The 288,358-nt window shown below is 38.4% G+C and overlaps 14 protein-coding genes, 1 long non-coding RNA gene and 1 other non-coding gene across 22 annotated transcripts in view; 7 read left to right on the top strand and 9 right to left on the bottom strand.

Annotated features, from left to right (window-relative positions):
- Nucleotides 1–8,459: 8,459 nt before the first annotated feature.
- Nucleotides 8,460–14,007, bottom strand: LOC128740332 (histone deacetylase 8-like). The gene is made up of 7 exons (XM_053835870.1): nt 13,927–14,007; nt 9,967–10,156; nt 9,773–9,911; nt 9,612–9,718; nt 9,191–9,556; nt 8,939–9,139; nt 8,460–8,550 (listed from the first exon to the last, which is right to left on the bottom strand). The coding sequence occupies exons 1-7, from the start codon at nt 14,005–14,007 to the stop codon at nt 8,507–8,509; spliced, it is 1,128 nt and encodes a 375-aa protein (XP_053691845.1). The 3' UTR covers nt 8,460–8,506.
- Nucleotides 14,008–16,750: 2,743 nt separating this feature from the next.
- On the top strand, nt 16,751–28,495 carry LOC128744448 (intersectin-1). 2 transcript variants are annotated; one of them, XM_053841473.1, is made up of 13 exons: nt 16,751–17,393; nt 24,043–24,804; nt 24,876–25,291; nt 25,363–25,460; nt 25,524–25,699; nt 25,777–26,161; nt 26,236–26,409; nt 26,485–26,703; nt 26,772–26,992; nt 27,057–27,381; nt 27,448–27,795; nt 27,865–27,994; nt 28,056–28,495. In XM_053841473.1, the coding sequence occupies exons 1-13, from the start codon at nt 17,233–17,235 to the stop codon at nt 28,256–28,258; spliced, it is 3,618 nt and encodes a 1,205-aa protein (XP_053697448.1). In that variant the 5' UTR covers nt 16,751–17,232; the 3' UTR covers nt 28,259–28,495. The 2 variants fall into 2 exon arrangements, with proteins under 2 accessions (XP_053697448.1, XP_053697449.1); XM_053841474.1 differs by having other exon boundaries at nt 27,057–27,324.
- Nucleotides 28,496–44,746: 16,251 nt separating this feature from the next.
- Nucleotides 44,747–130,887, bottom strand: LOC128743240 (sodium/hydrogen exchanger 3). 4 transcript variants are annotated; one of them, XM_053839784.1, is made up of 23 exons: nt 130,357–130,887; nt 123,349–123,380; nt 103,704–104,647; nt 93,476–93,518; nt 93,179–93,394; nt 78,280–78,543; nt 78,003–78,196; nt 77,635–77,755; nt 77,430–77,568; nt 77,091–77,308; nt 76,930–77,013; nt 76,655–76,863; nt 76,460–76,585; nt 76,242–76,396; nt 75,678–75,813; nt 64,892–64,948; nt 64,747–64,827; nt 64,607–64,679; nt 63,452–63,562; nt 59,877–59,942; nt 59,655–59,816; nt 57,291–57,621; nt 44,747–50,681 (listed from the first exon to the last, which is right to left on the bottom strand). In XM_053839784.1, the coding sequence occupies exons 3-23, from the start codon at nt 104,256–104,258 to the stop codon at nt 50,453–50,455; spliced, it is 3,570 nt and encodes a 1,189-aa protein (XP_053695759.1). In that variant the 5' UTR covers nt 104,259–104,647; nt 123,349–123,380; nt 130,357–130,887; the 3' UTR covers nt 44,747–50,452. The 4 variants fall into 4 exon arrangements, with proteins under 4 accessions (XP_053695759.1, XP_053695758.1, XP_053695757.1 ...); XM_053839783.1 differs by having other exon boundaries at nt 59,655–59,813; nt 93,179–93,518; nt 130,357–130,886; XM_053839782.1 differs by having other exon boundaries at nt 93,179–93,518; nt 130,357–130,886.
- Nucleotides 130,888–145,658: 14,771 nt separating this feature from the next.
- Nucleotides 145,659–145,768, top strand: LOC128744861 (U6 spliceosomal RNA). Its single transcript, XR_008412478.1, has one exon. It is a non-coding gene; the product is annotated as a U6 spliceosomal RNA (small nuclear RNA).
- Nucleotides 145,769–151,940: 6,172 nt separating this feature from the next.
- Nucleotides 151,941–176,523, top strand: LOC128741855 (uncharacterized). The gene is made up of 11 exons (XM_053837956.1): nt 151,941–152,375; nt 166,063–166,257; nt 166,324–166,548; nt 166,682–166,833; nt 173,454–173,594; nt 173,693–173,768; nt 173,852–174,184; nt 174,245–174,436; nt 174,494–174,846; nt 174,910–174,967; nt 175,031–176,523. The coding sequence occupies exons 1-11, from the start codon at nt 152,187–152,189 to the stop codon at nt 175,316–175,318; spliced, it is 2,202 nt and encodes a 733-aa protein (XP_053693931.1). The 5' UTR covers nt 151,941–152,186; the 3' UTR covers nt 175,319–176,523.
- On the bottom strand, nt 175,091–176,149 carry LOC128741856 (lysozyme-like). Its single transcript, XM_053837957.1, has 2 exons — nt 175,970–176,149; nt 175,091–175,887 (listed from the first exon to the last, which is right to left on the bottom strand). Exons 1-2 carry the CDS (start codon nt 176,111–176,113, stop codon nt 175,555–175,557), a joined length of 477 nt encoding a protein of 158 aa, XP_053693932.1. The 5' UTR covers nt 176,114–176,149; the 3' UTR covers nt 175,091–175,554.
- Nucleotides 176,524–178,507: 1,984 nt separating the features above from the next.
- LOC128740333 (uncharacterized) lies at nt 178,508–179,335 on the top strand. Its single transcript, XM_053835871.1, has one exon. It carries the CDS (start codon nt 178,508–178,510, stop codon nt 179,333–179,335), a length of 828 nt encoding a protein of 275 aa, XP_053691846.1.
- Nucleotides 179,336–187,303: 7,968 nt separating this feature from the next.
- LOC128740334 (uncharacterized) lies at nt 187,304–188,026 on the bottom strand. Its single transcript, XM_053835872.1, has 2 exons — nt 187,425–188,026; nt 187,304–187,364 (listed from the first exon to the last, which is right to left on the bottom strand). The coding sequence occupies exons 1-2, from the start codon at nt 188,024–188,026 to the stop codon at nt 187,304–187,306; spliced, it is 663 nt and encodes a 220-aa protein (XP_053691847.1).
- A 16,515-nt stretch (nt 188,027–204,541) lies between these two features.
- Nucleotides 204,542–205,699, bottom strand: LOC128743880 (uncharacterized). Its single transcript, XM_053840568.1, has one exon. It carries the CDS (start codon nt 205,697–205,699, stop codon nt 204,542–204,544), a length of 1,158 nt encoding a protein of 385 aa, XP_053696543.1.
- Nucleotides 205,700–216,818: 11,119 nt separating this feature from the next.
- Nucleotides 216,819–225,564, bottom strand: LOC128742465 (ethanolaminephosphotransferase 1). The gene is made up of 6 exons (XM_053838836.1): nt 225,148–225,564; nt 222,932–223,000; nt 219,220–219,672; nt 218,823–219,158; nt 218,591–218,767; nt 216,819–218,048 (listed from the first exon to the last, which is right to left on the bottom strand). Exons 1-6 carry the CDS (start codon nt 225,226–225,228, stop codon nt 217,977–217,979), a joined length of 1,188 nt encoding a protein of 395 aa, XP_053694811.1. The 5' UTR covers nt 225,229–225,564; the 3' UTR covers nt 216,819–217,976.
- Nucleotides 225,565–226,075: 511 nt separating this feature from the next.
- LOC128743239 (uncharacterized) lies at nt 226,076–235,378 on the bottom strand. The gene is made up of 6 exons (XR_008412291.1): nt 235,279–235,378; nt 234,837–235,203; nt 234,319–234,765; nt 227,554–227,647; nt 226,795–227,501; nt 226,076–226,612 (listed from the first exon to the last, which is right to left on the bottom strand). It is a non-coding gene; the product is annotated as an uncharacterized LOC128743239 (long non-coding RNA).
- Nucleotides 235,379–240,328: 4,950 nt separating this feature from the next.
- On the top strand, nt 240,329–242,615 carry LOC128742771 (U3 small nucleolar ribonucleoprotein protein MPP10). Its single transcript, XM_053839222.1, has 4 exons — nt 240,329–240,537; nt 240,597–241,131; nt 241,196–241,916; nt 242,008–242,615. Exons 1-4 carry the CDS (start codon nt 240,437–240,439, stop codon nt 242,589–242,591), a joined length of 1,941 nt encoding a protein of 646 aa, XP_053695197.1. The 5' UTR covers nt 240,329–240,436; the 3' UTR covers nt 242,592–242,615.
- Nucleotides 242,616–243,149: 534 nt separating this feature from the next.
- LOC128743136 (anamorsin homolog) lies at nt 243,150–244,465 on the bottom strand. Its single transcript, XM_053839659.1, has 5 exons — nt 244,121–244,465; nt 243,858–244,055; nt 243,601–243,783; nt 243,406–243,530; nt 243,150–243,347 (listed from the first exon to the last, which is right to left on the bottom strand). Exons 1-5 carry the CDS (start codon nt 244,260–244,262, stop codon nt 243,234–243,236), a joined length of 762 nt encoding a protein of 253 aa, XP_053695634.1. The 5' UTR covers nt 244,263–244,465; the 3' UTR covers nt 243,150–243,233.
- Nucleotides 244,466–245,243: 778 nt separating this feature from the next.
- LOC128742445 (protoheme IX farnesyltransferase, mitochondrial) lies at nt 245,244–247,799 on the top strand. The gene is made up of 4 exons (XM_053838812.1): nt 245,244–245,480; nt 245,569–245,872; nt 245,928–246,123; nt 246,185–247,799. The coding sequence occupies exons 1-4, from the start codon at nt 245,367–245,369 to the stop codon at nt 247,029–247,031; spliced, it is 1,461 nt and encodes a 486-aa protein (XP_053694787.1). The 5' UTR covers nt 245,244–245,366; the 3' UTR covers nt 247,032–247,799.
- An 8,067-nt stretch (nt 247,800–255,866) lies between these two features.
- Nucleotides 255,867–273,777, bottom strand: LOC128742073 (exportin-1). Of its 3 annotated transcripts, XM_053838281.1 has the most exons (9): nt 273,579–273,777; nt 264,747–265,100; nt 262,963–264,585; nt 262,603–262,892; nt 262,441–262,542; nt 262,003–262,380; nt 261,585–261,917; nt 257,527–257,892; nt 255,867–257,459 (listed from the first exon to the last, which is right to left on the bottom strand). In XM_053838281.1, exons 3-9 carry the CDS (start codon nt 264,503–264,505, stop codon nt 257,310–257,312), a joined length of 3,162 nt encoding a protein of 1,053 aa, XP_053694256.1. In that variant the 5' UTR covers nt 264,506–264,585; nt 264,747–265,100; nt 273,579–273,777; the 3' UTR covers nt 255,867–257,309. The 3 variants fall into 3 exon arrangements, with proteins under 3 accessions (XP_053694256.1, XP_053694255.1, XP_053694254.1); XM_053838280.1 differs by having other exon boundaries at nt 262,963–265,100; nt 273,621–273,777; XM_053838279.1 differs by having other exon boundaries at nt 262,963–265,100.
- Nucleotides 273,778–287,537: 13,760 nt separating this feature from the next.
- Nucleotides 287,538–288,358, top strand: part of LOC128740335 (jerky protein homolog-like) — a 969-nt gene continuing 148 nt past the window's right edge. The window contains exon 1 of the mRNA XM_053835873.1: nt 287,538–288,358. This exon is cut by the window's right edge and continues 148 nt beyond it. Within this exon, the coding sequence (XP_053691848.1) occupies nt 287,538–288,358 (821 nt within the window).

A 288,358-nucleotide genomic window follows, 5' to 3' on the forward strand; every position in this document is an offset into this window, starting at 1 on the left:
TTCGTTCGACGTATCAGCCATCGAAGGATATGACAGCAGCAAGAAGGGGCCATTGTGTAGCAAGTTGTTGCAAAAGTGTTTTTACTGTAGGGAGAAAAGTAAACAAAAGACTTCTAAGAGGATCCGAAATATTGAATGTTTTTCAAGGGTACGTCGCTGAGAACAATCCATTCACTTTACTCTTGGCGATTTTGTTCAGTCTGTGCTTTACTGTGCCATCGAGGAGGTGATCGTGTGTTTGCTTGTGTTTGTCAAACTTGCCTTCAAATTGTTTTGACAGTTGAAAATTTCTTGTTACTAGCAACTCTGGTTTTGAAATATTTATATATTAAATATTTGAAATATAAACTGTTCTTGACAAAGTTTCTAACAGAATATTGGTTTAAAAAATTCGTGCAGGAGAATGTACTGATCGGAAAGATTTGTTTTCTGACCTGCTAAAACTGTTCCGTAAGCAAACGGGCAAGTGCTATAAGGTTTTATATTGTTTGTTTACATTCGTCGGAAAACGGTGCTGCTGACTCATTAACAGTAAAAATTCATAATCGAACATTTAGTTTCTGTTAATCGGTTTATTAGTGCTGTCTGAAAGTAAATTCTCGTAGTCTGGATTTGTAGTTGACTATAGTCAACTCCACCTTGTCCGAAAAGTAAACCTTTAACTTAAAAAAAATACTGTTTTATCCGGCTTTAGTTTATTAAATAAATTACTAACCTCGTGAATTATAGTTAATTTTAAATTATTTATTATAAATCTTCCAAGCCGTTGTGCGTGACGAAACAAAGAAAATCGAATTTCAACAATAACAAACAAACGCAGGGCTGCGAGTTTCTAGCATTTTAAAATTGAATTGTCAAAAAAGGTGCCACAGTGTGTAACAAACTGTAAAATGAATTGCAATCAATGAGATGAGCTGTTCCCAAAATAGAGCCTGCAACAATGTTCTCAGCGACTTACCCTTGATGTTTTTAGTATCCAGTCCACGATATCCGAGAATTTCAAGAATCCTGAGTTATTCTCTAGCTGAAAATGAGGTGCACTTGCGGTTCTTGGTGCTCTAGGAAGCGGTGGGTATTCCTGATTTGACCTAAAATTTTGCAAACCAGGAGGTACCTGCTTCGGATTTTGTAAACCGCTTCCTTTTTGTGGTTTTGTGCTATATGTTGTCCCGCCTGGGGGTATCTTGCGTCCCTTGCGAGAAGGACTAGGAGAGTTACTCTTTCTTCTCTTTCTAGATCTATCTTGCAAGGTACAAGAAGTTCCTGCGACGGGATCATCAGATGTACCCTCATCAGATGGCAAAAGGTTAAAGATGTTTTCTGGTACAGGTGGTGTAGCTCTCTTTAGCATCTCTGCAAAAGATCGCTTTGAGCGTTCTTTAAGAGAACGCTTTAATTTTTCCCAGCGTTGTTTGTACGTGGGACATGCCAAAAGATCATGAAGAAATTCCCCACAGTAAAGACACTTTACGGTCTCTTCACTGCAGGTACTCTCTTCATGATTTCCGCCACATTTGATGCAGCGTGCCTTATTGCAACAGAAGGCGGCTGTATGGCCTAGCTGCTTGCAGTTCTGGCAGTTCATGACCCGCGGTACATACAGGCGTACAGGTAGACGAACCCTATCCAAGAGAATGTAGTTCGGTAGAACAGATCCAGCGAAAGTCACACGAAAGGAATCCGATGGGGAGAATTTCTTCTTCCCTTCTTCGATTGATACTGACTGCAATTGCTTGCAGTCCAGTATCTTTACCTTCGGCATTATAGGGTTCTTAAAACAGCCAACTCCACAACGCAGAAGATCTTCGACAGTGAGATTCCCTTCGGTGACTACACCGTCAACTTCTACATCCTTGGCAGGGATGTACACGCGATACTCTCTCGTAAAGAACTCAGAGCTAGCAATCTCGTTTGCTTGCTTCAAGCTCCTCACGACAACTCGCAATTTATTCGGTCTCACCTTCGTAATGTCGGTTACGTCCGAAAAATGTTTTGCCAGGTCCTTGCCGATTTGAATAATGTTCAATGGTTTACTTATGGGCCGGAAGTAGACAACAAACGGTCCTTTTGAGCCATCTGGGTAAGCTTTCTTCCTTTGGTTTATAGGGGGTTGCGATGGTGTGGGAGTATGTACAGGAGGTTGTGAAGGGCCGGGAGTTGGGAATCCTAGGAACTCCTCTTCCATTTCCTCACCGTTAGAATCAACATTGTTGATCAAACCAACATTCGAGTCTTTCATTTTGAGCGGGAGCAATAAGCTCTCCGCAGAATACAGAAGTGAATTCGTATGCAAGGGGGAGTCAATAAGCAGTGGTCAATAAAAAAAAAATAATCAAAAAAAAAAAATAGGTAAATAAAATCAGAAGACTAAACTTAAAAAAAGAAAAAATTATATATGGTACTTCTACGTTGAATACTTCACCAATATTTGGTTTCCAGCGTGCCGCGGCGCCTCATCAAACTTTGGCGTCCAGGGTGGCGCGATCCTCGCTCTGTGTCTCGTGCGACCTTTGTTGCTGCTTCGTTCGGTTTCTTTGCAGACAATAGGTACTTACTTGAGTACACTGCTACTGAGGAAGCCAATTGTGGATACTATGTATACGTATGAATATTCCTTTTTCTGGCTACTGATAGCCAAATGTAAACGTTCCGTATTTCTCACTTTTTGACGAAGCGGAAAATAATAAATTTCGCGAAGTAAAATACCGGTACGAGCGCAAAAACGTTGCCGTACAATATTCGCCACTACGAACGAGCAGATATGCGTCTCGTGCCGTTCGCAGCTGAAGAGCGACTGCATCATCCATTTTTTAAATATTGTCAATTGCAAGGAAAATTGTACCATCCAAAGTGCGATATCGCTCATAAAAGTGCCATTTTAGCGCAAATCGTTTCGGTCTCTTCGGCGCACTTATTGCTTGGAAGATAACGAAAAAGTGCCGCCGAAGATACCGAAACGATTAAGCTAAAATAGCACTTTTATGAGCGATATCGCACTTTGGATGGTACAATTTTCCTTGTAATTGACAATATTAAACTGTTCACCGGTAAGACCATTTCTCCATCAAATTTTGCAGATGTATTCAGAGGATTACACTCAAAATAATCTGCACATAACTAATGGAAAATTTCCATATGAAAATCCTCATGATTATTATGTGCCACATATAAACACAATCCGCCCAAAAGTGCACATGAAAATTATATGCATATGAATAGTATGTGCAAGTTTTAAAGGTAAATTTTAAAAACACATAAATGGTAACTGTTTGGCACATAAAGTTCATTTACTGGGCACATGGGAAAATCTATATGTGAAACACATAGAAACTATCCAGCTTTTTACGCGCTATAATGGCGGACGCTATAAATTGTGTTCGTAATATGCGAACAATCTTTTTGACAACTCTGCATACGTCAAAACTGGGCACTCTTCTCCTGTACGGCAGTGTTGCTCTTTCTTTCGTTTACGCAAAAGGAGGAGAGCAATAGTTTTGTTTACATTTCGCACATTTCTGCTCTCCTTCTTTAGCGTGAACGAAAGAAAAAAACGGTAGTGTTGCAAGAGAAGAGTGACAGATTTGATGTATGCAGAGTTGTCAAAAAGATTGTTCGCATAATACGAAAACATTTTATAGCGTCCGACATTATAGCGCGTAAAAAGCTGGATACGAAAAGTTTTCTCGGTGTAAGACCTTTCATTTGATACTAAAGTTAATAAAATCCACGTGATAGAATTCAATGAATTTTCTGGTTGAAATCGTTATAAATAATTGAAAATTTCAACGTGTTATCCAGCTTTTTACGAGCCATAATGGCGAACGTGTTCGTAATATTTGAACAGCATTTTTGACATTTCCGTAATACATCGCACATTTTCCTTCCGAACATTCCTTTAGTTTTAAGCGGGGTACGCTGCTGAAAAGTAATGGGTAAAAATCAGAGAGGTTGTGTACAAGACACGACCGCATATATAGGTGACGCAGGACTACGTAAGTCTCTTCGTAGTGATAGTAGCATGTATTCATGCTTGTAATCATTCGATTCTTCATGTATACATGCTATATGCAACATATATACATGCTACATGCGTTGTATGTAACATTTATCAAAGTAGTAACATTGCATACGTTCAATTCTCAAAAGATTGAGCATTTGAAAACAATTTAACAAAATCTAGAACACAAACTATTGCTTTCCTGCTACCTTACTGAAATTAAAGATTGTTTTTATTATCCATGGTTTCCCACGTTGAAGGGATTTTACCAATTCAATCCTATTTTATCAACAGCACATTTTTTCACTACACTTCTAATGAAACGGCAAGCATGCATATTCATACAGAGTCGTAGTATAACCGAACACTACAGCTGTAGCACATTTTTCTAACACAGATATCAAATTCGCCGAGGTTTAATCGTCTCGCAGTAAAGAATTTGCCATCTGTTGGGACAACGAACTTGTGTCATTTTTTCTGGCACATTTTCCTAACACAGACATCAAATTGGACTAGGTTTAATCGCGTTCGTAAGAAATCTGTTGGTACGAGGGGGCTTTATCACTCTTTCTGGCGTACTTCCCAAGCAAGGACATCAAAATGGTCTAGGTTTAACCGCGGTGTTAAGAAATCTTGTTGAAATGAGGGAACTTGGTCACTTGTTTTGGCTTGCTTCCCAAGCACAGATATCAAATTGGTATAGGTTTAGATCATCGTAAAGAATCTTCCAACCAATCACGAAGCGAGAATTCTGGTAAAACATAGGTTCATTATTTCTAATTTTTCAATAGTTCAACATCAAGAATTCATATTTTTCTTCATTTGGGTCAATTCTTAGATGATTTTCTGATCGATTGGTGCAAGAATATTGAAAATCGATCGGAAACCCGCTGAACTATTAGCGCTCAAAACCTTTCATTTTTCGTGACGCTCGCATTTTTAGATTTTTTGGAATGACACCCTATCTCAAAACTTGCCGTAAGACGTAGTCCTACGTCAAAAGATAGGACAAGAAATGCTCAAGAAATTGATTTCTTTTACGATTTCTTAAGCAGTACGCACCTCATAAGAAATATTATTTCACGTCCAGATGACGTTGGTTTACACGCAAGTGAATTAAAACGTCACTTTTCCGTACGGAATAATATCCGGCGCAATTATTACCACAAGAAAAAATGACAGGTGGTTCCTTGCATTGGAGTTGTCAAAATTTCTTCGGTAAATAACAAGATTTTTTCTTGAGCTGTTTTCTTTTCAGCAGCGTACCCCGCTTTACCATGAACACGCGGAAAGAAAATGTGCGATGTATTATAGGGAAATGTCATAAATGCTGTTTAAATATTACGAACACGTCCGCCATTATGGATCGTAAAAAGATGGTGTCGCTGCTAGAGCGGAATGATTAAAAATAAACAACTTAGCTGGAGGCATTATCGCTTCTAGAGGTAGAGCAAACAAGCGGCTTAGCTAGACGCGCCAACGATGTAATCAAATGAACACGCCAGCAGCACGATCCATCTGATCGGGAGTAGAAAAATCAGAATATGAAAAGGAATCAGAAAAACTATCTCGCGCATGGATTATGTACTGATTAGACTATTTATTTAAGGCATGAAAGATAAAGTCACTCCCATTTGTTGCATCTAGAATTTCTTTCTCTTTTTGTCATTAGGACGCAATAAGGAGTGTGCAAAACATTACAGTGTTTTGGAATAAGCGCCCGTTGGACTCCAGAAGGAAAATAAATGAAGATTATGGATATTTGAAGAAAAGTCTAGTATCTAAAGGGACATAATATATAATTTTTCTGGGATGCTTTACATAAGTATCCATCGATTATTCAACGCGTAGCTTTAAGACGACAATTGTAACTTTTGACGTAGGACTATGTCTTTGTTTACTATACTGGAACTGAGTAGCACTTTGTGAAAACGAAAATAGAAGTGTAACGTTTGAATGAAAGATTTCAAATGCTATTAACTACAGAACTACTGAATGAAACTAAACAATTTAGATGTCGTTAGACAGATAAAACGACCAGCAATTTTATGGGGAGTAAGAGAGCAATTTTAAGGATGGCGTAAGAGGGGGGCTCCTATACAAATGAAACACACATTTCCTCGAAACTCGAGAACTAATCAAGCAAATGGAACCAAATTTGGCACGTGGAGGTTTCAGAAGGCAAGATTTTTTTCTTTTGTGGATTATGACCCCTTTCTATAGGAACCCCCCCCCCCCCCCTCCCATACAAATAATATACAAATTTCCTCATAACTCAAGAACTAATGAAGCAAAAGGAACCAAATTTGGCATGTGAGGGTTTTTAAAGGTAAGAATTTTTTCTATGGTGTACTGAGACCCCTTCCCCTTCTAAGAGCGGGGGGGGAGGCTCCTATACAAATGAAATACAAATTTCCTCATAATTTTAGAACTAATCAAGCAAATGAAACCAAATTTGGCATGTGGAAGTTTTAGAAGGCAAGAATTTTTTCTATGATTCCTCCCCTGTTTAGGAGGGGCTTCCATACAAATGAAATGCAAATTTCTTCATAACTCGAGAACTAATCAAGCAAATGAAACCAAATTTGGCATGTGGGGGTTTTTGGAGGCATGAATTTATTTTACGATGGTTTGAGACCCCTCACCCTTGTGGTAGGAGGATAAGGACTCTTACAAATAAAACAGAAATTTTTGCGTAAGTGCCTTATTTTCTGCTATGTAACAAGCGGTAAGGTGTGAAAGTAAACTAGTAAAACCTTCTCGGAGCAAAAGATAGTGAATCAACGCCGCTAACTTATGTGCCTGTTGCCATTCATTTCAAAAGAGAAGGATATTCGAATGGCACATCATATTTGCGATGAACGTGCTTTGGCTTTAATGTTATTTGTAACCAATAGCTCTTTTAAAGGTCACAAGGGGGTTAAAGTAACACTGTTGAAACATGTCAAGCTACGCATAATCATATTTAATACCATAATCTGTGGGCTGGTCATTCATTACTATTTCAACCTTTATGATGCACACAAGTGATTTTTAAAAGAAATCTCTATATCTCAATGGTTGCAAGCATTGTACTTATTAACCCCCGTCCACGTCTTTTCAAAGTCACCATTGCATTCAATGAAGAACTGAATCTGAATTTTTCACTTTTTCTCTTAATGGCACTCACAGATTCTTATAGACATACGTATGCCAGAAATGCAGTTTACATTAGCCTTTGATCTAATTATCTGATATAGAGCTTTCCAGTTATGGGTGTATTGATGCTTGAAAATGAGGCAAACAACAACAGTAAACAAAAGAGATGCATTCCTTTGTCACCAAGGTACAGAATGAATTTCGTCTTCCGCTGGCTTAAATACCAGCAAATTTTCAAAATGAGCTTGAATTTGGAACAGGATGGAAAATTTTACCGAAATTTGTGCTCTGCAGTGTGGCAAACGAAGAAACACAACTAGTAATCGCTATTTTTCGGTTTGTTCCTCCAGCATCAGCTGTTCCCCAAAATGAGGTAAACATCATGTATATACACGCGTATTTCGTGTTTGCTAGTGTGGGTGCTTGAGCTGTCAGAAAGCTCTATAGTCCTACGTCACCCTTTCGTACGACCCTTAGGGCTGTATACCTTGTAGTTTCTCTAATAAAGTTAAGTTTTGCTGGGAACAGTTTCCCGCATATCTGTAGTGAAGTCAATTAAAGTGAGTGAATATCATTTCCAATTTCCAAGTACGACCTAGTCGGAAAACGGGCTTTGGGCCACAACAAATACCAGCGGCTATGACCATCTCTAACCAAAATAAATGTTGCTTGCGACAACAGCTGGATTGAAAACATTAACTAGTTGCTCTCGAAAAACATGAACTGGTACATTGAAGTCAAATAACTCAAACACTCCATAGAAACGTTGACACATAATTCTGACAGGTTCATGAGCTCCAAATTGGCCGTTTCGCGGCTCTAGGTACAGAAAATTCCATTGACGTAACTGCCTAACAGGCGCATATATGTTAAACTGCTCCAGTAGCGAAGTCCACGTGATTGGATAGAAGCTTCGCAGCGAAAACAGCTTGGGCAATTCGTCGTCTCAACTCCAAAGGCTGAATACCAAGAAGTCGGCAGCGATCTTCGTACGATGGCAGATGGCAGGTTCAGCGGGTCACTCTACAGAGACTGTATAGATTACAGAGGCGCCGAAACACTCAAAAACCGCTAAATTTTTAACGAAAGCGGAGAGTTACCTTTATTTATGACCGCGAACACAACGTATATTCGCAGTGAGTCAGGTAACACTGTAGCGGCTTCTAACTATTGAAATTAGGAGCTCGTTTTTGCCCATTGTGCACCGGGGGTATAGAGATCAATCCGCAAAAATATCCAAATTCCAATTGATTGCAACTTACTTTGAACTGAGTTGATTTTTCTTGTATGCCAAAATAATATTGGGTTAAAAGGCCCCTGTGACAGTCTTAATAATTATCTTTTGAGTTGCGTCTTAGCTTCAATTTTCTCTCACTTTTTGTTTGCTGCGGAGGTAACATACCTGTCCAAGTTTCCTACAAAGACCATGACAACGATTATTACTTTATACAGAAAATTAAATGTAGTATCTTATGGGAGCACTGAGCAGTAACTGTTTCCGAATAACGAACATCTGAATTTGGGGGAAGTCCTGTATATGGCCAGACAGGCCTCTGACCAAAGGAATGATAAAATTATTTGGAAAGAATAGGACAATAGTACTAAAGTACTATTGCTCCATTCTTTCCAAATAATTTTATCATTTTTTTGTTTTTGAGAAATCGCCAATGTCCGGGCATAGAGGCCTGTCCGGTTATACAGGACTTCCCCCAATAATTTAATGAAGGAACAGTTACTCCTCGCATAAAACATTAAAAACAGCTTGACTGAAGTCACCAAAAAGCACAAATGAAATATATTTACCTTTTATGATTGATATATTTTTAGACAATTCATGAACGTTGTTTCTGTCAACTGCTTGTGTTGGATATATATTTAGAACAAAGTCTGGTCCGTAGTTCAAGAAAAAATCGTTGTCTGGAATGTCATTATCGAGCTTCTCATTACAAATTACAGCCGTTAATTCAGTCCAATATTTTGCCGTATTGACAGCGTTATATCCACCTAAAAGACGCTGATAATCAATAATGCAGCATTACGAAAGTTCAACTTTACCTCCTCCCAAGAACATTGCAGGAATTTTCCAGTTCATGATAGTTCTAACACATTTTTTTCCATCATCCGGCAACAAATTGGCTCCACCTAGACGGTCACCAGCAATAACATCTCCTCCACATTGTACAACACATGCATGCGGTTGAAATGCATCGTATGCTAAAGAAGCTATTTTGTTAAAATAAAACTGATACATTGAGCCGGAAATATTCCTAGAATACGGAGCATTCACAGTATATCCTTTGCCTTTGCCGTATCCTATATCCGATACCAAACCCGTTCCAGGAAAGAAACCTGGTTCATGTTGATGAAAAGAAACCGTCATGATATACTCACTAAAACAAAATGCACTTTCAACACCGTCACCTTGAACAGAATATATTTTTTGATTTCGTTGGCACTATGTAAAAATCTATACTACCATGATGTATATCCAAATCAATATACAATATTTTTTGGAACTTAGTTCTTAGACGCTGAATTGCAATCACGATATCATTTACGTAACAAAACCCAGATGCACTGCTTCTAATGAAACAAAATATGTATAAAGATTACCCTATACTATTGTTTTTAACATACCTCTCAGCGTGATGCCAACCGCCATGCCAATTTATTGCTAAGCGTGCCCCATCTAAAATCGAATTTGCAGCTGCTAAACTAGTTCCAGCTATCGTTCGCATAAAGTCAAATATGTTTTCAATAAGAGGACAATCGTATGCTGCAATACAATGTAACTTTTAGACATTTCATTGTTAAAAAAAGGATTTTCGTACCAATGCCATACTCCTGCAGCTCTTCGGGGATTTCACAGTCTTGATCAGCATCATTGTATCGTTTTAGACAATCGACATAATCAGAGCTGTGGAATGTTAACAAATCTTCATGGGAGCACTTGCTAGCATCTATCACTTGGAAATGTCGCAGGAGCTTATAGCTATCCACCAATTTATCAACTATCTCGTTCTGTATATAGGGAAAGTGTTTAAATAAAAAACTACCATAACGAACCACAAATCTGGTTTAATGTTTGCTATTCAAATGCGTAAACCACCAATAGAACAATAAAAAATAGACATCGAATCTGAAATCGTATACTGTCAATGAAATTATTAGCACTTATTAGTTTCACGAAAGTACTAATGAAGACTATAAGTAATGATCGAATACTCGTACTGATGAATACTAAAGAACAGGGAGAGTTCGATCACTTTGACTTAATTTTGATTCAGTTGACAGTACCGTCTCAGTGGAGCAAAATTTGACAAAGTTATATATGGGACATTTGTCGAGTTTTTATCTACTACTTTGCTGAATAAAGTTTTGCTGTAATTTGAATTTATAACTTTGTTAAATGAGATCCTGATTTTACTTTCCAAATGAATGCATCTTCTGTATCAGTATCAGTGTATCAGTTTCTTCTAATTTGTAGTACTATAAAGAATTAAACCAGCAAGTCACAATCACACATCACGCATGGTGATTGGCGGTGATATACCACATGTTGTAGATTTTTGAGTGGCTTGTATTGTACCTTGCAGCAATTTTACGAGTCCTACGCAAATTAGTTTTTTGATAATTACTATCCTGTACTTACTAAATATACTGAAACTATGCTTGTCAAGCAAGGAGGGGGGCAGTGGGGAGGCAATGACGAAAAACTGATGGTTCAAATTGCTAAATTGCAAACATGTGTGCTAAACGCAGAAAATAACCACGCAAATAATTTTCGCGTGGGACTCTAAATAGGTGGAAACTCCGCAATAGCACCAGGTAACTTCAGATAACTGACTGGAAACTACACTCCAATTGACAAATGACATACGTGTATTGGCTTAAAAAACTTATTCAAAGCATAAAATATTTGTCATTAAACGCAAAACTTTTGGCTAAACAGTAAATAATTATCAATTGGTCTGGTTTATTCCTGGAATATTCCGTCACGTTGTTATACAAGACTTCAGTTAAGAATATATTTTTTAGTATATCGATGTAATCGGTTGAGAATGAGAGTTAGGTGCGTTCTTTTCTTCAACGGTTTACTTTCAGGACATCAATTTTGTATAAATTTAATGTTCAAATGATAAGATCGATCGAAGGATAGGGATAATTGAAAGGATAGTTTTACACTTTTGCAAACTTGTTTACTTTCAGGACATCGAATTCGTTTATGTTCAATGTTTAAATAATAATATCGATTAAAGAGCGAGGGTAGTTTCGAATTTTTACAAGATTGTTTACCTTCAGAACTTCAATTTGTTCCAGGTTCACTGGTAATGAATAATTCCCGTCCTGTTGGAAAGCCTAAGGCTCCGTACAGAGTAAACGTGACACGACTTCGCTCACATTCGTTTAAATACGCAGCCCTGCTTCCGACGAAGAAGAGTTGCGTACAAGGGTGAGTCGCTGCGTGAACATTCCGTTTACCGGATGATTGACGATATTAGTAGCGAAAAATCAGAAAACGACGTCAAACTACAAAAACATACCGCGTCGGACAATGGTTTTGACGTAGAACTACGTCTTTGTTTACTATACTGGGTAGGGTAGCACTTTGTGAAAATGAAAATAGAAGTGTAACGTTTGAATGAAAGATTTCAAATGCTTATAACTTCTATACTACTGAACGAAACATAACTGTTAATATGTCGTTGGAAAGATAAAATGTCCAGCAATTTTATAGTAACATACTTATAATAATCTATCACACGCCTAATAGTGAAAATGTATGTAAAAACAAGGTCAAATTTCATTAACAAGGACGGCTAGCGGTAAGTACGAATGACAAGCGGGAGCAAACTACCAAGCTACAACGCTGTAAAATTCCCTAAAACAACTTTTGCTGTTGCTGATACATCGAAGAGTTATTTTCAGCTGAAAGAAAATTCAAATTTATCTTCAATTATTACTTGATGCTGAAGGCTAAAAAGGCTGATTGATGGATGATATTCACATTTATCATGAAACATTTACTAGGAGCTCGAATGTCATGATAATTATGTGCCTTTCGTGACGGAATTTTGGCTGGGATTTCCTTGCTCTAATGATCTGGCATGAAGGAATACTTCATCGAGTTAAACATGTTATCAAAATACATATTACAATATAATGTTAACATAGGTCTACGTCACCCTTTCGTACAACCCTTAGGGCTGTATACCTTGTAGTTTTTTTTTTAGAGTTTGACGTCACGCTTCATCGTGATTGGTCGATTTACGATTCCAGCCACACCATGATGAAATTACTTCATTGCACTAACACCACTTAACTAACATTGCCACACGTGTATATCACATTGGGTGCAGTTGGCTGCGGATCAGCTGTGTTTATGTTTTCAAGCTCTGCTTTTTGACATATATTACCAATACTAATGTAACATTCAAATAAACGTTTAGGTTTTTAACGAACACATGAGATGTACTCTACCACAAAAATACCCAACGCTACGTAAAAAATAACGGACAAATAATAAAGTTGGATGTTTACATCGTTTGGTTGAATTTTACTTAAACAGTTGGTTAAAAACCGTACGCACACTATGCCGCGTATACGTACACGCTGCTGTTGGTTTTTCCATGACGTTTTTCAAACTGGAGCAAAACAAACCACCAACACAACCGCAATTTAGCAAGCTCTATACGTAAATAATTTTACGTAAAAACTTCTTCGCGACTGTTGATATTGATATTATTGATTCCATGCAATCAATTTACCGCTGGTACTCAAAAGTAGGTAATTCGCAAGGGTACGCCGCTGAGAACATTCCGTTCACCTCATTCATAGAAATTTTGTTCAGTCTGTGCCTTACTGTGCCGCTGAGGTGCTGGTCGTGTGAAACCTGCCAAACTCGCCTGCACCCAGCCAGACTGTTTTGATCGTTTTGACAATAACAAACATTGGCAGGGCTGCCAATTTCTAACATTTCTAAATTTAAATGTCAAAAAGGTGGGCCACAGTGTGCCATGAACTGTGAAATGAATGTACCGCAATTGTAATCAATGAGGTAAGCTGTTCCTTAAAATGAGCCTGCAACAATGTTCTAAGCGACTTACCCTTGGTAATTCGCTTTTACCTAAAATTAACTTCCCGCACTGAAGTCCCATTTGAATCAAAAGTATAAGGGCATCATCTACGGTGGCCTATATTTAGATCAGAGTTATACAACATTTACACCAGCGAAATTGAAAATAGAACTGGCGAAATGGTTCAATTCAGATTAAATATTTCCTGTTACAACTTTACAACAGTTACAACTTTGCTCCGGTATAAAATTAGTTTTACAACACCGCACCGGTGCGGAAACGTTTTTCTGTTTGGTCTAAAAATTTGGACCAAACTAAGGATTTGGATCAAAGTAGAAGATGCCATAAGTAAGCATATTTGGGTTTAATTATTTTTCTGTGTACAGTATAGTGTTTGTCGCTAGTGATGTCCGAAATTTTCAATTAATCGATTACCGATTAATCGGTGAGCATTTTCTGCACTAATCGATTAATTCAACTATTCGTGCTGGCAGTTTTCGATTAAAATTTTTATTATTCGAATACTCTTTGTGTTATTCGATTAGTTGAATTAATCGAACGATTAACGGACATCTCTATTTGTCCCTCTAATACAATAACGTTAGCCACTTTTGGTTTCTCCTTAAATGATTTTGCAGGTGGGACTGATATACGATTATAGGTAGTAACATCAGGTTTGAATAGCAGTTTGTTTTCCCGCGTATTTCAGCTTACCCGTTTTCCTATTACACTTATCTTTTCCAATTCCTTATGAATAGTTTTGCCAGTTATATAAACTTTTTCGTTGGTAGACATTATTATTGAACACCTAAAACATGCTATTGAAAAAGAAGGCCAGTGAAACCAAACAAACTTTATACTTTACTGAACGTTCTGCATTCCATGAAAATAAAAAAATAATTAAAAATATACAAACTGTCTTTACACAGTAAAATAATAAAACCCAATTTTACGCGATTTTCACTCAAACTCGATAGAAGGTGATTCAAGGGGTTTCCAGTAAGGCGTATAAGTGCGTAGTAATCAGAGGTTACTGTTGTAATCATTTACGAATTAATTAGGTAATCAATGGTAATCATTAGAGTAATCAATGATAATCTTAAGTAATCATTGGTAATCATGATTAATTTATAGTAACCACAAGAGATTGATTACTGGTAATCAGTAAAGTAATCAAAAGTAACTTTTTTCAAAGGTGCGTAGGAATCATTGCTGTTGGAAACCCCTTGAGGTGATTGTATCACCAACTTGACCAAGGGGTTTCCAACAGCAATGATTACTATGCACCACCCCATCGGCAGACAACCATGATGTTTTCGCCACCAACATCTCGTGTGTGCGAAAGTGAAATAGCACCACAGAGAACAGATTAACAGGCTCGAAGGAAGTAATCGATTTTTTGTGTGTAAAATCTGTCGGTAGCGCCCTCCAGAAATAGTTTGCCAAACGCATAAAAAAATATTCATGTACCTTTATCAATATTTCTTTGTGCTGGAGTTACATAGCAGCGACGGCAGCGACATCAAGATTTAGTTTGCCACTTACTGCTCGAGGGGTGCTCTATTGAAGGATTACTCGTAGATTACATGAAAACCTTTTACACACTTTTTGTTAATTATTGCCCTTTGCATTGAAAGTTGGATTTTGAGCACACTTGTTCAGTCACACATTTTGTAGGTGAGAAAAGTTGCCAAAATTTCGTGGTAAAAACCCATGAATCTTGGTTGATTCCTATTTGAATTCTAATGCTTAAGTAGAGTTGTTATCGACGCTACGAATAATATAAAAATAGTTTCTAAATACATAATTCCGCGCATAATTCATAATTTTAACAAATATGCAGCATATATGAAATAAATGAAAAATTAAATACTATTTGCTTTTCCTACAACTGGTACTGGCGCCACTGCTAAATCAAATGTCACCTCAGATGGGAGAGTTGTAATGATGGGAAATGCCGATCAAAATCTTTAACAATTCTGGCTTTAGTTTTCAGAAGGTCGCATAATCAACCTTTTTGCATGCATTATGCGACCTTTTGAAAACTAAAGCCAGAATTATGGATCAAGTTTTCTTATCGTTAATAATTAATAACGATAATATGACAGTATAAGCAAAAATACGTAAGAAATAGAACAAAAATGTTAAAATAATAACAAGCCAAGAAGAAGATTTCACTTTAAACCCTCCAATTTTCGATACTCTTCCGTGACGATAAAATTTGATGGTATTATCGATATAAGATTACTAGCGATATTATCAGTAGCACACTTTTCATCACAGTTTTGAAGGTTGCACTTTATAACTGTGCAGTCCAATTGAGTGCGAAGAGCGCAATACCTGGTAGTCTGTTCTCTGTGCTAAAAGGTGGATATAAATTTTGGTTTTGTTAAATATTTTTTCCTATGTGTACTCGTTCCCTCGTCTGCAAAACACTTTAACTGGCATCTCTGTTTAATGTGAAACATGGGGAAGGAAAAATTCATCAAGAATAAATTCTCGCGTCACTTTTGATTTCGTCCAATGTAACAATTCCACCATATTGAGAAAAACGAGATCGAAGTTCTTCGAATTGAACTTTAAATTGTTTCAAAATGAAATAATTTTCAGTCATTCACTCAACGTGGTTGATGAATAATAACATTCAATATTTAACGGAGATTTTAAAAATCCAATTAAAACTAAGCAATTTTGGTTTATTATGGAAAAAGTTACATTGGACTGTTTACCATCTCATGCTGTACTTTGGACGGTTTTATTTTTCCAGGCTATTGCACATAAATTAAGCGAGATCACCGTAAAATACGTGCGTTGCCGTGCTACGCTATTTTCGAGGTTATTTTTCGATATTAGACCGCTTGTTTCACTTAAAATGCATAAATAATGCGAAAAAAAACTTTCACTTGCTAAACGTCCAATGTACAGATTGGGTTTGTTTTGATTTTTTTTGCACTTTGGACATCAGATGAGAACGACCGAAGTAACAGTCAGTCATTCGTAATTCGAATGTGCACATTGGACATTTTGATAATGCTAATTTTTTCACCTCAAAATAATTCTATTTGGGCAGGTGTTTTTGTATAACATAGAGTTTAAAAAGAGCAATAATTTGTTGTGATAAACCGGATTTGTTTACAATTGTTACATTGGACGAAATGAAAAGTGACGCGAGAATTCATCTTGCGAAGTGACGTTTTGTATACCTTCCAGTGTACATAGATGCCAGTAGATTGGGAACGGAATAATTTACTTATAACACCCATAAAACCTTAAACTGATATCTTAAAACGAATTGTTATTCGGTCATGAAATCTGCACAAAATTATTATTATTTATAATAGTGAAGTTAACAAAAAAAAAAAATTAAAAATCTGCATGATCGGTATTATCTATTTTATTTATCAATACACTTCCTAATTTTTATGTCTGCACATCTGGCATGCCTGTATCGCACTGCCTGCCACTGCACTGACAGGAAGAGATAAATTTCTACTGGAAGAAGAAAGAGTCGAAGACAGAAGACCCAGAAGACCGTCACGATCATGATAGGAATGTTCATTCGAAGTCAAGTTTAATTCATAGTGATTTGTGAATCTTATTTTTCGCAAAGTGAAGTAAAAATTAAACTGCTTAATCGCACTTCCAAAGCCATCTCCTGTGCCATGAATGCGTTTACTTACACTTTGTTCGTGTATTTGAATGCAGGATAAAACATCGGAACGCAAGTAGGAGATGCGAAAATTACTGATAAAGGATAGGCAAAATTTGTGCTTACTGGAAAAAAATAATCGATAATTGTGTTATGTGTGACCTATTCTCCTAGAACTTCAGTGAAAAGTGTTTCTTTTCAAGCAACTTAGCAGTTTATCGTAACGCAGGAGCTAAAATACTTGAGATTCAGTTCAGTTTTGAGAAAATTCGAAAAAGAAAACACCCACTTTACGACGGGCGGAGCACCAGCACATAACACACTGATAGCAATTTGTTTAATAACCCAGAACTTAATCGTCTAAAAGAATCATGAATGCTGCCGACCCATTTGTGATAACTTCACGTGAGAGGTTCAAGTATGACGAACAGTTTAAAAGTTTGCAGCCAATCGGCGGAGTAGTAACCGGAGCGCAGGCCAAGGGATTCTTCCTGCAGAGTCAGCTTCCGCCGATGGTTTTGGGACAAATTTGGTGAGTCATTTGGATTTGTTTTCCCGTGAGGGTTTAGGTGATTGATAAATTATTTCGAATGAAAAAGTCATTCTAATATGCTTGGCAAACTTTTTTTCTCATAATGTTATTGACAATCTTAATTGACCAATGCCAAGCTATCATTTTAGTCTACAAATATCAAAGAATATAACTGTAATAACTTATATTTGATGTTCTACACTTAAAATCGGCTAAGTTAAGAAGTCTCATAAAACCATTTAAAATATATACTATAGAAAAAATAAGTTAGCGAATATGCAAACACCAAATTTAAATCGTATCTGCCAAATATGAATAGTTTGACTGATTCATGATAGGCTATAATTTAAAGAGCCCAATATCGAAATCGATTTATTGAATCAAGGAATAAAAACTAAATAAGAGGGTAGCACATGAAAAAGGTCTGAAGTTTTGGAAATTGCTAGAAAATGGGGAATTTGTAAATTGAACTGTTGTGTTTTATCACGTGGAAATGCGTGAAAGAGGTGCTCAGGTCAGGTAATAAAACAATAGCATCAGCCACCTGATGTAAGAACATTCAGCGACATTTCCCTACCTGTATCCATTGCGGCTCACATTCACGTACCTTACCTTTTCATTTAGGTACAAACAAAGTTTATTTAAATAAAATAAATGGTTTCATTTTTTAACCTTCGCTTTCCACAATGAACACAATGAAGGTACTAACACGTGGATTAATACCTTTGATGATGCTCTTGAAGCAATGTGTTAGAGAACATAATACATTAGCAGTGATATAGCCATTTAACCTTTTTAAGTAATGCAAATGACGCTTTTCGGTTACGTAATGATACAATTTTATTCGCCAATTCTGACAGCAATGCGTCCTACTGATCAATAAGCCACAAGTTCCTATTGATCTTTAGAGTTTTTTCTTATATCGATACTTTGGATTTCCTGTTTCGCTTGGGCCACGTAACCAGCATGTCCTCAAACGGTACGCGAGTTCAGTGAACAACAGTGATCGCACCACCTACCTCGGTGGATGCAGATCAATTTTTCCCACCAACAACAACTCCTTCTTGTGACACTTGTGGATGATGAGAGGATTCCTCGGTTTCTAGTAGCAGCAAATTTTGGACTAACATTCCTTCTCTTCCAAATTGATCTGCATTGGACTTGGTCAGCTATTATATCGATCATCACAAAGAATTTGATTACTAGAAAATACACACTGCGTATGATCTGCTATTCCCAAGCATCATTCTGATGGTTCTTTTTGCAATTTCAGCTGATCAAATAATTTTGCATTTGTAACAGTTTCAACCAGATAATTCATCAGTTTTCAATTATTTTAGTAATAAGGCCAAGCCAGCACACTAGAGAGAGAAAAAAGACGAAGCAAAATTTTCAATGAGAGTGCACTTTTTCTAGATGGTTTTGATTACTCAACTGTAGGGATATATCGTATCAGGTACGGGTTTTACACGCAATGGTGTATTCGAAAAACTATGTTGTAGCGTTATTTAAGAAATATTTAAGATTTTCAAAATGCTACCTTTCTCGATCGCACCAACGCTGTTTGATGCTTGCGCTGCTTTGGCCTTAAACGAGAGACCTTAACGCTCTGAACATATCTGACGGATTTCACGCCAACTCGTCTATGGGGTTGGCAGCACCCTGCCAGATTTCAATGAAACTTTTTGTGTGTAAAGAGTTCATCGCAACATTACTGTATATGAAAGACTTGTAGGCCATATAATAACAGTAATGTTCCGATTTTGTCAGCCCCATGTTGAATTTTGGCCCTCCCATGGGTAGGTGGTTTGACGCGTACTTCGGCCAAACGACCTAAAAATTCTTAGTTCCGCATGTAGAATGTTTATAGTTTAAGTTGGATATATGTGTAGTATGTAGTATTGCATAATTTAGCTTTATGTGTAGCATGTGTCTCGTAAAGCGGAATGGAGCGAAATCGAACGGATTTGATTTTAAATTCAATCCGTTTGGGCCGAAGCACCGGGAGGGCTTAATCGGTTCCCTAGATGAATTGCTGGTATGCACAGAAATTTCTCTAGAAAACTGAAACCAAATCCTACCCACCATTCATGAGATTTTGACTTACTCATGAAAATTAAAATGTATCGCTAGTTAGAACGAACGAGTGTTCAAAAATGATGTGATGTCTTTATTTGCGTAATCGAGACATTTTCTATGAGATTGCCATAGAATTTGTGGCTGTTATGCGATTATGGACAGCACAGCACTGAAAAATATACACACACGTACATGTATACATGTGTATGCATGTATGAGTGTGCATGGGTGTATAGGTACGAATGAATATATGTTTGAGTGTTCTATGATGAGTCGGAAATTCTTCTTATACCTATGCTGCCACATTACAATTATTAATGGGCAGGAAGTTATAGTCAGTAGATGTGTTTCCTGTATCAGTTTCCTATGCTATTACTATTATTACTAATATTGCTATCGTTGCTGTTACTGTCACCTCTATTGTATTGTTTTGGATGTAATTATAATTTTTTTTTTTTTTTTCTTATTTCCCTCCTTTATTAGAATGATTTGCATGTCTTGTGACTAACCGCGTTAACGGTATTCAACTAACAACATAAAATGATCATGTATGACGCTGATTGTCTCCCAAGGGCCTTCCTAATGCTGATGAGCCTCTGTCGGAGAGTCCATCAAGTCGAACGGTGGCAACTCACCGGCGGCCTGCTCCTCTCCATTCTTGCGGCTGTCGTCGCGGTCGGACTTAGTGGATCACTCGAAAAGATTTATAGCCTCGATATATATCTTGTTCTGTCCATTGCCCAATGCTGGCAGACTTCAACTGAAATTCCATTTCTAACTAAATCTTTTTAGAGTCAAAACTTCTTCAAGTAAAAACAGGTATTCGATTCTCTGGCTGGTTCAAGCGATAGCGAAGGGCTGTCCTCAATCATTTCCACTTCCTAAAATGGGGTCATAGTACATAATATATGGCCGTGGTTTGAGGATTTATTTTTCGATTCAATACCATCCTCACAGAATTATCAACGTTGTTAACATCTTATTAAGTCTTGCTTATACGGCATATATACATATCTCCAAGTGAAGTTCTTTTTGATCCACCTCATCCCTTCTTAGTTACAGAATCATTTCAATTGACCACGGTCTGAAGAGCATACCGACAAATCGGTTGACTACCGCTACAAATATGCAATTAATGCCACCGGGAATAATACGAGCGAGTACCAGTCCCCATTACATCGCATCTGCTCTATTTTTCGGAAGTTCAAGTAGTTTTTCGATAGTTCTGAGCGATAATATTGCTCTTGAATAATATTCCGCACAAAATATTCGAAAATTTACGCCATCAGCTACAATACTGCAAAGATGGTAGATAAAGAGGCGGCTGTGGTTTTTAATGAGCATAGGTTGTGGAACAGCGCTGGGTCAATCGTGATGACATGGGTATTTGGGAGATGAGTAGCGTCCAGCCTAGCGAGTAGTTAGTCGGTAGTAGCATAGGTGATGGACAGACATAGAATTCTCGTGATATTACTAACTTGAAAATTGCAATCAACATGTTGACTAAAAAATTCCTCTTTTCTTTTCTTTTCTTTTCTTTTCTTTTCTGCCTGATCTCTATCGCTTCTTCTCACGGCAACAATAATGTTGCCGTGAGGGGAGGCAAGAGACCAGCCACAGATGACCACACTGGTGACAACGATGGAGAGGACGGCCGGCGTGGAGCCTGCTTCAGGTTTAAGATTGACTACGAACAAGATGAGGAAACAAACAAAGGAAGGAGAAAACAAGATAAGTACAAGCCATCTTATGCTATATTAACCAAGCACACAATTATATCAAGCCAAGTTCTGTCACTCTTCTTCCGCCCATTAATCCATAATCACCAATACATTATGGAGCTAGAGTAATCCGCACGGATTCTTTTAACATTATCACAACCACCTTATCTCAGCCCTGGACAGACTTGGCTCTAACTGCCCCACCTTGTGCTGCAAACAGAAACAGAAACAGATTTTGTCAGCCCCATGTTGAATTTTGGGCTGACAAAATCGGAACACTGACAAAATTGGCAAATTTTTTTTTCGAACATTTTTTCAAAATTCAAGACTTAAGACCTTGTAATATCGAAGACTTCTACTAAAAATTAAATTTTAACCCTCAATTGATCAACCGATTGCTCAACGCAATCTAATCAACCGGGGCACAGCACACTGGTCCAGATCATTTTTGGGCATTAGTGCTGTGATACGGAAAACTGGGTTTTAGGTTTATGGAACCTTCGGAAGAGTTTCTTAAAATCAAAAGTTCTATTGTCCAGCGGAATTCAAATTTTGATTGATTCCCCTAAAAGTGCAATAAAAAATTTATTTTTCTTCAGTTTGAATATAACACATTGATGTGTTCGGCGAAGTTTTATAGCATAATATTACAAAAAATTTTGCTGAAGGCAATAACCTTCTATCTCTTCAGCAAAGAGAGAAAAATCCTATTTCTCATATAAGAAAAATCGTTAAAATCAGTTTTTCTATTTTAGCTGTTTTTGTAGTTGTATGGCTATTTCATGTTTTCAAAGTTGTACAAATAATAAAAATACACATCATTGCTGAATATAGTATACCTCTATCTTCGCTTATTTAGGAACTGTAGAACTTTTAATATAAAAATACACGGAAGTCGCTTTTTACGTGACCATTTTTACGCGAATTTTGGAATTTACGCGTTTTTTTACGCGATTTTCGGAATTTACGCGGTTTTTATGCGTTTTTCGAAATTTACGCGGTTTTTACGCAAATTTCGGAATTTACGCGGTTTTTTTACGCGGGACGTATAGTTCGCGTAAAAAGCGACTTGAGTGTACCCTAATTTTGACCCCGAATTACTCGCAAGAATACATAATTTTATTCAAAAACTCTCCCTTGGGAATCAGAATAGCTTCAAGCAGACTGAAAAGTCTTATAGATCATGTTTAAAAGCACAAAAGTTAAACAAAATATATAGGGTGACCAAATCAGGATAAAAAGTTGTTAAAATCGGGGGAGCTGACAAAATCGGAACATTACTGTATCTACCTTCGAAAAAAATTTCATCAATTTCCGAGACGAGATTTTTTGGAAAATCGAATTTTAGTTTTGAAAATGTTTTTTTAGTGTAGAAATGATTTTTAATTTTTCAGTATTTTTTTATGAAAATACAGAAAATTTTTAAAAAGTTACTCTCAGATCATTTTTTGTAGGTGCTATAATTTTCGAAAATACTTAAATACCTTTTGTCCGGAAAGGACTCAAAAAAGTTTTTGTAAGAAAAACTTGCAACGGTTTCCCGTTATATATACTGCGCACTCGAGGGTTGGAAAGCGGATGCGACTTTATAGTTTAAAGCTTCTGTCGACTACCGCGAACGCCCATGTCTCGCTGCCCTCAATTTTCCTACCTTGGGACAGTGCATAAATGTCTGGGGGATGGAAGAGGAAATATGTTCCATGGGTTGAGCCCTGATAAGTTGATAACCACTGATGGTCCGAGATGTGTTTTCCTATTGATTCATTTGTGGTTGTTGGTGTTGAAAAATTGATGGTGGGTGCGCGATTGAGGATAACGAGTGTCAGATGGGGCTGACGACATCTCCACTTCTTCACCATACTACAATTTACAATTCAAGTAGGACCAAATGTCCAGATTAAAGCACATTTCCAAATTCGATCTATCTATCATTTTTCCTCTCATCATTATCATCATCATATTTAAAATATGACATTCCGGCCTTTGGCACAGAGCTCTTGCTCTCCTGGAGTCCGCGCATGGTTGAAACGCGCATGGTTAGTGGACGACATTGCCTGTCTTGTGAAGTAGAAGTGGCGTTTGAGGTTCCCTGATACGCTAATGTTGATAACACAACGATATCCTCTCGCAGCATATTGACTCAACAACACTTTTATCAAACCTGAACTTTTATAAACCTACTCGGCAACTTCGTAATCGAAATTTATTTGCCATAAGCCATTATCGCACAAACTATGCAAAATTCGGTCTATTAAATCGTATGATGGCCTCGTACAATCAATACTGCGAAACCATTAACTTTACATTGTCTCGGCATAGACTTAAACATTACTTTCAGTCAATACGTAATCGTAATGCGTAGCAAACGATAAAAAAGAATAAGTACACTTTTTAATCTTCACTTAATTATACGACTTTTATATGAGAAAATTATATATATATATATATATATATATATATATATATATATATATATATATATATATATATATATATATATATATATATATATATATATATATATATATATATATATTATACTAGTCTAGATCGGTTGACGAAATAAATAAATAAATAAATAAACAAAAGGGGCCGGCATAGAGTTTTATACGCTCGAAATCAAGCATAGAAGGAAAACATACTTGAGCGAACGAAAGCTTAGACAACCAATCAATTTCAAAGCTCAGTAAAGTTAATTGGCTTTTTCGAGGGTTCACTATAATATTAGTATGTTAATTTTAGTAATAAATCGAATAAACTGTACTGTATTATATAGCATAATACTAACAATATTTTGCAATTACAATTTGATGTCAAACACCAACTAACTGACGTTCTTTCTCTTTCAGGGCCCTAGCGGACACAGATGCCGACGGAAAAATGACATTGGGTGAATTCAGCATCGCGTGCAAATTAATTAATTTGAAGCTTCGTGGATTCGAGCTGCCAAAAACATTACCACCCAGCTTGATAGCATCGTTAACCGCCGTTGGTGGTACACCCACTCTGACCCCCACTTCCGGACTCAGTCCGCTGGATCCATTAAAATCCCTTGGCAATTCGATTTCAACCATGCCGCCCCCCATTCCTCAGCAGCCGGCAATTGTTCCGCATGCTGTTCCACATGCCATCGTGCCCCCTATGATGAACAATCAGATGCCTGCCATGGTCCAGCAGCCATTGATTTCCGGTGCTCCAGCACGGCCAGCCATTCCTCCACAGCCATTAATAGCAGCCGCTCAACCTCCGTTGATTCCGATGCAACCTCTGATTCCAGCTACTGGTGCGATCCCACCGATGATGCCTGCACAACCTCAGCAACCTCTAATTGGAGGTATAGGAGCCCCAAGCATTGCTCAGTCAGCTGGTGTAGGAATCGTTAAACCATTGATTGATCCGATTGGCGGCGTCACGAGTCCGCCATTAATAGCTGGTGTACAACCAAATATGCAGATTCAGCCGGGAATGGCAGGGATCGTTCCTGGATTAGTACATCAACCGGTAGTTGCACCAGCCGCAGTTCCGGCTCCACCCACTCCTCCGCACTCAGGGGGTGGAACACCACAACGCACAATGTCCATTTCAGAGCGAGCACCATCTATTGAATCTCCGTTAGTTTACATCATAATACATTTAATAATATACTCATGCGATAAGTAACATTTTGTGTCTTTTCTTACAGGCAATCCGAGTGGGCCATCAAAGGACCAGTCAAGCTGAAATACACTCAACTCTTCAACACCACAGATCGCAATCGCTCAGGCTATCTAACTGGGCCGCAAGCTCGTAATATAATGGTTCAAACCAAACTACCACAAGGGATTCTAGCCCAGATTTGGGCCCTTTCCGACATTGACGCTGATGGCCGACTTGGCTGCGAGGAGTTTGTTCTCGCCATGTATCTTTGCGATCAAGCTTTGCAGGGTGAAAAGATTGCTCCCACGCTTCCTCCCGAGTTGATTCCACCATCTTTCCGAAAAACTAGCTCGCGACATGGTTCCGTTGTTGGCTCCAGGCATGGTTCAGTATCCTCGCAGGGAGGAACACCAGCGCATGGGGCGCCTGTCGAAGCTGATCCTCTTTCCGGGTTACCTCAGTGTAAGTAGTGACAAAGTGCCTGTTTTTGTGGAGAAAACTGCATCATTATTATTGTTTTCTGTTTTCTGCAGCATCATTCGAGGATAAACGCAAGGAAAACTTTGACAAAGGTCAAGCTGAACTTGAGAGACGACGCAAAGCATTGATGGATATTCAGAAAAAAGAACAAGTAAGTACCTATATAATTTTTGATGGTCAATCGTTTATCAATTCAATAATTTCTCACCGAAAGGAGGAACGTGAGCGAAAAGAGCGCGAGGAACAAGAGAAGATCCGCAAAGCCAAGATGGAAGCCGAACTAAAAAAGCAGCAAGAGTTAGCAAAAGAGCAACAGCGACAGCAGGAATTGGAGCAAGAACGTGAGGAACAGCGCAAACGAGAACTTGAGAAGAAAGAACTGGCAAGGAAGTAGGTTCTATTTTCTTACTATTATGTTTGTGACTTTTATCTCGATTATTCTGATAACGCATATTTCATATATTTAGGGAAATGGAGAAACAACGCCAGCAGGAATGGGAGGCACAAAAGATTTCGGAGATGCAATTACAGCGCCAGCGTGAGCAAGAAAACGTGCTCAAATTGAAAGCTCAAAACCAATCGTTGGGCGTCGAGTTGAGCACCTTCAACGAAAAAATCAAGGAACTTTCCCAAAAAATATGCGATACGCGTGTTGGAGTTACAAATGTAAAAAGCACCATCGATGGAATGCGCACGACCAGAGATACGCAAATGAGTGACATGGCCCAGCTAAAGGCTAAAGTTAAAGACCAAAACCAACGACTGGTTCAACTTAGTCAAGAAAAGGCGAAGATGGATGCCAAAAATAAAACTGGTGAAACTGAAAGTCAACTACAGTTCTCGAACAAGCAGGTAAGTGAAATAAAGACTTAACTTAATTACAGAAGTACCTACATATAATTGATCGGATTATTTTCACTCGCCAGATTATTATACAGCAATTGAAAGATAAATTAGAAAATACGAAGCAACAAATTGAGAATAAGACTACTGACATAAAAATCAATAGTGAACAACTTAAAGAGCTGAAATCTCAGTTAACCGACTTGATTGACTCATGTGAGAAATTATATCTGGAATATGACGTGCAGCGGATTCAGGTTGGTTTGCTTTTAGTTAAGAAAGAAATGATATTAAAAATGTTTCTTTTTACGTTCCCTTGCGATTTACAACAGATTCTTGAAATGAAGAATAATCGTAAAAACGAATCTTATACTAGCGCTTGGGATACTAGTAACTCCTGGCCGGTGGATACAGTTCCTGCAGCAGCGGAACCGGTATTAACGAACGAAGCTGTCATAACTCCTCCCGGTTACGTTAAGTATCGTGCTATCTACGAGTTCAGTGCACGAAATGCCGATGAGATTTCATTCCAACCGGGTGACATCGTAATGGTAAATATAGAACATTAGTTTAGTACTCTAGTACTATCATTTTGTAATTCGTTTCCTATGTTCTACAGGTACCTCTGGAACAAAATGCAGAGCCTGGGTGGTTGGCAGGGGAGATAAATGGCCACACTGGATGGTTTCCCGAGTCGTACGTAGAGAAGGTTGATACCAATCTGAACACTGTAGTAGCACCGGCTGTCGCACCGGTGGCGGAAACAATTGCCTACACCGAACCGGTCGCTGCTACACCAACTACCACCACCACTACCTACACAGCCCCCAGCGAAGTAGAGTAAGTAATGGAGAATAAACCTGATGGTCTCTGAGATAATTTCAATTTTTTACTAATTTTACAGAGGTACGTCAGTAGCGGAAATGAACAATGAATACGTTAGTAGTAGCACTGGAAATAATAATACTGATGAACAATTTGCAGCGACTTACAATGGCGATGTCGAATACTATGTTGCCTGCTACGCTTACCAATCGGCGGAGGCGGACGACCTGGTATTCGATGCCGGTGAGGTCATAGCTGTCAGCAAGAAGGATGGTGATTGGTGGACGGGTAATATTGGCAATCGCACTGGTCTTTTCCCCTCGAATTATGTACAAAAGCAGGAATCTGTAAGTAGTGCAATAGAAAGCAGTAGTAGCGCTAGTGTTGTAGCAAACGAAAACAAAGTAAATACAAACTTACACTATATTTGAGACTCTATGAAAAAGCAAAATCTTTTTAACAAATTTCAGGAGGTAATAAACGGTAATCAGACTTACAATCAACAGCCAACACAAGCCGAATCAAAGCGAAAGGAATCAACTAGCCAAGATGCCGAGGAAGCCAGAAATCAGGCTGAAGCGGACTCGGAGGTGTCGCAAATCAATACTCAACCTGCTCCACCTCCAGCAGCGAACGAAGAAAACATTCGCTACTCGTCAATGTCGTCGGCCACACCCAGCTTGCGGAAGAAAGGCGAAGTTGCACAAGTTATTGCACCATACGAGGCAACCAGCTCAGAACAACTGTCCCTTACACGTGGTCAGCTTATTATGATCAGAAAGAAGACTGATTCCGGCTGGTGGGAGGGCGAGCTACAGGTATGCATATATGACATGTTTCTAGATGATGTTTGCCCTGACCGGGCTTGCTACTTTTTTTTTCTTTAGGCCAAAGGAAGGCGTCGACAAATCGGTTGGTTCCCTGCGACTTATGTTAAAATTTTGCAAGGAGGACGTAACAGTGGCCGTAACACTCCAGTATCAGCAAGCAAAGTGGAACTCACTGAAACAATTCTCGGTAATATCTGCAGAATCCGTTATTCGCATCACATTAACATTTGCTCTCATTTTATTTTCAGATAAAGTAATAGCTTTATATCCATACAAAGCACTGAATGACGATGAGCTATCATTTGAAAAAGATGACATTATTAGTGTACTCGGTAGGGATGAACCAGAATGGTGGCGCGGTGAGTTGAACGGCACCACTGGACTCTTTCCCAGCAACTACGTGGGTCCGTTCGTAACGTCAGGTAAGAAATCTTCCGGTATCGGTAGTTAACAACGAGTGACCGGCGCACCGTAAATGCTTGGTATCCGACGACTGATTTAGAGCCAGAATACGCAACAGAGCTGTAGTAGATTGCATTTTTGCCTGATTTGCTTCCCACTTCTATATTCTATATGAGCAGAACTTTTTTCTGCCAGTAATTGTTTATAATTTAATGTGACTGTATTATGTTCTACAACCGTTTATGTTTGATGTATAGTACCAGCTCTTTCGGTATAAAACACGTATATTGCTGTGTTTATTTGTATATTTAGAAATTTTATGTAAATTTATGCTTTATCAGTTATTATAAATTTATCCTTATTTAATTCTGTGTATTATTTGTTATGGAAAGGAACTAAAAAGAAAAAAAAAACATGTAAATCTTCTGTTCGTTTTCTTACAATTATATAATGTTTGCTAAAACTTCATACCATTTATGCCATTTATGCTAGTAAGGCTAGAACCGAAGTAGCGCCAACACAGGCGTTACGCACACTCTATTTTGGATATTTACGGCTAAATCAAATAAAAGTGTCCAAAATGAAGTACACGTAACGTCTTTCCAAAATAGATTAATCACCCTAACTGCCATAATTTTATTTTGATATCAATTACCAATTGTTCATATTCTGCGAATTATTTATGTTAATATCCAAAATAGATTAATTACTCGTAATTACTCCGTATTCGAAAAAAATGGAATATTTTTCTTTTTCCAGTAAAATATAAAACACCAGCTGCCGGTAGAAGAAAGTACTGAAACGTAGATGTTTTGCAGTATCGTCAGAGAAGGACAAGACTTGAATGGGAAAAAGTTAAAAATTAGATAAGGAGAGAAGAGAAGCATCAGCGTTTACTAGGTTCGCAGTTCTTTCCTTTTTGCCAGACTGGGAGAACCGTGGATTCAACCAAGCTAAAACGGGAACCAATTATAATCGGATTCAAACTCAAGTGTTATTTTCAGGCTCCGTGATTTTCTTATTGCGTAGCGCTTGAACCACTGGTCTGATAAAAAAAAAATTTTAACTGTTATATAAGTGTGCGACACTTGTTTAGACTCTACAATCGCTGGCGCAACTAAAATATTTTTAGAGACAGTGTCATTCCTCGTATATCGTACTCAACTACCGACCGAGAAGTTTAAACTGGTTTTTCTAATCGCGACGCCGTAAGCGTACTGTCGCTTAAGGTCAATCGTGATCCTATGTGGCAACGTAAAACTCCAGCATCCAAACCACTGCTTTGTGTTTGCCTTGATGTAGGCCTCGTCGTTCATCACGACCTACCTGTTTCGTTTTTTTGTTTCTAATTTTTTTCAAACGTAGAACATATTTGCTTTTTCTAATGGTGGATTGTAATATCTGCTGGCTTCTTGCTGTATGAAAGATTCCAATTGATCTATTGACAAATATGTATGGAATTCTGGAAGAAAATCTGGTCGACGAACTGAATTGATAAATTTCGATGGCTCTGACTGATAATCGAACGAGGAATTTGGTAAATCACGGGAATTCGAATTCGTTGTTATTAACGAAGAATAGTCAGTACTTACTACTTACTTATGTGACCATGTCCACCGGTCCGGCAGAACAAACGGATGAAATCAGAGATCTCCACTGCCGACAGTTATCTGTCATGGCTTTCACCTGTCGCCAGGACACGTTCACGTCTACAGCCCGAAAAAAACCCGTTGTACAAAACCTTACTCCTCTACGCGTAAGTGCGACCCCGAGTGGTTTCAAGGTTGAGTTGGTCAAACGCTTTCGTAGTCTACGAACACCAGCAAAAGAGAGTCCTGGAATTCGATGACCTGCTCCAATATAACGCGGAGCGTTGTGATATGGTCTACATATGATCGCCCAGCAGGGAATCCAGCTTGCTGCCGCCGGAGAATAGCGTCGATATTCTCCGGGATCCGGTTGACGATAAGCTTACAAAGTACTTTCAAAGTAATACAGTGCAAAGTGTTACCACACAAGTTACCGCATTCAGTTAGGTCTCCTTTTTAAGGGCTTGGACCAACTTGCCCAGCATCCAGTCTACCGATAAAGTTGCGGTTTCCCATATATTGCTGAAAAGTTGATGCATCATTTGGGCTGACAGAAATGGGTCAGCTTTAAGAATCTCGGCTGAAATACAGTCTATCCCTGGCGCTCTATTGGATTTCATACTCTTGATGTCTGCTTCAATTTCATCCAGTGACGGCACCTCCGAGTTGACGCGATTAATGCGACGAACTGTTAGCATCATATACGTCTTACGTTGCTGGTTTTGTTGGTCTCTGACATTTGAAATTCGGAAAAGTTTTTCAACATGTTCAGTCCATCGCTTAAGCTGTTCTGAACGGTCAGTCAGCAGCTGACCAGCTCTGTCTTTTAGCGACATCTTATCTTTTTATTCATTCTGGCACCACTGAGGCGACGAGAAAGCATGACAGCATGAATAGTCGGTAGCTGCTAAAGAGGAGCCAGCTGAGATTGTTTTTGTACACCGAACTGTCAGCGCGAACCGGTTATAGCTTGATTAAATGAAACAAAGAATTATTGCTTGATAGAATTTCAAATCCGAGCATGCTAACTTGATTTAAATGGCACTATTCGAATTTTCTGCATGAAAAATAAGAAAAAGAAAATGAAAACAATCAATCTGTTACTGAGCTGGCTTCTCTCTCAGGGCGGTAACTGTTTCGTTATAAGCTGGAATCACACTGACCATCAGCGAACATCAACGGCAACGTATCGCAACGATCGTAACGAAACGTCAGTGATGGTCGCATGCATTTTCAATGTGCGCATTCACCTTCTGCCTTGTCTTATCCATCATTTTCGAAAGAAATTAATCTAAATGTAATGCTTGACTATGGAAACTATGTAAATAATTGCCAGCAACTAACTGATGCAAAGCAGCAAATGACACGTTCAAGACTATTTTTGGATAAGAGAGTCGCTGATTTTCCTCGCCTTGAGAATTCTGCGTTACATCACATGAACAAATGCAAGACAACAGTTTCGAACAAATTCTTGCAGTCTGGCAAAAGGAAAGGATGACCGCTCACCTTTCTATCACGTTTCATCTTCAGGACATCAATTTGGACAAATTTCAATCTTAAATGTTAAAGGCGGTTGGAGAAAAGGGGTGGTTTTCTACTTTAAGAAAGTTGCTTACCTTCACCTATCACATTGGACTAGGTTTAATGCTAAAACGATAACATCGGTTAAAGAAGAGGGGTGGTTTTGCACTCTGAGGTACTTCCCAAACACAGATAGGGTTTATTTCTAATTCCCGTCGTAGTAAGTAAAGCCATTCTAATTTTCATCATTTGTTAGATGGATTTAATGAATACTCCAAAGGTTATTGTGCTGAGTTGACTAAAACACACTTACCTTCCGATCCGTGAGCTTTGAAATCACTTAAAAGCGATAATTAAAGCATGTTATTAAAATTACGCAACTGATTTTATTTCTTAAATTCATCGTACTGTTTTAAAATCCGTCCAATAAAATTTCTCATCGTCCGAACTAAAAATCACAACAATGTTTACGAAGCTAACGCGCATATATTTGTGTAGGACGGCATGACAAATGTTATTCTGCAAAATTTCTGCAGGTCAGGCAAGTTTTCCTGGCTGTAGAATAATTACAATACCTTGCGTGAGTTGTTTTCATTTATGAATGACAGAAATTAAAACGATTAGTTGACATTTTCTTCTTCGTCGCACGGAAAAACGTAGGAAATTTGCCTGGTAGGACTTCTTTAATGATAAAAAAGCATTTAAATAGATCTCAGCTCACTTTGATTGATCACGTATGATAGACAACAAACTAAAATATTGGGGAATAACTAGTTTTGCATTGTGTGTCATAAAAATGCTGATATTTGTAATAATTTGTGTTGGATAGGACGGAAATAGGCAATAACGACGAAGCAGCAACATACCCTATCAAATTGGTATAGGTTTAAGGGCCGTAAAGAATTTTCGACCTATTGGGACGAGGAGTTTCTGTCAGGAGGTTCTGTTTTGCAAAAACACGTGCAAACCGTGATGGCGTCTTTTCTTCGACCAATCTGGATGCAAGGATTTCTAGTTAGACAATGCTTCATTATTTTCAGTTTTTCAATAGTGTACACTTACGAAATAATAGTGTTCTTCATTGGAGTCAATTCTTAGAAGATGTTCCGATCGATTGGTGCAAAAATATTGAAAATCGATCGGGAAACCGCTAAGCTATTAGCGTTCAAATCCTGACCACTTTTCGAAAGATTTTTTGGAATGACACCCTACCCAGCCAAGCCTTGCCGTAAGACGTAGTCCTACGTCAAAAAATACGCATTTCCGCAAACCAGGTCCGTAAGGTTTGCTCGCAAGAACATTGGGGATATATTCTCCAGTAAAATATCCTCCCGTACCCCATTTTAAATAGCGTTCAGGCCGAATGAAGACTTCCCACATCGTCGTAGTCAGCAGCCTTGAGCCAAAGTGGCACGTGCTGTTTCAAGCAGTCGTCTCCATTCAAATCAATCTGAGGCCAATCGTCGCCGATTTCCCAGTCATCTCAGAAGTCGCAAATCACTTTGGACCTGGTAGAGTCATTTTGCACGATGAAACCCGGTGGGGTTGTTCAAGAGAACTGTTTTCGTCTCTAAGATGTGACCGGCCCACCATAGCCTGCCGACTTTCGCCAGACTTTCACCAAATAGTGCATGTAGTTCGTGATTCATACGCCTCCGCCACTCTCTGCTTTAGTTTGTATTCCGCCAAATATCGTCCGCAGTACCTTCTGCTCGAACACGGCAAGTGCGCGTATGACCTTCGTCACGGCTTCAAAACGATAAAGAACTACCGTTCTAATAAGGGTTCTGTAGGTTGTTCGCTTCATACAGCGACGTATTCTTCTTCATCGTAGCGTTTTGCGAAGGGCAAAGTAGGACAGATGTCTCGCTTGAATGCGCCGCTGGTTTTCCTTAATCGTGTTGTCCGTGGTCACCAGTGATCCCAAATACACGACCCCTTCTACCACTTCTAGTTCGTCTCTATATAGTGAAAATTAACAAAAAGTTTCAAGGGCACATTTCCCCATACATTTTCTTCATCATTGCCTTGCTTCGACAGTTAAATACACAATTAGTTTATTGTTATTTCGACATCTTTATCACATCTTTATTGATTTCAAAGCAACATACGATACAGTCGATCGAGACCAGCTATGGCAGATAATACATGAATATATACACGGTTTTCCGGGTAAGCTGATGTAACTGATCAGAGCTACATTAGATCGAGTGATGTGTTTCGTGTGCATCTCAGGGACACTTTCGAGTTCCTTTGAGACAAAGTGACGGCTTATTTTGCATGCTATTCAACATCGCACTTAAGGGGGTGATCCGACGAAAGTGGAGTCTAGGAGGAGTGGGCTGAACATAAATGTGTCGAAGATCAAATGCGTGAGAAAAAGAGACTTAAAAAAACAAACGAGTGCCTCCCGCGGACGGTAACTGTTGACGACGACGAACTAGAAGTGGCAGTTGAGTTCGTGTATTTGAGATCGCTGGTGACCACAGACAACAACGGCGCATTTAAGCGGGAAGCGAGTTCTTTATGGACTTGAAGCCGTGACACTGCTCACGGAGAGGACATACGCGTCCTTGCCATGTTCGAGCGGAAGGTACCGCGGACGATATTTGGCGGAGTACAAACTGAAAGCGGAGAGTAGGGGAGACCTATGAATTATGCAGCTATAAGCACTGTTTGGAGAGATTGCCATGGTGACAACTACGCATATGCGATGTGTTGTTAAAAATAAAATATCTACGCAACGGCAACATATACACTGTAGTTGTTTTCGGTTTTTAAATTCCCATAGGGAAATTTTTTGGAGGGGGTCTGGTAACCCAGGCACCCCCTCTAGCTACGCCAATGTATTTCGATTACATTCCTTTTCGAATAAAAGCGACAAAGTTTCCTCGTCTCAGCAGGTAGAAGATAGACCAACCTTGTGTTTTAGTCTTGACCTTGAAAATGCGGTCAGGCATATAAATTAATATTTTTTTGAAACGGTAGTTCTTTTACAATTGGTGAAGCGATGGTAGAAGAAAATAATGAGTCTAACCAAGCTATAATCTGAGATTATAGACGGATTCGAACCCACAACATCCGTCAGAGCATGTGGCTCGCTGGTAATAATGTACCTTTGAACCATGCGTTGGACAAAAGGAGACTGCACAACCCCCTTATTAAACGAGGGACGTATCTTCCAAACTCCACCATCTGGTGGGTTGGGTTATTTATAGACACAAATTGTACCTCTTCCTCAATTTATTGTAATCGAACCATTGAATTGAGAAGTTTAATCTAATTCGTTTCTACTAACCGGGACGACGAAACTGTACAGGCACTTGTGACTTACAAGGCACTGCACGTGACGTTGTTCGTCCGTTAGCGTGTTAGCCGCGATTCTCAACGCGGATCTTCGGTTTTTTTTTACGAACAGCGATTAAATTTAAGCATTATTCTCACAGTCCCTCACTCACCTCACTTCACTCACGGGCTCTATTCTTACAGTCACCCTCACCTCACCTTACAGGCCCCATTTGATTTGTGCAGTCATCCAGGAGAAGTCACCTAGGTGACTCTCAGATTTACAAATTGTGCTCCCACCAGAAAAATTTAGGAAGACTTGGTTGACCAACGTTACTAATTTTGGTTTTAATGATGGCGTTTTGGTCATCGGGTTACTAGTAAACTAGTTTATTTGCTGTCTAGGCCAACGTTTCAAGGATTTATTTCCTCTTCATCAGGGCAAAAACATATTAAACTAATTAAACTAAAACTGTCAAGTTTGTTTGGGTGGATTTTTTCTTCTATTGTTTGTTTGTTTATTTGGATAGTAGCGTAAAGGAAATCCTTTACAATTTGCTACCAACGATTTTGTCATGGATATTTACAACATATTTCTTATGAACTACATACACAAAATTCTAAATTAGTTACGATTCCAATATTCGAAATAGCCCCTCTTGAAAACTACTTCCGGCGTTCCCAGAGTAGTGCCCCCCCTTAAAACTTACGTTGAATGGCCCTACGTCATCCCGGTGGTAGTGTCTCAGACGCACCCAACTTTTTGTTTCGGTTTTCAACCATTTGGCTTCAATAAGAAAGTAGACAGTAATTCGTAAACAGTCTTCATCTACCACTGGTTGAAAGCCCCAATAAAAAAAAGTTAATAAACAAAATAAACATTCTTCATCTGATTTTTCAACAGGCAATGTATAACGAGAATTTCGGACAACTCTTGAGTCACATGGTGTTCGCAGCCCGACCGCAATCAGTTCCACTGAAGATGACATCATCAATAATAATATTAATAATAATAAAAATAATCATAAAAATAATAATAATACAAATATCAATAACAACTATAACAACAATTACAACACTAGCAACAGTAACAATGAGAACAACAATTATCACGCGATGTTATTGACCCAAGTATCGACACGAAGTTTCAACTAAAATGTATATGCATGTGTATTAAACTATCGGAAATCATTCATTACAGCAACCAACCGAGAGGATAGTAGGTAAAAGTTGCTCTTTTATTGCAATGGTATAGTATTTTAGAAGTAAATACCAGCTGGTTATAAACCATATGTTGCAAAATGCGATACAGTTTATCTTTAATAATCTTGGATAATGGAGAGCGAATCAATGAAACATTTTTTTCTATTTTGAACTGATTTTTCGATTATTAGAGAAATTAGGTTCTTGGGTTATTACGGTTTGTCATGCAATAAGATCAATAGTATTACCGTATTACTAAAATTATTGGTATACACAGCTTTTAATGGAGAATACGAAGCGTCTTCTCATGTTTGCATCTGATTTTAGAAACAATCACATTGCTTCCATGTAAAAATAACATCTCAAAATTTTCGAAAAATCAGTTAAATATCAGAATTTCATTTCAACTCCCAACTATCCCACTTTTATCATGAGTATGTAAGCAAAAAAAAAAGACATTCATTGTTAGTTTGTGGATTATTCTAATTAAAACATGTATATCTAAATTGAACGCAATCACGAGGCATGCATCGCATCGGCTTCCAATGATATCGATTCGCATAGTTGTTTCGTTCATCTATCATATCGAAGTAGCACATATTGGCAAATATGAAATTATTTAATTGTTAATGGTAGTATGTTAAGTATTTACACTTTAATTATGCTAGACGATTCAGTAACTAGTACCGTTGTCTTAGCTGCAGACTGCAAACATAAGTATAATCGGACGACCAAAAAGCGCATTTGCTAGTTGCTAATCCACAAAGAAGAAAAAGAAGACATGTATGTTACCTTAATTACGATTTCTCGATCACCTAGTACTTGTATGTTTCCTGTTGAAATGAAACAATCGAATTTTCACTCTAAAGCATGCTTTGACTAAGCTTTCCGGTTTCCAGACAATAGGGAGTTACACACAATTAGCTAGATGCGTGTTTAAAAGCTTAACAAAAATTGAAAAGATATTATCCATAATTGGTAATTCTGTGTTGCGAAATAGTCTCAAATTGTAACTCTGGAATATGCTGTCTGAATTGTACATATTCAACGTAAATAGTTTAAGTTCATCAACAATTATTTGAAAATGTTTTATTTTCATTACCGTTATTACTGTTTATTGAAGCCATCACAGCAATGCCCTATGGGATAGTTTTAATGTCAAACCGTTAGTAATTGTTTAAACACCTGCAGGTATTACAAATATTACAATACAGGCGCAAACTACAGGCATTCATCAATGTGTTATTGACTAAAAACAAAATATATATAAATCAGTATAGTTGTATTCACACGTGGCATATGTATAATACGAATGAAAGTTAGTTTAACGCATTAAACAAATGAGTACATATATATAAATGAAAATAAAAACAAAGTTGATTCTGCAGAGTACATAACAATATGAGTGTTTTTATCAATAGTTTTTTTCTCAGTATGTTCATTTAGACTCACCGTCGTATTTTTTGTGTTGACTTATAATAAAGTCAGTCATTATTCGAATAATTTTTATGACGGTGTAATCTTTCCAATAGTCAAAGAAAAGTAATGAAATTCGTTTCTTCACATCTTGTCCCGCCCTATGGATGCTATAATAGATCTTTGGTCGCGCGCGGTAGAAAACCCTTTGTGACTTTTATTTGCTCCTTGTTTGCTCCGTGTTTCTGTCAACACTTGGCAACTGCAGTAGGTAATTAAGGCCTAGAAATTTAAGCGCACTAAAACACTGGAGACACACACACTAAAATTTTTTTACCGAATACCACAATTTTTTGACGAAATTAGAACTGCTGAATGTTCGGTAAAAATTCTGGTGATGCCAAACGTTACTAAACTTCCGAAAACGTTGATATCCATCACCGAAATTTTTACCGAACGTTCAGCAGTTCTAATTTCGTCAACAAATTGCGGTGTTCGGTAAAAATTTTCAAGTGTGCAGGTTTTTCTTTTGGCTAGATCAGGGGTGACATTGCGTTTCTCGTTTCGAGTGATTTTGGTTCGTTTCGACCACGTTAAATGAATGGGCGAAACGAACCAAAACGATCGCAGTGTCACCCCAGGTTAGCTTAATTATAACTTAACGAATGTTAGCGTAAATAACTTTACGTATATTTAGCTAAGATCAGCGGTTCCCAATTTTTTTGCGAGCCCCCGGATTATATTTCCATTTCGCTGTAGTAATCCATTTTGTTGAAAAATGTTGAGCAAAATAGACAAGCTGGAACTCCTTCTTTAAAACCCGCTATTCTTACACATAATTTTGACCCATCCAGCGTTACACGAATGCAGCGTAACTAGTTTCGTTGGAAAACCATGTTACTGCATTGAAAGCCACAGCTCATTTCGTTTAACTGAATCGTATGCCGCCTTAAAATCCACAAAAAGATTATAAGCTTGCAAGTTGTACTCCCGGAAATTACCCAGTAACTGACGCAGGGTAAACATCTGATCTGCCGTGGAGCACGCACGAAAACCAGCTTGGTACTCGCCGACGAAGGACTCCGCTAACGGTCTCATTCAACAGAACAGGATACGGGAGAGCACCTTATAGGTAGAATTGAGCAATGTCATGCCTCGATCACTCGAGTTGATGTCTTTTTTATTCAAATTAGTGCAAATGAGGCCATCTAAACAGTTCTTCGGCATTTTTTCTTTCTCCTACATCCTAACAATGATCCGACGGATTGCTTCGTATAGTACAACTGTTCTCTCTCCGCTTTTAGAAGTTCAACCGGGGTATCGTTCACCCCAGTAACCTTCCCGTTTTTGGGTGACTGATTGCCTTCTTAATCTCCTCCTGTGTTGACGGCTGTGTAGCCGCCGTGAATTTGAAAGTAACACTTTTATTTAAGCTGCTCATATATATTGAACTGATCCTAACCTAACATGTATTAAATCAGCTGATCAGCTTAAAATCTATAGTTATGTAAATGAACGATAGATGAGACGCTACATTGGCGTCAATGATGCGCAGTGGCTCTCATCAGAACGTGGAAAGGCGCAGACGAAGAAAATGCTGTGAATCCAAAGCTTGCGGGAGAAAGCGCTGCCTGGACGAGCAAAGCATGCGGAATTTTGGCAGCTGTAGAGGTGGGTCGGCTCTCTTGCGTGAGCAGTTCTGAACCGCTGCTGCAAACCAATTCAAATGATGTTCACGGTTCGTTTGTCCGCCAAGCTGGCGGTTCGCTAAATTATGATTCACAAAACTTCGTGCCATCTTCGGGTAAGTTTGAAGAACCGTGGTTTTTTTTGAGCAGCCGTTCATTTGAACGCTCTTTCTTGTAAACCGGTTCATTTGAACGGCTCGTGAGCAGTTCGTCAATTCTTAGGCAGCTGCATCGTATTCAGGAAACGCAAAAGTTCTACCAGAACATCAACGTACCCCGCAAAGGATTTATGCCGCGAGCCAAAATGTGTGAGGATAAGAATAGCAATATCTTGAGGGACGATTGTGAGGTGACCGAGAGGTGAAAATAGCGTGGAGGCTGGTCAATTGTCTACACCAGCTATGGATATGAATGAAGGATCAAATACGCTGCGACAGATCCTCCAAAAAGTCCATGAATGCAGAGTATTAGCACACAATTATTTCTTTGATTTCAAAGCTGCGTATGATACCGTTCACCGTAAAAAGCTATAGAAAATCATGGCTGACAACTGCTTTTCCGGAAATCTGATCAAACCAATTAGGCTACGTTGAATGGTACACAGTGCCGTGTGCGGATGTCGGGTGGAGTTCATTATAACCTCGCAAGGGACTTTGTCAACGTGATGGTCGTTCATGCTTGCTGTTGAACATGCCGCTATAGGGTGTTCAAAACCGAGCAACACAAAGGCACAGTATTCAGCAAATCTAATTAATTCGTCTGCTTTGCCGATACCATGGATATTTTTGATAGGACAACATCTATTGCTGACGGCTGACAAACTAAATCCCAAAGTAGAGCAGATTAGATTGAAGCAAAATGCGTCCAAACTAAAGTACCGTGAACCCCCGCTAATATAAAGGACATGCTAATATGAAGGACCCTATGACTATGAATTAGTTGTTTGAAAATTTGCATGGAGAAAGTTCAAAGTGCATTGTTTATACTGTGTGAGTCTTTTTATCAGGTGCGCAAAGATATGAAAAATGCCGTTGAAAGAACAGCTCGTTTGCGAAAAGATTCTGCACAAATATATTGAAAATCAGAATCTGTCACATCGTGCCATCGGTAAAAAGTCGGGAATCCCAAATTCTACCTACTGCAAAGGATAAGTTTGACGTTTTAGTGAGAATCTCCGAAAACAGAAAATGTCGAACTTTCCCAAGTAGCACACGTTGTCACAATTGAGTCGCAGCGGCTGATATGCGACAAATTTAAATGTAAAACTTCGGTTACAGTAACCTAAAATATAACAGTTGTGTAACCGAAATAGCGCAACTTATGTAACTAAATCTGGTTGCATTAACAGTTACTCAATAACCAATATGTAACATGTATAGTTACAAAATGGTTACTATTGAAGTTACACATAAACTGTAAATTGACTTTCAATTGGTGGCAAATTAGTTATCTTGTAACTTTTATTGCATAGCGAAAATGTAGCAGGTTTATTATTTCAATCTATGGCTGTCAACGTCAAGCAGTAAATTTAACTGTTGAATATAGAAGAGTGTATAAATTATTATTTCAACACAAATTTTAATGCAGTTTCAAATTTATGGTGAAATGCATGATTCTAGCTTTGAAAAATTCACGCGCTCTTATTTAATATAGCTTTTCGTTACTTACTTCTTTGAAAAATTGATGTTTTGTAAATCAAATACCTATAAAAATTTTAATTTTAATTTTTTGATTTTTTAAATTTATTCTTAGCAATAATGAATTAGTGGAGCATTCACCTAGAAACCATTAAAAATCAAGTTGTTTTCGCTATCACTTCTATCACAGTAAAATTCATAGCCATTTTGCCTTTGGTTCTAACTACTACACCATCGTCCTTGAAGTTTTGTATCGTTTTCGGCATATTGCATGAAATGATTTTAAGCAGCCATTGTTCATTGTTCACATTGTTGATATCGGGAAGAGGTATTTTTTAGTGATTGTTGTGAAAAGAAAGTGTTAATTTAATATCAAAGAATAGTTTCAGTTTGAATAAAACAGTTACCACCAGTGTTAATCATAGAAGGTTACATTTCAGTTACATTCTAGTTGTACGTAACCTTAGCCTTCGACCTGGTTACGGTATCGGTTATACGGTAACCAATATTAAATCTGTTGTAGTCACTTATTTCTTATGTCGTCATTTCTAAGTTACACTGTAACCTATTTTCATTGCCGGTTTCGTTTCGATGTAACTTGATCGTTTTGACGTTTGAGAATAATCATCATTTGTTTACTTAATACCAATGTCTGGGCGGAGAAGATTCCAAGTACCATCAATTAAGTAAATAAACGCATTTACAAGAGCATTTCACAACCCGTGTACCAATTGTTTATCTTTACCATTAGCAATATTCTTCAGGTCTAGTTTTTCCTTAATCCGTTGTGTTTACAAGGAACAGTGAACAAATTGTTGCGAAAATGTTACTAGCCGACTTTTTTTGACTTCGTAACTGCTCGTAACGGAAAATTAACTGTTTTGCGACCAGCAAGTTGATGACAGTTCGAAAAAAAGGTTTCAATTTGGTCATTTGGTAACTACCTGGTAACTTTTTGAGATTTTTGTCACTAGAAAACTAAAAAGTAACTATTTTTAATTTTATGTAACCTAACTCGTTACAAGTATCCTAAATGTAACTGCTGTGCAACCTTTTTATATTTTTTTATTTTTATGATTAGTTACAAGTGCTACTTGGGTTGCCAGGAAATTCTTGATTTGGCAAACAATTTGTTCATGTGGAAAGCGGAGTATACCTTTCGCGACCCCAGGTACCATAAACATAAACAGGTGTGTTTGAAAGAGTGTCTCCAAAAGCGATTTCATCCACTTCTGAAGTTTCACAACTGTCCTACGTGTTATCTTCTGGTAGGATTTGACTTCATCATGCCATTGTGTAAAGGCCGTGCTGGAGTGGCATAAGGCAAATAATTTCGATTTCGTGCCGAAAGATCATGTAACCCCTCAAATACACCGGTGCTGCGGCCAATCGAGAAATACTAGGCTATTATGAAGCAGAATCTTCTAAAACATCCAAAAGTAATCAAAACAGTTGAAGAAATGAAGAAAGTAGGGGTAAATATGCAAACCATGTCGATTTTGAGGTTGTACAAAATCTTATGGATGGGGTTAAGGCCAAAATACGGACATTCTGATACAGAGGCAAAATTTGATCAAATAAAAACTAAATAGTTTTAGACTAAGTTTAATTGTTTCATTTGATGCCCTGAAAGTTTGATGACAATTGGATAAAAACTCGAATTTTGCGAATTAATTTTGTGTGTTGCAATTTTACTGCGGACACCCTTTACTCCGTTCATCGTTTTAATATGCACATTTACACTTCACGCAGCTCCTCTGCAGGTTCTGGTATCTTGACAGGTATCATTGGCCACTCCTCTTCACCCTGCCAAAGAAATTCAGGTGCCTTGAACCATTTGCTGTCACCCGTTAATGATAGACAACAGTGCCATTGGGTACCCTTTTCCGCAACGTTCCACTTTGTTGGAACCCATATCCATTCAGTAACGTTTGTCAAGTCCAGGATATCACTGACCCTTGCGGCTGAACTTGCGGTGATCCGCGCGTATCCAGGAGAGTACATTTCTGGAGTGGGACCAGTAGACACGCTAGGAGATCGCTATGGATAATCCCTGATAAAGCGGCATCTTCCTCTTCTGAAGCCTCACAACTGTCCTACGATGTTCTAGACGAATTTGGCTAATAAATAATGTCGATTTGGAGCCGCAAGATCTTAACTCTTCAAATCCACCAGAGCTGCGGCCAATCGAGAAATTTTGGGCTATTATGAAGTAGAATCGTCTGAAATGTCTTAAAGGAGTCAAAACAGTTGAAGAAATGAATAAAGCATGAGTAAATATGCAAAAATATGTCCATTTTGAGATCATACAAAACCTTATGGGTGGGGTTAAGGCCAAAGAACGGGATATTCGGATATGGAGGCGAAATAAAATAAAATACAGATGACTAAATCAGGTTTAACTGTTTTATAGCGATCGGATAAAAACTCGAATTTTGTGTTATGGTTTTATCGATGACACCATTTATCGCCACCATTTTCCTGATGTGATGCCCTGCCAGGCTAAAAGATATGACACAACATTTCGTGACGTTATGTAATTTAGAGTGAAGTTTTTGGAGCATCTTAGTAGAATACGAAACCTAAAATTAAAAAAGAAGAACTTATCCAATTTAATTCTATTATGTATGTATATTTTATTCACGAGGTTCGAAAACAGACAGTGAGGAAGCCTGCAAGTCGTAGGCGAAATACGTATCTGTCGTGAATAAAATATACATAGTAGAATTAAATTGGATAAGTTTTCTTCTTTTTTAATTTTAGGTCATTTAGAGTACCTAACGGGTGGCAACTTTTGACGCCATTTTGAGCAAAATTTAGCAAGCATAAACAAAACAAAAAATACTGGCAGAAGAGGAGAATGAGAGCCATCACATACACGCGTTCATTTCGCTCTGAGCTCGTTTGTTGTTGTGCATAAAGGCACCGAAAAAAATCCAAAATTTTAGTTGCCACCCGTTATATTGTGAAAGAGTATCAATATCGCTTCGAGAGAATACGACAGTTAAATTTGCAGTTAAGCTTAAAGTAGCTCAAAAGACTACCCAGCAAAAAAGCAAAGTTTTTGGTTATAAACATCTCTAAGATTTGACCCTTCTCCATCGACAAGCTTCACAGCCGATTATTAGAATACAAAGCTAATAGGTAGAAGTCGGTTTCGGTAAAAGCGGCAAGGCATCCCTACCCGGGATGGCTACCCTGGGGCACGCCAGTTGATATCTCGAAACAAGGCGAATTAATACCTTTGATACTGACAAATGCGGAGCGTAGTACGCGTAACGCAATGATAATAAAGCACAGGTTAGGCAGATCGTACACGCGTATTGGTACCTCGCCTGTATCATACAGTAAAGCAAGCGAACCGCTCGGGAACTGCGTCACAACGTTTGCTCTGTTGTTGTAGATTGCATTGAAATTTTTCACCACATGGTATAGTTGCCATGAACACATAGTTTGATATATCAGTTTGTTGACTAATATAATCAAACACGTCTTTCCTCCTAACCTGTCTATTTATTATCATTGCGCATAACGCACTGTCTAAAATAGATTAATCACCCTAATACAAGTAACAAGTTACAAACTAGAGAAATGTTTATATTGTTACCATTTAAAAACAAAACAACTGCCATGCTTGAAAAAGCCTTAAAGCCATGATTTTACAATAAGCAATTGACGATAGTATTTATAACTAAGACGACCACAATTTAAGTGTGATAAAATTCATGGAAGTCGAAGGAATTGCGACACGAGCATTTCCGATAAAATGGCTTCTATTTATTACAATCAAATTTTGTTACAGTATGGATTGTCATTATATTTATCAAAACAATTGACATCTACTCAATCTATAAATAATTTTTTTAAACAAAATGAGAGGAAACTCATTTCAAATAACTTTAGACAAAGTTCAGAAATATAGAGGAAATTTTTTCTTGTGTTGGTAATTAGGCAAAATGTCGTCCTATGTTATGTTTACCTGTATTTTTTTTAAATTTAACTGTATTTTTAATAGTGACTGAAAAATGGAATACATACCTGGTTTGAGATCGCTTCGGAAATGGATTTAATACTGCCAGCCTTAGAGTTCTCTAAATTTTGATTAACTGTTTATTATGATTATTTGTTCGGATCGTATGTAGTATTTCAGGTTCAAAATAAAAATTCGATCTTATTAAACTTTTTAAAGCTTTATTAAAAACATTTTTCCGCACCATCATCCCAATTTTTAGCAACAAATTTTATCCTATTAGGAGTAATCTAGTAAACTTTATTCTGTTATTTTATCTTACAGTTCAAATTTATTATAATCTCAAGTTGGGTTTAACGTTGCGTTCTTACTCTCCTTGTTCAGCATTTCATTATACTTATTTGCTGTTCTCATTATGAAATCACATCAGCATAAACTTTTATTAATCAGATTTTTCTTTAGATATCTCTCATAAAAAAGAAACTTTGAATTTTGATTGAAGAATATACACATATTTTTAGCCAATTGGATCATAAGTCATAACCTACACTGTAAAAAACAGTCATCCATTGTAAGTTGCGCAACCGCACATCATTCACTCAGTTCGCCGCTCTCCCGTTGCTGGAAAAATATAGTGAATTTTTTTAAAACCATTTGGTTTAGGTTTTTATTTTCCTCTCTTATTAACTACCAGTCGATTTCAAGTTGCATGTTCATAGTTTTCGTGTTTAATTTCTTCACATCAGCTCAGTTTTATAACTTCTAAGGCTCAACAAGATGGACGTTTCGCAGCAGGTGTTCTTCCAGATGGCCGTCCATTGGTTTCGATTCGTTTCGTATGCACATCGGCACACCGGTTTGTCTTGTTTCAGTTTTGGCTGTTCTTTTCGCTTCAAAGTAACTGGAAACCACTTGCTGAGTCCATCATTTGTCATCAGACACAGATTTGCTTTCAACTGATTAACGTGTGATAGGAGAATCGTTTCAGTTGCCCCTGAATGATCAGTTCTACTGTCGATACGTTCACCAGACTTTACGGGAAATTTATGCTCAGAGCACAATTCTACTAGGAGTCTTCAAGTTTCCCGCGATTTGGGCATGTGTATGTGGCTATAGGTTTTTTGCTACGCAAAACAAAACGAAACTCATAATTATTTTCTGCTTCAAAAAAGGAAAAGAAATAAAAAAATACTTACCAATCAAATTATCACAATCAAAAATAAAAACAAAATAATGTTTTAGGAAAATTTTACTAAATAAAATACATACATAGTAAGTCATAGTTAAGCTACTAAAATAAGTTGCAGCTCATATAAAAATTACTAAAATAGTGATATGGTCTTATCGGCGAAATTGTGACTGTTTGACAATGAAACGCTACCATTAAAAATTGTAATCTTACACTTCATCTTCTCTAGTGCTAAGTATATGCCATTTTGACTACTTATTTCCACTATTTTGCTGTTTTTCATTTGAATAATAATACCGCTGGTTGTCTTAGGTAACAACAGAAAGAAGTGCGTAAAGTTTTGCGCTGTGGCTTAAATGTACGTTAATTTGCAACTGTAATGAATTCGTTACGTTCGTTACACTTCACTAACTAAGAATGTCTTTGGGAATAGCAGGTAAACACTATACCGTTTTAGGAAGTCAGAGACAGTCGATTCAACTACGCTCACTAGCTAGCTATATAATAAATGCGTTTGGCTTTCAGTTGATTCCTACTAAATCATGTCAAATGAAGTGATGCAGTTGTACCTTGTTCTATTTCCTTTTTATTTCTTGCTGATGATTTGAGAAAAGTTAAATTTAAGCCTACTTAGGTCTACTAACGAGTGTCAAACTGAAATGTGATGCACAAAATTTGGAGTTGTTATTTATTTACACGTCAGCAATGCTCAGTTTTCTAATCCTTGTGTGGGCGACGATTTTTGCCTTTTTTGACTTGGCAAATATTTCGTTCGAGTTGTTTTTTCATATGAAGATCTTTTGTTCGAACCGCTGTTTTTTCGAACGAAATGTCAGTTTCGATCGAAACATAAACTCGTTCGAAATACAGAATAGGGGTGGTAGAAGGGCGACGGGGTATCCGTGTACCCATGTTTATTATGACGTTTAAACAACAAGATAGAACCAAGTAATGTTCAGCAAAGTTGTAGATTTGGACAAAATCTAAAAGGCAGCGTGCATGAATTTACGGATCGTCCTTAGGTTATTCCGAGAACGGCTGCCGGAAGGCACAAGGAAAAGGGACAATCCGTGATTTTAACAAAAACTGGTCATGCGGCATATCAAAATTTCCAGAATTTTATGGACATGTCAAAAATGAATTCACTACAAATGTTCACTTGGATGAGACTTAAAATTTATAATTTGTCAAGCATTTTCATTAAACTGTAAAAATTCAATAACTTCTAAATGAAATATTCATTCGCTAGAACTTAAACCACGTACTAAAAGAGTCTTATTTCGTCTGTAACCAAAACCAGGTCTCTGATAGGACGTCATATTTTCGTGGTAAGTATCGTAGCTCTCTCCCTACGCGCCCCTACCCTACCCTCATCTCCGATTCGCTCTCAATTAGACACGATGCGACGCACGCGAGCTGCAGCTAGTAATATATAACTATTCATACGTTTCTGTTTCTATTCCAGTAAAGTTTTCTCAACCAATTTCATCAAGGTTTAAGTACATAAGTCATTTAGCTGCATGGCGAATTTCTGTCTAATTTAGAAGAAATATTAGCGTCAATTGTAAAACTCTTTCGAACAAAAAAACGGAACTAAAAGCGCAAAAATCGATTTGGCCATCTCTGAGAAACAGACGACTAACTGATCTAAATTGACTAACTTTTAAGCCACTATTCATTTCTATTAAAAGTTTGCTAAACTTCGGCAAAAGCAAATGGTTTTGTTTGATACTGAAATCGGTTTAGAAGTTCCGGAGATAATATTTTCCCTCGCAACTGCCAAACGGATCAACCAATCAAGAAAAGAGTCGCTTGTGATCTACCAGGTAATAACCATTTTAAAACGAGAGTAATGTAGCACGAATCGTTTCAACTGTTTTCATAAAACAGGCAGCTAACAGTAAACTTGGCCCTGATCGAAGCATTTTCAACTAGAATAACTAATATTCCTTTGTTAAACATCTTACTGGAACCTGCAAACTATTCTTTTTAATTGTACTACATGCTTATTATTCTAACCGATAGATATTTCGCTTCCGATCAGCAGGCATTTTAAGTGTTTATGCCTGCTACACCAAATAGCTTGGCAAAAGTTTCGGTTGATTTAAACTGGAGGGACAAAAGTAAATATGAAACTATCCAATATAAGGGTGCGGAGGTAGTTTAATTGCAAAAACACCTGTCATTGAACGAACCAATATATTTTTGGCCCCGCATCAAAATTTTCCCAGTTTCATCTAGTTTATCATTCTTCGCACCTAAACTCCTTGACTTTTCAAAAAAATTTATGCCATAGCGCGGCAGAGTCCTATAAAACCTATAAAACAGAAAAAAAATCTTTCTGTATGTCATCTATAGATTTAAAAATTACTAAATTGATCATCATGAGTTCGTCTTCTGTTCTGAAATATTGTTTTCAGCGAGGTGTTTTTTACTGATTGCTACACTTTTAAGTCCTGCTAACGCTATCGTTATTGTTACACTCATTTATCACGTAGAAGGCATGTGATTTTTAGAGTGTATGAAACTTTTTCCACACTTTTGAATGAGTTTTCCTGTAAATAGGTTGGATTTACCAAAATTTTATTTTTTTATTTTTTTTGTTTAGATCACTTTAACAGCTTGGGTCATTCGTGACTTCTGCGGGGCTGAAATTTGAACCCGGGTCCTCGGCATGAGAGGCATGAAAGCTAACCACTACGCCGGGACTGACCCAAAATTTTATTTGAAACTACTCAAATTGCCCCTAAAGTGTGCAAATTCAGATTTTGAATAGAAAATCTAATCAATATTGGGTACTGTGACATATAACACGGGTTTACATTCCTACTACCAACTTTTTGGTTGAGAAACTACTCATAATCTGAGTTCGTCACTTTAGTAGCATTTTGAGTAGTTTTAATCACGCTTTAGCTAAATCCAACCTATTTACAAGCTAACTCTATTAATAGCAGGAGAACAGAGCAGAGCAGGCATTATTCTGCTATGAACAATATTATGAAACATAGAATTGCGAATCTATTTTTGCTGATGAACTTGATCCGACAGTAATTCTATCATATAAAATACTGTTTACAGTGAATTTTATTAATAATTAATCTTGAATCAGTGAATAAGTGAATCTTATTTTTATATTTTCGTTGCTTTACGACCGTTAATTCAAAGCGAAAATAATTGTTCAAATTCATGTTCAAATATTTAGGTTGGCATTACTCTATATCTACGCTCTTCGTCCATTGCCTTGGTTACGTGTATAACATAAACAACTGTCGTGGATTTGCGTTTGCAGTCGAAACGAATTAAAAATTTTGATGAACACTTTAGGCATCATTATAATCATATAATCATTATAATATCTCTCTATGGTGGTAATATCTCGGGCGGTAAGTCAAAGTTCTATGTGCCTCAAAGTAATAAGTAACGTAAAGTAACGATCACGAGTGATTCGACGAGTTGTAGAGTCGAAAAAAATTATTAAAAAATCGTCGGCGAAAAAGTGAAAATTTAGTTGTGAATTTTAATTGTGAATAAATCTCAATATTTAGTGTAACTTATGACCCAAACAGTAATAGAACCTGTAGTTACAAATTGGTTTCAAAATCTTTTTACGGCAAGCAGGTTAGTTAAAACAATTTTATTTTTTTGTGATGGTTTCCTGAAGCATGTTGGTAAGTGGAAGAAGGGAAGGAAGAGGAAGGGAGCTCCTGGGTGCCATACTGAATGACAAAATTTACTCTGACGACCTTGTCGTTAAACTGGCTGCCCGGACGCACCAGAAAGATTCGCACAGAATCTCTGGGATTCCTCGCATTGGAATCGTGTGGTGGAGTTCTGCGTAAGATTCGTACAGAATGCCGTCCTTATAGAACCAGGACTCTTGTTTGAGAATCCAACAGGCGAATCCTCAGGATCCTACGACTCAGAAAAAAACCCTTTGCTATGAAATTGTAACCCTCGGGATTTTGAAATTTTTGCTTTCCTATGTTACTTAGTAGTGGTGGGCAGCCTTGTTGTAAGAAAATCTTGGCCCTGGACAAATGTCGGTCAAAAGAACCTAAAAACTAAATTGACCTTTGACGCACTCTGTTATTCTTTTGTATTTAAAAAATTGAGCACAGCTGACGATAACAATATGCCATGAGATATCGGACCGAATATCTTGTGATTCAATAAAACAACATATATTAAGTACGAGTTATGCTTGTCCTATCACAATAATTGTTACAATTTTTTTCTAGTTATTGTTCCCGCGTTTAAGTTTACATCCCTAAAACTTTTCTGTGTGACTTCCTAAAATCTTGTACACTATTTTCTTTGATAAATAAGTATATTGTTAGTCATTTACACTAGTATAAGAAACTGTTTACCCTATCGGCTCTAGTCAGCCCATTGGGCGTTTCGGTAAAATCAACGAAACTTTCAAAAATACATAACCTAAAGATAACTTTACCGAGTATACTGATTACTGCTGCAGTTCTCTGTGTGGAGACAAAGTGTGGTCGCCACATTTATTCACTCCACCACCAAACTCACCGTAGGAGGAAGCGCTTGGAAAAAAAGTACACCGAAGACGACTCCCCGACTGTTGCTGCTGATCGGCCGGAGAAGCTGTCCGTGGTAATCTATTTCTGTGTTCGATTTAAGTACATTTACGTCGACTAAGGCAAAGGCTTGTATAGGCGGCGGGGGATTGCAGCGGAGGCTTTAACCGCGGGAGGAGTAAAGACTACCTAGATGAATATTTCTCAAATGGGATGCTGTTCGTCACCGCAGTCCTCATCTTCGTCTTCGTCCTCTTCGGAATCGGTCGAACTGGATGACAGAAGGGCGGTTGTCTGCGGATTGTTCGACTTGTGATTGCTGCCGGCCGATCTGGGCGTTCCCGAGGCTTTGATTAGAGTTGGTCCTCTGCGGGCTCCGTATCTGTCTCGTTCGGGCAGAGATTTGGTGTAGTTTTCTTCTGGGATCGCCTCGCTGGAAATGATTTTTGATTCGATTGACGGCCGACGGCGTTGCAGCAGCAAGATGTTTCGAGTTCCCGAATGCCAATGAGAAAACGGAGGGGGAAATATGTTTTCAAATTTTGTATTTAGTTGTTGATTAAGTGTTTTTTGTGTGAAAGTGGCGGAAGTTTACTATGTGTGGAACTAGTTGCACTTTGGTCGGCAACGGGTGATTGACTGCCTACGGATGCCTAGGGTTTCACTACGGAGAGAATTGGCTACCGGGGTGGTTGTATGAGGTAGAAAAGGCTAAATGTTTTGGCGTGAAAAGGAGATAAGAGAAAAAAGACACCAAACTACATTGATAGCAAAGAGACTACCCGATAGATGGTCAACTGAAGCTAATGATAATAATGGAGAAGTTTGAATACTTCAAAAATTGAGTTGTTGAAATTTTACGAAATAATAACCACTTGGTTTACAATAAAAGAGGTAAAATGATTCATATAAAGATTGGATAAGAAAATTAAATGAAAAATATGGATAACTCATTATAGCCAAATGCACAGATTGAAATAACCATAAAATATAAAAATGAAGATTGTTAGTATTGAAAATCTAGATTTTTACACTTATTAATTAATTTTTCACAGACATATTAGATGAATCAATAGCTTCAGTTGGTTTAATACACTGCACTAGATACTATAACTACTAGACCACATCCATAAGAATTAAGCCCGCTTTAGTTGAATTTCCTTCGTGCATCACAGTTGATATGTGTACATGTTGTTTACTATGTGTAGTAATATTGTATTGTAAGTAATTCATGTATACCAATTGTTAGCGTAAATCTTCAGAAGTAAATAAAGAAAATAAAGCATAGCTTCAACCATTTATTAACCATCAACGAATACTACAGAATGTAAATAAATATGTATGCCTCATTAAGCTATCATAGTTCTACCGCTACTAGTTAATATCTACAACCAAACAGTCACAAAAGTATATTAATATCATTTAGTGTTTGTTAGTGGTTCAATCGTTGGGAGGAATGTAGTTTTATCGTTGTCCAATACAAATATTAATATACTTTACAGTGTATAAAACATAATCGTACGTCTACCAAATAGGAAATTATAACAAAACAAAGGGACACATATTAAATCACCAACTGTGGTTGTCCGGGAGCAGTTTGACCCCGGAAAAACCACTGCTAAGCCTTTCTCTAGCAGAAGTATTTTTACGTACAACCAACATCAGCCAGAGGGGGGGACATGTTACCAGGAATGCTTTGCTATCTTCTTATACAACTTTGTAAGGATAAAGCGTTTAAAGGTGGACCTTGAATGCATGCTCGGCAAGCGCTAGTAGCCTCTTATTATACAATTACGTTTTTTTACTCGCACTAAACCTAAACTCATGATCCAATTTTAACCCGAAGGAAAAACTTTAGGCAAAAATGTGGCGATCTAAAAGTAACTATGGCATTACGGTATGATATTCACGTTGTTTGTTTACAATGAGAATCGATAAAATGGATTAGCTAAGATATCTCACGCGTGGGGTACTTCCGTTTGACTTCAGATTATGTATTTGCTAGATAACCGATAGGTACAACTAATGGATAACAGCCTAATTGTGCCGTTGTACCCCATTCCGGTGAGGGAGATTTATGTGAGTGGAATGCGTGGTTAAACTGTACTTTTTTGTTTCACTAGTATCTCTCTAGAATGCTTTGTTTTGCGAGGGGAAACGGTTTTCCAATCGGAGAGGAGAAAGTGATGAGGAGTTGTGGTTATTGAATTAGTTAGCAAAAAGTACCAGCATTTCATCGACAAACGACGATGCGAGACAATAGTAAAATCGACAAAATCGGATGTGTTGTACCTGTTACGGGAAAATATATAAGCGATATAAACGGTTAGCTTCATCGGTGGTTAAAATAAGGCCGTTAGTCCCTGTACTTGGAAAAGGTCGATTACGAATAAATACACTTGGTTGGTTTGTACAAATTACTTACTACAAGTCTGATAAGTGGAGGTTAGCAATTTGTTAGTGGAATAATATATCTTCTGCTATACTACACCTAAAACTTGAAATATAAAATTAATTGTAAGTACCACTTTTACAATAGTTGCATGCAGTAACAAATTTTGCGTTAATACTGAAGCCAATTAATATACAACATAAAATTCTCTCGTTTTATGATACTACTAGTGGTCCCAAATGCATAGTTCCCATTCGTTTTATAACACGTGGTTAGTCTGGTACACCTTTGCTTAAGGTTATTTTTAAAAATTATCGACTTCATGCATAATACTAGTTTGGCAACCGAACTGACAGTATTCTACATCTTTCTCACGACCGAATTTACTTCGAAATAGCCAACTACCCGTGCGAAATCACCCAAAGACTGTATTCTACGGAAATGAACACTCACTTGTAGCTTTTTACCATGTGAGTAAAAATGACAATTTTGACTAAAAGTAGTTAATAGTGTATTGTTTACATCGACAGGGTTTGATCAAAATCGAATGAGTGGTTACTGTAATGACTTCTGAACAAGAAAAACTGCACAAAAGGTTTCGGCACTTTGAAAACCAATTCAAGTGCCAATCCAATATTTCGATTCGAGTTGTGGCAAAAAAGGCGAAAGCTTCTGTTTATTTTGTGCAAGAAACAATGACACGCACCGAGCTACACGTGTACTACATTCAGAAGGCACCGAACCGGAATGACAAACAAAATACGGCGGCCAAAACTCACAAAAGAAATCTGTGCAGAAAGTGGTTTGCAAATCCGTTCTGACGTTCTCTATTGTGATGGATTATGTAACCCATATCAAGGGCACCTACAACCAGTCCAACATGTCCAATTATTTTTGAATACAGTCTTTAGATAATTATCTGATTCAATTCATACGTACAAAATAAAAAGCAAAAGGACTATCTAACGTTTTCCATGATCAGTTCGAATGCCAAACAAGCCTACACTAGGAAAGTTCTCAGCCTACTGAGGACCATCATCGACGCATCAACTGTTGTCCTCCTATTTCAACTAAAGTCGTGTTCGGTCCCAATCCCAACTGAAACTGGTTTAGCATCGCGTACCGGGAGTACTGCCGCGCTCACACTGATTCGCGCACGCACAATTCCCATTGGATTCATTGGTTTCGTTGTTGGGCTGGTTTCGTGGTCGGATTCGTGTTCAGGATGTATACTGGATTGCTGGAGTACGGAGGTCTCGCAGGACTAGTGGAAGGAATGTGGGGCTGAGTGAACTAAACTATTTGCTTGTGCCCTCGGCCTTTTCATCGTCTACCTCGAGCGGTGGAGCAGGGAAGGGTTCCAACGAGAAACGGCTGGGTCTCCGTCCGGTCACTAGTAGTCTGCGGATGAACAACATGGGTTTTGTTGGAACAGCAACTGACAACTGACTAGCCTAGCAGAGTAGTTCGGTGGGTTCTGGTTTGCGATGAGTAATCGTTTGTCGTGTTGAGAGTTTTTTGAAGCTCACCTCTAAGCGGGCAGCAAATATTTCTCGTGTATTGTTTGAGTGCTGTCTTGTAGTAAATTTTGGCTGGATGAATATTTTAACCTGACTGAGGATTGCTAGACTACAATTTTCGTGACCTTTCACTGTTTCCACGTTCAATTATCTAATTCCCAATATGCTAACAGTTCCTAAAATAATTGTATATTTTTATATATTTGATACAATTGCAAAAAATACTAAACGCGAGTCGAAAAAAGCAAAAAAAAATGTGACGTAAATGGCCGAATAGATCAATAAAATAGGAGAATTGAAAGAAGAAGGAGAAGAAAGTGTATTTAAGCCTAGTGATTGATTCGTGTTTGTTACAAAGAGAATTTATTCTACTAAGCAAATTGAATCGATTGAAAAAATTACCCCAGAAAACTGTTTGCTGAGGCCATATTATCTAAGGATGAGGAAAAGAAAAAAATACACGCGAATATAATGAGAAGTATAGTAGAAACAGTAGAGCATTTGAAGGTCAGTTCCAGGATCTAGCCGGTTTAACCGATCTAAAAGTTAAATGAAATTGGTAAAATATGTTCGGTTGTGCTCAAAACGTATGTCTTTTAATATCTTTATTATTGCCGCTCTCATAATCGAGTTACTACTGTTCCTTCCAAAGTGTTTATTTACTATAAACGCTGTGATTAAAAAAGATTGTATTATTTCATTTTATTGGCTTTCCGATTACATAAGTAACATAACTCTTCCAATTCGCTGTCGCTCTCCAGCTCTTTGGATACCGTGCATAGCAAAGCCGGTTTTTATTCGACAAACTTCGCTGTCAGCTGTTAAGAGTACAGAACACCGGACACGCGCTGCTAAATGTCGCTCTACCTGGTCTAATAATCTGGCGCGCTGTGCTCCTTGCCATCATACCTCAAAACAAATTAGGGTACTTACTAATGATAAACAGTAAAGAGATGGCCTCCATGCGACTCCCCGGAAATTTTCATATGAGTTCAGATATTTTAATTTACCCATGAATTTCCATAGCTCTTTGTTGGTGATAGTATCATACGCAGCTTTGAAATCTATGAGTACGGGAATTCTGTTTTCAAGGTATCTTTTGAGGATCTGCAGCAACGTTCTATAGCAATTCTATAGCTGTCGTGTCAATCAACGATGCCTGCCTGATAGCTTCCCAAAAATTTGTTCGCAATTCTATATCTGTTCTGTATCCTAAATTCTCACAATCAGCTAGAGTAGACAAGTGGTCGTATTAACAAAGATAATTTTTATAGTTATTTAACTGATTGCGTATTTGGGCTGGCATCTCTTGCTCGACCTGCTTTCTTCTCCGCCATGGTTTTCTACTTGGGTACCAGTCACGTGTTCGTCGAAGTGCTACTTCTATCATTCATCACATTCATTCATCACCTCACGATCGTCCTTCAAGATTTTATAGGTAACATTTTTCAATGTCAAGATTAATCATTGTTACCTATATTGTCTATTATGAAGATTCTTATTTCGATATATTTCGACCACGACACAAAACCTTGGTGAGAAGCGTTGAGATTCCGATAGACTCTTCGCAATTCACGATAACGATGCAGATTTTCTAATTCTATAAAACTCCAGGCAACGCTTTTGCTCTGGGAAATTGGACTTCCAACCAATTTTGTCGCCCGCGCAGCTCATCCTTCTTAGTCTTATTCTTCTTAGTCTAGCAGCATAGCGGTTGGGTGGCTCTTGCCGTATCAAGAATTTCTTTTCATTGTACTTGGTCCTGCGCTACTCATCGCCAAATCATTGAGAGTCTCGACACACGCAAATCGACTTTTTGGTCGAACCATCTAGCACGTTGGGCCACTCTATTGCTGGTGTAGGCAAAGTTCTTGAAACGGACGGATTCCACTGCACAGTCGTTCAGCATCCTAGCGAGGTGTCCGACCCACCGTTAGTTTCCCAACTTTCGCCAGGAATACAGTGGTAATCTCTCCAAGCAGTGCCTACAGCTCGTGGTTCATACGCTTACGCCACTCTCCGCTATCCGTTTGTGCTCCGTCATCTTGGCTGTACTTGGTGAGGCACCGGATTTTGTGAGCTGCTCTTTCAATAAGTACCTAAGAATGTATGTTTTGCAAATGTGAACATCATTAATTCAGCATTCTTTATAAACATTCAGTCAATGAGATGCCTGAATTTCAACCAGTTCCTATTCAAATGCAAGCCAAGAAGCATTTAAGTAGCATTAAATGCTACTTAAAAGCTGTTTTGGCGAAATATAATGCTACATTACTGCTCTTATAATGCTGACAATGCTTATTTGCGGCTGATTACCGACAAGAAGAATTCGAATAGAATTTTGAATACCAAATTAATGCGAATAAGCTGTCAAAAAGCTAATAAACAACACTGTGCAGTATAAAATGCCAGATATGCTAAAAGCAGCTGATTTACTGCTTATGTTAATGCTTATTGGTCACTTGTGACTTAAGTATTTCATTGTTTTGAGCACATCCCGTACATATTGGCCTGTGAACTAGAATATATGCTGATAAGAAAACTGATTGAAAAAAATGTCTTAAATATACAAATAATCTCCTAAAATATAATAGAAAATATTGAGTATTATCCTACTAAACGTGATTTCGTCTGAGCGTGTCTACGGGCGGTCTGAATCTGAACAGTGTCGTGTGTTGTCCTGAGCAAAAGTATAATTAGAAGACTTCCATATGTACATCAATGTATAAAATACTAGCCACGCGAAAGTATTTTTAGTATCACCGTGTGCATTAGTCTTAACTTTAGTTTTGTAACATCTTAAACAACAAACCATAATATCTAATACACCACAAAACACACCCACATAAAATTTAAAGACAAAACTTGAGCCCGATTCTACTACCCGCATGCAAAAAACAACGATATCTATTTAAACTTATAATTAATTTTTGGATGTAAATCAAAGTCATTCTTCTATAATCTAGAATCAAAAGTTTCAATGACTTACGGGTAGAAGAATGACCTTGATATAAAATAAATCGATCAGAATCTACCTTGAGCCAATAATGAGATAATTCACACATATTCGAAAATAGAACACTAGGGAAGGAGAGGAAATCCGCGGACCTTTCGACAACAGTGTACTTACCCGCTCAGCTCCAGCATCGAGCCACGTCTATTGTTACGCCTGTGGCTAGCGGTTACCGGGAAAGCATTCGCATGCGGAACGGCGGTGGCAGCCTTGGAAACCCCCAGCGGATCGCCGTTGGCGTCCCCGGAGCTGCCGTCGAACGTGATGTAGCCAGCGATCGAGGCCGATCGTTTATCCTTCTTGACGCGTCCGATCGGCGTCGTCGCCATGACCGGGGTCGATGTCTCGGAATCCGTTACCCCGCCGATCACGATACCGCCAGAGCCGGAACTCTCCCGCCGGAATAGACCTATTACGGACTTAGCCTGTTTAGGTTGTGTTAGGCCACCTACATGAAAAATTGACGGGGTGACGGGGGACAGTCGCGGATAATGGATAAAAATGCGGTTAGGTGCGAGCTAATGCGGCGAATGCAAATTAATCAAATCAAAGGTGGTTTCGGAAAGACTCATGGGTGATAAGGGAGTGTTGACTCAGCAGGCAGAAACAGTGAGGAAAAGTAAGGGATAGCCACGTACCAATGCGGCTATTCGGGATTGATCGATGGTTAAACTTGGTCAATATTAGAACTGCTTGAAATAGGACAGAATTCACGGCTATAATACCGAAAAAATTGCTTAAAAATCAAGCGTCATCGTGAGCTTATCCGTAAAAGTAGTAGTTCCACCGAATTAGTGTTAATAACTTTGAAGATGTGAAGGATAATAATTTATTTCTCTTTATCTAGAAAAACGTAATTTTGCTCTAAGGAAAAACCGAAAGTTTATGGCGAATTCGTAAATTATCCTGTGCTAGTGCTAACTCTAACCCAAAATAAATGATTATATGCAAAGTATAACAGATCGACCTGTACACCATAATGCGTAACGGTTCAAAACTATGTTTCAAAATAAATATTTTCGAATTAACCTGAACAAACTCTTGGTTAATTTATGAATGCTTTGACAGCAGTTGAAATAATAGTTTGGTTATCGTTTTGAGCCATGTTATGACATGAATTCGCGGTTAGCCTTGGCAAAGGACATTTCGTTTTAAAATCCGTGGTCATTTCTAATAGATGCTTTTATATTTTCAAGCATGAAACAATAAATTGTATATGCGGTGAAAATAAATGAATTTCAAAGAATATTAACATCGTGTACCTACATTTATACATAGACTGAACAAGCTATTTTTTCATACATTTCACTTGAATTGGTTTTGTGATGTTTTAACCTTCAACCATCGATCAAACCATACTGGGTAATAAGTTTTTCGAAAACTACACACATCATTAAATTCTCGGAGAGGAATTCTGCACTGTCACCAAATAGCATCATCGTTCGGTTTCAAAACCATGCACAAATTCTATGACGAAAAAGGGTTTGTCATTAAGAGGGTTGTACAATTCAAATCAAAACTTTCAAAAAGGGTTTCAATCCTGCACAGCTGAAAGACAAACCGCATTTTTGGCAGCGATTGGGATGACACCCCGCCTGTGCAAATTTTCAGTCCTGATGAAAGGTGAGCAGTTCTTCATGGGCCCAAAACATGTTGAGTGTTTTTTCGACGCATTAGTTTGAGACATTGAAACGACAGAGATAGTTAAGTAGACAACAAAAGTTTGCAAGTGGAGAAAAAAAGCATAAGCTAGCTTCTCTAAATTTTGAGGTTCGGTTAAATTTGGATTATCTTGCATCGAGTTAATGCAGCATATTCGTACACAGTGTTGCATATTGGTGATCATCATGCATGCAGTTGCTAGTAATACGATATTGGATCAAACAACTTAACTATTGAATGGGATACGGTGCATTTGTTCACAGGTGCTTAGTTTTCATATTCACATGGAGCTGTAGTTGAGATAATTGATGAAATAAATGGCAGGCAGGCACTAATAGCAACCCTTCTGTCTTGAGGTTTAAGTATGCACCGTGTATAATTGTATTCCATTTGTCGTGTGTTCGGAAAGTCTTTATGTTTGAGAACTTTTGAATCGTGTGAGTCAAATAAAATAATCAAACGTAAGATTCATGATTGAAATTATTCATATTGAGGAATATCGTTTAGAGAGCTTGCAAAATCGAGAATACATGCTTCAAAATAAATAAAGATTTAACATCGCTACATAGTTGATAGATTGATTGAATCGATAAAGTCATAGGCACGCCAATAGTTGGGAAAGATCAGATCGAATAGCTTCGTTGCATGAAAATTACATGAGTATGAATTGGATAGGCTTTTAAAATGATTGATTTCTTTTTCTGACGGTCAACGAATAGTAGATTTCTCTACTAGATGCGTCAAATCATTTTTTCCGGAACATATTGAATCAAAACACACCCGTAAACGGGGTGAAAAGGCACGAAAGCCAATACTTACCTAAAAATGTTGCACTTGGTGAATTATATGCTAGATATTCCTTGTTTGAAGCCCAAGAGGGAAATTCGTTCTGTTTGATAGCACCACTTTCATCGTCTTCGACGTCCCGCTTCCAGGGCAGCACTGCTTCTATGGCGGTGGGTGTTGTAACGCGATTCTCTACTAAAGAAAAGTTTTAGTCTTTCAGTTTGAAGATACGCTATACGGTACTTTTGTACTCACCTTCTGCATCCTTCATATCTTTCGATAAACGTTTATCAACTTTGGATGGTTCAGAGCTTTCGTCAACTAATATAAAAGGAAATAATATAAAACAACGAATGTTAGTTTTATAGATATTGGTATAAGTAACAAATCAGTTTAACCAACAATTATTACACAGCTACAGATTATCAAAAAGAAACAATTCTGAGGAGCTGTACCGGTTAAGCATGCAAACTCTACTTTAGTGCAACACAAAAACATCAGATTTAAGTTTGTGAGCACTACAATAACTGAGTCCTATTGATATCGGAGGTTTCGAGTGAAAAAATGGCGAATCAAAAAGATTAAATACAGACGAATCAAACGATTAAACACACATTTGTAACATTTTACTTTCACTTAATTTCAACGGCTGTGATTTGCATACATTATGCTTACATAATGTGTGCTCGGTTGTGAACATCATGCAGAAAACGGTGATCTATAACAGCAGTCTAGGAAACCGAATCGATCGAGAACAAAGTTGCAACTATAAATCAGTCTGAAAACAGTTCTAAAGAATTATAACGAACGAAAGCTTTGAGAAACGTTCCACTTTGGGATCTAAAAAATACAATTAGAAATCAAGGAAAAACTACAGTTCAACTGCGAGGTCACGTACCGAAACTCTGATAGGACTTGTCCCTCCGCCAGGGAAGGAATGTTTCGGCCGCTGTCGGAATAAGTCGATCCGGACGCTCAAGCGGTCGGACGGAAGCGGCGGTAAAAGCAACGTCCATACTAGTACTGCTGTTACCGCCGCTGATGCTGTTATTATTATTATTGTTGTAGTTGTTGTTGATGGTATTGTTCGAAGAGGAAGAAGTGAACTTGCTAGTAACGTGCTTGACAATGCGTGCCTTGGTTGGATCGAAACCTGGTAGGCTAGTGATTTGTGCGATCAACGAGTTATTCTTGCTACTAGTGGAACAGGCGGCTTCAGCGTTGTTCGACAGGCCATCACCGCCGCTGGAGCCGCACTCACCGGTTGCCTTGGTAAGAGTGGCCGCACTGGTACTTTTTTGTCGCAAACTAGCCGGCGATTCGGCTGAGCATCGGAAGTGGAAGAGCCCGAAGTGGCCAAGAGTGGAAGAGAGATTCGCCGAAAGATAAGAGTACACATTTTCAGAATGGTGGTACAAAGTTGGGGAAAATGAATTTTTGTGAAATGTTTAGAATGACAAATTATGACACGATCATAAGCGCGAAAAAATGAGTTGAGTGTATGTGGAAGATTTCTACTAATGGAAATATGAAAGCCTAATAGATAATAGACAGTTGCATAATAGTGGCAAATTTGACAGAAAAAAGGTTTTTCAGATAAACTCACACCAAACAATTTTAGACAAGTTCAAAGAATACCTTATAGGAGCTATTATGGGATTCAATTATAACCGGAATCGAGTCTATTTGATTTGGTTTGATATGATCACGGATGTCGTAGCTTGATAAAGAGAAACGAACTATGACCCTAGTAAGTGTTGCTTCAACGACCCTTCCCTTATTCTATTTTGCACTTTTTCTCCTTTACGTCTTATCTTGCCCCTGCGGATACTATAAAACACCCCTTTTTGTCTCCCTGCCACTAGAACATCTGTTTTCCACTTGTAGATCTATTGTGAAATCATCCAGGTGCATTTTTCTGTATTCCGCACTTTGTTCTTTTTTCAGTAGCGCTATAGATTGAACAAACTGCTTGTTATCCATGCATGAATGTCGGTAATTTCACTCATTTTTTCTCCATGTTCTTACTGTTTGTCAACCATTCTCGCACTCTAGAACCAGGAAGTGCGGAGACTAGTTATAATTTTCCCCTAGGCCTAGGCAACAGGCTTCATTGGTAACTCGAGCCAGTACCATTCTTATAACTAACCTTCATCGTCGGTAAAGCAAAATTCAGCACAAAGGGAGGGTATGCATGTGTTTTTGTCCTACTACAATGTCACCAATCTCGTTCCTAGAACCAAGCATTGGCGGAACTAGGGGGGGGGGGCTTCCTAGGAAAGATATAGCCCCGCCTAAAAATGGACCTGGCCGACCAAATAAAATGGTATGATAGCCCTTCCCAGAAATGAGCAGTAGTTTCGCCAATGGAATCAAGTAGCGGAAGAAGTTGCAATTTGCCCATGGAAGCTTTATTACGCACTCGAGGTAATATCACTCTTACAAATTTGCCCCGGCAAGAAAGAGGTTTCATTAATGGTAAATGCGGAATTCAATATGAAGGAGGGATGTGGGCTGCGCTTTAAGCGGCACTTCTCGCTTTGACGAAACTGCTTCCAGATGCTGTGGGATTTTATAGAAATTCGGCAGAGCTCAGAGTCTGATTTCACCACATCCTAATTCCAAGTTCCCCAGGTGGATAAACCCCCAACGCCTAAGTGCTGAAGCGCATAGAATGCCTGCGGATGTTTATACTGACAATATTTATACTGACAATGTTCCTACTGACAAATCATTCCGGGGATGATTTCGACATTTCAAGGATGGTGACTTTAGAGTTGAAAATAAATCTCACTCTGACCAAAAAAAATGTGAAGACGTATACTTGGATTTTTACTCGAAGAAGATACCAGTCAAACACAAGCTTGCTGAATCATTAGAAGCGCGGCAACGAGCTTTTTTCTGTGCGGTGGACATCCATGAAAAGGATTTAAAAGCAAGACAATTGCAAAGCAAAGCAAGACAATTAATACGCGAAAATACACAATAAAATTATTCTGCTTCATGACAATTCTCGTTCTTATGTCACAAAATTCGTGAAAGTATTCTACGGAAATTGCATTATTTAATTATTGGTTATTCTGACGGATAAGCCGGGCTAGCAGGTCACCAGTTCACTTCTTTCGAAGAGATCGAAAATTTGGAAGAAACATAGATCACCTCAAAAGACGAGACATATTTTCTGGACGGAATTTAAAAGTTGCCTAATGTCAGAAAGCAAGCGATGTACATTGCTTTGATCATTCTGAGGATTCATTTTGATTTTGAAATTAATGAATCCTGAGTCCGAGATAATAGTCCGAGAGTAGGAATGACGTTATATTGTAATTCTAAAATCTATCAGTAAGTAAAATTGATGGTATGATATGTATATTACAACTCAAAAATAACGATAACAACTGTAACTAATTTTGGATGTTAAATAATGTTGCTATTTAGTATTTCACAAGTCTAACCAGAGATTTATTAAGATTCATATACGAGTAAAAATGCTTGTATACAGTCGCCAATGTCTATGCCGATTTAGAGGTCGTTTCAATTTTGTAATCGTGAAGTAATACGTCGTATATAAATCATGGGCTACCAATACATGAAACAACAATAAAGTTTGAACGACAACGAGAGTGGACGTGGAAATTGACACGCTTCTGGTTACGAGTTCTGAACATATGTAGAGAGAGTATTCAATAGCTCACAATGAGTTAGGTAATGTAATTTTGACGAGCGGCGATGTAAATCGGAGGACAGTAAATGTTGGGTCAAAGAAAAAATATGTATGAAAAGTACACTCAACACTGTTTGACTCTAACTATTATCCAAACAATACTTACGCGATGATTTCGCGGTAAAGGTTAAACCGCCACCGTCCCAGTCGTCGCCTCCAGCAGTTGCAATTTTATCGTCGTCCTCGTTATCCTCGTGCAGAACTTCGTTGATGTAATCTGTAACATTGAAAGGGCAAATTAATGGTAACCATTTCTGGCAGTTTACATCCGCCGTCGCTTTATAGCGTTTTAATAGTTACAGATTTTTTTATCGGTTTGAGACGGTTAAAAGATTTGTTTACACTCAACAATTTGTTCTCATTTTGGAGCAGCAAGATTGATGACGAAACAGACGACGTACGTACGAGCTGGACGTGAAGTAGATTGGATCACAAAAAAAGTAAACGAAAAATGTTTATAGATTGTCTCGGCAGTTGCTGTGATATAAACATAGTAAGAGCGTGGTGCAATACAAATCATTATTACATATACCGAGGGGGACGGTTTGAAAATTCGGAGCAATGTCGCGAAGCTGTAGAAAACTAAAATAAACTTACAAGGGAAACGGTGCCGATCTGAATGAAAACAAATTTGAGTTGTGAATTTTTGCGGTTCTAACCTGAAACACGAATTCTAAAGAGCCTATAATTTACAGAGGAGAATCTTGTTAGCCTATACTATACAAATAGATTGAGTAAAGTAGATATTGTTTCAAATAAATAAATTAAATCATGACTACATGGAAGGGAATGCAGCTACGAGTTTTGTTAAATTAACATAACTTTAAAATTTGACAGAAGAATATTGATTTCGACATGGGCATGCAACGTTCAATTGAGAATTTAGGTTTTTTAAATTTTTGTCGGACGTTAATTATGGTAATTATTCGATAAAAAGGAGAAACACCGAGAACTACTACTGACAAAGTGAATAAGCGCTTGGCAAAGGTTACGAAAAATACTGGACTAATAATAAAACATTATAGACCTAGTGGGAAAAAGCAAGTTCTTGTGACTGAGATAGTAGAGGGCAAATAGTAGAAGAACATAAATAAATATTCTGACGATTCATTACCTATTTCTAATCTACGATATTTGCTAAGATTCTGAGAATATTTTCTTTTACTTTTTTTGCGATTGTAATTGTTAGATGGTGGTTGTGGTGGTGGATGGTGGTTAGTAATCGTAATTGTATCATTAGTCATAACGATATCATTCGTACCGTTCGCAAACTGTTTGGCTGATCCGTTCTGCGCGAATTCCGGGAATGAGACGTGGTTCTGCTGTTTGCCGTCCTAGTGAAGAATAGATAAATGTTAATGAACATGTAACTTGACGGTTTGGCTATACAGAGCAGGTCACCTTGACTCGCTTGCTCCGCTTGTGGTGTTTTTTCTCACTAATCATGCGTCTGATGTTCATCTGCATTTTATAGTTCACTTGCTAGAAAGAGGTAGAAAATATTGTCATAAAGTAACGAGAATCATGAATGTAGCAAGTATACTACCTGTGTGGATAGATCCCGGTCATCCACTGCATGGCGACTATAACTAAGTCTTCGATGCTGGAACGATAATAACACTAATTAGATTCTAATACTAGGATTATTAGATGTTAAAGCAAAACGGTTACAAAAAGCTATGGCTGGTTTGATAATGGCCATTCAACCATCAAATAGACTAATGTTTTCGAAATTATCTGACAACAACTAAAGGTTTTATGTAGATTAAAAACATGAAACATATTTTTAAATTTGACAAATAATCTGATAGGTATAGGTAACAACTAATTGTTATAATAATTTTTTTTTTGCTGAATCATCTCACGACATTTTAAACTAAGTCTAAGTTTACCAAGGTTTAATGTAAGATTATACTTCCTAATATTATATAATGTTTGAATCAAAACTCAATCAATAAAAATTCAAAATAAATCAATACCCAAGAACAGCGGTAACGTAGTACCGATTCGAAACGACTCTTTACACTATCTAGTCGAGGAAATTCACGAGAGGAATAGGTTAGACAAGATAATAAAATAGAGGCAAAATTGATAACCCGATAATTATATGGAAGCACCTGAAGAGGCTCATGTCAAATCCTGGTCCTTGAAAAAGTAATTACATGTCATTCCGCATTACCAATGCTCGGTGACGATGATTGTACCATACGATAACGGTATAGGACCATTCACCAGAGAATGTGATCATAACTAATGAAAATGAACATTTTGAAAATTGTTTACGTTTCTATGAATAGATTTTCATTAGTTTAGGAGCAAAGATAATCATTTGGACAGCCTGTTTTGGGATAATTTTTCTGCAGCGTTATATTGATCTGCAGCGTTAATCACTACAATGAAGAACTGTTAAATTGTAAAACAAATCAAGTGTTTTTTAAATATTTTGCAATTATACATAGACAGGGATGATTCGATCTAGGGATGCTATACCGGTTTTACCGAAACCGGTTTTACCGGTATTACCGGGCTATTTTCCACTACCGAATTACCGGTTTTTCCACGATCAAAAACCGGTATTTTCGGTATTTCTTTTTTGCATGATCAAATAATAACTCAAGAAGCCTGAATCGCTGGTAAAACTTTTGAAGCATAGAGTAAACTTAATTTCATGATTGAACCAGACTGTCTAGTGTTTTTCAAGCAGCCGTCTCCATTCAACCCGTTCCACTCGTCGCCAATTTCCCATTTGTCTCGGAAGTCGCAAATTTGATCGAGCCATCTTGCACGTTGAGCCTCTTTGTTCCTGGTGCCGATGGGGTCGTTGAAGAGAGCTGTCTTCCGGCGTCTTCGACGTGTCCATCCCACCGTAGCCTACCGACTTTCGTCAGCTGTACGATGAATCTCTCCGAGCAATGCTTTTAGTTCGTGATTTATGCGTTTCTGCTACTCTCTGCTTCCAGTTTGTACTCCACCAAATATCATCTGTAGCATCTGCCGGTCAAACACGACAAGGGCGTGTATTTCCACCGTCAGCGATGTCACAGCTTCAAGTCTGTAAAGCACTACCGGTTAAATAAGGGTTTTGTACATTGTCTGCTTCGTACGGCGGCGTATGCTTCTTGATCGTAGCATTTTGCGAAGAGCAAAGTAAGTCCAATTTCTTTCTTGTATGCGCCAAATAATTAAGAATATTGCGTAATAGAATAAATGTGCGATATCAGTGAAGCTATTCAGAAAATCTTCAGTTGCTAGGACAAACTGGAATAGAAATAACTTTATGTTTAGTTAGAATAACCTGTTGGCAGGGCTGAGACAATTCTGCGGGCTTCAATTATCGCTTCGATCGTTTCTGTCCGATCTGAGAAGCAACGATTCGCTTTACTTATGCGATGAGGAATTCATGAAGAAAGAAGATCTTGTCGCAGTGCTAGAACCAGTCTGCTGCTGTCGAATTGCTGTACCGAAAAAATTGCAAACTTTACGAACTACGAACTCTAAAACTACTCTCGGAACACCTTTCAGGTACCGGACAACTGCTGTTCGAGTTACTGTATCGGTAGAATTTCAGAGAGAGCTCGTATATTTAACTTTATTCGTTTTATAATTAACCGCACTATTCGGGATGACTTTGTAATATTCTTCAAGGCTACAAGGATGTTTTGAAAACAAAATTCTGCAAGGTTTTATTATTTTAAAAGTCAATGGAATAAATCCAGAAACCGAGTAGGCAGAGGAACCAAATCAACTGAACTTCCAGTTATAATTTATCATAAATGTCAGTATTCAGTAAACTCTTGAACAAGGGTTTTCCTAGATACATTTCTAATTTACCACTAGGAATTGTTCTTTCTTTCTCTGTGGACACCGAATGAAGATGCCTCCGGAAGATTTTCATTAAAATTTGTTCTCGTTTAAAAGATGACACGGTAAACACTCTTCGCATTGTTAAATATTATTATTTTAATGAACTAGCTTAATTAAAAAAATTGAGTAAAGATTCTCTTCACATCATATAATTTTTAAATGCAGTTTTCAACTGTTAACTTTTACCGGTTTTTTACCGGTTTTACCGGTATTGCATTTATCAATACCGAAAAACCGGTTTTCAAAATACCCCCCGGTATTGGCATCTCTAATTCGATCACTTTGACTCAATTTTGATTCATTTGACAGTAGCGTCGTAACTAAGTAAAATTTGGCAAATTGATATATGGGACATTTGTAGATAATAACTAGATCTTCAATTTTGCTTAATAAAGTGTTGCTGTATCTTTTGTAGTAACGGTGCTACAATGCTAGTACCGCATTAGTAACTAAATGAACGTTCATTTAGTTACTAAAGAGGTACTAGCATTGTAGCGCCGTAACTATAAAAGTTACAGCAACACTTTATTCTGCAAAATTATAAACAATAACGAGTTCTACAAATGTCTCATACATAACTTTGTCAAAATTTGCTCGGTTGAGACGGTAGTGTCAAATGAATCAAAATTGAGTCAAAGTGATCGAACCATCCCTGTACATAGATAATTGAAATGAATACCTAACATATTAAGTATTGAAGAAGTTAACGGAGATTGGAAATGTAATCAATAATTATACAGTACTATGTAAATAATGTGATTTTAACTTTAAACCGAAAATTCAAAAACTCGGAAAAAAAATATAATATGTAAGGTACAGGTTCAGAATAAGTACAACCTTCAGCCGAGGTAGGCTTATTAAATTTGCTACGATTTTCTTTTTTACAGAGTCGATTATTAATGTGCACTGCTCTAATAATAATAAAGGAAAATAAATTGGGTCACTAATTGGAATACGCTAGAATGCCAACTGTCTTAATAAAACCGTTTCTAATAAATATAGAAGTTTCATCTATCTAAAACCAAATAAGAAACGTATTTGTCAAAACAATTGAAAGCAAAATTTGCATGAAACGATCATCAACTTCTAGCTCTAGCAGCTCTACTCACTCCTGTCTTCAACGGATTCTGCTGTCATATTGTACCAAGATGTGCATTTGGGAGTTTAAGAAAGTGAAAATGTTTATTGTGACATCTTGTGACATTTCATGAATAGGTGGAAGCAATACAACTTGGTAAGCTTCACCGTAGCGGTTGAAAAAATGTGTGGACAAGCTGATAATGAACGTGTGATTTAAAATCAAAACAATTGAGCATTGAAAACAATTAAGCAAAAGAATGCAGTTTTGGTACAGCATGAAAAGATGCACCAATTTGTTTGTTCAATTAAATTTAGCCGAATCACTTAACATCACTTTCTAGTTTATTCGGGAATTTTCCTAAGGCATTCGAAGGGAATTTATAATAATCCTTTTGTGGCCTCAATACATGTTCTATAAATCAATTCAACTGTTCCATCAGTTCCATTTTTTATATTAATAATTTAAAATATCTTACTAATAACATATTGATAAAATCTCAACAACTCGAAATATTATATTAAACATTTTTTGTACAAATAAATTTGAATGTATAAAAGATAGAAAAAAGAATGAAGTTCCATTTCATACGTTAATGCATTGAGCAAAAAAGATAAAATGAATAGTGCATTCAAATATGATTAATCAGAACATAACATCTTTGTAGATATATATTACAAACGTAGATGATAAGGGGGTAATGTATTAGCAATAGATTCAATAATTTTGAGCAAATGCAATTTGTAGTTGATGGTTCTTTACTTTTTTCAAGTGACACTATGATTATGCATAGTTGATATATTATTTTTCACAGGAATGCTCGATAATTTGCATGAAAAATGGTATAAGCGACAGGTGCACATTGAAGCATGCTATAAATGATTTTTGGTAAGGATGCATATTCCTAGATAGCGACTGGACAACAGCCATAAATATGAGCGGCAAAAAGGTCATTTTTTGTAAATTTCCTGAACATACAAAATATGTGTCATTCACCGAAAATATATCTATCGGCATTTGATTTCATCATGATCATGAATGATATGGTGGTAAACATCACATTGGCAAACATAAACACGTTGGACCGAGTGGTAGGGTAGTTGATCCAAAAGTTGTGGTAATACCAATAGTTGCGCTACTATTCATTATTAATGCATATTTTCGTCACTGTAGCATTTTAGATAAAACAATTACATTCATTATATAAAACAGGTTTTTAGAAGTATTGGTAGTTAGACTACACCATTTAAAATTAAAGCATTATTTGCTAAAATGCCAATTTTCCAAAATCTAACGCGCAGTTGGAGCGCACAACTATAGGCGCTCATCTATAGTTTTGCTACGATGTTTTTTCACTTAGCAACCTAGCAATGTATGTGGAATAACACAATTAAAGGAACATCAAACTTAATTAAGGAAACATTAGCGCAACTGTTGGTACAATATAATTGAATCGGAATATTCATTTTTTCTTTATAAAGCTTCTCGTACAACGAAAGCAATTGTCTTGCCTTGTGACAAATACCTTGTCTTTGATAAATTTATATCCCACAAGTATTAATTGAAGCATATACCTCAATAAACAAGCAAAATGAAGTTATATTGTGCTTTTTTTTCTTTTTTTTTCCTTTTTTGGGTACATTTTCCACTGCGACCAGTTATTTGATCTATTGTGGCAGGCCCCAGTTTATTGTACGCCACATCAGGGTGTCGTATCACTATTAGTATGAGTGATTTCCACTTGCTGATCGACGGCATTGTCCCAATAAGGTATTATACAACGAATAAAGTTTATTGCCTTATTGGGAGAATTCATCCATACATCCGAGGGTTGTATTAAAATCATGTCAAAGAAAGTTTTTCTTTTATGAAGTAGTGCCACGCAATAACATAGTAGATGTTCCGCATTTTCACTTTCTAGCTTACAGAAGCGACACGTGTCATCTTCTAATTTTCCCAGTTGTTTTAAGTAATATTTACTTACGCAGTGGCCTGTTACGAGGCCACAGTAAGTACGTAAGTCCTTTTTAGACAGGCTAAGAAGTTTCTGGGTTACTGTTTTATTAGGAGATATAAATTTCTTTGATTGTCGAGCTGTCAGATTTTTTTTCCAGACATCATCAATCATTGATTATTGTGCTTAGTGGCGCAACTAATGGATCATCTACCCTATTGAATTTTGAATCAGACAGACTGTCGATTGGAAACCTGAATTATGAAACTTTCAATTTTCTAGGAAACTGGAAGGAATCTGTGGTACATTGCTATAGGAGTGGTTACACCGTTTACACGGAGTAGCAACAATACACACGAGCTGTATTGGTACGGCCTTTATCGTGATGGTTAGAAGAGTGTGATTGGATGATGGTCAACCAACAATCCGTTGAGGATTAGTGACCGTTTCTTCAACGTGCAAAGCTGACATCTAGGAAACGATGATGAAATTGAGCAAGGTTTTAATGCGCAACTGGAGCGTAAATATGGCAACTGCCTACAACATAACGTCAAAATGGTATCAGAGATTGGCCAGGAGCAGGAATTCGGGCCGGTTATTGGAAAGTTTGGCGTACACCGGCTTACAAACGAAAGCGGCCTTCGACTCATCGACTTCGCAATTTTCAAAAATATGACTATCACTGGCGTACCGCATCTTCTCTTTAAAATCTACTATAAAACAAAATAATTTTTATAATCCTGAAGTCCACAGTTTTTAATTTAATCTGCCATTATTTTTACGAAAAGTAGCTTAAATGTATATAAATAGTTCCAGTGTCAACTCCAGTTATGAATTTAGCCCAATTTATTTTAACACTGATTTCAAGTTCAATATTAAGTCTACTTTAAATTCATATTCAAGTCTAATTTTATGTCCATTGCCAAATCTAATTTCAACTTTGATTTCAAATTCAGCTTCAAGTCCAAGAACATTTTATATTCATCTTAAATTTTGAGTCCAATCGTAAGTTAAGCGATGGAAAACTCCAAAAAAAGTTGAAAAAATACAAACAATTTCTTATGAAAATGTAAGTAGATTTTTTCAGCATATTCACAGATGGATTACTGATGAATCTAGAGACAGTCTGTCTCTTGCTGCTTCTGGAGAAAAAATGGAAAAGAGCACGGGAGGAAACCGTGACAAAAACAGGACAAAAAAGTCGCGCGCGCGCGAGAGAGAGAGAGAGAGAAACTGGCATGGAAAAATGAAAAACGAAGAATTATCATACCACAATGGAAACCATAAAAAAATGAGAACAAGCTGGACAGAAAAGGAGAGAAATGGAACAAAAAAGGAAAAAGCTGGCTAGAAAAAGAAGAAAAAAAAGGAAAAAAATACGGAAGCAGGAAAATTGAGAAACATGAAAAAAATGATGAGAAAAAAAAACCAAAACGGAACATAAATGGGATACAACGAATAACACAACGTGATAGAAAGGGAGGAAAAGCAGGACAGGACAAGAGGAAGAGAGGGAAACTAAAAAATAGGGAAAAGTTAACGGGACAGAAAACAAAAAACGAGACAGGAAAAGCCGAAAAGGGCTTGTGGAAAACAAGTAGGGTAGAGGATCCATATTTCGCCAGCTTGGTGAATCCAAAGCCTTTTTGCATATTTTTAGTAGACTTAAAGAAAATAATTTGACGAATCAATTTTGACATCAATTTTACCAATACGTCAAATAATTTCTTTTAAGTCTACCAAAAATATGCAAAAAGGCTTTGAATTCATCAAACTGGCGAAATATGGCTCCTGGCGAAATATGGATCCTCTACCTTAACAAGAAAACGAGAGAGAATATGAAGAAATAAGAGAGGAAAGACGGAACCGAAAAAGAAAACAAAACAAGAGTAATCATAAGGGAGAAGAATAAGAAGAAAAATATGAGAGAGAGAGAGAGAGAGAGAGAGAGAGAGAGAGAGAGAGAGAGAGAGAGAGAGACGATAGAAGAAACTAGGAAAACGGTAAGAAGAGGTCAAACGGGATATAAAAGAAGAACGATGGGACAAAATGCGATACGAAACAGATACAGAAAAAAAGAAAATGGTGAAACTGGAGAGAGAAGGACGAAAAACGGGTGATAAAAAACCGGAAAGCAAAAGTAAAGAAGGAATCTAACAAAAAAAGAAATAACGGGACACCTAGACGAACAGAAAAAGGGAACAGACGAAAACGAAAAACGAGAATGACGAGAAAGAGACGACAATTGAAAAAGTTAAACATGAAAATGGAAAGAGAGAATGCAGAAAACGGATATATTACAAAAAATGAGTAATAAACAAGAGAAAAAATAGTACTGAAAATTCAAAAATGGGACAGTAAACGAAGAAAAATGGGACATTGAAAGAGAACACACGGGACAGAAGAGAAGAAAAAACAAGAGAAGAAGAGGAAAACCGGAAGGAAAAAGGAGAAAAGTGAGGGCAAAAATCAAAGAAACTGTACATAAAAGGAGAAAAAGTGCTAAAGCGGGACTACAAAAGAGAAAAAAAAACAGAAAAGAGGTAACATATGTGAGAAAGTAAGACCAAATATGGCTCGTTCCATTTCAAGTGTGCACACCGGTTGCAATCGACCATCAGCGATTTTTAGCTAGGTTGGCATAACTGTTCATTCCGACCCCACAACCAATTTCCCAAAGTTTTTTTGCAGATTAATCTATTCCCCTAGCAGTGGCGCTACTTCCTTTTTTCTAAATTTTCTACATTTAAAAAAATTAATTTGCAGTTTGATGTAGAGACATGTAAAATTGTCTGGCGAACATTTTAAGCATATTAATTCGAAAATCAAATTTGTGTGTTTTGACGCATTTTACGTTTAAAATTACCAAAAAATATCTGATGACGACAAATTAGATAAAAATTATTAGCATAATTCGATTGTGCGAAAAATGTGGATTTAAAGTTTGAACGCCATTGGTTTGCGCGACGTGCAAATTAAAAATGGTTCAGATATCATTCTCAACATGACATCATTTGCTTATGCACACAATGCGCATAAATACGATTTGTTTGTACTGATCTAGCGTGTTCAACTTGTTTCACGTTGCGTCTCAACGATTATGATAGGAATCCGATCGGAGAATGAAACATTTGCTGCTTGCAACAGCCAACTGAATCAAACCACCAAAACAATAACAATGAGCAGGGCGGCCAGTTCATACAAGTTCCAGCATATTTGACGTTGCCAGTTGTTCAAATTAAAAACCCCGTTAGTTTGTTTGAGGAATCATTCAAACGAACGGGGGTCCACTGTATTGGCATGTCTCTACATCAAGCTATTTCAGAAATACTGAGCTGAGGAAAAAAGTCATATGAAGCATTTATTAATTTTAATGTGCAGTGGAATTACCCTGATTAAACAATTAATTTTCTTTAGTAAGATTTACACTACATGGGAATTGGAAACCTGCTACAGATAAATAATTGTTTCCCTTAGTTAATGCCAATGCACACCTAACTTGATTGGATGTTTCTTGTAGTATTTTTTCTCAGCTTTCCAATGCTGGTCTTAAAATAAAAATCGGTTGGGAAGCTTAAGGCGAGAACGAGGATTTTTTTATAATCCAATATGGCGACGAAATCCAAGATGGCCGCCAAAAAATGTTTTCACTTCATTTGAATGCCCTTATTCTTTACAGAACCATGCCATTTGTTAGTTGTTTCATTGCAAATTTAGCGAATATCACATCATATAGATCTCAAGGTCTGCCAAAAATTCAACTTTTTTTAAACTTTCTGGCCCCTTGGCGAGCGGGGGGTCCACTGTTTCGAGGCATTAAAAGTGCAATTCTTATTTTTTAACCATTTTCAACCAATCAAGTGCAAAAGTTCCAATATTTGTAAACCTCGTGTATCAGATTCGCCATCCTAGCGAAACCATTCGTTTGAGTAAACTTCGTAATTAATTCTGTGTAATTATAGCATAACACGAGAATGTCCATGATTATTTTTTCTGTAAAATTTTCAAGATGTTTGCAATGGAAATAATAATTATGAAGTAGAATGTAGCAGAATGATGTAATATTTACATTAGCTAGTGAATCGAGAGTCAACATTGTAAACCGACAATGCCAAATGGCATATTTAGTCTTAGTGAATAAGTATTTCGAGTCAAAAACAAGACTTAAAATTCTAATTTTCTGCAGAATGCCTATATCTACAAAACTCGAAAGATACCTAATCTATCCAATTTTATTAATTTTTCAATCACTCTCAAAAAATATTTTACCAAATACTCTTAACTATGTTAGACAACAGTAGTGTATAGGTTTAGAATCTAATTTTAGGATATCAATGCATACAAATGGAACAACTGAATACAACACAACATAACAACCATTAATGTGCTCGGAACAAAGTTAAACATTAAACAAATTCCAAATAGTTCGTATCGTTACGTTTAACGGATTGCGGTTTGTTTGGGTTTAAATCTTATCTATTAGGCGAACACAATATAAAAGTATCGTTATCGAGAAATGTTCCCTACCAAATTGGTTGACGTCTTCAGTAGAATGAGTCGCACGCGAGGAGCAACAATGAGCGGGAGCATATGGAGCATTATATGAGCACGAAGCGGTGGACGATTTCACGAACGAGCGACACGGCGATGATGCACGGGGTACAGCGAAAGTCGTGATTGTACGAATCGGTTTAGTGTAGTCGGTGATGACGGCATGGTTGCCAGCCGGATTCGATCATATTCAATAAACGAAACGATGCCGCGCGTGTATGATTTTTTTTTCATTTATTCATTTAGGGTAAAGTTGAATGTTTTTCATATTTATGATCATTGGTGGTGAAGATGTATTCAAGCGGGGGGTTTCATTCGAAGCGCGCGGAGTTGCGGGAATATGTAGAAGGGAAAAAAAGAAACATAATTATTCGATTGGCTGGATATTTAATGTACATAAGGTCAAACCACGATTTAAAGCAACTCATTTGTGAATTTACTACGATTTCAAACTACCGCACCAGGGAAGCGTTTTTGTGCAGTGATTGTTTTGCCCTGTAGGCATGTTAACTACAAAATTTCGAGATGGTTGTGATGGTAATTTAATGATGTGATGTATTCATTTTTAATTATGAACTGTACGTAAACTACTTGTTGTTATTTATGAAATTTGAACCATTAAGAGATAATGTTGGATTGCCAATTACATGGTTTTAATGAAACATTGTACTTCCGGCTTTATGGACTAGCGATTATAACATCAGGAGTCTTCAAAGATTTTGTTGTGCCCTGCTCTTTGCTCTTGTTCTTTGTTACATTATTTAATTTTATCATTTTCACAAAATACAGCCACAGTACAAAGCTCCATTAGAACTGCTCGAATGCGACTTCTAAACTTGTAAAACTACTATGCTTACAAACGTGTAAAATATATCGAAAACTTACCCTTCGATACGGTTTGAGTTCTACCGACAGCAAATGATGAATTCTGGCATCAGTCAAATCTTTCTTGGACGGGTTATAGTCTAGCTCTTGCATGTCCAAGTTACGTGTAGAGTTTTCCAAATTGGAAAAGCTTGGGCTGCCAAAGATAAAAATGTTTCTTAGATAAAATAGAACGAATGAAAAATCCGCTAAATCGGTTAAATATTAGCAAACACCTCAGCCGACAGGTAAATGTGTTTAATAAATTGATGCATGTTCCAAGAATCTTTGATTTAATTGTTAATGTCATCAATTGATTTTAAGAGGCTGTTTGATATACTGAAGCACTACAGAACATAGGTCTCAAAATCCTATAATTGGAAAGGGTATAAGAAAAAAAACAACACAAATTGTTACTATAATTCAACTAAACTATAAGAGTTAACGGCAAAGGCTGAAAACCCGTATTGCGATCTCCACACCCATGCGAAACACCAAACCTTATATATTGCTGTTATTACGTTTTGGGATGCATGCATCGATCTATAGAACTTTTACCATGTGCCTAGAAATGACGTGCCGCACCTTCCACCGAAAACACCGGTGTAATTTCGGAACAGAGCACTCATCGATTCGGTTCCAGACATTTGGCCAATAGTGGACGGATTTCGCCTCATGTAGTCCATAGCGTCGCGCATCGTCAGTTTGGAGTAGGTTTCCAAAATTTTTGGTTCCGGTCCCTGGAAGGAAATTGAATCCGTTTATAAGTACAATCAAGCTCATATTGGGTAGCGCATTGCTACCTGTAAGTTTTTAATTAGGTATGGACGAATGAACCTATTGTCAAATCGTTTAAACTTATCCCTGATGTTGTAATTGCCTGTTTTGCCCACAATATCTTCGATACCGGCCATCATGTGATCCATGAACTGAAAATAGTGAAGACAATCTCGTTAATTATATCTTCTTGTTACCTTTTACACGCATTCATCATATACCCTTTCGTGGATTCGCTCGTTCATAGTTGGTTTTCGTTTGCTGGAACGCTTTACATTTAAAATTCTGACTAATGGCTTGATCGTAATGCCTTGCAGAAATACTGTGAAGTAAATCACTGCAATAGTGGTGGTCACGAACATCGGCTGCAGTGGAATGTGTTCCTTCGAAACTAGTAATACTAAAGCGAATGCAACTGCACCACGAAGGCCTAAAACGATACGCAAACCAAAATAATTAGTTGATAAAGTTGCTGTTCAGCCCGACTGAAACTAACCTCCGTAAGACATAACGAATTGATCTACTTTAGATAATTTGTGTATCCTAAATCGATTTGCCAGCGCAGATAATATTAGAACTCCTACGAAAAGAACAAAAGAAAACGTATAGTTGAACTATTCGAAATAAAGTTAAACAAAATGGAAGAAACAGGCTTACCTATAATTCTAAAAACAGAACAAAAAACTATTGTCAATACGACAAACCAGGTATTCCAATTGTGCTGGTTGTTTATGGTCGCCACGCCCAGGAACATAAATATGATCGTTTCTGATGAAGACGACAACATTTTCAGCGCGTACTTAATGGTGGTATGTGATTTGTGCGACACATTTTGCTCCACGTAGTTCTTCATTGTAATGCCACAGAACGTGATACTGAAATAAGAGAAAAGAGTTCATTTATGTTTCACTTTCACAGTAGAAAACAAATCTTGACAATTGCTAAAAAAAATCTTCTGCAGTTCTTCCAATAAATTTGTATATTTCTGTAACTTACGCCAGGATTCCACTCATGTGGAAAATTTCCGCATTTAGATACGCCAGATAGGCCATCACGAAGATGAAAATCGGCTCGATGACTCGTACGTGATCGGTGAAGCGTGTGACTAGGCCAGTTAAGAAGCCCCAGATTACACCTACGATAAAAAGGATTACACTTCATGTCACATGCTTCATCAAAAGACACTTTTCGGACCACTCACCGATGACAGTGCCACCAATGGCAACCACAAAGAACGATGCAGCACCCGAAATGATATCGATTGCCTCGATTTTGTCAGCGCCGATTTCGTCGTATGACTCAAACATGTGATACATTACAACCTATCACGTTCCAACAATATAGGAAAAAAATAATACAATATAATTTAATAAGATTTGCGCGTCATACATTCAATGTATTCCTTCTCTAATTATCATCTCGGGAAAAGAAATACGCAAGAAGAAACATTCATTTGCATTTGAACCGCAAAACTTCAATTACACGGCTGACATACTTGCACACAAGCTGCCACCCCTAAATCTCCCGTGACGTCGCACGGCGTTATGATTTTGAAAATTTTGCACTTACGGTGACAGCATCGTTTAGTAACGACTCGCCGAACACGACGATGTACAGTACTTCGTTGACGTGGATTTCCTCGAACACCGCCAGCACCGCAACGGGGTCGACGGCCGAGATCAGGGAGGAAAACAAAAACACGTGTAGAAATGGAAGATCTACCCCGAAAATGCCAGTCAATCCGCACGCCCACAGCGAAACACCTGCAGAAGGGAATGAGTGGGAGGCATACTGCCGGTCAAAACAACCCGCTTGGTGTCCTACGCCAGACTTTGGCGTAACTTACCTATGGTAGCAATATTAAATATTGTACCGATCACAGCCATTAGTAGGATAGTGCCGATGTTGTCGAAAAACATCCGGTTTGGCATAAAATACCCCGCGTCGAGGATAATCGGTGGCAACATGTAGAAAAAGAATGTGTTCGGTGTCAGCGGAGATACGTGCAGGTTGGTGGCAAACCGCAAAAGCACCCCGATGATGACACCGACGACGATCAGCAGACAGGATTCCGGGAACATCTTGCTTAGCTTGGGCGTCATGTGAAAGCCTGTTGGTGAGACAAAGAAAAACATTGTCTATAGTTATAGAATGTCTGCGTGGTACTTATTGATAAGGTTGATCATGAATTTATTACACACTTTACAATAAGTAATATTGTAAGTTCAATGTTGGGATTATGTTAACGTAAGATCTATCTTTTACTGTTCCAAAGTTGAACTTATTGGCTTTAGCAATCTTCAATTTGAAATCCGAATAATGTGAGTCAGTAATCAATTTATGGCTCAGAACAGTAGTAAACTTTAATTTGAAATCCGATGATTTTAGGTCAGTCTGTATCAATCTGTGGCTCAGGCCAATAGCAACACATTTATCTACAACGCAGCGCAATACTAGTTCCCCTTTTGTGTGCTCAAAACTACTGGCAATATGAATGGTCTGTTTCGTTCGATTCTATGCACCATGCATTTAATTTTAATTACCGAAAATAATACCAGCCCCCCCCCCCCCTCACAATTTTAGAATTCCTAATCATTACTAAAAGCAATAAACCTTAGTTGTTAGTATGTATGCTGGCTGCTTACCAAAAGAGCAATATTTATTTTATTTTATTTTAAGGTGAAATTAGTCGTCATTGATTTTGTATATTTCAAAGACAGTTTTTTTTGTTTGAAACAAAAATTCTGTTCATGAAAATAAATTTACTGTGTGCAGATGTGCAAGAAGAATGCAGTGAATACATTTCTATAAAAAGAATCCTGCTTTTGGGCCAAAAAACTGCTTCCGAAATTGGGCTCTCGAACGAAAAGTTAATGACTGCTAATTTCCCGTTAAATCTCACAGATCTTACACTAGACATCTGTTTTGGCCAGTTTTGTCATTGTTTGAAAATAGTATTTATTATTAGATGCGCTATTAATATTGAAACTGATAATTCAGTCGTCGAATATTCCAATCAGGACTGGGGGAGACTGTCAAGCCAAGTGTCCACTTTTTCAGGTAGAGATAAGCAGAGTATTGAATGCACCCTGTAGAGGTCACCGGTGTACCTCTACTATAACTCTATGAGAAACACAAAACTCTACAATGCATAAAGGACCGTTTTGCATTTGGTTCCAAGAACATAAGAAAAAATAATACAATATAATTTAACAAGATTTGTGTGTCGTACATTCAATATATTCCGTCACTAATTATCTCGGGAAAAGAAAAACGCAAGAAAAATCATTCATTTGCATTTGAACCGCAAAACTTCAATTACACGGCTGACATACTTGCACACAATCTGCCACCCTCAAATCTCCCGTGACGTCACATGGCGTTATGATTTAAAATTTCATGCGACTGTTGGTCACCTTTTTCTCGTGTTTATCTGGTGCCTTCCGATCCGATTGTGCCCCTAATTTCCCGATCAGATGATTCTAACAAAAATATTACAGAATTATAGCTCCAGTTGATATTTCTTTCAAAGTTTGTTAAGAATGTGATGGGGAAACTTTCGGCGCACAAAATAATTTACAAAGATTCTATTTCGTTCTGCTACCTATAACATGTTTTGTTATAATTAAGTAATAAAGTAGGGCAGAATGCTAGTATAAACTAGATCAAATTCTACCATAATTTTATATACAGGTATACCTCGATAGTACATACCCTCGTTAGTATGTAACTTCGATAGTACGTACCCTCCATAATACGTACATTTTGCTTCGATAGTACGTATCCTCGATAATACGTACATTTTGCCTTGATAGTACGTACATTTTCCAGCAACATTTTATTTGTTTCATTCCAAGCTTCATAAAGGGTGAAATCCTTGATTTGAAAAAATTAAAAATTACCTGCTATATGAAATCAATACCATTAAAATATATATTTATTCAACAGTTTGCAAACAAATTTGCAAATTTCATGCAATATTAACGCTTAAATGCGCAATGTTGCTTTAAAACAACATAGTGAAAAATATCCCCAGAGTAAATTATGTTTACCGCCTTTAGATAAGTAAGTTTTCTTTATAAATGAATTTTCAGCGTGCGCATTTAAGGGTTAAGCATAATACAACAATGCTTCAAGGCCTGAAATTGTGACTCGATAATACGTACATTTCGATAATACGTACGCTAAACGCAGCAAAGGGGTACGTACTATCGAGGTTATATGCCTAGAGCGGATTTTGTTACAATTTTTGATATTTTAACTACTAACGAGACCAAGTTTATAACAAAACTCAAAGGGGATTTTGTAATAAAAAACTTATTATTTAGAACACATTCTGTTATAAATTTGTTATTTTTATTTGATCGAGTTGTTTGCGGACTTTTACTTTTTCTTGTTTCGAAGCCACCACTTAATCAATTTTAATGAAACTCTGCCGATATAAAAAAATATACTCTCAACTAGTTTCAATCAATATCTCAAGCATTCCTACTAACAAGGTGAACAGTTGCAAACAAGAGAGTGTGTCCAATTAAGCTCGAATACAGTTTTTATAATGCTTGGTTCATGAGATATGAATTTTTGGAAACGGTAAATGTTTACGCAAAATGAATTCTCCGGCTATGAAACAGGAACAACATAAAACGCTATTTTCCAATTTTTATCACTAACAGAATAGATACACTTACAGAATAGAAACTTACAACTAAGAAAAAAATATGTTTTTCTCTGCGATACTTAGTTCAAGAATTATGAATGTATGGAATAAGCGATTTTCAAGAAAATCGGAAATTTTTGTTTTAAAGTTTTCTGGGAATATAGAAGACCTCGGGTTTATAATTATTGTTTCCGTACATAAGTCCATTAACGAAAGAAACAAAGAAGAGAAGGTTTGAAGGATCCATGGCGAAAAGACCCACTTTTATCACAGTGGTGGCACTACCAATGAACTGGAAACGAGCTTTGTAGTTTTGTGGGCAGAATACAGGCCGTTTCTTCAATACAGCATCTTAAACGTTCACTGCTAACACGAAGGAAGACCCGACGATGAGAAGGAAGCGTTCTACACAAAGCTGGACGCAATGTACGACAGCTGCTCGCCAAGGGACATCAAGATCATCATCGGGGATATGAACCCCAAGGTCGGAAAGGAAGAGATGTATACACCGGTGTTAGGACCCCATAGCCTGCATACTGACACGATAACACTGACTGTGTACTGACGATAACAGTCAACGTTATATAAACTTCGCAACTTCCCGAAGCCTGGTGATCCGAAACACCTTTTTCCCACGCACCTGGAGATCGCCAGCGTATAATGAACCAGATTATCATAGACGTCGATTCTTCTCTAACACCACGAACATAAGTTCGCTATACGGGGAACTTATGCGGATTTGGATCATCACTAATAGCAGAATATGTGCGCTCAAAACTGTCAACCGTATACCAAAAACGCCAAAGCCGTCCTCCTCGGCTGAACATTAGGTAGCCAGATAATCCGCAATCTGTCTAGAACCACTCGCGTATGAGGCACTACCTTCTTCCGAGGAGTTAGGTACTTCAAACCTCGAAGACGGTTGGGGCAGAATACGCTCGGCCATCGGAGAGACCGCTACTGTGACAACAGGTAAACAGCCCCGGAGCCTACGAATGGGGAGCGAAAAAAATACTTGGACTAACTGAGCTTTACCACTAGGAGAACTTGACCAAATACCAACGAGCAAGGAACCAGTTGATTACGTTCCAGAGGAATAAAAAGCCCCAAAAGGAGGACAGAGATCGTGAAGAATTAGAACAACTATTCCGAGTCAATGACGCGCGCTAGTTTTACGAGCGGGTCAACCAAACTCGTAGCGGCTATACACACGGGAACCTGAGATGTGTAAGAACGGGAGAGGGAATATAATCACAAACGATCGCGAGGTGGTCAGGTGGAAGCAGTTCTTCGATGAACACCTCAATGGCGAAGTAGCAGAAGGAGGCGGAATGGAACTTAACCAAGGAGTGCCCATGGAAGATTACTGAACATCAACAAAGTCGTAAGGACCGCCGGTAGGTGGAAGAGCTTTATAAACATGGCAGAGAAACGCTGGCAACGGTATTTTCGGAGGAATGTATGGAAGGAGTGGTTTGTCCCATCTACAAAAAAGGAGAACGGCTCGACTAAAAACGTGGTAAAACGCTTGCAAATACCGCCTAAAAGGTACTCTCCCAACACTCCCCCTCTCCTGTTACGCCGGCTGTCAGCGATAGCACAAGATTTCTTAAGGAATTACCAGACGGGTTTAATGAGGGCTGGCGCAACTACGGACCAATTTTTATCTTCCGACAGATCTTGTTGAAATGTCGGGAGTATGCGAATGCCCATGCGTGGGACGTCGACATGCGAAATGTCGGGATACTTTTATTGCTTTCAAAGCAGCAAACGATACAATCAATCTAGACCAGTTTTGGCAGATAATGCACGAACACGGTTTTCCGGATAAACTGACGCGACTGATCAGAGCTACATTGGATCGAGTGATGTTTTTCTTGTGGGGACATTCTGGAGTCCCTGAGAGACGCGGCAAGGTCCACGCGACGGCATATCCTGTATGCTGTTCAACATCGTTCTTTAGGGGGTGATCCGACGAGCGGCAATCGTAACGAGAGGCACAATTTTTATCACAACACTGGTGATTTTCACCAAGGGTAGCCAACTCCTAGGCTTCGCAGATGACTTTGAAATCATAGCCAGGAACTTTGCGACGACGTAGGCAATCCACGCCAGACTGAAAGCGGAGTTTAGCAGGATTATACTAAAAATAAATTCGTCGAAGACCAAATACATGTTATGGAAATCGAATAACTCATATCAAAATTTTATCTTATCTTGGCTGACATAGTTGGTGATATAACAAAAAAAATATATCTTGTGTTATTTGAATAACATGACTGTATTCAGATTTGGGAATAACATATTTTAGTATTATTAAGGTATTGTATAACAAATGTAGTAGCATATGACATATTAAAAAATTATAAAAAATTATTTTATAAAATATTTATAATTTAAAATCTCTTATAATAAAAAAAATATGCAATATATAGAATGTCATTTTAAGGTCACAATAACATATGATAACACAATCAGTTAGGCGTGGTACACAAATTACGTAACGCAAAAATTCCGGATTTTTTACCCCCTCCCTCCCCCATGTAACGATAAGTAACGCTTGGCATAACCCCCCCATTAAATTACGTAACGTTGACCAAACCCCCTCCCCCCTTGACATTTAAAAAAATTACATAAATCGTATATCTATTTTTTTATTTTAACGAATTGAAGAAAATCATATTAAAAACAACTATCAGGCACCGATCCATATTGAGGTCAATTGTTTTTCAACCATAATATTGTTTCACCAGCACTAAAATTGAACTTCCGAAAAAAACGGCAAATGATTTTTCTGCCGGTACGGTACGTACATTAAACCTAGTGTCGGAGGTAGTGTGCTGTATAGCAAATAAGACGTGCTTCACAGCGCACTACTTCCGACACTAGGTTTAATGCACGGTACGGAAAAAAATGGTGCCGTTTTTTCGGAAGTCCAATTTTGTCCTGGTTACACAATATTCGGAAATGTAGTAGGAACGTCTTCATCAGCTACAAACTAGAATTTTAAATTTGAATCTCCATCAGTCTAAACCAATTCACTATTTCACGCCATCAACACGTCCTTTCTTCGTTTTGCAGCTATTTTTTGGTATTCATAATTTTGTTACGTAACTGTTCTTCTGACTCCCCCTCCCCCCTATGTAACAAAAAGTAACGCAAACTCGACCCCCCTCCCTCCCCTCCAAGCGTTACGTAATTTGTGCACGAAGCCTTATTAAACTCATCTTACAATGTTTTAAATATCTACTTAATAACAAAATATAGTATTATACTTTAGTTTGATATAGTTTTGATATTATTTTGCTCTTCGCTCCTGCTCGGGGTACCAGAAATAGACAGGCTCAACGTGCAAAATGGCTCGTCCAGGTCGAAATTGATTTGCGACTCCTGAGACAACTGGGAAATTGGCGGTGAGGGACCCAAGATCGAGTTAAATAGAGACGACTGCTTGAAACAGCTGCTTATGACGACGACGGCGTCGATCCAGGAATGGAAGTGAAACAGTAAAGTTTTCCGGTTACGAAACACCCAGAAAATCAATTATTCAATACTTCAACGATCATAAACAATTTTAAAATATTGTTGAGGTTCGACACCGTGAAATTCTATAAATTATTCTAATTGTTTTTTGGATGAGAAATAAAGTCTTAGCATTAAAGGTACAATTTATCATTTTGGTTAAACATAACTTTATGGTTATGCCCGACGTAGCAAGTTTTTTAGCAATCAATTAAATTTAAAAAAAATAACGAAGTTGTTTGATTGGACAATATATTTATATCTACAAGGTAACAAGGTTTAATTCGATTCTGAGAAAGAAATGGTCTTAATGCTTAAAATCTTTAACACAGTCGAGACACGTGGAATGAGGATTTATTTATACTGTGTAATACCTACTAAGTGATAAACTGCGTTTTTTCCACTTTGAAATACAATACTTGCGTCGTTCACAGCACAAGTAAACAAACAATATTAAAAGTTTTTTAGAACTTTTTCAAAATTTTTAGAAAGCATCGTAATGGAACTTCTTTTTAAAGTTGCACATTTAACCTATTCGCATCAAGGGTGATTTGAGCCAGAAAACCGAACTGATATTAATATTTTAAATGAATATTCTGAAAGGAGAGTAGAAGTTAGAGAACAAAAGTATCAAAAACACGATTCGCGCTGCAGTGCAAACCTAATTGGCCCAGATGGGCAACGACCCTGCATAACAAGCACAATGAGAAAGCTTCGGTGGCAACTGGCAACCAACTCGACCGAACCGTTCGGAAAGAGGGAAACCAACCATGCCTGGTTAATTTGCGACGGTTAATACACCCACCAAGATTGGTTCAAACCGGTGACTGCAGACGTCCCGGCAACCGACTTTGATCGAACTCTACCGGATAAAACCGGTGTGCTCCTATCGGTATTTTTCTCCACAGTTCCAATATTAATTTAGGGCAGCCGTGAGCGCGCTGCTTTTTGCGTTCTGCTTGAAACATTAAAAAGCATACGGCGAATAGTTCCCAGTCGCAGATTCATTCGTGCGAAGGAATGATTCATGTTGAAAACGTCGTTTTCTCAATTGAAGATAATTACGTTAAGAGGATGTTTGGAAGCGTTTCAATTTCGTTGATGATGGCCGTAGATCTTCGACAATTAGCGTTTCGTCAAGCAAACGGATCAACATCGTTGTGAAAAAGATCCCTAACTAAACGGATGGAAGGAACATTCTGGACTTGGTAGTGATGGTGGAAAATAAATTCTTTAATATGCTACAATTGATTTAAAGAGTATTTTATTACTAAGCACAGTGAGCATAAATAGTCAAACTCCAAAGCAAACTTTCTGTTCAACTATGAGAGTTGGAAAAACCTTCCGAAAATTATGATTTATCAACCAAACAAAATAAACAAAATTCATTTGTTCAATCAAATCAGCGTTGTTTGATTTGATTACACCATTTTGAATAAAGATACAAAAGTCTTAGCTGATTTTTCACATGCTTTTTTTGAAAAAATGCACAAAAATAATTTTCTTAGGTTATTAAATTTATCTGTTGCAACTGGAAGAAAGTTGATGAAAAGTTATTAAACCGGCTATGCAGAAGTTTTCGTTTTATTGCAGCAGAACAAGATTTACCGCAACCTTGATTATGATGTTTGGACAAAGAATAATAATACAATTAAGTTTTTACTGCAATTTTATCAAATTATATATGTATGTTACTATAAAAATCCCAAAGAACAAGATACAAGGTCTGGTGGTTTGGCGATGCATCGTTTCTCAACAGTTGTTATTTTTCATCAATAAAACATTGACTAAAATGAAACTAGAAATGGCCAGTTGTTTCAGCCATAGTGTAAATTGAGAGTCTGCATTCCGCATGCCGTTGCCTTTGGATGCAGGCCAACAGTCTCTCGAAAGCTGATTGGCAAGAACGTTTACTTCAATTATTCAGAACGAAGCTGGACGAATAAATGCAGTACGTATTTTCTTCACATATTGATATGCTATTTTATTCACAGCAAAAATACAGAGCACAAACAAGCGATGCTTCAATCAACTTGCACACTGGTAAAAAACTGAAAAAAAATTCCTTATAATTAGTTGATTATACTTTAGAACTTTCAAAGATTTCTGCAACGGACTGTGTATCATTTGTCTTCGTCATTTTTCTTTTTTATGCCATAAGTTTCAACTAGAACTCAATTTAAATCACTCGGAAATTATAACCTTCCATGTTTGTGCATCAAGTTTTATTACAAAAAATCCTTATTAGATAGAATCGTTTAAAAATAAATGATTTTATGTAATTATGTTTTTAAATTATGTCCACGTTAGACATCCTCCCAATGTGTCCAGTTTATGAGGTGCCCGCATATAAAATCAGGGTAAACACAAATGGTAACGAATCTCAACTTTTCAGTCGTGATCTCTTGGATAGATCCATTCTTCACTACCCGGGCTGGCGTGGATTGTAATTGAATTGGTATCAATCTCAATTGAAAAGTGACTGTCCACTTCGATTAGACCACTGTGAACGCTGGCAGGCAGTGTTGAGAGCAAAACAATTCGATTAGTTCAATTGTGCAAATACTAGTTTTGTCCATTGGTGGACCAATCTCGGTCGTTCCCGATAATAGGTTATTGAAATGATATTTCGAAGTGACGTTTATTAATTCACTTTTAAGCAATACTTTAAGCTCGTTTGGTAATAGCAGAGAATGTCAAAAGAGAACGAGAAGGCTGTGGATATATTTTTAACAATACTGCTAAAACTTAGTGCTTAGCAAAATAGAAGCAATTTAATCGCAAATCCAGTCAGATTTGAAGGAAAATTTTTTTTGGAGTTTTACAAAATATGGCCATAATGCCATTCTTTTGACCATAACTATAAATACAAAACGCTTACTTACGCATAAGAAGTAAATATATTACAAAATTTACATAGGATGGCAAATGAGTGAACATGTGCAAATATATCACCTCTGTTTTCTAACTCCTATCTCTACCTCCACGAGGTGCCGGCTGGGGTACGGTAGCCAAAGTTGCGCACCTGGTGGTACGCAACTTTGGTTGTCGTATGCAGACAGAGAAGGTGGAACACTCGCCGTGTGGTTTCCGGCTACCTAATCATGCAGTTCGGCGCAGGATTTTCGGAGGGCGCGGCTGCGGGATGTGAGCACACCGGGAGAGAGTTATTTTCTCAGCTGGCTTAGCACAGAGAGAGAGACTCTTAATCGGTCTGTTTTACACAATCTGCACTTACGCCCTTTGGCGGTTGGGGCCGAATTGTATGTTTGGGCAAAAATTGAGCCACGGGACCTGATCTTGCCGGGAGTCGGCAAATTAGGTGCCCCTAAGTCAAGGTCTACCTCCGTGCCGATGACTGAATGGCTGGAGGGGTGAAAACATGCCAGTCGCGAACGGAGTGCTTTGGGCATCTTGCCCCTACTGTGCCATGCGGGGCTCTGGTACGGTCGATCTTTGTTGTCCCTTGCGTTTCGTGGGAACAGCATAGTAGTCCTGCCCAATTTCCCTTATGGGTTTTACGCCAAGTGCGTTCTGGCCAACTTAATTGGCTTCGCTTACAATTTGCTGTCTGATCTGTGTTGGAGATTGTTTGTGCATATACTGCGCTAGTCAAATAGTTAGAGTCGCACAAATAAATCTTCAACACAAACGGGCAGCAAATTTGTATTTATGCGAAAAACTTTTTAATGGCTCTGTCACCATCGCATTGGTTCAGGAGCCATATTTTCGCAAGGGGTACTTTCATTCGACGGATATTGGAAACCAGAACTTTGCTGTTTTCAGCAAAACTGGTATGACAAATCCTCGTTTGATGCCCAGGGCATGCATATTGTTGCATAGGTCAATAAGTGCATGCCTTATCTCTGAGTTGACTACTCGAGATATTTGTGCAGTCACAGTAGAACTCGTCGTGGATGATGTCCATAGGCGCTATGTCTACTGTTCTGCATACTTACCACACGATGAACCGTCTCCCAGCGACGATTTCAGAAATGTGGTGAGATACTGCCAATCTAGTGGGCTTCCGCTCATTGTAGGCAGTGATGCCAATGCCCATCACATCATTTGGGGCAGCTCGGATATCAATCTGAGAGGCTCTAATTTGATGGAATATTTGAGTGGTACCAACCTTGGAATACTCAACATTGGCAATTGTCCAACTTTCATACGAGCTGGTAGAGAGGAAGTGTTAGATATAACACTCTGCTCTAACAGGATCAGTCATGAGTTGGCACAATGGCATGTTTCAAATGAGACACCAATATCTGATCATTGCTTTATATATTTTAATCATTTGGGTGTCTCCTTGAACGCTGCAACATTTCGCAATCCGAGATTTTCTGACTGGGAACTCTTTGAGGAGGAACTGGCGACGAAATTTCAAGGATTCGAACCGACGATTGAGTCATCGATCGACTTGGATGTGGCTGTAGATGTCACAACATCTTTTATTGCGGAAGCATTTGAAGTAGCTTGCCCGCTAAAAACTATTAAAACGACTAGAGGAACACCGTGGTGGAACTCTCATCTCGCGGAACTAAAGAAACGATGCAGGAGAGCCTGGAATAGACGTCGGAGGGATGGCGTGGAGCCTTTCAAGCAGGCCCGGAAAGCCTATGCAAAGGCTCTACGATCTTCAGCACGCACGAGCTGGCACAGGTTCTGTAGCAACGTTTCCAGTTTCGGCGAGGCAAGTCGACTTAATAAAATACTGTCAAAATCGAAAGATTCTCAGGTTAATAACATTCGAAGTTCGAACGGTGAATACTGTTCGAATGACAATGAAATCCTGGAATGTCTCTTTTATAGTCACTTTCCGGGCTGTGTGGAACCTGAAGTTCGAAACGATCCAGAAATCGTTTTAGGTGGCTTAGACTCATGGGCTTTTGCTCGGAGACTTGTCACAACTGAAGCGATTGAGTGGGCCGTGAACAGCTTCTCTCCATACAAATCTCCTGGAACAGATGGAATATACCCTATTCTACTGCAGAAAGGATTCAAGTACTTCAAACACATTCTGAGAAGGATGTTTGTGTGTAGTATTGCTATTGGGTACATCCCAACTCAATGGCGTGAAATAACCATTAAGTTTATTCCTAAAGGTGGACGCGCGACATACGAGCAAGCAAAAAGTTTTAGACCAATCAGTCTAACGTCTTTCTTGCTTAAATCACTTGAGCGGATTGTTGATCACCACATCCGCGAAACAAGCTTAGTAGAAGTTCCTCTTCATTCAGCACAACATGCTTATCAAAGTGGCAAGTCTACAACCACTTTATTACATGATGTGGTGGATAAAATTGAGGTTGCTTTTTCACAAAAGGAATCTTGCTTAGGAACTTTTTTGGATATTGAAGGCGCGTTTGATAATGTATCTTTCGCTTCCATTTTGGAGGCTGCTCGTTATCATAATGTGCCTTCAATAATCATAAAGTGGATAGAACAAATGCTTAGTAACCGATTGCTTTTTTCGTCCTTACGACAAGCAAGCATTTGGAAGCAAAGTGTTTGTGGATGTCCACAAGGTGGCGTTCTCTCGCCTCTTTTATGGAACCTTGTGGCGGACGGCCTATTGAGGAAACTCAATGGTCTAGGCTATCCGTCATATGGTTTTGCGGATGACTATCTCATCCTAGTAGTTGGAAAGTGCATAAGCACATTATTTGACTTAATGCAGCAGGCACTACGTGTCGTAGAAACGTGGTGCCGAGAAACTGCACTTTCGGTAAATCCGAGCAAAACATCTATCGTCTTATTTTCAAGACGTAGAAATACCAATGGAGCTCGCGCTCTGCGCTTTTACGATTCGGATGTTGATGTTGTGAACGAAGTGAAGTACGTGGGGTTGATTCTCAACTCCAAGCTTGACTGGTCCACAAATATTGATTTCCGAATTAAAAAAGCGTGCATGGCCTTTGGGCAATGTAGACGAGCAATTGGCAACTCTTGGGGGCTTAAACCCAAATACATACACTGGTTATACACGGTCGTTGTCAGACCAATACTGGCGTATGGTTGTCTTGTATGGTGGCAGAGAGGGGAAGTTGTGACTGTCCAGACAAAGCTAAACCATCTTCAAAGGATGTGTTTAATGGCAATGTCTGGTGCATTTACTACAACTCCTACTGCCGCCCTAGAAGCTATTTTCAATATTGAACCTCTACACTTCCACCTGAAGCAAGAGGCACTAATATGTGCTTATCGACTACACGCGATTGGCCTTTGGCAGTCTGTGGACGGTTCCACTGGTCATACTCGATTGTGGTCGCAAATTGTTGCTGAGGACAAGTTTACCCTTGCTCCTAGCGATGTAACGCTCATGCGTACTTTCCCGTATAGGACTTTCTCAAGTGACTTTCCTCCTAGAGAGGATTGGATGTCAGGCTACATGGAAAGGAAAATTTCCGACTATGTGGTCTGTTATACCGATGGTTCCTTGTACGAAGGTCGCGCGGGTGCTGGTGTTTACTGCCGTGAGCTGGAATTGGAGGAATCCTATTCGCTGGGTAGTTACTGCACCGTTTTTCATGCTGAAATCTTTGCAATTATGTGCGGAGCTCAGTTTGCACTTCAGAAAGAACTGATAGGCAAGATCTACTTCTGTTCTGACAGTCAAGCCGCTATAAAAGCCCTTTGTGCGGCTAATTCTAAATCTAAAACAGTCATCGCCTGCCACACCCAATTAGAAGAACTAAGCATTCTAAATGCCGTTCATCTGGTTTGGGTTCCTGGCCATTCTGGTATAACCGGAAATGAATGGGCTGATGAACTAGCAAGATCTGGAGCAGAAAAGTCGGTTTTCGGACCGGAACCTGCTTTACCAATTGCGGCATGTTGGATAAAACAAAAGATTCGATCTTGGTTTTCATCTGACCATGTACGTTATTGGGAAAATCTTGAAACTTGTCGTCAAACGAAAAGTTTCATTGTTAAGCCTTGTGAGAAGGTTGCGAAATTTCTTTTGCAACACTCAAAGGTAAATTGCAGTATTCTTGTCAGATCACTGACTGGTCACTGCAGACTAAATTATCATATGGCTACGATTCAGCGAGCTGAATCGTTTCATTGTAATTTATGTGAATCCGACTACGGTACACCATATCACGTAATTTGCAACTGTCCTGCAGTAGCACAATTGCGTCATAGGATCTTTGGATCCGACGTCTTAAATGAATCGGATTTTAGGAAACTAAAATTACGAGACATTTTGATGTTCCTTACCGAAAGCGGTATTGAGCTATAAGCTCTTATTTATCTTGAGTATACCCCCCAGGGGGTGTACTTTTGATAAGTTAACTACCAAGGATTGCAGTATCCCCTCGGGGGTACAAAAATCTCTCGGTATATATATGTTTGTGTTTGTCCAAATTCCTCATCCACCCCTTCCTATTCCTCCTGTTTTCCTTCCCGTCCTCATCAGGTAAATGATGACACGGGCAAGATGGGCAAGGCACAAATCTTCCACATGATTGTGAGGAACGTGCTGCTCGAGCCAAAGATGCTGCTGATGCTGAACAATACTGCTAAAACTTAGTGCTTAGCAAAATAGAAGCAATTTAATCGCAAATCCAGTCAGATTTGAAGGAAAATTTTTCTTGGAGTTTTACAAAATATGGCCATAATGCCATTCTTTTGACCATAACTATAAATACAAAACGCTTACTTACGCATAAGAAGTAAATATATTACAAAATTTACATGAACTAATTTCAGTTGTTCCAACTTTTCATTCAATAGATTCATGTTCAATATAAAATGTCCACACCATGGTGCTTTGTTCAAAAGTTCTGAATTCTTACAATAAGCGATGTCTAATAAAATCGGATAACTTTTGATTTTCTGCAGAAAAATAGCAGAACTCGAATTTAATAAGATTGATTTTCAATCGTAAACCAGACTATAAACACACTGTGAAAACATTCCGTGCGGCTGCCAAAAAATTGAACATATTTCGGAGCATCGTACTACAAACTTAGGATCGGATTGAGAAAAAAAATCCATTTATAGGCCATATTTTATGTTTAGTTAGCTAGCAGCAGTGGTAAGAGTGGAAAATTTTACTTCTTACCCAGTCAGTGTAACGTTTTTCATGCAATGATGATAACCTTGAGTTATACAACGTTTATCTCACATGCATATCACCAGACTGATAACTATACTGTTTGTGGTAGCAACGTAGGTGGTAAATCACGGTCCACTAGCTGCAAAAATGCCAACTAGCCGTTTTCAGGCTGTAATTTCAGCAGTATACCAGCCACGCGACCAACTGCGCATTATTTTGTAAACATTTGAAAAAGCATCCTCAGCCATGCTCTAGCATATTTCTCCATAGGCGATATGAATGTTTACTCCCAGCAGCCATCAGCCACTTTTTAATAAACAAATAGATTGAGGTGTTTATATTTGCCACCCTCAATGTGAAACTGGAGTATAAATCGTTTTATGTAATCCGGGAGGAGTCTGTTTTCATACACCCGTGTATCGGATTGCACCGCTGCGCTCCTTCATTCACAGCAAAAACTGCAGATGGGGATGACAATTGCTGCGGCAGAAGCACACTTACCAATTTTCGCTATGCTCGCTGACAGAATCCACACGCCGATCACAAACGGTGTCTCGACGCGCGAGAACTCCACCTGTGCCACCGGATACCGGTTGACTTCGTGACCTTCGCCGTGGCCGTCATCACCACCAGCCGCCGATTCACTGTGGCCGGAGTCTCGCTTTGGCATGCTGCCAAGACTGTAGCCACCGCCACCGGCACCGCCTTCCGATGGTACTGTTGACGATACAATAGACGCTAGCTCAGCGGAACGCTTCAATTGACTTTCACTCGGTCCTAAGGACTCGAATTTCATACCCGGGTATGGAGTGTTCCGGTCCACTACTAGATGTTCGGAAATCTGTGGAAAGAAAACGAACGAGAAATTAGTTCGATCGATGGCTTCATTTTCGTTTGGGTGAGTGAAATTATGTTTAGGGATAGTCACGGTTGAATTTGTTGTTCGAAAATATCATCTTCGATATTACAGTGGTATACCGGTTATATCTACACCTTATTTAACCTACTGCCGATTTTAAGTACCCCTGATTTTGAAATTTTCTTCTATTTTTGTCTACTTTTTTTTAAAATTGTCATTTCAACCATGCGGCATGGACATTTGGAAGGCTCCATGAATTTATTCATAACAGAGAAAATTTCTTTATATTCTATATATAGTTAACTATATGGCATCTGTTCTACGTAAATATTCACAGATTGGGTATAAAAATGCTAATATCAAATACGCAAATTAACATCCATTTGTTTTGTAACGCAATATGAATTTATAATTTGATAATGACCCTTTTTGAGATTTGTGTGTACCGTAACGCTAACGGTCGACTTATCTTTTCTTAAAAATTCATAACTTTTGAAGCATTGAACCGATTTTCATAATTTTAATCTATACCTATAAACAAGGATTTCTGTCTGTCTGTCTGTCTGTCCGTCCGTATGTTCCTTATAGAATCGAAAACTACCGAGCCAATCGGCATGAAAATATGCATGTAGAGGTTTTTTGGGGCCAGGAAAGGTTTTAGTGATGGTTAGAAACCCCTCTCCCCACTAAGAGGGGGGGCTCCCATAGAAATGAAACACAAATTTCTGCATAACTCGACAACTAATCAAGCAAATAGAACAAAATTTGGCATGTGGGTGTTTTCGGTGACAAGAATTTATTCTATGGTAAATTGAGCCCCTCCCCTCTTTATAAGGGGAATTATAACTCCTCTCCTCTTTAAGAGGGGGGGCTTCCATACAAATTTCCTCATAACTCGAGAACTAATCAAGCAAATGGAACCAAATTTGGCATGTGAAGGTTTTCAAGGGCAAGTATATTTTCTATAGTAAATTAGGACCCCTCCCCACTTTAAGAGGGGGGCTCCTGTACCAATGAAACACAATTTTCCTCATAACTCAAAAAGTAATTATGCAAATGGAACCAAATTTGGCATGTGGGTGTTTTTGGAGACAAAAATTTTTTCTATGATGAATTGGGACCCCTCCCCGTTTTAGGAGGGGGGATCCTATACACATGAAATACAAATTTCCTCATAACTGAAGAACTAATCAAGCAAATGGAACAAAATTTGGCATGTGAAAGTTTTCTAGGGCACGAATATTTTCTATGGTGAATTAGGACCCCTCCCCACTTTAAGAGGGGGGCTCCTGTACCAAAGAAACACAATATTCCTCATAACTCACGAAGTAATTAAGCAAATGGAACCAAATTTGACACGTGGGTGGTTTTGGAGACAAAAATTTTTTCTATGATGAACTGGGACCCCTCCTCACTTTAGAAGGGGGGGCTCCTATACAAATGAAATACAAATTTCCTCATAACTCGAGAGCTAATCAAGCAAATGAAACCAAATTTGGCATGTGAAAGTTTTCGAGGGCAAGAATATTTTCTATGGTGAATTAGGACCCCTTCCAACTTTGAGAGGGGGGGTTCCTATACAAACGAAATACAAATTTCCTCATAATTCGAGAACTAATCAAGCAAATGGAACCAAATTTGGCACGTGGGTGTTTTTAGTGACAAAATTTTTTTCTATGATGAATTGGGACCTCTACCCACTTTAGGAGGGGGGGCTCCTACACAAATGAAATTCAAATTTCCTCATAACTCGAGAACTAATCAAGCAAATAGAACCAAATTTGGCATGTGGAGGTTTCTGGAGGCAAAAATATTTTCTATGGTAAATTAGGACCCCTCCCAACTTTAAAAGGGGGTGCTTCTACAGAAATGAAATACAAATTTCCTCATAATTCGAGAACTAATCAAGCAAATGGAACCATATTTGGCATGCGGGTGTTTTTGGAGGCAACCATTTTTGCTATGATGAATTAGGACCCCTTACCTTTTTAAGAGGGGGGGCTCTCATACAAACGAAATACAAATTTCCTCATAACTCTAGAACTAATCAAGCAAATGGAACCAAATTTATCATGCGGGTGTTTTTGTAGGCAAGAATATTTTCTATGGTATATTTTCTATGGATTTCCCCACTTTAAGAGAGGGGGGAGCTCCTATACAAATGAAAAACAAATTTCCTCAAAACTCGAGAACTAATCAAGCAAATGGAACCAAATTTGACATGTAAGTGGTTTTGGACGCAAGATTTTTTTCTATGGTGAATTGAGACCCCTCTCTTCTTTAGAAAGCGAGTTATGGCCCATCTCCCCTTTAAGAGGGTGGGCTTCCACACAAATGAAATGCAAATTTCCTCTTATCTCGAGAACTAATCAATCAAATGGAACCAAATTTGGCATGTGGGAGTTTTAGATGGCAGAAATTTTTTCTATGATGAATTACGACCCCCGGATTACGATGGATTTTGGAGATCCAAAATTGGATTTGGAGATTTTGGAGTCTTGAATTTATTTTACGATAGTTAGAGACCTCTCACCCCTGTGGTAGGGGGATATGGACTCTCAGACAAATAAAACAGAAATTTTTGCGAAACTCAAAAACTAATCGAACTCGAGAAATTCGAGACTCTTCCATAAAACATTAGTCAATACAAGACCACAAAAACTATCTATAGTAACACTAGATCATTCAGGACGAGACGGTCGCGAGTGTTGCCGGTGACCCGCCGTCGGAAGCGCCACCCACTGGGGGGCTTGCAAAACTCGAGATTGTGACAAAGATCATCCGAGATTCATGATTTATGTACAACACAGGTTAATTTGTGGCAATACGAAGTTCGTCGGGTCAGCTAGTACCAAATAAATGGTATTTTAATGAGCTCTTCAGAAAAAAACATTAAACTTCAAGGTTTTTTATGATTGCAAAAACATTTTTTGTAGGGGTCTTGAACTTTAAGTGGTTCACCACTTAAAACATTTAAAATATTCGTTTTATTATGTTCTAATTGAAAGCTATTTGTTTACATAAGATACCAAAAAATAGATGCGCAACATTTTTAGTTAATGAGATAATTCTTTTTTGTGTATTTCATTTCTGCCTTTGATGACGAACCAGAGACGCATTTCTTTAATAAAAATTTTAATAAAACCCTTTCATTAGAAGTAAAAGCAAAAACCATGCGTCTCCATTGTATTATCGCCACTTTATAAAAACTGAGAGACGCGTTGGTCAACACACCATGAAAACACAAAAAGCGATTGATTTTAATATTTTTAAGATCATTAAAAATGTTGGCCTTCAGTTCACAATTTTTTTTCGAAAAAGCTCATCAAAATACTTTCCATTTGATATTAAAATTATTGAAATTGGTTCTGCAGTTGAAAAGTTTTGAATTTGTACAGAAAGAAAAGTGGACAAAAATGGTAATTGTGGGTCCACCCTGACCGAGAAAGAGGGACCCCAAGAACCAAATAATAAAAAAAAATACTGCAAAGGCATAACACAAAAATTTAAATCAAATCGGGGCAATTTTAAATTTCGAATTGCCTTTTTCCATAAAATTGCTGAACTGATATGCATTATTGCTAATGGCTGATATGAATAAAATAACCCCTGTACGTAAAATTACACTGAAGTAATACAAAATTGAAGAAAGTGATCAATGTCAACAATATTTTTTGTTCATTTAAATTATTTTAGAGCAATTTATTTTTTCCCAAAATTACCTACTTTCCAAATATATCCACCGAAAATTTTCGGAGAGGTAGATAATGCCCCCCGGCTCTCGGCTGAATAAGTAAGTAAGTAAGATAATGTCGGTAAACCACTGAATTATACTTTTCTCATAATATCGCAACGAACGCATGCATAATATTAGATTTTTAAGTGGATGATTGAGCTATATATTTTTCCAGTTATTCAATAGATTTGATAAGTTATTTACAGAATCTTCTATTCTTGAGTTTTGTAAGTCTGTAGTGTAATTGAATTCAGAATGTTTTTAAAACAATTTGCTTGTCAATAATTGCGACCAAATTCAAATGTCTAGAATTTAAATTTAGCACAACTGGTTTACATGACCTACATGTTTTATGACTAATGCTCACTGCAGCCGCAAATAATTTGGTTTACTGGATAAAACCAGTGTTTGGCTCCGAAAAAATAACCAAACCTGTCCGTCAAGTTCAGCTGTTTATGATTCATTATATCTCCACAGTCATCATCGTCATGATCAATAATAGCACTGAGTGAATGGTAGGATCGCGTGTTGGTGGCACGTGATTAGCGTTTCATTGTTTGCCCAGTAAGACTCGTCCATCAAATGTCGGGTCGATTTAAACGATATTTCTTTTGAGTCACCCCAAAATGCGAAAGGCGATTCCTACAAGGAGTTTTCTTTCACCTTTTTCCGAGGTCAAGCAAATGAAAGTTAAGGTGAGGCATAAGCAATTAAGGGAACAGTAACGATACAGAGGAAAAAAGCAGCAACCACTTTGTTTCAGCGTAAGCAAATTCATTTAATAATTTGATAGGTACACTAATGCGTACACTTTTCTCTAATCAGGTGTAGAATATCCGTGTTGTTTTCCGAAATAGTTTCTTAAGCTCAGCGGTAAGGTTTTTTTTCGCAAGAGTTGTCTTTCCAAAAGAACTAAAAACTCAACAAGTATACGTGATATTTTAGTTTATTTACCATACATTTCAAGTAACTAACCAGGTTAAAGTTCGCATTTGATATGCAAATACGACTATGACCAGGAGCAGGAGTTTTAACCGGTTCAGTGCACACCCGCAAACGAACGAAGTCGGCCTAAGGCTTGTCGACTTCGCCGCCTCAAAAAACATGACCATATATAGCATCTTTTTCCAACAGAACCTCCGCCATCGGGACACCTGTAGATCATCCAACCAGATAGTATCACAAATCGACCGCGTTCTGATAGATGGTCGACACCTTTCAGTCATTATCGACATCAGAATCTATCGGAGCGCCAACATAGATTCAGTTCACTACTTAGTGATGGTTAAGATGCGTCAAAATCTGTTATGAACAACATGCGATACCGGCGCCCGCTACGGTATAATCTAACGCGACTGAAGCAATCGGATGTCGCCGAAAGTTACGCGTTATCGCTCGAAGCTGTGCTGCCAGAAGATAAACTGGAATAAACCCCTCTTGAGGTCTGTTGGAGTGCCGTTAAAACAGCAATTAACAGCGTAGCGCAGAACGTCTTAAGCCGTGTGGCACCGTAACGACCTAACGATTGGTTTGACGAGGAGTGCCAGCAGATATTGGATGAGAAGAACGCAGCGCGGATTCCCGGCCCCATGTGGAGTGATACAAGCTACAAGATACCATGTGGAGTGATACGACTTCTCCAGGAGAAGAAGCGCTACCAGAAGGTGAAGAAATAGGAGGAACTTGAGGAGATGTGCCGTTTTCACCATACACGGAAGTTCTATCACAGATTCAACGAATCTCGCAAGAGCTTTGGGCCGCGGGTCACCGATGCGATGAACACCAGAAAGGCGTGCAGGGATAGTGAAGATAGTCCAAAGGTCCAACGGGGATGTGCCATCACCATCGATAAGCCAATTTAAAGAAGCCATCCAGCGATTGAAGAACGCCGGGATAAGTTAGTTAGCTGTTTACATCAATTGATTGTGCAGATTTGGAATACGGAATCATTTACTTACTTACTTTACCAGCCGAGAGCCGAGGTGGCTCTTGCCGTATCAAGAACTCCTCTTTATTGTACTCGGTCCTGGGCTACTCGTCGCCAATTCGTTGCGCGTCTCGACACACGCAGGCCGGATACGGAATCACTACCGGAGGAATAATGGATGGAGAAGTTTGGAATTTCCTCTGCATTCATGAGATGGATGAGGTTTTACCTTACCGGCCGAAGTTTATGCGTCAAAATCGGTCCAAAAGAATCGAAATTGTTTTGCAAACTATCGGGAGTTCCTCAAGGAAGTAATTTAGGACCATTTCATTATTCTTCAACGAGCTATAGTCTTAGCAACTGGATGCCGCTTGTTGCATGCTAAGATATGTCTATAAAAACCGTACATGACTGCTTGAGACTACAACAAGCGATCGAGTCATTTGAAACATGGTGCATGAAAAGTTTACTGACAAATAGTGTCCTCAAATGCAACGCAATCACGTTCCATCGTAATCAGAGCTCGGTTATATTTAATTCCTACATTTTGAGTTATGTACTGCAATAAGTTGACCACATTCGTTATTTAAGCGTAAATCTCGATTTTGCGCTTCCCTTTCCCTTGCATCTTGAGGAGACTGTCTCGAGGACTAATGGACAACTGGGTTTTATATTTAAAATTGCTGATGAATTCCAGGATCCTCACTGGCTTCGTTAGCTCTACTGCACCTTAGTACGCTCAAAGTGATGGTAAAAACTCAAAATCTCAAAACTCATCAAAAATCAAAATCAACTGTGAATCATGTCAGCTTGATCCTATGCAGAAAAGAATCTCGCGTGAGTTTTTCTGTTTTAATAGCAAGAAGCACAAAACTCACACATATTTCTTCCCGCTTGATCACATTCTGCTTTGCTTCAACTGCTACCCGGTGCTATGCACTTATACATACAAATTCCTTGTAGAACAGCATATGCATTCTCTCGTGCGATACGCACCTGTGAGTGAGCGTAAGGGAATGAATCTCTAAATAAATCGCAAAGTTAAACTAAAACGCACATTCAAATTATATATTTATTTAATTCTTATTGGGCTTGTTACTTTCTAGCTAAGAAAATGTCGCCTCCATCTCGAGGCAAGGAGAGTTAACTACGGTCTGTTTAATCCAACAAGATACATAGCAGCTCAATTCAACACAGTCTACGAATTATTTGATTTCGGCATCTCCATTAATAGTTTTGAAATACGACTTTCCCGAAGTTTGTTTATTTGTGTTTAGTATTCATTAAGACCACACTGTGACTAATAAATTTTTCATTAAATGACCAATGACAATGACAAATGGCTATCGCCATTCTTACGAATCTGCAGGAAGTTATCAATCCGGTTTCATGAAGAGTCGACCTACAACGGGCCAAATCTTCCCCATGCGATAGATCTTCCAGAAGTGCCGCGAATACCAAGTCCCCACGCATCACCTTTTCATTGGTTTCAAAGCCGCACTATCACACTATCAAGTAAATCGACAAGAGCTATGAAAATCCTGAACGAAAACGGCTTTCCGGGGAAGTTTACTAACCTTATCATGACTACGATGGATGGGATCAAGTACTGTGCAAGAATTTTGGTTGAATTGTCGGACCCATTCAAATCTCGCAGGGGACAGGGGATTGAGCATTAGAAGGTTAAAGAGGACATTTAATCCAAATTTAAATTTACAAGTACGTCACACGCTTAGTAAGGGGGTTGTGGAGGGGGTATGGTTCAAAGTATCACTACCGGCGAGCCACAGGGCCTGTGAAGGAGTAGTGGGTTCGAATCTGGTTGTAATGCTCCGATTACAGCTTGCTTCGATCCATAGATTCCCCAATTTGGACAAAAAGGAAAAAAGTGGTATACAACTTCTTGAGCGTTGCTTCAATGACCATCCTTTACCTAATTTTCCGCTATTGCCTCTTCACGCTTTGTTCCCGTTCTATTTGCAACTCTACCATTCTACCGTCATTTACGATAATTGTAAAAAAAACTACATTTACAAAAAAAATCTGGTTTAGCTAGCACTACTATTAAGTGGGGCTAGAGTTGTATGCTGCTATTTTTTATTTATTTATTAATTATTATTTTCTTTCATCTGACCTCTAGGGCCTCAATGAAATTTGCGGGTGGAGAAAACCCCACCTGAGGTTGGCCCTCAAGTGCTCCTAAAAACCCCACCATCTTTTGTCATTGATACAAAAACACTACAATATTAAACCTTACAAACTATGTATATTTACAATAACATACAACAAATTTGAATAACATACTTTTAACTGAGAAACACAGATTACAACATTTGTTTAAATCGGTTTTTAAAGCTAACGCTTGAAAAATAAAGTCAAACAATTCAAACGCGTTTTAAAGACGTCACACATCGCCCTGAGACGAGTTCGTTTTGACGCAATACGGTCTGGTGAAAAGTACGGCGCGAAAAATCTCGTAATCTTAAGCTTCTAAGGGGTACATTTATATCAATTTGGGGGAGTATATTTGGGGCGTCTTTTTCACCGGTTAATAACTTTCCCACGAAAACGGCTTTGATAATGTTCCGCCTCTTTTCGAATGTGTCGATTTCAAGTAGTCGACAACGGTCAGCATAAGATAGCAAACGGTTTGGATTCTGTCACGGCAGAAATCTGAGAGCATAGCGTAAAAACCTAGCTTATACTGTTTCAAGCCGAGGTGGACTACTGAGGTCTCCAAAATGGAGCGGACTAGAGAAAAATATAACGAACGTCGTCATATAACAAAACGAGTCAGTGAACCCTCTGGCGATTCTCCACCGGACCAAGGTTTCTATTAACATGAGCTATGATCTGTAAATAATGATGCTTGAAGGAGAGTCGTGAGTCAAGTAGTGTACCAAGATCTCTGATTACCGATACTCTTTCGAGTAGTTCTCCAGATTCCATATAGTTCCATAGAAATGGATTGTTCTCACGCGGTAAAATAGTCACAAAACATTTTGATATGTTGAGGGTCAATGAATACCGCAAGCACCAGTTAGAAAAAGCGGGCAATAACCGTTACAGTTTAATGAACTACACTACAGTTCAAACTATTGTAAATCATCAGCATATATAAGTTAGCAGCCGGATGGGATACTGAAACAGAGATCGTTGAAATATAAGGAGAACAGTAGAGGTCCAAGATTGCTTCCCTGAGAAACACCGGACAAGCCAACAAAGCTGTAATGACTCCTCAATTTGACATTGAGTGAACAGATTGACCGTTTATTTCAACCCATCAGTAAAATTAACTGAAGCTCCTAGACGTTCAGTTTTAACTAACAAAATAGAATGATCAACGCGATCAAACGCGGCCTTCAAAATAATTCTACTAATTCTAAAAATGTCGATTTCGTGCCAAAAGAGCTGAACTCTCCAAATTGTTCGGTGTTTCGACCCATTGAAAATTTTTGGGCAATTGTTAAATAACAACTTCGACAAAGTGGGGGAACACTCAACAGTGCTAAGAAATTCGTTCAAAGTGGAAGAAACATGCTGTTTCAGTGGAATCTTCAACTGTCATCTGTCAGAATCAGAGTAATGCAAAGATGTAATACTGTGAAACTACAAGCTTAATTAAAATACTGCAATCCATCCATTTATGGTTTTTTTCGACACTCCAGCCCCAAATTATAAGTTGTTCTATACGTCCAAATGAACTTTTAGCCAGGTTGCGAATGCGAAGTTCGATGGAAATAAAGTTACTCATTCGTTTTTTTACTGCCACAAGGATAGAGGATAGAGTAAGCCTGTAAAAAGTTGAAGCTACTGCTAACCAAAAAATCCGAAGGAAACTTCGCTGTAGATAGGTACGGTTACACGTTTTGCTCCATCTGCATGGTATAAAAACTGCTAATAAGATAGCCTAAACAGTGTTTAATATATTAATACTGTAAAAAAGTGAAACAGGGCTCCTCTAAGCTTCCGCTTCCGAGCCTAATCAAATAAACGAATTATCAAAACAGCATGATATAAAACTGCTGCCAATCATGTAAGTAGCGAATAACAAAGCAGTTAAACTTTAATTTACAATATTTTACAAACTTTTTGTCTAAAAAAATATTCGCATATGTCAGCAAAAAAACAGCAGAAGCAAATCAAATCTTGTTGTGACGTTGAGTTTAGCTTGCTGCCTTTTTCGCGCTTCAGAGCGCCGCTTCACTGTGATAGCTTTGCACCAGTATCAAAAGCTCATTTGTCATTGTTGAAATTCAATTATGGCAGGTACCGTGCTACCAAGATGAATGGTACACCGATCGTTACTCGGCGACGTTCCGGTAATCCAGTCCGACAAAGTCACAGCAGTTTTTCCAACATTGTCACGGGTGAACGATTATTGTCTACTTACTAGGTGCGCATTGCGATAAGAGAGTGATAAACATTTATTTACATTACTTGTGGTAATGTGGTAATATTGGTTCAGTTCGGATAGAAAATAAATTAGTATTAGATAACTTACCACAGCTGCTACGTTCTCTTCATCCGTTGCTACATTGCTTCGATTGGGCCTAGCTAACACCAAACCACCACCGTCTCCCAGTAGTACACTGACCACGAGCACATACATGTACACTTTCACTAGTTTTTTGCTAAAATTACTACTGCTTCGGCTAGAGCTCACCAACCGGCAAAGATTACTAATCGAATTCATAACTAAACCCTTAACTAACAGGAAAATTTGCGCAATGAAATCACAACTGAATACTAGCCGGTAACTGTCGGAACTTTTCACTGCCACTTCTTCTGCCACGGATCTCGGTTCGCTTTCAGGGAGCATGGAATTACCCGTAAATATAAGATTTTCAGTAATCGCTAGTATGCTACTGCCCATTTCACTATTTACAATGCGTTGTTGGTTAAAAACATTTTCTTGGATCGACTTTCCAGGCGTTGGGTTATTAGCACCAGTGGGTAGTGGATGTACATCGTATTGGTGGTTGCGGTTTTTCTCTAGTGTTTTCCTGCATGCACGACGAGATAGATTGACCTCCTGTTGGAGGAAGGATGCTACCATTTTGAACGTTCTGGTCTGCTAAGGAACCGGTGCTGGACAGTTTGGTGGTAGCTGACAGCAATTAATGGATAGCACTAATTGGGTTTCGGTTGGTTATTATAACCTTGTCTCCAGCTCGATTTAGCTTTTCCAGACCGCCAACGTGCCGTTTGCGTCAGCACGGCTAGTCACCGACCGGTGACAGTGTCGCAATAGATCAGGTCACACGATGGGTGCCGTTGTCGGGTGGTTCCCGGTTCGCTTTGATCTGCTTGTTGTCCGTTTCATTGAACACTCATTCCGAAATTGATTGAATTTCTGTGCCGTGTCGCTTGTGGAATATTTTGTTTCATGCCACAACAAATATTTGGTTTCCTTCGACAACGCGAGCTAGACGAGGACTGGCCGTTCTGGAATGATAAGGAAATAGGATGGAAAATCAATATACCAGTATAGAGAGAATACGGTGAACAGTGCTGTGGTGAATATCATTTTTTCGTCTGTTTGCTTGAAAAAATGGACGAAAAATTAGAGATTCTATGACCTTTTCTAAGTTTGTATTGTGATTAAAATGCCTTATCCGTAGGAAGCAAAGCTAAGTTGAGCATTTAAGCTCGCAGGTTAAATTTTTTAACTAATTTTTTAACATAATCGAACGACTTTTCCGAAATAATAATAACAATGTTTAAATAGCTACGGTGATGTGAGTACTGAACTATTGTCAGCAAATAGCTAATCAATCTTGTTTGCCCTTTGCATTAAATAAATAATACCTAATATCGTTCGTTTTGGCACGAGAGCCTATTGCGCTCTCAATCAACTAATGACTATAATTGAGAAAATTTCAATAATAACATAATTTATTTGTAACCACAAGTTCTCTACGTAGAACTACAGAAAACACACAGTAGCTACAGCAGTTTCAACGCTTCAATAGTGGCGAGTTCGACTTCGGGGACAAAGGGAACGCCGGTCCAGGGGAAAAACTCAAAGAATTGGAGAATTTTCTCAGTGAAGATTAACCAAATTCAAGGTGAGCTTGCGAAAGCGACAGATCCAAGCGCTTCATCCAAAAGCATTAGAAATAACAAAAAATGTGAAAAATTTAACAAAAGACCAATATTCAAAAGTAAAAAGGAAACCTAAAAGTAAAATAAAATCAGTTCAAAACTGTGCGGAAAGGATGTTTTAAACGTAAACGTAATTACTGATAATGGGAAGTCGTTGAAGTCGTAACTGCTGGTAATAGGCTAGCCTTCACCAATCTATCAATATATCAGCGCAAAATACTTGGCCCAAATACTGCTCAAATCGGCTACTTTATCGCTTCTTTTAATTGTGTCACCAATAGCGTAAATCTTGACCGCCAACTTCTACCGCCTATCAGTGTTTGAACTTTCATTTTAAATGCGATCCGTAAAATGCGCCGCCGATAGCAAATAATATCATTCAATCTACCGGGAGCAAGACTGATTGCATACATTCAAGTAGGAAACAAGAAACTGCTTTGATTTTCTTATCATGATTGTAATACCCAGTGCCAAATAGAAGAAGGGTGCCGGTAGTGCGTGTGACGACCAGGCACAATCACGCCGATCACGCGCTCATCGGAGGACGTCCCAGTAGGTGGTTGGAAGCACAGAAAAAGTTTTTCTTATTGTGCAATTGCAGACGGGCGTCAGATAAACCCATCTGTTCGGGGACAAGTGTGGGCGCTACGCAGGTTGTCTATATCGGCAGCTGCTTCAAACGGCTAATGGGCACTCTAGGACTGTGTTTATCGCTGTTGTTGTTCACTTGTTTCAGGGAATTTGTTTGAACTGCGGACAAGTCAATATTAGAGCACGATGCTTGTAGCTGAATGTTTTTCAGGCGACAGTGAACAGGAGATGGATTTGAAATGTTTTCACTGTTTTTCCTTTTGACATTAAACTGCTTTCAACGATAGGCTGGAGTAGCGTCAATTGTCGTTTGTTATCTGGCGTACCTCAAGGTTTTACATTTTCAGTAATCTATTTTATGGACTTTCCGATTCAATAAGCCTTTCGTAAACGTTTACTAACAATAATCGTAAATATTGGACAAATAACTAAATACTGTCACATGATACGATTATGAATGCTAATCAAAATACGTAGAGCTAACAGAAATGTAACGTTCACTTTATCCCTTTTTGAAGATTAATACAATTAGCAGCAACAATACACCGAACACTACTTTTTTTCGATAAATGATAATTTTTTTTGTTTATAAAGAAAAGAAAACATTTTTTTTAAATTTGAAAACATTATTCAAAGATCGAATTTATTGCGCATCCGTACAACAGTAAATATATGGGACACTGTTCAAGCAATGTTTCTCCCACTAAACTTTGTTCATATTCCCTTCGAAATACAAAAAAATATATAGCTTTTTTCAGATTTTACGAGAATTTTCCTTTTGAATTACAAAACATAGGTAATTAATAACACACACCAACACACACGAGTTGGGTACAGCTTTCATAGTGATGGGCGAGATGCGGAAACGGGTGTTGGGTGGTGGCCAATCAATCCTCGAATGTGCAGGTTGAGAATCATGGACGAGAACAGCTTCCCCAGGAAGCTCATCAAACTGATTAAATCTACGATGGATGGTACACAGTGCTGTGTTCGGATTTCGGGTGGATTGTCAAGTTCATTCGAATCATACAGAGGGCTTCGTCAAGGTGATGGTCTTTCATGCTTGCTGTTCAACATAGCACTACAAGGTGTTATGAACCGAGCGGATATCAATACGCGGGGCACGATATTCAACAAATCTAGTCAATTCGTCTGCTTTGCCGATGACATGGATATTATCGGCAGAACATCCGTGGCGGTGGCTGAACAGTATACTAGACTAAAGCGCGAAGCAGAAAAGATTGGATTAAACGTAATTACGTCTAAAAGAAAGTACATGCTGGCCAGCGGAACCGAGGCCGAACGACATCGCTTGGGCAGTAGTATATTGATCGACGGCGATGAGTTTGAGGTAGTCGATGAATTTGTCTACCTTGGCTAACTGGTAACGGCGCGGCGGACAATGATACCAGAAGTGAGATTCGGAGGCGTATTATCAGCGGAAGTCGTGCTTACTATGGGCTCCACAAGCAATTGCGGTCGAGCAGACTAAGTCCCCGTACAAAGTGCACCCTGTATAAGACGCTTATTAGGACGCTGGAGGAAGACCTGCGTGTGCTCGGAGTTTTCGAACGACAAGTGTTAAGAACGATCTTCGGCGGCGTACAGGAGAACGGAGTATGGAGGCGGAGGATGAACTATTAACTCGTACAGGCACAGCTCTTTGGCGAACCGCGTATCCAGAAGGTGGATAAAGCTAGACGGATTCGAAGCAGGGCATGTTGCAAGAATGCCGGGCAACTACCCTGCAAAGATGGCGTTCGCCTCAAATCCGGTAAGAACAATACGACCAGGAGCGCAACGAGCAAGATGGTTAGACCAGGTGGAGCGAGATCTGGCTGAGAGTACTCGGTGTCCGAGGAACTGGAGAGCGGTAGCCCCCAACCGAGTTACATGGAGAAACTATGTTCAACAGGCTTTGTCTTAGTATGGCAAGCCACCTAAGTAAGTAAGTAAGGTAATGAATAAAATTGCTATCCCTTCTTTGATTTCAAAGCTTCCTTCGGACTATCGAAGTATCGAAAGCTAAAAGTTTTACAATATTGCTTCAATATTGTGAACTTATCCCAAAAAACATCATTTTTCCTAATCTTTCGTTCTAAAAATCATTACTTTTGAACCACTACGCTCATTATACCACTAAACACATTACAATGATTTCAATGAGGTATCCAGATAAATACAGAATTGCTTTAGAACTACTAGTTTTGCGATTTCGAATTTATTTTAATTTTTTATGATTTGAGAACCACACTTCCCATGTTTTACAGAATGCTGAGAATTTTTTGTATAACATATGAGTTTTTTCGAGGAAAGTGACCGAGAGCCGTTAATCTTCCTTCTCGGATTTGAACCAAATTTTTTTCCTCTTTATCCAGGCTGGAGGATTCACTGATCGAACCAAGCTATAATGGTTCGATAGCTCGGTTCCGCATAAGGATATTAAATGGGGAGAGTTATCTGGAAGGTGCGTCAAATATAGTTCTGACCCTCTCAAATATCAAAGATTGTCAATGTTGACAATCGACTATATGAAGTATGATGCTTCATGTACTGCAGCAGCTAAGTTAGAAGGTGTGAATCTGAGCGTCTGTTCCCCAAATGAGGGGCGGCTCAAACAGCGTCTGTCTCGGAGCGGGCGGCTAAATAAGAAATGCTGTACCCCGCTTACCATGTCCTGTTCTGTTGACTGAGACCGCTAGCGAATTCCTTCGTCGGCGAGTAGCGAGCTGGTTTTCGTGAGCCACGCTCCACGACGGATCAGATGTGTACCCTGCGTCAGTTACTAGATAAGTTCTGGAAGTACAACTTGCAGACTCATCATCTGTTTGTGGACTATAAGGGGTGTACGATTCAGTCAAACGAAATGAGCTATGGCAGATAATGCTAGAACATGGGTTTCCAGCGAAACTAATTACGCTGATTCGTGCGACGCTGGATGGGTCAAAAGCATGCGTCCAAATAGCGGGTGAGACCTTAGCCGCTTTCGTGACGTTGGATGGACTGAAGCATGGGAATCGAGACATTTTTTAACAAAGTTTCAGGAAACATAAGCAACCAACTTTGCTGAAGAAATGAGATTTCTATCTTCATCGGGTGCAGAGTTATAGACCATTTTCATGCTATTGAAGCACTCAAACATTTTTGAAGCAGGCCGCCAATCTGCCGGAACTTTACTTGAAAAGTTATCGCATAATAATGTAGAATGGGCCAAGTGGCTGCATAAAATCAGTAGGTACTTCACCTTGAACTTTAGGTCAAATACTACAAAAGGAGGTGCTTCCATTAATCGAGGGACGTCCAAGCGGCACCAAATTTGGGCTTTTATTTTCTGACCTAAAACGAAAAATTTGACAAAATTAGGATGCAATCCGAGAAGACCGATTACACATTGGATTTTTTTCGCGGTCACTTCACATGAAATGATTCATGTGATTATTTAATTATTTTGATGATGATTCTCAAATGTTTTTAATATTCACCTTGTTCATCATAACTCTTTCAATCAAAAATTTCACGATGATAACCACTTTCTGTATAATAATGCATGTAATCCAAGCTGAGCTAAGTTACACAGCGATAACGAAATGTGTAATACATTATCTTATAAATAGCTAGGATTATCGCTGCCCATATACATGCTCCCTGCGAAAACGGCAAACTGCTTCATAGTGAACCCCAAGGGAAGGCCAATCGCCACCGAAACTGCTGGTTAGCTCACTATTGAAGGCCACATCCAAACATGATAAACCTCCCCAATGTTTGTTTGTTCTGAGAATTCTCTTCGCAGAGAGCAAGCTCGGCTGCTAGTAGGTACCTAGTGTCTTTTATGCTTATGTGCAGATTGGAAGGAATCAAGTCAATTTGGCGCCAGTTGGTAAAGCGTGACCTTTGTGTTCTGCTCGGTGAAAGCCAACTGCGAAGCCTGAGCACTGAACGAAGGACCCTACTACAGTCGGATGCGTTTGGACGGTGGAAAAAGGGAGCTAACCTTGGTATCTATATAATCGAATAGCATGAGTGATAGATAACGTTTTGGAGAATATAGTACCCAGGTTCAAAAAACGGTTAGTGTTACAAGATGCCCACGTTTTTGGTTTCCGTCTTTCGTCCTTTTTCAAACCATTCATTCGTATTATATAAAACGGCGGGAACAAAACTGACATAAAACTAATTATTTTCTTTGCAGCTGTCTAAACAATGTTGCCAATCTGAGTGACAAATGGAAAACGGTTGTTATTGATAATGTAAATTTAAAATGTTTAAAATGTAATCTTCGTGTTGAATATAAGACTCTGTATTTATCAGTCATTGCGTTGAAATATGAAATATTTGCAAAATGTGCAACGAAAATGCTGCCTGTAGCGCAATATGAAACAAAAATTTGAAGAATTAATCGACAGCAGCAATAATGAAATCGAAAAAAACAATAAAATTGAAACGATTCCCACGTGAAATAAACTGAAAAAAATGACGTTTGGAGTGGAATAAGCTTGAATTGCAAAAATGAACTTTTTTACTCGACGATACCACGGCATACCAGTGCATGATGCAAAATTTCTTTATGAATGTGAAGAATCAGAAGGTTATTAATTTTCAATTGAAACCACATCCTCATAGTGCACTGTTTAAGAAAAATATGGTCAAAACTTTCTACCAAGTTGCATTTGTTCCAGTGTGGTTTACATTTTTTCATCACGCATTTATTTAGTACTTTTAAGTAGTCTGAAAATTTCTTTAAAGATTTTAGAAAATGATAGCGGCAGAACACCAACTTTTATCTATTGTCCTAGATATAAAAGGTGCAGCAGTATCACGAATACCCTAGTTGCACAGCCAGTAGTCAATTTAACCGACAGTGGTAAGAGTCGGCGGCTGACAGAAACAGATTAATTCAATAAAATTGCAAATGAAATTGCATTTCTAGGATGCGTACTCCCGCGTGTGCTCCTCACGTCGCCTTTGCTTGATGCTGGTGTTTCGTGTCTCCCGTCGCTACTGCAGCTACCACTACGATGCACATTGTGTGTCGAAGTAAATTGAAAAATTATCTTATGAAGCCTTTCTGCGCATTTCTCAAAACAGCAGGTACCGCCTCGAGAGTGTACAGAGTGAGAATGCATCCAACGGGGTCGTATAGCTGCCGCTAAAGAATCACCCACTGGAAACGGATAGAGTGATCGCAACGACAGCTACTGCTCGGAAAAACGATGGAACCTGACACAATGCAATCATTAGTGCAGATGAATGGGAATTGCGCAACTACTATTCACGTGCCATTTCAGCGCCGCGTCTGCGGAGATAAACGACTTTCGTCAGATGTGACTTCGCCGCTTTTGCGGTGATGTAATAGTTTGATTGGTAAGTAATCTGTATTAGAGGATAATAAGTGACTACTGAATAGCTTATTTGATTTATATATGTTCAAAGAAGTAATAAACATGTCGTAGAATTAGCTTAACCAAAGAAAACCGTGCGGTGCTGTTGGAAAATCTAGCGCTAGCAACTATCCGTAAATTTTTAGTTCGAAATCCTTCTTGGTATTCTAATTTCAGCGTGCATTTTCAAATCATTCCACTAATTTCAAAAAATTTCAAATTGAGATGCGTTCGACAACTCCACAATGCAAAACATTTCATTTGAAATTCGATCGCATGTTGAACGCAGTCTAAACGGCATGCCGAAGCACGCGGAGAATTTAAACCATTTGAGTATTATTTCGGTCGCTTTCGTCGTTACCCTGTCATAACTACCTTTACCATCATTTATGGCAACAATCAAAATAACGATAAACCAATAATGAAACCGACGAAAGCCAAAGTGCAAATTTTTATACACTCTCCATCGAATGGTGTCCAATTACCGATAACTGCAGCAAATGTCTTCATTATATGAAACGGTAATCATAATACACATATTAATATGCAGATTGCAAGAAAAAGAGAGAGAGATTACGACGAAACTTATAATCCAACCATGAAGATCTTCGAACTTCTGCTTGATTTAACAGTAAATGCGCAGCAATCCACTCGGCGGCGTAGTGAGATTTTATATTCTGATAGAATTGAACACCCTCGCTGCTTCGGGTTTGTGTCAAGTGCACGAATGATAAAATGTGAAAATTATAACGATATCGTGTTACGTGTTTGTTCAGGCGGCACACTGCCACTTTACCGCCTTCCGTCTAGCCGTTCGGTCGCCACTTTCAGCGCTGATACATTACATTTCGTTCAGCTGGAAAGCGTACTCCACGACAGCGCTAGTCATTCAAAAGTGTTGTTTAAGTGAAGGCAAAATCAGTTCTGATAAGGAAAATAAATAACAAAGAAATCACTCATTGAAATTTAAACCATGAAGTGAAATTTACAGAGAAAATGTTCGCTGCAGAAACATGAAATTACTATTTTCATTTTGCTGTTTAAAATAAAAAGTACCAATTTTAAGAAAAATTCCGGATTATATACACATTATATGTATAAAAAAAAAATTTCAACAAGCATACAATATTAACTCAAGATATAACTCGCATAAAGGCAAACACTAAATTATTGCAAAACTATCAACTGGCCATAACTTTTTCCTACTAGGTAGAAATTGCCCCAAGTAACAAATTCAATTTTAAGGTGCACTTGAAGAGGTTTGTAGCATTTGCTCCTTAAAACCGATCATAAAACTTGTAATTTTGCGAAACTGCGATAAAACAGCCATAAAACCCTTATAAAACTAGGGAGGCCCACACTAAAGAAGGTTCCCAAGAATATTTCCGAAGGTAAAAGGAACTTGTAATTTTTATCGATTATATTTATAATGACTGCCAAGAGTCACTTGAAACTAAAAGAAAACCACCACAAGTGTTGATGATTTTATGGTTGTCTTCTCAAAGAACGTTTGCAAGACATCTTGCACTTTTCACAGCCTTAAATTTTTTAATTGATTGAAAGCTATGGCAGAAAAAAACATTCACAGATATTGCTTTTGCAAAATGGATATAAATGAAAATTGACGATAAAAATGGTAACAAAAACAGCTGCTTTGTTGCCCATAAATGACAAATTTTTCATGCCACGGTTGATGTTTTGTGACATGAAAGTTAGAAAATTTTAACGCGCCGGTTATTTTTGCTAGACTATTGAAAAATTTAATTAATAAAAAAATTCAATAATTTTATTAAGGAATCAACTTCTTAGCTTCCAAATTTTTAACAAATTGTGGCAAAATGCCTTTTATATGTCCAAACATCTATTTAAAAAGATAAGATCACTTATGGCATTGCATAACATCATATTAATAAACGTCCAAATGCAATTGGCTACAATTTCAAAAGTAATTAAAATAGTCCTGTTCGCCATTTTTGCAATGGTTTTATCTAAATCAACCAGAAAGCGATTCTTAGACTAACATTTCTTGCACAAGATAAAGAAAATTTTTCGAAGAGGGCGATAAGTTCATCTATACTTATTGCATTCTTAAAGAAGACAAGCTGTGCTTGAATAAGAATTGTTTGAATTACTTCAGGACACCAAGCTTTTTTGCAACCTTTCTAGTATAAACAAAGAAAACGTCAATGAAGTGTCGATGTTTGTGCTGGACATATACTTCCCCCTAGCTCTATATTTTCATAGTACAACAGTCATGTTGGTTGATTGTCAAAATTAAAAGAGGATGGAACGACAGTTCCATGCGGAAAATTTAATCTACAGAATTCGTTACCAACGTTACCATCGCTTTCACAAAATATGCTTCAATCCCTTCAAACATTTTCCTAACAAAGAAACCGACTAGTGATATAAGGTCATTCAGTTTAAAAAATACGAACAACTCTAGAGGAAACTCGCACCGCCTCCGGCAAAACACAATCGAACCAATTACATACAAGTCTACCACTGATGCATCTTCACCGGCACCGTCATTGCCTAGCTCAGTTGCTCCTGACATTCATTGTTTTTTGACTTCGCTGATTATTCATATGAAAGAGTTTTCAAAATATTGAACAGATTTTTGCTTAATTTTCGTTAAAAAATCCATATTTTTTCAATTTTCTTCATATTTAGATACCCGTTTTGACAGATCAGTTGTTTACGCTAGAATGTTCTTTCTTAAGAGTGTGATTCCTCTTTCAAGAATACATAGTTTTAAGAGAGTTTTGTGGCAGTATTATTAAGATTGGTTTCTTGCAGAAGAATGTCATAAATTTTTGTCAAAACTATTGTAGTCTTAAGGAGGATCGTTTTTAACCATAAATCAAGTATCCCTTAAAACCGCTTATGAGATGAATTACACTTATTGACAATACAGTTTTATGCGTGTTTCTTCAAGTCTCTTTCAGTTATACTCCAGAAATGTTAATCAAATAAGATAAAATTTACTTGAGGAAAAGCATTACAAAACCTGATACACTTGGCAATGCTCTGATAAATCTACTATAAGAAATGAATAAAACCAATTTGCTATTGGATTGTTACTTGGGTGGTCAAGTTTGGTACCGTTTTTAAAGTGCATTGTTTACATTTAATGAATTTCGTACCTGTGCATTTTGTTTCAACCAAGAAGCGAGTCCATTGGAGAGGCAGAATATATGGTTCTAGGCGGTTATTGAAGGACTCAAAATATAGGTTTTTGCAGAAGGTTGCAAATCTCTAGGACTTTTCCTTACGAAGTTAAGAAAAAATAAAGTATAAATAAACGATAATTCTGTTAGGAAAGGTACTAAAGATTTGTAACCTTCTGCAAAAACATGTATTTTAAATCTTTCAAAAATCGCCCAGAACCATATATTTTTGTAAAATGCAACCAAGTATGAATTTTTTTTAAAGGAATGTTCAAAGAAAATGCTTCATAGCTCTGCCCTCGATAGAGAAAGAAATGTCATTTCTTTAGCAAAGTTGTTTGCTTTTATCTTTTCTATAACTTTGCCGAAGAAACCATGTGTCTATCCACTAACACAAAAAGTGGATGTATATCGAGGCTATCAGCAAACGCGAAACACATAAAACGTATGACTTCCGTACTCTCATTTGGGTGGTTGGGGACAAGCGATACCTATACAAGTTTGAAGTACTCAACCTAAGCCTTAAAGTGAGGAACTGATTTCATAAATCCACATGCCCTATTTTACCTCATAGGCTCGTAAAGCTATGGAAATATAAAGCCAGAATAAGCGATAACTTAGCAAGTAAAGGTCCAAGAGCTTTGCGGTTACTGCAAAAACATGTGTTTTGAGTACTTCGATAACTGCCAAGAACAATGTATTCTTGCAAAATGCAACTAACAAAAGCTAAGTATGAAAAAATAATTTTTAAAAAAAAATTAAGAAATATGTTTTATAGTTCAGCACTCGACAAAGATAGAAATTTTATTTCTCCACCAAAATGGTTTTCATATTATTTACAACATTGTCGAAGAAACTATGTCTATATTTCTTAACACAAAAAGGTTATTATTTTATTTTTATTATTATGTAAGCGAACACTAACTTTTGACACTTCTAGATTCACACGAGCAAAAGTGCTTAAGACCATAAATGATAAAATGAAGGTAAAAGATACTAGGAAAAAAGCTCCATTTTTCGCCCTTTTGACCACTGTGCATCGTACTTTGGGAAAAAAAGCTGAAGATCTGTAATGCAACCATCCCAAGAGTGTTGAAAAGGATCGATTGACATTGAATCACGAGCCAGACGTAGTTTACAAGAAGCCGGAGGGAAAGGCCAAGTATAATTTTACCCGAAATACCAATACTTCAACACGTGACGTTGCCAAAGAGGTCGACTGTTCACAGAACTATGTTCAAAAAGTCAAGACAAAAGCTGGATTATATGCATATAAAGTTCAAAATTTTGCAAACCACGATGAACGCCGACTAACGAAGATGCGGACCAGATGCAGCTGCCCCTAACTGCTTCCTAGCTGCTCCAAACATTTTTGTCGTATAACAACTTATCAAGCGCTTGTAACCCGGTAATTAGCTATACAACGGTTGAATAAGCTACTAATCAACAAAAATGTTTGTATGGTTATGTAAATGATGTCGAAACATGCGTCATAGCTGATTTGCAACAAATTCCAGGACAGGAGTTACCCATGAACCACGAGCTGTATCAAGTATACAAAGATGCGGTGGGCTGGCACGTGGCCAGAATGCCCGACGAAAGAATTGCCAAAACTATTTTCAACAGAAAACCAGGAAGAAGCCGTAGACTTCGAGGCAGACCCCGCACCCGACGGATGTGCACTGTCGAAGACGTTAACCAATCTATCGTGTAATACATTCCATCCTCCAAATCCTGTTATTATTTGTTGTTTAGGTTTATCCGTATAGTCCACAAATTATACATAACTCCATAAAATATAGTCTAGAGATGTCAAATCACACGATCTAAACTACCAATTCGTAGACTCCAAGCGAGAGAGCAGCTCATCAAGCTCGGGCGCCTTGTTTCGCCATTGTTCCAGATAGTACAGTCTTGATGAAATCATATATCGACTAAATTTATTGTTTAGGGTGATTTATGTATTTTGGACAGGTGTTACTATTTGAGTCAAAAAGAGCCAAACGACCGATTGTTGATTGCAATTACAGTAACGGAGCGGCTACACCATGTAGTGCATTTTTCTGCATTTATTGCCTGCAGTTTATGCATTGATCACTGTTGTACATCACACCAAATAACAGAATTTTGTTTGTTAACGTGTCGATTCTACCAAAAAGCTCAATTTTTCGTTAAAAGAACTGTTCTTTTTCAAATTTTTGAAAGATGAACAAAAAAATTTTGCTCATCGGAACAAAACGGTATAAAAAACTAACGTTTTTCTGGTTTTCACAACAAGAAAACTTGAAACAAATATTTTTTTCGATTTTGCTTCGGAGATCTCTTGATGAAAATTTGACTTTTTGTATACAAAATATAACCTCCCAGTTGGCCTAGAGGTAAGACGCTGGTCTAATAAGCCAATCGTCGTATGTTCGAATCTCGGCTGGGAGAGGCCTTCTAGAGTCAATAGAATTGTAGCACTGACCCCGCACTGTCCTGTATTCTAACAGCTGGTTGCGAAGTCTGTCGTAAAAAAACAGAAGGTCAAATTTCGATAACGGAATTAGCACCCAGGCTTTGCTTTTGACTTTGCTTTGTATACAAAATATAGTACTTTCCTAGGAAAGTTGTTTGGTTTACCCAAAATGAACTGATATAAAAAAGACTTTTTTTAAATTACTTCACAACTCTTTAAATATGCATTCTAGCGACAAACAGTTTTTAAAGAAAATGTGTATTTTAACATACTGCATAAACTTGTAAAACATTTGAAACCAAGGAATAAACCGTGTGCAAGGCTATTGAGCAGAATTAATTTTTAAGTGCTCTTTTTAAACAAATCTTTACATTTTGCAACCAGTAAGGGATAAATAGTTACTGTATTCAGCAAAGCTGCTTATTTTGATATGTTCTACAACATCTTTGAATAAAAAAAAAAATAGGACTTATTTAAAAAAAACAAAAGTTGTATCACCCTTATAGGTGGATTCGCGGCCACCCTAATAGTGCAGAAAGATGCATTATATTTTATTAAAAAAACTTCTCCAAAGACACCACCCTTGAAAAATTACGCATTTTCGACGCAGCTACTAATGATTGTGTTTTTGCAATTTGGGACCACTGTTGATTGGAGGTACAGTGGACTCTCGGAAAAGTTAACTCTCTAAAAAGTTAATTGTTCAGAAAAGTTAAGCAAATATTAGCTCTCATGCAACATTCTAAAAAGTTAATTTTTGCTTTAACTTTTCTGAGAGTTTAAATTTTTTGGTTGTCGACTCTTGTACCGGACAGTTGTAGCAATAGTTCAATACCAGCACATAGTTACTTCAGGATTTTTCACAACAACTTTGTAACAACCGTGCTAAATAAAAATGTGTTTCCTGTATCCGAGAATATATTCTTCGCTTTTGTATTATCATTTTCAATGACTCTTATGACTACTCAGAAAAGTTAATATTTCGGAAAAGATAATCGACCCATTCCCCAATCGATTAACTATTGCAAGAATTCACTATATAAACGTCTTTAACTCTTCTTTATCGATACAGACTTTACAGCCGGTTGTTAAAGCACCCAGTAATAATTTGTCGCACGACGTCCAAAAGAGGCAAACAAAAAATTGGCAAATATTTCACTGAATGTTCTTGCTCAGAAGATATTTCAAAGTAAATATTTTTCTGCCTGATCGCATAATAATATTTCCCCCGAACGTGTAATTTTTATATATTGTTTTCGAGAAGCTGAGTCGATTTTCTTACAAAATTGCTTAAAACTACTTTTCGCTTACTCATTATTTGAAGAACTATTATAAATTAAACAAATTTTAAAAAAATCTTAGGGGGCATCCATAAAGTACGTCACGCTTATAGGGGGGAGGGGGGGTTGATCTAATCGTGACGATTTGTGACGTAGGGGGGAGGGGGGGTATGAAGTTATGTGACGTCACATGAAAAAAAATCAAATGGAAAATTTATTCGGGAAATTATAATTTAGCCTTCATTTTAAAATACAACTATTGAAGGCTTCTATAAAATTAACGTACTGATGGATTTTAAAACAAATAGTTAAATTTTTTGAATGAACACTTTTTTTAACATATATATGTGAACAGGACTCATTTATTCTATGTAGTATGAACTCTCCATTAAGGCTTTACAGAATATGCAGTACACCGCTGAAGAGCTGCTTGAGTACCGTCCTGCCTAAAAGATTTTTGCAACCGCAAATAGCAGTCGCACAAACTCCTGAAGGGTTACGGGATGCTACCAGAGACCCATGACAATGTTTTCCCTTAATATTCGTGCTGAACTCAATCGATGAACAAAAACTCATACGGAAGTTCCACGGCTGCTTTTAAAGTTTTTCGGTATAATTTATACTGCCCCTCACTCAAAAGCTCTCTGAAGGATAGAGTTTAAGCCACTTGCGGATTAAATTTCGCATCTAAGGTAGTCTGAAGTTTTTGGAGCGTCTTAGTAGAATACGAAACCTAAAATTAAAAAAGAAGAAAACTTAACCAATTTAATTCTACTATGTCTAAGTTTTCTTCTTTTTAAATTTTAGATCTAAGGTAGTGTTGAATGACTACACGATTGAAGAAATACAAAAAAAATCCGTCAGGAAAGTTCTTCTAAGGCGTGTTGCTGCAAGACGTCAGCAGGAAGCCCTGATTCTTTCAACTAGATCAGACGAATTTGAGTGGATGAATGTAAAGGGCGTGGATATGCGCGAAACATTAATCGATGACACATCAGCGACTTCTGAAGCGTATCCGATTGCAGCAATTGAAGATCATCTTCAAAATCCGCGAATCGATGACTTATAAGCTCGAAAATTTTCCATTTTTTATTTGCTGAAATTCATTTGATAGCTTTAAATAAAAAGGGTGGAATGAATATTTAATTTTTTTGTTGTGAAGGGGGGGGGGATTGTCGTGACGTGACGTACTTTCTCAGAGGGGGGTCACGAATGTGTGACGAAATGTGACAAGGGGGGGGGGGGGGGCTAGATTTTGGTCAAAATTTGCGTGACGTACTAAATGGATGTCGCCTTATTAAATAATAAACAAGTCCTCACTAAAAAAAAATCTGCGTTTTTACCAGAGTTTACTTTCACCAAGATAATTCAAACAATTAATTAGGTACTATCTAGTTCACATAATTTTGAATGGCATTCAGAACGCGTGATTCTATTACGTATAGTAAAGTTAAGTATCTGAGCGCAGTTGAAACTGATTCGCAAGCTCGGCAATAAAAAGTAACGAACTCACTCGTTATAGTTTGTTCTAGTTAAAAACTTGTTTACACATAAAATCCTCTAATGAACCTGATTGTAAATTTCTAACTACAACATACAATTGCACATAAACTAGATCACCATTAATTAGTTTCTGTGAGGAGCTGTCATCGAAAGAAGCTGGTGATACAAAAATTAGTGTTAATTATGAATAACTTAGCAATTGAAAAGAAATTTCCAGCGCATAAAATATCACAATACAATAAACAAAAGCATTGGAAGCGTGGTCCCCATCAGCTGTGACTTGTTTATGTTTCCTTCTATTAAATGTATACTAACCTATCTATTACTAGATTATCTGCAGCTTAAACACGTGCTACACTGACAAACCAATAAAATGCAACGTAATTCTATCTCATTTTAATTAGATTTTGGCGATATTTATCCTGTTTGACATGTACGACTGGTATTGGATGGCGGCCAAGTGGTCGTTATATAGAGGCAAACTCCCCCGTCAAATAAAGCAGGGTTTGGCTTTGAAATTTGCCCAAGTGGTACAACGACGAAATGGTGGCACAGTGACCGTGGTGCGAGTGGCTGTAATGCAAATGCAGCCATAATCTGCTAAACTGAATATCGAATTTTGGACAAAAATAAACTAATGTTTACATATCTACACGAAACGATTACAAATCGATTTCTCGTACCATCTCGACATTTCGTACCACGGAAATCCGCACGAATAGATTGAAATCGACACCTGTCGCCGTAAGGTTCATCAATCAATATCCACCTAACACTACGCTAATCAAACGATAATTATCCGAACGCCACTTTACAGCAAATTATCACATTCAACAAATGGTTCAATTATGACAGACCTCTATCTATATATACCTACGGTTTAATACGAACCTTATTTCCCACAGCGGTTGCTTTACTTATCAACTTGATAGGTTTTGCTCGCATTGGAATTCAAGTTTGAGTAACAAATTCACGCGTTTGACAAGCTAATTGGGCATTTGTCCTGATGATTGTATTCACTACAATAGAAGGGAAAGGCGGATAATTATTATGCGAGCCTCAATTAGTATCCGGAACTTTGGTCATGGGTACCGAAGTACCGAATGCGTAATCGAGAATCAATTTTGTTTTCCTGCAAAGTGTTGCTTCTAGGTCAAAGTCTCCAAAAACAAATTTTGTTCTACATCTACTTCACAGATTAATCCGACCTTCAAACGTCAAACGTTCTGTATTGTTACTTGTAAGAACAGGTTCAATCTAGCCAATGAGACGCTGCTAAAGACAAATGCTGCTAGTTTCTACCAAAAATTTATTAACGATTATGAGATTTTATTTATTTGATTCATGTTAGGCTCTGCCCGTTATCGACATTTAAAATTATTACATATTATCACAAATGATTTACATAAAATACTCTTAGATTATCTCTAATTTGCTTCTTCGTCATTTCAACATTTATAATATCTCGATGATTGTTAAATGTGGCCATCATTCTATACGTTGGCTCATTTATGGCGTAATGTTGAACTCTATTTATCAAATGAAAAGGTCTAACACTTCGTAACGACGTGCATCCATCATTCACGGTCACTTGACTTAATAGATATGGCGACTTGTACCTGCCGGCGAGTATGTCCTTCAAGAACAGAGCATCTGTTGTACGCTTTCTGTACACGGGTATAGGGGGTACCATATTGCACTTCTTTGTGTTAACTTTTAGGCCAAATGTTTTGCAAAAACCGATGAAATGTTGCACACTATCCTGAAGAATTAGACAATCCTTAACAGATTTCACCGAGTGAAAAACGTTCATTGTCAGCGTAAATTAAAATGTAAACTCCACGGAGAAGTCCTGGGACCACGTCCATGACTGTGACAAAAAGTAATGGTCCAACATGACTCCCCTGAGGCACACCAGACCAAACCAGGAATCAAGCCGATTTACTCTTGTCAATCTTGACCAAAGCAAAGCCTAGGTGCTACATTCCGTTATCGAAACTTGACCTTCTGTTTTTTATACGACAGACTTCGCAGCCAGCTGTTAGAGTGCAGAATAATTGCAGGGCCAGTTGCTACGATCCTACTAACTCTAACTGCTTCTCCCAGTCAAGATGCGAACATACGACGACTAGCTTATTAGGCCAGCATCATATCTCGGAGCCAACTGGGAGGTCAATCTTAACATAATGCGCTCGATTCTTTAGATAATCACTTATCCACCTCAGATTTACAGATCTACTAAAACGATAAAGAAGCGGTGATTTCATCTGTGGTCCAACCCGAGTGAGCATTGCATCGTAGCAGTTAATATGATAAACAAAGGTAAAAACACTTGAACATTTTAACTTTATTTGGGAATGGTTTGTAAATCTGAATAGTATGATATTCCTTCCGCTTAAATAATATTCGAAATTGTTTTCAGACATTTCGGCTTGTTCTGTTATGAAGAGTACATCTGAGCAACAGTTATTTCCACTTATGTATGATAATCGTTGCATCGCACCACAGTGGGGCAGATTAAAAAGAAGACGGACATTGATATTTGTGACGAAACTATTAAAGATATTACCTTAATATCTTCTGCAAAGCTTCTTCGCTTTATAAGAACTTTTTTATAGTATTGGAAAATCAGGGATTAAGGTGGTAACACAACAGATAGAAAAAATAACTTTTTAGTTTCAAGCTAAACGACTTCGATTGGCAAGAAATATTTGTAAGTAATATTGTTTTGAGCAACTTCATTTAGGAAAGAAAGTGGTTATCTCTTAAGGGAAAAAAAGTTACGGAGCGAAACTTGCGGGTACCCCCTTAATATCAGTTTTTTCACATAGCTCTTTTATTTCAACTCTTATAAACATGAAATGTTCTGCAAAGTTGCAGACAATGATAATTTGCAATTTTTTGTAAAATAAGTGGAAACTCAACAATTGCCGGTTTTCAAGTTGTTTAAATTTTTCGCTTTTTTAGTGCAAACTTTAAGCAGGTGTTTCTTGTGCAGTAGCACAATGTAGCAGCTGACTTATAATGTTTTTGCAACATCCACTGCTTATGTATAAGAATATGTATAAATGACAGTGGGGTCTCATGGGTCATATGAGTAAACTGCATTTAAATTTTTCAAATCTTAGTATATTCAGACCATTCCACGTCAAACGACTGTAGTATTGATTTATTGTCAGGCCCCGCTACCCCAGTAAGAATTACTCGAGCGATATCGAACAAACACAAGTAAGCTTCTTACCGAGACTTGCTTCCTTCATACCAAATTCCAAGTATCTTGCCAGGGCAAGTTATAAGAGCGATATTCGCACGAGGTTTGCAACGAATCCTCTTACCCAAAAGGTAAATTATAACTAATTTCCACACCCCTGGCTCTAGGAGCGAAGATGACAGAGAAAGTTGGTAAAAACCTGAGGAAAATGGATGAAAATTGCCACCGACATTGCAGTTCGCTACTCAACAGTGATACTGATAAAAACAAAGCCCGAAATACAGAAAAACAACTACGAAAATATCACCACAATAGATCGAACTGCTGGTCGCAGTGAAATTGTCCGAAAGAATGCACGAAATTATGCGCCAGATCTTAACAAGAGAAAATAAAAGTATGTAGGAATACACCTGGGAAGGCTACTTTAGATATGTTTTATGCTGGACTCACCTCTTAAATGTATTGGTAACAATCCGAGTATTCTGAAAAGAATGAAAGAAGAAAACATTAGTGAGCGGTGAATAGAAACGAAAGATCCGAAGGAGTGCTAGATATTAAAATATTGTTAGCGAAATTGTATTGACCTGAAAATCGAAATTGACTGTCTGATGAAATGCCAAAATCTGAGCTACTGAGTAGCGAATAGCATAACTGCATAACAAATCGCACCCTTTACAGTCACAGAACAACAAGAAAATCGAGATTTATTTCCTCAATAGTACATTGCAGTCACTTTGCGGATAGTTCGGTATTTCGGAGTTGAAGAAGTTTTGATTTACGGACAGCCCAGTGGCCTCTAGGCACGACGCTGGTGTAACAATCCAGTCGTTATATGTTCGAATTTTGGCTATGCGGTGCTACTAGATAGAGTTAGGAGGATTGTTGCGCTAGCCCCGTAACTGTCATGTACTCTAATAGTCGGCTGTGAAGTCTGTCGTTAAGAAGGATCAAGTCGTAAGAAATACGTTTAAGTCCAAGGCTATGTTTTATATGTACGAAACTTAGCTGGGAGAGCGCAATATTCCAGAGTTACTGGTTTCGAAAGATGATAATTCTTGAACGCATGGTTAGAATGTTGTAATATTGGTGCCAAAATGTCAAAAAATCTATGTGAACACATTTGTGTTTACAGATGGCCTTACCCGTTAGCGGATTAAGGTATGCCAAAATCTCTTCCAGAATATAATCACATTTATGTGTAGAATCAGTGCAGATATTATGTTTATAATGTATAACTTTCAGCAGTTTAGCCATAGCTTTCAAATCGCTCTTCAACACTAACAAGAAAATACATACTAGCATACAGAACACCAAGTCGACCAACGATTCAAGGTGGAAAAGTTATCTCCTTCCAATAGTGTGAAAACGGGTAGAAATGCAGTGAGCCATATGAAAACCGCAATTCAAGCGGTATAACTCTTACACCTCTGACATGCCAGCAGTTTAAAAAGTTTTAACTAGGTATTTCTTTTTAGAAAAAAGCACCAACCTGCTATTTCAAAATGTGATAACCTCGTCTGAAAAACTTATTTTCGAATATAAGTTTTACCTGATGTCACGCAAAACTACGCTATCCTGGAGAAACAGATTTCTCCTAACTTTGCGGTAAGTCGTATGCATATACAGCCTGTTTTATCGTTGAAAATAGTTTGCCGGTACCAATGCGTTGTTATATCGATTCATAATCCACGTGTCGACATGCAAATAATTTCCGTGTAGCGTGATAACCATCTCCTTCGTCTCGGGTAAGGTGCACAACATGCATTGGAAAATGTGGAACAAATAAGCGACTTGTTTCTTACATCTGGCAGCTACACGTGTTGTTTATTTTGGAGAATTGTTTCGAAAACTTTGAATGAGATGTACTAAATCTAATCATTATCATTAATTGGATATTTTCCTGATATTGAATAAACATATATGAGTAGTTTTCAATACTAGCACAAAAAAATAAAATGATTTGATTGGAAAGTAAATGTAAGAGAGCAATGGTTTTTACTACAAAACTTGAGTGGGTTGGCACACGGATAAATTCGTGTTACCATAAATTAATCATAAGTTAACATTCTGATTTCAAACGAAACAATTATGAAACATACCCCAGCACTGCATTACATAGCAACAAACAGAGCATACGTGTACACTAAACTGCTTAAAAGTATGGCACTATTATATGCAAATTAGCGTTAAAGCGAACAGAACGTAAAGGAAATGCGGTAGTGTTAGTTCGTCATGAAAACTGAAAAATAATCGCTAATTGGAACTTCAGTAGTGTAACCCTTGACCTTTAGAAAAGCAGTGTATAACAGAGAATATTTAATTGCTGTACGCTTTGCAACTTTCTTTAATATCGATATTCAAAGATTGGCAAAACAAATTTTAAGTGGATGAAAGCCTAATAGATTATTACTTTCAATGCGAGCAAAAGCCGCAATATCGATAACTTTCATTGTAAGAATCAATTATGTAATAAATCTCTCGTTAAAACGTCAACTAATTCCAAAACGGCGCAATTGCAGGTCGTTAGGACTCAAACAATGCACAAACTAATTGGCTGCATAATTGAATACTATTATTTGCATCAGGTGACAATAAACATCATTATGCATGCACGTCATTCAGTCGAGGAAGTCGTGACAGTTTATCATTCAATCGTGAGGAAAAGAAAATACATACCTACCTACAGGTATTGCCGACAATAATTTAGAAGTCGTTTATTCTAGTGGTTGACACTGCTGTTTTGCTCGGTTTAAAATAACGAGTATCACAGTATTAAAAGATTACACAGATTTAAAAAAAAATCTATTGCATCGTAACTTCTTGTAATTCACAGATTTAATACTTTATATCGATTCAACCCTCAAGATTGACAATAAAATGCTAGTTTGCACGAAAACGCAATTGTATTCTAAACTAATTTGACCTCGCTAATCATAAAAGTCATGTCCATATTTCGCCTCATTAAAATCTTTTTGGAGTTTTTTGATTGAAATCTTTTCTATCAATATCGAGATTTAATCAGTGCTACATCTCATCTCATTTCTCATTGGGTTTAAATCATAACATGATTTTAGAAACCTACATAAGCCTTAAAAAATTACCATGGAAATTGATCTACGCGTTTTAATTTCTTTTCAGGCCCTTCCGTTCCTATTCAAAGGCCATTTTTGCGTCCTTTTCGACAGTATTTGACTATTTAGGAATACGAATTTAAATTTTTAAATTCTGATGTCATAGATAAATCATTTTCAATACGCAACTCCTAGTAAAACCAATACCAAAAAATCTCAAATCCATTTTTGGTAGAAAGAAGTGAAAGTCATTTTTATGTTAAATGATTTTATATTCTTCTGCCACCAAGTCATACAAAATATGTTTGAATTATTTGTTTGATATGATTTAAAACATTGTAAGAAATATTCTCGAATCGAATCGTAGCGATTAAACTTGATAGGATTTTGGCGGTGTCCGTAGCATTAATCACACACAATTAATGCATTGTTAGCATGAACCTGTTGTAAATTGTTACTACAACTCTACTCTAAATTATAAATTACCTACATTCCTATATCCATACACGCGTACATAGTCATATATGGAGGAACATTTCAAGTGATTAGTGATAAAGAAAATATGAAAACCACAAAAAAGTCACCCAATTAATTCGCGACTGAAATGCGATTAGCATTTTGATCACATCTACCGAAAAGGAAACGACAGATTATCATAAGCGGCAAAAAGCTGATGGTCTCGGCCGAAATAATATGTACGAACGAGCTTAGCGATCTTCATCCTTCGAGTTGCTTCTTGATTTGGCGCTCGGTGAAACCTGACAAAAGCTGCCCCAGGGTTTGCCATTATTGTATGGTACAAAAAACTGTTATAGGTATTTAATATTCCAATACTGTACCATCTCGAAAAACTCCGCTTCAAATTTGACCTCAATCGGTGCATATTCAGCAGTCACGCGGTGAGCTTAAAGTTTATTTTGTTATTTTTTTTCAAGCAGATATTACTCTACGGTATGTCCACGCGTAAACAATACTTGGCCAACGAATTTTTGCAAGTGTTATCTTAGGTGTTATTCTGAAATGTTATTAACTTCAACATTATAAAAGTTACAAACTTGCATAAAATTGTCATTTGAAAATAAGGGCCCAATACGAAAATGGCGGTTCAAAATGTAACATTCAATCATAAGGCATGAATTGGTAACTTTTAACCCGAATTAAGGTAGAATAACAAGAATTGGAAGGAAAAGGTGCAGATCAGCAGATACTCGGAGTAAAAACATAAAAAATTTGGGCTCCGATTCAAACTACCGTAGACGCACCAAATTTGACGCAGGTCCATAGTTGACGCACTTTTCAGAAATTTTCGATAATAACTTATCTTGCCTATTAATATCTCTCGCAAAAATGTACCTTTGACCCTTTCTTTACACTTATGAAACGCATTCGTGCCAAAAAAAGCTTTTGATTGGTCATTTATGATTGTAAATAAAAAATAAACAGATAGGGTGTTTGTCAAATGCGCCATTTTTTCCTACCTTAGTACAAACGCTAAAGAAACACTAAACTATGTTTTAATTTTTTTTAGGCGTAAAGTGCTTTTTTGTTATAATATCTTCGAAAACTATTAAAACATAAGTATTATTAATATATTGTTCACGTTATTCGAAAAATAACTAAAAGTTAAAAGCTTTTGAGCTTATTTCTGGACAAAAATGTTTTGCGTCAAATTAGGTTCGTAGTGTTCCTTATTATTTACAGAGTAAGATATAAAAAGTATGTCATCTATTCCGACACTAAAAATGTCATAAGTCATCAAGAAAGTTATTGGTTCAACAGTTTACCGTCTCATTAGGTGTTACAGAGATCAGAGTTCGTCGGAAGAAGCTGCAGAAAACACTTTCTCAGGGCAAACATATAATTTTAGCGTTGGAGAGGAGGTCCTATAAACTGTAAATGACTTGTTTTGCTTATGAGTAAAATCAAGTTCCCCAAACGGGTATGGCAATCAAAAATATTGGTTCAGGATTAAAGTGCAATTAGGATACTTTTTTCGATTGTCTGGCTGATCCAATCATGCTGTTACTGCAGTTTCCGGTATGCGGCTAATTTAGTTTTTCCTGCGACACCCTAAATCTTGACATTTTTCTAGCTGTCTTTCAAAACAACGTACAGCTGCTTTAGAAACGTCATTTCCAGAATTTTCATTGTTAAACACAAGTTATGACAGATTTTTGAATAGGCTGCTTGTGGTTGCAATATAAACATATCGGCTGTCCCAATTCTCTCGAAGTTTTCACAAAAATTGGGGTAAAATACATCCACACAATTAACGAAAACCTTGTGTAACTATTTGAAATAATGCGCAATCATCTAAAATACAAAATACATTGTCGTTTTTGTTAAATTATACTAATTTTTCAAGTGCGTCAAATAAGGAACATTTTGCGTGAAATAAAGCACATTGCAAAATTCATGCGTCAATTCAGGAACTCCGAGCATCTCACAAAAAACTTGACACAATATAAAGAATTCAATGCATATTTACTGTTTGTTTATTTTTTATATATTCTTTGCTAGTCTATCTATTCCTGTGCAAAACCTTGACTTTATTGGCCAAACCGTTATTTTGTAATTAATGTTGAAAATTGAAAATTTCTTAACCGCTGCAAATTTGGTGCTTCCACGGTACTTGCACTTTTTGCGCAAGTTGGACAGGTGGTGCATACAGTGAACGAATACGAATACGAATACAATAGCGAATACATGCAAAGATTTTTGTAAACAATTATTGTGTTTGTCCATGGTAGACGAAAGCAAACCTTGTTTTTGACGAAGTGCAGTTTCGGTATGACGAACTACCGCTGAACTAGAAAATTTGTTTCTGTAAAAGACGTAATTTACAACATATTTTATCTGTCTAAATTAGTGTACATGTATAATCAAGAAGTGTATGATTCATCTCGTGCCAAAAACTAGAGTACTTTTAGATATACACCCCTATTCTGTATTTCGAACGGGTTTATGTTACGTTCAAAACTGACATTTCGTTCGAAAAAACAGCGGCTCGAACGAAAGATCTTCATATGAAAAAACAGCTCGAACGAAATATTTGCCAAGTCGATCGAAATATTTCAACTCGTTCGAAATACAGAATATGGGTGATAATTCCTGTAAAAACTCGAATCGTGATTACTTATGACGAGGTGGCTCGGTCACCCTATTCAGTGAAGAGTAAAAACAAACTCAATTGTCGTTAAAATGACGCAAAAATATTCTTATATCGATATAATTAATCATAACTCAATACTTTAAAAACTTATTGTTAATGAAATATGACAAGTGTGCGTCTTCACCGCCCTTCCCGTACCACTTTTCTTTATATGTACCAGCTGATTATACACAGGTGTGAAACATCAACCTAATCTGCACGCTGATGTGAAAGGAAAGTTTTTACCTGTGTCTAAGATCTCAACGTAGAATGTCAAAGACTAGCGAGCGGGTAATTTCATTGAGAGAGTGAAGCACACAGTTATAATGAATTGAGGGTGAGATCTAAAATGAATTACGGACGTCAAATGTCAAAAGTTTAAGATGGCAGTGAAAATCAGCATGCTTTTAAATATATGTGAACTTGATTTTTTAAATATTCACTTATTTATTTACGGGTTCTAAAAAACTGGAGACGAAAAATTGAAATCGCCGGAATACGCTACATTTTTGAGTTAGAAATAAAATTTAGCTGTTTTTTTTTGGGCGCAGCGGATAAATTTCGGTTTTGATTTAAAAGCGAAACGTACCCTTCGCGAAAAAATCGACTTGAGTGTATATCGAAAGGCAATATTTTTAATGACCTAGGACTACATCTTACCACATAGTGTCGAAAACTTGTGACAGTTGTTACCGGACAGTCGGACACACAAGTGAATGCCTAAAAACTTTGCAATTATTATTTATATCGAATATAAAATAACGATTTCCTATTTGTAAAATTCTGGTAAACATAGACTTTGTTCTCTGCTGTCATTTTTTGTATTAGTGTATAAATAAGCTACATCGTCAAACTATCAAACACTTTGGTCGAAATATTAATTCTAAGTTTAATATATCAAAATTGTTTACAAAATTGCAACTTTTATTCAATGAGATTTCGATTGAGCAAACGATTTTATTTTAAGTTTTACATTATACAGTATATTTTACCCCGTTCTGCCCGGCACGTGAAAAGCATTAAGAATTAGAACAGAACGGCACACAACACAAAAAGATCGAATAAAAGCATCTTCAGCAAACGCAAACCGTAACACTAACACAAGCACACCGCCATACCACATGCCATCAGCAAGCAGCAGCAAACTAATGGCAAGCAACGGCCGGCGCATTCTATGCTTATGACTGCAATGATTCATAACTGACAGCTAAACGCATGATGCGAAAGAAACTTTACCTTTCCGAGAATTTTGCGGGAATCCCAACATCTAGTCGATTGAATTGAAATGAATCTGTCACATCCTAGCTGATCTATCAAGCTGGCGTACGGATACGATGGATACTAGCACTAGGTATAGAACGATATATCGATTGTTGTGCCAGTTTTCTCACAGTTGCGGTAATCGCCAAACAACTTGCACGTGGTGCCCGATGACACACATCAAAATCACACTATATTTCCGGCATACAATTCACGTCACCCAATGTTTTAGCAACTAACCCCAAACAACCTAACCGCTCCCATCTATATCATTTCAATTTTCAACCGCTAAAGCCAAAGTTGGTTTCCTCCAAGCACAGCAAAACAGTACACGAAACAATGACACCTTTCACAACAAACGTAAACTTTTTTTTTAATCTAAGTACAAATCAAGTTTTGCACAATCATAACGTTCACTACGTATATAATGGAAGGCTTTGAAGCGCAAACCACAGTCATACGAGTACATACAAGCCAACCGACGACGCGCCAACTCCAACCATCAGGGAAGACAGCTGAATGAAAACTACTCTCCGATCAAACTGCGGCTAAGAAATAGCGCAAGTATAGGCAGCCGACCATCCGTTTCAGCCTCAGCACATACAACAGCGGGAAATGAATGAAACATGCATGTAGGATGTAACGGGCAAAGAATGCCGGCTTGTTAAAATGAACCAAATCGCAATGATAGTATACTATAGGTACACCTATACACTGCTGCGCGTGGTAGCGAATGAACTTACGGTTAATACCGTTGCAAGCCGGGGTGCCAGAATTTCTTTTAATTGCTAGGATCATTAATTTTTATCCGAAGCCAACTTGTGATTATATAAACAATACGTGTGTTGGAATATATCTATTTTTTGCATTGTAAACATTTTGACGTCAATAAAAGTATGTACGTATTTATCTATATTCTAGATTGTGTGTTAACCCCTCTTAAATCTACAGCATTTTTAGCCAATGCTGATTAACGGATTTCAAAATAATTTGACCCGATTCATTTTTATTTACATTACAATATTTATTTATACATACATCCTTTATATCTTTATATTTGATCACCTTGGATTCAATGGAATTCAGATGATTAAGGCCATTGCAAATTATTTATAAGTTTTTGTCACCCTCCTTTCAAATTGATTTTAAAAAATCAGAAAGATTGTGTTCCAGACATAACCGAGTAGCTGGCGCAGAACTACGTTAGGCGGGTTTCTGCGAAGAAACCTTGAATATTAAAAAAAAACTTTTCAAACCATACTGACCTATGGCGTTAAGTAAATAATAGTGCTAAATAATTGTAACGTATTTTTGGTATGTATTTTGTATTTTGTGATACAAAAACGAATATTTTTGCCAGTGCCAGAATCCAAATTTTAGGAATAAAATAAATCTTCAAAATAATATGTTATTGGCATTAATAAGAGTCATTTCTTGATCTGGTTTCTCTTTTGTCAGCTTTGACAGTTATCAAAAAGCAAGCTTGTCGTGCAGATGCCATTAAATTCTATTCTTTGCAATCTAAACATATTCGCTCTTGTCTGCTCTCCCATTCCGCCGCTGCAACCGTCAAGACACGAAAATTGATTTACATTAGCCAGTCCATGACTGCAAATATCGCTTGTTTGCAGCGTCATGTAGCAAGCAATAAACCTGAGCCTCTTAGTTGGCCTGGAGGAACGACACTGGTCAGACACCACATGTTCGAGTCTCGACAGGGAGAGGTTGATAGAGTCAATAGAATTGTAGTACTAGCCCTACAATTGTCCTGCATTCTTACAGCTGGCCGCGAAGTCTGTCGTATAAAAACAGAATATCAAGTTCCCAAATCGGAATGTAGCACGTAGAATTTGCTTTACTTTGTAGCAAGTGGAGCTTGTACAATAAATTTCTAAACGACGATATCTAAGTCGGATTACCCGGGGAGTCCAAGCTTAGATCGAAGTACAAAGTTATTGTAATCTGCTTGGCAGTCGACTAGCGATGGAATGACGATAATGGCTTTTCTTTTCTTTTTATGTCATTTCAATAGGAAAGTCTATTGAGTCTACGTCAAGAAGGCAGGACTACGTAACCACCGCTAGTTTACTCTGCTTTTTAGTCTTGAAGCAACAGCAATAGCGGCCACAATTACAAACTTGGAGCATGTAATCATCGTCCGTGCCTGGCTATCACATGGAAAATGTATAATCAACCCATTATTATGTAGCGATTGTAAAACAATCTTTTCAAGAAAGCTATAAAGTTGCTACACCTTTTATGAATCGAATTGTATGCGAACTATCAAAATCCGTTCTAAATTGGAAGAGCTATTAGCGTTCAAAATCTTTCATTTTTTCGTGACGCTGGCTTGAATCCAAATTTTGGATTGACACGTAGTTTTACGTCAAAATCGAGGGCCAAAAAAAATTTTTGGATTTGAGTAAAATTCTTCTTATATAAAATCAATTGGTTGTAGGCTCTATAACCTAAGGTCTTTTTTGATACGTTTTCGAAAAATAATATCGTATATATGAAAAGCTAGAATAGATTTGGTTGTCAAGATTAAAATTTAAGTAAAACGCCTAAATCTAACCGCTAAAGTTTTTGCTTGCTAAAAAAATCTCATTAATATTTTTTTGAAACGATGGTTCTACAATTGATGAAGGGACGGTAGGGAAAGAAATGAAAATTTTTTGGTGAAGGTGGGGAAGAGCGGAAAGGAAGGGGGGGGGGGGTATTGGTAGCTATGCTTGACAAGTAGTCATTTTGACTCCTACCTTTTGTCCAATACTGGAAGGTGCATGAGTCGAACCAAGCTGTAATCTGAGATTACAACCGGATTCGAACCCACAACACCCGCCAGGGCATGTGGTTCGCTGGTACTTGTACCTTTGAACCATAGCGGCACAATATGTGTCGATAACCCAACCAAACGCGTCGCTATTCTTGAGAAGTGGATTTTGCGGTCTCCTTTTGTCCAGCGCCTCTATGGTTCAAAGGTACAAGTACCAGCGAACCACATGCCCTGGCGGGTGTTGTGGGTTCGAATCCGGTTGTAATCTCAGATTACAGCTTGGTTCGACTCATGCACCTTCCAGTATTGGACAAAAGGTAGGAGTCAAAATGACTACTTGTCAAGCATAGCTACCAATACCCCCCCCCCCCCCTTCCTTTCCGCTCTTCCCCACCTTCACCAAAAAATTTTCATTTCTTTCCCTACCGTCCCTTCATCAATTGTAGAACCATCGTTTCAAAAAAATATTAATATATATGTATGACCGCATTTCAAGGTCAAGACTAAAAACTTGAGATTAGTCTAAAAAAATCTCATTGACTAAAGCCTAAATAGTCTAGTCTAAATTGGTCCAAACTTAAGTTTATTTCCTGGTAAAAATTCAAGTATAATTTTAAATTCAATGTTAGGTCCAATATCAATTTCAATTTGATATCAAATTCCATATTCAATTTGAAGGTAAATTTTTTATGTTTAATTTCAAGTGCAATTGCAAATCCAACTTCGTATTCAATTTAAAGTCGAGGTTCCAGTTCAATTTGAAGTGAAGTCCAAATTGGTCCAAACATATATCCAATTTTAAGCAAATTTCAAATCCAATTTGAGTCCAATATCAAGCTCAATTTTAAGTAATATTTTGTGTCTAATTTCAAATGCAATTTTAAGTTCAATTTCATGTGCCAATTCAAGTTCTATTCCATGTCAAATTTCAAATCGAACTGAAAGTCCAAATTCAAATTCAATTTTAAGTTAAATTCAAACTCTAATTTCCAGTTTTATTTGAGGTCAGGCTGCACATCTAAATTGGCCCACATTTAAGTCCAAGTCCATGTCCATGAAATTGAATTCATGTTCAATTTCATATCAATTTCAAGTTGAAATTCATTTTTCATTTTGATTCCAATTTCAATTCTAGGTTCAAGTCCACTGGGGTGCTGGGGCACGTGTCCTGCCTTTTTTATAAAATTTAATGTAAAAAAATCCTCATGACGCAACCTGGAATCCCGGAAGGTATGGTTTAATCGGTCGGTATTTTAGCGATAAGTACATTAATTGCATAAAAGTAGATCCGCTGTCTTACGATTACTTCATTTCTCCAGGCCCAAACATGCATCTGAAATGTCGGTGCCACACCTACTGTTTAGGTCTGGGCACGTCACTGCATACAACCACACATCAAGTAAACATTTTCATGTTCCAACGATTATTTATCATTCAACTAAGTACAACATTTTACAATTTTGATCTTCACTTTGAGAATTTTTAAATTTTAGACTTTTGAGTATAATTTTGACTTTTAAACTTTGGTTTTTAATTCTACATTTTGAATTTTAAATTTCATATTTTGTCTATCACCGCTCTATTGAAAATTGGAAACACGTAAGACTGGTTCTAAATAACTGGAAATTTTTTTTGTTCAAACCATCTGGTAAATATGTGACCTAACGTTTTTGCCAAAATATCTCCACAGATGAAATAAACAGTTGCGAAAATCCCATCTGGACGAACAGAAAAATTTTGAGTTTCTTGGTAACTATTACGATTTTTTTTCTAATTACACTTGATTTCGGAGTTATTTCGATATTCTTTGGTAAACCACGATAACCGCCATTGGAATAGTTTAGTTAATTTTTTGGATTTTTTTCGAAACACGTTTAAGCCATTGCAAATCATATTAAAAGTTTTTGTCACCCCCCCTCCTTGGAAATTGGCTTGAAAAATTAGGGGCAAAAAATAATTTGTAGGATATGAGTCAAATTTCTTTTTAGAAAATCAATTGTCTGTGGGCTCTGCAGTCTGATAAACTCGAAAAATGAGTCTCCGAGTTGAATCAACGCTTCTAGCACGAAACAGAAATGGAAATTCAAACAATGAAATTTCCGAAAATCGTCAAAAAAAAATTTCCTTCGTTTTTGTCTTTTTTCGTATATTTTTGCATAGAAAATAATAACATATATGTTATAAGCAAGAATAGATTCGGTTTTCACGTTTAAACCTTAAGTAAAAATTCTTAAAATCCATGTTTTGTTTGCTCGTTTAAAAAATTCACTTTGTTTTTTTTCTTCGCCCCCCCCCCCCCTTCAGTAGCCGAACACCGGAAGGACAAAAACTTTATAAAATATTTGTAATGGCCTTATTTTCTTTTCAACGCGTAATTTGGACCCTTGGTGATACTGACAGTTCAGAATAGATTCTCATAAACGGACACACGTCATCTCGCGTATCAGAAAACATTAGAATTCCGTTGCAGGCTTGATCTGAAAATGTTTTGACATATCATTTCACATCAATTTTGAACAACGAAGTTCTTAGAAACTCGAAACCAACCTGTTCTAGGAATATATGATTGATTCCAGATCCCAGTCCTTCAGGGATCGTTTTTAAAATTATTTCACTTTTCCGTCGAATATTTAGCTTTTAGATGGATTGCAGATTTTTCAATTTCAAAATAAATTTTTCGAATCAGTTCTGGTGCACCTCAGAGTTCTCACCTGGGACCTCTTCTTTTTATCTTATTGATAATTTGTAAATGACATTAATGCATTAACTACTAAAGTCTATAAATTTTATTATATATATGCAGATAACATGCCGCTGTGCATGGAAACAATCAATGCGTAAGACATCCAAAACAAAATAAGTGTTCGATTTAACATTTTAGATATCACCAATCCTGGTTAGCTCAGTATCCAAAGTGGGTTGTTATAGTATGGACCCTTTCAACCGCAGCATTCGAATCATTATTCCAATATTAATGGCAAAATACCCAGAGAAAAGGTCCTTCTGATGTCATTTAACATATTTTAATTAGGTCACGCCATGTTTAGCCCTACTTGCGATTGATAAATACAAACTCAGTCCGTTAATTCACTGGCAACAGTGTAATTATCTAGTGACTAAACTAAATACATATCAGCTCATTCACAGAATATAACTTCTATACTCGCATGTTCCAACATTATATTTTACGCTGATTGCACGGGGCGATCGGATGCGGTTCGGCGATTTCAAAAACACATCTGATTCCGTCAAGCTGTGTTAGTTTAACCGTTAATTCATTCCGATCTGATACTACGGTTTGTTGCTTCCTCCACGTAATAAACTCCATGACCTTAACCGAAGTGCCATTCGGGGCCTGTCGCTTTCGTCAATTCGCAGAAAGCTTGATAACACTGTCCAAACGCAAATTAGTTAACACAATTTGCTGATAAACGGTAGTAATTAGTGGATGTTTAATGATGACGGTAGCAACTGTAATAAAGTGTTTTTTTGCGGTTATCTGTGCTTTCCGCAAGGTATGTTGAGACGTTTTCATGTGACATGCAAATTAATTTTTTATCTGCAGATTTGTTTATTAACAAATTTTTTACACGTTTTCCAATTATTTTTTGTGTAACCCCATGTAGAAAGCCCCACTGTTTCTAATAAACAAAAAAAAACAATTTATTACAGCTTTGTAGTAATGCATACATACATCGTTAAACTTAGCTCCAAGTGATTTACTACTATTTACTATTTACTACTATATGCCTACATTAGAAAAGAATTTCCACGGTTACTTTAAAGATAGAAAATTACAGGCTATTCAATTCAAAAATCGTTACCAAATTTATTTATAGCCATAATGTCAATCAAATAAACTGAGTAGAACAACATCTAATTGAAAATTTCCTTGTTTAAAATTAACTAGGATTAAATCGATTTATTTTTATATTCTTCGCCTTCCAACGTTGAAAAACGGTTTCTCTCACAAGGGAAAAAGTCAGTGAGCCTCATCCTGAAGCTTAAGGTTATCAATAACTTATCCAATATTGTGAGCAGATACTTTTGCCATCCAAAGCCGTTGTGAATACTTGCGATGGCAAACACAGGATGGCCTGCCATGGACTGTACGGAAACACGAAAACACTTAACTTGTAAGTGGGCTACAGTTTGTGTTTTGTTTCTCCTTTTTTGTTCTACTTTCTTATAGTTCAAATTGCAATAAGAGGCATTGATGATATGAACATGACTATGTATATCGCACATGAAGTTCAAAACTTTGTTGTCGGCAGCACCTTTCTCGCCGGAAGGAAGGGATGCTCTTGAATATATTTTTTATTATTCTCTGGATTGTGGCGACCGCGCAGTCAATAACTGTTAAGTTCGGCTGTGAGTGCCGAAACAATAGAGAAATGAAAACAATGCAGAGAAAAACTGCACTCCACACAAGCCCCTTCGGTATACATATTTCCAAAGGTATACTATCAACAAGTATTACTCCTTAGAAATATAACCTTAATGCCTATGCTATTTAAACTCAAAAAGTACTAGTATTTCAATATTTGTCTTTTGATTAGTATACACCCGATTCGTAGTTACTTTAACCTACTTCTGAAGCGATCCTTAAATATTTTTTTGCCTTTCTGCTATATAAATATATAGTACTAGCTGGCCCGACAAACTTTGTATTGCAACAAATTAACCTATGTTGTACATAAATCATGAATCTCGGATGATCTTTATCACAATTTCGAGTTTTACAAGTTTCTGAGGAGTTTAACCTTAAATGCTGTCCCCCCGCAGTGGCTCGCCCTGAATCATCTAGTGTTACTATAGATAATTTTCGGTGGTCTTATTAGGCCATTATAAATTATTTTTAAAGCTTTTAAAATTGGCTTCAAAAATCGGAGAGCAAAAAATAATTTGTGGGATGCAAGTCGACTTTTTTTTAAATTAATTGTCTATGGGCTCTACAGTCCAAAGAACTCGAAAAATGAGTGTACGGTGTGTTAACGTATCTAAAACCAAACAGAAATAGAAATTCAAACAACAGAATTTGCGAAAACCGCCATTTTTCCCGTCTTCTCGCAGGTTTTTACATCGTAAACAATAACATATACCTATATGAAAAGCAAGAATAGATTTGGTTTTCACGTTTAAACTTTAGGTAAAAATACATTATTTTTGCTCGATTAAAAAATTCTCTTTCCCTTCAGTTGCCCAACACTGGGTGGACAAAAACTTTATAAAATATTTGTAATAGCCTTATTGACTAATGTTTTATGCAAGAGCCTAAAATTTCTCGAGTTCGATTAGTTTTTGAGTTTCGTAAAAAATTCTGTTTTATTTGTATTAGAGTCCTTATCTCACTACCATAGGGGTAAGAGGTCTCAAACCATCCCCGCCAATTTCTGATCAGATCTGGCTCCGATCGGTATGTAGAATAGTTATAAAGTCGAGCGAGAAATCCGTCAACCCTTAAGGAAGTAAACATTTACAATTGATTTTCAGCTCAAAAAACACATATTTGCAGTTGTAACGTTAATTTTGGAAGCCTGATTGAGATATATCCATTTGTTCTTAAGGGGAGCACATTGTACAACATGATCTCAATAATGCCTGTCTATGTTATAAATCAAGATAAAAAAATAATCGGTCACTAGTTTTCTGATAAGTAAATCAATTACGTTAAAATAGTTCCAGTTTCAAGTCCAATGTAAAGTCCATTTATAATAGAAATCTCAAGTTTAGTTTCAAGCCTCACTTTAAGTTCAAATTCAAGTTCAAATTCAGAGTATAAGTCTAGTTTCAAGTCCAAGTAAAATTTCAATCCAAAGCATATCCAATTTCAATTCCTACTTTACAGAAAAAGAAACAAAAAAGGAAAAATGAGACAGAAGAACTGGACAAACGGATAGACAATGAAAAAAAACACGAGAAAAAACTGGCATGAAAAAAGCAAACCACCAAAACTCGTGACAGAAAGGAATAGAAAACAGAAAGAAGGGTACAGAAAAAGAGAAAAAAGGTAGATGTATAATACGGGAGCGAACACAAGGAAAACGAGGCAAAAACCACAAAAAAATAAAAAACTGAAAAAAAAGGAAAACGGAACAAGCAAAAAAATAAAGGAAACGGGATAGAAAAATGGAAAAAACGGGTCAAAAAAAAAAACACCGAATACAAAAGGAGGAAAAGAAAAGTAGAAAATACGGTAGCAGGAAAACGGAGAAACGATAACAGAAAAAAAAGAAAAACGGGACCGAAAAAGAAAAAAAATGAAAACGGAAGACAAAACCGAAAAAACGGAAAAGAAAAACAGAATGTAACAGAAACGAAGAAAAAGCAGGACATATTAAGGGAATTAATGGAACAGACGAAAATGAAAAACGAGATAAAAAATCGAAAAGAAAACGACGAGAATGGAGACCGAAAAAAAAGTCGAAACGAGAAAAAAGACTGAAAAAGACGAAAAATGACAAACTAAACCCAGGACTCAGGAAAAGCGCAAAAAAGAACATGAAAAGAAAAAATTAGGAACATAGAAAGAGGAAACAGCGAACAGAAAAAAGGAAAAACGAGAGAGAAAACGAGACAGAAACAAGAGAACCCATAAGGGAATAGAAGAATAATGACGAAAAGAAGAAAATCGATAGAAGATACAAGAAAAACGAGAAAAAATGTCAAACGGGAAAAAGAAATATGGGACAAAAAAAGGAAATAGAAGAAAAGAAATACCAACAAAAACGCAATATATAAGAAAAAAAGTCGTAAAACGGGAGAAAAGAAGGAATACCGAAAAGGAAAGCCGGCAGTCAAAAACAAAATAAACATGACAGAAAAGACGAAAAACGGGGCATCAAAGTAGAAAAAACGGAACAGATGCAGACAACAAATGAGAGAACATTTGGGCGCAAACCGAAAGAGTGTGGGTTTGAGTCCCACTCAATAATTGAACTACGCAATATATACGTAATTGGCCTCACATCGAAGTTTCACAATATCATCCAGTCTACCATTCTTCCTCACCAAACGCTCCACTACCTTTAATAAAAAAAAGAACAAATGAGAAGGAAAGAAAATTAAAAAAAAGAAGAAAACCAGAAACACAAAAAAGAGAACAAGAGAAAAACACACACGGAAAATGGGAAAGAAAATACCAAAAAAACACGTTCAACATGAGTTCAAAACACTAGAAAAAACAGGACTGAAAATAAGAAAAAATGAAATAAGAAACAAAGAAAAACGGGACTATGAAAGAGAAAGCTGGTACAGAAAAAGGTAAAAGAGATAGAAAGAGGCAAAGTGGTAGAAAAGTAGAAGGAAAACCAAGAAATCAATACAGAAAACGAAAAAAACGGAACAATAAGCGGAAAAGGGGGCTAAAAAAGAGCATAAAAAAATAGAAAAGAGGTAAATCATTTGAGAGAACAAGAAGAAAAATTTAATCCCAATTTAAAGTAAAACTTCGTGTCCAATGTTGTGTCCATACCCGGTTTAAAGTAAAACTTCAAGTTCAAATTGGTCCAACTTCAAGTTTAATTTAATACCAATTTTATGTCTAAAACAAAGTAAAATTTCCAGTCCAAATTACTTTAAATTTACTTCCAGTTCAATATGAAGTAAACCTTCATGCCCAATGTAGTACAAATTCTAATATCATTTTATGTTGTCTATTATCTTTTGTTTATACAGGCTAGTACACTAACATGTAAATGTCAAGAATCTTCGTCGTAAGAGTCGATGCGTAGAAAATTCGCGATCGATTGGAAATCGATCAGCAAATCGCTGAGTACTTAACGCTTAAAGGCACTTTTCGTGGAGTTCCATTCCATTCCAAATTTTCCAGAGTTTTCTAACTTTTCTTTATGGCTTTTCGCCACTGTGAAAACTTCTGTGAAAAGCTTTTTCCAACTAATATTTTTTCGGACTAAGAAGAAAGCAATGGTCTTTTTCGTAATAAAACATATAAAAATGAGTCGTTTGATGGAGTTTGTTTTTTTGTTGATATGTAATTATTCTCGGTCACGACAACAAAGAAACACGCTGAACTTTATTCAGAACAATGCGAAACATAGCCCTGCGGCTTCATTGAACACCAGCTGCAGTACCGTTTTGTGCTGAAGAAAACATCAAAATCATTCCCAGCACACTACATCGCATCGGCCAATCGAGGGAAAGCCCTTCGTGTTTCTCTGGTTCAAAAACGTATTGTCCTGCACGGTCATTGCAGCGCAAGACTGTAGGTCAAAGAAAATCGATAGAGCCGCCTGGCAGATACAAGCTACGGCCAACAAAAGCAACCTTCTCTGCTTGATAACCACTGTAGTATATAGAACGAGTTTTGGCAACTGTTTGATTATGCTAATAAGATCGATTTTTATCTAAGAGCTATGGTGATATTACCTTCACAGTTTCCTCTGCTGCTGCCAATGTCTGGTGCTGCGTGAGTGAATAAATTGAAGGTTAAAAATTATATAACCTCCAGTTGCTTCGAAAGGATTGTTTTTATTTATTATATTTTATAAATTGCTATAATACACTATTCACTTGCTAAAAAACATAAATGAGACATAGTTCCATTTCTGTAGCTTGTTCCACGCACAAAAACTGAACTTTAATACGCATTTCCACCCATTCTTTTCCTATTTTCTTTCTAATACAGCACCTTCACAGCACAATCGTCGCACACAGAATTTTCTCCAGCAAATGCCAAAAACACTTATGTAACCAAATTTTCCATTGCCCGCAAGAAAGAGAACATTAAACCACAAAATACCACTTTACACTTATCACTGGCGAAAACACATCAACTGGTACTACAAATGTCTGCTTTCTATCGGAAACTACCGGAATTTTACCGATTTGCGTTGGTTGCAGGTAAAACCATCCAGCAAACAGCGTTTTCACGAGCGACGTATTCAATGCGGCCGCCATTTCTAGGTTCAGCGACTGAAATGATCGCAGCCTGGCTTGTTGGCCCAGTGAATAGCTGCAAATTTTCTCTCTCAAACGGTCCCTCTGCCTAGCAAGCTTGGCATAGTGCATTGAAAAGAAAAACAGGGCCAACGTTCACCGGAGCATACTATAGGGCACAAATCGAGCGATACGTGAAACCAAGCTCTCGGAAAATGGGAAAACCGTGAGGATGCATGAGAGCTGCCTCCCGCTCGTACGGGAGAAATTCTACCATGTGACTTGTCGGCATTGTTATCAAACAAATCGGAATCAAAACAAAAACATAAAGGATCTTTTCGAAATGAGTGCGATAAGTTTGCATTTGAACTAAAAACAAACTAAGGGTTTTCAGCAACTTATACCTAGCACACAATTATTAGCTAGAACATCGTATTTTTATGTACGTTAGGTATAAATTAAAAATTTTAAAACATCGTTTAATGAAATAAATACAGTAACGCTTCTACACCCCTTCCCAAAATGCGACCATCATGTTTTTAAACAGCTGACTTTGACAAATTTTAAGACGCAGGCGCAGAGTTTATTATTTTGGTTTACTATTTTTTATTCTGTGCTATACCCTTCATTTGTATACATATCAGTTTGTGCGAGTTTTATTTGTTTATACACTTTGCACCGGAAACTGTTAGGCAGTGCAGTAATAGAACATCAGCGCGTGCCCAATATGTCTTTAGTACAACTTTTTGATTTGGCCGTTTTCGCAAATAACAAAAAATTAAATTTTAAATTAATTTTACATGCTGACAATGTTGATAAGTGAAACCGGTTTTTAATATGCACGTGAACCCGCAGAAAGTAAAGCTTCTTCTTCTTATCTTTATGATGGGAGGTTTGTTCAGTGTGTAGTGAATTATCTTGTCTAGACAACATTTGCCAAAAGAACAATGCAGTTGGGAATATTCCAGATATACTGTAAATAGCTAGCGTCAGGATGCTGTGTTGTGCTACAACAATATATTACTGCTTACCACTGGCGTGCCTGTAGCCTGTACTTTTACAAAAGATGGGACCACGAGCTACTCCAACATTCTGCATAAAAAATAAATTCTGCAAAGCATTTGCTGCAGATTTATTTTGTACTGTCTATTTTTTATGTTATGGTTATATTTTATTTTCTTCAAAATTAATCCAACTTATTGTTAGTTTTAATTAAATCTCTCACAAAAAACGATCTATTTACTGTATAACAAAAAAAATTAAATAAAATTTGGAACAGTGACCCTGGGCCCGCCAATGATGATCACACTGCTGCACAGCACTGACGTGCAGCTAGGTATTTACTAGTGTGACCTTTTAGTAAGACGTAATCTAGTGTGTTTAATTTGATGATATCGGGCTTATCACTACTGATGCTCCCCTAGGCTAGGCCAGGCTAGAAAACGTTATCTGTTGGAGGTCCACAGTTAAGGTGCCACAACAGCACATGCGCTAGATTTCAAGTCCGTGTTTGATTTGGTATTAAATAGACATGCACTTCGTGTTACTTACTTCAGAGGCCAATTACAAGCTGGCACACGAGTAAGAAGCTTATTATACTTAATGCCTCCAATAACGATAAGGAAATATTTGAAACCCATTAGAACCACTGGAGTATCATATTCATTTAGTAGCGTAACCAGTTTTATTCAATGAAAGAAGCTTAATTAGGCGTCCTTACAACAATGCCACTAGAATAATTTATTCAAAAATAACATTGAACCTGAATACTTTCTTGCCTGTCAGGTGGCTTCGAGGTGCGATACTGGACTAACAATCCAGGCGTCGTATGTTGGAATCTTGATTGGAAATAGTCTGTTAGAGACAATAGGATTATAGTACTGACCCCGTACTGGCTGCGAAGTCTGTTAGATAAAAAACCAGAAGGCTTAATTCCGTCGGAATGTTGTTAGTACCAAGACTTTGCTTTGCTGAATATTTTCTGTAAAACCAGGTAACATTTCTGTAAGTACTAACTATATTTTTGGCCTAATATCAAGAATTTTCAGTTTGCCTGAATCTACATTTTTCGCATTAAGCATTTATTCTTGCCCAACAGTACTAACTAGAACCAGTGTTAAACTTCAGGCAGACAACTTAAGTTTGAATATGGCATGAACCTTCCTTCTTCCCTTCGAGTGATATTTACGATTATACATGAATGTAGTAGACTTATCCTATTGCTATGCACTTTTCATTTACCTTCTTTCAGTTTTAGTGTACACGTTTTTTCAATATTTCAAAACACACCCACAAATTTTGTAAAACAAATCTAAATCAAACGTAATAATTACCAGCACTGCTATTAGATAGTAATGACCGGAACGCAAGGCACCGGACAACTAACTGAGTATGCATGATAAGCTCCCCCGCGGTAAAGCTCTCTGCAGCCATTATGTACAATAGTGAAATGAACATTTTATCAGTTAATTAAAAGCCTTCATCCGTCATTTGTCTGTCTCTTATGGATAGGTATATAGTAAATAGTATCAAAATTCTTTAGTTTTAAATGGAAATGCACGATCAAATTTTCTAGTTCATGTTGAAATTTTCAAATGTTCGTTGAATAATGTTGAACACAAAAAGCGTAATTTTATACAACAGTACAGTCAAGTCTTATTTACACGGTTTATTTTATGATTTTTGAATTAACGGGTTTTTTTATGACGATTTTTGAATTCATACGGTTTTTTATGACGACTTTTGAATTAACGCGGTTTTTTACATCATTTTTCGAATTGACGCGGTTTTTTTCAGGGATTTTTTAATTTGAACGGTTTTTTCGATGATTTTTAATTAACGCGGTTCTTTACGTCGATTTTTGAATTAACACGGTTTATTTTATAACGATTTTTGAATTATCGCGGTTTTTTACAACATTTTTCGAATTAACGTGGCTTTATTTTACACGCCACGTATCCCCCGTGTAAAAAAAGACTTGAGTGTATTAGGAAACAGGAAGGTATTCTGGTAACATTTTGAGGAAATTGAATATGTCATCCATGGTAATGCTTATTGAATTAACTTTTCTAATACACTGACGGTCAGTCTTTATGAAACTAGAGCTAATCTCTGGCCCCATTTTTGCAATGAATAATCGTGAAATCTTATTGAACCAATGCAAATGAAAACTGTTAGCGTAGTTTTATTTTATAGTTTTTCAAAGCGGTTTTGAGGGTAACTAATATTTTTCTCTAGGTTGCTTTAACTAAACCAAAATGTTTTGTTGCTCACGCTCTGCCAACACCCGTTTATATCTGCATTATCCACAATTAGCCTTGATGGTATTTAAAAAAATAGTAATGATGTTTGTAAAACATTACGATGTAGAGGTCATCACATGGTCAATGTTAAAGTTAGGTCAAAGTTTCGAATCCGTTTATTTTTTCTGTGTTACATTTAATAACAACCTATTTTTCTGTGTGGATTCATCACTGCGATCTTTTTTGTTACTATCGCTGTTGAGTAAGTGATAAGATTATAAATTTTTTACACGTGCTTGTGTGTATTCGGTTTACCCTTACTTCAATGCTTACACTACTTTACCCACCTCTTTCCGCATGACATTTATTTTTGTACTGTCAATGGGCATCATCGTTGGAACGATATAGAGAAGATTAGCATGGGCCCTGCGCAAAGATGACACAACAACCTTACAATAAACAATAAAAAACGTGAAAACAATGGGAGTCACGTCAAGAAAATAGATTCTTTTTTCTTTTAATTTCATTAACCCCTCTAAGGTCTACATCATTTTTAGCACCGCAAAATTAACTAAAATGACCGTAACTTTTTTATCTTTCAATATTTTTTCACCAAATTTGGGAATTGCACCGAAAATATTATCTATTTTCATAATATCTATAGATAATGGCCATATTTCATATGGTCCCGGAGTTATTCCGGAGTTCCTTGGGGGACCGAGATATGGCTTTTTTAGATAAAGTTGCCAAATATCTAAAATTTGTTTGAAATCTATTGATTTTTGTATACATATCATCGACTGAGAGACATGACCCCCTTTGTACTTTATGACGAGCTTGAGACGATTCTCAAAAGAATCACACGCGGCACGCACCTGGTCCATGGGCATCTCGTCTCAGATCTTGGAAATGAGCTTCTTAAATTGGTCCATCGTGCTCACTTTATGTTCGCCCTGCTTGGCCAGCATGCACGACCATACATAAAAGTCCAGGGGACCTGGGGGCCCTGGGAGGCCACAAAGTCTTATCGAGAAAATCAACCAAATTCTCTCGACACCACGCTTGGACGATATTCGCCGTGTGGGCCGGTGCACCGTCCTGTTGAAAGACGTAATGATCTTTCCCGTAGAGGTCATGAAGTGCCAGGGGCACAACCTTCTCCAGAACCTCGGTCTTATAGTACGCGGCGTTGATTTTCACGTTTTTCTCGATAAACAGCAGTGGAAGCTTTCCACACTTGGATACGACCCCCCAAACCATCACTGACGCGGCGCTCTGGAACCGCGGGGTGTTTATATGGAACGGGGGGATACTGGCCAACGTCGACGCCTCCACCCGATCATTTAGGACATTGTGCGGCTGGTGCAAGATGAAGAGTTTCTTATCAGAAAAAACGAACTCCTAACCAGCGTGCCGCAAAAGTATCAGTTTTGCTCTGTCCAACCTCCTCTTCGTCGTAGCCTCCGTTACCCCGTGAACCTTGCGTTTCTTGTACGGCTTGCATCCCAGGTCCTTCGTCATGATGGTGTGGGCAGTCCCGATCGACATATCAAGGTCAACAGCGGTCTTCCAGAGCGAGTGGTTCATTTTTCGACGAACCCGCTCCCCCATCACCTTGATGACTGCTGGCGTCCTCGCCGAACGCGGCCGCCCGAATCTAGCACGGCCGAGCCCGTCTCCCGGTACCGACGGATGGTGTTATAGATGAAATTCCGCTTCACCCCGTGGGATTTCAACCGCCGAAATATGACGTCGGGTCGTTCACCTCTCGCAAACAATTTTACTACGACGTTGCGGTACTCCTTGATCGCGAGTAAACAAAATGAAAAATGACATCAAGTCGACACCTTGCGCGTCGGTTAGTCTATATATAAGGCTAAAGCTGACACCAATACCAATGCACAGAATGCACATGATGCGCATTTACACCACGATGAAAAGTTGTATTCGAACTTATTGAACACCCTGTATATGTATGACCGAATTTCACGGTCAAGACTAAAAACATGAGATTAGCCTAATTTTATATCCAATTTCTAGTCAATTCAAGCCCAACTTCAAGTCAAATTTTAACTTGAGTTCTAAAGTCAAAGTTAATTTCAAGTACAAGTTTATGTCCAATATCAAGACAAATTTCGAACCAAATTTAAAGTAAGATTTCTTCCGATTTCAAGTTAATACAGGGTACGGAAGGGTATTTCCAGCGCGCTACTAAATTCGGCATGCATTACCTTTTTTGCTGCGCTTTCCCAAATAAAAACTTTGCCGCTATATAACAATACTGAAACGAATGTAGCACTCATAAGCTTTAATGTGTTATAGCTATTTTCATAAAAATGTAAGTAATTTGCTAAATTTTATTCAATAAACATCAAAACCACTGTTTTTCCACTGGCACGTAATCAGGCTGAAAAAACCAGCAGCAATCGCTTACGCGTATCCGCTCTTGGTGATGGTTTGGAAAACACACAATTATGATCACGTTTACTTATTCTAGCAACTAAACAGCTGTGAATATGGTGTCACAGAACAATTTTACTTCTTTTCATCACGGAAGAACACACAAATTCCCCTCTGGCAATTGGTTTTAATTTCAGCATATGGTGCTCTATTTACACTACTACCAAGATGTAATGCAGTTGCGCCTGAAACTCTTCTATCGTGTTGACATAGCTAGTATTTGAGTGACAACCACTTGCTTCTGGTCCTAATGTATATGCACGATTCAATGATACACTAGCGCCAGCAGTAGGCTGTTGCCACTGCCAAACTTATTACCTTCAATGAGCCGGTATCTAGGCAATACCGACACGTTATCCATCGGTCTCTCTTTTGATATGTTTTTGAAAAGCATCTAATCCCTGTGCAGGCTATTTCGGCCGGTCGGATTTAAAAAAACACAGACACCACTATAGAAAATGGGCCTAATTTATCCGCAGCGACTTCATTATTTCTCGCGACTATAACTCAAATTTAGTAGCGTTTCATTAAGGCCAAAATACACGTCGATATTCAGTAAATATTATTCTATCAACTGGCAGAAAAATTTTGTCTCGAATGAATATAGTTTCAACGTAATTCCTGAATATTGTCTAGGCTACCGCTTAATGGGTTGAAAATATCCTCCCATACCCTATGACAACAATTCAAACCTAAGTCCTCTGATTTCAAGAGGAATTTTATGCAGTGGAATAAATAAAATTTCAAATCTAATTTAATATCCCATTTTTAGAACAAATTCAATTCGAAGTTAATTTCTATTTCAACTCCGATGTGAGTTCTAATCTCATGTCTAAGACAATTCTAATTTGACCTCAGATTGAAAGTCCAATACCAACCCCAATGTAGGTCCCGTTTTAAATCTAGATTCAAATCCAATTCAATTCCAATGTCCTCTCGTATTTGAAGTCCAATTTCACCTCCGATTTCAAGTTCAATTTCAAGTTCAAGCTCGATTTCAAGTCTAATTTCAATTTCAATTGCAAATTCAATTGAAGTCCGATTTCAATTATTCCGATTTAAACCCTGGATTTAAGGCCAGCTTTCCAGTATTTAAAAGTGGCGATCGTCGGAACGTGAGAAACTATCTTGAGAAAAAAGAAAAAGAAGGCAAAATTTTATTTTTTCAATCATTTTTTTTCTTCTTTTTCTTTTTTCTCAAGCTGTGTTTTGTGATACAAAGCGCAAAAGTTAATAGTCTTTACCAAGCTTTTACCAACAAAAAAAAAGTTTGTTCCAATACGTTGTGTAGCTTCTGAGAAAAAGATAGGTACATAAAGTTTGAAAATCGTGTATTTACAGTAGCGGCGTTTTATCCCGTCGAGGTTGTTCCACGCCGCACTGGAATGCCTATGTGTATGATCGTTTTTTGTACACTTCCCATGGTCGTATCATTACAAAACTAGTATCAAAATGAGCGGAAAAGTATCGAAATATGACATAAAAAATTATTGATTTTTTCAAAATTTTTAATCATTTATTAAAGGGGCATAAATCTACCAATCGATACCTTGAGTGATTTAAATAAAACGCGAGATATTTTTCATAGTGCTTTCTGTGCGTTGCATTGAACTATTTTTGGACATCCCTCACAAGCATGTGCGCATAAAAATCACATTGGTAGCCTACACAAAGGCGTAAAGTTTGCAATGCTACCCATGCAATGGCAGTTCATAGACTGAGGTTACACTCTCGAAAATCAATACTCATTAAAAGAATTGCAGTTCCAAACAATCAATGTTATTTGGTGTTTTATTTTGACTAAATTTATTTCAGTTTAAAAATCTAACTGTCATGCACATTGGTTTTCTTTTGAAAATTTTCAGCAGCTTTGCGTGCTAGATACATATAATTGTATATTGCACTATGAAATATGCACTATCAAAAAATCAGAAAACTGAATTTCACGAATCCGCTTTTTGTATTTTTCTGTTAAAAGTAAACTCTTCAATTAAATACACAAATATCAGGTGTCTAGTTGCTGTTTCTGAAATATATTTATAACGCTGTCAAAATTGAAAAATGACATGATTTAGACCAGAAAATGAAATAGAAAAAATAAGAGTACTTTCAAATTTGTTAGTCGATTACTTTTTCTCCACAATTCTTTTAGAAGATTCTAAAAATATCTTTTTCTTCTTTTTCTTATTTTTTCATTATCATCGGCGGTCGAATAAGAAAATATGTATAAAAGAAAGAAAACAAAAAATAATATTGTCCTTTAATTCTACTGCCATGCTATTATCTAATGATAGATACGCATTTCGATCCCGACGTGAGGTCTTCTAAAAAACAAAGGTTAATATATAAAAGAACTATCACTACGTGCCACGCATTATTATACCATTTTAAATCTAACCAGATTTAAACCGGATTTAACAGCCCTGATCCCACATTTGTAATCGCTCAATCTTATAATTATTATTTACACTCAACTGAACCAGAAACACTTGGGATGGCCTTTATCAAGCTAGTAATAAGAAATAGTGAACTTAATGGGATTTGGCCCCGATCAATACATAATCACTTGTTCCAGGCTGGTTAACCCGACATGCGGTCTGCTACCGTTAAGCTAAAAATGCATGAAGTTAAATGCGTTAAAAACAGCGTCAGTCAAATTTTGATTTCTACAGCAAGCAAATGTCTGTTCTAGTGTTAATTTGCTTAAACCTGTCGTTAATGAGATAGTTTCCAAAACATTAAGTTTGACAACCAAATTGTGTGGATGAAATTCTTGGTCTTCCCAAGTAACAATTTGAGTTTTATTACACTCTAATGATGATATCTTTGACTATTTTTCATAAAAACTGTAATCAAGCCAAGTAACATTAAAATGCTTGGGCTAAGGCATATTTCGAGATATACCTGAACTTATGGACCAACTTCAAGAAATCCTACAAAGGTTTTATAGAACGATAGTACAGTAGGATTTTGAATTTGGCAACAAATGCCTGTAGCCTATTTGCCAAAATTGAGACCATGCCAAAATCGAAACCCTTTTTCGATATGCCAAAATTGAATGTAAATGCTATGAAAATTGACTAAATATCATTATTATTAACGATTTTTCCACGATTGTAACCATTTTATGTTTAAAAAATCCCCCATGAGCTATCCGTCCGGTGCAAGTAACTTTTTGACACCGTGTGGTAAAATATAGTCCTAAGGCAGTGAAAATATTATTGTTCGACATTCTACAAGCACAAATTTTGTTTCATGAACATACTGAGAGCATCAGTTTTTCGCCATTTAGAGCGAAAACTGATTGATTTTAAGCATATTTTTGGAAATTTGTGGAAAAATCGGGGCCTGCCAAAAACGAACCATGCTAAATTCGAAATCCCACTGAATATTTCAAAATAAAACTTGAGCGCAAATTGGTTGAGCCATCTCCGATAAAAGGCGGGTGGAAAATTTTTTAGCCACGCTCATACACAAAATCGCATACACACATACAATTAGACAGTTTTCAATCTTATCGAGCACTAGTTAACCCTTTAAGCCACAGCCTACACAATTGTATAGGTGAAAGCTTTTACTAAAAATTCTACCTAGAACCGTTCATGCAACTTACAATGTGTAAAAGTTGAGCAATGTTAGCTGAATAGTTAGGCTTCGTAGTACAATAGTTAAAGATATTCTAGGAGTAGTAGATGTTTCGCAGTAAAATTTCAAAGAACGGGCCGGTCGGAAAGGGTTAGGGCAAATAAAACCCGGTCCTTAAGCCTAGTTCAAATGTGAGGTCTTCTAGCACATGATTATTATTGGCCTTTCCTATAATATATTTATATGATAAATGGAAAAATTTAAACCCATGCCAAAATTAACTCATGGAATGTCTGCAAATGTGGCACCAACATATGTTAACTAACTGAAAAACATGAACAAACAAAACCCAAAACAAAATCGGTAAAATTTTTGCCCGCTTGCCTGTATGAAAATCCCCCATAGTGCCGCCATATGTGCACAATCTTACGTCCCAACTATCCTTAAGAGCGATAAGGCACCCGGCTTGTTGGCGTTAGATTTGATTTGCTTACCGCTTTCAAAACGGAGAGAAAACGTCTCCGTTGCAACGATACTATTCTCTACACTCTCTGCAGTTATAATATTCCTTTACATTACACTGCCATGTTTTATACTTAGTGCTGATCGCGTCGTCGGATGTCTTGCTGGTTGGAAAATGCTAGGCGCGATCAGATCGTCCGTATGGAGTATTCACGTTCAAGACTACCGTTCTTAAGTATCTGAAAACCATTAAGTGCATGTGCTGTGTGCCAATCATACCGTGTAACTTGTCGTGACCAAAGAAAAACAATTAATTTAACTCAACTGTATGTTCGGTAGTCATTAGGTTATAAAAAGAGCATTCGAAGATACTTGCTACAGCAATGGCCGGCGTTTTATTCATAGTGCAAATACCTTCGGCCAGGTATGAGGTTATTTTGCGCCAAAAAGAAAAGGATAAAACAGCCAAATCAAGTTCGGCTGAAGTAACTGATGAAAAGCGCGATAAAAAGGATGGAAACGCTGAAACTATACCGTTCCTCACGCCACAACCACGGAAACACGCTCTGGCGGTAAGCATTACGGAGATGTTATCTGACAAAAGATCCGATCGATGCCAACGTTCTTCCTTTTACAATGGGTGTTTGTGCATAACTAGATCTAAATAGTTTACTATACGAAATTTTCGATGTGATTTGGTGTACGCCAGTAACGCGGTGAATAAATAAAGGGAAAAAACAGTAGTATTTGTGTCGTCTGTGCCATTTGAAATAGATTACGATGGTTTTGCGATTGATGTGTCTATTTAAAATCTCAGATAAGAGGAGAGATTTACAATATTTACATTGTTTTGCTTCATCTTGAACCAATGTAACAGTGTGTTTTGAACCGGCAAACAAAAGTATAAACTCATTAAATCAGAAAATTACTTAATATTACACTGGGTTACAAAACATTCGTTCATTCAGTCATCAAAAGAGTTACTCCGAGAACAACCGACCGCTGTGTTAATTTTTACAATTTGCATAAGAGTATTCCAATGTGCAGTGACTAATAATACCGGAAAAATTCTTTTTCTGTCTGTTGTGCAATTTTAGCTGCGAGATTTTGAATTTCATTTTATTTAAGCCCCTCTCAGAAGTTTTATTTTATATTAGTAAACTCTTACAAGAAATGAACAGCATTTCTACTTCACTTATTAAACGCTTTAAGGTCGCTCGCATCAACTTGAAATATACGACAAGTACAAAACGCTTGGCACTGATCTCAAGACTGTGAACTTATTATTGATTTTAGCATTACCTACCTAGGTACGATAAGATTTTATCGTGTACGCAAATAAATAGTAACCGACCACAGGGGTTCACCAGTCTGTCGCCTAACTCGTCACTTCATGTGCACAATCTGAGCAATAAACAGGTGTACATCAAATATAGGTCGGCAACGGGAATAACGAAAATATTAACGTTTTGTTAGTAATTTCTGAAACACTGTTTTAACTAAAATCTACCTTGTTTAATGTCGTTTAAAGCTAACTTTGGGTTAATTTTTGGTTCTTTTTAACTTTTTAACCTTTTATTTCAATTTTTTACTTTAACACGTATTTTCTTAGACTAATCTCAAGTTTTTTAGTCTTGACCTTGAAATGCGGTCATACATATATATTAATATTTTTTGAAACGATGGTTCTACAATTGATGAAGGGACGGTAGGGGAAAGAAATGAAAAATTTTTTGGTAAAGGAGGGGAAGAGCGGAAAGCAAGGGGGGGGGGGGGGGTATTGGTAGCTATGCTTGACAAGTAGTCATTTTGACTCCTACCTTTTGTCCAATGCGTGAAGGTGCATGAGTCGAACCAAGCTGTAATCTGAGATTATAGCCGGATTTAAACCCACAACACCCGCCAGGGCATGTGGTTCGCTGGTACTTGTACCTTTGAACCATTGAGGCGCTGGACCAGCCAGACCGGACCAGAGTCTGGTTCTTGTGCTGATTTGACTAAAACACACTTACCTTCCGATCCGTGAAGTTTGAAATCACTGAAAAGCGACTATTAAAGCATATTATTGAAATTACGCAACTGACTTCATTTCTAAAATTCGTCGTACCGTTTTAAAATCCGTCCATCAAAATTTTTCATCGTCCGAACTAAAAATCACAATAACGTTTACGAAGCTAACGCGCATGTATTTGTGTAGGACGGCATGACAAAAGGTTATTCTGCAAAATTTTTGCAGGTCAGGCAAGTTTTCCTGGCTGTAAAATAACGACAATGCCTTGCGTGAGTTATTTTCATTTATGAATGACGGAAATTAAAACGATTAGTCGACATTGTCTTCTTCGTCGCACGAAAAAACGTAGGAAATTTGACTGGTAGGACTTCTTTAATGATAAAAAGCATTAAAATGGATCTCAGCTCACTTTGATTGATCGCGTATGATAGACAACTAACTAAAATATTAGGGAATAACTAGTTTTGCATTGTGTGTCATAAAAATGCTGATATTTTTAATAATTTCTGTTGGATGATAGGACGGGAATAGGCAATTACGACGATGTAGCAACATATCCTATTTTCTTTTTTTACCTTTCCTATAGAGTCATTTCACAACTGCGCCCGTTGGTTAGGAATATTGTTGAATGACCCATCATAGCTTTGGAGCTGGTAGGATATCCTATCACAATTAAGGTGTGATGGACAACTGTTGACATAGTACCTACACGAATCCAATTACGCGCGACTCGCTTTAGAAAGTCTAATACCCTCCCGAATTCGCTTTGCCAAATTACGAGTAGCTCTAACCTCTTTCCAAATATTGACGTCCTTTGAGTATATGTTCGTCAGTTTCTATTTCAAATCGGCAAAAACGACATCCAGCAGTATCATTTTACCCAATTTTATTTAGGTGATATGTATTTGAGCATATCAGCATATGGTCTAATGATTTTTTTGCTTATCTGGATATATCCGTGGAGCTCCAGTTTTATTCTACCACAGACATTCCTCAAGTTCTTGTTTCGGTCCTCAGAGCACATTCCGGTATTCCACAAAATAGTTCCGGACCATGTACAGTCAGCCCGGACCCAGACTGCGGTCTAGTTTTGCAATTCCGATTACTTAGAATGGATACATGTTGTATTTTAGTTCAATTCAGAAATTGATGCCCGTAGAGATATCCGGAACATTCCCGGACATCTTCAGATGTGACCAATGATGTCTTGAACACTTTATACAGCTACTTAGATTATTTAGAGGCTATATCTTCAGAATTGTACATTCGACCCAAATTCTGATCAATAACACTCTTCTAGGTCATAAAACCTTCCACTTGGTAGTCGTTGCAGTTAAATCGGGCAGGCATTTCCAAAATACAGATGTGTAGAAGTGATACGAATTTCAAATTGATTAATGAACAACCCTAATTTGCATTTACTATTATTCTTCTTATTCTTATTCTTATTCTTATTAATACCATCACAGCCACAATAAAGGATTCCTGGAAATAATTTTAATTATTTCTAATGATAGAAATATTTCAAATTATTTTCTTGTCTGTATTAACATTTGGAAAACATCCGTGATACATCGCAAATGTTAAATTGGCCAGGCCAACTGTGAAGTATTGCCGCAAAGACGATTCTGTGAAATGTATCTTGTGTGAATAAGTTATTCATACATACATACATTGCTGAATCAGCAGGGAAAGAAGAAACGGGGACGTCTCGTACCAACCGTTTCTGATAAATTATTAGGCTTTGTTTCGTTGGGAGTATTTAGCTAGTAAAGATTAAATAATACTCCGGACCCTCGAGGATGAACTTATGGCATTTGGGCCAAAAGTCCGGCTGCAATAGGCCAAGGTTATAGCGCCTTATTTCGCTCTCTGCAAATAGATGAAACATCCCAACTACCAAAGATGTAGTAAATAGTATAGATTATTCGTATGACATGAGTTACTTAATAACAAATACAACAAACTTAATAACTTAAAGTAACAAAAATTACTGTATAATGAAATTACTGGATGACGTAAAAGCAGACAGATAACAGAATATTTTTGTAGAAAGCAAAAATGCTTAATATTAAGTCATTGTTTTCATGGAACCTCATAACAAACAAAAAAACCAAAACGATCTCACCAGTATCTCCCGTTTGTTCCATCGTTCGTTCCATTTGTGCGCAGATTCATGAATCCGGCGTTCTCCAAAGCAGTGAACATTTTCCTCACACAAATCAAGGAGCTTAGCGGATTATTCTAGTTATCACCGCCACTAGCGCATCCAACAGGCTGTAATCTGTTGGTGTATCGACTGGACCAGAATTAGACATGTGGATGTAGACCTCCATATCCTTGAACTGGGGACAACTTCGTTAACCTGAGGAGGATAATCTGGCTCCACCACTGAATAACTCCTCCGATTGAAATTGACATCGACGCATTGAAGACTCCTCCGAAAGCAAGGTATCAGGTGGTTCATGACAGGACGCACAATCTGCAAGAGTTGCTTCAATGCCAACGACTGAATCGCTAGCCTTAAGGCCATCGACATCCGCCAATGGTGCTGGTAACTATTTGGTGGCTAGTAATACATATCAAGAACACATCTATAGTTCAATTAATTTAAAGGTCCAAAACTACTAATGACCTGATTAATTGAATAATTTTCAAAATTCCCAAGAAAAATTGACAGCAAAAATTTTTGCTGCCGACCACACGCGTTGCTTACTGCGATCTCAACCCTAATTTGCATTTACTATTATATTAATAAACTTTAACAAACCTTTGTATTGATTGCTATTGTGCTTATTATTGGATAAAAGGTGAGGGAACAAATAGATTAAGGAGTCAGTTGAATTTGTATAGCCAATCCGTGAGTTTGCTTTTAATCAGTGCGATCCGAAATTATACCGTCTTACAATACTGTAGACAGGATCAGCACTGTGTCACGGGAAACGTTCTAAAATTTTGATATCGTGGGCGATAAATTTCTTCGCGGCCGGTTTGTGGGCAAATATAATCGGATGTCGGTCACTTGTGATGAGTGTTCATGAAAGTGAATTGGAAGAGATTTCCAGAATAGTTGCTGAAAAGGTTATCGGCAAAGATAGCGATTGCGCGGGTGGTGTATTTAGTGGATTAACGGAAGAGACCCAGATTGCCCCCGAGAGTGCATCCGATTCGGAAGGAGAAACATTTGGTTCACCCACAGAAGCACGGCGAGACAGTTTTTTTGAACAATTGTCAAAAAAAGACCCACGATATAAAGTTAAATTGCAGAAGACAAGGCTGACGATTCAATGGCGGAACAAACTCTAAAACAATTAATCGACGCGTTGCAAGTTCTGGGTGTGCGAAATACTGAACGACGATTCGACGTGCGCGACGTTAAAGATATCGTTGTAGCTTTTGACCCCGATGTCCCTACCACCCCAACGGCGGAACAATGGGTTGAAACAATTGATAAAGCTGCTGCTCTGTATAAGGCAAACGATGAGTGGAAGCTGCAGTGTGGCATCGTCAACTTGCAAGGTGCCTCAAAATTGTGGTTTAGTGGTGTCGAAGTAACGACATGGCAAGAGTTCAAAACGAAATTGATACGCGATTTTCCCAGTTCGGTAGATGTGGTTAGCATACATCAGACGATGATGAGCCGAAAAAAGTTGGCTAGTGAAAGTATAGAAACGTACTTTTATAGCCATGTTGCGATGGGAAAGAAAGGAAAACTACCGGACGAAGCTATTATAAAATATATCGTATCGGGTCTAGAAGGTCGCTACGGGACCATCGCGCAGGTCGGAAGTCTACCGGATTTGTTGAAGCAGCTGAAGTGGTTGGTTGAGCTAAAAGATCTAAAGCCAGCCGAAAACAATTCTCGTGCTACGCCATCGCGATTTGTTAAGCCGACGGGAACAATGAACATGAAATGCTATCGTTGTGGCACTGTAGGACACGTTGCTGCAACCTGTAGTGAGAAAACCAGTGCAAAAATACAAAGTGTTGAATGTTTTCGCTGTAACCAAAAGGGCCACATAGCGAAAAACTGTGGCAAGTTTGGTTCTAAGGAAAAAGCCAGAATCATGCAAGAGATCAGCCAACAGAGCAATTTTGTTAAAAATGTGCAAATTGGTGACTGTAACCTAGACGCGCTGTACGATTGTGGATCGGCAGTTACTACCATAAAGCAAAATTGCCGCCGTGCATTGAATAATATTGAACGATGTGATCTAGTGTTAATCGGGTACGGCGGGAATAAAGTGAACGTTACGGAAAAAAGCACTGAAGTGCTAATCGTCGATGGATTAAATCTGGAATCGGCTGTGTACGTAGTCCCAAATCACGTACAAGCTAATGCAGTAATTATCGGTCGAGATATTCTTGACCGTGAAGACATACGTTTCATCAAAGAAAAGGGTAGTGCCAGAATAGAACAAATTGTTTCCAGTGACTATAAAGATGAAGATGCAGCTGTTAGTGGTGGCCGGCGAGATGTGTTTAATGTTCGAGCATTTGAACCCATTGAGGCGACGGAAATCAACGTAGATGGCGAAGAAGAACGGGGAAGAATTTTGGAAGTAGTGCAACGATACCGACATTGTTTTGCGAAAAATTACCATGAAATGGGTACGGCAAAGGACTGCGAGATGGTGATCGAAATGTCTGGTTCGGAAAAGCCCGTTTATACCAAACAATATCCCCTGGAATATTCTCGGGAGAAAGTAGTTGAATCAACAGTGAAGGAGTTAATGGAAGCGAACATAATTCAGCCGTCGAAGTCACCATATAATAGTCCGACAGTACTTGTACGAAAAAAGAATGGTGATTGGAGAATGGTCGTCGACTACAGGGCCGTAAATGCGAGAACGGTGAAAGACAAGTGGCCGATGCCAATAATCGAAGATTGTCTAAACAGACTGGTTGGAGGACATTTGTTTATTGCCATGGATTTATTCCGCGGGTATCATCAAATCCCTATCGCGGAAGGCAGTCGTAAATTTACCGCATTTTCAACTCCGCATGGGCATTTTGAATATTTAAAGATGCCATTTGGTTTATCGAACGGAAGTGCAGTGTTTCAACGGATGATAGATTCAGTTATTGCGCCATTGCGGTCGTTGGGATTTGTTGCGTATTTAGACGATGTGACATTCGGAGGCGGCGATATCGAAGACGTTATGAAGAAGCTTGAAATATTTCTGGGCAAGCTGAGCGAACACGGGTTAACGGCAAATTTGGAGAAGACGCATTTTCTCAAAACATCGATCAACTTTTTGGGTCATGAGATAAGTGAAGGTGAGATTCGACCGGGAATTGAGAAAGTCGTTGCAATCCGGGAATTTCCTAGTCCAACGAACGTGAGAAATGTTAGAGAGTTTCTCGGTCTCGCTAACTACTTCAGACGGTTTGTGAAGGAGTTCAGTATTACAGCGGAGCCATTAACTAGACTGACCAAGAAGGAGGCAGACTTCGTCTGGAATGAACAACAGCAGCAAGCTTTTCAGAACCTTAAAGAAGTGCTTATTAGTCGACCGGTTGTAGTTATGTACGATCCCGAGAAAGACATCGAACTACACACAGATGCGTGCTCGCATGGACTGTCGGGCGTTCTGCTGCAAAAGATGGATGACGGTCTTCATGCCATCAGCTATTTCAGTCGCAAAACGTCTGAAACCGAGAATCGAAAATATAGCTATGAGCTTGAGGCTTTAGCGATTGTGGAATCAGTGGAAAGGTATAGAAAATATTTGCTAGGAAGACAGTTTCTGATCGTAACAGACTGTGAAGCCGTTAAAAAGACTGTGGAGAAGAAGCAAATGTTACCGGTAGTGGCAAGATGGTTATTAAAACTACAGGAATATGACTATGAACTAGTGCACCGGAAGGGTGAAAAGATGAAACATGTAGACTGCTTAAGCCGTAATGCCGTTGAAGAGCCGGAATGCGAAGAACCGGAACCAGTAGTGGCACATGTCATGGAAGTGAGCATTCGTGAAGATCAGTGGCTGAAGCTGTTGCAGCGTGAGGACGAAAAGCTGCACGAGATTATGAAAATTTTATCAGCTCCACCAGTGGATAACAGGGGCAGACAAATTTACAAAGAATACGCTCTGAAGGAGGAGGGCGTGATGCGAAGATGCAGTGACGGACTGAAGTGGGTGGTACCAAATCGTGCACGTTGGCGAGTGGCACGATGTTACCATGATGACCTTGGTCATAAGGGAGTGGATAAAGTGATTGAAGCGGTGAAGAAAAATTTCTGGTTTCGCCGAATGCGAAGCTACCTGAAACAGTACATCGGATCGTGTATTCATTGTGCGTATGTGAAGGGCAAAGTAGGTGCAAAGGAAGGCCTGCTGCAACCAATCGAAAAGAATCCAGTTCCGTTTGATACTATTCATCTGGACCATTTAGGTCCGTTCATTCGCTCATCGCCTCAAAATGAATATCTTGTGGTATTAGTGGATGGTTTTACGAAGTATGTGATATTGAAGGCAGTCCGTAATACAAAAACTGGTCCAGTGATCGTAATGCTAAACGAGGTGTTTACAACCTTTGGGAAACCGAAACGCATCATCACAGATCGTGGTACTGCGTATACATCCAAGGAGTTCGAGAGTTTTTGTGTACAATTGGGAATTATACACGTGAAGGTGGCGGTTGGGACCCCGCGTACAAACGGGCAAGTAGAGCGTGCCAATCGAAGTGTTTTGGATTCTATAAGGTGCATGGTGAAGGAGGATACCAAAAATTGGGACAAACATTTGCGAATGATTCAGTGGGGGTTGAACTCGATGGTCAACAGCACAACCAAGCTGTCACCAAACACACTTCTCTTCAGCTACAATCCTCGAGACATTGTCGAAAACCAGTTAACGATGATGTTCGCCAGTGAGTGCCCTGAAGGTCGATCGGATGAACTAAAACAGTTAGTGCAAGCGAGAATAAAGATGGAGCAGCAGAAGCAAAAGAAATACTTCGATGAGCGGAGGAAGCCGGCCAGGAAATACTACGAAGGCGATCTCGTGCTCGTTGAAAAAGATCTGCAGGCCACCGGGCAGAGTCGGAAATTGGAACCACGATACAAGGGGCCGTACGTCGTTCAGAAAGCGCTAGGCAATGATCGCTATTTGATAGCCGATGTTCCTGGGGTACAGTTGACACAGCGTCGAACGTCGACAGTGTTTGCTGCAGAAAGGATGAAGCCATGGTTAATCAACAGGTTGGTCGAAGACAGTGACGATGACGAAACCCAATCTAATGGTTCGAGTGAAGATTAGCTTATTGCCGGGTCGGAATAAAAGCTGTGGTGTCCGATGTAGAAGTGATACGAATTTCAAATTGATTAATGAACAACCCTAATTTGCATTTACTATTATATTAATAAACTTTAACAAACCTTTGTATTGATTGCTATTGTGCTTATTATTGGATAAAAGGTGAGGGAACAAATAGATTAAGGAGTCAGTTGAATTTGTATAGCCAATCCGTGAGTTTGCTTTTAATCAGTGCGATCCGAAATTATACCGTCTTACAGATGTTTATTGTTATATTTTCACTACTGTGACTGTAACATTTATTTGTATCATGGGACTGACATACTTTGGTAGTATTTTCAACATTTTGGGAACAAACATAACTTTACTGTTGAAAGTATTGAAAGAATAACTAATTTAAAGTGCACTTGCCGTATTTGAACGAAAGGTGTTGTGGAATATTTTTGGTGGAGTACAAGCGGAAAGCAGAGAGTGGTAGAGGCGTATGAATCACGAGCTACAGACACTGCTTGGAGAGATTCCCATCGTACACCTGACGAACGTTGGGAGACTACGGTGGGCCGGCCACGTCACAAGGATGCCGGACGACTGTGCAGGAAAATCCGTGTGTTGAAACGCACAACGAATTGGCGACGAGTACAATGGAGTGGGTTCATGATACGGCAAAAGTCATTCCGGCTCTCGACTGGTACACTCAATTCAAATGATTTAAAGACCATTCCCAGATTTATCCCAAAGGTAGTGAAAGTATAACGGATGACAACTAAAATTTTGAAATTTATTTCTCAAGCTGTCAAAAAAAGACAATTTTTTTTGATTTTATTTACTACGTCTTCAGTTAAAACTGTACAGACTGGGTGCTTATTACCTATGTTAGTTGTCTTATGCTAACTTTGAAGCGGTCTCTGGTTTCGTGAAAATCGAAAACTACATTCAGATTTTTTAACAAGCTGAAACATTTCTCAAGTGGATGGTTTTGTCCAAATACAGTTCTATGTCTTACAGTGAGAAATAGCAGACGTCGTCGAGATCGGGCTGGGACGGAAAAGTTTGCTAGTCGCAATAGGTCTGGACAGTCAATTTGGTTGTTCAGTATGTCAAAGACAAACATTCGTTGGAGTTATATGCGACGTTGCTGCAAAATCTCTAATCTTATTAGTAGAAGCAACCGGAGAGTTAACATTGTAAACGGATTTGAAAAAAGTAGCGAAGAGTCCGACCGAACCTTCAACGTCGTTACTCGTTTTGCCTTCGGAAGACATATCTTGTGGTACCGACTGAATAGCTTTTCTTTTTTTTTGAAAAATCGCCAAAAAGAGGATGGATCTGACTGAACATCGTCTTCAATTCTAGAAATGTACTCACGAAAGGAAGTAGATACACATTCGTCATAGTCTGCCTCGAGCCTGCGAAGAATATCCCTATTTTCTGCAGTGCGATGACGTAGAAAACGACGGCGTGCTTTGCGCAGTACGTTGATTTGATTTGTATTTCGAATATAGGCTTTAAGCCCTTTACCCATTCTTAAATATATACTACAACATAGGCTTACAAATAAATAAATTTCAACACGCACAGAATTACAATTGTCTTAAAAATTAAAAGTATTCGATTTATCGTAATTGTCCTCTAAAGTATGAACTGAGTCTATGTCTTATCACATCCGAGCTCATGCCAATGGTTATAACATGTTGCAATGCATTGAATGCAATGCAGGAAGTCGGTTCGTGCTGTGAGTAATTTCTAGACCTAAAAGGTGGGTCAAAAATCCTACGTCGTCGGAGCGTGACTGCACTATCATTAAATATCAATCGACTGGTCAGAGCTTCGCTGTTTGTTCGTTCTGAGAGAATGTTTGTGAAGAATATGATATCGGCAATCTTGTGCCTCGAATGGACCGTATCAATATCCACCAAAGAACAGAGATCGTGGTAAGGCGGTAGTTGTTCTCCATTCCATCCGAGATTCCTGAGAGCGAATCTTACAAATCTCTTTTGAATCCCTTCGATACGGTGTATGTGCGTTATATACAGCGGGCGCCAAATAACGCTAGCGAAATCGAGCTTGCTTCTGACGAGGCCTTTGTAGATCGCTAGTACTGCATGAGGGTCATCGAGATCACGGCCAAATCTTCGGAAAAGTGCGTAAAGCTTCAGACTCTCATTGATGACATTGTCAATGTGCCTATTGAAGGAGAGTGAGCGATCAAAAGTTACCCCCAGGTCGCGGACAAATTCAGCTCGCGGAACAACATTGCCTCGGTATGCGTAGTCGTTGCGTTGTTAGTAGTTGGTTTTGAAGCGCAGAGCTTCACCAGGGGTGATTGTTCGAGCGTCTAATATCAATTATTCGACAATTATTCGAGTGTGTCTGATAATAATTCGGAATACCTCATCGTAAAAATGGTAACTGCTGTGTTCGTAACTGCATCGTAGAAAAGTTCCTCCCAGTTCAGCAAGCTTAGTTCGGCAATAACAGCATCATTGAAGTCGATATCGCAAACTCCAGGTATTGAATTGAGGCTTCGCTGTGCATTTTGCACGACTAAGCGTAAGATGAGCGGTTTGAGGTGATGGCTATGGGATAAAATCGTGGATGGCGCTATGATCAGTTCAACCTCGTCGCTATTGCTTACGAAGGCCAAGTCAAGAGTCTTACTTTTCGGGTTACGCACGTTGCAAATTTGCTGCAGTCCGCTAGCAATCATGTTTTTTTGTGAAAACTTTATCTTGTTCGGAAGAGGCATTTGTCGCTATGTTTGAATCAACATCGAGGTCGACAAGACCAGATCTGGCGACTACTAACACTGACATATCAGGAGCTGCGCTGTGGGCACGATTTGTTGCACACAGTTAGAATGCGCGATGTACCTATCCGGTTCGCTGCGAGGCCTCAGGTAGATTCCACATACATAGATCGATTTGGTCGGAAGAGACTTACAGTTTAACAACGACTTGCTCGAGCGCGTACCGAAGTACTAGAGACAGATTTCTTTACAGCAATTAGCGTTCCACCGCTAATGTAAGTGACCACCTCTTTGTAAGTGACTGGTAGCATGGCAGCGATCGCAACGGAAAATATTATAGTTGGATAACAGCTCAGCATTTTTCACGTCATTCCGAAGCCACGTTTCGGTGATTACGATAACATCATAGTCCCTAGAAGCAGTTGCTAAGTAAAAGTCATTTGTCTTCGTGCGCATTTCGCCGGCGTTCTGATAGTAAATAATCAGTGGCGTGTTCACTTGGTTTCGTGGTGACGAGTCGTCGGTCAACCGCGGTTCGGTAGTAGTGCGGCACGGGGCTTGCAGCAGTAAGGCGAGGGGACACGTAGGTTGCTAGTACGGGAGTGTTTCTAAAACCGTTGGTAGTCAACACTACTGGAGTTGTCGTTGAAACACGGAGGATGCTTTCGGCGTCTCGGTTACAACGGTTGGTCTGAGACTCGCAGTTGCCGGATTCCAAATAAACTGCTTCTTTCTTATTACCAGTGTCTTCAAATTCACGAAAACGAATTCCCCGGGGCCTAGCGAGTGCAACAGACTTCAGTTCAGACAGCATTCCGATTTTGTACGACACTAACGTTAGCGATCTTGTGTCTTTTCCACGAGGAACGAGCTTGATTATCCGCAAGTTGGAAGTTTTCAGTCTAGATTCCGCCAATTCGGAAACCGTTTCTTCGAGAATTTCTGGTGAAATTCCCGATAGATATAACCAGAATTTATTGAAATCCTGCTGTACAGTCCTGCTTTGCAAGAAGTGCACATCCAAACCAAACAAAGGCAAAGATACTTGGAGAAGATCTGACTTACTGAAATTAATGATACATTATCCATTGTTGAAAAAAATAGTAAACATTTGAAAACGGTCCGCAATCAGCTGTTCGGCGAAAGTTCCGTTTGATGTCGGATACAATATAATTGTATCGGAAAATTCTTTTTTTTTTTCTTTATAAAGCTTCTCGTACAACGAAAGCAATTGTCTTGCCTTGTGACAAATACCTTGTATTTGATAAATTTATATCCCACAAGCATTAATTGAAGCATATACCTCAATAAACAAGCAAAATAAAGTTATATTGTGCTTAGTGGCGCAACTAATGGATCATCTACCCTACCTCAACGGGTTCATGTGTCAGTTCGACACAGCTTAGTTCAAATGTTCAACTATTAAAATAAGCGATGTCCGAGAAAATCTGAAAATTTGTATTGAAATTTTCGGAAAACATTGATTTTATTTCAATTTTTAAATCATCTTAAAGATCATAAACTGCACATGCCTTAAATTTCAGAAAATTTTGGGTATAATAGTTTTGAAACATTCTGTTCAATTCATTAGGATCCGATTGATAATTTTTTAGATCGATAGTTTTCAATTCAGAAAATAAACTGTATTTTACTCAATTTTATACTATTTCCTTTTTCGTTTACATCTTGTTATGAAGTCAAAGATGTTCTTGCACGAAAATGAAGCGCAGATGCACTTCCGAATACATTTAAATTTGTAAAGTAGGTAATTACTGGTTAGTGTGTACATAAGCGAAACACAACAAACACCCGCTGAGTTTACTCCAGCTGTTTAGTGAAAATACAGCATTGCTAAATATAAATTGATGAAATCCAAGACACGTGAACAAAAATAACGGTGCCAGTATATAGAAACATATTATTTTGTTTTACTAGCTGATCTCTACCTCGCGGATTGGTTAAGCAGTTTCTTCGGCGTATTTCTATTTTGGGACTATCCTCTGTTTTCCATATTCCTGGGGGAAAAGTAATATTTCTTCCCTACTTTGATTGCGCATCCGTTTCGTGATGACAAATCGGTTCATCAAGTTCAAGAGAAACAAAAACAAAGCATAAATAATAATTAAAAACCGACCAAAAATACTTCCCCATGCCCTTCCTATTTAAAGCCAAACTGAAATTTTCAACTCACTTTGAAGACATACAATGAGTGAACTTACATATTATCGCATTCGTTGTAGAATAAGGACGGTAAGGAGATCCGTAGCTTCGCTGACCGTCAACGGAAAGAGCCAAAAATAGCTGAGGAAATTGAGGCAGCAGAACTGCCGGGGCCAAGTGTAGTCGTTCCAACGATTAACCTACCGGACGGTGACGCCTTGGATGATCCCCAAACACCCCAGGATAATGCAGATGCTGTGCAACAATCACTTGCGGTACGTTTCCGTAACTACTACAGGCTTCACAAACACAAACTTTAATGAATCTTTCTTCCCACACAGGTCCCGTTCGATCGTACATCGGCACTGCGGAAATCCTGGGAAGGTTTCAAAGACATTTTGAGCTCAGCCAGAAAAGATAAGGAAAAAGACACGCGCGAAGCAGCTGCCGAGAAGTTCAATCTTAGCGCTGAATCACCATTGGAAACTGTAATGAAAGATATTCTCCAGGATCAGAAAATTAAAAGCGCTGCATGGATCGAAACGAACAGAGGCAAAGGCTATCAGGTAAGTTCTAGTTATAGTTAAAGGCACAAATCTTCCACACGATTGTGAGGAACGTACTGCTCGAGCCAAAGATGCTGAAGTTCTAGTTAGCAAAAACGACTAATTGTTTCTTATAACGGTAAACTTGTTCTAGATTACATTTTGTCTGGAGTCCGACAGAAAGTGTGACGATGTTATTTATCTTCTGAATTCCTGGGGAATTGGTGAACGGTTTAACTCGACGATCTCGATTACCTCCTGCACGTTATTTACTGAACAAGCACCGGAAGAAGAAATCACCTCAGAGTAAGTACAATTCGCAAAACTAAAGGTTTTGATTTTATTGTTTATAACTTTTGAGGTATTCTTGTTGTGTTTTGTTTGTAAAGTTCAAAAGTTGTAAACCTAAATCTCGTTTCTAAACCACTATCAACAAAACAAATACAATTTGTTCAATATGGAATACTTAGAACACTTAGGGGTATAATTGTGTGTCATCCACGCCTCGTACACGGATCGTTACGACAATAATATCATCTTAAGCGGAAAAGTCTATGAAATCGAAATCTGAAATAGGAAAACAGTGAATTTTTGGAAAAATTTTGACAGTCATGTCCCCTTAATCCGTTGGAACATTTTGATGCTCATCTTAAATTTCTACCCCGAATAAAGGCAGATCTGTTCTGATCTGATCTGTTGCCCACGAATAATCTATTTAGATAAGCTGAAATTGCACAAAAAACATCAGTTCTTATGCATATAATTCACGGCTTTCTAATCCACTTACTTATCCTGATTCGACGTCCCTTAGGATTTCACATGCATAACAATAATGTTTCGCAAACATACTTGGTGTATGGCTGTCTACCTCCAGTTTACCGAGTGTTCTGTGCTTTCCACGTCTTGGTCCACTTGGTCTAACCGCTGCGAACCTCTGCGTCTAGTACCAACCAGAGATGGCACGCACAGTTTAATTCGATTTCGCTCTTTTAACTTGTAAAGTTCTTAAAGCACGACTTCCAGCAAGAATACGTCTGCGTATTTCCCTGCTGCAGTTGTTATCCAACGTCATTAACGACCCGAGCTATACAAATTCGTCCGCTATCTCGAACCCGTCCACGTCGATTACCACACTATTGTCTATACGAACTCGATCGCGCTCGGTTGCTCCTGCTAACAGATATTTGGTTTTAGACGTATTAACCACCAATCCAACCTTCTGTGCTTCACATTTCAGTTTGGTGTACTGTTCAGCAACCAGCTGGAACGTCCTTCCGACACTGTACACGTCGTCAGCGCAACAGATAAATTAGCCAGATTTATTGAAGATCGTGCGCCGCATGTTAAAACTCGCACATTTCATTATTTCTTCTAGCGCGATGTTGAACAGGAGGCAGGAAATACCATCACCTTGTCTAGGTCCCCTGCGTGTTCCAAATGGGTATGATAACGTGCCCGAATCCTCACACAGCGCTGTACACCGTCCATAGCGGCCTTAATCAGTCTTGCCATCTTCCCTGGAAAGCCGTTTTCGTCCATCATTTTCTATAGCTCTTCACGGTCGGTAGGTAGTGCATAGGGACTTGGAATTCGCGACACTTTTGAAGAATCTGTCGCAACACAAACATTTAGTCCGATGTCGATCGTCCCGTTGATAAATTCCCACAAATCTACTTGCTAGTGGTGGTAGACGGCAAAAGATGGTCTGAGAAAGCACTTTATAGGCGGCGTTGTGAATAGTGATCACTTGGTAATTCCCACATTGCAACTTGTCGCTTACTTTTACTTTTACCAGCCGAGAACCGGGGTGGCTCTTGCGTATCAAGAATTCCTCTCCATCGTACTCAGTCCTGGGCTACTCGTCGCCAATTTTTTGCGCGTCTCAACACACGCAAGTCGGCTTCAACCTGGTCGAGTTACCTAGCACGTTGGGCCCCTTTATTCCTGGTGCCGGTGGGAAGAACGGATTTCACTGTACAGTCGTCCGGCATCATCGCCATGTGTACGATCTCCAATATCCGATCTCCGAATATCTCCGGTGCCTGTAGCTCGTGATTCATACGCCTCCGTCACTCTCTATTTTCCATTTATACTCCGCCAACAAGAGTCTGCAACACCTTTTGTTCAAATAAGGCAAGTGCACGTATGTCTTCTGTAAGCAAAGTTACTGTTTCAAGTCCGTAGAGGACTACCGGTCTGATTATTGTTTTGTACATCGTCAGCTTTGTGCGGCGGCGTATGCTCCTAGATCGAAGTGTCTTGTGGAGGGAAAAGTAGACTCGATTTCCAGCTTGAATGCGTCGTTGGATCTCCTTACTCGTATTATTGTCGGCGGTGACCAGAGATCACAAACATACGAACTCATCAACCATTTCCAGTTCATCGACATCAGTAGTCACTGTCCGTGGGAGACAAACGTTGCTTTCTCTGGAGCTTCTTCTTACCATATATTTGGTTTTCGACGCATTGATTTATAACCCTATCCCTCTAGCTTAGGTTTTTAGTCTGGCGTAGATTGCCTCCGCCGTCCCAAAGTTTCTAGTAATGATGTCGAGGTCGTCTGCAATAGCTAGGAGTTGTCTACTCTTGCTGGAGATCGTTCCTCTCGTTTCGGTGCCCGCTCGCCGGATCACACCTTCAATAGCAATATTGAATAACATACAGGACAGTCCATCCCCTTGCCGCAACCCTCTGCGCGATTCGAAAGGATTCGAGAGTCTCACTGAAATGCGCACGTAGCACATCACTCACTCCAGGGTAGCTTGATCAGCCGCGTCAGTTTGTCCGGATAACCGTACTCGTGCATTATCAGCCATAAGCGCTAGCATTCAACTGTATCGTATGCTGCTCTGAAATCCACGAAAATATGTTGCATGGGCACGTTGTACTCCCGACATTTCTGGAAGATTTGTCGGAGAGCAAAAATTTGATTCGTAGTATCACGGGCCCATAAAGCCCGCCTGATACTGCACTACGAATTCTCTTGCTATTCGGGATAGACGACACAACAAAATCTGGGAGAGCACCATGTAGGTGGCGTTGACCAACGTGATGCCGCGGTAATTACAGCAATTTAGCCGGTCGCCATTTTTGAAGATTGGACAGACTAAATAAATAAATAAATTCTCCTCTTTCCAAATCCTTGAAATTATCCAATAGGGCCATTGCTAGCGGTTTTTGGCCATTTTTGTAGAGTTCTGTCGAGAGTCGGTCCTTTGCAACGGTTCTATTGTTCTTCAGCTGCCGAATTTCTCGCCGGATCTCTTCGAGATCCGGAGCCGACACGCTATTACCATTTGTAGGCACTCTTTGGTTAACTTCCGTTCCGTCTCTATCTGAGATTGAGATGAGATGTTGAGATGCTCATCGAAGAACTGCGAACCACCTGTTGACCACCTCGCGCTCGTTTGTGATTAGATCTCTTTCGTCGTCCCTTCACGTGTCAGGTTTAGGTGTATAGCCATTACGAGTTTGGTTCACCTTCTCGTAAAACTTGCGCGTGTCATTATCCCAGAATAGTTGTTCCAGCTCCTCACGATCTCTGTCTTCCTTCTGGCGCCTTTTCCTCCTCAGGATCGTGGTCAACTCATTCTGCCTCAATTCTCAATTCTCTCATGGATATGCTTAGATAGTTTTTCCAAACTCTTTTTTCCTCTCTCAACCGCGCAGTTGGTTCCGAGGTACGATGCTGGTCTAACAAGCCAGTCGTGGTATGTTCGAATCTCGGCTAGGCGGTGCTGCTAGATATAGAGTCATTAGGATTGTTGCACTATCCCAATAAATGTTATGTTCTGTAATAGCCGCTGTGAAGTTTATCGATAAAGAAGAAGGGTCAAGTCTAATAAAGACGTTTAAGCCCAAGGCTTTGCGTTTTTTATTCTCTATCGCTTGTTGGCATTCCCAAGTTTGTCAAAGCAATCATTTCGTGCACTCGAGGTTTCCACACCTAGCACCGCGGTTGCGGCTTCGTTGACGGCCGAGCGTATCATACTCCATCCGTTTTCAAGGGTCGAAGCATCTAGCTCCACAGAGGAAGGCAGAGCTTCATTAAGTACGCGCGCGTAGTTTTCGGCAACTGGCGGGTTGTTAATTGCCAAATGTTGAACCGAGACGAGCTGTCCTCTTTGTCGTGAAGTATAAACCGTCGATAGTTTTGAGTGCACATGTACTGCTACTAGGTAATCGTCCGAGTTGATATCCGCACCCCGTAGGGAGCGTACATTGGTGATGTTTGAGAAAAACCGACCCTCGATGAGAATATGGTCAATTTGGTTCGAGGTTCGTTGGTCTCCAGGTGGCTTTGTGGATATCTTTGAGGAGAAAGAAAGTACTTTTGATCACCAAGCCTCGGGAAGCTGCAAAGTCAAGGCATCGCTGGCCGTCATCGTTCGTTTCGGTGTGCAGGCTATGGGGCCCAATCACTGGTCACCGGATTCATATCCCCGATGACGCGGTGAGCAGCTGTCGTACGTTGTCTCCAGCTGCGTATAGAACGCTTCCTTCTCGTCGTTGGGTCTACCTTCGTGTGGACAATGCACGTTTATAATGATATAGTCAAAGAAACGGACTGTTATCCAGCTTGTCGGCCTTCTTGTATATTGGGCATATTACCCCCTACTATCTTGGTATTCCATCTCCGCACTATTCACGTGCTCATTGTAGTGCTGCTTCCACCTTTCGATCACCTCACGTTCATCCGACAAGATCCCATCGTCTTTATCTCGACATGTTGCAGCTCGTGACACAATACCTCTGCGGGATACGTTGAGTTTCTTATACAATTTACGTGGTTCCTGAGAGCGGTACAGCTGTCCCATGTCCATGTCCTCGCACTCCATTTCTTCCAAACGATGCTTCTTATCCCGGGAAAACTGGGTTTGCTGTCTTCCTTTTTGTCCATATCGTTCCACGTTTGGTGAGTCCCCTGCTGCAGCATCAACGCTCATGCTGCATTCTAGTCGTCTAACATCTTCTGATGTTCCTTGTCGGACCAATCATTATGTCGACTCCTTTCCGCTGCACTGTTCATGGCTGCTTTAATCCAATCCCAGCAGTCCTTGAGAGGGGCTTCGTTCAGCGCTCCTTCCCACGACAGCGGTACCTCAAGGCTTTGCGCCTTGGTTACTAAAGTCGTTCAAAATAATTGTACCGTGGTGTTGGTAACAACGGGAAGTCTGTGGCGCACTCTAACCATCAAAACAGGTAGTAGGCAGAATCGCTGTTTGCGCCACGATAGGATCTAACGTCGATGATATCCAAGAAGTGCCTTCCATCAATTAATTTCCTGAATTCCTGACCAACCCGAGCATTGAGGTGCCGTTGACAATATTGACGTCATGTCTTGGGGCGTATTATATCGTATATCGCATTATTGGGCTGTAATTATCGTACTAACGCTAGAGCTGAGCGTAAAAAGCGTCCTTGTCGTCACTTTCTAGGTGTGGGTTATGTACAGTACTGGACAAAATAAAGTACGCACTTACCACATCTTGAAACTTTCATGCTTTTCTCATTATTTGCAGTAGATTTTTTTTTACGATTCACAGTGATCGTACAAAAATTAGCTTTATAGATATACTTTCAGAAGATGTTTTATACAGAGGCTCCAGAGGTTTGTCGATATATTTTTAAGCAAATTTAAGACGTTTGATCCTATACAAATTAATATTACTTAAAAACAAATATGAAATAAACAAACCTGTTAACATTTCGGATAAACGGCCTTTGTTTTGTTTGTTTGTTTTGACACTTCGCTGCAGTGTGATGGTGAGGAAACTATTCGTATGCAGCCGGCGGCGTTGTGCAGTCATTATATTAGTAGTGCGTACTTTATTATGACCAACTAAAAATTGACTTTTTCTAGAACTATGCAATAGCTTGATTAAAATAGTTAATGTTTATATTTAACGATACATAAATCGTTTAAAGCATTGAAAATGCTACAATTTGTCCAAATATACCGAGTTCATATGTTTGACAATAAAAAAGATACCGCGTGTTATATAGTATGAGAGCGTGTGCGTACTTTATATTGTCCAGTACTGTATGTTGATTATGCTAACGTTGAAGAAACGGCCTCTAATCCTGAACTTGTTTGCGTCCACATCTTGGGGTCTACCAACAGGGAACACTCATCACCGAATTTTGCAATGATGTGGTTCACATTCACATCTTCCGGACAAGCGTTAGTGCTGTCTGTTTTCGCAATAGAAATAGTTAATTTTCGGTACACGAGATGTGCAGAATTATTCTAGAGTCCGATTCAATCTGCGGTATTTTGAAAAAAGCTTTGTGAACATGCACAAATGTCGACTAACATTTGAAAAGGGTGGATAAGCCAACTGTCAAACAGCACGATTGAGAGTTCATTTTCCTATGCTGCTCCAGCAAAAAATAACTCTCACTCGGTCTGTTTGACAGCTGGCTTATTCGCCTTTTTCAAATGTTGGTCGACAAATGATCTGTCATACACCTCAAATAGAACGTATCGAATATTTAAGATTATTTTTCGACCTGTTGTGTAGCGTTTTGGAAAAGAATTTAAAACGTACACGATAAACGTTAAACGAGTAAAACAAAGTTTAAAGAAAGTTACTAGCACTTACAAAATAAAACCACAGACAAACAGACATAACTCTTGGAAGAAAAATAAAAAAAATATCGTACCTCACATTTAGCCTGAACACTAGCACCATCTAGGATCGACATTCCCAAATATCAAATAGCAACAAAAGTATCCCTCGAACTAGCAAGTCGTCAAAAAGCGCCGCTTTGGCCAAAACAGAGACATTCCCAACTAAGCACAAATTTGAAATGACGGTTTAATCGGTACGAAGAATGGCAAACGAGTCTTATGTCTGTTTGTCTGTGATAAAACCTTCAAAATCGTGTACCTCCATAACTGAACATTTATCAAATTATTACAGAGCCAACGGAAGTAAAGATGGTGGCTGGAATAACTTCCTATCGTCAGTTCGAGCCCGGCTGAACGTAGCGCAGATCGTCGAAGAGGTGAAGCATGACGCGTCCATTACTTTTGATTTTGTCTCTATGCTGGCGGTCGCAAGGTAAGCTAATTGCACAACAGTCACACCTGCATCACTCTAATCAGACACTAATTAATCAATCAGCTCTCAGTATACTAAATGAATATTATTTTACCCAGCATCTTGGCCGCTTTCGGACTGATCGAAGATAGCACGCTATTTTTAATCGCCAGTATGCTGATCTCTCCTTTGATGGTAAGTGAAAACCAGACTGTAATACGCCTGAATGTCTATAAAATACTCCAACGATCGTCGCTTTTTACTTGTTGTCTCATTAGGGTCCAATTATTGCCGTAATTTTCGGTACTGTCATCAAAGAAAGAAGTCTGCAGCTGATGGGGTTGAAAAATGAAATGATTGGAATCTGTTTAACCGTATCGGTTGGCTTTATTTTCGGGCTAATTGTATGCAGTATAGACGAACGATACGGGGTGGGTGAAGGGATTACCAACGAAATGTTGAGCCGATGTGAACTTCACTCATTGGCCATAGGAGTAGCGATCGCATTACCTTCGGGAGCCGCTGTGGCCATTGCAATATTAGGTGAAAATATAGGTTCCCTTGTAGGTGTTGCTATTTCAGCTTCTCTCCTGCCTCCAGCAGTTAATGCGGTAAGAAATGTCATACAATTAGACGATTTTGTTGTAATCTGTATATTTCATGCAAACCAGGGAGTATTATGGGCGCTCTCGCTTCTGTGTTTGGTGCTAGGAACTACGAATGAACGATACAGTGCCGTTGTAAAGACCAATATCTATTCGGATAACCAAACCATAGAACTCTTCGCGCTTGGATGCATGAGCATGTGTTTAACTCTTCTTAACGTCGTTTGTATCTATCTGATGGGTGTTATATTCCTCAAGGTAATAGTTTGTTTCGCATCCCTTACGATTCGTACTGAATAACGATTTCATTGCCAGATCAAAGAAGTTGCTCCGATTGTTCCTAAAGATCAGAAACAGTTCTGGAAGCATGACATCAAGATCGCTCGTGACTACAATAGAACGCTGCACTCAACGGATGGAATGTCCATTAGCAAGCAGTTGATTCATGACTTGACCGCTCTACATAACAAGGATCCGGAAGGTCACGGATTTGGTTCAGAACTGTTGCTCAACACCATAAGTAGAAACCAGCATACTTGGTCACCAAACCACAATTATCACCAACGAGAACACAGGCCAACCATCCAGGAACTGGAAGCTCTGTATCTAAGTCTATCTGGAAATAACGGCGATAATCAGTACCACTATGGGAATCATCCTTTTATGAAGTAAGAAAGAGCAGCAGTAATCTTAGCATATTATAATTGATCAACCTTACATTCTGTTTACAGGCTACGTCCCCCAAAGGCATGGTCACCCAGTCATGGACCAGCTAAACATAACGAAGACGTAAGATTTCAAAGTAGATTGTAGATTATTATAGTAAATCTAAATATCTTTCTTATCACATAGGGTCAGCCTTCGTCCCCATCGAGCCATAAACGTTCGAACCCGATGGATATTGGACATCATCGGCATCACCGCTTTACGGAATCGATTCGCAGCACTTCCGCACCTCTCTCCAAGATACTGGAGAACGTTGCCCACGAGGGTCCTTCCGGAGTGCGACATGTGGGTGCTGTTTTCGGGGAGGGCAATACACGCCGCAGCTCTATTATGGGTCGGCCTTTCAAGTACAGCTTGAAGAAATCAAACAAGTTTACCGTCACTCCAGCCCACGATCTTGATGATAAAAAGTGACGTAACTTCAAGCTATCTTGTTTCATCTTAAAGGTTGGTCAACGTCGTGCGCTATGGAGACGAGTGTTTCTGTGTTATTTTACCAAATGTACATATATTTCGTATTTAATTGTTAAGTTCGTTTGATTAACCGAATGGTAGTGAATGTACAATGTAGGATCGTAAATTTATCGATTGGTTAGCAACTCTTACATTAATGATTTGTTGTAAATATTGAAATATTTTCGAAAACATCGTTACGAAAAAAGTCGTGATTTGTTTTCTTTACGTTGTCGTTGACTTTTTTGCAAGCAGCTGAGAAATTTCTTTCTAAAATCCAAATTTAATGGCAGATGACAAGTTGGTCCACCGTTGATATGAAGCATAGCATAATCGATACAATCTACCAGGCCATCGTTATTGCAATCCTTACCATATTTCTCCATGTATTGTGTTATTATGTTGGTAGCACAATCGTACTGATTGGCGCAATCTTCATACGAGCCCCAGCGAGTCGAATCGTCATCTCCTTTGACCACCTTTCCAGCATCGATCCAGTAGGCTCGCGAAATAGAAAATGGCCCACAGTACTAATCAAAGAAAAATCACACCAATCCATAAACGAACACTAAAGGTACTGGTTTTTAATAAATCCGCCGCCCTTTTACTCACCCCTTGATCGCACTGCATTCGACTACTGCAACCAGTAGAAGCTTCGCAGATACAATGAAAGCACGTAGAGTTCAGATTGGACAGAAAGATTCCGTTTACCATAAAGATAAAACCGAACAGTGTCAATAATTTCAAGTGACTCATTTCGCTAGCTATTCGTCAATATAAATGGCACCGCCAACGATTATTGAATCACTGACTGAAATCTCCGAACGCAATCACAACATGAACACAATAAAATTTAGTCGACAAACAAACGATGAAACGACTCTTATCAACAATCGATCACAGTCATTGATTGTTTGTATACATACAATTGACCCCAAAAGATCAAACGTTGTTTGAACGGCAAGAATACGAATGCCATCGGAATGCACGCGATTGTAGATTTTTACTAAATCCGCTCGATTTTAATGACGAAGTTAAAATGTTTGAATTCATATCAGTTTTAAATTTAGTTTTAATAGATACGGAAAAGCACACATTAACGATAAATCAACCTGTTGATTGATACGTTCAGCTAGAGCTTAAAAGCCATCAATCAATCAATCACAAAAAATATTAAAATGCTGTCAACGTACGCTTAAAAGCAGTGCAGTTTACATTTAATGCAATAAATATTTTTTTTTAATTTAATCTTCACTTCTTACTATTTACTTTTTCCATTTTATTTTTTACTTCTTACTTTTTACTGTTTGCTTTTTACTTTTTACCTTTTACCTTTTACTTTTTACTTTTTACTTTTTACGTTTAACGTTTAACGTTTTACGTTTTACGTTTCACGTTTTACGTTTTACGTTTTACGTTTTACGTTTTACGTTTTACGTTTTACGTTTTACGTTTTACGTTTTACGTTTTACGTTTTACGTTTTACGTTTTACGTTTTACGTTTTACGTTTTACGTTTTACGTTTTACGTTTTACGTTTTACGTTTTACGTTTTACGTTTTACGTTTTACGTTTTACGTTTTACGTTTTACGTTTTACGTTTTACGTTTTACGTTTTACGTTTTACGTTTTACGTTTTACGTTTTACGTTTTACGTTTTACGTTTTACGTTTTACGTTTTACGTTTAACGTTTTACGTTTTACATTTTACGTTTTACGTTTTACGTTTTACGTTTTACGTTTTACGTTTTACGTTTTACGTTTTACGTTTTACGTTTTACGTTTTACGTTTTACGTTTTACGTTTTACGTTTTACTTTTTACTTTTTACTTTTTACTTTTTACTTTTTACTTTTTACTTTTTACTTTTTACTTTTTACTTTTTACTTTTTACTTTTTACTTTTTACTTTTTACTTTTTACTTTTTACTTTTTACTTTTTACTTTTTACTTTTTACTTTTTACTTTTTACTTTTTACTTTTTACTTTTTACTTTTTACTGTTTACTTTTTACTTTTTACTTTTTACTTTTTACTTTTTACTTTTTACTTTTTACTTTTTACTTTTTACTTTTTACTTTTTACTTTTTACTTTTTACTTTTTACTTTTTACTTTTTACTTTTTACTTTTTACTTTTTACTTTTTACTTTTTACTTTTTACTTTTTACTTTTTACTTTTTACTTTTTACTTTTTACTTTTTACTTTTTACTTTTTACTTTTTACTTTTTACTTTTTACTTTTTACTTTTTACTTTTTACTTTTTACATTTTACTTTTTACTTTTTACTTTTTACTTTTTACTTTTTACTTTTTACTTTTTACTTTTTACTTTTTACTTTTTACTTTTTACTTTTTACTATTTGCATTCTGAAGATTTTCATAAAAAAACCATAAAAAAGAAAATACAGAATGCTTTCATGTATAAGGCTTCAATTATGTACTTGCTAATCAGTTAGTCAATTTATACAAATAGAATTTATCCAGATACATATTTTACACCAATACTAGAAAAAAAATGCATAAATAAAAACCTAAATTGTAAACACCATCGTGGAACTCAAACACGTACATATAACAAGCCAATACCATGATCATTGTTGCCACTTTCTTCTTGTGCTACACCTGCAGAGTGGCTTTATTCATTGAATTATGCATAAATAATTCGCGCTTCTTTAAATTACCTCTACCGACGTTCTTCTGACCAAAGTCTATTATTAGTGACTTCACGTTTGGACCACCAAGCAGACACGGGCGGACAGTCCGGTACTCTTCAATATAACAACACACGAGCCACCAAAGGCACGGCTGGTTGATTTACGGTTCCCCCTCTCTATGTTTCCAGTTGTTTCGGCGTTTACTTTTGTCATCATCACCTGACCGCAGGCAAGCGACCACTAAGCCTCCCGGGCTCTACCGAATTCGTTCGGCTTGGCTCGATCGAATATTTTCCGATTAATTTAGTCGTGTGCCACTCGGTGTCCCAATCACCCCGCGTAAAGCAGTAGCTTTGTTGTTGCAGATAAACGGTATCGTGTAATCAACCGCGCGAAGAAAACAAACAAAACGGAAGTTAAATATCATCCATTTAGGGACGGATAGGACTGGTTTTATCGAATGGCAAGGATGAAAACTTTTTCTACGCTTGTATCGTGTATGGTTTTGATTTTGATATTCAGTTTTGCATCTGCCGAAAGCGCGCATGGATTAAAAGTAAATGCAAAAGTGAAACAATCATCAGATCAGATTGCAAGTAAAAATGTAGGCGAAAAAGCGAATGATGAAGCGGACATTGTTTACGACGAGAGGCAAACAGACGGCGAGACAAATATTCGGTTGCATGTTAAAAATTTCCAGATCCAAGTTCCGGAATCATCGTTAGCAATGCTCAAGGGAAACACCATGACAACCATGATTCGTAACTCCATACTGAAACTGTTTGGCATTCCATTTGATGAAAGTGAGCTGTCGGCGACTCAAGAAGAACAAGTTTTATCGGAACAAGAGCAGCAGCAACAATCAGCTGCCGATTCGATGCTACAGATTAATGGTAACAATCTGCCGGCAAAGTTTTTCTTGGAAATAAGCGACTTTTTGATGAACAACCAGGACAATGACGCGGTCGACGATCAACGGGTGGAAACCAATCACCGAAAGAATGCCGAAAACTACGCGACCGAAGAGATTAAAATTGAACGTTTAGAGAATGTCAATAATGTAAAGAACGAAACAATAACTATCAGCAAGAAACTGTATACAAATGGACCGCAGAACGCTACGAACCAAACGGTTTTCGAATCGACCAACACAGAGAATAAGTTTAGTAACAATGTTACGCACAATCACACTGAGAAGGAGGATCGATATCAGAAGACGCGTCCCATCCGGCTGGATACCGTAATGATGATGGTCAAACCTGGTGCTGATGGAAAGCCGGCAACGTTACGCGAGAAAGTTATTTGGAGAGTGGAAGATAGAAACTGAAAAAATAAGTGTGAAATATTTTAACAATGGGTTGTGTCTAGCCGATAATTGCCTCTCTACCAAGTAAATAACCTTTTAAAAACTAATCGCTTTTTATTGAGCCCTTCTATTTATTTCTATTAATCATTCTCCTGCATTGAAATCATTCTGTGAAAAAGCGAAGAAAACATTTAATTTTACGGTTCATGCTTTGGTAATGCAAAATAGATTGCGAATGTTCTGCTTTGATATAAAAACTTTTATTGGAACTTTGTTTTCTGCGATCGATTACTACCTTCGATTATTACAATTATAAAAGCCCACAAAATATTTGCACAATAAACTATGGCTGGAGCAGCAGAAAACAAAATTGTAAAAGTAAAACAGGTAGGTTAGTAATATTAATCAAGCGACATAAACCGCCGTACGAAACTGACAATGTACAAACCCCTATTAGAGCGATAGTTGTTTGTTATAGATTTAGCAATGCTCACGGAGGAAATACGCGGACGACATTTGGCGGAGTACATGCGGAGAGTTGCGGAGGTGTATCAATTAAAGGCAACAAACAGTGCATGGGAAGATCAGCAAGCTACAATTGGAGAAAATCGCCACGTCGTAAGGATAATATCTGTTCAACAACCCCGCCGGCACCCAGAACAGAGCGGCTCAACATGCGAGATGGCTCAATCAAGTCTAAAACGACATTTTTTTTATTTTTTTTAATAAAAAATAAATGCGTCTAAGGCCTCTCTGTTTGGGAAACGGGCGATGAGTAACACAAGGACAAGATCGAGTTGAATGGAGTTTAAAACAGTGCGTACCACGCTGGCTCTAAGCTGCTAACAACGACGAAGAGGATCATACAACCAGCCCCGTAAATTTTCCTGTGCTCTAAACATCTAGATATGACATTTTAAGCTTGAAAGCGCAGAACAATTTTTTTAGGGAGGGTGGGGGGTTGGTGGCGTCACAAATAGCCTGGACTAACTCTCTAGCCGAAGAAGAAATCGCCGCTGCCAGTGATATCCGTTTGTAGTACGATATTTGTCACCGCTACAGTGGTACTACTTACTTTACCAGCCGAGAGCTGGGTTGGCTCTTGCCGTATCAAGAATTCCGCTCCATTGATACTCGGTCTCCTGGGTCTCGACAGACGCAAGTCGGCTTCAGCCTGGTCGAGCCTGGTTTAGCACATTGGGCCTCTCTATTCCTGGTTCTGATAGGGTTCTAAGAGAACGGATTTCACTGCACAGTCGTCCGATATCCTTGCGACGCGGCCGGCCCACTATAGTTTCCCAGGAGTACGATCTCTCCAAGCAGTGCCTGCAACTTGTGTCTGCAACGTCTCCGCCACTCTCCGCTATTCGTTTGTACTACGCCAAAAATAGTCCGCAATACCTTCCGTAAGCAAAGTTGCTGTCTCAAGTCCGTAGAGGTCTGATTAGCGTTTTGTACATCGTCAGCTTTGTGCGGCAGTGAATGTTCCTTATTCGAAGCGTCTTGCAAGGGGAAAGGTAAGCTCGATTTCCAGCTTGAATGCGTCGTTGGATCTCCTTACTCGTATTATTGTCAGCGATGAGGTAACCAGAAATCCCAAATATACGAACTCATCAACCACTTCCAGTTCATCGCCGTTAATAGTCACTGTCCGAGGGAGGCAAACGACTCTGGATGCCTCTTCTTACCATATATTTGGTTTTCGACGCATTGATTTGTTACCCTATCATCCTAGCCTCCTTTTATAGTTTTGCGTAAATTGCCTCCACCGTCACAAGGTTTCTATTAATGATGTCGAGGTCATCTGCGAAGGCTGGGAGTTGGCTACTCTTGCTGAAGATTGTTTCTCTCGTTTCGATGCCCGCTCGCCGGATCAAATTTTCAATAGCGATATTGAATGACATACAGGACCCACCATCCCATTGTAGCAGCCTCCTGCGCGATTCGAAAGGACTCGAGAGTATCCCCAAAACGGTTATGTAGCAGGTCACTTGCTCCACGGTAGCTTTATCAGCCTCATCAGTTTGTCCGGAAAACCATACTCGCGCATTATCTGACATAGCTGTTTGTGTTCAACTGTATTGTATGCTGCACTGAAATTCACGAAAATATGATGTGTTGGCGCGTTGTACTCCCGACATTTCTGGAGGATTTGTCGGAGAGTAGAAATTTGATCCGTAGTAGCACCAGTCCCCATAAAGTCCGCCTGATACTGCAGTACGAATTTTCTTGCTATTGGAGATAGACGACGCAAAAAAACTGGGAAAGCACTTTGTAGGCGGCGTTGACCAGCGTAATACCACGGTAGTTACAGCAATTTAGCCAGTCGCCCTTCTTGAGATCAGACAGACTACACATTCCATTACCTCCTCCGGTATTTTCTACTCCTCCCAAATCCTTGAAATTTTCAAGTGAAGTGCCGTTGCTAGCGGCTTTTGGCCATTTTTGTAGAGTTCTATCGGGAGTCAGTCCTTTCCGACGGCTCTATTTTTCTTCAGCTGCCTGATTTCTCGTCGGATCTCTTCGAGATCGGGAATCGGCGCGCTATTGTCGTTTGTAGGTACTCCTAGGTTAACTTCCGTTGCAGTTCGTATTGAGAGGTGAGCGGGTACGGTCGTGTTTGCTTGCCGTTGTTTCGGTTAAATCTCATACATGGCGCCGGTATATTTTTCGACACCAAATACGAGAAAGAGTGAAGTGGAAAATACCCAATGGGTTAATGTCTCAGGTGCAGTTATATACGGTCACGGTTGAGTGCAAATATTTATCAAAATTAGATTAATACTTAGCTCTAATTTCTATTGAACATGAATTAAAAATTTGGATATGTATTGCGTTAATTGAGTTGCGTCAGTTTTCATTCTCTGCAACTGTGAAGAAAAGGTGCCTGCCGTACACGAATATGCGTGTAGTTAGATGCTGACATTGTGTCGATGATTTATGATACAGTTCAGCCACGAGTGTGTTAGTGATGGTTTCAATCAGATCTTGTTTTCTATTGAATCAAGCGTAATGTAGCTAGTCATTGGAAGTGATCATCTGGGTGTTCGTCGAGTGGTGGATGTACTGCATATATCGACGAATTGTTGGTTTCGTTTATATCGATGTATTGTGTTCAAATATCGTGCAGTAAAAGTGATCTCCCAATGCGCGTAGGCATAGTGGAAATTTTTAATTTTTTTCTTTTCCTTTCCACATATGGCCGTTTGATATGAGTGTGTTGAGTGATTGTGTGCGTAGGTCTACTTGCATGCTGGATGACCACTATGAGCGAGAGAAGAAGAGAAAGGAAACCATCTAAAATAGCTGTAAAATGGCAGCTTTCGCTGTGGTTTTTAGAGCAGAACGCCTCCGTCAAAGCCAGAAGCCGCCATTCCGCGCCGACCTGCATTCCACTTTAAAGCGTTGAAGCGAAAGAGCGCGGCACCGACAGCTAAGACGGCTCTAAATAGCGGAGTGGCGAGGAAGTATATTTAAGTATTGGTAACTGGCATAGCAAGGCGGGTGAGTGTTGCCAGTATCGTTGACACGTTCCATACAGGTATTTATTCTAATAATAATATTTAATAACCATATTGGATCAGCGGTACTGGTGAGCAGAATATCCATATCAAATTCACCTTCAATCACATGTAAATTTTTTATATTATTGAAAATTACCAAATACATACAAAATATTGATAATATCGGTACAAACGAGAATATAATAACATCTGCATACTGCAACAACAAGCCAGACGAAAACCGGCAAGGGATTTCCGGTTTTTTTTTTTTTTTTGTAGATTAGTGCTAGCTCAAGTGGAGAGGAGAGAACTATGGCGAGGACAGGAAGGATGAGAGGACTACAAAACAGGGAATTACTTAACGGGATGTGGGTAAAACTCAAACATGAAGGTATGACATAGAACTTTTACCGGAATATTATTATAACCTTACTATATATCATATTATAATTGCTATGATTGTTATGAACAGCATAATTGTGGAAGGCTGGATGATGGAGTGGATTGCCAACCGGAGTCCTTAAGGTCTGAAACAGTTATGCCAAGTTCTTCTTCTCACAAACAAGCCATCACGTGGGTTAAAGCTGGTGCAGCGAAATTGATTATTACATGGAAGGATCCTAATGTTGGAAGGAAAATCTTAAAACCCCGGAATGCGCACAAGTGTCTCTGCTTGTGGGTCCGCCAAACCCCTTTTGGTCCTTCTATAACAGCATTAGTGTGATATTCATTTGATAATCAAATTTGGATCTACTGTAAGTCTACCCACATACACTGGCAAGTCCTTGAAATGATGGTGGATTTCCCTCTTACTACTTACTACTCCTAGGTTAACTTCCGTTGCGTCTCCTTCTGCTATATCGCCGTTGAGATGCTCACCGAAGAACTGCTTCTACCTGTCGACCACCTCGCGCTCGTTTGTGATTAGATCCCCTCCCTCGTCCCTACACATGTTAGGTTTAGGTCTGTAGCCCTTACGAGTTTGATTCACCGTCTCGTAAAACTTGCGCGTGTCATTAGCCCGTAATAGTTGTTCGAACTCCTCATGATCTATGCCCTCCTTTTTCGTCCTCAGGATCGTGGTCAACTCATTCCGCGCTCGTCAATACTTGGCCAAATTCTCTCTCGTGGATATACTTAGATAGTTTTTCCAAGCTCTTTTTTTTTCTCTCTATCGCTTGTTGACATTCCCCGTCAAATCAATCATTTCGTGCGCTTGAGGTTTCCTCACCTAGCACCGCGGTTGCGGCCTCGTTGACGGCCGAGCGTATCATACTCCATCCGTTTTCGAGGGTCGAAGCATCTATCTCCACAGACGATCTATCTCCGCAGAGCTTCATCCAGTACGCACGCGTAGTTTTCGGTAACTCGTGGGTTGTTTAATTGCCGATCCGAGGAGAACGGCTTTGTATAAACCGTCGATAGTTTTGACGTTCACATGTACTGCTACTAGGTAATGGTCCGAGTCGATATCCGCACACCGTAGGGAGCGTACGTTGGTGATGCGCGAGAAAACCCAGTCATCGATGAAAATTTGATCGATTTGGTTCAAGGTTCGTGACTTTGTGGATAACTTTGCGGGGAAAGAAAGTGCTTCTGATCACCAAGCCTCGGTGAAGCTGCGAAGTTGATGCATCACTGGCCGTTATCGTTCGTGTCGGATGGGGCCCGATCACCGGTCTATACATTGCATCCCTGCCACGCTTCCTTCGCATCGTCCAGTCTACCTTCGTGTGGAAAATGCACTTTTATGAGGGTGTAGTTGAAGAAACGGCCTTTCATCCCCCACATCTCGTTGATCGCTTTCCAGTCCATTACGCGATCCTGCGTCTTGCCCATCACTAAGAAGCCCGTTCCCAGCTAGTTGGTAGCTCCACCGCTCTGGTAAAATTGCGCTTTGCCACCATGGATTCTCCACACCTTCTCGCCTTTGCGACAGAATACCGCCTAACGACAGGGCTGGTCAGTTACTAGCTGACCGTGCAAAACATGCTTGGCGCTGAACTAAACATTTTGAACAACTCTTTCAAGTTTCGATGTATCAGCTTTTCAGCAACATATGGGAAACCACACCTTTTCCGGTGGATGGGCCGATCATGCGTAGACCATATCACAACACTCCGTATCATATTGGAACAGATCAACAATTTATTTCAAGATTCTCTTCTAGTGGTGTTCGTTGCCTTTGAAAAAGCGTTTGACCGACTCAACCACGAAAACATCTGGGCGCACCTGGGCGTAGAGGAGTTCCAGCTCGTCGAAGCTCAATACCAAGCGTTCTCGTGCAAAGTGCTACACAATAGCGTCTTGTCCGATTCTATACGGGATCCTATACTGCTGGTGTGTGACAAGACTGCATATTATCACCGCTGCTGTTTCTTACCGTTATGGATGAGACACTAGTTGGAGCTATTGACAGTAGACTAAATCGAGGATTGGTTTGGAATCCTTTAACGATGGGGCAGCTAAATGACTTCGACCTAGCAGACGACATTAAGCCGTATGCATAAAAGAGTTTACGAACTGTTTTATTCACACGGCCTATTGTCTTGCTCGCACAACGTCGAATCGATATGCAGAGCAAATTAGAAGATCTCTGAGAGCTCCCAGGCACCAGGCCTCACGGTCAATGTAGCAAACACTGGGTCTATGATGGGTAGTGTACAGTCAAAATCCCTTCTACTTGACAGTAGAATGATAACAAATTGAGCAGGTGGAGGCCTTTAATATCTTGGTAGCCAGACAAAACCTGATGATGGTACCAAGACTGATATAACCGCACGGACCTGGAAGGCCCTGCAGGTATTTAGTAATCGCTGCCTACGATATATCATTCGTGCCTGACAACTGGACATCCAATGAGGATCTTTATTATCGAGGTAATCAACAACCGATAGCAAAAAAGTTCGAGAACGTAGATGGTAGTGGATCGGACACAGGTTGAGGAAAAAGAGGCCCATCTAGATGGTCATAGTGAAGCAGGTTAGCTAATGACATCCGGGTCATTGACGAGAACTAGTCCTGGCGACAGGTGAAAGCCATGGTGGATAGCCGTCGGCAGTGAGATATCTGATTTCAGCCCTTCTGCCGGACCGACGGACGTTGACCGAAAGTTCGTTTACCAACATAATTGAGGATCCGTCTGGTTTGCATTCGGTGTGCATTTCATCCCATATTTAAGAGTAAAGTAAATAAAAGTTACTAGATTCGCGGATAAAACGACCCATATGCGTAAAAGATGCTGAAACTCAAACCTTACGCGAAAAGTTTGATGGATGGATTGATGCGGATTCTATTGTCATGTGCTTTTATGTTTCGTGAATTTCTGCCAATTGTGGAGTTGGCGAAAAATCCGCCAGACTTTGTTGTGCTACAATAATATATTTTCAAATATTGCATTCTGAGTTAAGAAATAGGGCCTGTTTTGTTCAAAATATAATATTAGTATTGTAGTATTGTATCCTTTATATTTTATGTTGAGGTGATTTTAAAGTGCACCCAAAGCAGCACTTTCATCGTTGTAGTTACAGCAACCTATTAATGACCACAAATTGTCATAAGTAAGTTACTACAACTGAATGCGAAGAATGTGTACTATTGTGATATTATCGTATGCAGTTTTCTCCTCAGAAGGGCTTTCATACCATTTTCGAGTTTCATACCAAAGATTATCAATAACGTTAGTCAAGCTGTCATTTAACTTAGTGAATCTACTGTTACATAACTAAAGAACTCCGTAAACATATTTACCAACACACTCAAAGCATAAAGCAAAGTCAATAACCCTAACTGGAACTTTTGAAATAGAATCAAATGTAGTAAAGTATAGCATGAACCTACTAGCTGCGTTTTATTTGACAAATTGCTAGCAGCTTCTAATCGATCATTTTCAGTTGAAAATATTACTTTACTTATTTTATATTTGTTTTTATATTTTATTCTATTTTAATTATTTCTTTCTATTTAAAACAACATGTTTTGATACTGTTGCAAAAAAAATATAATTTTGTTTAGTTTCGATAGATCTAAATTTTCGCACAAATCGACAATCGAAATAGATATGTCAAACTATTAATGACTACCGTGCACGGTAAATTTCTACTATTCAACCAAATATGAACAAGAAGCCTGAATTTATAATTCGACCTCATTTAAGCCTTTTATGTTTTCGCCCGTTCCAATTCGGCGTAGCAGTAAACTGGATAAACTGGTTGCCAAATCAACGTAACCTAATTCAGAAATGCGAAAACCCATCAGTATTTGAAACGTCGCAGAGAAACACAATGAAGAAAGCGGTAATATATGGGCCAAATATTATGTTAATGAACCAAATAGAGGTTTGAGGAATGAATAGCAATAAATCTTCCACGGAAGAGCTTTGTTCGTATTCTAACGGATGTTAAGCTAACATTAAAACTATATTAAAATAGTTTATTGTTCATTGTAAAATCTTAATCTATCACAAATTATGTTCAGTCCATCAAGTTTAAGCTACATTAGTCCTTTGCAATAGAGGTTTTAACAGATTAGCCATCTTCAACTTGTACCTACAAAGATTGAAAATAAAAATAAATTGAAAAATTACCAATGGGTGTAACATTAATTACCTTCGCTTATGTTTCAAAGCTTTCTTCGGCACATTGGAAACAGGCTCAACGATTTCTGGATCATTATATTCTTCATCATCATCATCCTCCCTTTTCTTGATCAGCATGAGAGTTGGTTTACCTGATCTTAGTGGTTTCAATTCCGATGCAATTTTAATTGGAATCTCGGCACCTTTATTGAACAAAAATGACAAGCTTTGGCCTAGGAAATTCGCAGGAATCAGCTGATCATGATAGATTGGCAATGCAGTGGTTGTAGTCGTTGTGGTAGTGGACGTCGTAGTAGTACTTGGGCTACTAGTTTCTTCATCCGAGCTATCGTGTTCCATGGCAGCCAGCTGAGCATTGAGAATTTCCACAAATGCCGCTCCAGCTAAGGTACTAATATCCGAATGACTTGGCGGGGAGGGAACAGCAATAACAACACCGTCCACAGAAAAGCGCATGTTTTCGGTTCCATTTTGGCGTTGGTCAAATATCACATCGTAGTCATCTTCATTACTCTCATAATCATCGTCGTAGGTTAACACCGGCAGGCCACTGCTCAGTTTAATTACCAAAAGGGCCGCCAACCAAAACAATCTGCATATATCCTTGGACATTGCAATAAAAACACACTGCTCAATTCAATTGGTAAACTCGATTACTGCGGACCGCCTTCCAGAAACGACCTTACGCGATGCAGAAGTGATACCGAAATGAATCACAAGACCCAGCATCCCGACCGCTAACTGGGAATTGGCCGCTATCCCGCTCTAATCGTCACTCGTGTGTTCAACGGTTTGCCACCGTTGTTTTACCTTTTCTTTCGTTTGCAGGAGGTGTCGCGATGCAACAAAATACTGGAATGGAGGTTTACTTTCTTTCGGGTTTCTCTTATGTACCACCGGCAGCTTAAATGACCGCGATCGGTGAGTGGTGGGTTGGACTATGATTATTGGCACGTGCTGCTCGAGCCACAGATGCTGATGTTTATTGGCAACTATTCCGTTATATCGGTTCAATTTTCCACAACCTGCCACCGACAGAGATGCTACTACTGCTTGATCCCAGCGTCATCCATACTGGGTAGTAATAGCAAAAATGTCATGACTTTCCTAACTGATCGGTATAAATTCATTATAACAAATAAAAAATATAGATAATTACCTTCTAATAGGGTAATACCTACACTCAAAATATTCTGCACATAACTAATCATAGTAAATTTCCATATGAAATTCCATATGATTATCATGAGCCGCATATAAACACAATCCTGCCAGAAATACACATAAAATTTATACGCATATTAATAGTATGTGCAAGTTTTTCGCGTGCACATAAATGATAACTGTTTGGCACATAAAGATCATTTACTGGGCACATTGCAAAAATCTATATGTGGGACACATAGAAACTATACGAAAAGTTTTCTTAGTGTACTGATTTTAAAAAATTGTCTGGATGGAGAAAAAAAACTCCAACTCTTTCAATTTTTTTTTAATTTTTACTTCAGTTTTCTTTGAAACTGATTTTTTCAATTTATTAATATTTCGTCTAATATTTGTGTTACTTTTTTACTGCTTTTTGCTAACGATATCCTGGTTAAAGCCAGCTTTATGTCAATTTTATCTAAGTTTTACTATTTAATTCGAGGTGTATTTAGGTCCTTTTCAGCTTTTATTTAAAATTATGATTCAATTTCGATTCATTGCTCTTGATTTTGAAAAACTGCTTTTAATTTTATTTCTATTTCTAACTCTCAGTATATATTTTTAATTTATAATTAAACCGGTTAAATATTGAGACGGTAAAACGGAAGCAATCCAAATAGGAATATTTAAACAAAGGATTAAAATATTAAAATAAATAAATAAAAATATAACACAATGGACCATGACCTGGCCAGTCTTAGTAAATTTTGTAAATTGAGTAAAATTCAGTTATATATTATTAGAGTAGACTTTACTACAAAAATTCAATTCAATGGACAAAGTAGTTTAAGTCCCCCTAACAAAAAAAAGTAGAGTTAAGAGGAAAAACTACGTCCACTAGTCAAATTTAGAAAAGCCTTCTTGTGTTGATACAGAGCCATCATACCGAAAACTTAATTAATTCAAACTTATCTTTCTTAATAAGTTACCTAATATAATAATTCAATTTTTATCAACAGCGAACAATAATAAAAATTATCCTTATTTGTGAAATTCACAACCAACCAGCATATTACCAAGCCGACGAGGATTCTACCCTTGGAATCTTGTGTCATTAACGACACGTTAGATATCTTAGCAATCGCACGGCCCACCTTGCATCCGCCCCACCTTGAAGCTGCATGCTAACATTTCTAATATGCACGGCACATGACGCAACAGAACGGGACAAAACATACCGCATCGCATACCGGTGTTTCCAGTGGAAATATGCAACCACCACTCGAAGGCTATAACCATGCAATCTTCGGCATCGAATAGAACGGTTTGATGTTCCAGGTGATCGGACGCGCAGCTTCCGAAGTGAGTGCTATTATTTAAATAGCTAATGATATAGTAAATAAAAGGCGAATCAAGCCTGTGGCCACTTTCTGTCCAAGCGCTCTTAAAAGCGGGACAAGCACGATCCCGATACATCCAGAAAGGGTCAACGAAACTAACAGTACTTTGCTTTCTTCAGATTTATTATTGCTGCTTTGTGGCTCACTTTACCATCGAGAAGACAGGAGAAAGAAAAGTCATGAGTGTGATGAAATATATATCTTTCGAAGGGCCATAATATTAATTGCAGTAGAAAATTACTATGCAAAAAATAATAAAAAATAAATGCTGGTGCCTGCGTTGAGAGCTTTTAAGATCGAATCGCGATGCACCGATTGCTAACAAATAATGGTACTATAATAATGGAGAATTAACGGTTATGTTTGCCTTCGAAGCAATAACATACGCAATCTGTGCTCATTTAAAACAAAAGGACACCAGGCGGACCGTTGCTTTCCAAGAGATGGCGCTATTCTAGTGGTAGTTAAACCCAAATTTCTCACTTATCCATACTTACCGAAAAACAATCGTTGATCACCTATTATATATTGTACCGGTACTTTATTGGGCTTGTTTTTCATAATTTTTGCCTAATTTTGATAAAAGCCCAACTTTTTACATGCCTCTCCATTGCTTCCGACTACCATTGTTCCGTGAGCCCGAGAAAATGATTTTGACACATTGCTTAAGCATTACGAGAGCCGAGCGCTGAAAAATTTTACGGCATTTCAATCCGAAGAAGTTGAATTTTTGGAGTCCGATCATAAAACTTATGAGATTGAACGATGGTCCAAAACAAAACAAAAAAATGAGATCGTTTGAATTTGGAGTAGCAAAATCATGATTTTAGCATTGTGGATTTTGGAACAGTTTTTTGAAATTAAAACGTCTATCTTTTGGTAACGTTCATTTTTGATAAATCAACCTAAGAGTGAAACAAAAAAATTGTAGCAAGTTTAATGAAATCCCGTCCGGGCGTTCCGGAGTTTCGGCGGAATATACATTTTTGTTCACGTTCCTGGTCTCTGGTCATGTCCTTGGGTACGAAGGTGACCCTGTTAGCTTCGTACCACTCCATGACATCTTTTGAACAGTGATACGAAGCTAGATCCGGCCAGAAGTTCATAGGGCCCTCGTGTTGTATCAACAGAGGAAGCAGACGCTTCTGTAGACACTCCTTGAGGTAGATCTGCCTGTTTACAGTCCCGGCTGTCACGGACGGCGCACTGTTTGCCACATGAGCAGATCTTTTGCCAAATCATGTATTTCTTGGCAAATTTTGAAAGTTTCTGCATCCTTACTTCTTCCGGAATATCAAACTTGTGCTAGGCCGTGAAGTACAGTAGCCCTGGAACCTGCCGGAAGTCCGTCTTGACGTAAGTCTCTTCATTCGTGATGAGAGAGTTGAGGATTTTCCAGGTGCTTGCGCAAAATAAATTCGCGACGGCGCTTTTCGGGTGACGCCATTTTTTCCAATTTTCGAAAAACCGACCCACGGAGGAGTATTTGGACCAAAAAGCTGGCCAAAATGAGGAAAATTAAAACTCATTCAATCCCCTGCAATTAAACCTCGCCGTCTTCTCAGATACCTATCACACAATGTAACGTTAATTTTGAAATCATTTGTTTTGTTTACATATATTTTCGCTCATGTGGTAAGGATGTTGCCTTTCACATTTCTAAGGCTATATATATCCTATCGACCAGCTGTAAAAAGGCTTTTGAAACTCAAAGATTTTACAATTATTTGTTGATATAGACTTTAGATTTCAATGAATATAATGATGACAATGCGTGCAGTATTTATTATAGCGAATTAGCACAAATATGTTGCTACTATAAAGCGATATTTGTTTATGTTCTTACCTTTTCTCATCACAATCTTTGTAGCCATTTGATAGCTGATTTTAGCGATAATGTTTAAGGTTCAAACACGAATCGCCGATTTCTGGAATTTCAAATGCGATTTTTTTGCTCAAAACAACAGATATGTTCACGAAAATTTATCATTGTGAACACAATAAATCATTTTCGTGAGCATATCTTTTGATTTGTGTTTGAACCTTAAGTGAGTAACAATCAGCAAATCAGTTTACTGAGTCGAAAAAATCAATTTTGGCGTGTAAGAGATGTGACGCAGCCAAGTAGTTTTATCGGGTGGCAAGAAATGTTTCTATGGTGGTTCGAGAACCCTCCTCCTCTGAAAGGGGGGGGGGGGGGGGCTATATTGTATTGCTACATACAAATGAAAAAAATAAATTCTGCATAACTCAAGAACTAATCAAGCAAGTGGAACCAAATGTGGTATGTAGGGATTTTGGAGGTAGGATTTTTTTCTACGGTGTGGAGGTTCGAAATCCCTCCCCTCTCTAGGAAGGGGGGGGGCGGTTGTACTCCTATGAAAAACAAATTTCTGCATAAACTAATCAAAAACTAATCAAGCAAATTAATGGAACCAAATTTGGCATGTGAGGATTTTTGGAGGCTAGACATGCTTCTAGAAGGTTCAAAACCCCTGCTCACTCTGGTACCCCCTACAATACTCTCATATAAATGAACACAAATTTCCACCAAACATGAAAATTATCCAGGCAATTAAAACACAAAACGTGGGTGTATCGGGTGAGAAACATGCTCTGACAGAAGCTTGAGCCCCTTAGGCAAGAAAGGAGAATGTTTCAGTTACTCTCAGAGCGGCATTATGCACATGAAGTTAATATAAAATTATGCATGAGAAAATTATATTCAAACTGACAGGATACGGCGCAATTTAAAGATAAAATTTTTGTTTATGAAATGCGTCTGCACAGAAAAAAACCATGACCAATGCACAGTCCTGCTTCGGGCGAAAAAGGGCTGCGCGTATAACTACAGCAAGAAATGTCGCGTCGCGTCGCATGTCGCTTGCACTCTGGCGGTACCCTTACTTCTAGAAAATTTGCAACTCAATTACAAATATGCAAAACAGTTTGCTTATTCAGCTCGTTACCACCCACTGCAACCGTTCGTTCAAGATTTAAACTTTTGGAACTGAGTACACGAAATTTTTAAGCTCAACGGAACAGAACATACGCTGTTAAATATTAGCAAAGCAAAGCCTAGGTGCTACATTCCGTTATCGAAACATGACCTTCTGTTTCTTTTATACAACAGAATTCGCAGCCAGCTGTTAGAGTTCAGGACAATTGCAAGGCCAGTTGCTACGATCCTATTGACTCTAAATTGACGCTGTTAAATATTATAGTGTAGTTAATTCATTAGTAAAAACTGTATCGAAAACTATTGGAAAATCGAAGCCAGCAGATTTTTAAAAGATTTACCGTGACCGCACATAATTGCGATCAGCTCCTAATGCCGATCACTCAGCCTAAAGTCATTTTTTAAAAAAAATTGAGCCAAAATCTGTAGTAAATGAGTATGCTCCATTATTGTGCTATGTGTTTATGTGCCAATTGTTGAAAAATTACTGTCTTTGGGGAACCGAGCACTTCAAAATAAATTAAATACGACAGGCAGTCGCAAAAACCGCCATCAACATGTATTTTCTTACCCGAAGTGCTAAGCGCACGATCAAATTTGCTAAGATTACAGCAGCGTGGAAACATACTACCTTCTTCAGTATTCTATCATAACAAATAGATACAAGCATATATAACCGTTTTATATCAAATTTGGCTGAATATATGCTGAATTCGCCAAATTTATTCCATTAAAGTGATTGATCGGAATTATGAACATAACTTTTTTTCTGCTTTTAATTCCGATCACTATATCAAAGTTATAAACTCTCAAAATGCATGTTAACGAAGTTGCTATTTGGATTTTAGGATTATTCGCAACATGATAACATAGTGGAAATATTGAAATCTTTTGACGTAGAACTACGTCATACGACAGGGTGTTAATCCAAAATTTGGAGTCAAGCCAGCGTTACGAAAGAATGAAAAATTTTGAACGCTAATAGCACTTCCAATTTATATCGGATTTTGATCATAAACGATGCAGCAATTGTACGGCTTTCTTAACAAGATTGTTTGCCAATCACTATTTAGCGAAAATTAACGAAAACTTTCATTTTTTTCATTTTCATTTTCATTTTTTAGCGCATAAGGGGGTCTAGGAGACCAGGTCGCCAGTAAGAAATATCTATACCTTCCATGTTGTGCTAAGGTAGAGGGAGAGGTTTGGCATCTCAGAATAATAATCTTGCTGATCGAGTGAATCCTGGGGCCCGATGCCAGATAGGGAGATGATAGATCGGAAAGTAATGGATAGCTGAGATAAAGCTGAGAATAGTGTTGAATATAAAAACAGAATGAGATTGCGGCGAATAGATAATGCAAATGCCGTGTAGTTCTCTAATCAAAATGCTGTTGGGAACACATACCCTACCTTGTACCTACATACCTGCTATAAAGGGTACCTGGAGTAATCTTCGTTACCAACCTCAGTTTACAGGTCCTATTTCGTATTTTGTATCTGTTCCGATTAAACTTCCTTCCTTTCTGTCATTTACGTGTTAGTTCTAGTCCAGTTGAACTTGCCGCTTTGACGGCCTCGGTATCGGTTACGGGTTAAGCAGATTTTGAAGTAAGATCGATGCCATTTTATTGCTTCTTCGAAACATGTTCGTTTTTGTATAATAGAGGATCTTAATGCCTTATACTGAGTTGACGGTCAAATAAACATTAGCACCACTACGGATCCCTTCTGCCTTGTTTTCTCCATCATTTTCGAAAGAAATTAATGCTTGACTATTGAATAGTAAATAATTGCAGGCAACTAACTAACGCAAAGCAGCAATTGAAATATTCAAAACTATTCTCGGATAAAAGAGTCGCTGATTTTCCTCACTTTGAGAATTGCTGCGTTACTTCACATGAACAAATATTCTTTTAGCCGTGTTTCCTTGTAAGACAACAGTTCCGAAAAAATTCTTGCAGTACCTAGTCGCGTCTCGTGAAAATTAACGAAAACTTTCAAGCTAAAATTTTTCCACATATTTTCTGTATGATAGTCTTGCTTCCCAGGCTGCGGACAGACGGACGATCATTACACACGCAATTATTAATGTCTGTTTTCTTATTCTAACATATTACTTTGAGGACTTTGAGTTTTCTGCTAGAACTTTGTTGATAGCTGGATACGTGTGGCAGATTTCTATACTGATATACTAACTGACACTGGTAAAAATCTTCTTTTTTGGTATCACAAAATACCTCTCCTACCAAAAATACGATCCAATTTATTAAGCAAGATAGGGTAAATGATTTTGAAATGGACCTAGTCGAATTCTGATCTTGAATGGACCTATTTTTAAATAAGAATTTTGGGATATAATTATCAAGTCTTTGTACTGTATTTAGCTTTTATGTTTATCTTTAATCTTTTCTGAACGTAAATATACTAAAATTAAATTAAAATTATAGCCAAAACCACTTTATTGCCGCTTATTTAAAAGTAGCTGTTTTTCAGCGTTTTGACAGTCACCATAGAGTATTTTCAAACTGTTACTACCCGGAACCCTTCTGGTTTGAAATAAAACAATACTCTTAAAATGATGCTAAAATATGTGTAATTTCAATTTAGGTATTTAAAAGTTCAGTAAAACCAGTAAAATCTTCAAATTCCTTAAAAATGTTAACCCCCTTTTTTGATCTTGAATGGACCTAGTATTGATTTTAGAATGGACCTAGTTTTGCGCTCCGAGACATCACTGGCGGTAGCTATCATTGCCTACCACTAACGAACCCGCCGCACTATGGGGCAGAACCCGAAAAAGCTCGGACAAAACCTCAAAATTTTTATTTGAGATATTCTGTCAAACTTAATATTCTACGTATAGTAGACACATAATCTATAAGTTATATACATAAATTGTTTTAATAAGTAGTTTTTCAATAGGCATTAAAGAAGGTGAAACACAGTGTAAAGAATTTTTGGAAAATGAAAAAATAAATATCATTTAATCTTTTGGTATCTGGCTACCATGCTGCTTAAAATTCTATACTTTTAAAGGACAATTCACATTAAAGGGATTATAAACTAATAGTTTAGGTGATATTAAGACAGATTTTTTACTAGTAGGCTTTGTTCTGACGAAGTGTTTTAGAACAAAATATTTGTTATTTTTGTCAATTTTCAATAGCGTGTAGAAAAAGATTTCCACAGATTTCCGCTCTGACACTATCATAAAATCAACATTCAGGGTGTTAACTAGTAACAAGCAAAAAATTAGCTGCTACTAGTTGCGATGTTCGAAGATATTCAAGTTTTTCGAATGCATGTTTTCCGGCATTTTAGGCTACAAATTAGTAAATGCGCGCGCCAGTGCGAAGTTCATTCCTGCTGTACGTTAAATAGTCATGCTTGTATATGTAAGACATAGCATTATTATCGCTATGAGATACATCAGAGCCGATAAAGGGAATTCAGGACATTGTAAAGGCAGCTACTTAACAGCTTTTTCCCAATTAGCTCTGTTTCAAGTCAAGTTGGCAGTAGAATATGTTCGATTGGACTTTCAGCTCGATTCAACTAGCCTCCATTTTGTTTATTCAGAGTCGAACATGTTGATACGTGTTTGCAGGATAAACAGATTGCTATACTCTGTCAGTTACTCGTTATTTTTTGTGCCTTCTGCCAGGATTTGGCTGAGGCCGATGACAGCCTATCTCGCCACTCATATCCTTTTGCTGCGTATGGCCAAACTAATGAATTAAAAAAATTACATGAATGCACTAAAGCAGATAGTAGGGTAAGTTAACCTATATAGTAAACCCTCTACCTGTAATGGACACTCGGATAAAATTTCGGTATTTATTAGCTTATACTTCTTATTTCTGAGGATATATAACATGAAACAGAACGTACTAAACATAACACACATTTGAGTTGATAAACTTTTAGCTGCATTTCATTATTAATGCTTTAAAATTGACGTTTTCAACAAGTGGGTCCATTATATACAATGCAAAAAATGTCGCCATTACCGGACTCTCTCCATGCAAAATACACTAAAATTCCTATAATGGACCCGGTCGTTATTCTATTGTAAACCGCAAGGGTCCATAAAAGGAAAATGGACATTCCAATCTGTTTTAAAAAATCTGTAAAATATAGATTTGCATCAGAAATTGATATATTTAGGCTTATTCGAAAGTTATTAATATTGTAAGTGCCATTGGTTGGGTGTTTAGCGCAACGAGTTCAAAATAATGTATAGAAAGGTCCACAAATGGTTGATTTACCCTATACCAGAATAATAATACTAAATTACTCTTGATATACATATTGTGATAATTTATATAGGAGGTCGTCAGACTACCAATTTCGACTACTTAAAAAATGTGTTTGAGTATTTAAAATATTTATAACTTGATTCCCGTAAGTCCTAGAATTTTTGTATGTTCTGTAACTTTACGTAACTTTACAGGACAAACAACTTTTCTGAAGACACAATATTTCTAAAGTCATTATTTAAAAAGTTAGATCTCAACGCCATCTATAGGAATAAAAATACAACTACTTAAAATTTACAGAAAGATGCGCAATTTTATTACAAATAATGTTGCTGAATACAATAAAGCTTTACGAAGCATATGAAAGAAGTTATGAGGTTTTGTCCGAGCGCCGGATCAATCTGCCCCACTGTGCGCCGTTGTATATTCCATAAAACTGCTTGTTGTCACTATAGTATCTCCATTTATAATTAATCTATAAGCACGGGATGTTGAAAGAGTAGGCTTGATTTATAGCCTAAATAAAAACTTAATTATATTGATAAAACTAACTATCACTCATCCTTTTTCGTAGTTGCTTCATAGTGTTTGTACATTGTAGCCTCTAGTTTTGAAACTAAAAAGTCTTCCTAATTAGTTAGCTAACATATGCCATTTTATGCTTAAAACAATATAAACTTAATTTATTCTCAGTATTGTACAAAAATTTTAACCATCTTGATTAAAAGATAAGATGGATCAAAAGATAAGAGGGATACTAACTGCCTTCTGTTAAGGGGGCATAGTACCTTTTCAATTTTTTAAAACATAATTTTTTTTATTGATTATTTCGAAAGATTAACATTTTGACCATATGTGTTTGAAGTCGTTTGCATGAATTCCAAATATTGACAAAGTTACAGCTATTTGTACCGCGCATGTCTGGAGCGATTAAACAACGAGTAAAAACTTCAACGTCGTTTTTCTCGAAACCAGGTTTTGAAAGTCGGTACCATAAATATCTCAAGAACGGCTCAAGCAATTCTTATGATTCTTTTTTTGTTTGAAAGCCAACAAAATTATCTAGTGTTTGACCCATCCTTTTCTTGATATTGTAATTTTTGAATTTTTTAGAAACGTTTAAAGTCAATTTTTTCGCTTCAAAACCATACTTTTTTGTTTCAATGTCCGCCATTTTGTTATGTGTTCGAATTCTAAAAAAGGATGGTAAGGTAAAAATGGTTGGAATCAAAAATTTTTTCATGGACAAATAACGTCCTGTATTTTCCATATAAATACAGCAAAAAGTTTTGCTGTAAGTTTAAGTTTTGACAAAACTCAGATGAGAAATAGTTTAAACACGTTAATCAAGCATATACCAAAGCTTCAAAACACCTTTAGCGCGCTGACCGAAAACCCTAAGGCCAATAAAATTCAACCGGATCTTTTAATCGAGCAAAAAACATGGGTTTGAAGCATTTTTATTTAAAGTTTAAGCGTGAAAACCAAATCTGTTCTTGCTTTTAATATATACGTTATTATTTTCCATGCAAAAATCTACGAAAAGAAGACAAAAACGAGAGAATTCGGACGATTTTCGGAAACTCCGAATTCGAATTTCCATTTCTGTTTCGTGATAGAAGTGTTAAGTATTTTTCACTCACTCACTCACATTTTACACTCACACACTCTCACTTCACTCACATTTTACACTCATTTTTCGAGTTTTTCAGGCTGTAGAGCCCACGGACAATTGATTTTATACTCATATCCTCCAAATTTTTTTTAGCCCCCCGATTTTTCAAGCCAATTTCCAAAGGGGGGGGGGGGGGGGTGACTAAAACTTAAAAAATATTTTGCAAAGGCCTTATATTCCACCGATAAGTAAGCAGGTTGACTTCACATCACCTTTTGGTCGATTGACAGATAGATTAAAAATCAGTTTAGTAAAATATTCAAAATCATGTAACCGGACCAACGTCGTACTACGTCATCCGTGGTCGTATCTTATACACAACCCCTCTGATTTTATTCTTGGGGGATGTAAAGTTTTCTTTAAGCACCTCTCCCCTCTGACTTGTGACAAAATTAATACCTCCTTGTCCACCGAAATTGAGTGACCCTGAGATCTAAAATATTCATTTTTGAAACTTTCTCTTTTCTATCTGGTACAGTTCTTCATCGACTATCATTTGAAATTAAAACCTAGTATCTAAGCTTACCTTTAAACCTAGTAGAATTACCAAGTCTAATTTTTTCAAGCACCATTTACAGTATGATTTCGAATTTGACAACAAATGCGTGTCGCATATGTTGCCAAAATCGAAACCGTGGCAAAATCTAGACCATTTTTCAACTGAAAAAATTGCATATAAATGTGTCAAAAATTGAATAATTACCACTAATTAACGAATTTTTCACGATTGCAACGGTTTTATATTCAAAATGTTCGACAGGGGCTGTCGCAAACCTTTAGATGCTTTGCAGTAAGACGTAGTCCTACGTCAGTAAAAAGTCTGACCTTTCGAAATATGTAGTCACTAAATAAAAACACGAACCCCACTGTACTTGATAAACTACGTTTAATACAAGTTATATTACATATTTTTAATGAATGGTTTAAATTTTTGAAACTAATAGGCGACATAATTTTTTTATGACGTGGAAATCGTTTCAACCATATCTGAACAATAGGTAATAATAAATTCCCAATATACAAATGTCACACACAGATACATACACAACGCATATCAAGTCACTGAAACATTGTTCAATTGTTGGGCTGACATAAAAACAAGACCCTCGGTGACTGTGACCGATTTCAAATTTTTCAACCGACTTTCATACCTTTCTAACAGAGTATAAGAAAGGTAAAAGCTGTTCAACCTTGTGTCCTATTAATAAATAACAGTAGTATAGTTGTACTATTAAAAAAAAATTCTTTGTTATTATTTTGTTAATTTACATGGCAGAAACTATGACAATCCTAATTTAGGTCCATTGCAAAATCAAAAATAGGTCCAATTCAAGATCATGTTGGGTCCATTCAAGATCAAAAAAAGGCTTTGGCAAAAAACGATATATTTAATAAAAGTTTCATCAATTATACATTTTTAAAGTACTGATAATGTAGAAAAAAAGTGGTACTTTCCAACAAATAGTAACATCACCACATATTATTTATAAATGACGAGTAAATTGAGCAGGAGTGCGAGTGGTGGTGTTAAAAAGCGCTAAATAGGTCCGTTCAAGATCAATTACCCTAATATTATTATGCTGTTTGTTTTTTCTCACTTTACGCTACACATATATCAATATGGTGTAAAATTCTTTAATATTCGAGGTTTCTTCGCGAAATACAGCCTAACGTAGTTCTACGCCAACTACGCGGTCATATCTGGAACACAACCTTTCTGAACGCTGAATGTGGCTCAGTTCTATTATAATTGTAACAATTGAACGAAGATAAAAGAAGGAAAAAGTTTCATAATCCGCTTGTCGTGCTCTAATGATAATAATGATCATTAACGCAAGCAGAATATGACTGGTAGGGGACTTATCGTCAGACTCTATAAACGCAAAACATTTCAGATCAGCTTTCACTTTCGTATGCATTTGGCACAAATTGACAATAGTATTATACTTTAACAGCTAATCATGACGTGATCGGAACTAGATGCACCAGTGATCGGAATTAGAATCACCCCTTAAAATTGATGATCGGAATTAGGTGCACTGATACAGCATACTTGGATGCATTTTTTGTAACTTTCGGTTAATAAAGTTGGGCATTTTAACATTTTTCCATGAAACATAATTGAAAATACTTGCTAAAGACACATACTATGTAAATAAATGTGTAACCTTTATTTTTCAGTAGCGACTCAAAAATGAATGATGAATGCTTTAGGTGATCGGAATTAGGTGCTTTCACGGTATATCGTGTATCGTGTATAATTTGGCATACGGACATCGCTAATGGGGGTTGAACAAAAACAGTGTTTAAAAATACGTGGTTTCCTATTTCTCAGAAAACTCCAAAGGAGATTTTCCGATTTTATCGAACAATTACGGCACGGTTCACTTTTAGGAAATATTGATTATCGTTCGAAAATACCATAATAGTTCGCTAAAAACTTAACGAATGCTAGAATACATATAACGGGGCTACCCTCTACGGCAGTGTTTCCCAAATGGGGGCTTGCGAACCCATTCGGTGAAACTTATGGCTCGCAGCAAAGTAGTACACTCAAATCTCGGTTTACGTCCACTATTGGGGGAACGTAAAAAAATCAGTCGTAAAAAAGAGGACGTTAATTCAAATTTTGGACGCGAGGACGTTGATTCAAATTTCGGACGTAAAATAGTAGACGTAAAATGAAATTACGTAAAATAAATGGACATAAAAAGAGTGTTTTAGTGTATACAGAATTTCACCAGGGGGTTTGCGAACCATTTATTCATAAAGTGATGTTTGGAAAATAATATCAAACGGTCGTTATCGTTATGCCAAATGGTCCCTTTTGATTATGTCGAAAAGAATATGCCAAATGACGTTATTCCAAACAGTGTTATGCCAAATGGGCGGTCGCCAACAACACACTTTTTTCCATGCTGTACTCTGCATTTTCTAAAAGAAAATGCCAAACCTGCACTGCGAGTACGCTTAACCCTTGTGTGAGTGACGATTTTTCCCTACGTATAAGGGTGATGGGGTACCCGTGTACCCAGGCTTATTATTATGCTTAAACAACTAGATAGAACCAAGCAACGTTCAGCAAAGTTGTACATTTTGGTAAAAGGAAAAAGGTGGCACGTATGGACTCGAGAACCGTCCTTCCGTTTCCCGGAAACAGCTTCCGGAAGTTACAAGGTAAATGACATTCTAGGTTGGTTGATTAGGAAAGAAGGCAACGAATCCGGGATCCATGAAACAGTTATATATGATTGAATTCTCTCTCTTTCACTCTCTCTCTCTCTCTCTCTCTCTCTCTCTCTCTCTCTCTCTCTCTCTCTCTCTCTATCTCTCTCTCTCTGCATTACTCTGGGTTGCCATTCACGCTCTACGGTAGAGTTATAGCAATATTTTGTCATAATCAGAAATTAATTATTTCCTCTATGTGGTCCGAAACCTGTTCTATAGCCATGGGATGGACATTATCACTTTATTGAATTGATTTGTAGTCCATTAACATGCTCAAAAAATTCTAAAAACTCTGATGAACTCTGATATGCAACATGATTACTTTTTGTTGGAATCGGAGATTGGCCAGTTCCCTGGGACATTTGGAACTTGTTTCCGGCACAACGGAGGCTCTATCCGAAAGTGCATGCACACTAGATTGTGAGGAACGTGCTGCTCGAGCCAAAAATGCTGATACCTGATAATACATTATTTTTTAGTTCTTGTCCAAACCTACAACTTTGCTGAACATTGTTTAATTCTGTTGCGTCGTTTAAGCTATTTAAAAAGCATGGGTACACGGGTACCCCGTCGCCCTTCTACGGGGTATGAATTGTATTTGACCCATGGTTACTCTATCTCATAACCAAATCTCTCAAAGTTTGCGCTAAGTTATTCATCTTGACCCCTAAGACGATGTCAGAAAGTTTCGTAGTGATACACATTTCCTACAAGACTTTTATTTGAATATCGAAATGGGTACACGGGTACCACGTCGCCCACATTAGGGTTAACGAAATAAACTAAATCTTGGCACGGATGCTCGACGTTATTTCAAATTTCAAATTTATTACCAACAGGCAAGACTTGCCCTAATGGACCTTAATAACTAATACATAAAACGTCGAAACATAGAGACAAAACTCGAACGTAACATCAGATCGAACATTTTCATCAGATAGTGAATTGGAGTGGTTATAACCTAGGTAATTGTTCGCAAAACACTTTGGACTTGCAAAGGGCCTAAATAAAAAAAAATACACCTCAAGGAATATTGCGACCTGAACCTGGAAGAGATTATTTGTGAGACTTGCAAGAATTAGAATCCTACGAATTTTTACATTTCCATAGAGAAATCATTTTTCTGAATACATGGAAATTTTAAGCGTGTCAACTGCAGTATTCATTGTGTGTTGATAAAAGTAAGCACAATTTAATTTTACGTTCGATGGAGAATAATGGAGGCATATTTGGCAAAAAACAATAGAGACTTCGCAAATGGTTTTGACAATGAAAATGAGCTATTTTCTTAGCTACGTCCCTGAGCAACCACGTCTCGAGTTGATATTTTTTGCTGAAGACATTCACTTTATAACGTTATGCAAATTTGTTATTGTTAATGACCGTGACAACTCTGTGATTAGCAGAGTTTCGGTTCGATCAAAATGAAGATATTTGCGAACTGACTCGATTAAGACTTAGCATCTCAAAGCATCATACCCAATTCGCTTAACTAATGAGCAAAAATAATTGACCGAAACCCTCGTTAGTACGTGAATCTTGTGACCAAACGTGTCAAACCGCATCATTACAACGCAGTTTTTGAAAGAGAACTGTCCAACATATGTAACAGAGTGTCAATTTAATCATCTATTATTTAGCAAACTTGTGACAGAGTGTCAACTCAATTATCATTCAATGAATTTGTTATGGCCCAAATCACATCCGGTGTTTTATCGGTGTTTTTGTAGCACCTGAGTATAATCTATCAAGTGCTGTCGAACTTTGGTCGGACTAAATCCACCAATACCAAGGTTTTATTTCGATCTATAAAATGCATCAGTTTCTAAGCAATTAATGTAGCTAATTCTGAACCTCCCTTTCGGATTTAGGCACACATTAAAATAAAACCGATGGCGCATCTCGCCAAGGTTATAAAACACAGTCACGAAGCGCCATCGGTTGCGATAATATCGAATGTAGGTCGGATGGTGTATAACGGAACAAACTTATATGTTTATATTTTAGCATCCACATCGTGTTCTTTTTTATTTACCCCTTTTCCGTCACCAGACCCACAGCGGCTGAAGTTCATTCACGTCACATGTCTTCCCGCATCAGGCAACGAACACATCAGACTAAACGGTATGCGGAGAAAGCAATCGTCTTACTGTTTACATACGGTGGAATATCAGAATTGCTTACGTTCCTTCGATGACTCTCTCGACACAGTGAAATTCACCGAATCGCAAATCTCAGCAGTAATAAACAAGGCCACTTGAGCTAATTAAGTGCAATGCCGTTTTTGCACCTACTTTTCTATCTAGCCATCTCGGAGATCAAACCGTTACTTTGCGCATTATATTCTTCATTTATTTGGCACTTATGTTGTCTATAATAAATTAAGCACTTGACTTTTCGTCAAGTTCTAATAAATATATCTTAAAAGCTAAACGTTTTGAGAGAAGATGATACACCTCACGGTGTGACGAATTGACACACCCCATAGCTGTCACGTTTACGATCGGGACCACACTGCTCCTGGGCACCAAGCAGCTTCAGTTCCCAGCCGTCACCATTGCCTTCATTGTCCTCTTGCAGTTGCAGTTTCGTCATGTCGACATCGGATACCGGGTACTCTAGGCTATCGAACGAAGAATCAGGAGAAGCAGGTAAATCAAGATATGTCTGTTGCCCCATCATCAGGTAATTATCAGCATCATCACCATCTTCACCATCATCATGATCAATAGTTTCCTCGCTAGGATCAATGCCACCATCACCATTGTTGTTATTTGTTAGTATAGCGTATACGGTATTAGTTCTAACTTCGTCATCGAATGGTGTCGCCGGCATCATAGGCAACGATTTGGCCACTCTAACGGAATTAACATAATTACCTGACGACGCGGGGAAACGAATCATGTTTGATGCGGTCGGTTGTTCAACATTGACAGTAAATGGTCGTACAACGCGATAAATCGGCGATGGAAGCTCGGAATTACTACTGCGACCCGAACTAGAAATGTCCACTTTGTATGGGGTACGTCCTTCGATGAACTCTTCGTTACCAACGCGTGCCTGGGTCTGACTGTCGTCCAAAACAACCACTTCCGGAGTCACATTTTGCATTTTTTTCTGACCGGAATGATGTTTGGTTCCCTTACGATGAGCTAACTTTTTCTTTTGCTGTTTCTTCTGGCCAGAACGATTGAGAAGGTCTAGTAGCGAAATTCCTGCCGACGGAGATGACGGCACAACGACTATCACGAAATTTTCCAAGTCAGCTCGAATATTAAATTTTCCTTCCTGTCGTTGATCAAAAGTTACGGTTTTGCGCGGTTTGGCTGTCGTTTGTGCCACTGAAACATGCTCAGATGCGGTTGCAGTAGATGGTTGCACTGTAGTTGACAATGTTACTGCTTCCGTTGATACTTCCGTGGCAACACTCGTGCTTTCCGGGCTAGTTTCTACAGCCGGTAGCGAGGCTGTAGTATCTGGAACTGAATTTCCGGTAACTTCCGGTGCTGCACTACTTTCTAAGTCACCCCTATTGGATTGTTCATCGCTGCGAATAGCCGGTCCTGCCAGAACGACAGATCCCAGCAACAGCAGCACCAAACACGAACGCAACATATTTTCCGTAATGCGCACCAAAGATCTATTCTTCCAATAACGTCCGAATATCAATGCTTTCTGGTTCAAGTTCAAGAAGAGACTGGTCGCCAAGATATATTTTATTTACGCCAACCAGGTTTATTGAAAACGACGGTGCGCAACAGGAAAGAAGCAAAATATAAAAACAGAAAATTGAAAATGCCGTTCCTTCTGATACGTGTTGCACAGTGGAGATCAAATCATGGCCGGTTTCCGTCTCTGTCTAACACTTCAAACGGTTCCCCGTAATTCTTCAACCTAGGCAAAATTAGACCTAAGCAAATCTTGTGCCTTTTCCTTCGGTTGTTGCAACTTGGACAGAGAAACGATCGTTAGTGTGGACTAAGCAAACAACTTCCAAAATTTAATCTTTGTCAACCTTTGAAGTTTAAACGTCGTCGTATTATTACTATCAGTATTATCATTATACTCTCACTTTGTGAACTGTAAATCTGCACTTCTGAGCTACGTGTACCTTTAAAATGTGCATCCTTACTTGAAACAGTATCACTGTATGCAATTAGCATGGCAAATCTCGTACTCGATGCCAACCACCGATGAGACTATCATCGACAATTATTTACTTACATGTACATGTTTCTTTCACCATTTCTCCATTCTATATTTACCTAACGCAATGAGTACGAAGAACATTGGCACCAATGGGTTTTGCTCCATTGGAAGTAGAATCGACCATTGATAGACACTTTAAAAGTAGCATTTAGGTAGTTAATAAATTATCTTTCTGTCATAAATTTGATCGTATTTGACTGATAGAAAATCACAAATATTAGAACAGAAAAATTTGCTATCTGAACGATTGCAAATTTTTTTAAACTTTTTTAAAAACTTCATTTAAAAATTTGTCGAATTGTGCGTTTTTAGTGCCTACCACAAACTCATTACCTACAATCAAGCAGTTATTTGATCAGAAAAATTGCAGAAAATGTTAATGATCGAATTGTTATGGTTAAAGATAACAATCCTAGGTCAAAAGTAATAGGTACAGTCAACTTTCGCTCGTTGCACTAAACTCTTAGCCCACTTAGTGAAAGGCTTTCGTTAATTGGGTTGAACTGTCAAAGGTAGAGGATACGTTGAGTGTTTTTATCTAAATTGTTAAGAAAATGTTTAACAAAGTATACACATTAAAAAACACAGTGAAACGAAGTGGTATTTAACCTTTTTATTATTGTTTAAGATCACTTATAAATTATTTAGTGAGTGAACAATCAAATTTTATATGGCAATGTGAATGGATATAATCATTTTTGGTTATTAAATAACGATAAAATTAAACGATAAAGTCTAAAAAATGGACACATCAAGTTCGAAAATGATCAATGACCATGATGATTCATTTTTCATTTACATTCGGTTCTGAAATTAAATAAAAGAAGATTTCGTATATCGTATTCTGCTAAGACGCTCCAAAAAACTTCAGTACGGTTTAATTAATTTTCATATTTTTTATTTATTTCCTACATTTTAAATCAGTATTTTAATAGTTAATATATAGGATATTAGATGCATTGGACAGATTTTTGCACAGATATTTTTCCTCGCCGTACAGATTGTCAGATTTTTCCAACAAAAGACACAGAATTAGAGTAAGGAGGGGTAAAAGTGCGATGCGGGTAAAAGTGCGATGCAATGATTTATCGGTGCAGATTCCGAGTAAATTTTCTACATTGGCATGGATGAGTGACTACTTTGACAGCTTGAATCTCACGTAAACTTTGGTTACTTACGAAGCATAGTTGCTGAGTTATGTGCAAATGTTATTTTAGGGCGGTTTTGATGTAATTTTACGTTATACGGCAAATACGATATCAACAGGAGGATATTACTTGTTGAAAATTTGTAGTAGCGTTTTACATCACTTACATATCTGTTTTGAAAATACGGCGAAAATAATTTACGAAATATATTTCACTTTTCCGTAATTTAATCTAACCCCCTTAAGCGCCTAGCGGGGTAAAAGTTCGATTCACGGACGGGGCAAAAGTGCGATTCATGGACGAGGCAAAAATATATAGCTAATTATTTACAGCTTTAGAAACTATATTACAGATACTAGAAATGAAAGATCTGCAGAAAACTGTGTGCTCTACAGATGTTGGCCGAAGAAAAACAATGTGTTTCCGCTGATGAAACAAAAAACAAACGTTTGGAAAAGTTTTGATCTAACGGAGGCTGCAATACACCAGCGCAAAATAGAAATGGTGCAAATTGAGAATATTCCTCACCGAAACAAAACGTAGATTGAAGATAATATGGTTTTATTAGCTACTGCTGGACTAATTTCATGGATTCTAGCTTCGAACTTTTGCCCCGCGGTATTCGAACTTTTGCCCCGCTGGTGGGGTAAAAGTGCGAATCTGCACTTGATCAGAAGAAAGAAGAATTTATTTTGCAAAACACTATTACCGCAGATGATTTATAGTTGAATGTGAAGACATTGAGTTACTGCATCACTATAAAATATATTATGTTGTTGTCCTTCTTTATATCTCACGAAAATTGATGACAACTTCAAACATCGCACTTATGCCCCGCCCTACTCTATATGTGGCATCCCTGCGGCGGGGGCAATCTACGCCAGACTGAAAGCGGAGTCTAGGAGGATTGGACTAAAAATAAATGCGTCGAAGAGCAAACACGTGAGAGGAAGAAGCTTAAAGGAAACAAACGCGCGCCTCCTACGGGCGGTAACCGTTGACGTCGACGAACTAGAAGTGGTAGATGAATTCGTGTATTTGGGATCGCAGGTGACCGCGGACAATAAGCCTGGTAATAAGATCCAGTGGCGCGTTTAAGGGGGAAATCGGGCCTACTTTGCCCTTCGCAAAAAGCTTGAAGAAGCAAACCCTTATCTGACTTTAAGGACTTTAAGCTGTGACGCTGCTCACGGAGTGCATCCCAGCCAGCACCAACTCGTATATCATACGATGTATACGTATATGTACGAAAACAATCGTAAATATCCTTAACAAATTCAAATTCGTAAATAAAACCTAATAAAGCGCGCTCAAGTCGATATTCTATCGTTTATAATGCTAGTAACTGACCAACATACGATTTTCAGCACAAATTCGTATAGCTGCATATAGCAGCTGGTCGCGCTTAATCGGATCTTATCGTATTGAAATACCTATATAAGTGTATCGCTCAAAATTATTTCTCAGTGCGTATATCGCCTCCAAAATGGTATAAATAAGCAGCTTTTGCGCGTCGAATACGATTTTGCTGAATACATGTTAGTACGTAACTCTTATTTGCAATCTAATTATATGTATATATAAAATACTCCCAGGTGGCCTTGCGGTATGATGCTGGCCTAATAAGCCAGTCGTCGGATCGTCGTGAGAGGCTGTTGGAATCAATAGGATCGTAGCAATCAGCCCTGCAATTCTCCTGTATTCTTGCTGCGAAGTCTGTCGTATAAAAACAGAAGGTCAAGTTTCGGCAACGGAATATAGCACCGAGGCTTTACATTGCTTATACATATATATGCACAATTACTGTGTCCGTGTTCGAGCGGAAGGTGCTTCTTCTTCTTCTTCAGCAGCATAGTCCGTGGCTCGTGCTGTTTCAAGCACTCGTCTCCATTCAACTCGGTCTTGGGCCACTCGTCGCCAATTTCCTAGTCGTCTCAGAAGTCGCAAATCGCTTTCGACCTAGTCGAGCCATCGTGCACGTTGGACCCCCTGTTCCTGGTGCTGGTCGGGTTGTTGAAGAGGACTATTTTCGTCGCACTGTCGTCCGGCATCGTTACGACGTGTCCGGCCCACCGTAGCCTGCTAACTTTCGCTAGATGTACGATGGGAGTCTCCCCAAGCAGTGCCTGTAGGTCGTGATTCATACGCCTCCGCCACTCTCCGCTTTCAGTTTGTACTCCGCCAAATATCGTCCGCAGCACTTTCCGCTCAAACACGGCAAGGGCGCGTATGTCCTCCGTAAGCAGCGTCACGGCTTCAAGTCCATAAAGATCTACTGGTCTAATAATGGTTTTGTACATTGTCAGCTTCGTGCGGCGGCGTATGCTTCCTGATCGTAGCGTTTTACGAAGGGCAAAGTAGGCCCGATTTCCCGCTTGGATGCGCCGCTGGATCTCCTTACTAGTGTTGTTGTCCGCGGTCACCAGCGATCCTAAATACACGAACTCCTCTACCACTTCTAGTTCGTCGCCGTCAACGGTTACCGTCCGTGGGAGGCGCGCACTTGTTTCCTTTGAGCCTCTTCCTTTCATGTATTTGGTCTTCGACGCATTTAGTTTTAGCCCAATTCTCCTAGACTCCGCTTTCAGTCTGGCGTAGATTGCCTCCGCCGTCGCAAAGTTCCTGGCAATGATATCGAAGTCATCTGCAAAGCCTAGAAGTTGGCTACTCTTGGTAAAAATCGTGCCTCTCGTTTCGATGCCCGTTCGTCGGATCACCTCCTCAAGAGCGATGTTGAACAGCATGCAGGATAGACCGTCACCTTGTCTCAACCCTCGTCGCGTCTCGAAGGGACTCGAGAGTGTCCCAGAGATGCGTACGAAACACATCACTCGATCCAATGTAGCTCTGATCAGTCGCGTCAGTTTGTCCGGAAAACCGAATTCGTGCATTATCTGCCATAGCTTGTCTCGATCGACTGTATCGTATGCTGCTTTGAAATCAATAAAGATGTGATGAGTGGTACGTTGCACTCCCGACATTTCTGCAAGATCTGTCGGTTAGTAAAAATTTGGTCCGTAGTTGCGGGAGCCCCCATGAAACCCGCCTGATAATTCCCTACGAAACCTTGTGCTATCGGTGACAGCCGGCGTAACAGGATCTGGGAGAGTAGCTTGTAGGCGGCGTTTACCAGCGTAATACCACGATAGTTGCAGCAGTCTAGCCGATCACCCTTTTCGTAGATGGGACAAACCACTCCTTCCATCCATTCCTCCGGTAGCTTTTCCTCCTCACAAACCCTCGAAATAACCCAGTGTAGAGCCTTTGCTAGCGTTTCTCCGCCATGTTTATAAAGCTCTGCTGGTAGGCGGTCGTTCCCAGCGGCTTTATTGGTCTTCAGCAGCCTGATTTCTCGTTTGACTTCTTGGAGATCAGGTGCTAGAACATTGTCTTCCATGGGCGCTCCTAGGTTAATTTCCGTTCCGCCTCCTTCTGCGACTTCGCCATTGAGGTGTTCATCGAAGAACTGCTTCCACCTGTCGACCACCTCGCGCTTGTTTGTTATTAGATTCCCTCCCTCGTTCCTACACATGTCAGGTTTCGGTGTGTAGCCCTTCCGAGTTTGGTTCACTTTCTCATAAAACATGCGCGTGTCATTAGCTCGGAATAGTTGCTCTAATTCTTCACGATCTCTGTCCTCCTTTCGGCGCTTTTTTCTCCTCAGGATCGTGGTCAACTGGTTCCTAGCTCGTCGGTATTTAGCCAGGTTCTCTCTAGTGGCAATACTTAGATAATTTTTCCAAGCATTTTTTTCTCCTCCGCCGCTTGTTGGTATTCCCCATCAAACCAATCATTTTGTGTACTCCGAGTGTCAATACCTAGTGCCGCGGTAGCGGCCTCTCCGATAGCCGAGCGTATTCTGCCTCAACCGTCTTCAAGGTTTGAAGCACCTAACTCCTCGGAAGAAGGCAGTGCCTCATTCAGTACTCGCGCGTAGTTCTCGGCAGCTTGTGGGTTATCTAGCTGCCTGATGTTCAGCCGAGGAGGGCGGCTTTGACGTGTCCGGTATACGGTGGACAGCTTTGAGCGCACATGTACTGCTACTAGGTAATGGTCAGAATCAATATGCGCACCCCGACGGGAGCGTACGTTCGTGATGTTAGTGAAAAACCGGCCCTCTATGAGAACGTGGTCAATTTGGTTCATTGTACGTTGGTCAGGTGATCTCCAGGTGGCTTTGTGGATATCCTTGCGCGGGAAAAAGGTGCTTCGGATCACCAGGCCTCGGGAAGCTGCGATGTTTATACATCGTTGGCCGTTATCGTTTGTGTCGGTGTGCAGGCTATGGGGTCCTACCACCGGTCTATACATTTCTTCCCTACCGACCTGGGAGTTCATATCCCCGATGACGATCTTGATGCCCCGTGACGAGCAGCTGTCGTACGTTGCCTCCAGCCTCGCGTAGAACGCTTCTTTCTCATCGTCGGGTCTACCTTCGTGCGGGCAGTGCACGTTCATGATGCTATAATTGAAGAAACGGCCCTTTATCCTCAATACACACATTCTCTCATTGATCGCCTTCCAATCTATCACGCGATCCTGCATTCCGCCCAGCACTACAAAGCCCGTTCCCAGTTCATTGGTAGCGCCACCGCTCTGGTAAAACTGGGCCTTTTCGCCACGGATCTCCCATACTTTCTCTCCTTTGCGACAGATTTCCTGCAGAGCTACGATGCCGAGTTTGCGGGGTTCCAGCTGTTCAATCAGTCAGCACCCACTCGCAGCCTGCGAAATTGAGCGATCTGCAGTTCCAAGTCCCGAGTCTTCATTCGTCGTCCTTGTTCCGTCGCCTAGGTCGATGCCGAATATTCCGCTCCGAATATGCTTGAATGTTGTTAGTTTAAGTTTAATTTAGGTGTGCAGCCGTACTGGGGCAAAACCACCGAGTCTCGCGATGGGGCTGCCATCTTATAGTGCCGAGACTCACTATACCTCCTTCCCGGTTAGTATACGACCTTAGTTTCCACCGGGGTTGGTTACCCGATCTCCGCTAAGTTTGCTCGTATTCCGGCCGGTACCACGAGGAGGTCGGGATCGGAGTTGCTGGATAAGAGGCTAACGACCACTATGGGGTCTATATTCCGCATTATCCAGTCGTTTACCAACCGGAAGGTGCTGCGAACGATATTTTGCGGAACATAAACGGAAGCGTATGACCCGCAAGCAACAAGCACTGCTTGGAGAGATTCCCATCGTACATCTGGCGAAAGTCGATAGGTTACGGTTGGCCGGATACGTCATAAGGATGCCGGACGACAGTGCGACGAAAACTGGGGCCCTATTCTCACAGTCACCTCACCTCACCTCACTTCTTTCACTTTCCTGTCACCTCACCTTACAGGCTCCATTTGATTTGTACTGTCACCCAGGTGAGCGGAGTCACCCAGGTGACTGTGAGGATCGCAAATTGTCACCTCACCTAAAAAAATTAGGTAAGGTGACTGTGAGAATAGGACCCCAGTTTTCTTCAACAACCCCACCGGTACCAAGAACAGAGGGGCTCAACGTGCAAGATGATTCTACAAGGTCGAACGTGATTTGCGACTTCTGAGATGACTGAGAAACCGGCGACGAGTGGCCCAAGATCGAGTTGAATGGAGACGACTGCTTGAAACATGCGGACACAGATTATCTGTCAGATTTATGCAACCGCAACCTTAACGAGCGCGGGTCGTAAGGATTGAATCCGCTCCTGCCACAGGAAGAAATTTTTTCATATAAATGATGACTCAGAAATTTACAGTATAAAGCTACTCAGTTTTAAATACTGTCATCAATTTTATTGAAATATTTTTTGAGCTGTTAGATGTACTAAAATTATCTTTTACGTATTGTATACTTCAAATTTGGATTCGAACAGTTAAAGAAGCATCAGAAAATACTTTCAGTTTTCTCTGTGATATTGGAATCATGAAAAATAATGTTTTTCGTCATAATCTTTAGAATACCTACAAGAACCTAAAACATGTTTTGACAAACGCTAAGCATTCGCAGGATTACGATACTTTTACTACTTTTTTATGGTTCATGGCGATTAACTTGGAATTAAAAGTAAAATTGATTAGATGGGACTTAAAATTATTTCTAATGGCGGATATTTCACTGCATAGAATCTGTCAAATAAACAATTTTGTAATTTGTAAGTGCAATACCATGTGGTATCGAATTCCGTACAGCTTCGAAATCTGTACACCTAATAGAATTTGCTTGATTATATGTAATTTTATATTGACCATTGTAATTTGTCTAGTTCTTAGGTGTACGGATTTCTATACGGCACGGTATCTAGCCGAATAAGCTCCCTTATTGTTACAACTAAATTCTGAGGACGTCATTTTGAGAATTCGCGTGGAACTATAAATTGATTAGCGACAAAATGTCAATGAATCACTCTGGTTCAGCTTTAATCGAGAAGAAAAATTTCAGATAATATGTAGGACGGGGTGACTCTGTCACTTTTTTTTTACTTTTACGTCCCCGACATCAAAAATGATGGTACTTGCAGTTACACTTTTGGCTCTATCTGCATTTATTTTCATTCGATTTTTATGCAATTAGTCTTAAAAGAACCAGATTAGATTGGCCTTCAATGAAAAAATAAATTGATAAATTATGTTTCCCTTTTCCCGGAGATATTCCAGACTGCAGTGGGATTTTTTTGACGTCATAGGTAGCATGAGAAATAAAACTCTGAAATCTGCTTAACAGAGTGCGCAAAAGTTGTCCATTTCATTAGTTTACTTACTTACTTATGTGTCAATGTCCGCCGGTCCGGATGGGGATGAAATCAGAGATCTCCACTGCTGACGGTTACCCGCTATGGCTTTTACCTGTCGCCAGGACAGGTTCTCGTCTACAGCCCGGATGTCGTTGGCTAAGCTGCGTCGCCATGAGCCTCCGGGTCTGCCTCTTCTACGCTCTCCTTGTGGATTCCAGTCGAGTGCTTCTCTGCAAACCTCGTTCGCTCCTTTCCTCAAGGTGTGTCCGATCCACTTCCACCTACGTTCACGAATTTCTGTGGCTAACGGTCGTTGATGACACCGACGATGGAGTTCCTCATTGGATATCCAGTTATCAGGCCACCAGGCACGAATGATGTATCGCAGGCACCGGTTAATGAAAACCTGCAGTTTTTGCGTAGTCTCCGCTGAAACGCACCACGTTTCGCAAGCATACAGCAGTACGGATTTAACGTTTGAATTAAAGATTCGGGTTTTCGTACGTGGAGTGATCTGGTTTGAGAGCCAAATGTTTCGTAGACCTGCAAATGCACTCCTGGCCTTCCTGATCCGTGTGGCTATATCAGTCTTAGTATCACCATCGGGCGTTGTTTGGCTACCAAGATATTGAAAGGCGGCTACCTGCTCAACTTGTTGTCCCGCTACTGTGAAGTTGGTGGCATTGTCAGTGTTCACTACCATAGACTTAGTTTTAGCTACATTGACTGTGAGACCTGCAGCCTGGGAGCTCTCGGAGAGGTCATCTAACTTGCTCTGCATATCGTTTCGGCGTTGTGCGAGCAAGCCAATGTCGTCGGCTAGATCGAGGTCATTTAGCTGCTCCATCGTTTGAGGATTCCAAGGCAATCCTCGATTTGGTCTACTGTCAATTGCTCCAACTACTACCTCATCCATAACGATGAGAAACAGAAGCGGTGATAAAATGCAGCCCTGTCTCACGCCAGCAGCAACCCTTATGGGGTCGGACAAGACGCCGTCGTGCAAAACCTGTGCAAACGTACTGAGCCTCGATGAGATGGACTAGCTTAGCTAGAACTCCTCTACGCCTAAGTGCGCCCCAGATGTTTTCGTGATTGAGTCGGCCGAACGCCTTTTCGAAGTCAACGAACACCAGCAGAAGAGAGTCCTGGAATTCGTTGATCTGCTCCAATATAATTTGTGGTCAATAATAATGAATCTTACACTATCCTGTAGAGCGCAAGTTCATGTCCCACACTCCGGAACATCCGGTATCGATTCTACCGGAACTGAAAATTTGCCGTTTTGTATTCTCTTCAGTAATTTGGCAAATGAGGTATCAAATCAAAGAATTTTTTAACGCAAGTTCTTGGGTGGATGTCATGAAATTAGTAAGTGGATCCACCCCGATTGTAGCCGATCCACTTGTTCTCTTGTCACTTGTTCTCCAAGAATACAGTTAAAACCATTTGGCGTATGTTTTCTTGTATATGCTATGAGGTTACATTTATGAATATTCAGATGAAGATGACGCTTGATTCACCAGTTGTAAAACATGTCGAATACTTGAAATACTTGAAAGTCTAATTGTGTTGCAATTTTCAGGTGTATAGTTTCATAACATCAGCATAAATCAATACTTTGAGATGATTCAACACAAGGGTAACGACATTGACAAACAAAATTAAAAGCAAGGGATCTAAATGAGAGCCCTATGGAACCCCGGATGTTACTGGGTCAGAAAGGTGTCCAGTGAATCGAACAATCTGCAGCCCGTTTGTCAAGCAAGATTCAATCTATTCTAGGAGTTTTGCCTCAAACCCCAAACGTTTAAGGTTGAATAATAGCAGATGGAAAGCTGTCAAAAGCTTTAATAAAATCAGTGTACAGAGTTTACACGATATTATGGGCTCTATTCTGTAAGTCACGTCGAGCAACTCGGCTCGACTCAGTCACTGTCGAGTGTCGAGTGCAAGAAGAACGGGCAGCATAGCGGCTCAATGCACGACCAAAACAAAGCTAGCTCAGGCGTCACTTGCTAACCGTTCAGTCACTAGCTTTTTGGCGGTGGACTCAGTCGAGTTACTCGACAAAATCGGGTCGCCTGTGACTTACATAATACCAAAAGTCGACTAGTCGAGCAAAGTGACACTCGACGTGACTTACAGAATAGGGCCCTATCTCTGTCTATGAAGGTGAGAAGTTAACGAATTCTATTAAAATAGTGGTAGTTGATCCTCCCTTGTAAAACGCGTGTTGATTGCAAGTTATGCGATTTTTCACATGATCAAATATTTTCAAATTTATAATAGTTTCAAAAAGCTTATAGATGCATGAGATCATTGCAATCCCATGGTAATCCTTAATTTCTGATCGTTTTCCCGATTTAATTATCGGAATCAAATATGATTTTTTCCACATCGACTGGAAGCGTCCTGATTCAAGAGATACATTAAAAAGCCAAAGCAAAGGCTTAACGAATTCAGTAGCTAAACTCTTTAGTGATAAAGGTGGAATTTTATCTGGCCCTGGTCCTTTAGATGCATCTAGTTCTTTGAGCGTCGTCAAGCTTTCAACAATTTGTTCAGGTAAATATGAAAAATATACTGCAGGTACAAGGCAAGGGATGGCTCATTTCTCTTCAAACAAAAAACGGATTATTCATTTGATACTGGCCATTTATTTTTTGATCACTTTAAGATATACATGAATTGACATACACTAATTTGAAGTAATTGAGACTTTCTCAAACTGTCATGAATACAATATCCTGTCTTTGTTTATCGTTATCTGAAGTGATTTGTTTTTTGAAATCATTACATCGAGCTGATATTTAGGATTCATACAAGTAGTTCTTAATTATTCACGAGAAATATGACACAATAAACTGCAACTGTTGAGTCGTTAAAATAATAAAATGCTATTACATAAAAAGTAATCGATAATTCTGGCTAGCTGTGCAGACAGAACATTCTACATAAAAGCGAAACAGCTTTATCAATTCCTGTTCAGTTTTTGAGGATATCAGTGATAAGGAAGAATCGTTCACACATCTCATTAGTTTATAATTGGATGACACAATGAATGTATGTACAGTATTGGTTGTTTCCATTCAATCTCCACTACTAAAACAAACATTTTTCTTAAGCTGGTTATGTTGCATCACAGTTATCCGCCTTACGTTAAGCCTAGATGATTAGTAGACAGTGAAATAGGAAAAATACTGCGGAAAAGGCTGGTATAACAAAAAAGCGACAGAGGGAGTCAAGAATCTATTTTTAGTTTGATTTCTATTGTAATTATTATTAATCGAAGCAGATGTGCTTCAACTCTTATGTTGATGCTACCTATGTTATTGTCATGATGTTAAGTATTGACAATTCTATCAAAAGCTTGTTATCTGTTGAATACTGTTCAGCTACAAAAATTTATCTTAAAATACAACGATGTAAGCATTTTATCTATCGAGAACTGCCGTAAAGCTGACATTCTTTGGAATATTATAGTTTCTTTAGTAGGATATACGCTAAGATAATTGAACCATACGAAGTATTCTGTTAAATTTCGAGAACTGTAAACTGACACTATCACTGGTCGATGGTTAAATAATGCGGTGAAAATAAATAAAACAATTAAAAGGAAAAGAAGTTAAAATAAAAAATACAAGAAAATACAATAAATTATTAACACAAATTGAGGTGGTCGTTTTTCTTGTATATGCTCCCTATCTATAACAAATACTATTTATCTCCATTTACATGTGATGTGATGCTGACTCTTCCGGTGCACTTGAGTTTACGGAACACGCTGCAAACTTTTTTCGCTTACACTTGAATCTCATTGATTGATTTCTTTTGGTTTAGTAACCTTAAAACACGTTCTATTGAAATGTTTGCACATTTGCTGAACCTTAGAATAAAAGACAAACAGATAAAAATCATGTTATTTATTATGATATGATGATATACGCATACGGCAATTTAGCATAATTGGAAAATTTGGCCAATTTGAGCTAGAGTATTAATAAATGATCCGTGTTGTTGTGTTGTTAATTGTTAGCTCGCTTCGACCGTAACTTAGGAACAAAAATTATCGTTGCCGTTAAGTTTACAATTGAAAGATCCGGTGGTGGTAAATGACTAGACTTGCCGGAGCGACTGACGGCAACAGACTGCCTGTTTCCCTAGCAGTGACCGAATAGACAAAAGTTTATCTTTTCTGCGGCAGAAACACAGAGCAATCACACAAATACTTTTATTTCCACTGAATATTTACATTATGATGCTTAGTTCCTGAGATATGAAGCAGGTAAACGTTTTTGAAGCAAATCAACCTTCGGAATACTCGAGCTTTTCATCCACAACTCAAAAACAAAAAAAAACGCAATCATAAAAGTTTGTACACCCGGGTACAAATATTTATGAATCTCAAAACAGTACGAAAATTCTTACCACGATTGTTCCATAATGCCAATGAGCTAATGTAGAACCAATGACTAGAATATACAGAAGTGGTCGCTCAATAGCGGGTGCTGTGATACTCAGCAAAACTGCAACACACAGAGTCCCGGTCATCCAATTGAAAGTTTCGCTAATTGTGTTAGACATTTGAGCTACTATCAGTCGACACTGAGAAAAAAATCAAAAATTATGCCACGCATTTGAAATTGTCTAGAATACTTACGCTTATGTTGCTAAAAATGGTTCCACTAAGAATATATACTGCTCGTGGGTCCCTGCTCATAATGTCATTTGGTGACACGAAAACCCACAATAGTGAGATGAACATGAATGTTCCGTACGTAAAAAGTGGTCTTAGAGCCTCTTTCGCTGTTCGCAGTTTACCAGTACGGTCCTTATAGGATCGGTACATGTTGTACAATACCATCGGTAGATTAGACAAAGCACTAATATGCAAACAAATCTCCATCAGTTGACCGGCGGAGATACCTCCGGGAAGCTCAGTCTTCCACATTCGATACCCAAACATCCAAGTTGCAAGATACATAAGTACGGAACCCTTCAAAATATTACTAGTTAACTAGAGGACGACAACGTAGACTACCAGTAAAACTACTTACCCACATTCCCAGATCATATCCCCATGGCAGGTACAAGACTCCGGTATTGTACTTTTCCCAGTGCGACAAATAAAAGCTGAAAAATATTGTCCACATTATGTAGTACATACGAATGGGGGGTACCGATAGTTCGCCTCTTCCGAAAATGCTGTACAGGCAAGCTGGAATGAAGAACGCCGTGTAGGAATCCAACCCGTGATCAAATAGCTCTCCCAGCGGTCCAGAGAGACCTATCCGCCGTGCTTGTTTCCCATCGATTCCATCCAGTGTGTATGCTAGGAAAATATTGACTGCCGCTAGGACCCAGAACCAGTCGGGGATCGGACTGTAACCAGGACGATCAGTGCTTGCCCAAAAGCTCCAGTCGTACCATGACAGCATGACGAAGTTCAACACCGTAAATAAGAACCCGGCAAAAGTCATCAAATTGGGTGCGACCCATTTTGGAAAGTACTGAAACATTTGAATAGAAAAAGTAGCTTTAATCATTATCCATACTTCTAGCAAATGAATGTTATCAAGTGTATACTAGCGACTACTTTTTCCATCTTTCCGGCAGAACATGAGTTGCGCGTCGGAGAGAGACCTAAACCAAGAATGAATCAACCCAAGTTCTGATGGCTTACACAAAGTCAAACGAATTAAGTTCCTAGTTGACCTAGTTAATAGCAGATGCCTAGCGCCTGAGGTTTCGCCTTTCGAGCCGAGTTTCGCGTTGGTACCCACGTAAAGTTTTCTGGACAAAAAAGTACACAACCAGTATTCCAGCAAATGCGGCCTTTTGCCGACTTGAAAAGTTATTTTAGAAAGAACTATATTTTACTTACACATTCTGGATAATAACCAATTCAGTTAGTTTCAAAATGACACCGTCTTGGTTTAAACTTTAAAATTAGAACTCACAGTTCCTCCCACATTAATTTGTTCGTTCAAGGCTCGCTTCAGAGGCAGTATAGTTTTGTGATGCATTGTACAAGGTCTGTCTCAATCTCGGGAATTCGCAAATTGAATATATGCACCGAGCATCAGTAAGCGATATTATCACGAGAAAGCAGAGACTTCAGAGCAGAGGTTCAATTCACGTATAACTAATGACCAACATACTACATTCACGCTTCACAGCATCGCTTAATATACGAATAACACGTTCTGCGGTTTCTCAAGCAATGTTCGTGATAAAATCCAAAACCAATGGAAGCATTAGGCCATATGAATAAAACAGTCTTCCATAATCTTTACATGAGAGTTAACATGAGTTTTATTCATACGGGCTCTTGTCGACAAAGCAGGCAAATAGTATTGTAGTGACTAAGACAATCGTTAGAAAGTTGGAAACAGAATAAATGTTTATTAGTTTCAATGGTAACTCGATCCTACATCTCTGCCTTCTTTTTACATTATTATTGTATTAATCATTCGAAATTAAAGATTTAAGTTATAATCGTTCAAGTATGATGGTGGTTTCTTCATTCACTTTGACCGCGGCCCAGCAAAAGAATCTGTTTTAGTTAGATGTACAGGATTACTTAGTGGCACATTCGGTAATAATACTGCTGGTGCTGGTAGTGGAAGTGAGTTAGTTATTACATTATTAGTAGCATTCATACCCGAATCAAAGCGGTTCATCAGATGTAATTACATGTAATTACATTTTTATTCAAAACACATTTCGCATAGTTTAACGGGTGGCAACTAAATTTTTGGAATTAATTTCTCAAGCTGTCAAAAAAGACAAAAAAACTTGAAGAAGATATGGTCTACTGAAATTAAAGATACATTGTCCATTGTTGAAAAAAAAAATTAGTGAACATTTGAAAACGGTCCATAATCGGCTGTTCGGCGAAGCTTCCGTTTGATGACGGAACAGAAACATTGTACATTGTCATGTCAACGTTGCGAATGCATCTTTTGATTCTACCAATCAACTATTTACAATTGGTGGCTCTCCAGTTATTTTTGTACACCAAGGAGCTCCAAATCCCGAAGAAATCTTCGATTGGGCGACTCTGGGGCAGATTTGTCGGGTTGTCGTTTTTGGGTACAAATGGGATCGAATGGGTATTCAGGAACGATTGTTTTTTTTTTGCGTATTGCGATGATCCGGCGAAAACACGTATTGTCCATCTGCATGTTTTTGTAAAAACGGGTTTAAAATTTTCTTCAAACATTGGTTCTGGTACATATCCTAATTGATAGCCAAACCAGAGAGCTTGAACCATGACTTAGAAATACCTCTCTCGAAAATGGCAATGTAGGTACAGCATCACTTTTTGTTCCAACTTATGTTTTATGTTTGGAGATGGAATAGTCTCGATCATTTCCGGGAATGTGCGTCTTCGAAAGAGGGAAGTAACTTTCGTCGTCCAAAACAAAGCATTTTCCGGAATATTTTTTTTTATCAACCAGCGTTGAAATCTGTTCTTTCGGCACTTTATTCGGACACTTTTCAATGTTTTGCACTGGAGGAAACAGTTGAACTTTTTTACGGCATCCTGCTGGCTAACGGCATCCTTGTTGTTGAAAGAGAACGAATTCCTTCTGCGTCCATAATTTTGGCTGGTCTTCCACTACCTTGCTTGCGTGTAGTTGTTGGGGATCTTAGGATATGGCAATTAGCCGAAGCCGCAACATTTTCACTTTCAAAATGTTGTACCGTATGTTTTTTGCCGAGATCTTTGTGCAACTCATAGAAGTGTACTACGCGGTCGCGAAATGCGTCTCGTTTTGACGCCATTTTGAGCAAAACTTGGCAAGCATAAACAAAACAAAAAATACTGGCAGAAAGAGGAAAGAGAGAGCTAACACATTCACACTCTCTTTTCTCTCTGAGCTCGTTTGTTGTTGTGTATACGGGCCTCGAAAAAATTCCAAAATTTTAGTTGCCACCCGTTACATGCCGATTGAATGAAATTCGTCGTCGACAAGGAACACGTTTGCTTTTGCAAAATCTTACCAATGGAGGTAAGATTTTGCAAAAGCAAACGTGTTGCTTGTCGACGAGCTGCAAAGTGTAAATCTGGATGAAAGGTGCAACATAATTTGTTTTTCTTTACGAAATTCTTCACAACTACCTTATCAATGCTAGGAAATTTAACTTTCCACTTTGAACCGATATATATTCTCCATTTTTCCTTTGAGTTTCACTGACACTCTGAAGATCATCCCGAATCTTTGTCCCGAACCTTTCGAGTCTTGCACGGGTCGTTTTCCAGGTCTCAAAACCATTTATTTTATTATCGCAGATTCCCCATATTTCAACAATTTACCATTAGAAAGTTGTTTTAATCGTAATGAATCTTTTTTTTTTTTTAATCTGTATTACTATATACGTACCAAATTAAATACCATCCTAATCCACCAAATTCGACATAAAGCTTGAAAATCTTTCCGCAGTAAAAATCTTCAATTTTTCTAACAAATTTTTCCTGTCGTCAAATGTAGTGATTAAGACAACCGTTGGAAACAGAACGAATATTTATTAATTTTGATTCTATTCTACAAGCACCTACAAATGTATGTTCATGAGGGATGTTCATCAATTGGTATTGTAACTATAATTTATTTTTGCAAGTTCTCCCACCTCACTATATTCCAAGGGGCGTAGATCCGGTAAGTAGTGTGAGCGTGGCAATTCTTGGTATGTGAATTGGCTTTGCGCCGTTTTATAAAACATAAATTCTAGTTTTTTTTGGTACAGGTAAAATTTACTAACCTCTACAAGCCAATTCCAAAATGGGTGCATTAAGTAGATGCTTAAAGGCGACGTATCCCGCGCGCTGTACTGAAATGAGAAATAAAAACAATATGAAGTTTACTTCACGTTTCTTTAACTTTCTATGATCCAAGAACACCAAGAATAATCCAATAAGTTAAACTAATAAATTGTAAACCTAAATTGCCACAAACAAAAACCTAAAAATGAAATGATCCATGTAATAGATGGTACCCAGCATATTAATCCAGTAAAACAAGTTGTTCAAAGACCGGAAGGCTTATTCTGTCAGCAGAAAAGGAAGTGGGATCCCGAAAAAAAATTTACATTAAATTTTGTAGTAGAAACAATGCACCTACAGCAGCTTTTATTGTGAACATTAAAACTTATGGTAAATTTATTGTAAAGGAGCGTCAAATTCAAATTTTATTCGTATTTTTGTTTCTTATTTTATGCTATAGAATTGGTCATATTTCATCATAAATTTGCTGCATTTTTTAATTATATTTTGTTTTTTCGTCTAAAAAAATTATCATAAAAGGAAGATAACTTTTACTGTAAATGAAAATTTTTGTTCTCGAAAAACTAGATTTTTTTATTGTTAAGATACTCAACAACCCGTTATTTTTATGGTAGAATCTCTGAAAACCATGAAAGTTATGGTGGACAACAATAAGTTTGATGGTTTGGTTATCTTTTCTGACGGTAAATTTTATTGTTTTTACTGTATTTTGTATCCTACTGTTACAATAATTTTTATCTTCGTGGTATGGTTTTTTTTTCGGGATGCATATCGAGTCGCAATATCGAAGATCAAAAATCAAATCAAGTGGGGCTCTTTCCAATAAAAGGTCATATAACCTCAGCTACAACCAGACCACCTTACAACCATATAGTAATCATCCGACTGCTTGAATTTTCACAACTTTAGTCTATTTACATAAATTCTGATCTAATCCAATACGCGAATATTTCCTACACAAAGTCGATATTTCAATCGCATTTATAAAGGTTCAAACAAGCGTCATTGATTCCTGGGATATCAAAATATTTTTAAATGCTACAAGCAACAGAAATGTTCACAAAAATTTATCATTGTGTTCTGACAGACGCAAGGAACACAATGATAAATTTTCGTAAACATATCTTTTGTTTCAAACATAAAAACTGCATTTGAAATTCCAAAAATTAATGGCGCGTGTTTGAATCTTAAGAAGATATGAAAAGAAAATCAACGTTTATTCTGTTTGCGAGCCTGAACATTGTCATTTTAAAGAGTATTGTGTTGTGATAACACCGGTCAAATTCCATAATTTACAGCTGAAATTTTCATGAAAAATTGAGCGATTGTAGATGGGTGCTACAATAACACTTGGCAGATTGGCAAGGGATTGAAACCACCGCTTGGCTGTTTAAGTTATCCTATGCAATTATTTACAGGGCAAAAAATTTGTTTTTAAGGCTATTAACAGATTATTACTGAACAGCAATTTAGGACGACTGTAGTTTTAGGAATCCGTTTAATATCAATTGAACATGATATTTGAGTTGTAATAAAGGTATATCTTTAATCATCATCGAGCAAATGTTGGTACTGCAAGTATGGAGGTCGACCAGTCATGGCATAGCCAAGACGCAAGACCATGTCTACGTTTAAATTTAATAGGACTAAATCTAAATTTAAGTTGAAGTCTAATTCTAATTTCAAGGTCTAACCCCAAGTCCAATTCGGTTTTTATACGACAGACTTCGCATCCAGCTTTTAGAATACAGGACAGTGCGGGGTTAGTGCTACGATCCTATTGACTCTAACAGCCTCTCCCAGCCGAGATTCGAACATACGACGACTGGCTTATTAGACCAGCGTCTTACCTCGAGGCCAACTGTGAGACCCTCATAAACCACACAATAGGGTTCATTATGCGACCTTTTGAAAACTACAGGTAGTTTTGTTTTAGTATAAAAACAATCTCACATCTTCAATTTAGCATATTCAATCGATAATAATTTATAACTTAGCACCGAGAGGTGTACCTATAAAGAGACCGAATCCTTAGAGCGTAGATGAGGTACACGTATACATATAGCCAATCAAATAACTTCCTAGAATTATTTTTTCCAAACTAATTATCAATCAGAAATATTGCTTACATAACTATTTCGTTTCCTATCAATGTCAAATTTACCAAAATTACTCTATTTTCATGACCACTTACCTTGTAAGTATCAAATCCGGCAAGGTGTTCTTTGGTTAAATAGCCATTGGGCATAACTTCGTTTTTGTCTTTCGCCATCATTTGATGCTACTAACGATAATATATAACTGAAAACTGGAACTGTAGTGATTCTTTAAGATCGCGAGTTTTGCTGCATTAGTTTTGCGGAATCCAATAAAATCGAAGCTATTCGGAATACGAACGAGTTACCGGTATCATGAAAAGATTGCAACTTTGTAAGCGATAAGCCTATATGTTGAATAAAAACGCAAGGCGTGCAATCGAACGAATATAAATCAGAAAACAGTCCCTACTGATTACTACTGAAACCCACAATAAATATAATCAATATATTCTTAATATTCATTGATTTATCTTCAGAACACTATTTTAAGAATAACATCACGCAATGCACTGTTTTCAATAAGCGCACATCAGCATTCACAGCGGGCGAGTCTGACAGTGGACAACAGTCAGAATCAGAGATGCCAGATTATTCTGAAAACAGTTTAAATTGAAGATAGAATTAACAAAAGCGCGAATGTCGCAAGCGTAAACAAACCGAGTGAGGGTTGATTTTCATATGCTGGTCCAGCAAAAAATAGCTCTCACCCGTTTTGTTTACATTTCGACATTCGCCCTTCTGTTAATTCTACACGCTCGTTTATTTAAACTCTAAATAGAGTAAAATTGTACTCATTTTCGTTAAAAGTGGATCTACTCTGAATAGAGTGGTTATGCTGTTACTCATTTTTGAGTAGCGCAGCTACATGGCAAAACCTGAGTACTTCTTACTCACTTCTCATTCTGCATGAATTAACCAAACTGAGTAGCTTTTACCCGTTTCTGTTATTTTGAAGAGGAAAACTAAAATGGATTTCGAAAAATACATATCTAAAAAAGAATACGTACAATAAAGTTTTATTTATTTTCAATTAAAATTTGAGTGATTATGTGGTACAACCTAAAGAAAAAAAATTGTTCATTTGCTATTTTATTTCACTGTCAGTAAGCCGTGCGCTACTGAGCGAGCTGATATTAGAAGCCTCCGTGTCCGCATCGTTGCCACTTCTTGGTGATTCTATTCGGGTTAAAATTTTCTTCTGGCGGGCACGGTGAAAGATTTGCTGGTTAAGTTTCACAATCTGCACTGTCTGATTTAAAGATTAGGAAAGCTAGCTGTAAAACTCTTTCAGCTGTTTCCGATCAAGTACGAAAATATTTACTATGGATTTGTGAGCCGAGCCAAAACGAGTTGCCGAGTATGCCGAGAGGTTCCTTGTCCTTACTAAGACTTGTCAAACACTAAATTTCATCCTTTTTCCAGCCGATAGTAGCATACAGTTTTCAAGTCGTTTTCTGGTATCATGCTGGATAATTCACCGCTTCCCTGATCGTAAACAAGGGAGTTCGTCATGAAGTCCTTGCCACGTTCACCGCGAAAAATGTACAGCATTCGATGTTTCTGTGAATGAAATAAGAATGGAATGTAAAATATGAATTCAACTCTTAATGTTCTACGGTGCAACAGGTAACCCATTACTTTCGATGCAACATTATTATAACACCGAAATCACGGTAATATAGCAATACATCTTAAATGTTACCATCTGTTCACCGCAAATAGTTAAATTAGTTGATACTTACGTCATGTGGACAAGAATCCGAATTTATAAAGAGATTTGTTTCCAATTCTTGCATTTTCCCATGATTGGCTTTTGCAACTTCGATTAAGATCAAGAATTTGCTTTGATTTCAGCTTATTGCCAATTTTCGCCTAATCTTTTCGAAAATTCCAATATAGGAATCTGGTTCTTTACCATCTTCAATCGACGGGGCAAATTTCTGTGAATGTACCGTACTGTAGCTATTTCAAGCTTCTTCCAATTTCTCGCATAATTTTGCGTTCAGTAAAAGTGTATCTTTGTTGTCATCGCAGATCTTAGCATTAGCCGTTGTCCATTGTAGTGGATCTGCTAGGTTACCCCAAGCTGTCTTAGATGCCTCGGACATTTACACCGGATACTCCAAGTAAGGGATGATTAAATCTACGGTTTCTGGATTGTTGAAGTTCGTCTGAGAGCGAACGATCGCATTAAAAAACGGAATCCACTATATGATGCTTCCCAAAAAGCGAACTTTGTAGAAAAGAAAGAAATGATTTGGGAGTATCATCAGCCTGGCGTCAGAATCTTTCGCAATACTCTATGCACAGCTATCCGAACGACGCTATGAGCTGTGAGTAATTCGGTATCGTATCAAAGCATCCTCTGGCCTCCGTTGGCATCGATCGATTGTGTAGCCTGATAGTAAACCCGGGTATTTGTGCGATAGGTTGCGCAATTTTCCTCTATCTGAAAAGGAAAAATAAGAAAATTCTTTTTTTTGACATCCGGAATAACTCACTGGAGAGTGTCACAAAGCAATAAGCGGATTTGTCTTGCGCTGGGACTCATTGGGTGCGATTTCATGACAGTTTTCTGCTCGTTGGTGGCTTGATCTAAAACGAAATTGATGAGTAAGTATTGTTCTGTAGTAGATTTTAGATTTATGAGTAGTATTGTTCTGATAAGTTTTTTTAGATTATATCAGGCCAACATTTTGTTACTCTTTGGATCTATATCTATACATTTTCTATATCTATAAAAATGGATTTCTGTCTATCTGTCTGTGTTGGAATACTCCAACCAGTACTAAGCGTCGACTCGCTGTGAACCAACGGTGAATTACTGCTAACCCAAGCGCATCAGTTCGCGCGCCATTGCTGTCTGAACAGCAGCAGCAAGAGTGAGTTGAAAGTCAGTAGGCATTCAGATGCCTTATAGTCAGTAGGTATTTAGATGCCAAATCGTGCACGTCGTTCGGTGTAAATAGTGTACATAATTTTAACTAGTCGCTATGTTAAGATAAGTGTTTGATAAATGTAGACTCTGGACGAATACTCGTGTGTTATCTATTCCGAAGAAACATATCCATGCAGCGGCATAGACTCCTCCACACCTCTCCGCGCTGTACTGAGCCACTCGACAGTCTGTATGTTTCTTATAGAATCGAAAACTAGTGAACCGATCGGCGTGAAAACTTGCATGTAGGGGTTTTTGGGGCCGGGGAAGGTTCTTATGATGGATAGAGACCCCTCCCTTAACTAAGAGGGGACAATACAAACCATACAAACAAATGAAACACAAATTTCTGCATAACTCGAGAACTAATCAAGCAAATGGAACAAAATTTGGCATGTGGGTGTTTTTGGAGACAAGAATTTTTTCTATGGTGAATTGAGACCCCTCCCCTCTTTAAGAGGGTAATTATGAGCGGAGACTCCCATATAAATGAAATACAAATTTCTTCATAACTTCAGAACTAATCAAGAAAAAAGAACCAAATTTGGCATGTGAAGGTTTTTGGAGGCAGGAACTTTTTTTATCATGGTTTGAGGATCCTCACCCCTATAGTAGGGGGATAAGGACCATCATACAAATAAAACAGAAATTTTTACGTCATTCAAAAACTAATCGAACTTGAGAAATTTTAGGCTCATCCATAAAACATTAGTCAATAACAAGACCACCAAAAACCAAAATCTGGCACTCTTCTTGCAACACTACCGTGCTTTTTCTTTCGTTTACGCAAAAGAAGGAGAGCAATAGTTTTGTTTACATTTCGCACATTTTTGCTGTCCTTCTTTGGCGAATGAATTATCCTCCTACCACAGGGGTGAGGAGTCTCAAAGCATCATAAAATGAATAAATTCAAAATAAATTCATGGCTCCAAAAAACCCCACACGCCAAATTTGGTACCATTTGCTTGATTAGTTCTCGAGTTATTAAAAAATTTGTATTTCATTTGTATGGGATCTCCCCTTCTTAAAGAAAGCAAAGGTTTTAATCTACCATAGAAAAAATCCCCCCCCCCCCTTATAAAAAACGGATGGATCTCATTATACCATAGAAAATATTCCTGCTTTCTAGAACCCCCACATGCCAAATTTGGTTTCATTTGCTTGATTAGTTCTAGAGTTATGAGGAAATTTGTATTTCATTTGTACGGGGGCCCCTCCTCTTAGAAGAAGGGGTCTCAGTACACCATAGAAAAACATCCCAAGTAAAACCGCAAGCATTAACGCATAACCCCATATTGGCTGTAGCTCGGCATCGCTAATACCAGACAGCGGCATATCAGCATTTCGTATGGTTATAACACTTATATAAACATCGCTAATGCGTTTAAGCATTACCGTAAATTAGCATTATTAAAAGCAATATTTGGACAAATCTTTAAAATGTACCGTAAGTGTTAATAAAATGCTTATACCTGACTTCGTTTTTGCTTATTTACGGCCACTACTCATGCTCTGTTTCACCTAACAGCCGCTATCTCTTTTAATTTAATTTAATAAACCGAACTACGATGGTTAAGTACGACTAATTACAACCCAACTCATCTATAACAGCTGTGGTTGAGATATCAAAGGCGCCAGCAAATAAACGATGCAGGGATACGCAACCCGGTTCGAGTCTCATGAAAGGTAACATTTAAAATGTAAAACAAAACAATTCATTCATCGTAAATAATCGAGTAACGCATAGCCTGAGAAGCTGCTAGAATCTGCGGTTTTAAAAAAATAAATATGAAAATATATTTATTTTTGTCTTTTGACGCTCCGGCCGAATTGATGTTTTTATATTTTTTCGCAAACAAGCTAAAAATAACGATATGTCGATAATGCAATTGAATTGATATAAAGCTTCGTGGTTACTTGGGATCTTACCTCCAAAAACCCCCACAAGCTAATTTTGGTTCCTTTTGCTCGAATAGTTCTTGAGTTGAGAAAATTTGAATATTACTTGTATGCCACCCCCCCCCCCCGTCCTAACGAGGGGAGGGGTCTTAATTTACCATAGAAAAAATTTCTGCCTTCTGAAAACCCTACATTCCAAATTTGGTTCCATTTGCTTGATTAGTTCTCGAGTTTTGAGGAAATTTGAATTTCATTTGTAAAATCGCCCCCCCCCTCTTACGCTCCCCTTAAAATTGCTCTTACCCCCTAAAAAATTGCTGGTCATTTTATCTATCCAACGGCATATAAATTGTTCAGTTTTGTTCAGTAGTTTAGAGGTTATTAGCAGGGCCCGACGTCACCTTCAATTGCATAGCGTTACACAACAATGAAGCAATGAAGCTTCGGTTTTAACTGAAACAGCACCGCTTCGCTTTCAGACTGGCTTCAGTCAGCTTCAGTGAGACGGGGTTCACTTCATCATGACTATCGGTTTTAACTTTTCATTTGTACTTTTCTATCAAATATTCAGAAGTAGGCCAACAATTTTGAATGCAAATGAATTGAATTTGAGTAACATTTCTTATAATGCAACGCATATTATAATTAACCCGTTCAATATCGACAAATCGTGCCTGACTTTCAGTCGTCGTCCATTGAAACATTCACCAACTTCAATTGAAGCTTACTTGAAACGTTCTGTTCAACAAATGAAGCAAGTCGCTTCATGATGAAGCGAAGGTAAGAGAAGATCAGCTTCATTTATTTGTTTCGACGATGTCGGGCCCTGGTTATTAGCATTTGTAATCTTTCATTCAAACGTTACACTTCTATTTTCGATTTCACAAAGTGCTACCCAGTCCCAGTGTAGTAAACAAAGACGTAGTCCTACGTCAAAACAGAGGTTCATGTGTAATAGAAGGGATTGCAAAACGATTTCTGAGTCGGAACAAAATCCGGACCAAAAAGACAAAATCGAGAATCCATCAGTTGGAATACTCCGCGCTTTCGTTCGTAGCATTATGATACCACATGCATTTAGTAGGGTTACAGAGTTGTCATCACTTTTTCTCTCGACAATCTGTCCATGAACTAGCGTCAATATCCGCGTTTGTTTTACTTTCATTAAGCTCTTCATATGCCTCTCAATAACCTCGTACTTTATGAGCAGATACATCGAACCGTGTTTTCGAAAGTCCTTATATGTACATCGAAGACTTTCGCATGTACAGTTCTGAGCACTCTTTGTGCCACCAGTCGTCCATCAGGTTATTAATCGAAGAAGATAGATTATTGAGAATTAAAATCTCCCAATATTAGAGAAGGTGCGGGAAGCAAATCTGCAATATCATAAAGTAGCTTCTGCTCAATCCGTGCTGACGGAAGGATATATATTGAAGCGATACAAAGGTCCTCTTCATTTATTCTACTAGCTTGAATGGTGTCGAGGTCTATTCGGAAGAAATAAGTAGTACTCCTTCGTTATGTGATTAAGTTGAAGATCGTTACTTGAATTAAGAAAAATTTTACAAAGCGTGAATGCGTTGCTGTTATAGATATTCAGTAATTGTTTAAAAAACCTACGACTTGCAGGCTTCAGTTCGAAAACAGACACTGAAGAAGCCTGCAAGTCGTAGGCGAAATACATATCTATCGCGAAAAAATATAAATAGTAGAATTTAAATGGAAAAGTTTTCTTTTTTATTTAGTTTCAGGTTTTGGTTTCTAATAGCCAGTCCACAATATCAGAGAATTTCAAAAATCCCTTTCCCGTTTTGATCTCTGTATTTGAATCGGGTGCGCCAGGTATATTGGGTGCCCCTGGAAGTGGTGAGCATTCCTGGTTCAATTTTACATTCTGAACTCTTGGACGGACCTGCTTCGGATTTTCCCAGCTTCTTTTCTTTGATTCTGAAGTATTTTAGATTCCGTTAGGGGATATCTTAAGCCCTTTGTGAGTAAGTCCAGATTTTTTTTATTTTGTTCTTCCTAGAGCTTTCTTGCATGACCGCTGGGAGCGTTCCCTGAAGGAGCGCTTAATTTTATACGCGACTATTTTTTTTATTTCATCATTCACGTAGATAGTAGTCCTTCACCTAAAAAGCCCTTTGAGTTCATTGAAGAACCACCGTATTAATCAGCTTAAAACAATGATTAACATCGATTTCTTATAACATTTTGCCACTAGAATACAATTTTTGAATACTTTAGGATGCTTATTTATAACATTTTTTTTCTTTCAAGTGCACACAAAACTATAGCACCCCGAGATAAATTCTGGCAGTAAATTTTAAATCGCATGGGTAGGAAGCGAATTCGAAAATTCAGCATTCAGCATTCTGTTTTATTTGTATGAGAGTCCATATCCCCCTACCACAGGGGTGAGAGGTCTCTAACTATCATAAAATAAATTCAAGACTCAAAAATCTCCTACATGCTAAATTTGGTTCCATTTGCTTGATTAGTACTCAAATTATAAGGAAATTTGTATTTCATTTGTATGCGAGCCCACCCTCTTAAAAGGGAAAGGGATCGTAATACACCACAGAAAAAAAAATTCTGCCATCTAAAACTCTCACATGCCAAATTTGGTTCCATTTGCTTGATTAGTTCTAAAGTTATGAGCAAATTTGTATTTCGTTTGAATGGGAGCCCCCCCCCCCTCCTAAAAAGGTAAGAAGTCCTAATTCATAATGGGTAAAATGGTTGCCTCCAAAAACACCTACATGCCAAATATGGTTCCATTTGCTTGATTAGTTCTCGAATTATGAGGAAATTTGTATTTCATTTATGTAGAAGCCCCCCCTCTTGAAGTGTGGAAGGATCCTAATTCACCGTAGAAAATATTTTTGCCTCCAAAAACCTCCACATGCCGAATTTGGTTCTATTTGCTTGATTAGTTCTCGAGTTATGGGGAAATTTGTATTTCATTTGTATTGGAGTCCCCCCTCCTAATGTGGGAAGAGGTCCTAATTCATCACAGAAAAAATTCTTGCCTCCAAAAACACCTACACGCCAAATTTGGTTCCATTTGCTGGATTAGTTCTCGAGTTATGAGGAAATTTGTATTTCGTTTGTATAGGACCCCCCCTCCTAAAGTGGGGAGGGGTCCCAATTCATCATTGAAAAAAAAATTGTCTCCAAAAACACACATATGCCAAATTTGGTTCAATTCGCTTGATTAGTTCTCGAGTTATGAGGAAATTTGTATTTCATTTGTACAGGAGCCCCCCCTCTTAGAGTGGGGAGGGGTCCTAATTCACCGTAGAAAATTTTCCTGCCCTCGAAAACCTTCACATGCCAAATTTGGTTCCATTTGCTTGATTAGTTCTCGAGTTATGAGGAAATTTGTATGGAAGCCCCCCCTCTTAAAGGGGAGAGGAGTTACAATTCCCCTTATAAAGAGGGAGGGGTCTCAATTTACCATAGAATAAATTCTTGTCACCGAAAACACCCACATGCCAAATTTGGTTCTATTTGCTTGATTAGTTCTCGAGTTATGAGGAAATTTGTATTTCATTTGTATAGGAGCCCCCCTCCTAAAGTGGGGAGAGGTTCTTATTCATCATAGAAAAAATTCTTGCCTCCAAAAACACCTACATGCCAAATTTGGTTCCATTTGCTGCATTAGCTCTCGAGTTATAAGGAAATTTGTATTTCGTTTGTATAGGAGCACCCCCCCCACTTAAAGTGGGGAGGGGTCCCAATTCATCATAGAAAAAAATTTTGTCTCCAAAAACACACATGCCAAATTTGGTTCCATTTGCTTGATTAGTTCTCGAGTTATGAGGAAATTGGTATTTCATTTGTACAGGAGCCCCCCCCTCTTAAAGTGAGGAGGGGTCCTAATTCAACATAGAAAATTTTCTTGCCCTCGAAAACTTTCACATGCCAAATTTGGTTCCATTTGCTTGATTAGTTCTCGAGTTATGAGGAAATTTGTATGGAAACCCCCCCCTGTTAAAGGGGAGAGGAGTTATAATTCCCCTTATAAAGAGGGGAGGGGTCTCAAATTACCCTAGAATAAATTCTTGTCACCGAAAACACCCACATGCCAAATTTGGTTCTATTTGCTTGATTAGTTCTCGAGTTATGCAGAAATTTGTGTTTCATTTGTATGGGAGCCCCCCCTCTTAGTGGGGGGAGGGGTCTCTAACCATCACTAAAACCTTTCCTGGCCCCAAAAACCTCTACATGCAAATTTTCACGCCGATTGGTTCAGTAGTTTTTGATTCTATAAGGAACACAGGACAGACAGACAGAAATCCTTCTTTATAGGTATAGATTGACCACCTACGACAATCAAATGGAAGTGGCCAATACCATATACGCATAACGCTCTAGCCAAGACACATCTAATAATATTTATATTGCACTAAAGTGTACTTACATTAAGCACCGTTTTGATTCTCAGCGGGATTTCGATTGGTGGTATTGGATTGGTGACATACTCTGCTAAATAGAAGGTAAACGCTGAGGGCGAAAACGTAATGGCATATCGTCGGAAACAGCACCGGCGCCGTGCTCCTGAAAACAACGGCCTTTCATTCTTATCTTGTGTCTAATGTTGTGAGCTACAATAAGCATTCCAAGTTATTTGTCAGATGGCAAATTAAAATTACTTAGAAGATATTCTGCAGTTGTCCGAAATACAGATCAAACCGCATAAGCCGGAAACGATATTTTTTTCTTACTTCACCGGCAATTGTCTATAGATGATCAACCAGCAGTTTTAGAAAATTTTACTGCTAACACCATTCGGTTACTTGCCACTGCCATGAATGCTCATGCCGATTGTGAAGTCAGGTCAAGCTTTTGTTCAGGAAAGTTGTCACATCTAATCATGAAAAAATAGTGAAATAAATAAATAACAATCTCCAGAGGAATAAGTAACAATTTACAACTCACCCTGCCAATTACCTGGATTGCATGCTGCGAATGTGGCATAAGTGAATTACCGATACAAATTTTTGATTTGGACAACAGTTTACCGGTGCATTCTTTTCATCGGCAGCGGCTTTTTACCTTTTGCTTTACAGCAGCTTTTCCTTCCCTTTTCTGTTTCTGCTTTTTATCAGCCGTTTATTTTAACAGGCCGTGAGTTCCGCCTCTCCTGCTATTCGTATTCCTTGATTACCTCCGGATTGCCGGGGTCGGCAATGCTTTGGTAGCATGTCAGATAAATACAAAAAATATCACCACCCGGAATGGAAAGCCGTTGATAGCGACTTTGAGTCAAGGTTGTAGCAATTTTTCCAGTAGCCGGCTGCGAAATCTGTCGAATAAAAACATAAGGCCGGTTTTCGAAAAAACAATGTAATTTTAATTTAAAGCATTCCAGCTTACTTACCTTGCAACTTGAGAAATGATTTTTATGCAGTACTACATCTGCTGCATCTATTTTCACTTCACTGATGGCTTTCTTTGCCTTTTCATTTCATTTATTTTTTTACAACGCGCTTGCACGGTTACTCATAATAGGCCAAGTGAGAAATTAAAGAAACTGAGTAAAATTCTACTCACTTTTGTTATTTTAAGCTACTCATTTTTTGACATTTTGCATGAAAGTACGAAACTGAGTACATTTTACTCTATTTAGAGTTATCCTGAACGAGCGTGTATAGAATTGAAAACCGCAAGAAACTGCTCGAAATCGGGCTGGTCGAATTTGTTGGTAAAAAAATATTGTTGATTGCAAGGAAAATTGTACCATCCAAAGTGCGAAATCGCTCATAAAAGTGCTATTTTGCATTAAATCGTTTCGGTATTGTCAATTGCAAGGAAAATTGTATTGTCAATTGCAAGGAAAATTGTACCATCCAAAGTGCGATATCGCTCATAAAAGTGTTATTTTGCATTAAATCGTTTCGGTATCTTCGGCGCACTTTTTCGTTATCTTCCAAGCAATAAGTGCGCCGAAGATATCGAAACGATCTAATGCAAAATAGCACTTTTATGAGCGATATCGCACTTTGGACGGTACAATTATTCTTGCAATTGACAATATTCCATCCAAAGTGCGATATCGCAGTAGAATCAATATATATAGAATGCCAGTGTCGCTGTTTTTCTACAGGACTCATTGTGGTAAACATGATGCTAACAATCTCTATCTAGTCTGTGAATCGGGAACTTCATTGTCAAAGTTGCTTATTGTTATTTATCTGTGCGCTTGTTGGTGCTGTCATCAGTGCGCTCATCGCTGTGTTTTCATGCCAGTGAAATGTTTTTAAACGCTCATTTTCTTTTCGTCGGATGAATTGAATCCCTCAACTGAGTCTTTTTGCACCGATTTTTTCAGAAATTTGAAGCAAGCGGAGTTTGCAATTACATAACTTGGCAGCCATATTCGAAATTTTAAACTGGTTGTCAAAGTTTGACAATGAGATTCCCCTTTTGCTGAATCTCAGGCACACACACATATGCAAGTATAATGTAAATACATTATCTGAATATGTATGATGTTTGCCGCGCGCACTGCAGCGACACTGGCATTCTATATATATTGATTATACTGATATCGCTCATAAAAGTGCTATTTTGCATTAAATCGTTTCGGTATCTTCGGAGCACTTATTGCTTGGAAGGTAACGAAAAAGTGCGCCGAAGATACCAAAACGATTTAATGCAAAATAGCACTTTTCTGAGCGATATCGCACTTTGGATGATACAATTTTCCTTGCAATTGACAATATCTTCGGCGCACTTTTTCGTTATATTCCAAGCAATAAGTGCGCCGAAGACACCGAAACGATTTAATGCAAAATAGCACTTTTATGAGCAATTGCGCACTTTGTTTGGACAATTTTTCTTGCAATTACTAATAATAAATTTTATAGTTTTATAATAACAATTTTTTCAAAACAATTTTTATAAATATAACCATGATGCTACAACTGCTCGAATTTTGTTGGATTTTCGGTCAGTCAATTTAGGGCAGGTGATGTGTTTTTTATAAAAATTGGATATTTTAATTTTCCCACAAAAGTTATGAATACAGTTGAGATTACTTAGCCCAAAGTAAAAAGCTATGAAAATTGTATGTTGTATCCTTTTCCCGGACCGTCTTGCGGACCATTTATTTTTCACCGGGGTGTAACTGGAGAAAATCAAAACAACAACGGCGTCATTCACAAAATTACAAAAGACGTCTGTCGAACAGGGAGGTGTTGGGCTTTGATGAAACGGACGCTATTGGACCAGCAGGGTGGTGTGGCTGTCAAATCACATACATTGTCCATGTCCCACTCATTAGTTTTAGTACATTTGATACTGGGACCTACTTACACAGCCTTTTAATTATAATTTAACCACGGGGCGAATCACTTCAAATTTAATAAATATATTAAATATATTTATGCAGATTTACATCCTTTTACCCGGGTGCTAAATATATTTACCGGTATTGATGAATATTTTACGAAAGTTTCCACCTTTTTCATACGATCTTGAGCTGTCAAGTCCCCATAACAGTATATTAGAGTGACTATATACAGAGTGGCGACAAGTCATCCCAAATGTATGCAATGCGGGTTTTCCAAGGCTTTTCTTTCTCTTTCCTGCATGCGCGTTGGATAGGTCGTCTGCTCGATTGGAATGACACTGATAGATAATTATCATTCCAATTTTGACATTGTCGCCACTCTGTATATAGTCACTCTACAGTATATGTAAAAAGAGTTGTTATGATGAGGTGGACACATTTAAAATAGTAAATATATTTATCAATATTTATAACATATTGAATATTTGTCGACCAACGTTTGAAAGGGGCGGATAAGCCAACTGTCAAACAGAACGAGTGAGAGTTATTTTTTGCTGGAGCAGCATAGGAAAATTAACTCTCACTCGTTCCGTTTGACAGTTGGCTTATCTGCCCCTTTCAAATGTTAGTCGACATTTATGCAGGAAGTGATTTACCCCGTAAATTTAACTATTATTAGCTGTTATTTTTGATACGTTGGCTGATGGTTCGAAATTGTCGCCATCCATGGATGTTTAGTTCGCAAAATTTTGACAATTCCACACCGCTGATTGGACTACGGGCTAGGGTCGGTTTGCGTGATTTCGCAAAAATCAAAAAAAATTTAAAAAATCTGAGAAATTCACCCAGGTAACCAATAAGCATTAGTATAAGCAGTAAATCAATCGTTTATTAGCATTCCTGGCGTTTTAGGTTGTTGTTTATCAGCCTTTTGACTGCATAACAGTTGTAAATTGGCATCCACAATTCTATTTAAATTCTTCTTGTCGGTAACTAGCTGCAAATAAGCATTGTCAGCACTATAAGAGGGCTAGCAGTAAAGTAGCCGCATATTTTCCCAAAATAGCGTTTAAGTTATTCCCAAGTAACATTTTTCTTGTATAATAGCTTATTAAGCTCTTGTTCCACGGTAACTAGCTGTACAATAGTATAATAAGCTATTATACAACAAAAATGTCACTTGGGATTGGCTTGCTTTTAAATTGCATTGTGTAGAGAAGTAATGAACATAAGGAAAAATGTAATATCAGCAGATGAGAAATACGCCCTATTGAAATATTACGCACAATATTTGATTTCAGTATCGACGCCCAATTGTAATACGAAGCAGCAAAACCCGCAATCAAACGATCGGTTATAATAAGAATCGTGGATTTGCGAGAGAATATAAATGGTTAAAAGAGAGAGAAAAGGCGTCGTATATCCGTGTGTATGTATGCGTCGGTCAGTTTCGGTTAGCGGCAGTTGCGGCGTCGAAAACAAAAATTGCTCATGTAGATCAAAAGAGGTTTATAATTGCCGATTCCTCTCCATCGAACTCATTCTTTCGGCTGACGTTAAAAAGTAAAGACGTGTTACGCCTTACGCGGAGAATGGACCGAGACCCAACGGCTAACCACGACACATTGGAAATGCTTATTGGTTACCTGGTTAGTTATCATTTACCTGCATCTTGATGTGAAGATATTAATACAGTGGTAAGGACTGATAAATAAATGTTTAATGTACGATAAAAAACGCTTTATTTTCTGTGGCTTAATTTTTATATAAAACATTTTGAACTGGACGTCCGCCCAATAGGGATTCTTATACGCCGAAAAATACCAGTCGTACTTTGTGAACGACACCAGCAAACGTGGAAAACTATACCAAGCGCAACAACCAATCGCGCGGCTATGTATATGAAAAAGGTAAATGTCAGTAATCTGAATCCAGCTTTTCACGAGCGGTAATGAAAATAAGTGGGTACAGTCTGATTTTGACTCTTCATGCAGCAAACAGGCCCTTAAAGCGACTTATTTCGGTGTAATTTGTTTGGTAATTTGTATCCACCTTTTCGCGCGGTTAATGGCGGCTAGTGGGCACTACAGAGACTATCCACTTTTTCGCGCACTTGATGGCGGCTAGAAGGTACAGCTTTCGGCAATGTTTATTTGCTTTCGGGAACTCCGCTCACGTATGCTTGAAAGTTCTACAAAAACAATTAAGGCTGAAAATATCACCTTGTCGTGAATAAAGTTTCCAAAGGCATGCTAACGTTCTTCGAAAGTTGTACCCACTAGCCGCCATTACGCACGCGAAAAGGTCGATAGATTACAGAGGCGCCGAGACACTCAAAATTCGCTGAATTTTAAAACAAAACGGAGAGTACCATCATAAATAAAGGTAAAGCGAAAAGGTGGGTAGTCTCTGTAGTGGGCACACTTTTCGACAATGTTTATTTGCTTTTGGAAACTCCGCTCACGTACGCTTGAAAGTTCTACAACAACAATCAAGACTGGACGTATCAACCTGACGTGAATAAAGTTGCCAATGGCATGCCAACCAGGGGGCTGATATGACGTCACATTTTCGTTGCTCACATGAAAAAGGCGGGAAACGCAAAGCGATTTCACAAAACGAATTTATCTAACCATTTTCACAGTTTCATGTATTTCGCATTAATTGTCTGCCTGAAATTGGCTATGTGATGCTAAAACCTTGACTAAAATCGAACTAAAACTAACAAAATTTAACAATTTATACATCCGACTCGGTTGTCAGCTTGAGCCCATCTATGAAGCTGTCAGCTTGGGCCCGCTCTATGTTGGCTACGTTTTTTTTGTATAGGTTGGTATTGGAAGTGTCATTCCCGTGATGCCAACGTTTTCCGAAGGTTGTACCCACGGACGCGAAAAGGTGGATATCATTTTCAGTTGAACTGTATATTTGGCATCCCTGCCTATTTACCTAAACTTCCCTTTCGTCTTGCCTTTCTCATTCTTGCTTATTCCCTTTTTTCACATTGTCAATGACAGTCTCACTCATCTCTCATCGTTCTCGGTGGTCTGTTTACATTTTTTCCATGAGTTTGTGTTCTTCTCATACATCAGGTTGTACTCGAAAAACACGCGGCTTTTCTCAACCTATTATTTTTCATAAAATATCGTAACATATACGCAAATTATTGATCAAAGTGTTAGCAAACGTTTCTTTTTTTGGCTGAGGTTCATCTTTCACTCATGTGCTAAGAAAATTTGGAAATATGACTAAGATAACCGGTAAAGTTAAACCCGACAAAAAGGGATTGAGAGTGCTGCTCAAAAAGTTTCACGAACAGACGAAGAATCCGGAATGCTTCTTAAGGTAAAAAATGTACAATATTATATAGGTAATTCAGTGTAAAACTTTGTAATCTACAACAGCGTACAGACGACACGAGCGGAAAAGATAAAATGGCTAGTAAAGAATTTGTATGATTATGGTCAAAAATTGAACACTGGCCAAGCATTCCTAAAGCCTTATCTGGAAGAGCTAGTGGTAGACGGAATGGATGATGAACAAATTTGGCAACAATTAGAGCTGAAAAATGAACAATTACTCAATCAAGACTTGTCGAAAACCTCGCTGGTTCTATCGTTCAGTTCTAGGCGTACACAGCTGTCCTTCAGAAAAGCAAATTCCGATTGTGAAAAGTCAGAGGAAGAGATTGATGAGAATGGTGGTGATGATTCTCAAACTCCGTCTCCCAGTGTTCCACGAACAAAGAAAAAAAGAAAATCTATATCAAACGAAGAAAAATTAGTTAAGCGATCTGTAGTAGATGATGAATTTTTTAAATTGGAGGATATGGCGCGCTTTTTGGACCAAGAAGATGAACGAGAAAGCAGGCGGCAGGCTGGAAAACCCGACAAGGATCCTTTGATTGAAATCGATTACTTTGATGAACATGCTGGAGAGGTAAGGTCAAGAGAATAATATAAATTTACTTTGATATTTAATAGTTCAATTTGCCGTAATGTAGTTTGACAACGAGGACGAAGGCATGAAATACTCGGATTTTTTCGATGATGAAGAGTCTAGCGAGAATGAAAACTATGGAAGCGATGAAAATGAGAACGAAAACGATAGCATAGGTAATAGTGAAGCTGAAACAAAAGGTCAATCGGAACCGGAAAATTCTGCAGATGAAGTAGAAAATAATCGAAGGCTTCGATATGAGTTGTATAAAAACTCGGGAGGGTTTATAGAAAATGAGGAAAAGAAACGTCATGTAGTTCCTCAATCGGAAGCCCGCAATTCTGAACATGAAATCGAAAAACAGAATCCACAGGACGACGACCAACCCAAGTCTTCTTTCGAATTAAGACAAGAAAAGCTTCAACAGAAAATACAAAAAATGGAAGACCAATTGCTACAAGAGAAGCCTTGGCAGCTTAAAGGAGAAATTTCTGCTGATACTCGACCGCAAAACTCTCTTTTGGAAGAGATTCTAGAATTCGATTCCACCACTAGACCAGCACCGGTTATTACAGAAGAAACTACACTGCGACTCGAAGATATTATCAAACAGCGTGTTCGAAACAGAGCGTTTGATGATGTTGAGCGAAAAGTACGTCCGCCGGAGAATCCCCGAGAATATCGCAAACAGTTAGTGCTGGATTCAGAAAAAAGCAAACAATCGTTGGCACAAATCTATGAACAGGATTATTTGAAGCAATTGGAAAAGGCCAATCCTAACTCGGGTAAGTGCAATTATGCATTTTTTGCTCTTGTCAGACAACTACATATGACACAGATACTAGTCACTATTTTATATCATTAAACATTTTTTAGATCAAATCGAAGAGGAAGAATCAAAAGAACACAAAGAAATTCGTTCTATGATGAAAACATTGCTTGCTCAGTTGGATGCTCTTTCCAACTTCCATTATACTCCCCGCCCGGCCGTACCTGAGTTGAAAATCATTACTAACACGCCAGCAATCAACATGGAGGAGGTTGCTCCGGTTGCAACTTCGGATGCTGCACTTCTAGCTCCCGAAGAAGTTCATAATCGGCCTAAAGGGGACGTCATGAGCAAAGACGAACGTACCAAAACCGACAAAAATCGTGAGCGCAGACTGAAAAAACGCTTCCAACGAGATAAATTTGCAAAGCAAGCAGAAAAAGAACACCGCTTGTTGGAGAAGGGTGCACCTATCAAAGCAAAGGACATGCAAGAGAAGCTTCTCAAAAAGGTCACAAAGGCGAAGAACGTGGTCAAGATGAGCGAAACGAAGGGAGTTTCCAAGTCATCAACAGCCTTCTTCACGCAGCTGCAGGATGAGGTTGCTTCGCAAGTAAAACGGAAGCTAAATCCAGACCAAAATAAAAAGAAAACAGTTACCTCCGTGCGGGCTACACACGTGAAACTGTAGATAATAGTAGTGCTTTGATCATTGTAATATATAATACAATATAATGAGAATACTTTGTTTTATTTTCTAGAATTCTTTTATAAAGGATAACGCAGGACAAAGAGTGTCACTTAATCTCAAGCTGTGCCGGATTGAAAAATGGCAGTATTTTAACTGCAACGCACTATGTGCTAAGCCTTACTAAAAATATTAAGCGTTATTTTTTCCCTATATTTTGAAAGAATCCAGCAATAATTATTTAAAACGAGGGGACACATATTTTTTAATAAACATGAAAACTATCGTTCGCTTGCAAATAAATAACCTATAAGACACTGTCCTATGCAGCTGCTAAACATAAATAAATAATTTATCTATCGCCTCGATTCTGGATGTGGAAACTCACGTATCATTAAAAAAAATCATTAGGTTTTTCTTATTAAATTTGCTCATTAATAATGTAGCGCGGTTAATTAATCTTTCATTTTTCGCAGCCAAATCTGAAGAGAACAGATTCTGAGTTGCTAAATCATGGAAAGTAGCGATATAAATAAAAAGCAATTTCAAATAATGATTTAAGTCTTCTACGACTTAAATGATTGTTTATTACATATCAAATACCTTCAGCTTCCAATGTCACAAACTAGATAATTTACGAAATATTCAAATATCTGCCTTCATTTGTGTATCCGAGAGTAGAATCTTCTCTCCTGGCTTGAATGCAGGCATACCCAGGTAAGGACAAGAAGCACAACGAAACGCATCACCCAGATAACACTACAAAATTCAAAGCTCTTCAAATCGTATTCTCCAGAGCATAACTCCCAATACTTACACTTCCGCAAGATGATTTTGTACCAGTACTTTGAGCAGCAATATTCTTCGTATCAGCTTCAAGTTCTTCAGCCAAACCACAGGAACAGTCTTTACAGGCTTTGCGTTTCCCAGTTGTTCCGCAAACTACGACATAGATATATATATATATATATATATTGCAGTATTTCACCTATATTGAAAATTTGCGAACTACCTCTTAGTGAATCAGCTGATGGTTTTAACTTGTCTTCATCGTCCAACAATTCGTCGGCATCAATCCGTTCGTCGTCGTCGTCAACGTCCAGTTTCCACACCGCGGCAACTTTAGCTTTGTTCACACCGAAGGATAGTTTAGCGGCAGATCCAACTTCGTAGTTTGGTTTCTCACCAACAACCGCTACAGAATCGATGCAAAAATGTTTTGATTTATCAATTATTGCTGCAATACGTGACAAGATAAGCAATACAAACTGTTATTCTCTAAAGGAACGATATTGATGAATCCAGATAATAGCAAATTCGAACAAGCTGTCTCTCCTTGCATCGAATCATCCTTGACCACCACTTTCCCTTTGGGTTTAACTATTTTCAGCAAGTAGGACACCAATTCTGAGTTTCCAGTTGAGATGTTGGCAAAAATAACATCAAATTGCGATTTGCTGAAATTAGCTGGTTGAAATAAAATAAACTAATTAAAATTACTTTCAAGAAACATTATAAAATGAAGTATTTACCTAGAAAAACACGATCAGCATTTTCAACATTGACCCTTACATTTGGAATAGATTTTAGCTGATTCACTTCCTTTTCAATATCAGCATTGACTGCTCCTGCCCAGATGTAAAGGACGTGGTTATTTTCCTGCACAATATTCATGTCTGGTTAAAATGGAAGCAACTTCACTAAGTACGTAAAAAGGCACGTTTGAAAAATAAAATATAGCACTATAGTATAGTAGCTAAATAAGCTGGATAATAAGGAAAATTATTTTTGTTTCCTTGAAATTTATTCTTCAGACCACCCTTCAGACCAAACAACAAAAACAATGAGATACCACTAAAGAGCCTCTAATCAAGCACGAGACAATAGCGATTTAGCGATTTGGATCAGAGCTGCCATAAATACAGATATGTGTGCATGCATAAATTTGGGACCCATCAATTATTTCAGTTGCTGTGATTTCTGACTCCACTAATGCTCCTGCATTTTAAAGTATTCCATAAACTATTTATGTTATTTAAAAGATTAGATCGAGAAAATAAAACACTCCGTAGAAAATGGTAGGGTCCCAAATTTATGCATGCACAAATATCTGTATTTATGGCAGCTCATTTGGATCTTTGATCCTTCCTTTGATCTTTTCATTTTTCAAGGGGCTTTCAACTGCTGTAATTACAACGCTTCGCTGCACAAAATTACTTTATTGGTTACCATACTGATTAGGGTAACAGTATTTTGTACTCCATCAGTAGCTGTACAAAATTTGGGCACTTCAGCAAAATCTAATGGAAGTGTACAAATTATGAACAGCATCTAATAGGGTCCAAAATAGGTTGGTTACCCTAATATCATGTACATATTACTGATAATCAAACCTTTGTGATTAAATACCAAAAATTAATAATGATTAGCAGTAATTACCATTGAGTATTGCATGCGTATTACCTTAATTATGTTGATTACCTATTTAAAACGCAAAAAATACAAAAATAGCTTTCGATTACGACGCACTTGATACGCCTTACTGGAAACCCCTTGTCCTGTCTTGCCAGCATTCTTGACAAACAAAAGTTAATGTCAAAGTCAAACTTCATGTCAAAGTGGTGGAATATTTTTCTATACTGTGCACGCTCCTCACTCATTATTTTTTTTTTTGCGAGATCGATATCAAAACATCATACGGTCTAAGAGCAGTGATTGTATTTTTACGGTATTTCGATCTATAATCCTAACAATAATGTCAGCGGTGCAATAATTATAATGTTCTGTGTTGTTGCCCATCGCACGATGTCGTGCGAATGGGCGCGTCGAGTGGCCTTCCATGCACCACGATCTCAACCGGCGCTGCAAAATCGCTTACGAGCCGTCCAATTGGTGAGTGATTACACAACACGTTTCAAGAGATTCTAAAATTTGTTTTGAATATTACTGGCAAATAAATAATATTATTTAATCCATTTAGTATATGAGTAAGCCATGCACAAATCGGTTTAGCTCAACTGCAGCAAACGCAGCACCTAACAATGGAAGAGAAAACGCGCGGAAGTCACCCAAGACTGTCCCATTGACGACTCCTGTAATAATTCAAGTGCCATCGGCAGATCCTAAAGCTTTAGTTAAAGAAATTAGTAAATCGTTGAATTCAGTTAAAGCTACAATTTCACTGGAAAATAAGAAAGAAACGAGCGGTGAAATCGCTACCTTCCTGCCCAGCTTCAGTCGCTTAATGTATCACTACCTGATGCTATCAAAAATTCGACTGACTTGTAAGTTGTGTCTCAAAGTGTACTATTACGCTTCTAAAGTCCTACTTTCTTTCAGCTTTGGTAGTAATAACAACAATGGCTGGTTATGCGATGGCGCCTGCTCCATTCGAACTGTCCACATTTTTGCTGTGTTCGTTAGGGACAACCTTAGTTTCTGGTGCGGCGAACTCCATCAACCAAGTTATCGAGACCTCGTTTGATGCACAAATGCCACGTACACGAAACCGAGTGCTGGTCAAAGGATATTTATCGTATGTAGATTCCTGCAAGGATGCATATAAGCGCATACTTTATCTTGTAATATTCTTCCAGACGCTTGCATGCTGTTGGATTTGCACTTGGTGCCAGCTCTGTGGGAATTGGAATGCTCTATTTTGGTGTAAACGGATTGACAGCCGGATTGGGTGCAGCCAATTTAATTCTTTACACCAGCATCTACACACCGATGAAGCGATACAGTATACTGAATACCTGGGTTGGATCGATAGTGGGTGCTATTCCGCCCTTGATGGGTTGGGCTGCTTGCAGTGGTGATATCGGAGCAGGCGCATGGGTTCTCGCTGGTTTATTATACTGTTGGCAGTTTCCTCATTTTAATGCTCTTTCCTGGAATATTCGACCAGAGTATTTAAAAGCAGGCTACAAAATGATGGCAAATTCCCATCCTCGCCTATGCACACTAGTTTCGTTGCGGCACACCGGTTACATTACGGCTCTGTCTCTACTGGCACCAGTAATAGACGTAACGAACGTTTGGTTTGCAGTAGAAAGCCTGCCATTGAATGCCTATTTTGGCTATCTTGCATGGGATTTCCATCAGAAAGCAGATAGCAAAAGTTCAAGGAAGCTTTTCCGCTTTTCTCTATTGCACTTGCCACTGCTGATGGCTTTATTCCTGCTTAACAAAAAATACTGGATTTTCTCCCATGAGAAAACCATGGAAGAAACTGCACCCACCATACAATTGGAAGACGAAAATGAGCCTTTCACATCCCAAAAACCAGAAAAGAAAGCGGACGTTTATCTAGTACCAAATATCGTTGTAGACGTGGGAAATCTTAATTGCACCCAAAGTGGTATTAAAGCTATAGAAGATAGTCTAATAACGAACGTGGCCGCATCGTTGCCCACAACGGTTTCCGGTAAGCAAAAGCTCTAGTTACTGGTAATTCCTATTCCGAACCAAAATGTACATTGAGATACTAGAAATAAATGAAACGATACTTGTGACCTAGACTCTTAAGAGGGCATAAAAGTTTTATCATGTTTTTGGACTCATTTAAAATATTTTTTCTCAATGCAGTTGAAGTTTACCATTCAAAAAGTCATAGAATGTGATACCATGGATTGGCGCTCGGAGGTTTATTCAAAATTAAAAAGGGGTATATAAAATTATCTTGTCTCTGATCACTCCTTTTTTTTTCAAAATAAATTTGAAAGCATAAAATGGCGGACATTCGTACATAAAAATAGATTTCAACCTTCTCTAAAAAATGCAAAAAGGATGGTTCAAACACCAGATAATCTTACATGCTTTGGAACAAAAAAAAGTAAGTGAATTGGTTGAGCCAGTCTTGAACTATTGATGGTGTCGACTTCAAAAACCTGGTTTTGAGAACAACACTGTAGAATGTTTCATTCGCTGTGTAATTGCTACGCTCAGTACAAACAGCTGTAACTTTGCTAATTTTTCGAATTTGCTCCAAATTGCTTCAAATAAACTGACACGTGCCAGATTTTGCAATACAGTCTCGGATTTGAATGCATTATCCCGGACGACCAAGTGTCCCACATTGGCTAATTTTTAACCTGCCAGTTAAATGTTGAAATGCTCAGATAAATACTACCTGCAATAGAATTTTACTTACAATCGTGAATAGTTTTTTCAATAAGATCTCGACTAACGAAGAATTGTTACAAAAAAAAATTAGCAAACAAATACAGTCGATATTTGTATAACGCGGGTAATTGGGACCGCGTTATAAGAAGCGCGTTATACAAGTACACGTAGCATATGGAAATTGAGTTAATTGGGGCTATACCTGAATTTTACAAAATTTCGAATCAACACGACCATGGTTCCTTTGGGAAAGATGTCAAGTATATATTTTTCCATCTTACAGATGCTTGGTGAGACAGAAAAAATCGCCTCTTGGTCTTCCAGAGCTTCCGGAACATCCGGTAAATTTTCATTTCTGTGAAGTCTTCTCATAGCTTCAAAATTCTTTTTAAAGTTCCTATGGCTTATTATTTGGCGTAATATAAGTAAAGTAAACAATACGTGCTATTCCAAAGCCAACATGCGATTCTCCGACAAATACGGAACATCCGTAAAAGTGGTCAACGAGCGAAATTGTTCTTTGGGTTCGGAATTATGTTTATCCAACCTCGAATTGAACAATATGAAATGGGAATATAAATTCATCGCGTTGACGAAAGCAACAAAGTTTTCGTAGCCTGTTCGCTCTTACAAGAAGCCCCATTCTGAATTGTCCAGGAAAAGGTGAAAACAAAAGCAATAACACTTCTCTCTCACTTTTTCTCAGGCAAAATCCATAAAAATATTAGATACCGTCAACGCGGATTACGGAATGGCCATGGCTAACTACGATGGTTAGATTTCTGTTAAAACTTTCCCAGAAATGCACAATACTTGGTGAAGAGTTTATACAAAAGTTGATATATTTGCTATTAGATTTGTAAGTATAGTAAATGTTACCGGAAGTTCAGTTTACTATACCACATCTATCAAATTACACTAGCAAAATTGGAAATTTCAACAAACTGGCGAAATAACCTCGTTTATTTGTCAGCGAACATTTTATAACAAACCTTTTTCAAATTGTAGCGCGGACTTCAACATGAATTTTCACTTATTGTTCACTTTGACGGCAAATCCTAATTTTCCAGTGAACGTTTTGGCGGCTATGTCGAGTCGTGTTGTGAGCGGCCTATTTAGTTGAGGATTGCTGATATTCCATTTCATTTTGATCTGTTACAAATTAAAAAAATTTGCATTTCCAGTGACCAATTTCAGGTAAGCTTTGAATTTTTTCCCGGTAAACCATCCAATGGCCAAATTGACTCACAAATAGTCGAAATATACTTCTAGTGTAGTCAAATTACACTCGAAATATTCACGATATGTTCTGAATTTTTCGGAGGACCACCTTATGGCTTTCTAAGGTCGCTTATTTATTACTTTGTTTTTAATTCGTATCAATTACCCGACTTTAGTTACTTCAAAAATATTTTACCAATTTTAACCAACTTTACCAATAAGATAATTTCAACGGATATTCCGGAATCTCCAGCAGGCCAACCCGTAACTTTGTGGTTTCCGTATATCACTTAGAGAGTCAACTGTTATATGCCCTACAACTTCTTAAAAGACACCATGGTCATATCTGTTCAAAAACGCTCAAAATTCGAGTTTAGCCCCAATTAACTCAATATCCATATGCTACGTGTATTTGTTATACGCGGAAAACCGCGTTATAGAAATATCATGGTACCCGCGCTATAGAAATCCGCGTTCTACAAATCCGCGTTATAGAAATCTCTACTGTAATGTAGTTTTGTATTAAGTTGTCTTTAAATAAAATTGTATGCCCTACAGAAACGATTTACTTTTTATATTAAACTACCAAGATATTGAAAAGCGTCCAGCTGCTCAACTTATTGTCCCGCTACTTGTTGTACCCGCGAGACCTGCTGCCTGGGAGCTCTCGGAGATGTCATCTAACTTGCTCTGCATATCGTTTCGGCGTTGTGCAAGACAATGTCGTCGGCTAGGTCGAGGTCATTTAGCTGTTCCATCGTTAGAGGATTCCAAGGCAACCCTCGATTTGGTCTACTGTCAATTGCTCCAACTAATAACTCATCCATAACGATGAGAAATAGAAGCTGCGATAAAATGCAGCCCTGTCGCACGCCAGCAGTAACCCTTTGGGGTCGGACAAGACGCCATTGTGCAAAATCTTGCACGCGAACGGCTCGTACTGAGCCTCAATGAGATGGACTAGCTCATCTGGAACTCTTTTATGCCTTATAGTGCGCCCCAGACGCTTTTGTGGTTGAGTCGGTCGAACGCCTTTTTGAAGTCAACGAACACCAGCAGAAGAGAGTCCTGGAATTCGTTGATCTGCTCCAATATAATGCGAAACGTTGTGGTATGGTGTATGTATGTATGCATGTATGTATGTATGGGAGTAGCCACCTCAAGGGTTTCCCATTGTATGCAAATAGAATTACTGCAGAATCGAATTTATCTACCCAGCAACTTTCATATCAATGCCGTTCGTGAAGGACCAAAAGGGGTTGGGTGGATCTATAAGCAATGTCGCTTATTTACATGATTCCACGGGAATACAAGACGCTCCTTCCAGCATAGACTTCCGGTTTCTAGATACATAACTTCGCCGTGCAAACTTATCTTGCGTGATGATTTGTATGCTAGAAGGACGCGTCTCCGACCTTATATGACTTGAGCTGGTTACCACATCCCTCAGGTGACTCCGCTCACCTGAGTGACTGTACAATTCAAATGGGGCCTGTAAGGTGAGGTGAGGATGGCTGTGAGAATAGGGCCCACTATAATGCGAAGCGTCATGGTATAGTCTACACATAATCGGCCAGCGCGAAATCTAGCTTGCTGCCACCAGAGGTTGTTCTTCTCTTGGATATGGTTGAGGATTCATCTGGGCTGACATAGAGCTGACAAGATCTCGGCTGAAATACAGTCTATCTCTGGCGCTCTATTGAATTTCTTACTCTTGACGGTTACTTCAATTTCGTCCAGTGATGGCGCCTCCGAGTTGACGCGATGAATTCGACGAACTGTTGGCGTCGTACGCTGCTGGTTTTGTTGATCTCTGAAATTTGAAACTCGGTAGAGTTCGAAATGTTCAGTCCATCGCTTAAGCTGTTCTGTACGCTCAGTCAGCAGCTGACCAGCTCTGTTCTTAAGCGGCATCTTTGTATTCATCCTGGCACCACTCAGGCGGCGGTGGCGATTTCTTGTTGTTTGGCTAGGGAGTTAGTCCAGGCTGTCTTGTCCCGCCTACAAGCTCGTTTCACAGCCCTCTCCAGCTCGGCGTGTCGTTGACAGGCAGCGGTTTTAGCCGGTCTGGTTCTCGCCTCTCTCCGCTCGTCGATCTTCCTCCAAGTTTCATCCGATATCCACTCAATCCGCCCGCTGCGCACTTTGCCGAGGGTTTCCTCACTGGTCATGATGAACGCGTTCTTGAAGCCGATCCATTGCTCTTCAACGGTTTAATCAGGTGGCAACGTCCAGACCCGTGATCCAAGTTGTTCGACAAAGGCTATTTTCACCTCACACTTCTCCAATCGGCGGACGTCGTAACGGCACCCAACTTTCACGTTCACGACACGAGCGAGGCGCAAACGTATCTCAGCAATATCAAGATGATGGTCGGATGCCTGATATTGCGCTGCGCTCGTTGCGTACATCAAGGCTCCTTTGCTATTTTCTGCTGATGCAAATGTGGTCGATTTGATTTTCTGTTCGGCCGTCGCGGAAACCCCACCGGACTTTATGTGCTGGTCTATGGGGAAAGAGTGATGCACCAATGACCACGTTGTTATTAGTACAGAATTCTGTAAACAGCTCCCCGTTTTCGCCACTCTCCTAGGCCATGGCGTCCCATGACGCGTTCAAGGTCCGCGTTGTTTGAGACAATCTTCGCGTTGAAGTCGCCCAAATGGTTTTGGGTATCTCCCACGTTGTTCAGCTGGCCGTAGAAACTCTCTTTCACCTGCAAGTCGGCAGCATATGTTGGCGATGAAAAATTGACTAATATGCCATTTTTTCCAAAATTGAGATCATGACATCACATGATAGTATGCACCCCAAACAACGTCCCCACGAAAGTCGATTGTAAAAAAATTGCATTTCCGGAGGCACACGACGTGGGACAATTTGGGCTAATATCCAAAATAATTGAGAAGTTGGCTAATATCCGTGATTATATCAAACCGCATGCACAGCAACCGATATGTTCTTATTTCTCATTTTTCCATCACACATTCAAGTTGATCATGTGGTGTGGTGATTTCCGGCGTAAGGCTAGCAATCGCTAAGTTTTTGGATCGAATCTTTTTATTTTTTCATTGCCACGACAGCCTACACGCAGCTCCCATTAACGACGGCGTGATGAAGCTACTTCTACCTTCTAGTTTCAAGCGCTTGAAGCTCACGCTTCGTTGGCAACTTCTTCGAGGTGCTCGGATTCCGTACCGTTTTAAATAGTTTTAAAGCCAACCTCGCCAGCATAAGTTAATTGACAACGTATGCACGTTAGCCAAATTTTTCCATAGATTGTCAATTCTTGTGTGTATAAATGGAAAAATGGCTACTGCGTTAAAAACGTTTCCCGAAAGGATTTTGGCCACAGGTACCGTGAAAGCACCAGTCGCCGCGCACTTAGTACGTTGGCTGGTACATAAATGCATGTATAAAAATATTTCTTTTACATATTATTATGCAATATACATTTTCGGTTAGTGTTTTTATTTCGCTTTCAGACAAAAATGTTAAAAAACGTAGTTTTATTGCCACTTACCAGCAAAACACGACTTCGAGTGCATCATGTACATGTACCAATCCCCGCGCACATAATTTTGCTCCGTTTCCATTGCAGTGCACCAATGGTTCAATCGCCGCGGACTTTTCGTACTCATTTATTTCAATAAACATTTATATTATATTCAACTGCTAATATGTTGTTATAAATTTTACTATCATAAACATGTTTTTCAATAGTTATTTTCTATTATTTGTCTTTTAAAGCAAAATAATATAAAATATATGAAAAATATTTCTATATACATCCAAATGCAAAACAATTCCTCTCTTTAGAAAAATTGTTGTACAATAGAACATTCTCCATAACCTTTTCCTGGTTCTATAAGTAGATGCTATCTTTCAAAGACCCATGCGCGGCGATAGGATAAGGTAATATTTTAGCTGTACCAATGGCCGCACACTCGAAAATACCAGCAAAAATGCAACAACGATCAAAATGTGCAGCATTTCATATGAAGAAATGTTTAGTTCACTTCTCGTTTCCGTTTTTGTGGAATATTTTTGCTACGCGTCCCAAGAAACTCCCAAATTTAAGAATGCACTTTTTTAGTTTGTCAGCTAACCAATTTGCAAAGATGGCGTCTTATAGGTGCTTGTACCCGCTCGAATTTATTTTTTCTTTGCTTCTTCAAACGTCGCCTGGTTGTCTATTTTGCTTTAACATAAACAGAAAAAGTGTAACAATGGAACTGTATGCATAAAATTATATGTTTTTATCTTTATTTTATGTAATTAATGAAAATATGGTCGGGTGCGCGGCCACTGGAACTGCGCGGCGACTGGTGCTTTCACGGTATCGCTGTTTCAATTCAACGACATGGCTCCGGCATGTATGACGGGTAACATGCACATTAAACAGGTTGCCATTACCGCGTAAAACCTCTTTGACAGACAAAAGTAATAAAATAGCATTTTTCTCAATTTCATGTTCGTGGCATGTTAGCCAATTCTTCATTTATGGGCAGACTGGATTGCTGTAAACTTTCTAACTAGTATTCTGAATCTGGCAACGATTATTTTTCGTTTATCGGTTCCTACTTCATCACCACCGCATGTGCCCCCGGGTTCAGTAGCAATCCAACTCTTCTTTCTCGAGTAGCATTTTCACCTCGTATGTCAGAGTAAAGCAAGACTTGTCCGGATGATGTCTTGTGTTTGCCAGCACCCGGCCAGCGCACCTCACTCAGTCCCAGGATTTCAAGCATCAGACAGCCAGCTGCCCTTGCAAGTTGAGACAGCTTATCTCAGTATATTTCATGTTTGGTATTGGGTTCCTTGCTTTCATCCTAAAGGTCGTTGCCAATTATCTACATTGATTCCTTCTTTCATGTTCATTAACTGTTTTGTTTTCGCGTACAGTAGGTTGTTAGCTTCCTAAAGTCCCTATCTCGCTGACGGGGCTGCCATCTTAAGGTTGGCGGGAGCCACTGTGCCCCCTTCCTGTTACCCAAGTAGCACACTTTTGTCATTTCTGGTTGCTGCATCCTATTTTTGACTGAAATTAGTCATTAATCGGTTACCACAACCTATTTATAACAACTGTGCTAGTAGGGTAGCGTACGACACCCGGGGTTGTGTACTCCTGCCGGCACCACGTGGGGGTAGGGCTAGGATCTAGTGAACAGATGTCATGGAATGAACACCCTTTGCCAGGCTCTGGTATATGAGGTAAAAATGCTATTCAAAAGAGACGAGTTGGATTCCTACTTAGGCGAGAGACACTTGCGGCTCTGATGAAGTAGGAACCGATCAACGAAAAAATAATCGTAGCCATATTTAGAACACGGATTAGAAACCTTACTGCAATCCAGTGTTGTGCCAACCTGCAGAAGAAAGAGAATTACTGCAGCCAACTGAACAACGAGAAAATCCCGAAGGGATGCATTTAGCTCCAATTGGGCCACTTCAACGCGAAGTTTGGCTCAAACAACGCGGATCTTGAACCCGTCTTAGGACGCTAGAGCCTAGGAGAAATGAGCAAAAACGATTAGCTGTTTACAGAGGCCCTTATTCTGCGGAGTGGATGACATGACACGGTAAATCATGATTTGCCGCCGTTAGCGTTTCGTTCGGCGTTAGTCGTCTCGAATCGGATGATATTGGGGTTTCAAAACGGACCATTCGTGGCATGTGACTCGATTCACAGAACGTCGAAATAAATACGACTGTCAATGCGGCGAAATTTGGCTTCTCACGTCACTTGCCCTAGCAGAATAGACCCCAGAGATTCATTGGTGGATCGCTCTTCCCTTATAGCCACACGTAAGTTGGAGCAGTTTTTTGATATTCCGCAACAAGCGCAGCGCCGAATTTGCATCCGATCATCATCGCCAGAATACGTCGTAGTCACAGTCACAGTCAGGAGAAAGTTGGAAGTAGATCATTACGAAATTGCCGAACAACTTGAATCTCGAACCTCGAACCTGCCAGAACCTCGAACCGAACCAGATAGAATAATCAAAGATCGACTAGTGGAGAGAAGCGAACTAAGACACAACTGCCCGTCGAAGATGCGCCGAACTCGATAAGGCTGTTAAACAAACTTGCAGACGGGACAAGAGAGCCTGGACTTATTCACTAAGCGAAGAAAGACAAACCACCCACCAATTGTGATATCCGATTGTTGTCGATAGGCGAGAATGAGAAGATCCATGAACGCTGGCGCCAAAGGTACAACTTGCTTACTTGCTTAAATGGCTTGGCATCCTAAGACAAAGCCTGTTGAACAAGGGTTCTCCAATTAACTCGATGGTGGGCTACCGCGCTCTCCAATTACTCGGACACCGAGTACTCTCCGCCGGATCTCGCTCCATCTGGTCTAGCCATTTTGCTCGCTGCGCTCCTGGGCGTCTTGTTCCTACCGGATTTGAGGCAAACACCATCTTTGCAGGGTAGTTACGGCATTTGTATCTGTCCGGCTTAAACCACCTTTTGGATACTGGGTGCGCCACAGAGCTGTGCGAGCTCATGGTTCATCGTTTGCCTCCATAACCCCGTTCTTCTGTACGCCGCCAAAGATCGTACATAGCACTCGTCTTTTGAAAACTCCGAGCGTTCGCAGGTCCTCCTCGAGCATTGTCCGTGTTTCAAGCCCGCAGGGAACAACCGGTCTGATAAGGGTCTTGTACAGGGTGCACTTTGTACAGGGTCTGCTCGACCGCAAGGGTACAACTGTTGTGGAGAATTCAACGACTTCTATAAAACATAAGTTGAATCCCAGTGTCTTATTTTAGCTTGGTGGCTGGAAGATATTTTTTGCACCAGCACTTTGAAATAGTTTCTTGTTTAACATTGCAAACCCTCCCATCCAGTTTCTATAAAGTGCCTATTACTATATGCACACGGAGTGTCATCTCTTATACAAAATGGTAAAAAATGTTTGGTACGATCTACGTGAGATAGTAAATGATTCTGGTTGTATTTACTGTTCTGAATTCTATTTTTGCAATTTGTCAAAAAATGTACCACTTCGTTTGCACGCAACTAAATCTCATTATTCGCCATCATTGTGATCTGCTAAAAACGGTTTAATTTGCATTCCAGCTAATGCCAGTATTGTGTCTAGATAAACCTGTCGCAAATAGTTCATATATTCCGAGTAGGGTGGCACACAAACATACAAACACGCATACATTTTTTGTTATTTCTCTCCGCGATTCTTCATTTTATCTTAAAGTGGTTTCACATGTTTCAATCAAACTATAGTTTTCCGATTCTTTTTCTTCATCCGGTATTCTTCCGTTTTGTGTTCACTTGTTGCTCAACTGTTTCTACTACACCCTTACACGATGTGTCCACTACTAGTATTCAAATCTTACCTCTTATAAATTATTAGTGCTTACTTTTTTTTTCTTTCGATTCTCGTGTTGTGTTCTCTACTGATAAACTTTAAACACTACATTCAGCATAAAATCCTTTCCGCCCGATAAAATACATTCACTTCTTCACCGTCACTGTACTCGATTTTTCTTTGTTTATCTCGCTGCTCGAACTGTTCCTTACCATACGATCAATCCAATCCGGAAAACGAATTAAAAAATTCAAAATATAATGCAGAAATGTAGTAACTATTCTGTTTCTTCGCTTCTCACACGTCGGTTACCTAACCTTCCAAATACGAGTTCATTGAAAACGAATTTCAGCAGCTTAATCGCCTCTTTCTCTATACCGCGTAGAAAATTTGAGTAGTTTGAAAAAAAAAATCATGAACAATAATAAATCAACAAATTTCATACATGCCGTCACGCGTCAATCCGTAAAATAGATATTAATGTAATATTCTGCGTCTTATAAATTAGTAGTAAAAAGTAGGTAATAAAAAGGGGACACCATTTTACTTTTCTATGAAACAACCACACACGAACTCATGCCAATAGGACTGTTTTTGCTAAATCTTTTTAGAAGCAATCATCAACGCAAAACGACAATCAAACATTCTCTGGAGGCCTTTAAACTTTAATAATAAACTTTTCTGTATATGTAACTGGGGATTCAGTTTATTCTCAGCTGCGGAAAGCTGTAACGGCTTTGACCCATTTTCCTATTCTGTATCTTGATTCTTTTTCTTGTATTGTAGTCGAGTGTTTCGCGCTATTGATAATATTCTCTAGACAATTACTGTTATGCAGCATGAATAATCAGTGTGTATATTTTGAACGTATTCCGTGTTTATTGTAGTTAAAAAAGCAAAAATAAATTCTTTTGAATGGAAAGAAGCTTAATGCAAAATGCTACCTCTTCGCAAACTACTCTCTGCTGCTTTCTAAACGTCTTGTTTCAACTCTAACTTTTTATTTTTGATCTCATGACAACAACTTAAATTCTTTAATCTTACTCATCCTGCATTTCCTCCGGCAGTTCATGCGGATTGATCATTCCAGGCACCGTCATCAGAATTCGCCTCTTTTCATCCTGCGCCTTTTTCAACTCGGTTTCACGCTCTTCCAAATATAGATCGGAATCATCATCGCCGGTGACCTCCTTTAAATGTACAGATCGGAAATGTAACGGTTGCACTTTATTAATTGTATAAATGTACGATTGTTACCTTTATCTGGATAAGGAAATCCCTTAAATGCTCTTTAAATGCGTGCACATCCTGATCAAGGTTGAACAAGCCGGTGACGAAGATTTTGATCTGGTTGTCGGTTAGATGACTGAAGGCGGACTTGAGCAGCGTCGCAACGTATTCCTGAATATTCAGCACGTTGTCGGCCGACGGTCCCAGACTGGCAGTGATGCGTCCTGCTTCCACCAGTGAAAACATGTACGCCAGGATGGTTGCATGGTTCTGCAAACTGGCCGTATGCGAGGTGTCCGTCACTACCGAGAAAATCTGCATCAAGATATCGGTGAAGTACGTCTGGTAGAAGCTCTGCGCCGCCTGTGGGTGCTGCTCCAAGTTCTGTAGCATCTGTGGATCGAATGAAAAAAAGTTTTCGAATTTTAATACAATCATACAAGGGTATGAAGAGGCGAGGTGGGAGTAAATATCGGTATATGGTATTTCTAACGCAACCTTGTTTTAGTTAAAATTTAAATCTATATCTACTTGTAGTTAAAACATTTGCGGTTATCAAGTTTTTTTGTTATGTGGTATCACGTTTTACGAAAAATTACAGCAGAAACACAGCCAAATAATTAGGGTCTTGCGAGATTAAAGACGGCATTTTTCAACATGTCCTAAAAATGTAATAGGCAAATAACTCGATCCGGATCAGACAAATATCCATCGTTGACAAAAATCAATCACACTAAGCATAATAAAAATAAGCTGTCTGCTGCAGAGTTTTGATTTTATTTGCAGAAAAAATTAAGTTTACGAAACTTGTTGAGAAGGTGAATCGCAAGAGACGTGACCTGGGGACTATAATTCCCATAATGAGCAACCGGGACCAAGCTGAAGTTATTCTTTATGCACTGATTATGCATAGGTATTAAATTTTATGCTTGAAACACAGCGCATTCGTACTCACAGTTGGTACTTCACTGATGTATCCCTACGATCATTCTCTAGTCGATTGGAAACCCCTGATCGCGTTTTTCCTGCCAGCGGCCTAGTCATTCTGGTCCTATGCTAGGATGTGGTACGATGTTCTTCCAACCCGTTATGGCAGTCAAGTACACGCAACATAGTCGCTTTGATACCCCTCCAGCTTTGTCCCACTCTTCTAACTCAAAAGCTCTGTTTCGTCCTCATCGTCTGTTTCGTCCCAAATTTGATCCTGAAGTCAAATCATCGCTCACCGGCATGCACTACAGTTGGCGTGATGGAAACCCCGGAGCCATCCACCATGGTCGAATTATTGGAACCAGTGTTCGACAGTCGTCCCGGTCCTCTGTATGTGAGTGAAAGGTGATAGTGTCTTCTAACCTACAACACCTACATTCTAGCAGCCCTACGTCGCATCCTGGTGTTCATAGTGCAGAAGCGCGGACATACCAACAGAACGATCGTGACTTCAGACAACCACATGTTTTATCTCCCAACGTGATACTGAGACGCACTGTAGTTGGCATTATGGACGCCTTCAACCTCCCCATCGCATCGACATGATTGTGAGGAACGTGCTGCTCGAGCCAAAGATGCTGATACCTGATACCCCATCGCAGTGGAACCATTGCAGCCAGCGATCAACAAACGTCATGGTCCTGCATGCGAGTGTAGTGAACGGGGTTTCTGAAACCGCCTGTCAGGCAAGTTTGATATTGATTATCCCAGCCCATTGTTGATCCATTCTTCGCTTCCAGCTTATCGCCGTTGAACCTCCCAAAACTTCATCCCATCCACGTCTATTACCAAAACCAGCTAGCATGTAGCATGTGACGACGAGTACGTTCGTTACGAAGTCTTTCGCTGTGATCGAAGTGTGCACAACAACCGCAAAGCTACGAGAGGCGGCGAGTTTTGATTGCGGTCCATCGCCATTTGACGGACTTCAATATTTGAAAACGCCGATTGGTGGTCCGTTGAGCAAGTATGGGTGAATGTTAAACTCTCGCACGGTAGACTATTCTTGAGCGCAATCTATTCACCTCCTGATCGCACCCGAGACCCTAATATTCTGAATGCATATATTAATTTTGTTAATGAACTAGTATCGATGGTATCGATAGCATCTACCTAGCAATAAATGGCGTGTTGTCAAGATGACGCACCACTATCAGAAGTGATCGTCGTTGCTTGACTAATAGCCTTTGTCCAGCCTGGTGATGCACTCCGAATGAAATATTGTTCTCCATATACCAGGGTTCTAACACCCCTCTGTCGAAGAATCTTAATCCTTTTAATATAAATTCTGGACATCGGCGTCTCAGGTGTTTCGGGTCTCCTTTTTCTATGCCACCGAAGCGACATATACTATATCATCTTGAAGTTTTCCCATAACCTTCAGATGATAGCGGCGCGGACAATGCCCTTTTATAATAAAGACCAGCACGTTGCTGTATTAGTTCCGCTCACACTTATCCGATCGCCAGCTAAAGATCTCTCGACCATCTCTCAGGATCGTACATTGTTCATTCGAAAATCTCACAAGGCACCCATCTCGGTGCTTCAATATTCCTTATCTACTTCAATGACGTCAACTTCCTGCTTAAAAGTCCGCGACTCTTGTTGCAGACAACCTTAAGTTGTACTCAAAAGAGAATTTGAGAATTTGTCCGACGCCGCTGTCCTTCAGGAGGAATTATCGACTTTTGCGAAATGGTGTGTCGACAACCCTTTGCTGCTAAATCCCAACAGGTGCGAAGTCATCAGATTTCCTAGAAGTTGAGCTCATTCGCCTTTTACTACAGGCTGTCAAATAACCATTAAGTTGCGAAAATGCGTCAAGGATCTAGGAATACTGCTCGATCTGGGCAAACAGCATATCGCGTTCATCGTCTACAAAGCCTGGAGAAGCTTTGGGTTCACCATGCGCATCGGCAGGAACATTAATGATGTTTACTGCTTGAAAACCCTTATTTTGCATTTGTGCATTGGTCTGCTTCAATCTAGAATATTGCGCACCAGTTTGGAGTCCCTACTATCAAAATGGAGTTAGCCGAATCGGGTCAGGGCAGCGAAAATTGATTCGTTTTGCTCTTCGGAGGCTTCCGTGGAATAATCCATTTCAACTGCCAAGCCACGCTACGTCGTAATTCCGTACACACGTAATTTTCTATCAAATGAATTTATCAGCAACATTTTTGTAAACCTATAGTTAAATAGGGAAATACACGACTAAAATATATTTAAGTCGTGGTGAAATGATGGATCGGATTCTTTTTTTTTTCAAAAGGACATAAGTGAAAATGTAAACAAACCGAGTGAGAGTTATTCTCTGCATGTGAATATAACAAAATAAACTCAGATGATCTATATGAAGATCCACGATCACGGAGCTTTGTATTCGCGAATAAACATGTCTTTTCATGACGCGCAAAACGCTATAAAGGATTAATCACAGGCATTCATATAGTACTAGAATGATACTTTTTGTTTGTTATCTCAATCCAATTTTGATGGTACTGTTTTTCAATTTAATCAAGTTAAAAAATCTCAGAATCTCAGAGAATTTCATGAAGATCTTCTATGTTAGTTTAAATGTCCTAGATTTGCTTTGCTAGCAAATTCTTCACGCTTGTCCACCAAAATCGAATTGATTAAAATATTGCACCAAGTGTTTTTGTATCAAAATTAAACAACAAATATTAAAAAAAAAAGTGAATTCTTATTAACCATTGCTGCAATCATTCGTATACAGTCCTAAATTATAAGAGTACACCATTCTAAACAATCAATCACTATCATTCCCTTTACGATTATTCAGTTCATGCTCACCAAACATTTGGAACCACACTTAAGATCATCCGCAAGCACGCTATAGACTCTCTACTTCTAACTCGCAGATATTCTTTCTTTTATTCCACAAGGCTTCTACGCAAGGGACACTCAAGGTGGAGTCAAAATCGCAAAGGTAATCTTGAAAAAATGGTCCGTTTTTGCAGACTGAAAGGAAAAAAGGAATCGAGTCATTGGGATCTAATCTGCCACCGCTACTCATTCGTTCACACTCAACCATATTTGTCGGACGGACCGGTACGATTCTCTATTTGTCCTACCTGCATTAGAATGTTCAATCCGGTGTCGGCAACGTTGCGCATCGTATGTTTGAAAGCCCACACTATAGAATCGAACACCAGCTTGAATTGATTCGGCGGAATGCTCAAGAATGCCTTGAAGCAGTGCGTATTAACGGCCTGCAGCAGCTCGTAAAAGTTGGTCCGATGCTGCGGATAATCCTCGAAGTTTTTATTGATCATGTCTAATGTGCAGTCGAATACGGCGTCGAAGATTTTGGGGATCTCCGGCGTGATGACAGCCTGCAACTTGTTCACAATCGAAGCCATCGTGCTCAACACCAACGGTTCTCGGGCATTCGGCACTTTCGTACGCTGTTGTATACAATAGAAAAGGATATTATTAGAATAGGTAATTGTGGTACTTGATTCAACACAATGTGTCCGAATTGCATCATACCTGATAATCAAATAACACAGTTTCCAACAACGGTGGAATGAAATTCTCCATCACCATTTGTGAATCATTCGATTTCGACACCCATTCGGAGATAAGGGTCAGGGTTTCCTTTTTCACAACGTGCATCGCCTTAATCAGTGGTTGGTTATTGATGGCTAACCCATTCAAAGCGATCGCCTGAGTAATATTCTCCGACATGATTTTGTACACGTTCAACATATCGAGATAGATACGACCAAGCTGTGAAACATAGGCATGCCCGAGAGCCTTGCATGCCCTTACATTGGTCTTTAGTATACTACCGAGCTGCTTGACGGCGGCCATGTCCTTCAGGATGTCAACATTTTTCGTAGCTTGCGAAATAATTTCGTCCCACACCTGAAACAAATCTGTCAGTACCAAATTTCTTTAAAAAAATATTTCTGTTGCTCAAATTACCTGATTAGGCAGCATCATATACTTTTCGATCAAAATATTTTGCTGGACCTGATCGACTTGGGCGGAAATCATGTAACCGACGGCTTCATAGAAAGTGTGTACCTTGAAGAAAAAAAAAATGAAAATCATTTACCCGCGTCATAGATAAAAGACAGATCCTACTTGTTGTGGTTGCAGGTCGCAGATAATCGTGCTCATGGTGGCAAGGATTTCCTCAATAAAAGTACACGATTCATTGGGTTGCAGCTGGACAAAGTGACGCCTGCATTTCAGAGCAATCTTGATGAAAGTGTCGCACGCCATATCCTGTACACCGTCATGCGTCTCATGCATGAACTCGAATAATTTATTTACAACCGTCTTCAAGAATTTCCAATGGGCGCGCAGAAAACGAGGATACTGGCCAACCACATACATAATATTCGATGCTATGATTGCTTTGTTGTCTTTACCTACGAGATTTATTACATGCGTGAATTGATGAAATATCAAAAAGGAAATACTACTACAACTAGCTCTAACCTTTCTTGTGTTCACAAAGACCTAGCAACTCCTTAATAACGGTTACCAAAAACCGCTTTTCGTCATCTTCGAAAAATGCGCCGGAAATCGAACCAATCGCCCAGCAGAGGGTGTTCAAATTTTTCCACGTGAACTCGGTTCCATTTACCTGATGGCATAGCTTCTCCGTCATGATACGCTCGGTGTCAGCGTAATCGAGATGTGTCAGATAGACAAGCGTTTCACGCATATTCTTGTACAAATTAATACTATTAGTGTCCTTCATAAATTCTCGCACTACCTCGCCGTTTTCGTTTTCAACGACAAGCACCTCCTCCGGCTTCGCCATTCGGGATATCATTATGTAGCGAACCTTGGACAGAATTTTGGCGTAGAATGTACGACGTTGGCTTGAACTATACGATTCTTTGTACAATTCGGATGCAAGGCTGTTCCAATACTCTAAGCAAATTTTGAATATTTCGACATCATCCACTTCAGAAATCATTACCAGATAGCCGAGCGCTTTAAGCACCGTGTCCATTGTTTCCCTTTTCTCCACCAAAGCCGAATGTACCCTCAAAAAGGTGCACAAAAACATGGCTAAGTTTTGAACAAAGCACTGCTCATCATCGGAGCCGTTCATGTAAATTTGGTTCATGTTGGTGCAGGCCGGAATCATGTTATCGAACTGCTCCATAGTTTGCTTGAACATTGCTACGAAAATATGTCCGTAATTAGCCAGCTGCAGACCGGCAATCTCCGAGAGACATTTCAGCGTGATGTTACGGAACATCGGTATCGTCAGAAAGCGGCAGACCAGCATATCGATCAGCTTTGTCTCAAATATATACCCCAGTGGAATCCAGTTCAAAAACTTCAGCAACGTTTCCAGTGTGGCCGAAATCAGTGGAGCATTTAATGAGTTTTCTAATACAAACTGACACAGCTGGAAAACCTGAGAAAATTCCGAGCACATGGTATCTTTCAGATGTTTTGCCTTGGTCTGAGTAATTTGTCCGGAACAGAAATCGAACACTTCCTCGCTAAGTAACTTCAAAATAATCATGTTGTTTTGGCAAAGGGTTTCGTTTGTTTTCGATGCTCCAACAATGTCGCTGATGAAAGTTTCCCAATTATTCGGCCATTCGCGTTTCAAGATCTGCACCAGGATGATGTTCAGTTTGTTTAGGTAAACTTTGTTTGCTTCCATTACCGTAGCATCCTGCGAAGTTTTGATAATCAATCCGACGACATACTTCTTAATTCCCTCGCACTGATTTCTGGGCAGAATTTTCCAACGAGTCTTGATCACCTCTTCAAGAATCTGCAGGGCGTAGAACTTAGTCTGCTGATTTTGAGAGAATTCCAGTATACTATCGACTCTGGTCCACGCATCCGGATGTTCCTTCAACGTGGTCAACACATTCTGAGCCAGTCGCAGTTGTTCTCCGGTACTGTTATACAAACATTCGACGACGCTGTCCAGCAAGCCAATATCCAGCTTTTGGGAAAAATCCAACAATTTGTTGGCTTCCTCCATACGAATCATTACCATGGACATCTCTATCCGAACTTAGGTACGGTAGTCAATAGCTAAGATAGCAGCGATCGCATGCACGCACTCAGTTCCGTGTTTACAAACTAAATGGTATTATAAAACAATACAATTACAATCGGCTTTTCACTCTTTTTTGCTCTTGACTTGTCGCATTCGTTCGATTCTACCGTTCGTGCTCGTTTATTCCATCTCTCACATCACTCGCACGCTCGCAGACGTTGTTTCGTTGATGACGTTCACTCACATTGATTGTCCTTTCAGCTTAGCTTAGCACTTTCGCTTCTCCGGCGGTGATAGAAGCACACGACTCGTGGATACCAGCACACTTCGCACTTTTCAGAAGTTATTCACGAGTGACGCACAGAAACGAACACTGGCAACCCTTCTCAAATTCTATCCACACTCTCGCAAACTCACACTCCCGAATTCTCTATCAGCACACAGTGCCACGCGCGCGCAATGTTATTCCTGCTTCCGTATCCTCTCCAACGTCCGTTTGCCTAGATCAACGGATATGGTTAAAGATGAAACTTCTTACACCTTACACGACTCCAGTAGATCTCCTCAGTTATACCAAACGCATCAACATTCAACAATCCTGTAGAAAAAAGAGGAAAATCTTTATTTAGCAGCTGTAGCACGAAACCAACTTTAATCTGAAACATAAATTACAATGCGCCGTACAAGTAGCAAGATGCTACTCTGCTTCAATATCTTCGTGTGTCTGATGCGAACTTGTGCAACTAACTGATCGTGTGCCCGTAAGATTGTTGAGGAGAATGAACAACCTGACGACTACCGGCATCCTAACTTAACGCCGATACTAAACATTAATTGAACATAGTCATGCTCCAAGGAACCTAGTCGAATTACAGCACAGTTATTGACATAATCATGAATTAAAGGAACATGCACCAACAAAAAAAACTTTCCTTAAACTTATACATTGCGAAGGCAAACATTTCAAGAGTAGGCACAATATGAATTTGGATAAACGCACTGCCCTTGAAAAAACTCCATCATCAAATATTGCTCGAGAACATCCTCTTATCGATGCGCTAATTGCTCGGGTAAAGGTGTGTAACGGATATTTCAGTCAATACCATACGTAGTTCAGCGAACATCCGCCAAGCCTTACTTGCACGAAGATTTACCGACATCTCATAGTCACACAAAGGAGTCAAGCTAACGATGGAAGTTTACTGTAGTGTTTTTGCCGAGAAGTTTCGGAAGCATTGATGGATAATGCACTGATTATGAAAAAGCGGAGTAAACTTAATCTATGTACATACACTCAATTCTTTTTTTTTTTCATGGATTTCTTTGCACGACTATTTTTGCACGGTTTCTCGCAATAACACGGTTTTTCGAAAATTTCGCCAACAACAGTTGTACACCCAATTCTTTTTTTACATGAATTTTTTTACGCGGAATTTTTTTTGCACGATTTCTCGTAATAACAGTTTATTTTTACACGGTTTCTCGAAATAACACGGTTTATTTTTGCATGACTTTTTTTGCACGGCACGCATCCCCCGTGTAAAAAAAGAATTTTGTGTATATTTAAAAACGATACTTAAGCACCGCGTACGTCAAAACCGTCCTCCTCGGCTGAACATCGGGTAGCTAGACAACCCGCAATCTGCCGAGAAATACGCGCGAATACTGGATGAAGCACTGCCTTCTTCCGAAGAGTTAGGTGCTTCAAACCTCGGGGACGATTGGAGTAGAAAACGCTCGGCCATCGGAGAGGCCGCTACGGCGGCACTAGTTAAAGAGCCCCGAATTATAGAAAATGATATGTTTGATCAGGAATGCCAATAAGCGGTGAAGAAAAAATGGCTTGGAAAAATTGTCTGAGCATTGCCACTAGAAAGAACCTGGTCAAATACCGACGAGCAGGGAATCAGTTGGCTACGATTCTGCGGAGTAAAAAACGCCAAAAGAGGACAGAGATTGTGAAGAATTAGAACTTTTCCGAGATGAATGAAACTCGTAAAGGCTACACATCGAAATCCAAACCCTAAAACGAGCGCGTGGTGGTCGACAGGTGGAAGCGGTTTTTCGATAAGCACCTTAAAGACGAACTTGCAGAAGTAGGTGGAGCGGAAGTTAACCCAGGAGTGTCCTTGAAAGATCCAATGCCCCAGCACCTTTAAGGGGGCATAGTACTTTTTCAATTTAAAAAAATCGAAATTTTTTTTATTGATTATTTCGAAAGATTAACATTTTGACCATATGTGTTTCAAGTCATTTCGATGAATTCCAAAAATTGACAAAGTTACAGCTATTTGTACCGCGCATGTCTGGAGCGATTACACAGCGAATAAAAACTTCAATGTCGTTTTTCTCGAAACCAGGTTTTAAAAGTCGGTACCATAAATATCTCAAGAACGGCTGAAGCAATTCTCATGATTCTTTTTTTGTTTCAAAGCTAACAAAATTATCTAGTGTTTGACCCATCCTTTTTTCGATATTACAATTTTTGTATTTTTAAGAAATGTTTAAAGTCAATTTTTTCGGCTAAAAACCTTACTTTTATGTTTGAATGTCCGCCATTTTGTTATGCGTTCGAATTTTAAAAAAAGGATGGGTCAAACACGAAATAATTTAATATTCTTTCATGTCGTTTTGGAATTTTTCAATTCGGATAAGCCCCCCAGCGCCAATCCATGGTACCGCAAATCATGTTTTTTCCGAATGATCATGTTCAAGGAGCCGTAGGGGAGAGGGGAAGAGGTTCACATATGCAAACAAAACTGCAAATATTAGTATAAAGTGCAATGTTTAGCAAGCAATAAACCCGAATCGATTCGCTTTTCGCGTTATCGAGAAAAAAATATTTGAAATAAGGCAAAAAATATGGTGTAAAAAGTACTATGCCCCCTTAAGCCGAGAAGTTCAAGAAGTCAAATTTCGGGTTGCTAAAGATCAACACAACAACTCAGGCGACTGCTATACACTGGATTATTTCCAAGATGTGGAAGAAGCTAGAGAATGAATGGATGGTGTGGTTTGGCCCATACACAAAAAGGGTGATCACTCGACTACTAAAAATATTGCTGCATAACGCTGGTAGACGCCTCCTACAAGGTACTCTTCAAGATCCTGTTGCGCCGGGTGTCATCGATAGCACAGGGTTTCGTAGGGGTCGCACAACTACGGACCAATTTTTTACCATCCGGTAGATCTTGCAGAAATGTCGGGTGTCAATGTGTCCACGCATCACATCTTTATTGATTTCAAAGCAGCAAACAATACAATCGATCGAGACCAACTATGGCAGAGCACAAACACTGTTTTCGGATAACTGACGCGACAGAGTGATATTCTATCTTGGGTTTTTTGAAAAATTCAATTTTCAAGGTTATTTAGGGGTCATTCCCTCTCAAGTGATCATACCCGTTGTAGTTGACCACATCCGATTTCAACCAAATTTGGTATAATTGCTCATTCCGACCCCACCTTCATTTTCCCAAAGTTTTGTACGGGTTGATCAATCCCCCTTGCAGTGACGCTTCTCCATTTTTCCCAGATTTTCGAAAATACTCATTTTTCACTGCATGTCACCGGAAGGGGGATTGTTCAATCCATACAAAACTTAGATAAATTAAATGTGGGGTCGGAATAGGCAATTATATCGAATTTGGTTGAAATCGGAGGTGGTCGATTACAACGAATATGATCTCTTGAGAGGGGATGACCCCGAAATAACCTTGAAAATTGAATTTTTCAAAAAACCCAAGATAGAATATTTTAAGACCTTCTCTAAATTAATCGTTTTGATTAATACTAACATCCTGTGAAAAAAATCTGAGGTGCATGTGAGTTAACTAATAAGTACCTTCGGACATAGCGTGCGCTGTTCAATATCGCTCTTGAGTGGGTGATCCGACGAGCTAGCATCGAAATGAGAAACGATTTTTACCTAGCGTCTCAACTCTGAGGTTTTGCATATGATTTTGATATCATAGCCAGAAACTGTGCGACGGCGGAGGCAATCTACACCAGACTGAAAGCGGAGTCTAAAATTCGGGTGGAAATAAATGCGTCGAAGATCAAATGCATGAAAGGAAGAGGCTCAAAGGACGGTAACCATTAACGGCGACGGACTAGATGTGGTAGATGAGTTCCTTTATTTTGGGATCGCTGGTGACGGCGGAAAATACTAATAAGTAGATCCAGCGGGGCGTTCAAGCGGAAAACTTTGCCCTTTGTAAAATGCTACGATCAAGAAGCATACACCGCTGTACGAAGCTGACAATGTACAAAACCCTTATTAGATCGGTATTTTTTTATGGAAGTGAAACCGTGACGCTGCTCACGGAAGACATGCGCACCCTTACCGTGTTGGAGTAGATTTAGCGAATTACAAACTGAATGCGGTGTGGCCGAGGCGAAGGAATCACGAGCTACACGCACTACTTGGAGAGATTCCCATCGTACATGTTGTGAAAGTCGGTAGGATACGGTGGGCCGAATACATCGTAAGGAATCCTCAATATTTCCTAACCGCTAAGATGATTCGCGATATTCAATTTTCACGTAAGGAACGACAATGTTCTCCAGAAGTACAGTCGGAAAAACAAGGGCACCGAAATGAGCTTGATCTCAGGCTATAAAATTACATGAAACAGTTTGGTTGTTATGCTTAACTCTCTCTGTCTCATGATAGCACAGGTGCTCCATAACTTCCAATAATAAAATTGGCCGATAAAATTTTTAGGGCATCAAATATGGATATTTTGATTTCATAACGTAGCATAAACATTGTTTTACAAGCTGAATAGTTTTGTTTCACGAATTGCTTATTAATAGCTTTTTCACATGATCAAAAATTATAAACTACCAAAACTCCCCTGGGACAGAGAGAGTTAAGGGGGCCTACTCTAGAAAGCTCAACGTTGTGTTTTTGTCTTGATCTTTGTAATGAGGTCAGACATTTAATTAATTCTTTATAACGATAAGTTTTTACAATCAACGAAGGGAACGGTAGAAGAAAGCAATTTTATTTATTTTTACTTGATCCGTCATCCGATTTATAGTCTTAAGGATAGATGATTAGAGTGGGAAAAGCCGCTTTGAGTAAACACCATATTGGCATCATTATTGAAAGCGTTATAAAAACCCAGTATCTTTTGTCTGCAACATAAAACAATTTAACGTTTAAAACATGGAGGATAAATAACATAATCATCTTAGATAAAATAACATAACACACAATCACACACAAAATTCATTGAAGAAGTAAACTGTTCCCACGCCGATTATATTCCAGAGCCATGTGGCGAATTGGTTCATTAAGGCCGTAGTTTGGTGATGGCTTCAAAAGTAATAATTTTAGGCTGATCAAACGCTTTTATAGCTCATTTTATTCAACCTATAGCTGAACAATGGTTTAGTTTTAGAAATAAAAACCTTTTTTTCAGCTCTTAAATAACTAAATCTCGTGATTTTACCAAGCTACGGGCTTGTTAATGCTGTTTTCGAAGCTGTAATGAAGCCTAATAGAGGCTTTTGCACGCTTTTAGATAGTCAATTTGTGTAAAGCTGTCAATTCTATTTTTAGAACGAGAAATAGTTTTGCAATTCTTTTCCAGTCGTTTAATCATTATCTCGTCAGTCTTTATGGCTGCATAATCCATTTTTAAATTTAAAAAAATGGAGTGAGTCATTTTTTAATTATTTTGCTACGGCATCGTATGCTATATTTTTACTTTCGAATGACTTTAAATCATATATGCAGCAAGCTAATTAAAAATGCATGTCGTCTTTCTTTTGGGAATCGAGAGTAGAATCAATATATATAGAATGCCAGTGTCGCTGTTTTTCTACAGGACTCATGGTGGTAAACATGGTGCTAATAATCTGTATCAAGTCTGTGAATCGGGAGCTTCATTGTCAAAGTTGCTCATTGTTATTTATCTGTTCTTTATCTGTGCGCTGGTTGGTGCTGTCATCAGTGCGCTCATCGCTGTGTTTTCATGCCAGTGAAATGTTTTTAAACGTTCTTTTTCTTTCGTCCGGATGAATTGAATCCCACAACTGCGCCCTTTTGCACCGATTTTTTCAGAAATTTGAAGCAAGCCTTGGAAGCAAGCGAAGTTTCCAATCACATTACTTGGCAGCCATAATTGAAATTTTAAACTGGTTGTCAAAGTTTGACAATGAGATTCCCCTTTTGATGAATCTCAGGCACACACATATGCATATATAATGTATATACATTATCTGAGCATGTGTGATGTTTACCACGCGCACTGCAGCGACACTGGCATTCTATATATATTGATTATACTGAATTGAGCCGCCATATTTTGATCCTTAAGTACTCACTGTATGTTCCGTTACAAAGCTAGCGACTAAACTGTCAGCAAGAGATACCTGAGCTTGTTTTGTTTTGCTGTCCGTTCTCCCTGCACTCGCCAGTGGCTGAGGCGAGTCGAGTTGCTCGACGTGATTTACAGAATGGGGCCCATATGCAAAATTCTATGATCTGACAGTTTGTGAGCTGTGGGCGCATCGCATTGGATATCATGACGTCATGCTTTTTTGGATGCGCGTTTTGAGTTCTTTTGGATACAAAGGATTTATCTTCGCTGATCTATGTTTACTCTACTCTTAACACTTTAACACCATTGAGCAGCTTTAAATTAAAGTAGTTTGAAATTTGTGAGTATAATGAAGGAATCTACTGGTGTATAAAGCCACTTTAACACTTTTAAGCAGCCGTAAAACGGTTTGATGTTTATGGCTGTTTAGAAACGAATTGTTTAGCAGAAAAATCCGCTATTAAACTTGCTTATCAGCTTTTGGTACAAAGCTGATTTGGAAAACTTAAAGTAGCCTAAACATCGCTTGTTTAAACACCATTTAAGTGCTTACTTGATGCTGCTTTGGTGGCCCCAAATCAATCCGTAAACAGCAATTCATCTACCGTTGTTACTTGGGCATGCCTGATTGCTCTATGATGATAAATCACATATCCTTAGTTATTAATCCCGCTAATGTCTACATCATTTTTAGCATCGAGAAATTTACTAAAATGACCGTCGTGGCAATATGTCACATGGTCCCGGAGCAAGGATGGGAAATCAGTGAGTAGGCATGAGGTTTATCATAATCTGTACAGATCACGACAAAGTATTTTTCACTTACAAGTAGTGATGTCAATGAATCTGAATCTGATCACTCCTCTGATCTTGATCGCTAGAAGCGATTTTTTAAATCGCTGTCCCGGAGTAATAGCAGTGTTCCTTGGGGGACCGTAACGAACATGACAAAAACCTAGCTAACCAATTTTTGTTATGCTTGCGTGTTTAGATTCATAATGTTAGCTGTATATGTTGACTATTATTTGCCATCAAACAATCGTATTCAGAAATAAACTTGTTTTTTGTTTGATAAGATGCAACAATCTATGTGTACGTACATCCTCATCCAGGGATGGCACGATCACTTTGACAAAGTTTTATATGGGACATTTGTAGAATTAGTTATTACCTACAATTTTACCGAATAAAGTTTTGCTGTATCTTTTTTAGTTACGGCGCTACAATCACAAACTATAGTTTGTGCTACAATGCTAGAAACTCGTTGACTAAATGAACGTTCACTTAGTCACTAAAGAGGTACTAACATTGTAGAACCGTAAATACAAGAGATATAGCAATACTTTATTCAGAAAAGTTGTAGATAATAACTAGTTCTTCAATCGTCCCATATATAACTTTTTCAAATTTTGCGTGACTGAGACGGTACTGTCAAATGAATGTGAATTGAGTTAAAGTGATTGTGCCATCCCTGTCCCCATCCACTTGACTAAATCGACTAAAACAAACTTTTATTCAATTCGATATTTTTGAAGAAAAACATAGATTGAAATGTGATATTGGCAGCCCTGCCAACAGAAACTGCATGGAAAATAAAACAGCCACAGCATTACTTAGCTACTCATCTGTCTTTAGCTTTTTTTTACAAAATGCTGTCTCGTTACAAATGAGAAAAAATATGTACTGGATGATAGTGTTTTCTCACTATGCTTAGACAAATACCGTTCCCATTGGTCACTGATGAATACACTTATGAATCTGAACAAAGCAATAAACATACTGAAAAATAAACGAATCTATCGTTTGCTGGAATCATCCAATGCAATCGGATCCATCTTCTTTATTATGCTTGATGGATTCTTGCTGGACTGCAAATACATAATCATCGTGCGCTTTATCAGGCACGACAGAATCTACAATTCGTCTTTTTCATTGTATTTTCCGAGCTCTGGATTTCAAGTATCTACGTGAAAAACGCACAATTGAGAGTATTGAAGTGGAAGTCTATCCAAAAAGCCATGATTTAACCTCAAAAACCATTTTTACTTGCCTTTACCTGAAGTTGACAGGCAATAGGCTAAAGCTATTTTAATTTCATGGCATGATTTCGAGAATATATTTAGCATCAGGGATTACAAGTATCGGACTCCTGGAGCAATGTTATTCCCGGAGTTCGATAATCTGACAGCCCCATTTCGTATTTTGAAGATTTTGAATCGCGAGTATAATCTCTATCCTCTATGCTAAATGACCTAACCTACATTGAAACGAACACAGTCCAACGACCAAACGGATGACAAATGATGAGCCGTGAGAAAACAGCCGTGAGCAACAAGGAGCAGATCCAGAAGAAAAAACGACGTCAAAAGGACGCAATTACGTATTACATGCCAATGCAGATGTCCATTTTTCTGTTTCCCTCCTTCATCCACGGACACTTCCGTTGAATTTAGACCATCCTAAGCAAGTTTTCACACAAATTTCTGTGTCTTAAAGTGGCGTTCCCTGCTGGGCAATTGTTTATGGTGAAATTCCACACCCGCGAAGATGTTCCGCATCAGGCGAGACAGACATTGAACCAGCAGTAGCACATTTTTTCAAAACACATTTTTCGCATCGTACGCGTACTGTTTCCGAAAAACTTCACTGTTCTCGAGCAATTTACTGATAAGCGTATGCAAAAATTATATTTTATGCTATTTTGCACTCGAAATAACTTGAAAAATACCGAAAATTTTCCTTACTTTTCCAATCGTGACAAAGTCAACAAGAACGCATTCACTCACACATAGCAATCGTTCACTTCTCTTCGAGAGTTCACATTACAAGATCGCTGTGATGCTTTCCAGCTTGATGCCTCTAGCTGACTCTGTGTTCGCAGTTGCACTCGTTTTACTCGTCCGCCGATTAATAATCGAAGAAACGCAAAAAATCGTAAAATTTCCTATGGCCGACGCGACCAAAGATTCAACTAGGTAGCATGAAAAAAGTAAAGATAGAGTTTATTTCTTCTCTTTTTGGCAAACAGAGAAGATATGCTATAGTGACGTTAAATAAAATGACTAACACCAATGAAACCGTTTGTAGAAGTGAACTATAAAACGTAATCCTTGTATCGCTACCGACCCGACAATTTCAGCCGTTTCAGCGCGAATGAAACTACCAGGGGGTGCGCCAGTACTAATTATTACTTAAGGGATTATTTATATACTACGTAACCGAGCTTCGAATGCAAAACCACAGAGAACAGACTACCAGGTAACTGACGAGAAGTATGTAAAAAGTTTTTATGTAATCAACGAGTAATCCTGCGATGGAGGACCCATCGAGATGTAAGTAGCAAACTAAAACTATATGTTTTAGTAGCAAACTAAAACATATTCAATATGTGAAACCACAGAGAACAGACATCCATTCAGGAACAAATTTTTCGGGAATTCTTGGATAAAATTTCAAATTAAAATCACCTAATATGCTAGCGTCACCACCACTATAGTTTCCCAACTAAATGATTCTTTTGATTTGCACACTGACAACGTTTGGCTCCTCTGGCGCTAGTATATATGGACTAAAAGCGTTATGCTTGCGCCAGAAGCTAGCTGTTGTGAGTTTAGTGTAGAATTTTATGCGCCTTCAGCGACATCATCACTATAGTTTCCCAACTAATTTGACATAAGTTTTATCCAAGTGGGGACCTTTCGCTTGGATGTCTGTTCTCTGTGGTGAAACTGTGTGATAAATATTGATAAATATATTAACTATTTTAATTGTGTCCACCTCATCATAACAACTCTTGCCACATAACTGATACGGGACTTGACAGCTCAAGATCGTATTGAAAAAGCTGGAAAGTTTCGTAAAATATTCATCAATACCTATTGGTACCGGAATTGAAACTCTGGCTTTAAATATTGAACGTTTATTAAAGCTTCCGAACAGGACAGGGGGGTGGTGTCAAGCGAAAATTTCGTACCTAGCATCGAAATCATCATCCCCATAAAAAATTCCTCCTATTTAGTATTTGCAGTAGTATTTTAAAAACAACAATCCCAGTTCTTCCAATATTCGTTCTTCATAAAAACACAAATACTCAATAGTAAAAAGCATTCAGTCTATTCATAATAAGCTAACCAAACTTGTTTTGTTTGAAGGTCATTGATAATTGTCGTAATGAATTTTTATTGTAATTAATTAAAACGAGCTTAAAGTTTCACAAGCGATTTAGTTTTATATGTAAGTCAAATTTTTTCTTCGCTGTTATTTCAATTTCTAACCAATTAAAAAAACGCCTTAATTGAAAGTAAAAAATTTATAGAAATATTGCAAAAATTTCTTGGTCACTCTAATTTGGAAAAAATGGTAACCCTAAGAGCCAAATTTTTGGTGCATGTTAGTAACGCATCGAATATATGGAGTTTGACAAGCACACCATAGCCCTGGAACAGGATGAAAGGTGGAATTGGAATGAAAAAAATCAAAATTGTGATTTCTATATACAGTGGACCCCCGTTCGTTTGAACGATTCCTCATGCAAACTAACGGGGTTACTTTTTAATTTGAACAACTGGTAACCCGAAATATGCTGAAACCTGTGTGAACTGGCCGCCCTGCTCTTTGTTATTGTTTTGGTGGTATGTTTTAGTTGGCAGTTGCAAGTGCGAATATTGCATTTTCTGATCGGATTTCTATCTTTACCGTTAGGAAAACGATATGTGAAACCGATTAAACACGCTAGGTCAGTACAAACAAATCGTGTTTATGTGCATTGTCTGCATAAACAAATGATGTCATGTTCAGAATGACGTTTGAACCATTTTTAATTTGCACGTCGTGCAAACCAACGGGGTTCAAATTAAAAAGTGTTCAGATTAAAAATGGTCAAACGAACGGGGGTCCACGGTATAACAAACACGTAACCTAGCAGAGTTGTTACTGTTTCATCGCAACCTATTAGCCGATTGTTGCTATGTTAACATCCCCTCTCAATCTGATAATCTAATCATCCTTAAGGCCCAAACACAATGCATACGGATTTTACTACGTTGCGGGTATTTGACAGAAAACCCATGGAAAAACTGTCAAATTGCCGCAACGTAGTAAAATCCGTATGCATTGTGTCTGGGCCTTTAGAAAGTTCTTTAAGGCGCCCAGCTTCTACACTGATAAAAATAGACACGGCGTTACCAAAAGAACTTACACATGAATTTCAACGTGCAAATATTGATAATCTTGTTTAATATGTCAATCATTCGGGTATCAAAAGTGTTTCCCTTCAATTTAACGTGAAATGAAATATTTCATATGGAAAACACGTTAAACAACCATGCTTTTCCAACAAACCTTCAATCAACATGGTAGTCACTGCTTTAGCACCGCAAATCCATGTGTTTTACCATTAGATCATATGTGGTTTTTCCATTGAATATGATTCATGTGTTATTCTTATGAAACTGTAGTGATTAGCACCAGGAGAATATCTATGTGTTCTGCACATTGAACGCACGTGTATAGTTTTTTCGGTGTACGGCTTTGGTAAACAAATCTGCCGGCTGATCTATTGTACTAATATGTTTCAGTTCCATTCGTTTGTTAAGCCTAGTATTCAGCTGAAAAGAAAACAGCGCAAGAAAAAATGCTGGTATTTACCGAAGAAATTTTGACAACTGCAAGGCAAGCAATTATCTGTCATTTTTTCTTATGGTAATAATTGCGCCGGATATTATTTCGTACGGAAAAGTGACGTTTCAATTCACTAACATGTAAAACTGCGCCATCTGAAAGTAAAACAATATTTCCTGTGAGGTGCATACTGGTAAAGAAATCGCAAACGGAAAATCTTTTCTTTAGCATTTCTTGGCCTATCTTTTTGCCCATTTCTTTTCAGGTCGATACTAGGCTTTAGCAATGTGGTCCCGAATAAAATGGTGCTTAATGTCAATGTGGTTAGATCGTTTTAACACAGAGAACAGACTACCAGGTAATCGACAAAAAGTGTGTAAAAGTAGAGTGACTATATACAGAGTGGCGACAAGTCATCCCAAATGTATGCAATGCGGGTTTTCCAAGGTTTTTCTTTCTCTTTCCTGCATACGCGTTGGATAGGTCGTCTGCTCGATTGGAATGACACTGACAGATAATCAGGCTTGCTGATAATCGCATCATAACGCCTATTTTTAGTCTTCAAGCAGGAACGCATTCGAAGATTCAATAACGCCTCACTGCTCCAGAATGAAGATAATAATAACACTTGAAAGCTTGCAGCGATGCGACTTGCGTGAGAGTAATACATAGGCCGAACATTTGTGTTTTATCTTTGCGCTCTCTATTCTTCGCCTTCGGTCCGTTTGCGGTGCGAAGCGTACATGATATTCTTCACTCTTCTTCGAATGCTTCGATCTTCATGAAGAAGCGAACAAAAATTTATCACCGAGGCGATGATTAATAGCTTAGTTTAGTTGGCTGCAGATAACGGATAAAATGTAAAAGCAAACTGTTTCCGTATTTTATTTTTGGAAACCTTATAAGATAGTGTGTATGTATGTATGTGTGAGTGTACGTATGGGCGTTGGGCGAGTGTACGTATGTGTGTACTTATGAACGGTTTGCACTCACTTTTCTCAGAGTCGGTAGACAGATTTGGATGGTCTTGGTGACAAATGAAAGATCACTATTGAATTTTATATCAGTATATAAGTAAACGTTATTTGAAAACTGTTCTGTTTAAACCTATCAAACGAAAATAAACTATATTTAAACTTGAATACTTAGGAACGTATATAAAACCGTCAAAACGTGGATAACCAAAACATCTATCAAGTGTCGATTTTATGTATTGATGTATGTGTGCTTGCATGTATGTGTATGAGTATGTGTGTATTTATGATGTATGTACGTGTACTTGTAACTTCGCGCAGAATTCGCCAAACCGAACCGGGAATTGTCCGCTAAGCCTTCAGAATTGCCATGTCGGCCGCGAAGAAATATTCTGATATGTCAGTTTTGTTTTTCAAAAAGAATAAAACTGATTTTCGAATACGGTCGTGTCAAAAATAATCCGTGAAACGTGCCAAAATCGGTTTGATCTGTAGCTGGTTCATACAAATAGTTACTCGTAGAATTAAAATAGCAAGAACTAGTTTTCCTATACAAATTTCAAACAAATTTTGCGTTCTTGCAATCAACAAAGACTTGCACTGGACAAACAAATATTTATCTCATTCAATTTCATATTGTTTCCGTAGTTACTGATATTTTACATATATTCATAGAGGACTGAAAAAATGATCATCTATGTGATATATTTTCCTAACCATACGAATATATTTGAAATTAATAAAGGTGTTGATAAAATAAATTAACTGGATGACGCTAAGAAATGTTTACGCACCCCAGGAAGAGAAATATCACTATTGCACCTAGCACATTCTTGAATTATTTTTATTTAAATAAAACCATTGATAACTAAAATTTTAAAATATAGGGGAGAGACGTCTACAATGAGACACATTTTTACCAATTTTTGACGTAGGACTACGTCTTTGTTTACTATACTGGGACTGGGTAGCACTTTGCGAAAACGAAAATAGAAGTGTAACGTTTGAATGAAAGATTTCAAATGTTAATAACTACTAAACTACTGAACGAAACTGAACAATATATATGTTGTTAGATAGATAAAATGACCAGCAATTTTATAGGTGGGCGAGAGAGCAATTTTAGGGAGGACGTAGGAGATGGGGCTCCTATCCAAATGAAACACATTTTCTCAAAAACAAAATATTTAAATCCAATTAAATATAGGTTTTTGAAATTTTGCTTGGAGGACTAAACTATTATTCGTTAGTAAAGAAAATTTAAAACAACAAGCATAATTATAAACTATTGAAAACAATTATGCTTTTGAAATTTCCAAAGAAGGAAGGGTTAACATTATACTTAATTATTGAATAGAATAAGACTATAATTGGAAAAATATAGTCAGTTTCAGAATTTTAATACAATACATAACAAAAGCCTTCCAGTTGGCTACGTGCTATGGCAGTGGTCTAACAAACCCGTCGTTGCATGTTCAAACCTTGACTGGGGGAGGCTGTAATATCGTAGCACTAGCCTTGCAATTGTTCTGTACTCTAATAGCTGGCTGCGAAGTCTGCTGAATAAAAAGCGTGAAAGTGTAAAAGCGTGTAACGGCTGAATTTTTCTCAAATTGCGTCAGTTTTTTCCATAATGTTGTCTAATATCATCCAATTACAAATGTTACTAAAATTTGAAGAGATCGATAAATTTTCTGTTACAAATTAGAGCTGACTTAATTTTTTCACTAACTGTAGCAATATTATTGACAGTTATTTTAAAAATTAGGAAGACAGTTGGCTGGTGTTAAGTCAGACCGAATTAATAGACAAAACTCTGATTTTGAAAAACGCGCAAACTTCGCTCGGTATGGTTTATATTTATCAATCGTTCGAAATCATCTTATAACTCTGGCTGTTTGCAACATTTATGTAGTCTGATTAGAGTAAAATTTAGCTTAGAAAATTCTTGATCGTTAGCTGTCATTAACTCATTTTAACTGGTCCGGTTCGATTTAATACCGACCAGTTCATAGCATGAAATAAAAAGTAAAATTGATCAAATGAGACAAGAAAAGCAATTCAAAAGTCGAGTGTACCACCGCATAGAGTGAATTCTATATGCAAATTTGATAATACAGTCGATAATACATCTTTATGGTCACCGAGAATGTTAGTTATGAAGAACTGTCTTTATATGCATAAAAAATATGTAACCTCAGATAAAATACTTAAAGCATATTTCAAAGCAATTTTAATAGAGCTGTAACTATATCCCCGACATTTGGTGGGTTAAGGGCGTTTCACTTTAAATCGTTGTAAATGCTTTACTTCATTTTTGTATATAATTTACACTTATACACTTTTTATTATAGTCTAATCTATGTAATACATTTATAGTTTAATTTATAGCTTTAATTTGAAACATTTATTTCTTATTTACTTATTATTAGCTGACCCGGCATAGTTCATACTACCACAAATAATCTGTGCTGTACAAAATTGTAAACTGCATGGGTAGTCTAATATAACAATCTTCAATTTTTCCTCGCACTAAAGTATAAAACAACACCCCCTTGCTATGCTAAATAAAACAAAACTGATACCGGGGGTCAGTCCCGGCGTAGTGGTTAACATTTACGCCTCTCACGCGGCGGACCCGGGTTCAAATCCCAACCCCGCAGAAGTCACGAATGCTGTTAAAGTGATTATAATCCGAAAAAAAATAAAGCTGATAGCATTAAAATATTTGCCGTGATTGTATAATATTTCGATGAACACCATTTCGCGGAAAAGCAATTCTCGATTGACCATAACGCGGAATACCATTTCGCGGAAAGTACCATACATGCATATAGGAACACACAGACAGACAGAAATACATTTTTCTAGATATAAATTTATTATTTTGCAATTTTGCATTTTTTGAGTTTTTGCCTTTGTACTATGTGTATATGAAAATATAGTAGTATAAATGTATAGGAATCACTCGGAAAACCGAAAATCGAAAGAAGGCCCTGTGGGACGAATGCCAGGTATCATTTGACTCAGATTTTTTTTTTTTATTAATAAACTACACAGAATGGTTTATCACCTGCGAACCTGGATCCTGAGTTCCTTTACAGGTTGTAGGTTGTATTTTGTGGCCAAAGCTCACAAATTATAAACATTTTCTTCAAACGTCTGTCAACAAACATTTTGTTTAGTTTTTGAGATAAAGGTATATGAAGCTAAAAACGTAATGTTACATGAGCAGCGTCTATCAAATTTGCTTAACATAACGAAAAAAAATCATTTTTTCTTTTGTTTTTCGACCGCGAAACCTTAATTTAATAGTAAAACGTAAGCGTAGCAGCTGATAATACCATCAAGCTTCGTCGACCCTCACATTTCACAGCCAATAGCTATAGCTATATTCTGTATAAAGATAAACAAAGTTACTTAAGGTTTGTTACAATGTCTTATTTATCGTTATAATTAGACCTACAGTTCGTCGAAGAAGATTATGCAGAATGAAAAAAAAAACTGAGTTTTCCTTTTAATTCTACGATTTATAAATGGTCGGTGTTAAATAAGACTACACCAAGTCGCAACATTTAATAAAATGAGTTAATGACAGCAAACGATCAAGAAATTTCTAAGCTACATTATACACTAATCAGACTACATAAATGTTGCAAACAGCCAGAGTTATGAGAAGATTTCGAACGATTCATAGCTATAAACCATACAGAGCAGCAAACTTTGAACGAGTTTTTCTCGAAATCAAAGTTTTGTTACTTGGTTCGGTCTTCGGTTTGACTTAACGCCGACCAAATAATAGAATTAAGAGGAAAAGTTTTAGGTTTATCTACCCGCAATGCAACAAATCTTCTGATTTTGTTTACCATCACAACGAATTTTGCCATTCAACATGAATAACTGGTTTCCCTTGTTTCCTAAAATCATTCATTCATTCGCGAGGAAGAACCAAAAAATATTCTTCATGAAGAATGTAGATGATATCGCTCACTATTGAACGCTTCTTTAGCTGAAGACTGCTTTGTGAATCGCATTAACCCGTAGTTCATGGGTGAGCAATACTTGTTGCCTGCCATACAGGCGATAATTCAGAGCAGAACGAAGAACATGAAAAAACGAAATATGCCGAATAGCTTCAACCGCAAAGCTGATCGAAGCTGATCTGAGAAGCTTTTTTTCACAGGTCGTGTAACTCTCTGGAGAATAACTAACAAAGAGAGTAGAGTGCTTTCGCGATAATCAGCAAGCCTGCAGATAATTATCATTCCAATTTTGACATTGTCGCCACTCTGTATATAGTCACTCTATGTAAAAGGTTTTTGTGTAATCTACGAGTAATCCTTCAATAAAGCACCCCTCGAGCAGTATGTCGCAAACTAAATCTTGATGTCGCTGCCATCGCTGCTATGTAACTCCAGCACAAAGAAATATTGATAAAGGTACATGGATATTTTCTGATGCGTTTGGCAAACTATTTCTGGAGGGCGCTACCGACAGATTTTACACACAAAAACTACAAGGTATACATCCCTAAGGGTTGTACGAAAGGGTGACGTAGGACTATATCAGATCATTAGATCAGAGACTAAAGTAAACTGCATTTCTGGCATTTGTATGTTTATTAGAATCTGTGAGTGCCATTATTTAAGTGAATGTTTAAAAGAGAAGAGCGAAATATTCAGATTCAATTCTTAATTGAATGCAATGGTGGCTTTGAAAATACGTAGAAGGGGGTTTATAAGCACAGAGAACAGATTAACAGGCTCGAAGGAAGTAATCGATTTTTTGTGTGTAAAATCTGTCGGTAGCGCCCTCCAGAAATAGTTTGCCAAACGCATCAAAAAATATCCATGTACCTTTATCAATATTTCTTTGTGCTGGAGTTACATAGCAGCGATGGCAGCGACATCAAGATTTAGTTTGCCACTTACAGCTCGAGGGGTGCTCTATTGAAGGATTACTCGTAGATTACATAAAAACCTTTTACACACTTTTTGTCAATTGCCTGGTAGTCTGTTCTCTGTGTTATAAGTACAACGCCTGCAGCCATTGAGACATAGATTTCTTTTAAAAATCACTTGTTTGCATCATAAAGGTTAAAATAGTAAGCTTGACATGTTTCAATAATCTTACTTTTACTCGCTTGTAACCTTTAATTGGTTACAAATAACATTAAAGCCAAAGCACGTTCATGTCCTTCTCTTTTGACATAAATGGCTATAGGTACGTAAGTTAGTGGCGTCGATTCACTGCTTTTTTCTCCAACAAGGTTTTACTAGTTTACTTTTATAACTTACCGCTTGTTAAAAAGCAAAGCCTAGGTGCTACATTTAGTGATGTCCGAACTTTTCAATTATTCGATTACCGATTAATCGGCGAGCGTTGTCTGCACTAATCGATTAATTCAACTATTCGTGCTAGTGGTATTCGATTAGAAATATTCGAATATTTTTTTCATTAATTCGATTAATCGAACGATTATGAACGATTAGCGGCCATTATTCGGGGATTATTCGCATTCATATTATTTCCTTTGAACTATTCGATTAATTCAACTACTCGTGCTGACAGTATTCGGTTAAAAATTATTCGAATATTTTTATAGTTATTCGATTAGTTGAACTAATCGAACGATTAACGGACATCACTACTAACAGCCTCTCCCAGTCGAGATTCGAACATACCACGACTGGCTTATTAGGCCAACGTCATACCTTGGAGCCAACTGGGAGGTTTACTTACCGCTTGTTACATAGCAGAAAATATGGCACATACGTAAAAATTTCTGTTTTATTTGTATGAGAGTTCTTATCCTCGTACCACAGGGGTGAGGTGTCTCAAACCGTCATAAAATAAATTCATGCCTCCAAAAACCCCCACATGCCAAATTTCGTTTCATTTGCTTGATTAGTTCTCGAGTTATGAGGAAATTTGTATTTCATTTGTGTGGGAGCCCCCCCCCCCTGTTAAAAGACGGATGGGGGCCTCAGTACACCATAGAAAAAAACTCCTGCCATCTAAAACCCTTACATGCCAATTTTTCATTTACTTGATTAGTTCTAGAGTTATGAGGAAATTTGAATTTCATTTATATGGGAGTCCGCCGCCCCCCCACCTCTTAGAAGGGGAAGGGGTCTCAGTACACCATAGAAAAAATTATTACCTCCAAAACCCCCACATGCCAAATTTGTTTCCATTTGCTTGATTAGTTCTCGAGTTTTGAGGAAATGTATGTTTCATTTATACGGGAGCCCCCTCCCTTTACGCCCTTCTTAACCGTTATGTGTGCAACAGGGTACCCGGGTACCTTTTCAGTTTTAAAATAGTTATAACTCATTCAGTTTAAAACATACGTCATTGAAATTTTGCGACATCGTAAAACTCGTTGATCTTAAGTAATTGAGGTATTTTTGGTGCATATCCATAAAGGGGATTAGCCATGAGAGGCACTTGAATTTTTGACGTAGGACTACGTCTTACGGCAAGTTTTGAGATAGGGTGTCATTCCAAAAAATCGAAAAATGCGAGCGTCACGAAAAATGAAAGGTTTTGAGCGCTAATAGCTCAGCGGTTTTCCGATCGATTTTCAATATTCTTACACCAATCGATCGGAAAATCTTCTACGAATTGACCCAAATGAAGAAAAGTATGGATTCTTGATGTTGAACTATTGAAAAATTGAAAATAATGAACCTATGTTTTACCAGAATTCTCCCTTCGTGATTGGTTGGAATTACGATGATCTAAACCTATACCAATTTGATATCTGTGCTTGGGAAGTAAGCCAAAACAAGTGACAAAGTTTCCTCATTTCAATAAGATTTCTTAACACCGCGGTTAAACCTAAACCATTTTGATGTCTTTGCTTGGGAAGTACGCCAGAAAGAGTGACAAACGAATGCGATTAAACCTAGGCGAATTTGATATCTGTGTTGGAAAAATGTGCTACAACTGTAGTGTTCGGTTATAATATGACTCTGTATGAATACGCATGCTTGCCGTTTCAGTAGAAGTGCAGTGAAAAGATGTGCAGTTGATAAAATAGGATTGAATTGGTAAAATCTCTTCAACGTGTAATAAAAACAATCTTTAATTTCAGTAAGATAGCAGGAAAGCAATCGTTTGTGTTCTTGATTTTGTTAAATTATTTTTAAATGCACATAGAAATAATTCTGCAATCTTTTGAGAATTAAACGTATGCAATGTTACTACTTTGATAAATGTTACATTCAAGAAACAACGCATGTAGCATGTATATATGTTGCATATAGCATGTATACATAAAGAATCGAATGATTACAAGCATGAATACATGCTACTATCACTACAAAGAGACTTACGTAGTCCTGCGTCACCGATATATGCGGTCGTGTCTTGTACACAACCCCTCTGATTTTTTATTACGTACACTCAAAATAATCCACACGTCCTTTCCACGTGAAAAATCACGTAAATTTCTCTACAGGGATTTACGTGACTTTCAGGTGATTGTTATTGGAAAAAATAATAACATCTATTTGATTTTCACGTTAACGCATTAGTATGCGTGCGAACTACCTGAAAATCACGTAAATAGTACAGGAAAAGCTGGATGGAAAATATTCACATAACTTTTCAGGTAATTTCGACGTGAAATATATTTTGAGTGTAGGAGGGCGACAAGGGTACCCGGGTACCCATGATTTGCTATGTACATAACTTTGGCTATCTTGAACCGATTTGGATGAAACCAGTGGCATTTGATTCGTACATTTGTCTAGTTTTGATTAAATAAAGAATTTGGCTATCAAATGACATATACTTCCCGGGAATCGGTAATACTGGTAATACGGGCTACTGTTTTACCTGACTCACTGCGAATATGCGTATCGACCTTTTCGCGTGCCTAATGGCGGCTAGTTAAAGCCCTATAATGATATACATTTATAGGGCTTTACGGCTTGTGGGTATACAGCTATCGGAAAAAATAACATGCTTTTGGCAACTCTGCTCACGTCAAGTTGACATTTTCCCCTTGCAAAACTGTCAAGCGTACGTTAGCAAAGTTGCCAAAAGCATTGAAATATTTTCCAAAAGTTGCGCCCACTATCCGCCATTAAGCACGCGAAAAGGTGGATTATTGAAATAAAACGTAACCATACGTTTTATTCGTTTATAACGCATATGCAGTTAATATGAAAACAAACGATTTTTTATAAGTTGTGCTTTTGTTATTGCATTTAATTTGTAAAAAGCTGCATAAATAACAATTCAGTTTCACAATACAATTATTGCGTACTACAGGCACACGAAATATAACCACTGACGAACTGACACGACACATAGAAGAAAATCCTTTAAAAACCATCGTCCTGCACATTTTGCTTGCACACTAGCACCGTTTCGCAGTGAGTCAGGTAACACAGTAGCAAGAAGCAAACCCACCATTGCAACATCGTCAAGCGAAGCTAAGTATGTGGCACTTAGTTTGGCTGTTTCAGAGGCAATTTGGTTATCTGGCATACACTCAACCCCCGCTAATATGAAAAACAGTGTGATCGCATATTAATGTACTATACAGCGCACCACGTGCGACGTAGTTGCGACACACAGAACAAGAATAAAACCGAATGTCGCGAGTCGATTATTACGGTTTTCAACTGCAACAACAATACATAGCAGCGATGGCAGCGACATCAAGATTTATAGCGAATTCATAAATTAACCTGGGTTCGTGCTAACTCGAACCCGAAATTTATGAACGATACGGGCAGTTTGACAGATCGACCCGTAAACCGTAATGCTAGACAGTTTTAACCTGCGCTTTAAACTGAATGCTGTCAGTTTAACCGAAATGCAATCTCGGTTAATTTATGAACGCTTTGACAGCACTTCGATTAAAACTGAGTGCTAATCGACCTGAGCCAGGTTAATTTATGAATTCGCTATTAGTTTGCGATACAGCCAGAATTCGTTAATTGGGCTACGACTATCGAGTCGTGTTCGTTAATTGGGCTGACTGACAGTTGGTCAAATTTTTCTGAGGGGTACGCCAATTATTTTAAGTCTGTCTCTGATTTTAAAAACTTTTGTGACCCGGAATACATATTGAAAACCTAGTTAAGTTTAATATTGGAGTAAGTAAACTTTTTGCTGTCTTTGCATTCAAGTACGATGCTTAATAATCGACTGGTTTGTTTTAAACAGGCAATGGCTGTATCGTCGGGAAGAACAGCGACAAAGCGCAAATACATCACACTACCTCTAGCTAAAAAGTTAGATGTAATCCGCGACGTCCAGTCCAGTGGATTATCCCAAGAGCAGGTAGCAATAAAATACGGCATAGGAAGTTCAACGGTGAGCCGATTACTAAAGCAAAAGGAAGCAATACAGCCTGAATTCGTTAATTGGGCCACGATTGCACTCCAGCTGATTCGCTAATTGGGCCGACTGACAGTTGTTAGAAATTTCTAAACTCGAAAATTCCATACAATTTTGACATTCAAGTTGTCATATAGCCCAATTAGCGAACACCCAATTAACGAACCGCCCAATTAACGAACCACCAATTAACGAAACTTTGCTGTAGTTTCAAAAATGAAGAGTTATGAAGAACATGGGTTAGCGGAGCGCCGAACTATGAAAGAACAAAGTTTCCCTTTGCTAGAGGAAGCATTATTTTCGTGGGTGCTACAGCAACGACATGCAAATATAGTTGTTCCGTTAGCTGTGCTGCAGACCAAAGCCAGACTTATCTTTGAAATTTTTCAACGAAATCATTGTTACGAAGGATACCAGTTTGTGGCATCTAATGGATGGGCTCGTCGTTTCATGAGTCGCTTCGGACTACGTACCGCTGTAGTTGCCGGAGAAAGAGCTTCAGCTGATCTCGATGCTTATATTAAGTTTAAAACAGTACTTACAGAAAAACTCAAAGACATGAGTTTGTGCCCTTCGCAATTGTTCAATGCAGATGGGTCCGCAATATTCATCAAACTAATTGCATCCCGAACGGTTGTCTTGTGGGATGAGAAAACAGCAGCTGGACGTAAATTAAATAGAATCAGATACACATTCATGCCCTGTTGTAATATGGACGGGAGCCTGAAATTAAAATTAATGTTTATCGGCATGGCCGAGAATCCGCGCGATCTCCCCCGTGATAAGAATGTATTACCTGTTTCTTACTATCACGCAAAGAAGGCCTGGATGACTCGGATCCTTTTTCGAAAATGGTTTTTCGAGGAGTTCATTCTCGCCGTTCGCAAATTCTGTGAAAAAAACGGGCTTGAACCAAAAGCACTACTTCTGGACAACTGCTCAGCCCACCATGACGGATGTGAACTTAAAAGTGATGACGGGTTGATTCAAGTCATCTACTTGCCGCCCAATGTCACTAGTGAGTGCCAACCTATGGACCAAGCGGTCATCAACGCTATAAAAATACGTTATAAGCGAAAGCTGATGTTGAAATTAGTACTGGAGAACGAACATCTCCCTTTCAATCAACGATTGAAAAATATTTCATTGTCTACGTGTATTGAATGGTTGGCTACGTCGTGGGACGAGATATCGTCATCAACAATAAGAAATTCATGGAACAAATTAGTTGATGAATTTCCTGGATACGAGAATCGCGAAATTTTACCTGCTGAGGAAAATTCTCAAAGTCAAGACATAGACATCAGGTTGCTTATAACTGCTGCAGATGAAGCGGCTGGTACCAAAACAAATGATAGTGATATTGATTGCTGGCTCAATGATAAGGTTGTTGATTCGGAGGGAAATACTTTAAGCAAAACTTGCTATGAGTACACTGACGAAGAAATTGTAAAATCAGTGTTATCCCGACAAGATGATTCAACATGTACCGAAGAAGAGTGGTTGGACACATCCTGTGAACAAAGCGAAATTGATGAATCTATCGATCAGCAAACGTGCTACGATGAAGC

This window comes from Sabethes cyaneus, chromosome 3 (genome assembly GCF_943734655.1).
Source record: "Sabethes cyaneus chromosome 3, idSabCyanKW18_F2, whole genome shotgun sequence".
NCBI lineage: Eukaryota > Metazoa > Arthropoda > Insecta > Diptera > Culicidae > Sabethes > Sabethes cyaneus.

Coding starts and splice junctions, on each gene's coding strand:
- LOC128742465 (XM_053838836.1), bottom strand. CDS start 225,228: ATGATGGCGAAAGACAAAAACGAAGTTATGCCCAATGGCTATTTAACC. Junction 223,001..225,147: donor CCGGATTTGATACTTACAAG/GTAAGTGGTCAT, acceptor TTCTCATTTCAG/TACAGCGCGCGGGATACGTC. Junction 219,673..222,931: donor TTTGGAATTGGCTTGTAGAG/GTTAGTAAATTT, acceptor CAAATGTTTCAG/TACTTTCCAAAATGGGTCGC.
- LOC128742771 (XM_053839222.1), top strand. CDS start 240,437: ATGACTAAGATAACCGGTAAAGTTAAACCCGACAAAAAGGGATTGAGA. Junction 240,538..240,596: donor AATCCGGAATGCTTCTTAAG/GTAAAAAATGTA, acceptor AATCTACAACAG/CGTACAGACGACACGAGCGG. Junction 241,917..242,007: donor AAAGGCCAATCCTAACTCGG/GTAAGTGCAATT, acceptor AACATTTTTTAG/ATCAAATCGAAGAGGAAGAA.
- LOC128743880 (XM_053840568.1), bottom strand. CDS start 205,699: ATGTTGCGTTCGTGTTTGGTGCTGCTGTTGCTGGGATCTGTCGTTCTG.
- LOC128740332 (XM_053835870.1), bottom strand. CDS start 14,007: ATGTCTACCAACGAAAAAGTTTATATAACTGGCAAAACTATTCATAAG. Junction 9,912..9,966: donor GCTGCAGGAGTATGGCATTG/GTACGAAAATCC, acceptor ATTGTATTGCAG/CATACGATTGTCCTCTTATT. Junction 9,140..9,190: donor TGCAATGTTCTTGGGAGGAG/GTAAAGTTGAAC, acceptor AGCGTCTTTTAG/GTGGATATAACGCTGTCAAT.
- LOC128742445 (XM_053838812.1), top strand. CDS start 245,367: ATGTTCTGTGTTGTTGCCCATCGCACGATGTCGTGCGAATGGGCGCGT. Junction 245,481..245,568: donor GCTTACGAGCCGTCCAATTG/GTGAGTGATTAC, acceptor TAATCCATTTAG/TATATGAGTAAGCCATGCAC. Junction 245,873..245,927: donor ATCAAAAATTCGACTGACTT/GTAAGTTGTGTC, acceptor ACTTTCTTTCAG/CTTTGGTAGTAATAACAACA.
- LOC128741855 (XM_053837956.1), top strand. CDS start 152,187: ATGGCCGGCGTTTTATTCATAGTGCAAATACCTTCGGCCAGGTATGAG. Junction 166,258..166,323: donor CTGTGCAACAATCACTTGCG/GTACGTTTCCGT, acceptor CTTCCCACACAG/GTCCCGTTCGATCGTACATC. Junction 173,595..173,692: donor TCTATGCTGGCGGTCGCAAG/GTAAGCTAATTG, acceptor TATTTTACCCAG/CATCTTGGCCGCTTTCGGAC.
- LOC128742073 (XM_053838280.1), bottom strand. CDS start 264,505: ATGTCCATGGTAATGATTCGTATGGAGGAAGCCAACAAATTGTTGGAT. Junction 262,381..262,440: donor ATATGATGCTGCCTAATCAG/GTAATTTGAGCA, acceptor GATTTGTTTCAG/GTGTGGGACGAAATTATTTC. Junction 257,460..257,526: donor ATTTCCTTATCCAGATAAAG/GTAACAATCGTA, acceptor GTACATTTAAAG/GAGGTCACCGGCGATGATGA.
- LOC128743240 (XM_053839782.1), bottom strand. CDS start 104,258: ATGGTAGCATCCTTCCTCCAACAGGAGGTCAATCTATCTCGTCGTGCA. Junction 76,586..76,654: donor ACGAGCGAATCCACGAAAGG/GTATATGATGAA, acceptor CACTATTTTCAG/TTCATGGATCACATGATGGC. Junction 63,563..64,606: donor AGCCAAACAGTTTGCGAACG/GTACGAATGATA, acceptor TCAATGTTACAG/ATTACATCAACGAAGTTCTG.
- LOC128744448 (XM_053841473.1), top strand. CDS start 17,233: ATGAATGCTGCCGACCCATTTGTGATAACTTCACGTGAGAGGTTCAAG. Junction 27,796..27,864: donor GGTGGGAGGGCGAGCTACAG/GTATGCATATAT, acceptor TTTTTTCTTTAG/GCCAAAGGAAGGCGTCGACA. Junction 27,995..28,055: donor ACTCACTGAAACAATTCTCG/GTAATATCTGCA, acceptor TTTTATTTTCAG/ATAAAGTAATAGCTTTATAT.
- LOC128743136 (XM_053839659.1), bottom strand. CDS start 244,262: ATGAATATTGTGCAGGAAAATAACCACGTCCTTTACATCTGGGCAGGA. Junction 244,056..244,120: donor TGCTGATCGTGTTTTTCTAG/GTAAATACTTCA, acceptor TATTTCAACCAG/CTAATTTCAGCAAATCGCAA. Junction 243,531..243,600: donor ATCAGCTGATTCACTAAGAG/GTAGTTCGCAAA, acceptor TCTATGTCGTAG/TTTGCGGAACAACTGGGAAA.
- LOC128741856 (XM_053837957.1), bottom strand. CDS start 176,113: ATGAGTCACTTGAAATTATTGACACTGTTCGGTTTTATCTTTATGGTA. Junction 175,888..175,969: donor GAATGCAGTGCGATCAAGGG/GTGAGTAAAAGG, acceptor TTCTTTGATTAG/TACTGTGGGCCATTTTCTAT.
- LOC128740334 (XM_053835872.1), bottom strand. CDS start 188,026: ATGTCCAAGGATATATGCAGATTGTTTTGGTTGGCGGCCCTTTTGGTA. Junction 187,365..187,424: donor GCTTTGAAACATAAGCGAAG/GTAATTAATGTT, acceptor CAATCTTTGTAG/GTACAAGTTGAAGATGGCTA.
- LOC128740333 (XM_053835871.1), top strand. CDS start 178,508: ATGGTTTTGATTTTGATATTCAGTTTTGCATCTGCCGAAAGCGCGCAT.